General features: G+C 46.5%; 6 protein-coding genes, 2 non-coding genes and 1 pseudogene across 20 annotated transcripts; 4 read left to right on the top strand and 5 right to left on the bottom strand.

The window, feature by feature from the left end:
• The first annotated feature begins 1888 nt into the window (after positions 1 to 1888).
• DAZAP2 (DAZ associated protein 2) lies at positions 1889 to 5958 on the top strand. Of its 2 annotated transcripts, none has more exons than XM_047865477.1 (4): positions 1889 to 2031; positions 3067 to 3185; positions 3578 to 3746; positions 4498 to 5958. In XM_047865477.1, exons 1-4 carry the CDS (start codon positions 2019 to 2021, stop codon positions 4818 to 4820), a joined length of 624 nt encoding a protein of 207 aa, XP_047721433.1. In that variant the 5' UTR covers positions 1889 to 2018; the 3' UTR covers positions 4821 to 5958. The 2 variants fall into 2 exon arrangements, with proteins under 2 accessions (XP_047721433.1, XP_047721432.1); XM_047865476.1 differs by having other exon boundaries at positions 1900 to 2031; positions 3578 to 3823; positions 4498 to 4770.
• A 1390-nt stretch (positions 5959 to 7348) lies between these two features.
• SMAGP (small cell adhesion glycoprotein) lies at positions 7349 to 24819 on the bottom strand (the record flags this gene model as incomplete). Its single annotated transcript, XM_047865478.1, has 4 exons — positions 7349 to 8105; positions 8828 to 8908; positions 23545 to 23603; positions 24518 to 24819. Coding segments are annotated over 4 exons (621 nt in total), but the record flags the coding sequence as incomplete, so codon positions are not given.
• Positions 24820 to 28978: 4159 nt separating this feature from the next.
• Positions 28979 to 63843, bottom strand: BIN2 (bridging integrator 2). 5 transcript variants are annotated; one of them, XM_047867021.1, is made up of 13 exons: positions 63696 to 63843; positions 55288 to 55368; positions 44897 to 44951; positions 44533 to 44627; positions 43618 to 43713; positions 41832 to 41939; positions 41451 to 41536; positions 40007 to 40082; positions 38470 to 38552; positions 34061 to 34775; positions 31992 to 32072; positions 30280 to 30351; positions 28979 to 29472 (listed from the first exon to the last, which is right to left on the bottom strand). In XM_047867021.1, the coding sequence occupies exons 1-13, from the start codon at positions 63774 to 63776 to the stop codon at positions 29449 to 29451; spliced, it is 1653 nt and encodes a 550-aa protein (XP_047722977.1). In that variant the 5' UTR covers positions 63777 to 63843; the 3' UTR covers positions 28979 to 29448. The 5 variants fall into 5 exon arrangements, 4 of the variants coding, with proteins under 4 accessions (XP_047722977.1, XP_047722976.1, XP_047722978.1 ...); XM_047867020.1 differs by having other exon boundaries at positions 34061 to 34778; positions 63696 to 63842; XM_047867022.1 differs by lacking the exon at positions 63696 to 63843 and adding an exon at positions 63085 to 63254 and having other exon boundaries at positions 34061 to 34778.
• Positions 39102 to 39186, top strand: TRNAR-UCG (transfer RNA arginine (anticodon UCG)). The gene has a single exon. It is a non-coding gene; the product is annotated as a tRNA-Arg (tRNA).
• Positions 63844 to 67080: 3237 nt separating the features above from the next.
• On the bottom strand, positions 67081 to 89482 carry CELA1 (chymotrypsin like elastase 1). Of its 3 annotated transcripts, none has more exons than XM_047868072.1 (9): positions 87475 to 89482; positions 84247 to 84389; positions 83486 to 83568; positions 82241 to 82341; positions 81238 to 81363; positions 80316 to 80452; positions 78916 to 79061; positions 68028 to 68177; positions 67081 to 67238 (listed from the first exon to the last, which is right to left on the bottom strand). In XM_047868072.1, exons 2-9 carry the CDS (start codon positions 84284 to 84286, stop codon positions 67221 to 67223), a joined length of 801 nt encoding a protein of 266 aa, XP_047724028.1. In that variant the 5' UTR covers positions 84287 to 84389; positions 87475 to 89482; the 3' UTR covers positions 67081 to 67220. The 3 variants fall into 3 exon arrangements, with proteins under 3 accessions (XP_047724028.1, XP_047724026.1, XP_047724027.1); XM_047868070.1 differs by having other exon boundaries at positions 84247 to 85845; XM_047868071.1 differs by having other exon boundaries at positions 85602 to 89482.
• Positions 89483 to 90970: 1488 nt separating this feature from the next.
• On the top strand, positions 90971 to 91077 carry LOC125171358 (U6 spliceosomal RNA). Its single transcript, XR_007154278.1, has one exon. It is a non-coding gene; the product is annotated as a U6 spliceosomal RNA (small nuclear RNA).
• Positions 91078 to 92237: 1160 nt separating this feature from the next.
• On the bottom strand, positions 92238 to 128759 carry GALNT6 (polypeptide N-acetylgalactosaminyltransferase 6). 4 transcript variants are annotated; one of them, XM_047865495.1, is made up of 12 exons: positions 128079 to 128759; positions 119734 to 119856; positions 114374 to 114968; positions 112628 to 112800; positions 101764 to 101913; positions 100466 to 100700; positions 98159 to 98276; positions 96563 to 96763; positions 95925 to 96056; positions 95004 to 95105; positions 93814 to 93966; positions 92238 to 92553 (listed from the first exon to the last, which is right to left on the bottom strand). In XM_047865495.1, exons 3-12 carry the CDS (start codon positions 114862 to 114864, stop codon positions 92440 to 92442), a joined length of 1869 nt encoding a protein of 622 aa, XP_047721451.1. In that variant the 5' UTR covers positions 114865 to 114968; positions 119734 to 119856; positions 128079 to 128759; the 3' UTR covers positions 92238 to 92439. The 4 variants fall into 4 exon arrangements, with proteins under 4 accessions (XP_047721451.1, XP_047721454.1, XP_047721453.1 ...); XM_047865498.1 differs by lacking the exon at positions 128079 to 128759 and adding an exon at positions 123649 to 123876; XM_047865497.1 differs by lacking the exon at positions 128079 to 128759 and adding an exon at positions 123578 to 123598.
• A 3778-nt stretch (positions 128760 to 132537) lies between these two features.
• LOC125170609 (actin-related protein 2/3 complex subunit 3-like) lies at positions 132538 to 146222 on the bottom strand (annotated as a pseudogene).
• A 10032-nt stretch (positions 146223 to 156254) lies between these two features.
• SLC4A8 (solute carrier family 4 member 8) lies at positions 156255 to 237304 on the top strand. Of its 3 annotated transcripts, none has more exons than XM_047867975.1 (25): positions 156255 to 156421; positions 172055 to 172136; positions 182877 to 183023; positions 183545 to 183680; positions 185425 to 185585; positions 189335 to 189523; positions 190386 to 190477; positions 191436 to 191593; positions 192513 to 192600; positions 193569 to 193715; positions 194554 to 194654; positions 200666 to 200840; positions 201440 to 201573; positions 202600 to 202845; positions 206292 to 206397; positions 206999 to 207160; positions 210057 to 210170; positions 212786 to 212947; positions 213845 to 214096; positions 217725 to 217793; positions 219078 to 219251; positions 222318 to 222455; positions 228419 to 228510; positions 230639 to 230746; positions 231921 to 237304. In XM_047867975.1, the coding sequence occupies exons 1-25, from the start codon at positions 156377 to 156379 to the stop codon at positions 231931 to 231933; spliced, it is 3291 nt and encodes a 1096-aa protein (XP_047723931.1). In that variant the 5' UTR covers positions 156255 to 156376; the 3' UTR covers positions 231934 to 237304. The 3 variants fall into 3 exon arrangements, with proteins under 3 accessions (XP_047723931.1, XP_047723932.1, XP_047723933.1); XM_047867976.1 differs by having other exon boundaries at positions 230651 to 230746; XM_047867977.1 differs by lacking the exons at positions 156255 to 156421; positions 172055 to 172136 and adding an exon at positions 178414 to 178453.
• The last annotated feature ends 47386 nt before the right edge of the window (positions 237305 to 284690 follow it).

A 284690-nucleotide genomic window follows, 5' to 3' on the forward strand; every position in this document is an offset into this window, starting at 1 on the left:
GTGTCCATCTCTCGGTCTCGGCTCAGGTCACGATCTCGGGTTTCAAGAGTTCGAGGCCTGCGTCAGGCTCCGGGCTGGCAGCGTGGAGCCTGCTTGGGATTCTGTCTCTCTTCCTCTTTTTCTGCCCCTCCCCCCACTCATGCTATCTCTTTCTCAAAATAAATAAACTTTAAAAAAATTAAAAATAAGTAAGTCGTGGAGAATAAGTGGGAGCTGAGTAGAAGAGGACTAAAGTCAGCGGGTGACAGTGAGAACAGAACTAGTGCCTTGATTTAGGGATCACCTCTTATACTCTCATTGACGCAGACTGCTACAGTCAACACACTTTTAGGATCTCTAAGAGCCCACAGAGAGAAATAAGGGAAGTTCCCTTTCCTAGGTTCAGTTCTGTATTTTCTGACACCTTGAGCATGGGTAGGGGTTGGGATAGATTAGTGACTTCTCCAGTTTCAGGCTCTGGGGTGGAATTAAGTTAGGATCTGATTTGGAAAAGTTAGGGCACAGGGAAGGTGTGATCTGACCTTCAAGGATTTATTCACTCCTTGACTTCCCAATTACTGATCGCAAACTTCAGCCTAAAAAAAGGTGCAAGGCTCTGGAGATAAAAGTCTACTAAAAAAGGTGTTTTTCAAACTGTGGGTCCTGACTTGTTAATGGGATGGGAAATTGCGACCAGATTTGAAAAAAATAAATAGAATATAAAATACTACAGTGCAGTTGTGCATACAAGGATAACTACGAGGTCAAAAAATTTTGTTGTAAACGTGTGTGTGCTGAGTCATGATTTAAAGCATGTAATTGTGGATTTGTGGCCAAAAATTTTGCAAGCCCCTGCAAAGGAAGGTGAGCTTCAAGAGTGCAAGGGCCTTGTTTTGTTTTAGAACAGTGCCTGGCATTTGTTAAGCGTTTCACAAAGAGGCTGAAGGAGTGAATGTCTAACACCACGCTGCCTTCAAGATTAGAGGCAGACATACAGGAAAAGGTAAATACAGGCTTTTCGGTACTCGTCTTAATCTGAACATTAAAAATGTCTTGCTCAGTTCCATCTCTGTACTTGCACATTGTTGGCATGTTTTAAAATGAAAGATGGAAGGAAAACCTTAATTGCTGTCCTGAAGGATGGCATCTTTGCTCACCAGGAAAATGAGGTTAGAGGCGAAACACCGATATAGAGAAAATATAGACAAAGCACCATACAGGTCACCTGTAGTAAGTGCCGAAGTTAAGGGCAGGGCCACAAGCACTCCTTGGGGACCGCGGGCGTGCCAGTTTTAGTGCTAGCTGCCGTGGGGGACGCACGGCAGAGCCTGCATGCCCTGCCTTTTAGTAACAAAGAAAGGACACAGAAGTAAATACTGACAGCCTGTCGGTGGAACAGACAAGGCAGCGAAGACTGGACTGAGAGTCTACCACAGAAAAGGCTAGATGACAGCTGGACTGGCAAAATACATCTTGACCCAGCTGAAGCTTAAGCTGGGTTTCCTAAGAGGGAAACTGCGCGATAGGCCCAGGTTTGGGGAGCACATTTCAGGCCGGTAGAGAAGTAAGTAGCAATCTATGCCCTTTGTGGAAAGGCTGTTAAGGTAGCAATCTATGCCCTTTGTGGAAAGGCTGTTAAGGTGAGGTGACCTTGAGTTGCTGCGCGTAGGTGGAAAAAAGTTCCGGGGAACAGTTTCATGGTCCTGCCTCCGAGCGCCCAAAAGAGGAAAAAAAAAAAAATCCTGTTTTGAGACAATACCTGTATTTGGTTTTCTTCCCGTCTTGGGACGCGGGTGGGGGGTTGGAAGACAAGACACAAGGGGCGGAGCCAACGCGCGCGACGGGCGGGACCACGCGAGCCCTCCCTCTAGCTACTGGAGGCCGGGTAAAGGGGCGGAGTTTCCGGTAGCAGCGGCACTCAGGCGTCGGGTGACGCTAGGCGGACGAGTCGTCACGTGACACGGAAGTGACTACGAACAGGAAGAGGACGAAAAAAATAACCGTCCGCGACGCCGAGCCGAACCGGACCAGCAGCCACCATGAACAGCAAAGGCAAGGACAGGGGGCGGCTGGGGCCGTCGCGGGGAACAGCGCTAGCCTGGAGCGAGCGGGCCCGGACCCCAGGGTCGCCAAACGCCAAGCTTGGGGCGAGCTGAGCCTCGCTCCTGGGCCGGCTGCAGTTCCGGGGGCTACGCCAGAAGCCTTCGTCATCCCCGAACTACGGCTGCTCGCTCCTTCCCGGCCCTTTCCCCCTTAAACTCTGTGGCGCAGTTTGGAGCTGCGGGCTCGGGTGGAGGGGTGGGGGGTGGGGGGAAAGGCTTGTCATGATAGGCATGTGGAGGAGCAAATGGGGAGCTAGAGCAGGGATTTGGGCAGGCCAATGGAGAGCCAGCGGAGGCGGGGCGCCGCGCTCCGGAACCAGAGGCTGGCGCCCGGGCTTAACTAGTGAGGTGCCGGCGCTGGTGGGCGGGCCAGGGGGCCAGAAAGGTCTCTTTCACCTTTCCCTCCGATGGAGGCCTGGACTTCTCCCGGCTCTTGTGATTGCACTAGTGTTTATCAGAATACGATCCTTTGTTGTTCCTCAGGACATTTACCTGCTCTCGGGTCTGAAGGTTCACTTCCACCACTCACTTTATTTGGAAGTCGACCTTGAGTAGGAAATCGATGGGGTAAATAATCGTAGCCACTGTGACTCAACGAGGTCTTGGCCAGTTACAACCAGGCCTATGAAGACCACCTAGAGCAGAGGCAGGATAGACCGTTGGTACACTGGCAGGCACGGGTGCCCAGACCTGCCCTGCATTGTGAAAGAAACTTGGGCCCAGCTAGACTTTCCCTTACACCAGTATGCTAACGGGAAGCGCGCCTTCCTGTCGATTGAGAATCCAGCATCTTCGGGTATAGGCCCGGAAGAGGGTGCAAAGAGAATGCTTATTTTCCTGGTTCCAGAAATCAGGCCCTCCAGAGCAGTCTGTTCCCACATCTCCTGCTTGTTGCTGCTAGGTTAGCTACCGAATATGCTCTGCCCCATTTTGGTGGTTCTGTGTGATAGGCAACATGCATTTTCCCCCACCCCTTGTCTTCCAGGTCAATATCCGACACAGCCAACCTACCCTGTGCAGCCTCCTGGGAATCCAGTGTACCCTCAGACCTTGCATCTTCCTCAGGCTCCACCCTACACTGATGCCCCGCCTGCCTACTCAGAGGTGCTCCCAGTTTACTCGACTTGAACTGAATACTCTTCGGATCACATTTTCAGCCCTGAGCTAAGCCTGACTTCACATATTTATTTACTCTCCACAAACAGGAGAGAGTGCTGCCATGAATAATCTGAAACCCTGTATACTTCAGCAGTTTCTTTTGGGGTTGAGAATGCATTATTTGATTATATCTTTTGGCACAGGCTGAGGTTAAGAAGATGAGTGTGTGTTCCTCGAGTCTAACATTAGCTATGGCAGGAAGCGATCCAGGAGAATATTGAGTGGCAATGGAAAGGCAGCCTGTGTAACTTAGAGTGTAATCTACCTATGGAGAATTAAGAGCTCTAAAATTGGAATGTCATGAAGTAACATGTGGCCTTCTCTTCTGCCTCTTGTAGCTCTATCGTCCGAGCTTTGTGCACCCAGGGGCTGCCACAGTCCCCACCATGTCGGCTGCGTTTCCTGGAGCCTCCCTGTATCTTCCCATGGCCCAATCTGTGGCTGTTGGACCTTTAGGTTCCACAATCCCTATGGCTTATTATCCAGTTGGTCCCATCTATCCACCTGGTTCAGCAGTGCTGGTGGAAGGAGGGTACGATGCAGGTGCCAGATTTGGAGCTGGGGCTGCTGCTGGCAACATTCCTGTGAGTATGACCTTATCAGAAAAACTCAGCTCTTGTGTCTTTTAACTTTCTGAAAAGATTACGTATTCATCCTTTCGCCACGCCTGGGGAGCTGCGGTATTGGTGTGAGCACTGATATCCAGGAGTCAGGTGTGAGGGGGCAGGAGAACTGTGGCAAGTCAGTAGCATCGGGCACATTCCCTGGGGTCTCCGTTAACCAGATTCCTTTGTTTTCCTGTCTTAGGAGTGCTGTCTGCTGCTCTTTCTGCTCCATTCTGGTACCGGGCTAGTAATACTCCTTATTCATTCCATAAGCATTTACTTCGAATTTGCCATAATCCCTATTAAGTAGCATTTGGAAAGATACTAGAGATTTTAGTTATGTTTCCCGCTTCGCTCCCCCTGGCATAAGAATTAGAGCCCAAATGGCTCTTGCTAGGGCCAGCCACTCAAAACCATATACTGGAAATGAGGTGGGAATGCCTTTGGATGAGTGGTAGGCTCTTTCCTGTTTGCATCTTTGGGTTCACAGAAAATCCAGACCTGCTTTACAATCCAAATTGGTGGCAGAACTAGCTCTAAGATGTGATTGGTCAGCATACCGCCGTCTTCTTAACGGATCCCGTTTACACCTGTGCCCACTTCCCTCGTCTCAGCTGCCCTATGCCCAGTCAACCTTTGTGTTTTCCTTTCAGCCTCCACCCCCTGGATGCCCTCCCAATGCTGCTCAGCTTGCAGTCATGCAGGGAGCCAATGTCCTCGTAACTCAGCGGAAGGGAAACTTCTTCATGGGTGGCTCAGATGGTGGCTACACCATCTGGTGAAGAACCAAGGCCACCTCTGTGCCGAGAAAGACATCACATACCTTCAGCACTTCTCACAATGTAACTGCTTTAGTCATATTAACCTGAAGTTGCAGTTTAGACACATGTTGTTGGGGTGTCTTTCTGGTGCCCAAACTTTCAGGCACTTTTCAAACTTAATAAGGAACCATGTAATGGTAGCAGTACCTCCTTAAAGCATTTTGAGGTAGGGGAGGCATCCATTCATAAAATGAATGTGGGTGAAGCAGCCCTAAGGATCTTCCTTGAATTCCTCTGGAGTAATACTGTACCATACTGGTCTTTGCTCTTAGTAATAAAACATCAAATTAGGTTTGGAGGGAACTTTGATCTTCCTAAGAATTAAAGTTGCCAAATTATTCTGATTGGTCTTTAATCTCCTTTAAGTCTTTGATTTCTATTACTTGTTATAAATGAAACGCATTAGTCGTCTGCCTTTCCCTTTCCATCCTTTGCCCCACATCCCACCCTCAACCCTAGTTTTCCAGTTCCTTCCCGCCAATCTCCATTGAATCAATGGTGCAGGACAGAAAGCCAGTCAGACTAACTTCCTTCTCTCCTTGCACTTCTCCCCACTTGCCATCTTTTAACTAGTCTTTTACAAGGATCCTCTGAAACCCCTTCTGTGCCCCAAGCACGGACCCCTTCACTTCTGTTTTTTGCGTCTCCTCAGGCAAAAGTGGAGGGTGCCTCTCGGACCCTCCTCGTAGGCTGTCTCTTCATCCGTGAACTAAACCCAAATTTGCTTCGGTGCCAGAAAACCTGAGAGCTGTATTTGAACAAAGGGTATCAATGCAAACTGTACTGTAAACAAGTTTGTTTAAAATGTCGGGGCAGGGAGGGGGATGCATTTCAAAAGCCTGATGACGTTAAGAGCCAAATTAGGGGACGTTTTCCCATCCAAAAATTGGTCACCATTTATCGTCAGAGTATCTGACGTAGGCACTCACGCACGGCTCCCAAGAACTCCTAAGCTGGGTTAATGGGGTCATATTAGGAATCCCTCACTACAAAATGACTTGAGTCCAGTGAAATCTCATTAGGGTTAAGAATATTTCAGGGATCCTTAATATTTTGATTTTTGTTTTCTGAAATTGGATTTTATTTTATTTTATCTTACAATTTCAGTTCATCTAAATTTTGTGTTCTGTACATGTGATGTTTGACTGTACCATTGACTGTTATGGAAGTTCAGCGTTGTATGTCTCTCTCTACACTGTGGTGCACTTAACTTGTGGATTTTTTATACTAAAAATGTAGAATAAAGACTATTTTGAAGATTTGAATAAAGTGATGAAGTTGCATTACACCTCACTTCAAGGATTCTTTACTCAGCTTGTTTTTAGGTTTCTTCTCTATATATCTTATATTCCACCTAAAATTCAAATAGGTACTGTTGTCATCCTGTTGGGTTTTGTTTTGTTTTTTAACGAAGCCTTTGAAATAAATGCAGGAGTGTAAGGCCATGATTTGACCATTTTCATGAGTCCCGTTCTAGATGTTTTCCTTTTCTTTATTTCCTAAGCTCTTTCAGATTTTTAGAAGCCTGTTATGCCAGAGGTATTCAGAACATAAACTTAAGGGGGCGCCTGGGTGGCTTAGTCAGTTAAGCACCCCACTCTTGGTTTTGGCTCAGGTCATGATCTCATGGTTCTGGAGACTGAGCCCCAAGTCAGGAGCCTCGCTGACAGCGAGAAGCCCGCTTGGGACTCTCTCTCCTCACTCCCTCTCTCTCTGTTCCTCCCCTTCTTGCTCGCTTTCAAAACGGGCTTGAGCTCACCTGATGTAGAACTCGAACTCATGAACTATGAGATCATGACCTGAGCCAAAGGCAGATGCTTAATGCCTGAGCCACCCAGGCGCCCCTGAGAAAAATGTTTTAGTGTATAACAGTTTTTGTTAAGTTCGGGGTGACCGTTCAATTTCACCAAAGTTCTGTGTGGAGAAATACTGAAAGCAGATTATCAAGACTGATTCCTCAACTCCTGGGTCTTAACCGTGGGAGGAACAGAGTTTGGATGATGGAAGCAATACAATTTATAGGCTTCAAAGGAGATTTAGCTTAATTCCAACTAAACAGTACCTGGGGAACCAGGATTCCTACTGAAACACTGTATCTTTTAAACACCTCTAATTTTGGGGACTAAGATCCAAGAAGCTTCTCTGGGCTTGATTCAAAGGACATTGGTGGGTAAAGTGGTAGGGAGGTAGTTCCTGGTGCCCTCTCTCTATACATAGAATGGGTCTGGGAAATTCTGGCCCTTTCCAGGATGGAAGGTAAACCAACTCATCACCCCAGGGATGTTTCTAATGACACTCCTCTGGGACAAGCCTCCCACCACCATTTTTGTTTCAATCTCGTGAGATGGTTCTGGAACTTCTGAAACTTCCCTGGGGTTCTTAACTGCTTGGGAGAGAACATATGCAAAAGAGTTAAATAAGCAAAAAAAAAAAAAAAAAAAAAAAAAGCCTGGGGGTACCTGGGTGGCTGGGTTAAGCGTCAGACTTCAGCTCAGGTCACAATCTCGCAGTTCATGGATTTAATTAAGTAAGCCCTGTATCTTCGGATCCCCCGTCTCCCTTTCTCTCTGCCCACCCCCACTCTCTCTCTCTCTCTCATTCAAAAATAAGTAAACATTAAAAAAATTTAAGTCTGGATAAGTCAAAATATAAAGGTAGTTATTTCTTGCACACGAGAATCGGATTTCTATTATCAATAAACATTTTTAATTGTGAAAAAAACAGTAGCATCAGTGTAAGGTTGTTGGGGAATATGGAAAGGAAGAAGGCTCAGGGGATGGAGCACATTCATCAGGAGGTGAGGTCTCCATAGTCTGTCCCTCCTGGTCTGGCCTTTTACTGTGGTATCCAGCACCTGGCAAGAACTAGTATGACTAGACACTATCTCTGCTCAGGCTGTCAACTAGTTGACCAGGTAAGGGATAGGGGAGCAGCCAGCGACTCTTAACTGTCCTTCCCTTCGACCTTGAAAACACTGAAGATGATTGGGCACATACTCATGTTGTCTGGTACAGCACCACCTTCTTGGGCAGCCACAGAAACCCGCTATATTAGGCCTGGCTAACGACAGCATGAGCAGTTTCCTCTGTGTCCCTGGTGTCAGTGACGCTGGCATTCATTTGGGCCTGTGTCCTAGAAAGAGCTCAGGTTTGCCTATATCGATCAGTGCTTCTCACTGGTTTCAGATAAAACTTGCGCCTAATAAATTAAATAGTGTGTTAACACCGGAGCCTGGATAAGCTCCTTGGGGCCCGGGAGTCATTAGATGAAATATTCCTCCTTCTCCCTGCCCTTGGCTGAGTCACTCTCCATTTGGAGGATGGCGCTGGGCTCGCCTTCTGCAGGTTCGTAGGTGATGTAGCTGCCTTTGTTCTTGTACAGGTAAAAGAAGATCAAGATCACGACCGAGAGCAGGGTGAGGAAGACCACGGTGATAACAACTTGGAAAGGAGAGGGAAAATGCAGACATGTTTCAGGACTGAGGATGTCTTAGCAATTCATGGGGCCCCCTGAATTCGGCGATTCCCTCACTATTTATAAGCACCCTCACTATTTCTAAGAACCAGGGTTCTAATTAACTGGTGGCCACTTGCAAATCCATATTCCCCAAGTCCAACTTCCACGGTGCATGACCCCCGGAGTACCTTGGTACTTAAGCTAAGGACATGAGGCTTTTGATTTCTGACAAAACAACTCCCTCTCAACCGGTTCCTGATGATTAGGATAGAAACAGGAAGGAGGGAAACAGGAAATACCTTATCCCAAGAGGAAGGCATTTTAAAACCCACAGCCTCCTGCAGGGATTTCTCTGATCCCTCCCATCCTCTTCCTCACCCACTTGACAAACCACACACATCCTCATCTCTCCCCGCATAGTGGAGTGTAGCGCCCGTACGCGCTTACATCTGTTTGTGGCCGCTTCCCACATTTACCGGCAGTGTCTCTGGCACAAAGCCTCTAAGAGTCTTTTACAGCCTTGCGTGTGTGCGTGTGTAAGATAACCTATGTGCCCAAACGAGCCCATTACTGGATTTGGTCTCCAGTCTGTGGTGCTTTCCTGCATAGGGAAAATCCTAGTTCAGCCACTGGGTTCCCCATCTGTGGAGTGAGATAGCCGTGGAATTCAAGAGGTCTCTCGGATTTGGCTCAGGGCGTTTGTTACCTGCTATGAGTGCTGTGCTGGCCTCGGCTTTGGGGGACAGGGCTTCAGTGGCCTGCAGGATTGGGGTGGTCATCGGCTCTTCTGGAAAATTCAGAAAAGTGAAAAGGGAAATGGGGTGAATTCTTCTGTCCTAAAACATACATCCGTCCTTCAAATTTTACCACCCCACCTCTTCCCTAATAAAGAAGTTATCATTCAGCTCCTGTAGTAAATCCGTATAGAAAAACCTGGAGAATAGAAGAGAAAATAAACTACCATCCAAAGACCATGAACAAGTTGATGGGTTTCTCTCTGCCTAATATAGTGGTTAAGAGTATGGGCTCTAGAGCCTAAATGATGAGGTTCGAATCTGAGCTCTGTCCTTTACTGGCTGTTACCTTCAGAAAATTACCTACACCCCCCCCCCCCCGGCCCCCCGCATGTGTCAGCTTCCTCACCTGCAAAATGGAGATAAAAGTATCTACTTTATAGGCTTGTTGTGACAGGTAGTAAGTAACTCAATAAAGGTAAGCTATTGTAGGGCACGTGGGTGGCTTAGTTAAGGGTTCAACTTTGGCTCAGGTCATGATCTCACAGTTCGTGAGTTCGAGCCCCGCATCGGGCTCTGTGCTGACAGCTCGGAGCCTGGAGCCTGCTTCGGATTCTGTGTCTCCCTCACTCTCTGCCCCTCCCACACCTTTGCTCTGTCTGTCTGTCTGTCTCTCTCAAAAATAAATGAGTGTTGGGGCGCCTGGGTGGCGCAGTCGGTTGAGCGTCCGACTTCAGCCAGGTCACGATCTCGCGGTCCGTGAGTTCGAGCCCCGCATCAGGCTCTGAGCTGATGGCTCGGAGCCTGGAGCCTGTTTCCGATTCTGTGTCTCCCTCTCTCTCTGCCCCTCCCCCATTCATGCTCTGTCTCTCTCTGTCCCAAAAATAAATAAACGTTGGAAAAAAAAAAATTTTTTAAAAAAATAAAAAAAAAAATAAATGAGTGTTAATACATGGTCTTACAAACTCTTTGTAAACATTATTTTAAAATAATGAAACGAATGCTCCTCTCTTATTAAAACCCTTTCCTACACTTCCAGAGTAGGCCCTGTAATTTAATTTTTTTTTTTCAACGTTTATTAGTAGGCCCTGTAATTTAAAAGGTTCCGAAACAAGGCCTCTCCTACCCTAAAATACATCTCCTACCTCCTCCTGCTATTGTTCTATCCGTCCTTTAGAGCCTGAAAGTCCCGCCACTAAGGTCATTACCTAGGGTGGGAACACTCAGAACTACAGGTCTCCAGAAGTCCCTTTTAAGTGTTTATGCGGGCAGTCAGGGAGACGGAGCCCGTTTAGTTCTTGCCCCAGTTAGCATTTTCATGTAGGGATTTGAAGAGGCACCAGGTTCAGTTAACTGCAGGACAGAGGTATCCCGGGGAAAACAGGGGGCATTATTCAATATTCATTCAATAAATAATAGCAGCACTCATTAACTGCCTACCCTTTGCCAGGCACTGTGCCAGGCACACTGGAGATGTAATGGTGAGCAAAATGGTGTCCCTTCCCGGAGCCTACCCTCCACCATGCCACGGTTCACAGTTAATGACCGCGATACATGAAACAAAGGAAATCGCCGGGCGCTCGGGAAAGCATGTGACTTGGGCTTGATCTAGTCTTCCAGCAGGCGCGGCCTCCACAGGAAGTAAGATTTGAGGTGGGAGCCGAAGCAGGGGTAGGTGTTTACAGGGGAAGAGGGACAAGAGGTGGGGCACATTCTAGGCAGAGAAAAGAGCCCGGGTCAAAGCTCTGAGACAAGAGCCGGTGCGGCTGGACCACAGGGCAAGAGCGTGACTCCTGTCTAATGCCTGACACCTGCAGGTTTCCATTCAGGGCAAGTGAAATGAAGTCACCAGTGGTGGGCCTGGGAGCCTGGGAGCAGTGTCGAAAGGGGCCAATGGTGGTGAGGGGTCTTTTTTTTACACAGGCCATGAAGAAGCCTGATGAACCTGGTTTTGCAACAAAGCAGAGGTGAGCTGCCTACAGCACCCGCCCTCCCCACGCCAGGCCAAACCCTTCTCCACTCTTCTCCACTCTTTCTTTAGGAATGGATAGCTCAGCCACTCCATGGCCTTGGGCAAATGGTTACATCCCTCCCATTCACTCAAGTGCTCTAGTGTTGCTGATGGGGGTGACATTAACCAACTTTGCAGGGTGAGGGTGAAGCCTGAAAGAGCTCGGAAGCGTCACAGAGTGCTTACTACTCAATATATTATTTAAGGTGACTTTGTTTATGTGCTCAGTGATTAAAAGCTGCTCTCGGTTGGAACCCTGCACCGACAAATTACTAGGTGACCCTTAAGGAAGTTACTAAATCTCTCTGAGCTTCAGTTTCTTGATTTCCAAAATGGGAGCATGGTGGGCAGCTGGCGAGATGGCTCCAGACGATCCTTGCCACCTGGTATTTACACCTTTGTGTAAGCCCCTCTCCCTGTGCATGGGCTGGACCGAGCGACTTCTAACAAACAGAATACAGCAAAAGCGATGGGATGTCATTTCTGATAGATGCCCTGAACTTAACCTCCTGGTCAGACTCTGACTGTTGCCTCTTAACACGTACACATCCCCCCCCCCCCACCAAACCTCCCAGGGCTGGCTGCACTCCTTTGCACTCCACCTTCTAGAATTCTGTACAGATGCTCTTAGTTTTGACTTTTTCTTTCTTTCTTTCTTTCTTTCTTTCTTTCTTTCTTTCTTTTTTCTTTCTTTCTCCTTCCTTCCTTCCTTCCTTCTTCTTCTCTCTCTCTTTCTCTCTTTCTTGTAAGTAGGCTTCACGCCCAGCGTGGAGCCCAATGTGGGGCTTGGACCCATGACCCTGAGATCAAGGCCTGAGCTGAGATCGAGTTGGACCCTTAACTGACTGAGCCACCCAAGCATCCCAGTTTTGCCTTTCCTAAACATGAGAAAACATAAGACATACAAAAAGCCCTGAGAAGAACAGTTTATGTACAGAATCTGAAGTATAAAAATTAAGAGGATTCCGTTCAATCCACCAACAGCAATTTACTTTGCACCTACTGGGTACCTGAGGCAGAGTCATAGATGCTGGGAAAGGTGACAGTGATGAGGTCAACTAGGGACCGGACCATGGAGCTCAATCTCAGTGAGGGTTCAGTGGACAGATACATATGACTCCCTGGAAAGAGTCTGGGGCAGAAGATGATTCCTATTTGGGAAATTCTGCAAACGATCCCGATTATGACAGCTGCTATTTCCTAAGTCCCTGCTTTGTGCTGGGTGCTTTATATACATGCTTATTAATCCTTACAACATCAATCACGTCCAAGTAGGTGTTTTTATTTGCTAATGTGGACCCGGAGGCCCTGGGGGAGTTAAGTGACATGAGTCACGTCACACATGAAGGAACAGTGCATGGAGCCAAGCTCTGAATCCAGGACTACCCGCTCCAAAGCCCGAGCAAGGTATTTACACTAACACTTCCTACTACCCTTCTTTCCTCTTTTTTCCAATAGTGAAGGAGAGGAGGAGATCATGAAAGGTAACCATGAGGCAGCACAAGAAACTTTCCAGAAAGTTCAAGGGTTTAAAAGATACGGATAAAGGCGGAGGAAGAACCAGCTGGCTACAATCAACGACACACTGTGGTGCCACAAAGAGTGCATCCTTAAGGGCAACCAGTAAGCGGGGAGTGAAGTCAGCGTGATGTGGGAGCCACGTTGCTTCATATGCAACCTCCCTGACTTTAATGCTGGATGTGATCAGAGGCAAGCTGGCTACAACTAAAGGGTACATTTCAGCAATAGACCTTCACAGACAGAAGATTCAGCAGAAGTGCCTTCCTTGGATGCCGTTCTTGGTCGGTTTCCATTTACGCAAAGCCATCTGGTGAGGCAGGAAGTACGAATGAAGGAGGTACAAAGAAATTTACCTCTCTATGAAGACAATGGATTAATGAAGAAGGCAGACCCAACATCAGATTTTTACTTCTGATGCAAATGGTCTCTTTTGGAAGTGAAGGCTCTTGGGAATCTACTTCGAAAAGGAGGAAGCACACCTCTCAGGAACAAAGGCTCATCCATTTTGTTGCACGTGTCGGAATTTCCTTCGTTTTAGGGCTGAATAGTGGGACACAGGAAATTCTGACACGTGTTACAAAATGGATTCCACTTATAGGAGGTACCTAGAACAGTCAAGTTCATAGGGACGGGAAGTAGAATGGTGGTTGTCAGGAGCTGGGCAGAAGAGGGATGGGGAGTTGTTGTTTAGTGGGTACAAGAGTGTCAGTCTGGGAAGACGAGAAATTTCTGGAGATGGATGGTGGTGATGGTTGCACAACAATGTGAATATACTTAATATACACAATATTGTAAATGTTATGTATAATTTTACGATAGTTAAAAAAACCCTTTTCTTTATACAGTTTACATTCTGAGAAGGGAAAGATGGACAATAAACTAAGTTAAAGATATACTGTATTAGATGATGATTGGTGCTATGTAGAAAAAAAGAGCAGGAAGGGGGTTGGGGCTTGCCATGTGGATAGGGGTAGATGGAGAGTCTTCCTGATGAAGTGACTGGAGTAAAGACCTATGGAAGGCGAGGAAGGCAGCCAGGCAGAGATCTGGGCAGAGGGAACAGCAAGTGTGAGGTGAGGGTATCCACAATATTGGAAAGCACTGGGGCTGTAGAACGCTTGGCATGCGTTAAGGCATGGCATGGAGGTCATGGTGGAGGGGAGGGTGCCAGCAAGAGGAGATGGAATTAAAGGGGCTGTATATTTTGGCTTTTTCAGTGACGGAAATGAGAACGTTTTAGAGGTTTTTGAGCAGGGACTGGATTTATATCTCAAAGCAGTGCTTTTCAGCCTCTGTGGTGCATAAGAATCTCCTGAGGATCTTGTTAAAATGCAGATTCTGATTTGGTGGGTCTGGGGACGGCAGGGGGGTGGGGTGGGGCTGAAATTCCTAAGACCACACTTCTCCTTCTTCTTCTTTCCTTTTCCTTCTCCTTCTTCTTTTTTAATGTTTATTCGTCTTTGAGAGAGAGCGCTCAAGGGGAGGGGCAGAGAGAGAGGGGGAGACAGTGGATCTGAAGCGGGTTCTGCACTGACAACAGAGAGCCTGACTCCCGGGGGCTCGAGTTCATGACATGAACTGAGCTCATGAACACGATTACAGGACCTGAGCCAAAGTCTGTCGCTTAACCAACCGAGCCAGCCAGGCGTCCCCAAAGACCACACTTTTGAAACGATGAGACCACCATGTTGTAAAGAAGCCCGATGTAGCCCACAGGAGGATGAGAGGCTCCACGTGGGGAAACTGAGGCACCCCACGCTCAGCTGACAGCTAGCAGCAGCTGCTAGATGTGTGAGGGAGCCCGTTTTGGACCTTCCAGCCTGGCAGACCTTCCAGCCCACGGAAGCTGCGGGAATGGGCACAGACGAAACCAGCAGAAGTATGCCAGCAGTCCCACAGAATTGTAAGAAATAATAAAATTGTTCTTGTTGTAAGCCACTGGTTGTTGAGGTTTGTGATGCAGCAATGGGTAACTGAAACAGAAGCTGATTTTTTTTTTTTAGAGCCCCAATGTGGGGCTTGAACCCACAACCCTGAGATCAAGGCTTGAGCTGAGATCAAGAGCCGGACCCTTAACCAACTGAATCCCGACCCTGCAGGTGCCCCCAAACAGAAACTGATTTTAAAGGATCCCTTTGACTGCCGTGTGGACAAGGGGCTGTGGGAAGATAGGACAGGGGTGGAAGCAGGTTGTTGTACCCTCCCCAAGGCCACAGCTGCATCCACCCAAAAGGGGTGACTTTTTCTACTGGCTTGAAAGCACTGACTGGGTCTAGCGGCAGCCCAGTGAGAAAGTGGTGGGATTCTGGCAAGGGTGACGGCAAGGTTTTGGGACTGAGTAACTGGAGGGAGGGAGGGCATGGTGTCACCCGAGATGGGAAGCCTGCAGGAGGAACAGATGTGGAAGGGAAGATCAGAATTCAATTCTGGACACGACTGCTTATTAGACATCCAAGTGCAGATGTTAAGACTGGAATTTTGGGAAGAGGTCTGGACTGGAGGTTTAAAAAGTCAGCATATTGAAGCCCATGAGAGTGTGTGAGATCACCAAGGGAACAAGTACCAATATGCAGGCCCAAGGGCTGAGCCCACAAAGGAAAGAGCAAAGGAGACTGAGGAGTAACAGCCAAACAGATCAGGTACTAGCATTACTGGGTTTGACCACGCAGGGCTCACATGTTGTCATGACCCGGACAACACAAGCTGTGGTGAAATCCGGCGTCAAAGGCCCTGGTTTACAGTGGATTCAAGGAAAAAAAAAAAAAAAAAAAAAAAAAAAGGAAGAGGAGGAACTGGGAGCAGAATATAGATAAACTTTTTCCTGTAACTATGAGCAGAGCAATGGGGCTGTAGTGGGAGGGGGATGGGAGTTCAGGGTTTTTGTTTATTTTTTTAAGGATGGGAGAAATGACAGCATGTTTATTTATGGATAGGAATAACTCAGAGAGGGAACAGCTGGTGATACGTGAGGGAGGAGAGTGGCTCCAACCACGTCCTTGACGGGGACGGGACCCAGTGCACAGAGAGACTGGCTGGCTGCAGGAGGAGCAGAGATCTGGCGTCACTGACACGCACAGGGGCACGGGGGCAGGCGGCAGGTGCGCGGGGGCGGTGGGAGCCTCTGGCAGTTCTTTCTGAGAAGTTTAATTTGCTCAAGAAAATAGAACGCAAGGTCATCGACTGAGAGTGAGGATGGGGACTGGAGTTTAAGGAGAGTTGAAAGGTGCGGTAGGAGTAAATAGCCTCTTATCACAGAGCGTGGGTAAGACTGTTTCTAACGTCCTGCGGAGCAGTACAGGCTGGCTCTAAGGCCTAAGTGGAGAAGTGATTGGCCATCGAGGAACGAAGTGATGCACGTGTAACCACAGGGCCTTCCGCTGGGATCTGACCTCGGTTCTTTCTGAATTGATACTATTATGTCAAACCACGCCGGTTCTAAATTTAAGGTCCCTCTGTAATTCAAAATAAAGATCTTGTGTCGTGAGATAGGTATAAGAAAGTTCAATATCATTTTTCCCTTCTGATAGTAACTCTGCCTTTTTTGCTTGCCTTGTAAGACACTGCACGGTAAATCCTTTGCAAGATCTTTAGGATCTTTTTTTGGTGATCCGCGTTACTGGTGCCTTCCACACGAGCTCAGTGTGGAAGGGCTCAGTGCCCTTTGGGTAAAGGCAGACTCCGGCAGGCCCAGGGAAGGTTCCACAAATTTGTGCAAGTCTCCAAGCAAGAGGGGCAACCAGTAAACTGATGAACAGAGAGATTTCAACTGACTGCAGAAATGGGCCAAATTGAACAAGATGAGAATTCGACAAGAGTCCTCGGTCTTCGGTTCAGCAGACCAACTACTCACGAAGAAAGAAGGGGGGGCGCCATGGCTTAGCAGTAGCATATATAAAGACTTGCAGTGAGATCAGTGGAAAGCAACTGGCACTAGAAGGATATACCCCAAAACGGCAACAAGAGTGATAGCTAGGTGGTGGAATTTTCGACGATTTGTAATTTCTTCTACATGCTTTCCTTTATCTTCTCAGTCTCTTACGGTGATAACTACAGTTGACCCTTGAACAACACAGGTTTCAACTGCGTGGATCTACTTCTCAGGAGGACTCCCCCCCCAAAATACAATCTAGTACTGTAAATGTATTTTCTCTTCCTCATGCTTTTCCTAATAACATTTTCTTTTGTCTAGCTTACTTTACTGTAAGAATACAGTGTATAGTATGCATAACATACAGAATATATGTTCTGTGTGTGTGTGTGTGTGTGTGTGTGTGTGTGCATATATACATATATATATATACACACGTATATACATATGTTATATGTATATACAATGGACTGTTATTGGTAAGGCTTTTGGTCAACGGTAGGCTATTAGTAATTAAGTTTGGGGGGGGGGAGTCAAAAGTTATACATGGATTTTTGACTGTGTGGAGGTTGGTGTCCGTAATCCCCATGTTGTTCAAAGGTCACCTGTTCTTCTACAATCTTAAAAAAAGTTAGGGGCGCCTGGGTGGCTCAGTTGGTTAAGCATCCGGCTTCAGCCCAGGTCATGATCTCACAGTTCATGAGTTCGAGCCCCGCACTGGGCTCTCTCTCTGCTGTCAGCAAGAGCCTACTTTGGATCCTCTGTCCCCCTCTGTCTCTCTTCCCCTTCCCTGTTCATGTATTTTTTTTCTCTCTCTCTCAAAAATAAAAAATAAATAAATAAATAAAACTTTTTTTTAACTTGCTGTCATCTTAGGCCCCCGTTAATATAAACATGGTCTCTAATAATGGAGGTAACAATGTGGACCTACTTTGTGCCACTCTTAAGACTGCAGAGCTGCATCAGGGTGTGACAATTATGTGGTGAGCAGCCAAAATAATGAAAGGCTTGGAAACTGTATCAGATAAGGAAAGCCTGTAAGACAAAGTCCAGACAGAACAGTTAGGGAGAGCCCAGAATTTGAATGCTATCTTCAAATATGCCGATGGATGGCCTGTGCAAGAGGACCACTGGCGGAAACTAATGGGAGAGAGAGGTCTCCCCTCCGGGCAGGAAGAGCAAAACGGGTCACATGCTTCATGGGGTACTGGAGAGAGAATTTTAGCACAGAATGGGTGGGTGAACTAGCTGACCCACAGGAACTTTCTCAGCCTTAATTTTGGAATTAAAAAAAAAAAATTTTTTTAAATGTTTATTTATTTTTGAAAGAGACAGAGCACAAGCAGGGGAGGGGCAGAGAGAGAGGGAGACACAGAATCCGAAGCAGGCTCCAGGCTCTGAGCGGTCAGCACAGAGCCCGACGCGGGGCTCGAACTCACAAACCTTGAGATCATGACCTGAGCCGAAGTTGGGACACTTAACTGACTGAGCCACCCACCCAGGCGCCCCAATTTTGGCATTTTTATAAAGCGAAAGTGTTCCTTTAGAATTTTCTTCGAAATCAAATTTCTGAACTGGTGAAATCTCAGTGAAGTCTCTAGTTTAGTTATCAGGATTATACCGATGTTGATGTGTTGGTTTTCGCAACGTGCCATGGTCGTGTAAGATACTGACATTAGGAAAACCGGCTGAAGAGTACACGGGAACTCTCTGTATTATTTTTGCAACTTTTCTACAAATCTAAATTCCTCCAAAATAAAATGTTTACTTTTTTTTTTTTTTTTAAATCAAATTTTGAACTCCACTCCACTAAAGGTCACGGGGTATCCTAGGTGCTAATGAGCTAGGGTCTTCAGGCTTCAAGTGTCACAACTGTAACCTATGGGGGTGCCTGGCTGGCTCAGTTGGTAGAGCCTGTGACTCTTTTTTTTTTTTTTTTTTTTTTTTAATTTAGTTTTGTTTTTTAATTTTTTTAAACGTTTTTTATTTATTTTTGAGACAGGGAGAGACAGAGCATGAACAGGGGAGGGTCAGAGAGAGGGAGACACAGAATCCGAAACAGGCTCCAGGCTCTGAGCTGTCAGCACAGGGCCCGACGCGGGGCTCGAACTCACGGAGTGCGAGATCATGACCTGAGCCGAAGTCGGCCGCTTAACCGACTGAGCCACCCAGGCACCCCGAGCCTATGACTCTTAATCTCAGGGTTTTGAGAGAGACAGGGAGCAAGCGGCGGAGGAGCAGACAGAGAGGGAGAGAGAATTCCAAGCAGGCTCCGGCCTATCACTGCAGAGCCCAAAGACGATGGGGGGCTCAAACTCACAAACCTCGCGATCATGACCTGAGCCCAAGTCCAAGAGTCAGACGCTTAACCGACTGAGCCACCCAGGTGCCCCTTAACCTCAGGGTTGTGAGTTTAAGCCCCATGGGGGGCATGGAGCCTACATAAAATTAAAAAAAACAAAACTGTAGTCTATATTTGCAATTTATACTTTATAAAACGTACATTATTTTCTCTCCACCCCACGGTGGTGATGTAAGCAGGGTTGGTGTTATCATTATGTACGAGCTCAGCAAACTGCATCAAGCAGCCCAGAGTTACTCGGCAGTTGGCTGAGTTGGGCTTCAAATCTATCTCCTTATTTCAAGGTTCTTTCCACCGCACAGTACCAGCTCTCCAGGTTCTGGAAACATCTCCACTCTGCTCCCAGCTAACCATTTTGTTTACATGTCCACTGGGTTTGGTTCCCGGAGTTTTACTGCAGAACGGAAAGGGTGTTCACTGTAGCACTGTTCGCAAGAGTTGACACGTATCTGAATGTCTATCAGCAGGGGGATGATTAAATAAATTACAGGCCATTCATTCTGGAAACACTATACAGTTGTTAAAAGGAATGTGGTTAGATCTGCTATTACTGACACAGGATATACGGTTAGATGAAAGAAGCAAATTGCTAGGGCAGTAACGTGTAATATGATTACGTGTTTGAAAAAAAGTAAATTAAAATGAAGCTATAAACGTACACACACACACGCACATATACATATGTCTGCGTATACACAGAAAAGGTCTAGAAGGCTACTCCTTAAGTGGCATGTCACAGCTTTTTTTAAAAAAATAATTTTTAAAATTGTTTATTTATTTATTTGGAGAGAGAGAGAGAGAGAGAGACAGACAGACAGAGTGAGCACCAGCAGGGGAGGGGCAGAGAGGGAGAGGGAGAGAGAGAATCCCAAGCCGACTCTGTGCTGTTGCCGGGACGCGGGGCTCCATCCCACGAACCGTGAGATCACGACCTGAGTTGAAACCAAGAGGTGGACGCTTAACCGACTGAGCCACCCAGGCGTCTTGCATGTAATAGCTTTTTAATGAAAAAATAAACAACAGGGGCACCTGGGTGGCTCAGGCGGTTAAGCGTCTGACTTTGGCTCAGGTCATGATCTCAAGGTTTGTGGGTTCGAGCCCCGCATCGGGCTCTGTGCTGACAGCTCGGAGCCTGGAGCCTGCTTCGGATTCTGTGTCTTCCTCTCTCTCTGCCCCACCCCTGCTTGCACTCTGTCTCTCTCTGTCTCAAAAATGAATAAACATTAAAAAAAAAATTAAAACAAAAGAAAAAGGAAACAACAACCAAGTAAACTTAAGTTCAGGAAGCCTGGCAAAAAAAGGGGGTAAATGGCTTATAGCTTTCCCACCATCATCTCCTGTTCCTACCCTGCTTCTCTCCTGTCTCCCTGTCCAAATAAAGGAATAATGATATTACTCTCTTCCTTCCCTTCTCAGACATGGAAGGACTGTAACACCATTTTTCGTTCAGGCGGGAGGCTTAGGGTACGGGACCACAGTAAGATTTGAGGCTCCACCCAAATCCTAACCAACAGCAAATGAACTTCAAGATCTATTTTGCCTATTTACCCTTTTTTGGTTCTTGTTAACCCAGATACCTGTCGGTTTCCTTGTGACCCCTGTTTCCAGGCTAAATCTCTTATCACTGAGGCATCAGATCCTTTGCCACTTCAGTCTGCCAACCTACTTATTTGCTCTAAGCTTGCCCAACAAAGGGCGGCTCCCCCAGTTCTCCTTTCTATGGGAACCCGCCCTGGAAGTCTGCTCCCTTTCTCCTTCCTTCTCTTTCATGTGCCTGGGCCAACGGGGTGGAGTGAGACTCTGAGAGCGATGTACGATGGCAGAAAAAACACAGGCTCTGGAGTAAACCAGACCTGGCACAAAATCCTGCCTTGGCCTTTATTAGGCACATGACCTTGGGAGAATTTAATCTCTGTACATTTCTTCATTGCCCCGAACGTCAGTTTTTGCTTCTCCAAAATGAGAATAAAACCTGTTCACAGAGCTGTGAGTAGGAATAAGCAAGATGAAAAAGGTGGGGGGGTCTGATTCAGAGTGAAGACAACCTAGGATGTGGCTGTGTAATTAGGTGGCAAAAGAGATGGGCTTAACCTGGCGAGGGGCAGGGGGAGACACAGCCCACAATGCCAGTTTCCACTCCACCCTGCTTTCAATAGGGCGGCCTGTGTGCTGGGCACAGCAGGCACAATGCCTAGGGTCTACAGGACTTTAGGGGCCCATCAAAGTGTTTTCTGAGGATTTTAATTGTAGCGATTTAAATTTCTTTTAAAATCAGAAGAAATGGAATGTTAGGTCAAGGAAACTGTCATATTGTTATATCAATCAATTATTAATTATAAATATAAAATAATGGTTTAATTATATCAATATTATGTTCTTCTTTATACCAACACGGTTGTAAAACAATTTTTCAATTAGCAATAGTCACACCTTCAATATCAGAGCGTTGGCTGTGATACAGCCACTATGCAAGCTTAAAAACTACAATTTTATGTAAATGTAAATATATTTTTTAATGGAGGAATGGGCTCACAAAGGCAAAAGTACCAAGGGCCTCTGAAAGCCATAATGTGTCCTCACTTTCAACACTCCCAAAGGATCTCCTTTAGGACATCTTTATAGATTAGGGAAAAGGGATGTGAGGCGGCATAGGTGGGGAGGCGGGGAAGCCACAAGCAAGACTCTCAATTATCCCATCCTTCAAAGTACAAGCCCTCCCCCTGTCTGTGATTTCCCTGTCCCTGTCAAGGAACTTTTGTTTGCTTGAACCCCATGAATGGGGGGCTGTATGATACATCCCAGAATACCACTTCATTCATGTCGCTCGTTGGCTCAAGAATACAAGTATAAAACTCAACAACCACAAAACCAGCCAATTAAAAAACGGCCAAGGACTTGAATCGACATATCTGCAAAGGAGATATGCAAAAAAAAAAAAAAAAAAAAAAAAAAGAAGAGTGCTGTTAAGGATGCAGAGAAATTGGAACCTTTGTGCGTCGATGGTAAACAGTATGGCCGCTCTTCAAAAAATTAAACAGAATCACCACAGGATCCAGCAAGTTCACTACTGGGAATGTACCCAAAAGAACTGAAAGCAGGTACTCGAGAAGTCATTCATATTCACAGCAGCCTTATTCACAGTAGCCAAAAGGTGAAAGCAATCTATTGATGGGTGAATGGATACACAAAATGATGTATCATATATACATGCATAATGATGTATGTGTGCTATTATTCAGCCTTAAAAGGAGAGAAATTCTGACACATGGTGCAGCATGGATGAACCCTAGACATGTTAAGAGAGCCAGACAGAAAAGGACAAATATTGTATGATTCCACTTACATGAGGTACCTCGTCAAATTTCTACAGATAGAAAGTATATTGCTGGTCATTAGGCGCTGGAGGGTGGGGCAGTGGGGGGTTATTGCTTAATCAATACACAGTTTCAGTGTGGGAAGATGACAAAGTTCTAGAGATGGGCCGTCACGATGCTTGCACAACAGTGTGAATGTTAATCAGTATTTAATACCACTGGGCTACCAAAACGTGGTTAAAATCGTAACATTTATAGTATCTGTATTTTACCACAAATTGAAAAAAGGAAAGAAAAGAATTTACCCAGGTCCTAATTCCTCAGTTAGCTGCCCAAGCATCACCTCTTTTCCCTCGGGGAGGTTTATTCTCGCGGTCCTCTGCCCTCTCCTCCAGAACACCGTCCGGGACAAGTGCAGTCTTGGTGGTTTTGCACAAGGCACGAACCTGATCCGGAACACCCACTGTGCCCTTCTTGCTGTGTACAAACCTCATCGATTCTTTAAGCGTAAGCACTCCATCCCATTCCCCACTCACGAAGCCCTTGCTGACCAATCTGGACTTCTAGCCACTTCTCCCTTTCCTCATCTCTCACTGGACAAACACATTGTGAATAGTGCGCATCACCAGTTACAGAGGACACTGTCTTAGACTTCCCTGGGGTTGTCGCATGCCACATCAGTATAGTAGATAATGTCATCAGTATAGTAGATAATGTCGGTCCTAATGACGAATGAGGCTGTGTATATGAAAACAAAGGTGTATAGACCAACCAAGGTTTTGTCCCCCCCCCCCCCCACCCCCCGACCCTAAATGAGTACACAACGAAAACACAATCAGTGACTATCTGATGGTTTGTCTGGCTCAGCTTGGTTACGGAACAAAAGGCGGGAATCTGTTCTCAGAGTGAGGAGAGGTGGATCCCTGCCTGCAAGAAACAATGGGTTTTGATCCTGGAGCGTAGCATCAGAGGAGTGGAATTAAAAAGCAGGCAGGGGCACCTGGGTGGCTCAGCTGGTTAAGTGTCCGACTTCGGCTCAGGTCATGATCTCACGATCTGGGAGTTTAAGCCCCACATTGGGCTCTGGACTCTGGGCTGACAGCGCAGAGCCTGCTTGTCTCCCTCTCTCTGCTCCTCCCCCGCGCTCCCTCTCTCAAAAATAAATAAACATTTAAAAAAACAAAACAAAAACAGACAGAATTCCTTTCCAGGAAAATGTGGGTCTCTAACAAGCACTTGTTTGTTACCAATGTTACTGAGTGCTTACTAGATATGAGACACTGTTGCTAGGTGTTTTATATGGGGTATCTCATAATAACCTCCCAAGATAGGCACTATTTCCCACATTTTACAGATGAGAAAACTGGAGCTTTGAGGGTAGATCACTCACTCAACGTCACAAAGTTTTAAGTGGCAGTGTCGGGGACCAGCGCAGGTCCCCATGATTTCAGATTCAAACCGCACCAAAGTAACCACTCTGGTTGCCCTCTGGGCCTTCCAGGCCCTTTGGAGGTGAGCACGGAGATCTGGGCTGAGGCCTCAGGGAATTCCAGGCCTGGGCTGGGGGTAGACGAATGTCTCTCCCATTAGTATTAGGAAAGGCCTTCACCTACCTCCTGGAGAAGGCGTGGTTAGCAGGCTAGTCATCGCAGCAAGTGGAGAGAGAGCAGATCTGTGGGAAGAGGGACAAAGACGGCATGAGGTGGATGGGCCCCTACCTGGCGCTGGAGAGCCTTTGGGGCCAGGTTTCCGTGGGTCCCTTCGCTCAGGGGGCTAGTCCTAAACCCTTCTCTTTGGGTTTCCCTGAGCACATCTTCGGGCTGGAGGTACCAAGAGCAGAGCCGAGATCTCTGGTACTTGGCGGACGCTGCCTTTGAACGTGCCACCCCGAGATCCTTTCACTCGGCCACCAACCACATTTACCTAAGGGATCTCTCCCGGCCTGAGAAAGTTAGGCGAAGGTATGCAAATTAGCAGCGCACCCAGTTTCGACCGGCCACAGGCAACTGGTGCTCTGCGCTTCGCGAGCCTGGCGGCTGCGCCCAGCCGTCCACTAGGGGTCAGGAGAGGGCCGGGAGGGCAGGACGCACCGGCTCCCGGGCCCGCGTGGGGGCAGGGCCGGGGCCTGGGGGCGGGGAGCCAGGCACCAGAACGTGGAGGTGAGGGGCCTCAGTCGCCTTCGGGCCCGTCCCCGACCAGCCGCCGTCGGGCCCTGGCCCGCTCCCCTCAGTCGTCCCTTCCCCGTCACGCTGCGCCGTCCGCGCACCCCCTGCCGCACCCCGCCCGCCGGCCACTAACGCCGAGCCCCTCTTGGCCCCGCGCGGACGTCGGGGCTGGCGCGGCGTGGACCCGGCGACTCGGCCTCGGCCCCGCCCCTCCAGCGTTACCGGCACACGGCTCCCGGGGCAGCCCGCGGCGCGTGGGACCGGCCGTCCGGGGCGGGCGTTTCCGAGCGGCCGCGACGGGAGGCTCCGGCCGCTCTGGGCTGGCGTCGCTCCCGCGGCCGAGGCGACTGCCGTGTGCTCGCGGCCCCCGGGTTCGGCCGGGCCTCCCGCCCTCCCCAGGTGCCCTCCTCCGCGTGCTCACCTTCCCAGTCGGACGGGCTGCCGCGGAAAGGGCCCGGCGCCGCTCCGCGCGTCCTTTTGAACTCTCCGGGGGGCGGGAACGGCGGAGATTCGCCGAGGGCCGCCGAGGGACACCGAGCGGGAGGAAGCCGCGGACCGGGGCGCGGAGCTAGCTGCGGAGGCCGGCCGGGAGTGGGGGTGGGGGGGCCGGCCGACTGGGTGGGACAGGAAAAGAGGAGAGAAACCGCCCTCTGCAGGTTCCCTCTGCCCGCCCGGCCGCCGCTGCTCCCCCGGGAGGAAAGGCTGCTTTTCCTCGTCCGATTGTCACTTTCCTCTCCATCCGGAGCCGCTTCCCCCCTCGTCCCGAGGCTCCAGACGGCGTGGGATCGGAACTGGGATAACTGAGATCTGTCCGCTTTCCCCCCGATCGACGGAATTTGAACTCCCAGCAAATGCGGAAAATCACGTTTACTTGCGTTTGCGTATCATTTACGTAAACAGGTCCGCGTCCAGAAAGCTTGGAGCTTCCCGCGGCCGGGAAGCCGGGAGGCTCGGAGGGGGAGGGAGGGAAGCGGGGCCCCATCCGGATCTTCCTCCTCTGACATTCTTCCGAGGCTGTATAGTATAGAGGGTAAGAGCGTCACGGACTTTCGATTCAAACGGTCCCAGCGCCGCGGCTTGTTAGCTGTATGACTTTTGGGCGAATTACTTAACATCTCTAAAATCTGTTCTCTCATCCCTGAAATGAAGCCATTTCACGGCCACACTTCTAGCACCTGGTAAGAATCTCAACCTGTTAATCAGTGCCACCCTTAAGCCATCTTGACTCACTTCTCTGTGGCAGGAAATGTTCTCATATTAATGAACTCAATGACTAAGGATGTAATAGTATAAACACAGGCTCTGCCATCCGCCCTGCTGTGTGATCTTGGACAAGCGACCTTGGTTTCATTTCTCCATCTAGGGCAGTACCTCTTTCTTGGAGTTACTGGGGGTGGTGGAGGATGGAATGTTAATACACCTAAAGCATTAGAACATTACCTGGCACATAGTAAGTGCTCAATAAATGGTAGCCATTTTTATATTGACTTCCTACTTAGAATTCAAGTGGTTTATTCTGCCTTCCATTCCAGTGATACAGACTTCCTTGCTTCCTTATTCCAGTGAGGAGTTCTCTGGTTTTGGAAATCAGTATTTATATACACTGATGGACCGATCTTGTGCATGTTCATTTGGGGAACAAAGACTGACGGAGAAAGTCTCAGAGAATAGAGGCATAGTGTGAGAAAAAAAGCAAAGACACAAATAAGGGTAGTTGCTTTCATTCCTAAAGATATTATTTGGTTGGTAAAAAACAGAGGGAAAAGAGTAAGTTGATGAAATTCATTTTATTTAAATATATCTTTAAAGGCACAGTAGGTATCAGTGAGGCAAAAGAAAGCCCATGTGTGGGAAAACTACCAATCCAGCCAAGAAAAGACAAAGAAAGTAACATGGAGGCAAGATGTATATAAGTTAGCCGGTGCCTGGGTGGCTCAGTCGGTTAAGAATCTGACTTCGGCTCAGGTCAGGATCTTATGGCTCGTGAGTTCAAGCCCCATGTCCAGCTCTGTGCTGACAGCTCAGAGCCTGGAGCCTGCCTCGGATTCTGTGTCCCCCTCTCTGCCCCTCCCCCACTAGCGGTCTGTAACCTCAAAAGGTTTGCAGGTACGTGATTTTATCCGTGTTGGCACGTACCTACCATTCATTTTAAAAGCATAAACATGCAGAAGAAGGAGATCCAATATGCATATGCTCAGCACCTAATTGAGCATAAAACAGCAATACCGTAAGCATCTGGTGTATTCTGTTCTTCGGTATAGCCTATATATCCTGGATGTGTCATGTTTCCAGTGTTCTCTAGGTATCTCACCTAGTCTGTCAATACTGTCCTTCACATTACTGGAAGGCAGGGACTGGGTGATGTTCTTGCAATTGATTTTATATGGAGATGCATACAGACAGATGACGAATGGAGCCTCATTGGTGGTGAGTGTTCTCTAAGGATTAAATGCTAAACTTCAGAAACTGGAGCAGCCATTCTTTGGTCAACAGACCTCAGGGGCCTCAGGGCAGGGAATAAGAGATACTCATCTCTGCCCAAGGTATTGGCTTCTAGCCCCTTCTTGTGCTGCTGCCAGGACGGCAGTCTTCTCAATCCTAGCCTTTCCCCTGGACAACTTTACCGTTTTGTAAATCAGGGTAAACGGTTTGGTTCCTCGTCGGGACTATCTTGCCTAAATAAGCAAAATTCTTCGTTAATGCCCAGCATACTGGCCCTTTCCCCTGTCTTCCTGGAACCTCCTGTAGGACCATATGCAGATGAAGTGTCCATCTCACAATCTAGTAAATATCTGCACGTCAGTAGTGCCTCTGTGGTACCACTTTGGGTGCTTCCCCCCCCCTCCCCCCCCCTTTAGACTATAAGTCCCTGGAAGTCCTCTCCGGCACACCCCTTTCCTAGGCAGGAAAGCCTTGCGGAGAAAAGGCATGAATTGGATTTTGCCAGATGAATGTGGAAGGGGCAATTCCAAGCAGGTCATGGAAAGCCTTGGACAGCTAAGGGCCTGTATTCCCAGCGTCACCCCTGCCGGTAGCCCTGGAGCATCGCTCCCGGTTGTGATTCTGAGTGCCGCAGGGATGGGATGCCTTCTAGGAGAGGTGTTAAAATACAGGCAGAAGGGCTCGTACAGGGCGGCATGCAACCTCTTGTCCGTTTTGGCAGGAGCGACCTTTTGAAGGCTTTCAAGTAAGACCAGCGGGATTAGCTCTTAGAAAAACAACTCCTAAATACAAACCCTGATTTCCAGCTCCCCAACAGACGCATTTGCTGGAAGGTCCTGCAAGTTCTCGAGCTCCTTGTAGCCCGTGGTTGTAGGGGACACCCAATAAACCGCGCAGAAAGCGTACACTTTGATCAGTTCTGACACGTGTGGGTACTCATTAAACGATCACAATACCGTGGATGTTTCCATCGCTCTAGAAGTGTCTTTGTGCTTCTTTGTCTTCCATCTTCATTACCACCGCCTCGTCGTCCCACCACCCCCACTGATCTCCCTGTCATCATAGACGCTAACCTGCCTCTCCATCAACTGGGCCAGATTCTTTCTCCAGGCAGTCTGAGTCTGCAAAGGACACAGTGGCGGAAGGTGGTGGAGGCTGAGTCCTCCCTAAAGGACAGTCCACACATTCCTGCCACAGACACCCACGGGCTGGCTCTTGTCCTTTCCTGTTCTTTTGGTTCTGTGAGCTGCCTGATATCCCTCCAATGTTGTGTTTTTGGTTTTGGTTTTGTTTTTTTTTTTTGATGTGGAGCTTGAACTCACAAACCATGCGATCATGACCTGAGCCGAAGTCGGATGCTTAGCCGACTGAGCCACCCAGGCGCCGCCCCCTCCAACGTGTTCTTTATTGCTCAATTGTGGCCGTTTGTTGTTTGCAACCAGAGAACCCGCACGCAGCAACCACCTTCCTCCCGTGATCACCATTTCAGAGAATGGCACCCCCAAATCCTTGTCTCTCAAGCCTAACCCAGAGTAATTCCTGAAAAACTTCAGTCACGTGTCCTCCTCTAACCCATTGCTAAATCCTGCCCATTCTGCTCCCTGCTTAATATTCTGTCTCTATAAAGTTTTAGCTTCTCCCTCATCATTATTTGTCTAGTACCTAGTACAGTGCTCGGTGCAGAGTAGGTACTCAGTGAATGCTTGCTGAATGACTGAATTGTGCCGCTGTCCATAACCCCAGACACAAAAGCAAAGATGTAGGAGTGTGTGTTTTTAGGCTGGCAGGAAGTCGAAGTGAGTTTTTAATGTTTTCACAGAAGTAAATGATAGGACGTGAATCCTGGATTTCGGACTCTAAATTCAATGCTGTTTCCATTATATTATTGTATTTTGTCGGGAGTTCCATTTCTTCTTCCATCCTGCTGAGATGCCTTTTTTTTTTTTTTAAGTTTATTTACTTATTTTTGAGAGAGAAAAAGAGCATGCAAGCCAGTGGAGGAGAGGCAGAGACGGGGACAGAGAATCCTAAGCAGGCTCCGCAGAGCCCAACGTGGGGCTCAAATTAATGAACTATGAGATCACGACCTGAGCCGAAGTCGGAAGCCCGACCAACTGAGCCACCCAGGCGCCCTTCAGATGCTTATTTACGCCAAGGACCACATTGTAAACACTAGACACAGCTCTAAAATGCAACCCCTTCCCAAGGGCATTTGCTTATTAACTGAAAGTGAGAGAGGGCATGCAGTAAAGCGTCTGGATTGAGGAAAGGAACCTGTGCACCCACCCCCCTACCCCCCACCCCGCAGCATTCTGACCGAGCTGGGGGTCAAGGATGGGACTGACGCTTTCTGAACGAGCGGTACATGCAATACGACCTAAGCGGAGAACAGTGCGCTGGGCTGGAACAACTTTGTGTTAAAATAAGGATCCACACACGGTTCGAATAATACTTTTATTTATTGTCTGCAAATCTGTTCTTCTGGCTCGAGGTCTTGCCAATGAGTGGTGAGTCAAAGATTTGTCCGCTGTTCTCTGAGTACGTGTGGTTATGGGTCTCTGTGCGGACGTGTCTGTGTCTATAGATGCTTTTGCTAATTTATGGTCATTTTCCGCCTACTTTAATTAACATACAAAGTCTTCTTATTCTGACAATGCTAAAGCCTGAGTTCAATTCTCCCCGAGTCTAATGGTTTCTTCTCCCAAGCCTGCCTCCCTCCCTCCCCTAAGTCTGCTCCTCAGCCCCCATTAATGCTAGATCTTTAGAGACCATCAGCATTTCACACGGGTGGAGAACCTAAAAATGAATGCTAGATCTTAAGTCCCTCTGACCTGTATACCCTTGAGCTGAGGAGCTTCTTGGGGAGGTGTGTGCTGGGGCGGGGGGGTGCTTAGCAGTCCCTCTTCAGAGTTAGTCATTTTGCACTGTAGATACCTGGAGAACAAACAAACATGATTGGGTTAGATGCCGACCTGCCCTCTCACCAACCACTCCCGGGGAGGAGGGGGTGGAGGAGCTCAGTTTGCTTCTAGCAAATTGTACTTCTTGTAAGGCACTGGGCTGTACCCAGGGAGGCGATGTAAAAATGGTTGCTGGGATTACTGTAAAGACTGGGTGCAGATACTGTTCATCGCATCATCTGCCATCTCTTTACGAGGACTCACAGGGGAAACTTCTTTTCGTCTTAGTAACAAGAGCGGTTGCTCTCTTGAGGAGTGGGCAGCACGAACTAAATGAGCTGGTCATGTTTTCCTCTTCTCCTTGGATGTTAGAACGTGTTGCAACCACCTTTGTGGTCCACCCCCGGTACTTTTATTTTATAGAATGCTTTTTTGTCTTTCCCTAGTTCATGGCTCCATTTTATGTCATGGTTACTAATATACTTCTGAGTATGCTGTGCGTGTGTACGTATTTACCTTTTTGTGTGCCTTTTGTATATATCTCAACTCGTTTTTGAAATAAGTTCCCATACAACTAAACACATATTTAGGAGATAAGGCTACGGCGAGAGGTCCAGAGGTTCAAGGTCAAGGGCTGGGAAATGGGCACAGAAACCACAAAGGCCCAGGTTATTCTTGGTTCCTCTGGCTCCCACCTGCCTGACTTTGCCTGGAGGATACTGTTCACTGCTGGCTTCCCCCTGTAGCCCACAGTGAGGTTTCCAGACTGTAACCAAACCTCTGTCCACCCCTAGTGCCCAATCTTCCCACTCATCCCATTCTGTGGATCTGGCCTCCTTACCTCTTCTTGAGGCTCGGGTGCCATGATGTCGCTCTCTTCTGGAACTGTGGAGACGTGAAGCTGATCTGGGCTCTACAAAAAGAAGAGTTCTGCTGGTTAAGAGGTGGATCCACCTCCCCAGCCTCTCCCCAGCTTAGAAGGGTCTTCTGTGCCCTACACTTTACAAGGGGCAAAGACAACACAAAGGGCAAACGTACAGTGTTGTTTCACTATGGCCTGAGAGCATCGGGGAAGGCTTCACTGTCATGCTCTGTTACAGATCAAGAGACCCAGATTCAAAGGTGAAATGACAGGGAACCGGGTCTTGGGACTCCCGTTGTCTCCCTGATCAGACACTGTGTGATCCGTGTGACATGCGTCTGTATATAAATCTATGTGGGAGTCTAGGAGGGTATAAATGTAGGTCTTTTTTTTTTTTTTAATTTTTTTGAACGTTTTATTTATTTTTGAGACAGAGAGAGACAGAGCATGAATGGGGGAGGGGCAGAGAGAGAGGGAGACACAGAATCAGAAGCAGGCACCAGGCTCTGAGCCATCAGCCCAGAGCCCGACGCGGGGCTCGAACTCACGGACCGCGAGATCGTGACCCGAGCCGAAGTCCGCGAGATCGTGACCCGAGCCGAAGTCGGACGTTTAACCGACTGAGTCACCCAGGCGCCCCTAAATGTAGGTCTTAAAAACACTACCCACCACTTTTAGACTAACCCTCCTTGAGAACGCACTGCGGCTCTCACGCTGAGATGATCGTCGGCTGTGCCGGTTTGGAAAGGCCAAGTGGTATGATGGTTTCTTTGGGGAAGAGTTCTGGGTTCTGAGATGGGAACCCGAGGTACGGAAAGCCCTGTCCAGGAACTGCTAAGCCAGGGGGAGACCTTGGCATTCTAAGGTTTGGAGTGAATGTATTTTTTTAATTGAAATTTAACCTACACACTATAAAATTCACCTGCTGGAAAAGCAGGACCAACTTCTAACAGTCCGGGACAGCCACTTGGAAGTCTGTGGTTTCTCCTTTCAGGGATCTTTCTTCTTATTCTTCCCTCCTCCAGTTCCAGGCTGTGAATTACCCCAAAGGTAATACTGCCTCCCAGAAAAGTACTATTCTTTCAGAGAACCTTCATTCTCTCTCAGGCAATTAAACAAAAATATGCCTCCTTAGCTGAGGACTGAGCAATCCCCCAGGAGAGGCTGGGAGTAAGGAAATACTATAAATCTCACACATAAGGAGGGGAGGAGCGGGGAGCAGGTTGCGTCCTATATCTCTTTCCCAAGGAGGACAGTGTTACTAGCGCATTCCTCAAAAATAGAGAGCATCTCGGCCCCTATAATCGCCCCTCCAATAAGATTACTCCAAAGAGGCAAACCTGTTTTATCCGCCAGAGCCAAAGAGGCCATTCTATTGCTGACCCTATACCAAAATCATGTAATATGTTACAGTCACACTTAAATTGATCTTGGACCTTCCATGCCATTGAATTGCTCTTTGTGGTGCAGACAAGTGAAAAGTGGCTACACTTTACCCATTCAAAATCCCATGGTTAGCCTGCACTTATTCACCGTCCACAAGTCCTGCCTATTTCTCCCAGTCACCATAGCTTCCTCACACGAGAAGCCAACAAAGGGCAAGTTCTAGATCTTGCCCCGTTAGGACCTTCAGTGCCTCACGTGGATCAAGACCGAGGGCATAAGGGCGTTGACGACTTAGATGTTAGTACCTCAGGGGAGTCAGCGAAGCCCAGCTTCTTGTTCTCTTCCTTGTCTTCTATCTTCTTTGCCTTGTCAGACTCTGAAAAAACCTGTGGATCAAAGCGGACAATGTATGAGGAAGTCCCACGCCTTCACACCCTGGATGCCACCCTGGATGCTTTGTCTGTTAGCTGGTGCCCACAGTACTGGCATGGTGCCTATGTCCAGATACCAGGAGGCTCTCAAGGTAGCCTGGTCAGCCCTCAGTGAGGCACAGCCAGTCACGGGGTGGTGTGAACCGAGGGGCACCAGGAATCTCAGACTCCCAGATATCCATGTGATTCATGCCCCAGCCTCCTTCATTGCCCAAATGTTTCCTTTGGCCACACCGTTTAAAACTGCAATTTAGCCGGGGCGCCTGGGTGGCTCAGTCAGTTGAGCAACTGACTTCAGCTCAGGGCATGATCTCACAGCTCCTGGGTTTGAGCCCTGTGTCGGGTTCTGTTGCTGACAGCCCGGAGCCTGGAGCCTGCTTTGGATTCTGTGTCTCCCTCTCTCTGCTCCTCCCCCACTCATGCTCTGTCTCTCAAAAATAAGTAAACATTAAAAAAAAAATTTTTTTTTAAACCTCCGATTTAGCCTTCGCTCCCTGTGCCTTCCCCTACTTAATTTCTCTCTAGATCTCTTATCAACACTAAATTGTAATTTACTTATTTATCGTTTCTTGCCTATCTCCCTTATTCTCCCTACCCCCTAGCCACTAGAATGTAAGATGCAGGAAGGCAGAGAATTTTGTGTTTTGCTCACTGTAATATCCCACCTCCTAGAAGAGTGCCTGGCACATAGCAGGGACTCAGTAAGTAATTATGGAATGAATGAATGAATGAATGAATGAATCTCGGTGCCATCTAGTGAGGTGTCTCACCATAATCTTCTCTATAATGCACCTGACAGGTGATCATATATTCTTAGCTTTCAACAGCAAGGGACGGGGGCTATTTCTCAAGGTGGCCTATCCTATTTTGGTTTTTGGAAGTCCCTGTGCTTCCTTCTCCCTATATTTATTTGAAATGGGTTTTCCATATCATTTTTTAACAGAGCTAATCACTGAATGTTTACCTTATATTGATCCAAAATGTACTTGAAACAAAAATTACACACAGTTCTGCCCTCAGAAATCTCATAGAACAAGTCAAATCTCTGTTTGATATGATATAGCCTTTCCGTGTAATTTGAATAGAATACAACTTGATTTCCAGATCCTTTACAGAACTGGTCGCTCTCCACAGGTCTCTGTCTCTATTTTAACACAATCCTTTTCTCATCCATATCCTCACCTTTCAAAAGACCACCCCTTTTGCCTTACTTTCCCCTGTGAGTTCCTTCTTCTACGCCTCTCTCGTCACAGAAGATGCACCTTGGAAATTTGCAGATGCCATTTTTCTTACTGTAGTCACAAGTATGATGAACTGGAATGAGACCCTCCTCCCTGTCTCTACTAAAAAATGTAAAGCTCAGGGTGCCAGTTGTAGATTCTTTTTCTTTAAAAAAATTTTTTTTTTCATCTTTATTTATTTTTGAGAGAGAGAGAGAGAGAGAGAGAGAGACAGGGTGTGAGCAGGGGAGGAACAGAGAGAGAAGGAGACACAGAATCTGAAGCCGGCTCCAGGCTCTGAGCTGTCAGCACAGAGCCTGACACGGGGCTCGAACCCACAAACTTTGAGATCATGACCTGAGCCCAAGCCGGACCCTTAACCGACTGAGCCACCCAGGAGCCCCGTTGTAGATTCTTTACCTTGGGAACTCCCAGAACTTGGGAGCAAAAGAAAGAAATGAATAGGAATCTGTTCATAACAATAATAATAATATGAGAGATAAGCCCTTTGCAGAAGTCAACCACCCTGAGAGTACAGGTCACTAAATTAGTCGCTATGAATCTGTGAAACGATGCTCAGGACCAAAAAGGTGTCCGAGAATATCCTCGAAACTGTGACCTAATGACAGAAGATCTTATCACCTGGGGCAAGCTGACTGTAGTAAAGGTGATCTACATGGAGGATGTAAAAGGGAATAAAGACTCAACCAGACCCAATCTCACCTCAGAGGACATCAAGGTAGGGGAAGAAAGTTCTTCTGGGTTCAGATTGCCGATGTTCTCCTTTTCTCTGGCCTCAGGAGTTCTTACTGGCTTCTCTGGTGGCTGGGGGTCAGGAGAAGCCTCCAAGAGGGCCCTAGGACTGGTGGGCGAGCCCTGTTCAGAGGCTGGAGGGCTGGAGGGGAGGTTCCCCAAGGAGTGCCTGGGGCTGGGAGTGGCTCTGGGCGGAGGCGGCCTATTAGGAGGTGCGGAGGTCCTCTGGACAGGGGCTCTCTTCTTCGGTTGTTCGGACCCTTCACTTGAGGTGCGGGTTCGGAGGACCACTTCTGGGGGAGATGAGGGCTGTTCTGAAGGGAGAAGGGGTCCGCCTGGTGATGGAGATGGGGAGCCGGGGAGCGCTTCCTCTTGGGACTTGCCGTCCTCAATGGTGGGAGAGGGCTGGGCCTGGGCGGGGCCGTTGCAAGCTGGCAGAGGCTCTTCCTCCTCGGAGGAGCTAGCTTCAGACTCTTCCACTTCTTCTTCCTGGTCTTTTAAGGGCTCTTTAATCTCAGCATCATCTTCTCGCTGGGCCAGATCAGATGCCAGCTCTTCTTCACTTGCTGAGATGGAGTCCCCTTCATTCTTCAAAGCAAGCGCGGAGGGACTGGTAGGTGAGGTGAGAGGGCTGGAGACTGCGGATGTTCGAACTGGGGAAGAGATGACTAAAGAGCGTCTGCTGCTGCTAAAAAAGTAAGAGCGTTCAGATTCAGAAGAGCTGAGACCTGGAAGCAACCTAAATACCCCCACGTAAATAATGATGCATGCACATCATAAGAAAATAGAACAAAGCCATCTAAGATATGGGAAAGCTTGGGGACGGCCAGGGTGGCTCAGTCGGTTGAGCGTCCGACTTCGGCTCAGGTCATGATCTCACGGTTTGTGAGTTTGAGCCCCGCGTCGGGCTCTGTGCTGACAGCTCAGAGCCTGGAGCCTGCTTCGGATTCTGTGTCTCCCTCTCTCTCTGCTCCTCCCCCCGCTCATGCTCTGTCTGTCTGTCTCTCTCTCCTTCAAAAACATTAAAAAAATTTAAGACATGAGAAAGCTTGTATACTTTGCGATAATGCTTCTGTTATATGGTGCAAAAGAGGCTATAACATGTTATATATATCACGATCTCAATTACGTAAAAAAATATATAAAGAAAGCAAGACTGGAAAGAAACATAGCAAAATGCTGACAGGATGTTTTCTCTGGGGAAAAGATTCACAGGTGATACACAGTTGATTCTTGTGGACTCTCTATTTGCAAATTCACCTGGTCCCCAAAATTGATTTGTAACTCCAAAATGAACACTCACGATGCTTTCTTTTGCAGCCAGCCACGGACACGACGCGAGCTTTGAAAAGTGGGTGCCTGAAGGGCACTTTCCCAGCCAAGGTCTAACCAGGCAACCCTCCGCCTGGTTTCAGCTCTTACAACCGCAAACATGTCCTTCTTGCCACGTCTCTCACAGTGTGCTTTTCGTTGGTGATTTTGCTGTTAGAATGGCCTCCCAAGTATAGCAGTAAAGTGCTTAGAGCGAGACGACTGTGATGTGCCTCACAGAGGAAAAAATGCCTGTCAGATAAGCTTCCCTCAGGGAGGAGTTATGGTGTTGTGGGCTAGGAGTCAACAACAAGGTGTCTTTCAACAGAAACACACACAAGAAGACAAGGTTACGTACTGATTGGCTGATGAAAATGCTAGGAGTGGGGTCTTATGGGAACCTAACTCCGTGTCTCCCTTAGGAGTAATGGTTCAGTATTCGCTAATCCAGTGGTCACGGTGACTTTATGGAACACAATGGCCATGAATGATGAAAACTGACTATGTATTCAGTAGGCCGGACACCGTGCCGAGTGCTTGTATGGCCAACGTCAGCTTGAGTCCTCCTCACCTCAGGGGCCTCCTATGTACTGTCTACAAACTGATTAAGCAACCCACAGATATTTACTTGACAGATACCAATTATGTTGGTGCAAGGATGGGAGATGGGAATAGGCAGAGAAAGAGAAAAACTTCGTTCTGGCCTTGTGGCAGTTTCTGATGTGAGATAATAAGCTGAGCGACAGAGGTTATTTCTAACACTGACATTCTAGGGTCAGTAGCTTTAGAGGCCCAGGACATAGCCAGAAAAAAACCACGTTTCCCTACGAGGTTCTGGGACATCTTGGTGTCAGTGATAGTAAGTTTCAGACAAATGGACCACTACAGAGAATTCTGTCTCTAAATGCCGAGAAATGGAGAAACAGAATTTTTGGAGCAAAAAGGGAATTCGTCTAGGAAATCTACATTGACCCTTTAGTGATGATTTGTAATCACTAAACAAATTGCTGTAACAGATTGCTAAATGGATAGTACAAATAACAAATGTGAGCCTGATGCTTCCTTTAAGTCCCAAGATCAGTTTCACCACCTCCTTTAAAAGTCTACCCTGACCATCCCTGCAATGGCAGATACTTACTTCTCTGGAATTCCTACTGGTCTCATTGAGTACTTATGTGTGCAAGCTTATATTGTTCCTTGTCTCCATGGGTACATTTTCTGTCCTTTCAACTTTTGGTAAATCACTTCAGGGAAAGGACAAGTCTCCCATGTCTTTGGGTCTCTAACTCTCAGCATAAAACCTTGTACGTAGAAGGAATCAAAGGCTTCAGAATGAGAAAGTGATCACATTCTGAGGGACCACTGAACTGCTTATGTTTACCAGCATAAAGAATGTATGAAGGCAATAGACAACACACACACACACACACACACACACACACACGAGAAGGAAGTCATAAAATTGAGAAGATATTTGCAATGCATAGCATTAAAGTATTAATATGCAGAACAAACACAAAAAATACCTCCTACAAATCAATTTAAAAAAAGGGTAAATGGGGGCGCCTGGGTGGCTCAGTTGGTTAAGCATCCGGCTTTCGCTCAGGTCATGATCTCACAGTTTGTGAGTCTGAGTCCCACATTGCGCTTACTGCTATCAGGGCAGAGGCGGCTTCAGGTCCTCTGTCCTGGTCTCTCTGCCCCCTCCCCAGCTCACGCACTCACTCTCTCCTTCTCGAAAATAAATACACATTAAAAAAATTTTAAGAAAAAGGTAAGCAATACAAGTGAAAAATGTGAAATCAAGGTTAAACTGGAAAGTCACAGAAAGGAACCTTAAACGGCCAGTAACACGAGAAGATGCTCAAGGTAACCAGCGATTGTGGAGTGTGAATTAAATTGCAAAAATTCCACTTCATACCCATTAGTTTAGAAAACTAAATAGGGCCGACAATGTCATATGTAGCAAGAACATGGAGCACTGGGGGGCTTGTACTACTCCTGGTGAGTTGTAAATTCCAGCAGTCACTTGGGAGAGCCATTTGACAATGACAATCCCTAGCAAGGCTGAAGAAGCCCAAATGCGCAGACTACGACTCAGCAATTCCCCTCCAAATGTACACCCTAAAGAAACTCTTGGTGATACACACAAAGAGAAATGCAAGATGTGTCCGCTGTAACATTATTTGTAATAGCAAGAAACTGGAAAACAACCCAGATGTCTATCAGCAGGAGGACAGAAAAATAAGTTGCGGACAGCCACACAACAGCATCCATCACAGTCAGGGGAAAGGAAAGACAAGAGCTGGCAACACGTAGCAACAGGATAAACGAATGTCACAAACAGTATGAAGAGAACAGAAAGAAGTTGCAAAAGGACACGTCAAGTATGATTCCAGTTTATAAAGTTTGAAAACATGCAAAACGGTATTTTCTGTGCGTGCGTGTATGTGTATAAGAAAAGTAAAAAGACACGCATGGGAAAAAGAAATACGAAATTGAAGACAGTGGTCACCTTTGGAGAGGGGGCAGGAAGAGAAAGTGAGTGGGGAAGGGATACCGTGTGCTTCAATAATACATATAATAGCTGATTTCTTAAATCTGGTGGTAACTGTATGGCTATTTATTGTATTATTCTTTTTTTATTGTATTTTTTTATACCTTTAGTGATAGCTGAAATATTTCATACAAAAAAAAAAAGAATTTATAGGAGGCATAATACAAACAACAAAGTGGGGCGCCTGGGTGGCTCAGTTGGTAAGGGTCTGACTTTCGCTCAGGTCATGATCTCGTGGTTTGTGAGTTTGGGATTCTCTCTCCCTCTCTCTCTGCCCTTCCCTCCCCTCTCCCCCCTCTCTTTTTCTTGCCTGCGTGTGCACGCGTGCTCTCTTTCTCAAAATAAAACCAAAAAACAAAAAAACCAAACCCAAACTCTTTACAAAAAACAAGTAACAACCAACATCATGCACATGACCGTGAAGGGAAGGCCAGGACCGGGGATGGAAATGGGAGTGCTTCGAGTGTTCACAGGACAAGGGAAGCAGCCAAGAGTCTCAGAAGTTGCTCACCTTGATACTCCCTTCACCACAAAGACCTTGTTGGAATGTTGCTTCTCCAGTTTGCTCATCACCTCGTAGAGACTGTGGTTCAGCTAGAGCCAGCAAGAGAGACGGTTGCTAGCCAGAGGGAACCTGAGACTGGCGTATCCCTTCTCTTCTCCCTTTCAGACAGTTCCCCAGATAAAACCTCCCCACCCTTAACTATAAAACTCCTCCTCATCTCTTTTGCACTAGTGTCCAGGGTCCTGTCCTGCCACCCCTTCTTCCTTGACTTGTCTGTGTCCTAAGTTCTGTCTCTTCCATCAGACTGGCAGCTCCCTCCCTCAAGGCTGGGTCCTTGATGTCTGACGTTTGATTTGAGGTTCTAGCTTCTCTCAGGTAATCCAGGCAATAAAAACCCATTGTAATATTAACGAGGCAAACCATGATTTAGCTCAAGAAACTGCGGACAGGAACATGTGGATGTGTGCACGAATTCAGTTAATGTCGTAATAGCAAAGAGTCTTGGAATCCCAGGACTAGAAAAGACCCCATGAGGTCATGTTGTGTGGCTGCCTGTCACTGCACAGGACTGGCCTTCTCCATTCACGCCCAACTACCTGAGAAACCGACCTGTGTTTAAACACCGCCCTCCTTGGGGCGCCTGGGTGGCTCAGTCGGTTGAGCGTCTGACTTCGGCTCAGGTCATGATCTCACGGTCTGTGGGTTCGAGCCCCACGTCGGGCTCTGTGCTGACGGCTCAGAGCCTGGAGCCTGCTTCCAATCCTGTGTCTCCCTCTCTCTCTGCCCCTCCCCCGCTCTCACTTTGTCTCACTCTGTCTCTCAAAAATAAATAAATGTAAAAAAAATAAAAAATAAATAAAAAAACCCACCGCCCTCCTTGCTCCCTAGCAACAGAAGATAAAGATTTCCACAGCCTGGGACTCCTGGCTGGCTCAGTCGGTAGAGCATGTGACTCTTGGTCTTGCGGTCGTGAGTTTGAGTTCTGCATGTGGCACAGTGTTTACTTAAAAAATAAAGGGGCGCCTGGGTGGCTCAGTCCGTTAAGGGGTTCGTGAGTTCGAGCCCCACATCGGGCTCTCTGCTGACAGCCCAGAGCCTGGAGCCTGCTTCCGATTCTATGTCTCCCCCTCTCTCTGCCCTTCCCCTGCTTGTGTGCGCGTGCTCTCTCTCTCTCTCTCTCTCAAAAATAAATAAACGTTAAAAAAAATAATAAATAAAATAAATAAAAATAAAAGATTTCACAGCTTGGTTCCCCATGTCAGCTATTCCTTCCAAAGGCCTACCTCCTTTATTCATCTGAAGCTCAAGTTTGGCTGCCATTATTCAGTTGTTAATGGAGATGGGGAGGGGCCTCTGAGGTTGTGTACAGGTGCTTTAACCCAGTTCAACAATGTCAGTCAAGTGCTATTACCTCCTCGTGAGAAAAAGGTAAAAACCCATGCTGCCAATATCAATATTTAATGAGCTTATGTAAGTTAGGGCTACTTTCACATTTCCTAGGAAGACCCACCTAGCTGTCCAAATTCGCCAAGATGTTTCTCACCTTGCTCATCTCCCTGTAGAAGACATCCCTCAGGTTGGAGATGTTCTGGAAGATGGTCACGTAACAGCCAATACGACTATCAGGGGTCAAAAAACAAAAACAAGACCACATGCAGGTGAGCAATGGTAAAGGAAGTCTTTGAGATACAAGGGAGGAGCTTAAGCCAACACCAGTGGACACGAAGAGTCCTCAGAGAAAAGCACCCTGCACCCTAGACTCAGGATGTGATCTGGATTTGTCAGAGTGAGGCCAGCAGCACACTGGGCTCTCAAAAGAGTGGGAAGGTCAGGGGAGACACTTATCGGCCCAGCCTGATGCCAAAACATGAGACCTCTAGGTGCGTGAAGCTATCTTGATCCAGGCCCTTTAGGTACTAACGTAGATATGAAAGTACTCTAAAGACTTTTTAAAGTGCTGTAAAAATATAAGGCCATACCATTATAATTATTATCATAAATAATTATTCTTTCTCATTGTGCAATACCTGGGCTTCGATGAAGCCGAAGGCACACTGGCAGAATTCTACTGTGAATGAATGGGGGAAATTTACATTTAAAGAAACTGTATGAAATTGCAACGCTATTTAAATTAGGAGTCACATAACTGGTGTCTTAGAATACGTGTAGTGATTAAAAAGGCTCCACCAGGGGCGCCTGGGTGGCTCAGTCGGTTAAGCGTCGGACTTCGGCTCAGGTCATGATCTCGCGGTCTGTGAGTTCGAGCCCTGCGTCGGGCTCTGTGCTGACAGCTCGGAGCCTGGAGCCTGCTTCACATTCTGTGTCTCCCTCTCTCTCTGCCCCTTCCCTGCTCATGCTCTGTCTCTCTCTGTCTCAAAAATAAATAAACATTAAAAAAAAAAAGGCTCCATCATACAGAGACTGATATTAAGTGGCAATATAAAATACCGACTACAGCTGCCATTACAGCCTTTCTCGTACAATGAAAAGTCGGACACAAAGACAATTTCTACTCAGACGCCTCCTCCCAATGTGAGAGATTTACGTCTACAACGTGTTTACCTCCTGTGAAGCAAAGACATCATTAATAGAAATAATCATCCCGTGGCTTAGCGTCTCCATCGAGCCGGATGTTCGTGAGCCAAGCCAGCTTAAGACAGTACACACCGAGGCACGGAACCATATACTCCTGGCTCGCGTGATGACGGCCATCTACTTGCCAAGATCGCTCCTGTCCAAGAAGCACCTTGCCTTTAAACTGGAAAAGCTGGCAGAGCAGGCGTGGTTAGCTCCGTACCGCCGGTGAAGTAAGCAGGGTCTGGGGCAACAAGGCAGCTTGCCTAATGTCACCCAGCAAGGCAGTGGCAGGGCTGAGGCTACACATCCCACTCTTGCACCAGAGCTCAGGTGACACATTTGGGTTGCCAGGTAACCTGGGCCTCCAGCGGCCCCGGGGGTCCAGGCCTTTTCTGAAGGTCAATCATTACCTGTGATACAGAGCAGGCAGTTCCTCCAGCAGTTCCTGGTTCAGGTCTTCAAACACACTCTGGGCTTTGTTGAACTCTTCCTCTGCCTAGGGGGTGAAACAGACAGGGCCGTTGCCCTCAGTCCCGGGTCTAAGGCTGGAGAGGCTGTGCCTCCTTGATCCTCTGCGGCTTTTCAGGGACTTCCTGGGAACCGAGCCTCTCTTTCCCCAGACCCGTGCCCTCCCAAGCCATGAGTGTTTGACTATCGTGAGAGCATTGGTGTCAGGGAACACAGGATTTCCTTCAGGACACGCTGGATGCTGGATTTATCGTTTCTTAAACACAGCCTGGCCCAGCGGGAGGACAGGAAGGTTTTATCAGGTTTTGTTTTTTTTTTTTTACCTTGGCAGTCTTGGCCTCATCTTTCTTCTTGGCATTCTGCAACGCCTCCAGGTGGTGTCGGGCACTGTCATAGTCCACAAGTTTCCGACCCCGCTTGGCAATTCTTTCCTAGCCCAGAGGTAGGAGAGAGGCCTCGAGAGTCACTTTTCGGTGGCCAGGATGCAGGTGACAGAGTGTCAAACACAGAGGCACGATGACTGGGTCCTATTATCGCACTGCACTTTCTAACAGTTTTGTGCCCAAGGGATCTCCCTCACTCTTTGGAAAGAATGGGAATTCTCGGGGCGGGGGGGGGGGGCAGAGTAAAGGGAAACCCTACAGAGCATGTGGAAGCCTGCACTAAACATCACTACTTCCTATAAACCCACTAGAATCTGGTTCAGCCTCCAGGAGACATGGCCTTGAGAATCTAATTAAATTCAAAGTCAGGGGTGCTGGGTCTTACTCCCAGTGCTGCCACTTATTAGCTCCGTGATGGAGGGCAAGGCACGTCTCTTTTGGAACATCAGCAGCCTCATCTGCCCCTACGGTGTTATTTGAAAGCTCAAACGCGGACTATAAAGTGCTTTGCAAATCCTGAAGCATAATAAAAATGGTAACTTGTTATGTGCACTGAGAGACCATCTACTCAGTCTCATCCAAACTACATATTCAATCATGGATTTTATTTTATTTTATTTTTAATTTTTTTTAACGTTTTTATTTCTCTTTGAGACAGAGAGAGACAGAGCATGAACGGGGGAGGGTCAGAGAGAGGGAGACACAGAATCTGAAACAGGCTCCAGGCTCTGAGCTGTCAGCACAGAGCCCGACGCGGGGCTCGACCTCACGGACCGCGAGAGCATGACCTGGGCCGAAGTCGGCCGCTTAACCGACTGAGCCACCAGGCGCCCCTCAATCATGGATTTTCAAAGGACTAGTGATGATCTGGCCCAGCTTCTTACTGAACACATGGAACTGCAATATCCCAAATAAGTAGTTTACCAATTTCTGCTGGAACAGAGAATGGACAATTCCCAACTTCACAGCAGATTTCATTTTTTGAAAGCTTGATGACAGACTGAAGTCAGGACCCCTCTAATTTCTCCCTATTAATCTAAAAGCAGTGCAGCGCCTGACAGAGTAGATGTTTAATAAATAGGAGTTGGGGAGCCTGGGTGGCTCAGTCGGTTGGGTGGCCGACTTCGGCTCAGGTCACGATCTCGCGGTCCGTGAGTTTGAGCCCCGCGTCGGGCTCTGTGCTGACAGCTCAGAGCCTGGAGCCTGTTTCCGATTCTGTGTCTCCCTCTCTCTGATCCTCCCCCGTTCATGCTCTGTCTGTATCTCAAAAATAAATAAACGTTAAAAAAAATTCATAAATAGGAGTTGAATGAATAAATGAACTCTAACTCTGCTTTCTGGAACAGCTTAGAAGAGGTTGCATCCCTCTTTTACCTAGCAGACTTCCAAGTATCGGATGTAGTTATCATGACTCCTCCAAGTTTCTTCTTGTCTACAATATACAGATGGGCTGGTTTTTTTTTTCCACAAGTAAAAGGGATGCCCTGACCTAGATCTAATTCAAAAACAGCTCCAATCTTCTTCACCCAAATCTAATGCTAAACATGCCCTCCACACACCTCTAACCTTCCACCTTAACCTCCCGTCTGACCCCAGACTTTTAATCCTCTTTCCTGAGCTTCATTCCCGACTGTGGGCTCAAACTCTATGTAGGACGTTTACCCTGTATGTTCTCTAACTTCCAGGGCCCACCCATGACCCATCCTTGACTCTGCAAACCGATTACCTTGATCTCACTGAACTGGGCTACGTAGTTTTCCATGGTTCTCACTGCCTGGTCAGCTAATTTCTCTTCGTAGTCTTCCCAAAGGAGATCATTGTTCTGTGGGGGCAGAGGCAGAGGGCAGTGGTGAGGGCCCCACTTCTCAGCAACAACCGCCTACCAGGGGAAAGCCCAAATTCTGCCTGCCACAGACTTCCTTTTTTGGAGCGCTGTATTTAGAATATCACGTTGGGGGGGGCGCCTGGGTGGCGCAGTCGGTTAAGCGTCCGACTTCAGCCAGGTCACGATCTCGCGGTCCGGGAGTTCGAGCCCCGCGTCGGGCTCTGGGCTGATGGCTCAGAGCCTGGAGCCTGTTTCCGATTCTGTGTCTCCCTCTCTCTCTGCCCCTCCCCCGTTCATGCTCTGTCTCTCTCTGTCCCAAAAAAATAAATTAAAAAAAAAATAAATAAAATAAATAGAATATCACGTTGGGTTCCGGTGAAGAAGTCAGGTGAAGGAACAGCCCTTCCCCCAAGGGGCTGCCCTATAAGACAATGGACGTACGTTCCGGGATTAAGAACAAGAAGAGATGGTCAGAGTTTTGGACTCTAGAGCTTGGAGGACAGGCAAATTTGGGAGCACAAAACTGCATGAAGTGAACTTTCAAAACCAAACACTTGGGTTTTATGGAACGGAAGCTTCCGTAAGGTTTTAGGAGGGGGAGAAGGGCAACGATGGAGGAATCCGTAGACTAGGGAAAACTTGTTTTGACCTCCATAGTTACTGCTTTTTGCTACCGCCCGTGACCGAGGCTACATAAATGAACGATGCGGATTGGCTCCTTTGTTTATCCAGTTGCTGGGATAGAGAAGCAAAGATGAGGCTGAGATGAGGGCAGGAGTCAGTGCCAGAAGAGGTGTTTAGCCCAAACGCTCTTACCCCTACGATGGCCTTCAGCTCGTCGTGACCGTCCCACTCGTTGCTGTAGATCTCCTGCAGGGTTTCTGACACTCGTTTTGAGCTTTCATGCATCACTGAGAGGAGAGAAGTCACGTCTACCATAAAGTTTCCCCCAAAGTAGGCTGGTATAATCATACGGGTGGACAGGCAAAATCAGTGGGTCTACTTCAGAAGGACGCAGACCAAGAAGGTTTGGGTTATCCGTGAGTTGCTCTTGCTCTGCCCACAAGCCCCAGGACTCAGGGGCAGGCAAGTAAGCGATCAAACGCCTGAGAATGGTTGTTTTTCTTTCCGCGCTCCGACTTCTCAGGAGCTCGAATCCCCTGTGCTACGCAATACCCACCTTTGACGGCGCTAAGGAAGTTCTTCAGGTCCTTGTAGAGCTTCTGGCCTTCTGCCTGAAAGGGAGAAGTGCTTTCAGTGACTGAACAGATACGTTTGGAAAGACGCCTTAGAGGTCAAAGTTGAAAAGTAGGTTCAAAGCAGACATCAATCCTGGAATCCGCAAATGTTATAAATGAGCCTCTGTTCTCTTTACCAAGAAGTTGTAGGTTATCTTTTTGGGGGCGATCTTTAAGTTGGGAGATTGTTCCCATGGCACTGGCAGATTTTCTTTCCTCTGTTTGTTCTCCCATCCAGTGAACAAAAGCCTACGCCCCGGGTTCCTCTGCTGGAAATATGTGTCCTCCGTGACCCTGTGGGTTATACCTTCCTCTCTGGGTTAAGTACATTGCTACCATCTTCTTAAGACAGTAGGTCTTCTCCCTCCTGTGCACCCTGACCATTCCTCTCCTCTCCTGATGTCCTTCTCTGCCTTGCCTCACTTTACCCTTCCCTTCCATCAGTCACATGCTTTACACTCTCCTTCAAACAGCCTCATCACTGATTCTCCTCCTGTTTCAACATCAATAGCTTCATCCATAGCTCTATCCATCTACCCCTTTCTTTGTTCCCGTGTCTGAATTCTCATTTATTTTATTTTATTTTTTAAATTTTTTTTAACGTTTTTTATTTATTTTTGAGACAGAGAGAGACAGAGCATGAACAGGGGAGGGGAAGAGAGAGAGGGAGACACAGAATCGGAAGCAGGCTCCGGGCTCTGAGCCATCAGCTCAGAGCCCGACGCGGGGCTGGAACTCACAGACCGAGAGATCGTGACCTGAGCTGAAGTCGGACGCTTAACCGACTGAGCCACCCAGGCGCCCCTGAATTCTCATTTTTTAAAAATGTTTATTTAATCTTGAGAGAGAGAGACAGAGACAAAGTGTGTGAGTGAGTGGGGGAGGGGTAGAGAGAGAAAGAGGGACAGAGGATCCAAAGGGATCCAAAGTAGGCTCCGTACCGACAGCAGACAGCCTGATGTGGGGCTGGAACTCATGAGCCATGGGATCATGACCTGAGCTGAAGTTGGATGCTTAACTGACTGAGCCACCCAGGCGCCCCTGAATTCTCATTTTTTAAGGCTAGGACTCCCAAGCACAGATTAGATCTCCTCCCTAAAAAAAAAAAGGGGGGGGGGCGCCTGGGTGGCTCAGTCGGTTAAGCGGCTGACTTTGGCTCAGGTCATGATCTCGCGGTCCGTGAGTTCGAGCCCCGCGTTGGGCTCTGTGCTGACAGCTCAGAACCTGGAGCCTGTTTCAGATTCTGTGTCTCCCTCTCTCTGACCCTCCCCTGTTAATGCTCTCTCTCTGTCTCAAAAATAAATAAACGTTTAAAAAAATTTAAAAAAAAAGGGGGGGGGAGAAAAGAGAGGAAGGTATCATTTAAGTTTGGAAGTTTTTCTGTCAACCCCACAGGGGACCCACTTCTCTTTTAACTCTGACAAATGTTCATTGAGCCTCTGCTTCTTGAATCCAGCAACCAGAAACTCGTGACTTCTTGCTGAGACTGTGCTTCAATTTAAAATAGCCCTAGGGGCACTTGGGTGGCTCAGTCTGTTAAGCGTCTGACCCTCAATCTCAACTCTGGTCATGATCTCTCGGTTGGTGAGCTCGAGCCCCGTGTTGAGCTCTACGCTGTCGGTGTGGAACCTGCTTGGGAGTCTGTCTCTGCCCTTCCCCCTGCACTGTCTGTCTGTCTGTCTCTCTCTCAAAATAAATACATAAATTTCAAAAAAAAAAGGTTCTGTTAGAACTTTTGCCCACTGGTCTTAGGCTGGCCTTCTGTCCTCAGAGTAGATCTGGTTTCTCTTGCACATATGTTTGAAGACATCTGTCACATACCCCGCACCAAGTCTTCTCTTTCAAAGGCTTCCTCTGTTGTTCCTCATGGTGTTATTTAAAGCTCCTTCCGACTCTGGTCTCTTGCCTCTGTGTGAACTCCAGTTTCTGGGAGTTGAGGCTAGACCATTGACCTCTTGGAGCCTGACTTCAGGAACGTGGGCTTGGACTGAAAGGTGCAGTCCACTTAAGGGGGTTTCCTGGGGCCAGACCTGTGGGTCAGGACAGTGACCTTCACGCCAGCTCAGGTGAAGGGGTATTTAAGTTGAGATGCATTATTATGAAGTATACCCATAAGCTACTTGTGAACTTGCTCATTTATTTTATTTGTTTGTGGTCATCACTAGATAGGCCATTGAGCATACCAAAAGTATAAACAAATGTAAGGGAGGAAAAACTGAAAATTCAGAAAAGTCTAACAACTTAAACTTTTTTTTTTTTTTAATCTGTGGAAATCTTTGCAGGAAGGATGATTACTGTGTAAACAGCAGAAAATCTAGGTCAACTCGGGGTCAAAGTAAACTGGACTAATTATTTCATCCATCTTTTTGCCTCCAGCGCTTACTTCTAAGCCAGTCCAAACTTAAAATTTTATTTTTTTAGCATTTATTCATTTTTTTGAGGGACAGAGACAGAGCATAAGCGGGGGAGGGGCCGAGAGAGAGGGGGGGACACAGAATCCAAAGCAGGCTCCAGGCTCTGAGCTGTCAGCACAGAGCCCGATGTGGGGCTTGAACTCATGAAACGCGAGATCACGACCGGAGCCAAAGTCGGACGCTTAACTGACTGAGCCACCCAGGCGCCCCAGCCAGTCCAAACCCTTCACCATACTTCAGGTTGAAAGTCCTGGGAGCTGGGATGCCTTTAAGCATCTGACTGCAGCTCAGGTCATGATCTTGCAGTTTGTGAGTTTCAGCCCCACATCGGGCTCTCTGCTGTCAGCACCGAGACCACTTTGGATCCTATGTCCCCCTCTCTCTCTGCCCCTTCCCTGCTTTTACTCTCTCTCTCTTAAAAGTAAATAAACATTAAAGAAAAGAAAAGAAGAGAAGAGAAGAGAAGAGAAAAGAAAAGAAAAGAAAAGAAAAGAAAAGAAAAGAAAAGAAAAAAGAAAAGTCAAGTCCTTGGAGCTGAATGCCAGGGCTCTAGGGACATGAACACGCAGTCTCAAGGGTGTCTAAGACACTGTCAGGGAGGTGGGAAAAGAACCTGCATTGTGCGGTATTTCACAGCAAGTGAGGATCAGGAGAACATCAGAGAAATGACGGGGGGGGGGGGTGGGTTCAGATGTTATAGAGAGGTTAGAGTACAGGAACAACTGGTCACAGTAACTGGACTTGGTAACTGGAGGTCACTGGTAATCTTGAGAAAGTGCTTTCAATAGCATGATGGAGACGGTCAGTCAGCCACCAAAATTCAGAAACACTCAGCATTCATCAGGAAGGATGTTTCACTTCCTTCTTGCTTTTTCATTCATGGGAAAAAAGTTGACACAGCCCAAGATGTTAAACGTGCATAAAAGCTTTTAAAGATGGAAATGGTAGGTGGGTGTAAGTTTGAGAGTTTTAAAAATGTGACAGCCAAGGTTTGAAAGAGTTTTGAGGATTATAAAAATTAACAAGGATTTCAAGTTCCTTTTTTTTTTATTTATTTTTTCTTAATGTTTTTTTATTTATTTTTGAGACAGAGACAGAGCATGAGCAGGGAAGGGGCAGAGAGAGAGGGAGACACAGAATCAGAAGCAGGCTCCAGGGCTCTGAGCCATCAGCACAGACCCTGATGCGGGGCTCGAACTCACAGACCGTGAGATCATGACCTGAGCTGAAGTCGGATGCTCAACCGACTGAGCCACCCAGGTGCCCCTCAAGTTCCTTTTTGAAAGAAAACAAAATGAACTCAACTTTTTACTTCACCATGAAGATTTGGTCTCCAAAGTACATATTGGAGTAACAAAACCTGTTAAACCATCTTGCATAATTTCTTTTTTTTTAAATTTTTTTAAATGTTTATTCATTTTTGAAAGACAGAGACAGAGCACAAGCAGGGATGGGGCAGAGAGAGAGGGGGGACACAAAATCCAAAGCAGGCTGCAGGCTCTGAGCTGTCAGCACAGAGGCCGACGCGGGGCTCGAACCCACGAACCGTGAGATCATGACCTGAGCTGAAGTCGGACGCTCAATGGACTGAGCCACCCAGGCGCCCCCATCTTGCAGAATTTCTACAAATGAAATTCAAATTGTTTTTATCCCATTAGACATTATATGGCCCGACAAATCCGACCAGTAATCAAGGCTACCGTGCATGACCATGCACTTGTATGTATGCTGTCCAGAACCAGGGGGTTCTACTGATACCAGAGTCCATAAAATGTGAATGCCTTCTGCCTTCCGTGGCACCTCACAAAAGCCTAACTCCCCTTCTGTGTTTTAGGATCAAGCTTCCAGGTCAAAGTTCTTCCTTTAGGCTCTTGCTCTTTCCTTTGAGGAGATGAAGAGTGTGTGTGTGTGTGTGTGTGTGTGTGTGTGTGTGTGTATGGGGGGGGAGCGGTAATGGGAAATGGGGTAGCGGGACGCCAGTGGGTGTCATTTTATTTCACTGACCTGTCTGCCCTCCTACCCTGAAATGTCTCCAGGCTGAAGAATCCTAGCCTTCTTCTTCAGGTGTGACTTTTACGGTCTTAGCTTCCTCCCTGTCTGTGAGTCAAAGACTTGCAAGTTATTCCACTTTTCCGGTTCCAGTTTCCTCATCTATAAATGTCGGGTTAGACCATTTCTAGCCCTAAATCTTATCATTTTAGCACTTCCGCTCTCTGAATACCCGGCCAAATTCTTGGCATCACCATAAAGAGTCTGACTCGGTCCTTCCAACCCCTATATAAACAGCCCGAGCCCTCAGGTAACGGACCATTCGCTGTGGAAGCTTGTCCTAAACCCTCAGGTGGACAGAGCTGTGTCCTAAGAGACTGCGGTACTGAGGATGGAGAAGAAAGTCCCTGTCCTGGGGCTCTCCACTTGCTGGAGAGAAATGGACTCAGGGAAACCCAAACGCTCAGCACAATAGTAAGTAGCCTGAAGGTCCAGGAGCAAGCTCTAGAAATGCTCTATCTAATGGAGGCCCAGAGGGGAGCCGAGAAGCTGGATTGTTGGGTTTGATTTTAAAGGCAATGAATTGGAAGCAGCTGTCACTACCAGAAATAAGAGATTAAAATGCTGCTCGGGGAAAACAATTCTTCCTCTATAATATGTTTTGAAGGGGGGGGGGGGGAAATGGGGAAGTAAACAAAGCCTTCAAAGAAAACTTACCTATGGAAATTTGATTAGGAACCTGGGCAAGCGGCCAGGCCCTTGAAAATCAGGCTGGGAAGTTTGGGAGTGATATTTATTTATTTATAAAAAAATTTTTTACGACGTTTATTCACTTTTGAGAGACAGGGAGAGACAGAGTGCAAGGCGGAGAGGGGCAGAGAGAGAGGGAGACACAGAATCCGAAGCAGGCTCCAGGCTCCGAGCTGTCAGCACAGAGCCCGATGTGGGGCTGGAACTCACGAACCATGAATGAGATCATGACCTGACCCGAAGTCGGATGCTCAATGGACTGAGCCACCCAGGCGCCTCTGGGAATATTTATTTATTGATAAAAAATATACCTACAAGCTGATTGCGGTAAGGGACTGGGTACATGACCAACTGGTCCAACTTCTGGAATACTTCACTTTCAATCTCCTTGACCTTGTCTTTCCCCCCTCTGTTCGTCTGAGCTATCCGAGGTCCCGTCTCAGAGCTGACTGTGTTGTTACTGTCTTTTTCCTTAAACGGTGAATGCCTGAGGGCAGGCGTATTGTCCTCTTTGTGTTGAAATACCAGGATCTAGCCTGGCATACAGCAGGCTCGCTTGTTAAGTGAACTTTTCAGGCAGGCTCAAATACCAGTCACTATGGGTAAATCATTCTCTCAGGAGAAAAGCTTCCCTTATTCCTAACCTACCTCCATTTCCTTTCTCAAACAGACCTCCACCCTCCCTTCAAGTGACGTTCAGCTGGTGGGCTCACCCAGGAGATTCTGAGGGGACTGTCTCATCTGATCCTCTTATTCTTCTAGATGGCCCTTCCTTCATCGCTGACCCTTCCTTCCCACACACCTGCCATTGGTAGATCCAGCCTTTAAGGCCGAGAGGAGGAGAAAGGACCGAGCTACAGAAACCTTTTAACGTGGGTGTTGACTTACTGACTCCTGTTCTTCTCATACTGGGGTTAAAAGCCGAAGGGTAACCTTGATTGAGCAGAGGCCCAGGGAGGCCTCCTCGTGCGGTCCAGGGGGAAAAGCACAGGGTTCACGTTTGAATGCTCGCTCTGTAGCCCTTGTGCTTTACCTTGATTGAATCACCTCTCTCTCAGATCCGATTCCCTGCCCTCCGCCCCCCTCCCCCCCAATTCAGACTAAAGTCAGTGGTTGCCAAATGCTGTTCTCAGACTGGCTACCACCTCATAATTACTAGAAGCTTAATATACAACATAGACTCTCCAGTTAATGATCAACTATGGCTGTTAGTGTCACATAAAAAAAAAGATAAGAACACGTTATGTGCCTCCAGATGAGAGAATATCCCACCTAGAAAAATATCAAGTATTCCTGCCACCCAAACAAACAAAATCTGAATCTCATCAAACCCTAAATCTATTCATTTATGGAAAATACAAGAGACAGAGGATCATGTTAAACAGTACCATGGGGATTCAGTCAGCCTGCAGGAAACTTCAGGAAAACAACCCGGGATCAGCAAGTAAACCGCAAAAAGGGAGGGATTAGAAACCTGCAGATGAAGAGATTTAACTTTAAGGGACTTAAACATGTCCACAAGTTGCTGATTTAAACAAATCAGGGGAGGGGCGCCTGGGTGGTTCGGTCGGTTAAGCGTCCGACTTCGGCTCAGGTCACGATCTCTCGGTCTGTGAGTTCGAGCCCCGAGTCGGGCTCTGTGCTGACCGCTCAGAGCCTGGAGCCTGTTTCAGATTCTGTGTCTCCCTCCCTCTCTTCCCCTCCCCTGTTCATGCTCTGTCTCTCTCTGTCTCAAAAATAAATAAACGTTAAAAAAAATTTTTTTAAACAAATCAGGGGATTAAAAAAATAGGGGAGTGAACATTGGACATTTTGAATTATGAAATTATTGCTATTTTTTAAAATTTTTTTAACGTTTATTTATTTTTGAGACAGAGAGAGACAGAGCATGAACGGGGGAGGGTCAGAGAGAGAGGGAGACACAGAATCTGAAACAGGCTCCAGGCTCTGAGCGGTCAGCACAGAGCCCGATGCGGGGCTCGAACTCACATACTGCAAGATCGTGACCTGAGCCGAAGTCGGACGCTTAACCGACTGAGCCACCCAGGCGCCCCCGAAATTATTGCTATTTTTTAGAGGTATCACTTAATCTTATGTTTTAGTGGGGTGATTAACCTGAAATATCTGAAAAGATATTTGCATTACGTTGTTAACTGAAAAGGGCAAGTTATGAAACCATTACAGACAGAATAATCTCACTATTGTGAACCTTGTATTTATTTATTCTGGATTTACTTGGCTACCATACACATACATAGCACAGTGACCGTAAGGATATGAAACAACAGTGGTTGCAGCATGGGAGGGTGCAAAATCATGATTTTTTGATTCATGTTTTTCTTGTCCTTTCTGGTTTGTTGTAATGAGTAAACGTCTTATAGAAAAATATTTTTAGGCGTGATAATGGCTTTGTGGTTATATTTTAAAAGAGTCCTTATCTTGGGGGTAACTCAGTGGCTTAGTCAGTTAAGCCTCTGACTCTTGATTTCAGCTTAGATCATGATCTCACTGTTCGTGGGTTTGAGCCCCATGTCGGGCTCTGTGTTAGCAGCATGGAGCCTGCTTGGGATTCTCTGTCTCCTTCTCTCTCCTCCCCTCCCCAGCTCTCTCGCTTTCTAAATAAATAAATAAACTTAAAAAAAATGTAAAAAACTGGGGTGCCTGGGTGGTTCAGTTGGCTAAGCATCCAACTCTTGGTTTTGGCTCAGGTCATGATCTCACAGTTTTGTGAGATTGAGCCCCACATCAGGCTCTGCACTGACAGTGAGGAGCTTGCTTGGGATTCTCTCTCTCTCCCTCCCTCTGCCCCTGCCCCTCCCCCTCCCCCACTCACGCTGTCTCTCTCAAAAAAATAAATGAACTTAAAAAAAATTAAATTAAAATAAAAAAAGAGTCCTTATCTTTAGAGATTAATAATGAAATATTTATGGATAAAATGATATGATATGCAGAATGTCCTTCATAGTAATCAAGGATGGGGGAAAGTGGGTGGAGACATAAATGAGTTGATTAATTATTAAAGCTGGGTGATGGGTACATGTGGATTAATCATACAGGTTTTCCTATCTTTGTGTATATTTGAAATCTTCCATTAAAACAAGCTTAAAACTACGGATTCCCAAGCCCTACTACAGGTGACCTTGCATTTAAAAATATTTCCCAAATGATCCTGATATACAATAAACTGCTGAATTAGATTATAGCTAGGGGCGCCCGAGTGGCTCAGTTGGTTAAGTGTCTAACTTCGGTTCAGGTCATGATCTCATGGTTCACGAGTTTGAGCCCCCCATCAGGCTCTCAGCCGTTGGGGCAGAGCCCGCTGTAGATGCTCTGTCCCCTTCTCTCTCTGCCTCTACCCCGCTCATGCTCTCTCTCTCAAAAATGAACATAAGACAAAAGATTTCTATAGGATATAGCTAGTGTCCCTTTAATAGCATCATAAAGAATTACTTTCCATATAATTCGATGCACTGATATTGTGCAAGAATGAATTTGGCTGGTCTTTGTCCCCAGTCCTGGGAAGTTAACTTCTAAATCCTTGGGAATTCCTGAGTGATGGGAGTGTGTTCATTTTTCATGGTGGGCCTCTTCAATCACGTGTGACTTTGTAATAAACAAATGGCTCAGGATGGTGGCTGGTCAGGCTGGAAAGATGAACCATGTGATTAGAGGGCTGGGGCTTTGAGACAGGTGATATGAGCCTGACCTCCAGCAGAAGGGAGGGAAAAGGGAGCTACGGATTAAATTCAATCATGTGGCCCATGATTCACCATGTAATGAAATCACAACAAAAAACTCTAGACACCTGATGCTTGGGTGAGCTTCCTTGCTGGGTAATCCTGTATCAACGTGCTGGGAAGGTGACACATCTTGAGAACACAGAAGCTTCTCGTTTGGAATTCTCCTGGACCTCACCTCATGTCCCTCTTCACTTGGCTGGTCCGGATCGGTGTCATTTATAATAAAAGTGTAATTGTAAATAGAGCACTGTCCTGAGTTCTGTGGGTTGTTCTTGTGGATTACAGGAACTGAGTGGCTAGTAGGACCCCCCCCCCCAAAATTTGTAGCATTGGTCAGCAGTGTGGGTGTCCTGGGAGCTCTGGAGCCTGCAGCTGGTGTCCGAAGTGAAGCAGTCTTGTTGGGGACAGTGCCCTTAACCTGTGAAATGTGGCCGAACTCTGAGCAGTTAAGTGTTAGGACCACATTACAACCGGGTATTCATGTGAGTCAATAACCCCCTTCTATTACAAAGAGGGGACTGCAATCTCCAGGGCTCATGTAAGAATTAAGTGAGATCACGTGTGTAAAGCACCATGCACAATGCCTAGCACGTGGAGATGGAAAGTGAAATATCTTGGGGCACCTGGGTGGCGGGGTGGGGGGGGGGGCTCAGTCGGTTGAGTGTCTGACTTTGGATCACGTCACGATCTCATGGTTGGTGAGTTTGAGCCCCGCATCAGGCTCTGCACAGACAGGGCGGAGCCTGCTTGAGATTCCCTTCTCTCTCTCCCTCTCTTCTGCCCCCCCCCGCCATTCGTGCTTACTCTCTCTCAAAATAAATAAATAAACTTAAAAAAAAAAAAGTGAAATATCCCATGGAAGCCTACACCTATTGCCCACTTCTCAATGTAAATTTTCTGTAAGAGAATTACCCATAGCAGCCAGTGAACGTAGAAGGAACCGAGACAATAAGAGGTTTGCTGGTGAGAATGACAGGGGAAAGATGGACGGATCATTTAGAATTCTGGGCTTCGGCGAGGTAGAGGTAGCGGCCAAAGAGGCAACAAGGAAAATCGGGGGCTACTACGATGGGAGAGCCTAGGGTGGGAGAGAGGCACCCTGAGGAAGTGATCAGCCAAAGACTAAAGTGGCAGGGGCTCGTTCCAACTTTGTCCAAGGACCTAGGGATGCCACTGTACCCCGGGGGAACCACTAAGAGGAAAGAACACTTGTCTGTCTCCCAAAACCCAGGGTCGGTGGGAACAAGAAAAGGAAGCGTCTCTGGTTCCCAGAGAAACAAGAAGCAGCAGGTTACTCCGTGGCCCTTGCCCCCCAACCCCGGGGGGAGGGTGGGGTAGGAGGGATGCCTGTTGGCTTGCCCAAACCTACTGTTCTTCTGCTACCCGGCCCTCAGGTCTCCCTTCTTCCTCCAAGCTCCCCCTCCCCACCCTCCAGATTACCTGTTGCTGGTGGAAGTTGTTGGCACTTTGTTCAAACCGTTCATCTTTGGTTTCCACGGTCTTCCCCAACTTCTGCAGAACCTGGGAATATAAGTTGGAAAGGTCAGTGAGGTGGAGTCAAGTCCCTCTCATCTGTTGGCCTCCTATGACCCTAGCTTCTCAGAGTCTCGGATGCAATTAAAGGGCTGTACTCGTATCAGCCCAATGGAATTTAAAAAATATAGAGTGTACTGTTGGAAAAAAAATCGTATTTGGTGGTTCTTCTCAAATTGGGGTATGCCTGAGGGTATCTGGCAGTGTGCAAGGGTGTATATACAAAGCCCAGAATAAATATGGCATACATGCCTGGAATGACATTATTATTTACAGTGGGGTTCCGGGGGTGGGCTGGGGTAAAGTATTATATTAAAACAAGGATTAATAAGAATGTAAAATATGCAGCCCTAACGATAAAATATGAGCCCTGAAGGTACTTTTCACTTGAGAGATGGTCTTCCAGCCACAGCCCCAGATTCCTCTAGATAGATGAGGTTAGAGGCAGGCAGGAGACTGTTCTCTTAGGAGAGCCCTTGTGGAAAACGCTGAAGAAGACCGACACAATGCATTTAGAACCCAGCTCGAAATGAATGCTCTCTATCTCCTCTCTCCTGGGAGCCAACCACCATATTGGTCTCAGCACTAATATAAAGGACAGGAAAATGAAAAAGATACGGTGCCTCTTCACACAGGGGACACTCACTTGTACACAAGCAAGAAAGCCCTGCATCTTCCACCCCCATGTTGGGAGGAGGCACTGTCATCACGCTGCCCCCGGGCCGAAGTTAGAATCTCAGAAGTTGCCCTCAACTACTTCTCCCTCACCTCCTTCATCAAATCCCTCAATATGTCCATCTCTGGAAACCGTCCCATGCTTTCTAGTCTCGTGGTCATAACTGTGTTCCGGGCCCTTGCTGTTGCTCTCCTGCATCTGCTTAAAACCTTCTAATGATTCTCCACTTGCCTGCTCAACAAATTTGCATGAAAGGCCCATACGTGTCTCAGTTACTCTTGATCTTGGGGTTGTGAGTCTGTGCCCCACGTTGGCTATAAAAATTATTAAAAAAATTTTTTTTGAACATTTATTTATTTTGGGGAGACAGAGAGAGACAGAGCATGAGTGGGGGAGAGGTAGAAAGAGAGAGGGAGACACAGCATTGGAAGCAGGCTTCAGGCTCTGAGCTGTTAGCATGGAGCCCAATGAGGGGCTCAAACCCATGAACTGCGAGATCATGACCTGAGCTGAAGTCAGATGCTTAACTGACTGAGCTACCCAGGCGCCCCTAGAAATTATTTACATACATACACACACTTTAAAAAAATTAAAAAAAAAATTCATACTCTATATCCTTTATGACACTTAACCGCTTTATCCCATTAATCGAGTTAATCACTCCCTTCTAAGTGTTTGCAACTTCTACACCTTGTAGACATTTCTATTACCTTTTTTTTAAAAATTTTTAAATGTTTTTATTTATTTTTGAGGCAGAAAGAGACAGAGCATGAGCAGGGGAGGGGCAGAGAGAGAGGGAGACACAAAATCCAAAGCAGGCTCCAGGCTCTGAGCTTAGCACAGAGCCTGACGCGGGGCTTGAACTCACAGTCTGTGAGATCATGACCTGGGCCGAAGTCAGACACTTAACCGACTGAGCCACCCAGGCGCCCCTCTATTACCATTTTATGATTTAGGTTTATCTAGCTATGTCTCCTTCTAAACTGTAGGCTCCTTGAGAACTGGGTACTTGCCTTACTCATCTAGATTTCTCAGTACCCAGCAAAGAGATACTTAATACTTCTAACAGGAGGGAGAGTGGGACTGACAACGGGAGGGGACCAACCGATGGGCTGGGACTAGAATTAAGATTTTGCTAGACTGGAATAGAGTATAAGGGGGGAGGGTGGAAAGAGGACAGAGTCATGGAAATACCCACCCACATTCACACCGCTTTGTGAGATGACTCAGCATGGCTGGTTTAGGGTGTGTTATGGGGAGTAGTGGGTAAGGGAGCCAGAAAGGGAAACTGGAGTCTCGTCATGAAGGGCTTTGAATCACGTGCAAGAGTGCCCAGGTCTTGGGGAGTGAGGAAGGCTCTACATAGATACTTGGGCCCACATGTCCCCATTCTTTCATTTTTTTTTTTAGAGAGAGAGCACACGTAAGCTGGGGAGAGGGGCAGAGGGGGACAGAGAGAGAATCTTAAAAAGGCTCTGCGCTGAGTGTGGCTCCATCCCACTACCCTGGGATCATGACCTGAGCCAAAATCAAAAGTTGGAAGCTCAACTGACTGAGCCACCCAGGTGCCCTGACCATATGCCATTCTTTTTTTTTTTTTTTTTTAATGTTTATTTATTTTTGTGAGAGAGAGAGAGAGAGAGACAGACAGACAGACAGAGCATGAGCAGGGGAGGGGCAGAGAGAGAGGGAAACACAGAATTGGAAGCAGGGTCCAGGCTCTGGGCTGTCAGCACAGAGCCCGATGCGGGGCTCGAACTCATGAGCCTTTGAGCCGTGAGATCATGAACTGAGCAGAAGTTGGCCGCTTAACCTACTGAGCCACCCAGGCGCCCCCACCCCGCCATGTGTCCCCATTCTTTTTTTTTTATTTTATTTTTTATTTTTTTTTAATTTACATCCAAATTAGTTAGCATACAGTGCAACAATGATTTCAGGAGTAGATTCCTTAGTGCCCCTTCCCCATTTAGCCCATCCCCCCTCCCACAACCCCTCCAGGAACCCTCAGTTTGTTCTCCATATTTATGAGTCTCTTCTGTTTTGTCCCCCTCTGCCTGTTTTTATATTATTTTTGTCTCCCTTCCCTTATGTTCATCTGTTTTGTCTCTTAAAGTCCTCATATGAGTGAAGTCTATGATTTTTGTCTTTCTCTGACTAATTTCTCTTAGCATAATACCCTCCAGTCCCATCCACGTAGTTGCAAATGGCAAGATTTCATTCTTTTTGATTGCCAAGTAATACTCCATTGTATATATATACCACATCTTTATCCATTCATCCATCGATGGGCATTTGGGCTCTTTCCTTCCATACTTTGGCTATTGTCGATAGTGCTGCTATAAACATTGGGGTGCACGTGCACCTTCGAAACAGCACACCTGTACCCCTTGGATAAATGCCTAGTGGTGCAATTGCTGGGTCGCAGGGTAGTTCTGTTTTTAGTTTTTTGAGGAACCCCCATACTGTTTTCCAGAGTGGCTGCACCGGCTTGCACTCCCACATGTGTCCCCATTCTTAACCCAGTGGTTAGCATCTCCAACTTCCGGAGCTCTCTCTGTAGTGGTTACGATCAAGGGCTCTGGAGTCTGACAGATATATATGCCCCATCTTGGCCTTTCGATTTATGGCTCTAAGCCTTTAGGCAAATAAGCCTATCCGTCTCTTGAGCCTCTGTTTACACAACAGCATCTCCTGGAGTTGTCCGGAGAATTAAATGACATACATTCTCAGTGCTGCCCTTTGGTGAGTGCTCAATACAAATCCATTAGCATTATGTCCAATTGCACTCCCTTCCCTATGAGTGCATATTTCCTTCTCAGTTCAGCCATATGTTTGTGTCTCTGACTCCAGCTCATTGAACACCTGACCCTGGGTACACCCGGTCTGCCATCTTCCCTGCACCCCCACCCCCCACCCCCACCCCAGACAACAGAAAGTTGCAAAACCACCTTGTCTAAGTGGTAATTGCAGCTCTCACTTCCTTCCTGCTACTCCTCCCTTCCTTTGCCTGGAGGGGCTGGGGGGTGTTCTTAGGTGGAAGGGGCTGAAAGGGTAGTCAACCCCGGCTAGAGTAAATGTGGCATGCCCAATATCCCCAACCCCCAAAAGGCTCAAGGCAAAAAGGCTTAGAAGGGGTGTGAGCATGTGAACTGAACACTCCCACCTTCAACCATGAAACTGAAAGAAGAGTGTGATCGCCCTGAGAGCATAACCAGTGCCCTGGGCCCAAAGTCCTTTGTTGCCATAAGCAACAGGGCTGCGTATCCAGGCACTTACGCCGTGTTGTAGATGTTCTCCCGCAACGAAAGTTCTCTGACGGAAGAGAATGTAGAGTGCTGAACAAACATCTGAAAGAATTAATACATTCTACCTTTGGTTCACTTCCTAATGACCGTGCACCCAATGCGAGTTCTCTAAAGTTCTACACTAAGAATTCTGCGTTTAGAGAGAAAGAAGAGGAACAAGAGAAAAAGCGATTACAAAAAAATTCACTGCAGATGTTTGGTGGCTATAGGTCCCTACCAGGACCCTTCCCCCTAATCATTTATGATATTTTAATTAACTCTCTCAATTGGGGTCATTTGAATAGGGCCTGGCTATTAGAGATGACAGATTTTTGTTAAAATTTTTTTCTTAGGTGTGATAACAATATTGCAGTTTCTGTGAGAAATCCTCATTTTCGGGATGTACGTTAAAGTAGGCTTTTCCTGGGGCACCTGGGTGGCTCAGTCAGTTGGGCGACCGACTTCGGCTCAGGTCATGATCTCGCAGTCCATGAGTTCGAGCCCCGCATCGGGCTCTGTGCTGACAGCCCAGAGCCTGGAGCCTGTTTCAGATTCTGTGTCTCTGTCTCTCTCTGACCCTCCCCCGTTCATGCTCTCTGTCTCAAAAATAAATAAACATTAAAAAAAAAAAAATTAAAAAAAAAAAAAGTAGGCTTTTCCTTAGCGTGGTCCTAAATTTACTCTCCTGTCTTTTCTGCCACCGATCCCTGTACTCCAGCTCACCTGCATTTCTCACTATTCTGCCTCAACGGTTTTCCACACTCCCTGCCTGGCTCATGCTGGCATTTCCTCAGCTAGAATGTTCCATCCCCCCCACTTGCCTGAGGAACTACTAATCGGCCATCATTCCTACCTCAAATTCCGCCTCTGCTATAAAACCTCGCTCAATTCTCCTCAGTCTTTCTCTCCTCTGAATTCCCACAGACTGCAGACCTCTCAGGTGACTCTTCACCAATTTTTTTTTTCTTTTTTTAACGAGACTGTAAGCATCTGGCAGGCGAGAGTGCCTCTTATTCATCTCTAAATTCCTTCCTGGGTCCAGCCCAGTATCCCGGGCAAAGGAATTTCTCGGTTAAGTATTGTTGACAGAACCCTCTGGGAGACCGGTTGAGTAAAAGTCAGTAGAGGAAAAGACCAGCAAAGGAGGGGTAACACAATGCCCCTTCCGAGCCATTTGCCACAGAGCAATCGTGGATGGTGAAAGCACTCATTTGAACTGTGAAGACACATCTTCCTGTAAAGACACAACTCAGTCTCATGTTGCGTCTGGGTGGAGACTGGAAAATAAAACAAGAACGCTTCATCTCCCTCGTGTGTGACAGTCACTGGACCTTCACGCCTAGATTTTCAGAGGAGGGGGACTGAGCAAAAGGTGTTTCTACTCCCAGCTTTGCTCCTGAGAGAGAGGGTCAGCAGGAAGTGGGCAGGCACAGATGTCACAGTGGTTTATCCGGAGGCTTGTAGAGAGAGCGGGCCTGAGGTTGGGATCCAAAGGCGGGACACCTGGGTGTCAGTGACAGTTCTGCCATTTGCCGATCTCTTTTGAGCCTCGCTTCTTCATTTCTAAAATTGGGATATTAATAGCATGCACAAAGGGCGGCAAAGGTGAAATGAGATCCTATCACGAGAGCGTTGGCTCCATAAAGAGAGAGAGATCGTGGGGCGCCTGGGTGGCGCAGTCGGTTAAGCATCCGACTTCAGCCAGGTCATGATCTCGCGGTCCGTGAGTTCGAGCCCCGCGTCGGGCTCTGGGCTGATGGCTCAGAGCCTGGAGCCTGTTTCCGATTCTGTGTCTCCCTCTCTCTCTGCCCCTCCCCCGTTCATGCTCTGTCTCTCTCTGTCCCAAAAATAAATAAACGTTGAAAAAAAATTTTTTTTAAATAAAAATAAAAGAGAGAGAGATCGTGTCTTTCCTGAAGTCCTCTGCCTCGACCATAATCGGCACTCGATATCTGACACATCTATTTGACACTGTGCTTGCTACGTATTACTTAGAAGATTACAGCCAAATGCTTATACAAAAACTACAAATTGTTCCAGGGAGTCCTTTCTTTTGACTGTAACTTTCTCCCTCTCTCTCTTGCCTTCAATAACGTGTCAAGACTCAAGGACTCTGGCAGGCTGGGCTGAGCTCCTCCTCACATTCCAGGCCATTCCCACTCTATCCAGGCAGCAGCCACTGCCTCCACGGTGCCAACTGTACTGCTCCAAGTTCAATGTCTGCCCGCCCTTGTGTTTATGTCTAGGTTCAGAGCATCCTCCCGTTTTCTGCCTTAACCTGGAAAGGTCCCCAAGGCAGAGGTGAGGTAGCTCCTCTCTCTGCATTCTCAGGGTTCAGACCAGGAAGAACAGGTTACCTGGGTGGCTGGTTCTCTCTTTGGGGAATATTTGCTTCTGAGGTTCAAGGAACCCTCTCCCCTTCTCACTCTTGCATCCTTACTGCGTTGAATTTCCAAATCACTAAGCATCACCGCTCTCATTTTTACATGTGCAGAATCTGAAGCCCAGAGCAGGGACGTTACTTATCTAAAACTTTGGAGTCCAAGCTTAGAAAAGGAGAGAAATCCCCAAGGGCATAGTGTTGATGATAGGCTGGATGAGGACAGAAGGTGAAACAGTGAGGTAAAGTCAACTGCTATGTCTTTTAAAAATAACTATTATCGGGGTGCCTGGGTGGCTCAGTCCTTTGGGTGTCCGGCTTCAGCTCAGGTCACGATCTCATGGTTTGTGGGTTCGAGCCCCATGTCGGGCTCTGTGCTGACAGCTCAGAGCCTGGAGCCTGCTTTGGATTCTGTGTCTCCCTCTCTCTCTGCCCCTCCCCCGCTTGTGTTCTGTCTTTCTCTCTCTCTCTCTCAAAAATAAATAAACATTTAAAAAAAAAACACACCAAACTATTATCCATGAATTTTTTTGTCTCCTGGGTTTTCTTGTTTTTTCCAACCTGTCACGTAGCTGGTAGCTCCTTCTCTTCCACACCACTTCTAACTAGACCTTTCCACAGGCTCTGATCTCTATCAGATTTGTAATGAGACAGCCTTCGAAGAGGCTAAAATCGTGATCAAGGTGAAATCAGAGCAAGGTGAAGTAATGAAGTCGAGCCACACAAAATCTTGCCTTTTCCTCCACTCTTTCCTATGACCCCGGCTTCCTCCAAGGCAGAAAAAGGAGATCCATCTATCAGAGTGTTGCTACGTGGAGAGCAGAGGTTCAGGTTAAAAGGGAAGGACATACCCTGGACAGGTGGAAACAAGAATGTCATGGGGCGCCTGGGTGGCTCAGTCAGTTAAGCGTCCAACTTGGGCTCAGGTCATGATCTCGCAGTTTGTGGGTTCACATCCCCACCTCGGGCTCTGCGTTGTCAGTGCGGAGCCTGCTTTGGATTCTCTGTCTCCTATCTCTGTCCCTTCCCCACTTGCACTCTCTCTGTCTCTCAAAAATAAACAAACACTAAAAAAAAAAAAAAAAAAAAAAAGGAAGAAACAAGAATGTCACTAAAATGTGTCGAGGAGCGCCTTGGTGGCTGAGTCAGTTCTGCCTCAACTCTTGATTTCAGTTCGGGTCATGATCCCAGAGTCTGGGATGGAGCCCTGCCTCAGGCTCCAGGCTCTGGGCTGGGTGTGGAGACTGCTTCAGATTCTCTCTTCTTCTCCCTCTGCCCCTCCCCAGCTCATCCTTTCTCTCTCTAAGTAAATAAATAAATAAAAATAAGAATGTGTAGAGAAGTGTTACAGGCGGACAGCCTACCTCAATGTTGACGCTGGAGTAAGGCACCCAGAGCCAACCAAGGACCCAATCTAAAAAGAGATGCTCCTTCATCATCCTGGACCATGTACTTTCCAACGCACAGAAAGCAGATACGCGCTACTGCTCACATCAGCTTAAACACTGCCCAGAGGCCAGGCGGGGTTAGGTTACGGAGTCCTTGTGGACTGGGCGGTCCCCGCTGGCAGCACAGCTGGTCATCGCTGTCGTCACTTTGGGGAGAATGCCCTCTTGCAACCTTCAATTTCATCCTCTGTGAAAGAGCACCCTGGCTGGGTTGCTAGGACAAATCTGCCAACGTTGGTTCCTTTCTCCCACCTTTCCTGGGTCGCCTGAGCGTTACTTAGGGTTCCCGAGGGAGACTGTGGTCTCCTCTGCTTCCCTACCCTTGCCCAAGAACGGGTAGCTTTTTTCTGTTCTCTATCAACTCTTTGTAGTTTAAGGAAAATCCACGCCTATTCCCGTCTGCCTGGGACCTTCTGTTCAGCCCAGGCCCCCCCCCGGACACCCCCTCCCCCCCACCCCCACCGCACACCGCTCTGTCGCAGAGCCAGGCCGGCCGGAAGGGCAGGTGGTGCGACCCGGCCACATACCTTCTCCTGGGCCCTGCTGAATTTCTTCTGCACCTGCTTGGCGAAGAGGCCGGCGGCGCCACCCGCCTTGCCCTCCGCCATCCTGCCGGCTCCGGGTAGACTGGGCCCAGCGACCTGTGGTTTTCTGGAGGCCCCCAAGGAGGAAGTGCGGTTCCCAGCATGCCTCGCATCCGGCCGTGGCCGTGGCCGCCCCGCCCCACGCCGCTCGAGACCCCCACGGGCTCTCCGAGAGGCCCCCTCCCAGCGCCGCCACGGTGGCCCTGAGGCCCCCACGCCCACCGCCGCTCAACCCCCCCCCCCCCCCCCCCCCCCCCCCAGGCCACCGGGCACTTCTGGAGCTCAGGCTGGGGGCTGCACCTGTTCAGGAGGAGGCTGGAAACTTGGGCCTGCCCTCAGGCGGCGCTCAGTCAAGCCCAGCGTCAGTGCTGCGCAGCCCCGAGGGACGGGCGCGCCAGCCCCAGGGAACCGAGTTTTCTCCTGCGAGCCAGGACACATTGGCGCCAGAAAGCAGATTCGCCGAAACCCTCAGCACCGGGAAGCCACTGGAACGATGGGGTAGAAAAGATCGCGATCTCCACTTAGCACGGGGATTGACCACATCGGGGAAACGTGTTTCACGTCCGCGGGCACGTCTCCTGGGTTGTCGAGTAAAATGCGCTTCTGGTGCCAGGGATTTTCAAGATGGAAAGCCTCTGCGGAGAGGTTGGCAGTAAGCCTAGAACTGGAGGGATAGAGCGCGGAAAGGGACAGGACTCCACAGGCGGATTTGAAAGGGAGCAACAACTGAGCCAGAGGTAGAAATGGGGGTCCCCGGGAAAGGAGAGGATCTTACTGGAAAAGGACTGGGGAGGAGAGAATGGAAGCTCCTGCTGGGGTGGGGGGGAGGGGGCCTGTACTGGGTGGAGGCAGAGTGAAGACAGACCAGGAAAGTGGGGACGAGGCTGCTGAGATTACATCTGTGCCTTCCCGAGGGAGAAGGTTCCCGAAAGGAAGTTCCTTCCTGTCTCCCTTGAGGGGATAGCTGGAAATTAGGAACAGTAGGTTTGGAGGAACCATTTACTCATGGATTTTACAGCGGAGGTAACATTCCTCCAGGAAGGGAAGAGGATCAAAATAATTTCCTGAGGAGTGTGGAGAGGGAGGCTTGTCTTCAATTGTTTTACAGGCCATTCCCCCAAACAGACATCCTGCCCTCAGGGTCAGCTGTGTGCCGGGCATTGCTGGGTGTTGGAAAACCAAGATAAAATTAAAAAAAAATTTTGGGGGGGCGCCTGGGTGGCACAGTCGTTTGGGCGTCCGACTTCGGCTCAGGTCATGATCTCGCGGTCCGTGAGTTCGAGCCCCGCGTCGGGCTCTGGGCTGACAGCTCAGAGCCTGGAGCCTGTTTCAGATTCTGTGTCTCCCTGTCTCTCTGGCCCTCCCCCGTTCGTGCTCTGTCTCTCTCTGTCTCAAAAATAAATAAACGTTAAAAAAAATTTTTTTTTTTTAACATTTGTTCATTTTTGAGAGGCAGGGGGAGAGGCAGAGAGAGGGAGACACAGAATGCAAAGCAGGGTCCAGGCTCCCAGCTGTCAGCACAGAGCCCCACGCAGGGCTTGAACCCATGAACTGTGAGATCATGACCTGAGCCGAAGTTGGACGCTTAACCTACGGAGCCATTCAAGCGCCCCAAGATAAATTTTTAAAAATGCAGTCTCTGACCTCAAGGTGCTTGAAGTCTGAAGGTGGAGATGGGCTGGTCATCAGACGATTATAATATTATGTGCTTAATGCATTTATAGAGGTGGATACAAAATTGTCAGGTTCTACATCATTAGGGTTTATTCTGGATGTTCTTCGTGGGGCTGTTCTAGAAGGGGTGAGAGTACAGAAAATGGAAGGACTTGATGTTGGATGGGAAGAAGAGGGGAGAAGGCCAGAGGATGGCGGTGCTGTGGGAACACTGAGAGAAGATGGTGATGATAACAGGTCTGTCACTAGCAGAAGGAGGGCAACACCGATGTCACTCACAGGAGTCCACGGCATCCTCAGCCACACAGCCCCCAGCCACTGCTTCCTAAGAAACTCTCTTCCATGCCAGTCTCTTGGGAACTGAAATTGATGATCACCAAATCCTGTGGTTTTAGAGCACGGACGATCTTCAGAAGTTAACTAGAGGAGGCAAGTGAGTCAGAAAAAGCTGGTGACTTGCCCAGAGGCTCCCCGGTTCCTCGGTGTTGGAATTGAGATGGGGAGGCAGACGTCCTGACCCGGCTTCTTACGGTGCATGCCTACGCTGTTCCAGAGGCCTCTGCTGACTTTGCAGCCTGCACATTCCAGGACCAGTCTTAGCCGGTTTCTCCTGTTATAATGTTAACTACCCATTCCCTCCGGTCTGGTCCTCTGTGATCGCAGTGAAAAGCTGCTTCTCAACCTCTTAGCCTTCTTTCGGTTCCCTGTTCGGTCGATTGTAGGCCACTCCAACAGACTGAGCCCCGGCCGGGATGAGGCAGAATTATCAGCTTCCCAGTTCTCTGTGGTTTACAGAACCCTGGATCCGGTGGTCTATTTCAGTCCTGGCCTTGACATGCTGACTCACACTTAGCTGGAGGCCCTGTATTGCGGTCTCTTCTCCCTTTTTGTTCTGCTCAACCCTTTCCTTTCTTCGTTCAGTATCTTCTCCTTTTTTTTCTATTCTCGCCTCCCTAGCCTCCTTTGTAATTTGTCACTTTCTTTGTCTGCTGGCATCTGACCTACTACTGAAGCTTATCCTCCGATCTGTAGTGTTTCCTAGCAGTTACCATCGCCCAGAACCGTGGGGCGAGCACCTGTTCTAGGCACTGGAGGGGGGAACAAAAGAAGGATGAGCCCACAATCTACCTGGGAGAGTCAGGGCACGCTTCGTCACTCAAGAACATTCGAAAGCACTCTGTGCCTTTGCATATAGCAAATGTACATGGGAGAAAATACCAGGTGGGCAGATTAATGGCTAGGTGGGTCCTAAAAGGATGCAAAAAAGAGTAACGTCGGGGCGCCTGGGTGGCGCAGTCGGTTAAGCCTCCGACTTCAGCCAGGTCACGATCTTGCAGTCCGTGAGTTCGAGCCCCGCATCAGGCTCTGGGCTGATGGCTCGGAGCCTGGAGCCTGTTTCCAATTCTGTGTCTCCCTCTCTTTCTGCCCCTCCCCCGTTCATGCTCTGTCTCTCTCTGTCCCAAAAATAAATAAAAACGTTGAAAAAAAAAATTAAAAAAAAAAAAAAAAAAGAGTAACGTAAAACCACTCCCACTTGGCGTAGTTTGTGAAATGGCAGTAAACAGAAGATCCAGCACAGAAATGTGAAATCCAACTTGGGTCCTTTAACTCCATTTCCTCTAGAGGGCCTAATGGCGAACAAAAAGACTCAGGATGATCATGCATATTCAGTTTTATTTGCTTTTCTGGATCTGGCTCAATGGCCTCTCAGAATGTTTTTTTTCCTTGATGGCCTCAAGTCCTTTCGTGGGTCTAAGCATCATCTTGGGAAGGCCATGGGATTCAGGAAGACGTTCAGTTGGAAGCAATGACCTGAAGGAAAAGCCAGTATGTCCACAGTCAGTAACTTCTGCCTCCCTCCCTTCTGTTTTCTTCAGGGCTCCTGGTTGAGTGTAGCCCGGCCCTGGGTTTCTGAGGGGAGTTGAGGGAGTTGGGGGGGCAGGGGAGGGAGGGTAGGTGTATGGTAGGAAGTAGGTCTCAGCTGTGTCAGGACAATTCAATGTTCTAGGCACATATGTAGCACCTAGTGGCAAGAATAGGCCTTGAAATGGTTGTGAATCAAAGTTCACGCCACGAGACTCCAGAGTGTGTTTGAAGGCTAGAGGGCATAGGTGGGATGATTGTGAAGCTACCACTAGGTCAGTGTAGGTAAAGCCTCATCTAACCTTCAAGCATCATCTAAGGTAGTAAAACCTCTTGCTAAAGGGTAGAGCAGATTCTCATAATGCCCTTAGAAAGAGCTCATGGGAGAAAATGTTAGTGACTCTTCCCTTTTCCAGGTGCACGCAGGACTTTCTGAAGCTGTTTTTCTCTTGGCTTTGACTTAGGATAGCACTGCCATCTGCCCGGTTGAGGTCTGCTGTTGTCACCACCTTACCCTAAACAGTAAGCACTTGGGTGATGTCGGCTGAGCGGGTATGCAGAGGGGAACTTGGGATGGCAGCATTATTGAGGGGAGATGCATCATGGAGGCAAGGGAAAGGAGTAAACGAATGTGGTAAGGAAGATGATGGCCTCCCTGTCCGATTATCGCTCCCCAGCCCCGCCAGTGTATGGGTCTCCAGGTGACCCTGTTTCAACCTGTCATTTGAGAGCACTTACATTATTGATCCAGGAGATGTAAGCAGAGACCCGTGTGAAGACTGTGGGCTTCCTCGGGACGTTACAGCCCAGACTGGACACGAAACTGGTCACTCCATGGACAGCATACTTGCCGTTCACAAGGCAATGGAGAGGGCCCCCAGAATCACCCTGCAGGGAGGAGAAGGAGGGTCCTAAAACTCCATTTTAATTTTTTTTTTCAACGTTTATTTATTTTTGGGACAGAGAGAGACAGAGCATGAACGGGGGAGGGGCAGAGAGAGAGGGAGACACAGAATCGGAAACAGGCTCCAGGCTCTGAGCCATCAGCCCAGAGCCCGACGCGGGGCTCGAACTCACGGACCGCGAGATCGTGACCTGGCTGAAGTCGGACGCTTAACCGACTGCGCCACCCAGGCGCCCCTAAAACTTCATCTTAAAATCTTTGGACCTTTGTTTTTGCTTATACCCCACTTCTGCATGCAAACCCTGTGCAGTTTTAAAGCTCCAATTCAAATCCCTACTTCCTTCATATCCCCACAATCCAGATGAATCTCATCTTCCTGTCCTTTCTTTTGCTGCACTTAGGTCATGTTCTGCCTTGTATTTTGGTTTCATAATTTGTTTCTACCTGCCACACCTATCTATAAGCTTTTTGAAACAGCTTTTTGAGACTGTGTCTTACTGACACGTTTCCTCTCCACAGTGCTAGCATAGAACTTTGAATATCTTAAGCTCAATAGCTTTTATTGACTTAAATTGAACCTGGGAGTGGGGGGAGTAGGGTGTCCTCATGATGTCTTCATCCCCAGCATTTAGACCAGTGGTTCTAATTAGATTTAGCCTTTAGACACAGGGTAAGTAGTCAACACATGAAACTAAACTGGGGTGAAGGGGAGAGAAAATGATACATTGGGTAATGGTTACATGCTCAGGCTTAGAATCAGAGGAACCTGGGTTTACCTGGACACGCTCCTCCTTACTCAGCTCCCAGGATGCCAGTTCTATAATTCCAGACAGAAAATCAAAAGATAGTTCTCTGGAAAATCTGACCAGCACAAGAAGGAAGACCTAAAGATCCTGCCATTAGAGGTCCTCCACTGAAACCAGCAGACCTTCACTAGGTCACCCAACAGACCAGTTCAGCGTGGATGAATCCCACCGAAGGCTCACGGCTACTGATCAGCTTTTTATTACCTCACTCTGAAATGAAAGCAGATGGTCAAGGAGTACCACACATCTGAAGAAAGCCTCTAAGATAAAAATAGAATTCAAAACGAAGAGACAAAGAAATAAACAAAAAATGAAGGAGCAGCCAAGGGTATGCAGGGAGAAGGAAACAAGCAATAAAAAGCTGTGATTAGTATTGCATCCATGATGCAAGAACAGCATACTGCAAAACGAAACATTCAGAAAACAAAAAGAGCCTTCGGAAATTATGAGTATGATAGTAGAAATGAAATGTTGGAAGGACTGGAAGATACAGTAGAACAAACAAACAAAATATAGAGAAACTAAGAAAATAAGAGGACCGTCTAAGGAGGTAAATAGGTGAATAACAGAAATTCTAGAAAGAGACTATAAAAAATGGAAGGAAAGAAGTCATCAACAAACAAACATTTTCAGAACCAAAGTTCTGGAGTTTCTAAAATGAGAAAACCCACCAAGGCTCTCTCACGACGAATGCAAATAAACCCATACAAAAACACAAAATACTGGGGTCAGGAGAGGGTAAAAGAAGTCACTTAACAAATTAGTGGGGAAGTGTGGGGCTGAATCAGTGATAAAATGGGCATATATTTTGCCGGTTTAAAGACAGTTTTTAACTCCAGGGAAAACAAAGTTCTGCAGGAAATGAAAAGTGATTTTAGAATACAACATGGATAAGAGTTCAGGCCTTAAAACAGAAGGAAATCTTGCCATTTGAAACGATGTGGATGCACCTTGAGGGCAGTGTGTTCAGTGAAAGCAGTCAGAGAAAGGCAGATACAGGATGATCCCTCTTACTGGTGAAATCTAAACACAAAACAAAACAAGCTCATAGATACAGAGAACAGAGTGGTAGTGGCCAGAAGGGGAGGGGGGAGGAACGGGAAAAAAAAAACCCAAAAACGCTTCCCTTTCTCATGAACTCACTGAAGGATTTGCAGCATCAAAGAAGAAAGAGAAATACAGGAACACAGGACTAGCGACCCACAATAGAGCATATGCGTGCTTGTGTGTGCCAAGCCTGTCTCTGAAAGGATGGAGACAGCCAGGAACAGCCGTCAACTCCATGAAGATATATGTAATCTCACTTATAATGCTGCTTTCGATCACAACGCACTCTTCCAAAACGTTCCAACTGTTAAAAAGGAGACAGCAGGCCCAAAATAAAGTCACTTATGCTAAACTCCACCAAGACTTAATACCTAACCTAACGGTAGCTTCAGTTTCTCCCAGAAATGTGACCTTTAACCAGCCAACCTGGAATTTTTAGGTCAACGCTAGGCGGCAATGTGCTGATAGACCCCTTAGGAGGGCCACTTTGCCTAAAACAAGGCATTCTTTGCCACAGCTCAATGAAGCTGCTTTCTGTTCGCTCGAGGAGATGCTATCTGATTCATGAATCATTGAATGAAGCTACTTTGATCTTTAAATTTACTCAGCTGAATTTTTGTTATTTAACAGATTTGGTGGCAGAGGCCAGAGCAAAGGGCACTTCTGACAGCTTTGGGGACACCAAGAAACAGGCATAAAACTCTGCAAACACTGAGTTTACTGTCTTTCTCACCATTTCCAAGGGCCATGGGTAATTCCCTTTGTCAATTCCATTAAGAATGAACTCCCATCACATCTTTAATAATGGGCATTTCTGGTCTTTTATCATGTACAGAGAGTTACTGTTTTACAAAAGCTTCCTGCAAATGTGTTTTATCCTCAGAGAAATTCATGGAAAAGAATCTAACGGGTACTCTAGAATACAGGTTCCTGATAACTTTCAGATCAAGCAACTGAACTGGGGGAGAACTTCCAGAACTAGTGGGAAAAATGGATTCAAATAGGACAGATGTTAATTACATGGGCATGAGTGAATTGAGGAGAAGAGGATGATTATCATTTGTATGACTTCTTGTTTAAAACACTACTGGTTGTCTAATGTTTTCTTTTCCAGATTTTAGGAAACCTTTTTATCTTTTCTCTTAAGCTATCAACAATTTAGTAAGATATACGTTTATGACCAAAGGTGAAACATTTACTTGTTTTTTCCCTACCTGATCCCTCCAGAATTAAAAAATTCTCAGGTAGTCTTTTCATGACAATATAGAGCTGACCCTTGAACAACATAGGGGTTAGGGACACTGACTGTCTCTCCCTGTGTAGTCAAAAATCCCTGTATAACTTTTTATTCCTCCAAAGTATAACTACTAGTAGCCTACTATTGACCAAAAGCCTTACTGATAAGAGAAACAATTAACACATATTTTATATGTTAGATGTGTTATATATGGTATTCGTGCAGTAAAGTAAGCTAGAGAAAATAAGATGTTATGAAGAAAATCATAAGGAAGAGAAAATACACTTACTGTTGTATATTTATTGAAAAAAGAATCCACATATAATGGACCCACACAGTTCAAGCCCATGTTGTTCCAGGGAAGCTACAGTGAGTTGTTTACATAGGTTCAATGAGAATCTGATCTCCTTGTAACAAGACACAATTAGAAACATTGGTTATATTACCAAAGCTCTGACTGGAATACCATATTTGAGAACATTATACATAGACTCAGATATGACCAGACACTTTCAAGAAACTAAGATCAACTTGGGGTGCCTGGGTGGCTCAGTTGGTTAAGCATCTAGCTCTTGATCTCGGCTCAGGTCACGATCACACAGTTCGTGGGATCGAGCCCCACATTGGACTCTGCACTGACAGCATGGAGCCTGCTTGGGATTCTCTCTCTCCCTTTCTCTCTGCCCCTCCTCTTTCTCTCTCTCAAAACAGAAAGAAAGAAAGAAAGAAAGAAAGAAAGAAAGAAAGAAGGAAAGAAAAGGAAGGAAGGAAGAAGGAAAGAAAAGAAAGAAAGAAACTAAGGTTGACTTTACAGAGCCAATAAAGCCTCATGGAAAGATTGACCTGGCACTTTGCTTGTAAGATTCCAGCAAAGCAGTCTTAAAAAGAACTTACGTGGTCAGTCACTATTCTTGCTGCACTTATGTAAATAATCAGGCAAAGCTTAATGTAAACAAACTAATTCTTCTGTAAAAAAATGAAGGTAAGTGTAGAGAGACGAACTTATGTTTACACTATCATCTGTATTAGATTCTAATCCTGTTAATTGTCTCCGAGGTTCTATTACATACTTATAAACTGGATCCTGAATTCTTCTAGTTTCCTAAAAAAATCTGGCTCTGGCTCTTCAAATTAACATTTCCAATGTTCTCTCACCCTTTTGATTTGGAATCAATGAGAACACAGATTGCTCCTGAAAGTCCTTGGAAGGGACTACCCCAGGTCCTCCTCACCACCCAGATGGTGGTCAGACTCCAGGGACTTGGACATGCATCTCACAGCTGAAGAAGGTCCCACCTGACATCGGGTCCTACACAAACACTGGAGATGTTCCAGTCAAAGTGACTAGGAAGAGAAGTAGCTGACATGGAGGTAGACTGCTTCCTCCCAAGATGCCAGATCAAGACTTCATACTTTAACTGACTAAATACGAAACCCTTTCTTCTTCCCTTTCTTTCCTTCACTCCGGAGCTGGCCTAGAAAGATAATGCCATCATCCATATCTCCTGGGCCATGGCTAAGGGGGATAACCTCTGGAACTTAGAACAACTTTTTATTTCAGGCTGAGAGAAGACCTAACTGACCCCTGGCTTGAATGGACAAATGCAACAATCCCTGAGAATGAATCCATTAACAGTGCCATCTTACTGAGAAGTGTTTTGTGCCCTGAGAGGGGTTGTCTTTGTGGTAATTATCACTCCCCTTGGGCCTATGAATGACAAGATAGCTAGCACATAGCCAGGAAATGCCTTTTAGGTTATCCAACTGTGCCCCTAGGCTTTCCACAAATGAACTAAGACACCTCATTGTACAATTGCCCTGGATTTACATCACCGAGTTGGAGAAAGAATTGAGTTAGAAAGGAATCATCGAGTTAGATCATTGAGTTAGAAAGGAATTTTTCATGATTCAGGATTCACTTCCTTTGGCAGGGCTACACTTCCCTGGTTAGGAGTAAAGGTACATGAGCATATGATCAGAAACCTCTCTTTAACTCTTAAAGATATTGTAGAATCTGTTGCCAAGACAATAGCTGCCCAATAAAAATCCTTAGACTCTCTAGCCAAAGTTCTTTTTTTTTTTTTTTTAGGGAGAGAGAGAGTGAGTCAGGAAGGTCAGAGGGAGGGAGGGAGAGAGAGAGAGAGAGAGAGAGAGAGAGAAAGAGAGAATCTCAAGAGGCTCCACACTCAGCACAGAGCACAGAGCCCAATGCGGGGCTTGATCCCGTGACCCTGGGATCATGACCTGAGCCAAAACCAAGAGTCAGACACTCAACTGATTGAACCACCCAGGCGCCCCATAAGTTATTCTTGATGATAGGATAGTCCTTAATTATCTTTAGCTGAGTGAGGGGATGTCTGTACTGTGGCCAATACCACCTGTTATGCTGGATTAACACTTCTGGAGAAGCTGAAACTCAATTACGTAAGATCACTGAGCAAGCCAACGTGGTTTACAAGGGTGACTGCTACAACAGGGTCTTTCTTTGACTTACTTGATTTTGATTGGTTTGGATGTTGGGGACCATGGCTCCAAAGTGCATTCTAAACACTGGGAATTATTCTGCTTATAGTAGTCTCACAGTAGATAATAGTCTCTCCTGTCCATTGTTAATCTGTCAAACGTTTTAAATGCATGTTCACAGCCACTAACCACCAAGAAAATGATCTCCCCAAAACAGGAACATCAGAAAAAGAATGAAGAGAACGAGCAACTTACAGATCATTGAACCTGAAGTCATGGTCTGTGAATATCACAGAGATTAAGCAAAAAACCATATGACCTGTGAATACCACACAAAGGATCAACAAAATTTCACAAAAAGTTGTGAGAACTACAGGGCAGTTGCTGAGAGTAGCACTAATGCCATAAATTTTTATCGTACCTGTCAGCTGAGAATCTGATCAAAAGCGAGGAATTGTTAAGGAGACAGTAGATCCAAAACTGAGTCACTTGTGCTAAACCCCACCAAGACTTAACACCTAATCTAATTGCAGCCTCAGCTTCTTTCAGAAACGTGACCTTCAGCCAGCCAAACTGGAATTTCCTGGTCAGCACGAGGAGGTAATCTGCTAAGAGACCCTTTCTGTTCCCCTTGGGAGGACAACCTTGCCTAAAACAAGGCATTCTTTACTAATAATTTCCTTTATTCCAGCCCACTCTCTGCCTTTAAAAACTTTTCCTTTTCTGCAGCTTGATGGAGCTCCTTTCTATTTGCTAGATGGGGTGCTCCCCAATTCCTAAGTCCTTGAATAAAGCCACTTTGATCTTCAAATTTACTCAGTTGAATTTTTGTTATTTAACAGGTACCTCTGTGAAAAAGGAAGAGAGATCCACATCACCCATAATGCCTGAACTGAAAAGTAGGAATACAAGCATTTATTTTTATAGAGGTATGGAGACCCCAAAAGAATCAGCTGACAAGAGTTGAAAGTGGTCCCTTCTGGGGAGGGAGATCTACAAGAGTGGAAGGAACACAATGATTGTTCTTTTCCATCATTAAACTCATAGTTTTATTTGTCACCTTAAGCAATTTAATACATAGAGCCTCGTTAAAAATTGAAGCTTAAAAGGAAAAGACACCAAAAGTTCAAATTGGGGATGATTCTTTTAAAAAGGAACTAGCTGTACCACACCCCCAACTACTGCTTAGGAAAAGAGGATGTTTTCTTTAGACTACTGCACTCAAAACAAATCAAACAAAACAACCTAAAAATCTTCCACCCAAATTCTAATAGAGGGTTGAGAGTGTTTCTGGGCTAGAGGAATGGAAGGTAATTAAATTACATATAACACTACCATCTTATGTTAATTGACTTGAAAAGAGACACAGGCTCTGGAGAGATGGAAGGTGTGGCTGAGGATCTGAGGGCAGAAGGAAGAGCTGGGAAGGAGCTCGGTGGGAATGAGTGGATCCATTCTGAGGTGAAGAGTCGGGGGACCCAGAAGTCTGAAAACCCAGAAGACACACTCTTGGGAAACTCCAGTGGCAAGGGATCTGGAGACACAACTGCCTCAGAGAATTGTCAGTTTAGAGCGGCTGCAGAAAGAAAAGTACTCTACTTATTCAGACTTTAAGACCCTGAGAGAGCAGAGGGAAAGTGAATTAACTCAGAAAGGTTAAACCTTAGGGTAATAGGGGAAGCTGGCTAGTGAGGACCTGGAAGAGAACTGCTTAGCTATCAGTCTCTACCTGCATGTAGGGCTCCCAGGATACAGGACTTCTATGTTTTCACACTAGGAAGGTCCTGGGCAAACTGGGATGAGTTGGTCACCTTACTTCCATGGTTCTAGGTGCTCACCAGAAACATTTGGTCCTTTGATTCTACTCTTTCAGTCAGCCTACCATCCTACAGCTGGCTTCTCTTTTTCCACTTAGCTCGGACCTTGCATTTGGTCTGCAGTCTTGTCCTTTAGCTCCAGTAATGCAGGAAAACCCAGCCCTGGATTAACGCATCCCTGCAACTGGGTCTTGAGTAAAATGGAGTGAATCACACGCTCACTTGGTCATTGTGCGGTCTGCAACCTCACTCTATCAGTAACATCTTGGAGGTCAGTCATCGTCCTACTCACTTGAATTAATCCAGACCCATACAACCTTTGTACCTTCATTATCAGCATCCAACCCGACTCCTATTTCATAAGTACATAGACAAAATAATGCAAACACCTGCCATGCTCCAGCCACCCAGCCTGCACACTCTTTCATATCCGCGCACATTTTGGTGTCTCTCTTCCTGTGCTCTTGGTTCCATCGCTCCTCCTCTGGGATCTTGTGCTATCCATTATTTCCTCTCGCTGACTCTACAAGATGCTTTCTTCTCTGCCTATTAACACACTCAATTTTAACATACTATATTCAGCCCCTCCATGACTTGTCATCCTCCTTAAAGCTACCAGACTTTTATTTTTTTTTTGGTCCCTCTCTTTCACCCAAGATTCTTGGAAGAGCATTCTCCATTCCTTACTATGTTTCTTGTTGCCTCTTCATTTCTTACCTTCAGTAAAACTTCTGCCCCCTCCAGTCTACTGAAACTGTTCTTGCCAGTTACCAGTGACCCACCAACTGTCCAAGTCGGCACTTCAGTGATCTACTGTGGCTCCTGGATGCACTGTGTCATACTGTGTATGACACGTTAGTATTTCCTGAGACTCTGGGAAACCCTTATCACCTCTCATTCCTCTTAGGTCTTATGGGTTCTTTGTCCTCCACCTACCCCTGCAGCATTCAAGTATTCATGTTATCATAGTTTTTCCTCAACTCACTGTTCTTTTCTCATTCTACAACCTTTCCCCTGCAGGATGGGGGTGGCTGGGGTGGGGAGTGGAGCTCATCTGCTGTATCTCTAGCCCAGCTCTCCCCACACTCTCTTCTTCTTTGTATCTAATTACTTACTGGTTAATTATACCTGAATGTCCCATTGGGATTTCAGACTCAACTGGTTCAGAATCAAGTTCATCACCTTCTTTCCCAAATCCTATAAACCTTCTGTCATTGGAGGCAGCAAACCCCTCCCCTAAATCACTTAAACCGGATGCCTGGAAGTCACTCCAGATCCTCCTTCTTTCTCCCTCCTCTCCACTGCCCTAGTTCAAGCCCTCAAATTTATTGCCTAGATAATTACAATAGTCTCCTAACCTGTCTCTCGTCCACCCTTCCCCTCTTCAAAGACACGATTACCTTGTCATTAGACGATACCTCTAAAAGGCAACTCTGATAATGCTATTCTCCTTTTTAGAACTCTTCAATGGTTTCCCGGTGCCCAAGAGATAAAGTTCATGTCCCTAAGCATGTGATGGAGATTTAGGGCAGGCTGCCCCAAAATATACCACCTTGGGACATCGATTATTTTGAATTAAAGTTACTTAAGCACAGACAATGTAAGAAGGATATTCTAACCCTTCTTTGTTTCTCGGAAAGCAGAAAATAAATGTCCCATGTGAAAGGTACCCCCGCCCCCTGCACCAGGAGGTAAGGAGACATCCTTACGGCTGGATATAGGGAATTCAGGGCTATAGAACAAACCCTCTTACCTCACCTTGTTGGGTCTTCACTAATTTGCACCAAACCCAAACTTCTTTGTCTTGCCAATGCTTCACAGATTTATTATTTCTTTGTCTAAAAGGTCTTTGAGTCTCATATTTTTATGAGCTCCTGCACATACGAGATTAAATTCATTTTTCTCCTGCTAATCTGTCCTATGTCAATTTAATTATTAGGTGAGCCAAAGAACCTAGAAGGAAGAAGGAAAAATTTTCTTCCCCTGCACATGGCACTTGAAGCCCTAAGTCATGTGGCTCCTGCTTGCCTTCAGTGTCCTCTCCAGACCTTCTCTGGTATGGTAATAGTTTATTTCTAGCCCAAGGGTCAGCCAACTTTTTCTATAAAGGGCCAAATAGTAAACATTTTAGATTCTGCAGCCCGTGGAGTCTTTGTTTCAACTATTCAACTCTATCAAAGCAGCTGTGAATAATATGTAAATAAACAAGTATGGCTGTATTTGTTCCAATTAAATGCTCTTTAATGAACATTAGAATCTTATATTTTTCATGTGTCATGACATTATTTTTGTACATTTATTCCCAACCATTTAAAAATGTAAAAAGCATTCTATAGAATGGTTGCAGAGAAACAGGCCGTGGATTTGGAGGCTTGTGGGCTCTGACCTCTGCTCCAGCTGTAGGGAACGCCCTGTAATTCTCTAAGTGTTCTAGATGGTTTCTTGGCCCATGCCCTCATTCATGCTGTTTCTCTCTCTCTCTCTGAACAGCTTTTCCCCCTTATGCCTGGCTTTCTCCCATTTAACCATCAGGACTCACTACAGGCTCCACTTTCTTAGGGGGAAGCAAGTCTTTTCTGACCCCAACAGGTACAGGTAAGTGCCTATCTTTTGGGCTCCTATATCACCCTACGCGTATCTTTATTATGACACTTACTCACGTTGTATTACACGTTCTATCATATGTCTGCTCCTGCCATTCCTCCACTAAAACACTGTATTTGAGTCATCTTTGTATCCCTAACACTTAGCACAGTGCCTGGCCTCTGATAGGTAATCAAGAACATTTGTTGAACTGCATCAAGAAATCTATAAGATGGTACACTGCTGATTGATTTTGTCTAAAGAGAAGAGGCTCCCATGTATCATATATATATAAATGATTATAACACTATTTTGTGCGCTCTCCCCTGCCCCATTCATCCGTATACACTCCTGGAAATACTGCTGAGGTAAAGGGTTGGTGGAGAAGGAGGTACAAAGAAAGCTGGGATCGATGGGAACAGAGCTTTCTTATTCACAGTTACGACCACCACCACTCCAGGCTGTAAACAGTCTAGGTGACAAACAACTTCCAAAGGACGCACACATAGACCAACACGCAAATGTTGGACCACATCCAAGCCTCTGAGGTCAGGGCATTAGGCAAGGTGAATTTCAGGAGATTCCTTGAGTGCCAAGTTCCCGGCACAGACTCATTCTCACTGAGACGCCAGAGTAGCAAGCGGAGTCTGGACAGGGGGTGGGAGCAGGTGTGGAAAAGGGAGTGAGGAAAAGGTTGGGGGTGGGGGCTGGGAGGCCAAGAGGGGAGGGGCCCAGCCTGCGATTCCTGATGCCTCCTGCGTGTGTTCACCTGGCATCCAGAGCGAATTCCGTCTCCTCCAGCGCATACCATGGTGCTCTTCACGGTGGAGCCCCAGTAGCTGGAACTGGAGCAGGTGGCGTAATCCACACTGGGCAGGTAAGCCTGCTGCAGGGCCTGGGCCAGCTGCCCGTTGGCTGAACAGGACACACAGCGTTAGAGGTCAGCCCCAAACCCTCTCGGGGGCGGGGGGAGCCTTCCACACCCTCCCAAGCCTTCCCAAGCTCCAGTGAAAGCTGAACTCAGGGCAAGCTCCTTCCAGGGCGTGCCACAGATCCTCTCCCCTCCCCACTTTATATGCAAGCTACAGGCCCCTTCCTTCAGGGCTCATCCTTGATCACTGTTCCCAAGCTCCAAACCACCAACCTCCAATCTCCCTACTGCTGCTTAAAAAAAGGAAAGCACTTTAAAGTCACCGGAATGGTCGTATTTGTTGAGAACTCCCCTGCTTTCACTTCACACTGTAAATCCCACAAAGCAGAACCGGGACCATATACCCTTCTTTTCATTTCCTAAGAGCTTGCTGCAGCTTTCCTTTATCTGGCTCTTTGGACTTTTCAAAGCCTTTGCACATGAATTACTTCTCTGCATCCTTACAACGATGCTTTCATGTTATAGAGATCAGGAGGTCGAACCACTGTGATATTAAGTGAACTGAGAGCAGCTGCATTAGAAGCATCTCTCTCTCTCTCTCTCTGTCAGCTCCAGGTTTTCCCAGCAGACTGGCTGCTTGTGGCAAGGCCTTGCCTCTCCCCCAGAGCTCAAATACTGCCTCCTGGCTGACAGATGTCTGTGTCAGTCCTAATGTCCCTGCCCTTCTTAACCATCTCTGCTCATAGCCCGTCCTACCTTTCTGTGTTGTCTGGATGGCATTGCCTACCAGAACTCTTCCCGCGATAAGCAGAAGAGAGCTAGCTGAGTTCTCTTTTGCCTTCACTCCTCTGGACCTACGGCTACCTCTGGTTTATTCACCCCAACCCACAGCCCGGCGACTTTGGAGGTAGCGTGATGGTGTAACGACCACCAGAGTGGGAGCCAGGATACCCGGGTCCTGGCTCCAGCGAACTAGTTACTAACCAGTCATGTGGTCTTAATTTTCTTGGGCCTCAGTTTCCTCAGGTTAGGGTTAGGTGAGAGGCTTGTAAAAATACGCCGTGAGGGAAGGTGGTATGTTTTGTTTTGTTTTGTTTCTCAGTTATAAGACTCTATGAATCTCTGACTCGACTGTTCCATGGCCTATTCTTAGCTCGATTTCACGCACCAGTTCTTCGATCTCTGGTTCCTCGTCCCCGACTAGGGCTGCGACCTAGGGCTACAGAAAAATGCTCCCTAGAAGCCCAGCTACCTACTCAAGCCCCGTGTGGTGGATTTTGCCAACGCAGGCGACTTACTCTTGGTCATGCCCCAGCCTGTGATGTAGCAGGGATTGTTGTTGGCCAGGATGGTTCCCGCCGCTGGCAGGACACCCAGCTGCACATAGTTGTTGAGGGTAACTCTCTGGGCCAGGCGCAGCAGGGCAATGTCATAGCTGTGGGAGGAAACGAGCCTGCTCAGGCCTTCCGTCAAGGTCGGCGCGCGGGGCGGCCCTCACTAAGCCTTTGTGTGCCCATAGAATTCGAAAGGAACAACTCGGAGAAGGGGGGAGGCTGGTTTGCCCGGCCTCCGACTCAGTCAAACACAGCTGGATTGTAGGATATTACTTGTCGAACAGCAGCACCTGCTGGTGAGGTCTTGGTGTTGTGGTCTAGCTGTGGCCTCGGCGACCTCGGTGGTGGTAGTGGGGCTTACGTCTCTCAGTTATGAATGGGGAATCAGAAAGGAGCCGAGTGCTGTGATCTTGGCCTTAGAGAAGAATTCTCAGGGAAGAAAGACCTACCGTGCCGCGTGGGTCTGAAAACTCCGCGGCGATATCCCAGCTCCTTGAACCCGCTCCCCGCCCCCCACGCCCCCCAGCACTGACCACCATTTTAACTACCTCCTTTCCCAAAGCGTACGGCTCAGTCTGGCACGAGTTTTCTCAGATCAGATTCATTTTAAGACATTTACTTTTGCTGACGAGTCGATTCCCTAAAATGAATACTAAGTAACAGCAGAAATGGAAACCTTGAACGCTGCAGAGAAGGAGTTTCAGGGGACCCAATCACGCAAACCAGCCTAGATCAAACAAGTCACAAAGGCCTGCCAAAATTCTCAAGCCTCCCAAAAGCTAAATTCTCAGAGTCCTTCCGAATGAACGTGAGGGAAGCCAAGCCCCTGTTGCTGGCCAGTCAGCCCCCTACCTCCAGCCCAAGGCCAGCCCAGCCCTGTCCCTACCCGGCGGCCACGTTATTGCTGTTCCAGTAGGGATGCACCACGATCTTCTGCACACTCACACGCTGCTCGGTGCCATCATTCTGGCTCAGGTTGTGCTCTCCAGCCACCACACGGAAGGTCATTTTGCTGGAGCAAGAGAAGAGCAGGAAGCCCTGAGCGATCCAGGGGGCTCTTTTCCCTCAGAGAAAAGTTGGGAAGCCATCTCACATCTTATCTTTAGAACAAGAACTCATCGTAACTGGCCCAGGCAGAGGGCAGATGAAAAAGCCTGGAAGACGAGGAAGTAACAAGCCCCCTTGTTCTCGAATTTACTAACCTGTGGCGGTGACAAAAACTACCAGCAACTTCACCGCCCCATTTTTAAAACCTAGCAGCAGAGGCTGAGTATCTCATAATCTGGGAGAGGTATGGTGAACATAAACGAAATAATGGCTCTCAGCCCACAGAGAGATTTTGAGGGAAGGATAAAGAAATAGTTTAAAGCATGATCCCTGGGCCAGCAGCGCCAGCATAACCCGGAAACTTGTGAGAAATGCAGATTATCAGCCTTCAACCTGAACCCACCAGATCAGAAGCTCTGATTTGTGCCTTCCAGGTGATTCTGATCCATGCTCAAATTTGAGAATAGTTGCTCAAGACACATACGAACAAAAATGATTGCCAGCCAGGCATTGACCAGGCACTTAAATATTTACCTACTTAATCCTCACAATAACTCGGCAAAGTAGGTATTATGACCCCATTTTAGAAATAAGAGAATGAGAGCTTAGAGAAGCTAAGGAAGTCATCCAAAGGCACAAAGGTAGAAGGCGAAACGGGATGGGAACCTAAGCTTGCCCCATGCCAAAATCTGTACCTTTCATTATAGTCTACTACCCCCCCACAGGCCCCCCAACACCCCCTTAAAGGCTTGTCCTGAGTGCTCAAAAATACATCTTCCTCCAGAAAGGCCAGACTTCTCCCCTTCCAGAGGCTCAGCAAAGCTGGGTTTTGTTTTTCTCACCGGTCCACGCAGTGAGCAGCTGTCATCACCCAGTTCTGTCTGATGAGGGTCCCCCCACAGGTGTGATACCATTTGCCCCCAGAGAGGTACTGGAGGGAAATCTAGAAGGGGAGGAGAGAAAGGAGGGAGAGGTTGGCGTTTCTTAAAAGGCTTTGCCCCAAACTGCATATTACACTTCTTTCCATTCTTTCCATCCTTCCAAACATTCTCCAGCTTTGTGGGCCAGAGATGGCAAATGGGTTTCATTTGACCTGTCAGTTTCTGCTGATTGGTCGCTATTGGCTCCTCGGAGTGGCGGTGAGAAGGGGTGTGGAGACGGCCCCGGGATCAGCAGGGAGTGCTCCACCGTTGGGTGATGTTTGCTGTGTACGTGGACGGGGGAGGAAAGGCACACACACAGCGTATTTGACATCCCCACTCGGGGTTGGTGCAAAGGGCCGAGAACCCAGGTCCTTTGACCTGCGTTCCCTCTTGGAAGGAAACGTGGCCATGGAATGGCTCCATCACCTAAACCCACAGGCTTAGGTCTCCAGAGCTCCCCCTCCAATGACCTCCAGACATGTCCTGTCCCCCCACTTCAGGGAATACTCAGAACCACCACTGGAATATTCATTTTTATCAGTTCATGTCTTCCTCAGCACCTCGTATTCCACCATCGCTCTACTTCTGAAAATTCGGGTGCAAACTTCGGTGAACTGAATTGAATTCCAATTGGAGTGATTCCTCTCAAAGTGTGGTTATTCACCAGTTAATTTGCCAATTTTACGCATTTAGAATTGCTTAACTCAAAGCCTAGCTGCCCTGTGACGAAAGTAGAAACGCTTTAAATAGCCAAGTAAGCTACATGCTCTACTTGGGGGTGGGATGGGGGTGTGCTTGAATGCAGAGGCACACAGTGTGGAGTGGTGTGTGTGTGTGTGTGTGTGTGTGTGTGTGTCAGGGTATTGGTACTCGGAGCTGTGGGTCTGGCATGCAGTCTTGCGCGTGCCACTGGGAACATACATGTGGCTTGGGTTTGGGTGCGTGCCTGGGAAAGTAAGTGTGGCTGATGTTCAGATCCCCTCCCCCAAACCTTTTGTATGCTTTTTCCACCTTAAGCCTGGACCCGTTCAACCTTTTACCTCTGGAATCCAGACAGTCAGAGAACTTGTGGGTAAGGATGTGCACAAACACACATGATGTTGTATACCAGCACACATGCAGCTCTCGTTTTGTTGAAGTCTGGGGCTGTGAAGGAACACCCACCTGCGAGGGCCAGGAATTCTTCCGGGCCTCAGTCCCTCCAACTACCCGGGCATTGGTTTCTGGAAAGTCCTGGGTGCTGTGTCCTTTGTGGGGCAGAAGAAAAGTGAGTGATGACTAAGCATGGGGTCAGCTCAGGGTGGGGGGCAGGGTGGCTGTTGTGCTTTGTCTGCGGATTCACAGTTCCTCCCTAGCAAGTGAGGGGCCCAGCTGAGAGTTATGGGAGCCCTTTCTCCAAACAGGGGAGTCTGAGTGGCTTCTGCTTCCCCCACCCCCCAGGTGTCCCCAGAACTCTGGCAGGCTACGAAGGACCCATCTCACATCACTGGGCTAGGGCCCCAGAGGCTCCCTGTGGTCTCAGCCTTGCTCGGGGTCATCCCAATGGCCCGAGGTGACCTCTCACCCCTCTACCCACACATACGGTGCTTTGGCAGGATTCTCCAGGGGGCAAGGACGTTAGTGCACATCCCAGCCAGACACCTGCTGAGGATGTCTTCCTGTCGATGAGGGTGGTAAGGAAGCCCAGACCCATGAAAGGGGCTTCTCTGTTTCGTGGCTCAAGGCCCTGCCATCCAGAGGGTCCTGCATGGAGAGTGGCCCTCACTGCTCCTACCCTGGATTCCAGGAGGGTAAAGTTTTTGCTAGACCCCCAGGGTGTCCCATCTCACCCTGGGATAGAGAGCAGGCCTGGGCTTCAGGATAGCTTTTGGCTCTGCTGTCCAAATCCTCCGCCCTATAGAAGTCAGGCCTGAGGATCCACTTACCATAAAGGACCAGGGTGGCGAGCACCAAGAAGCGTAGCATGTTGCCGGCCGAGTAGACCACTGCCCCCTTGCCATGAACCAAGCCCTCTTTGTACTCCTCTTATCAGCAGCTTTGCTGACCGTCTTGCTGCCAGCTGTCAGGGCTGCAGATGGAAGGCCGGGGAAAATCACAGGTGATGTGGAAACACAAATGAAAAGATGTATTTTCAAGTAAACTGTTCAAGTATCTGTTGCTCAAAGGCAGAACAAGGTCAGGTTAGGGCTGACTTAAGCATCTGCATTTCAGTGGAAAGGCATCCAGTGAACTCTTTTTTCAGAAAAAAGAGAGGGAACCAGGGCTGGTCTTCCCATCAGGGTGCTCCCTTCACAGTCTGTCACTGCCTTACTGTCCTCAGTGACACTGTAAGTGCAGAGATCCATTCAGTGCACCAGGAGGTGGAGGCAAGGGGTGGGTGTGGAGGAGGGAAGAGTAGTTAGCAAAAAGAAGAGACCACGACCTCCCCCTGCCCAACGAGGAAGGTGGGCTATGCCTCCAGGACAGAGGTGTAAATGCAGGAGGACTAAACCAAGTAGGGATGGTGGAGAGAATTCTGGTGGAAGAAGGTACTAAGAAACAGGTTTGGGGAGACTCAGACAGAAAGCCAACCAGAGAGCTCCCAGAGAAGGAGACCATGAGGTGGGTTAGAAGGGGTAGCCCCAGGATAGGGAGATGGTCTGAGCACTGTGAGCATGGAGGGCAGAGGGAGCAGGTGAGGAACAGGCCTGGCCTGTAGGTGATGAAGGGCCCTGACTGTCAAAGTCAGGAGAGGAGAAAGGAGGGAGGGGCAGGGCAGGGCGCCTTGAGGCGGGCAGAGGACTTTGGGTCGGGAGGCCCCAGAGCAGAGGGCCAAGAGCGGGGCTGTGATTTAGGCAGAGAGAAGCCAGGAAGCCTGGAGGGAGGCAGGAGAGTCATCTGGTTCACCTGGGGGTCTTTGTGGCCTAGACACTTTCCAGAATCCAAGGTTCATGCCTGCAGTTGCAAGAGAGGCCTGGAAAAAGCTGTAAGAAGGAGCTCCGTAGGCCATGCCATAGAGTTCGGGGCCATCACATTATGGCTCTCGGGGCACCCGGAGGACCCCCTTTCCAGTCTGACTGCCAGGATTCCAATAAAAGCAGATGGGGAAGAGGCTGAGCTGAGCTGGGCTGGGGAACTGGGCCTCTTTGGCCATCCTCTCCCCACCTCCCTAGTTAAGAAGCCAGCTCTAGCTCCAGGATGAGAAGCCCAAGAGGAGGCCTTTAGGGCCACCTAAACATTACCCCTCAATATCACATACTCCAAAGTAAGCCTCTAAGGGCGCCGTCGATGTCACACTCACCTCCGTACCCTTGGCCTAGGGCCACCCAATCTGTGTTTGCATAACAACCAAAGTCTTCAGGGACGACACTTAAGGCCCTTGCGACCAGCAACCGGTGCCTAGTCTGCATGCCCCAGCCTCATCTCCACTGCTGGTCACACTCCCATTTTCACCGTTCGGGCCAGACATAGACAGTAGTTGTGGTTTAAATGTTGAGGCATTGTGTTTCTTCTGACCAAGCAATTCTAATTCTAGGATTGCAATCCTTTTGAAAGAGACACAGGCACAAAAATAAATGTACGAGGACGCGGGTTATGGTAGAGGTTGTCACCAAGTTGTCGCAGGATTGGGAAAAAAAAAAACCCCAAGTGTTCATCAGCAGGGAAAGGTGAAAGAAATTAGGTTTAACCAAATGATGGGGCACTCTCCAGCTTTTAAAAAGAATGAGTTAGACTTTAATGAACTGACATGAAAAGATGTCCTTGGGATATTAGATGAAGACATCAAATTGCAAATGATACGGTACTGGGTATGTGTGTACTTGTTATTCACAGAAAAAGAGTATGAAAGGGTTTATACCCGGAAGTTGGTACTTCTAGGGAATGAGTCAAGAGGTATGGAGGCATCGTGAGGATCAATTTCACTTCTTAAACTCATGTTTTTCGGTATCGTTTGGCTCCTCTACACCATTACTTTTGTAATTAACAATAGGAATCTCTCCTGGGGTATTTGGCTATTTTGGGCAATGGCGCCAATATTCTTCAAGTCGGAAATAGAGCCCCAGGAGGGACCAGCCATTTAATGCTACAGTGAGAGTCTTCGGGAATCGGGATAGTAGCACAGCATCAAGGTTTTAAGCAAGATGTAAGCAAGGTGTTAAGGTTTTAGGTGAACTCTGAGAATGAGCAGAGGGGTGAATTTTAAGGAACAGTGCAGATACTGGGGTAGGGTGAGGCCAACCCCAGCTAAGGGGAGGCCACGAAGTCTTGTATCACCCCATCAGTGCCCTCTCCCTCTTTCTTGACCACCTATCTCCCCTAGTCCTTCCCTCACTCCCCAATCTGGACCTACTCTCTAGGTGTCGTATGTGGTTTCTTCCTCTCTTCTGCTGCACCTCTCATTCCCTGTGAGTTACTCTTAGCTGACTGCCCCTGGGAGAGATTATACTGCTTTTGCACAGGGGTGAGGAAACTTGGCACTAAACAGGCCACCTTGGTTGGGCGTATGTCGTAATATTGGCTGGAGAGCTGTTGAGTGAAGCCATAAGAGCATGAAGGATATGGGACAAATGGCAAACAATCAACACCTGATAAATGTTTGGATCCTTAATGCAACCAAAGATAAAGCTAGGATTAGAGTTGGGATCTCTGGCTCCCTATGGTTTACCCGAATTAGCATGGCCTTCAAAGTCTTCTCACTCGGGTCCCAACCCACTGTTCTGCAGGCCGACTTATCCCATAGGCACAGCAGGCACAGTGCCTAGGGCCCACAACACTTTTAGGGCCCACAAAGTTTTCATTTCTTTTAAAATCAGAAGAAATAAAATGAATACCACTGGCCTGGATTATATTCATTTTTATACCAATGCGGTTGTGAAACGCAATTAAAAAAAAATTTTTTTTTTATGAAGACAAAAGGGCCTAGGTCCCATGAAAGTCACAATGCGGTCCCCATCCTCTAGCTTCTACATCCACCACTCCTTCACCCTGATGTCCCTTTGGTTTGTCAGATCCACTTGTACCTTTGTCTCTCTGTGACTCTTCTGAATCTCGATGGTTGCTTGTGTGGGATCCCACCTAAGGACCCACCCCTGAGGTCAAAGGTCAAATGTCACCATCTTTGTGAGGCCTTCCCTGACTCCCCTAAATGGAAGGAGTCGTTCTTTCCATCTCACCTGGCGCATCTCTGAACATCTCCAGGCTGGTCCTGACTTGCTTGCAGCTGCTTCGCCAGCTCTAGGGTGTGAGCTCCGTGGAGGGGAGGCCGCATCTTACACCTGCTCGTGTCCACATGGGCTTGACACACACTATGTAGGCTAGATTAGGGGCCACAGGGATGTCTGGGGACAAGAGACAGTGATGTGACAGAACTTTTCAGAGGTGATGTGTGTGGCTCTACACAGCCTGAGCCAACTGATTCTCCAGCAGATCAGCTAAGGGACACTATGGGGGAGGAGGAACCAGTGGTAAGTTTCCTTTACCAATGCCATAAACCCTTCATTTTCCCTGGGACCTCGTGTCCAATTTTTGCCAGCAAGGAGTTTTTACTTTCCCCACCCCTGGCCACATCCTGGCCACATCCTGGCCACTCTCCACTCTCCCTCTGGCTAGGCTACCCCCAGAATGTTTTCTCCACAGGGTCCTGAAGGCTCTCAGCAACTTAGGAGACCTCCTGCTGTGGGAGTTGTGCAGGGAGAGGCAGCTGCAGTCCCATGGCACCCTCCTGTGGTAATGCCCAAGATGACAGCCTGCTATGGAAAGTCAGAAGCCCTTCTGGAAGGAGTGTGAGTCTTCCTCTAGGCAGCTGGGCTCTCTAGTTCAGACAAGGTGGCCACGTATGGTGGGGTCCAACTTGCTTGGAGAAGAGCTGACATGCATGCTGGGTCTGCTCGACGTGGAAACTTCATGTGGCACTCAAGGCCAGTTAAGCAGTCATGCTCAATTCTACACACTGTCCCTACTTCCTCAGACTTCCCAGGGCCTCAGGTTGCCAATACCTTGCTGCGTGGCATTGGACAAATTACTTCCCTTATCTGGCCTCGGTTTCACAATATGAAAACGATAGGGCTGGACTATAATGATGGTTTCAAATGGTGCTCACAGACCTTTAGAGGTTCAGGGGCTGCTGGGCATTGCCCTCACCTGCCCTCAACTTCACCCATTGCCACTTGGCTTTTCATCTACAGTATAGATGGGGCACTGAAACAAGGCTTCTAGGACTTAGACCTGAGAATCCCGGGCTCCATGAGCTGGCTTTCAACACGAACATCCCAGGATCCCCAAATATGGCCTCCCTCATGGCTACCTGGCTCCACCGTTCTAGGCTTTACAGAGACCCGCCAGTCAGAAGTGATCGGCATGGAGGGAAGAGAGAGTGGAAGGCTGATGGCTAGGTGTCTAGCGTTCCTGTGGTGTGGTGGAAGGAACGCTGGCTCAGCCGGCATTCCAAATCAAGTCTCAGTCTCCGCTCCCGCCATCCACTAGCTGTGGGACTACAGACAAGCCCCTTTATCTCTCCCTGCCTCTACTTTCTCATCTGTAAAATGGGCAAGGTGCTTCCCCTCCTGTCTTTCTCACAGGGTTACTATGCAGATGAAGTAAGCTAAAGGATTCTTGTTAGGGTGCTTTCTGTAAATTACTCAGCTCCAATATCCGCAGGGAGACTGCTGTAGACCTCTGTACTATTTCACTAGTCCTGTGGCTGCTCTACATGACCAGGGACCCAGGACGTGGCCTCAGAGGTACTTTTCTTGAACTCAGCATTGCTGCCCTGGGCCCTACCCAGCCTGCCTTCTCTGCTTGGAAGTATGTTTCTAGGACAGAAGGCAAGCTCTAAGCCAAGTATCACATGTTCTGACTGTTTCTTCCATCAATGTGGAGCAAAGAGAATGGGCTCTGTGATGCTGCAAGGAATAGGAAGGTCCTGCCTTGATATCCACTGGGTTTACAAATCCATCTTTATACTCGACATGGAAAACCCGAAAGACTCCACCAAAAAACTGCTAGAACCGATACATGAATTCAGCCAAGTCGCAGGGTATAAAATGAACATACAGAAATCGGTTGCATTTTTATACACCGATAATGAAGCAACGGAAATCAAGCAATCAATCCCATTTACAATTGCACCGAAAACCATAAAATACCTAGGAATAAACCTAACCAAAGAGGTAAAAGATGTATACACTGAAAACTATCTAAAGCTTATGAAAGAAATTGAAGAAGACACAAAGCAATGGAAAAACATTCCATGCTCGTGGACTAGAAGAACAAATATTGTTAAAATGTCGATATTACCCAAAGCAATCTACACATTCAATGCAATCTCTATCAAAAGAACACCAGGATTCTTCACAGAGTTAGAACAAACAATCCTAAAATTTGTATGGAACCAGAAAAGACCCCAAATGGCCAAAGCAATGTTGAAAACAAAACCAAATCTGGAGGCATCACAATTCTGGACTTCAAGCTGTATCACAAAGCTGTAATCATCGAGACAGTATGGTCCTGGCACAAAGACAGACACATAGATCAATGGAACAGAATAGAGAAGCCAGAAATGGACCCACACATATATGGCCAACTAATCTTCAACAAAGCAGTTAAGAACAGCCAATGGAAAAAAGACAGTCTCTTTAGCAAATTGTGTTGGGAAAACTGGACAGTGACATGCAGAAGAATGAATCTGGACCACTGTCTTACACCATACACCAAAATAAATTCAAAAAGGATGCAAGATCTAAATGTAAGACAGGAAACCATCAAAATCCTAGAGGAGAGAACAGGCAACAACCTCTTTGGCCTCGGCCACAGCAACTTCTTACTAGACACGTCTCCTGAGGCAAGGGAAACAAAAGCAAAAATGAACTATGGGACCTCATCAAGATAAAAACGTTCTGTAAAGCGAAGGAAGCAATCAACAAAACTAAAAAGCAACCGACGGAATGGGAGAAGATATTTGCAAATGACATGTCGGATAAAGGGTTAGTATCCAAAATCTATAAAGATCTTACCAAACTCAACACCCAAAAATCAAACAATCCAGTGAAAAAATGGGCAAAAGACATGAACAGACACTTTTCCAAAGAAGACATCCAGATGGCTAACACACACATGAAAAGATGCTCAACATCACTCATCATCAGGGAAATACAAATCAAAACCACAATGAGGTACCACCTCGCACCTGTCAGAATGGCTAAAATTAACAACTCAGGAAAAAGCAGATGTTGATGAGGGTGCAGAGAAAGGGGATCTCTTTTGCATTGCTGGTGGGAATGCAAGCTGGTGCAGCCACTCTGGAAAACAGTATGAAAGTTCCTCAAAAAACTAAAAATAGAATTACCCTACGACCCAGCAATTGCACTTCTAGGCATTTATCCATGGGATAAATGTCCATCAACTGACGAATGGATAAAGAAGATGTATATACACACACACACACACACACACACACACACACACACACACACAATGGAATATTACTCGGCGATCAAAAAGAATAAAATCTTGCCATTTGCAACAATGTGGATGAAACTAGAAACGTATTAAGTAAAATAGTAAGTCAGAGAAAGATAAATATCATATGATTTCACTCATATGTGGAATTTAAGAAACAAAACAGATGACAATAGGGGAAGGGAAGGAAAATTAGATAAAAACAAAGAGGGAGTGCTCGCTTCGGCAGCACATATACTAAAATTGGAACGATACAGAGAAGATTAGCATGGCCCCTGCGCAAGGATGACACGCAAATTCGTGAAGCGTTCCATATTTTTTTTATATACACAATGGAATATTACGTGGCAATGAGAAAAAATGAAATATGGCCTTTTGTAGCAACGTGGATGGAACTGGAGAGTGTGATGCTAAGTGAAATAAGCCATACAGAGAAAGACAGATACCATATGGTTTCACTCTTATGTGGATCCTGAGAAACTTAACAGGAACCCATGGGGGAGGGGAAGGGAAAAAAAAAAAAAAGAGGTTAGAATGGGAGAGAGCCAAAGCATAAGAGACTGTTAAAAACTGAGAACAAACTGAGGGTTGATGGGGGGTGGGAGGGAGGAGAGGGTGGGTGATGGGTATTGAGGAGGGCACCTTTTAGGATGAGCACTGGGTGTTGTACGGAAACCAATTTGTCAATAAATTTCATAAAAAAAAAAAAAAAACAAAGAGGGAGACAAACCATAAGAGACTCTTAAATACATAGAACCTGAGGGTTGCTGGAGGGGAGGTGGATGGGGGGGGATGGGCTAAATGGGTGATGGGCATTAAGGAAGGCACTTGTTGGGGTGCACCTGGCTCAGTTGGTTGGGCATCCAACTTTGGCTCAGGTCGTGATCTCACAGCCAGTGAGTTCGAGCCCTGCATCGGGCTCTGTGCTGACAGCTCAGAGCCTAGAGCCTGCTTTGGATTTTGTGTCTCCCCCTCTTTGCCCCTCCCCTGCTCGCACTCTGTCTCTCTCCTCTCTGTTTCTCAAAAATAAACATTAAAAAAGAGAAAAGGACGGCATTTGTTGGGGTGAGTACTAGGTATTATAGTTTAAGTGATGAATCATTAAATTCTCCTGAAACAGTTATTACACTATATGTTAACTAACTGGGATTTATTTATTTATCTTATATTTATTTATTTTTATTTTTATTTTATTTTATTTTATTTTATTTTATTTTATTTTATTTATTTTATTTTATTTTAATGTTTACTTATTTTTGAGAGAGAGAGACACACAGAACACAAGCAGAGAGGGGCAGAGAGAGAAGGAGACAGAATCTGAAGCAGGCTCCAAGCTCTGAGCTGTCAACACAGAGACCGATGCAGGGATCGAACTCACAAACTGTGAGATCATGACCCGAGCTGCAGTTGGATGTGGCTAAGCCAACCAGGCACCCATTAACTTGGATTTAAATTAAAATTTAAAAAAATTATACAAAACTTGTGGAAAAAGTGTTTAATCACCAAGAAATGCACATTAAAACAATAATAAAATACCTTATTTTACTTAAAAAAAAAAAAAAAAAAGAAACCCATCTTTAAGGCCTACTGAGAAGCTGATAATCAGGTTCTCAAACATCAGGTTCCCCAAAGTCCTGTTTCCTGAGAGGCTTGTGGGAACTCCTGTGGGGGTGATGAGGAGCTTAGACGAAGAGCCAGTGCTGGTGGGGGTCACTGGGATTGCAGGAGGCCATGGCTGGCTTTTTGTTCTCAGATGTCAAGCAGGTACCAGATCCTGAGTTCCTGATTAACTGGTCCTAAAAGATGACACAGCAAAGGGTCAGCCTGGGCCTCAGATCTCTAACAGTGCTACTAGGCGGGGAATTAGACAGGGGGCAATAAATAAAAAGCAAGGGAAATGCAGCAAGGCCCAAAGAGGACATTTCCAAATTTCTTTCTTTGGATGCCAGATACCCTGACGGGATGCATTCCTGAGTTTCCACCTGTAGCCAGTGGCAATTCCCCACTGCTGGCTTCAGCCTGAGCGGCTGGACTAGAGGAAGGCAGGACCGTGGGGCTCATGCTTTTGAGAACCCCTCCTCTGGACGGCCAGGCTCAGAGCCCTGAGCCGCTGCTGCATACCCCCACTTTCTGCCTTTGATCATATTTTGACTCTTCCCTTCCGTGCAGGCCCAAAATTAGGTTCCTTTTCCCCTAAGCCAAGGCCTGAAGATTGGGGTAGGGTGGGGTATGGAGGCTCACTGGCGGTGCTAGTCTGGAACCAGTGTTGTAGAGATGACATTCGGTACCCTGAGGCAGTGTGGTATACTATAAAGAACCTGTGCTTTTAAGCCAGAAGGGTCTTGGTCTGAATCCCAGGCCAGCCATTTACTAGTGACGGGGCTCGGGCCAGTCACACACTTGCTGAGCTCCAGCTGGCTCATCTAGACACGTGGGGGCACCACCCACTTGGGAAGAGGGTCTGCAAGATTACCCACACGCAGTGTATGTACTGGCACACGGAGGCCAGGCGGGAACCATAAGTGACTTCACCTTCATCTAGTTGGGTTCGGCCTAAAAATACTGGAGCCACGACAGAGATGGCCATGGACCACAACTGCTAACCCCAGCTCTCTATCAGCCGGAACTAAGACTTCACCGGACGCTACCTGGGCCCTGAGGACCCTGCCTGTGACCGAGCCCACTTTCTCCACACTCCCTCTGTCGTTTAAAAAAAAAATTTTTTTTAACGTTTTATTTATTTTTGATACACAGAGAGACAGAGCCTGAACGGGGGAGGGGCAGAGAGAGAGGGAGACACAGAATCGGAAGCAGGCTCCAGGCTCTGAGCCATCAGCCCAGAGCCCGACGCAGGGCTTGAACTCACGGACCGCAAGATCGTGACCTGAGCCGAAGTTGGACGCTCAACCGACTGAGCCACCCAGGTGCCCCTCCCTCCGTCGTTTTGATCCACCACATGGCATCTCAGGCACAAGGTGCAGAAAACGAGGAGGGGGTGGGGGGGCAGTCGCGGCCTCAGGTTCTAGATTCCGAGCCTCCCGGGGCTGCTGACTCACCTGGGTCAATTCCCACTCCTCATCCTTGGGGACTTGGCTGTTTTGGCCAGTGAAGTGACAGCTCCGCAGGCCCAGAGTGCCGGCACTGGCGTGTAGACACAGCTGCTTCGCGATGTTATGGCGTAGGTCCCTCTGGGTTGTGTACTCAAAGTACTAGGAATCAAGACAAGGGGAGGCGGAGAGTTTGCCCACTACCTTCCGGGGCCAACCGCCCTAAGATTCCAGCCAGAGATGACCTCTGAGGGAAGAGAGTGACTGAGTGCCAAGACTGCCGCGATCCCCGTGCCACCTTCGGGTCTCTTTACCGTATCGAGGCTTTACCGGAATAATCATTGCTTAAGATTTTTTCTTTAAAATCATTAAAAAACTGAACTCCATTTTACATGCGATCTGTGAGATCGTGGGCTTGATATGCTAGTTCCTTGGTTTAAAATTAAAAAAAAAAAAAATGCTCGCCAACGTACCACCTCAAATCATCACGCAGGCCAGCGGTACAGGAAATGGCTTATAATGATTTTGTTTGGATTGCGTATGTTGGCAGCCTGTTCAGTGTCCCTTGCCTTGCTTTGGCTCCGTGTCAGGTGCCTCTTACTTACCAAACACTGAGGGACTGGGACTGGGGGGGGGGGGGGGGGGCGGGCGGGGGGAGGACTGAGGACTAGTTATTGCTCAGGGAAGCTCTGGGCACTGGAAAGCACGGGGTACATTCCCAGGATGCCAGGTTACTGTGACATGTCGGTAGATGGTTGTTTTGGGGTCACTGCTGGGTGACAGAATCAGAGCGCTAGCTTCTGGGCAGGGGAGGCTTTGAAGCAGAGCGCAGGGGAGAGCAAGTGCTCAGAGTTTCCACAGTTCCTCTCAAACTTCGCTCGGTAGCTGGCACCCTCCAGAAGGCCTTCCTGATTGACAATCGTCCCCTCCCACTCCCTCTCTAGCACCTACCACTGATGCCCAGTGCTCCCCAGATGTCCCTGCTTCATCCTTCAGACCTTGTCTGCCTGCATCATATATTCCCCCTCGGACTGGGAGCTTTCTGAGGGCAGGGGCGGTATCTCCTCCTTTCCCTGGATCTCCCCGACCCCAGTCCTCAGGAAAGGATGATTCTGAGCGGAGAAAGGGGACTGTGAAAAGAGGAGTTGTTCAAGAAGCAGGCTTCTCTGGGGGCTGCCCGGTAAGGTGCGGCTGCGTACCTGGTTGCCACCAAGGCCGTGGCAGGTGTACATGATGAGGGGTTTCCCCCCATGGTTGTTCTCACCCACATCCAGGCACTGATCGACGCCAAGGTTCCTGATCTGCAGAATGGTGAGGACAGAGGGGAACGAGGATAACACAGTTAGGAATTTTCTGGTGTGCGGTGTGGGGCTCAGCTGGAATAAATTTGCAGGGCTGGATTTCCCCTCTGTGATTTTCCTTCTCTGCTCATCAACCCAGATGCCAGGAGTTCATAGCGAAGTGAGGGGCTTCGCCTAAAGGCTGGGCACAGGCAGGCTAGGCAAGCTCCCGGGCTGCCAGGTCTCTGGGAGAAGCCCCTCAGCATGTGTGAATTTCCTTATGAGCAATGGTTCTCAAAGTGGGATCCCCAGACTGTCAGTGCCACCTGAGGACTTGTTAGAAACGGGAACTCTCAGGCCCCATTCCAGTCCTACTGAATCAGCATTCTGTGTGTGTGTGTTTGTGGGGGGCGGGGGGTGGACAGAGGGAGAGAGAGAGACTGAGGGAGAGAATCCCAAACAGGCTTCATGCTCAGCGTGGAGCCCGATGTGGGGCTCGATCCCACAACCCTGGGATCACAGCATGAGCCAAAATCAAGAGTTGGATGCTCAACTGACTAAGCCACACAGATGTCCCAGCAATCTGTGTTGTAACATGCCTTCCAGGTGATTCTGATGCAGGTGAATGTTTGAGAACCACTGCTTATGGGCTGTTTCCCCCTTGCAAGGTTTGAGCTATCTCTAGAAGCCCCAAAGTGGCCTTCCAGTACTCCTTTGGATAAAGGAGTGTAGAAAGTAAAAATCAATTCTTGTTTGCCATCCGTCTGTGGGGTAAGTGGTCTTGGACCACTCCTGGGGCTTCTGTGATGATGGGTGGGCAAGCTGGTTTTTAAGACTTACAGCTCCGTAGAAGGTGGGCTTCAGGTCGGGAACAAACATCTCTGGGTAGATGTTGTGCAGGAACCAGGAAAAGTTGCGACAATGTAGTCGTTCCTTCAGCTGCAGTCGTTCCGAAATGTCACCGAAGGATTTCTGTCAACCGAGCCAGCCCCCAAAGGGTGAGTACCACCAGCCTTGACCTTCTTGTATGGTTGAAGTAGGCAAGAGTTTCTGGGGCCACTTTCTCCCAGAATGGGTCTCCTGCTCATCCCTGCTCAGATCCTATTGGGGCTACTGGCTTAGCCCCACATCTAAACCCAGGCTCCCTGTCTTGGCTTTGGGATGCCCACCCATAGCTCCCTTCCTCCTGCATCTCCTGACTTTCCTATCAGTTTTCTCCCAGACCTCAATTCCGAGCCTCTCAGAGCAAAGCCCTTCTTAAAATGCCAAGACTCTCTAGGCAGGACCAACAAAAGCTCCTCCCATTCACTAGCCTTCAAAATCTGGCCTCTCTGGGCTCTAGCTCACAGGGTCTGAGGGGCAAAGGGAGGCACCAGATGGTAGCGATGGGTGGGCCTCCACCATTCAGCCCTTGACTATGGTCTGGGATTCTGCACTTCTCTTCACCCAAACACGTCCCGAGCACCATTTCCTCTCACCTCTTGGGCCATCTTTGCTGCCTGGAGATTTCTCCGATAGAAGATCTCCTTGTAGCTATCCATCCAGACCTCAGCCAGGCGCACTTGGTTGCGAGCAATGACACTGATGCCCTTGGGGAAGGTGTGAGGGCTCTTGGTGCGGAACACGTGGCCTACCACAGAGCAGGGGATGATCTCCATTTGGCCCCCACACTGCCACACCTGCCACAAGAGGACACCAGATAGGGCCTTCAGGGGAGTAGTGGGTCACTGTCCCCTCCCCCAAGTAGCTCTGTTCTATTCCCAGGGTACTAGGGTCCCAGGTCTAAGAACTCAGGGCAATGTTGCTCTGTCTCCCAAGGGGGGGAAAAAAAAGGACATTGACCAGGATTCTTCCTAGGCCGTGACTATGCAATTCCTAGCTCTAGTGTTAGTTCAACTCTGATTTAAGCAAATGGAGATTTGTGGGGTCCTGAAGGTTGTCAGGGCCCACTTTAGAAAAAGGACAGTCGCCTGACTTTGTGTCTGAATACCTCCTCTAAGCTCTAGGCACTTGGCGTGTTGACCTGGGAATGCTGAGTTTATCCGCTCACCCAGGCGTTACTGAAAACTCAAGCTCCCTCAAACCAAGAGGCTTGTGACCCCATCAGAGCCCTGGCGCATCAATCATAGCAAGGGTAGTCAACTCCCGGGTGCGCTGTGGTAGTCGCCCGGACTTCTAGCACATTAGCTGCCTAGGAAAGAGACTGAACAGAGATCTGAGGCTCATGGATGAACCTGTAATCAGAATCTTCTGATTCTGGTGACTGATCTGGCGACCCTTCTCTATGCCAGTGGGCTGGTTTAAGACATCCCTCCCACCCGTGTCCTCTCTTTCTTAGGTTTTAGATTAGTAAGCATGTTGTTATTCGTTTTAGTATAGCAGCGGCAGAGCTCCATGCCCACAGTCACAGTCACACAGACATCAATGATGTGATTAATCTGTGCAGGCACGGCGAGAGGTGACTTCATGAACGAGCTCATCTACTTGCTAATTACCTCTCCCCCGGTGCGGGGATCTGTGTGGATTTCACGGAGAGGAAATTCTTTCTTCCTAACCTAGTCCTGAGTTGCCTTATTCCTGGAATCCCTCAGAGTTCTGGGGTCCATGAGAGTTTGGGCCATCACCTTCAGTAACACAGAGCTTGCTGAGCAGAGGATAGGAAACTTCCAAGGCTACCAGGGCCTGTGCCCTCTAACCTGGAAAGGGAAACCCGACTTTTCCTGAGAAAGGACAGCTACTGCTGACTGCCCTGTTCCACCTTCATGCTCACACTTTTCCCACAGACCTCACAAAAGATGTCTCCAGTCCCCAGGTGTCCAGGTCCTTTACCACTAGTATCCCTTCTCTCTGAGGAGGTCTGCCCAGTAATTTGGTCCACGTTGTCCAATCTGATTGCCACGGACGGGGGTGGGGGAACAGAGGAAAGGGGACGGACACCAGGACAGGAAACAGCCACCCTTCTAAGTCCACCTCCAGATGTGATATCCCCGAGGCTGCCGCTGCCTGAGAGACAGGGCCTCAGGCTGTCCCCCCGGGACACCGTGGCTCCCCCATGAAGCCCTCTTCACTCTCACCCGGAAGGACATTTCCACGTTCTCCCCTCCCCAGATCTCCATCTGATTATCATAGGTACCGATGTGCTCAAAGTAGGACTTGGAGATGGAGAAGAGGCCGCCAGCAAACGTCGGGGATCTGGGGAGACAGAGGGAGAAGCATCTTTTGGCGGGGACGACGCGTAGAAGCCTGGTGCGGAAAGCTGAGGACCCGGTGTTAGCTAAAGCCTGGCCACTCCCCGCCTCCTTTCTTCCTTCCTGGGATATGCAGCCCCTCTTCCATGGACTCATTCCTTCAGCAAATATTTACAGAGCTCTGTTGTGTTCTCTCCACCTTCTGGGACCAGGTCAAGGAGAGATGTGATTATCATCACTCCTTCTGAAAGGCACTGATGCGTTCGTTCAAGGTAGGATCTATTAAGCACCGGCCACCAGGGCCCATGTGCACGTTAGTCACGCAGCCTAGAAAGCTCTCACTGTCTGAGAGCTCAGTCTGGAAGCAGACGGCAGAAGCACCATTGTCTGCTTTGGGGCAGCAAAGTTCCTAGAGCACAGTAGTAACTCCGTTATCAGAAGCTGGGTGAAATGGTCTTTGGAAATAGGATTCAAACCACGAACGAACGAATATGACCTGGATGGACCCCCTTCTGTTTCAGAATCCCCAGTCCTTTCTAGGGATTAGAAAGGCGTGTTAGTAGGGCCTAGTCCTTCCGCACCAGAAATTTTAGCTTTCAGGAAAGCTGCCAGCTGCTTTGAACAAAGGAAACCAGTAACAGGTGCTCCTGGAAACAGAATAGGAAACAAGGTGAAATTAAGCTCAATTTGGACTAACGAGAGCATTTGGAGGTTCCAAGGAGCTTCTGGCTTTCAGACAAAGGCAGGGAGGTACAGATCCACTGTAGGGGAAATTGGTAGAAACGTCCCATTTCTAGAATTCAGATACCACGTTGCTCATAAGATAGGCGGGGCCAAGAGTTGAAGGCAGGGTCAGAGCCTGAGGAAGACAAGGGGAGGAGTCTATATATAATCACTAGCTGTTGGCATCTGCACCCTGGCCAGCCTGGCTTGGATAGGGCTTTGCTGCCCTCAGTGGGCGGCTCCATGTGCTACAATCAAGCAGAAAGATCCTAAAACCTTCTCTATCCACCTAGAACCTATCAAGGTGCTTTCTATGCAGCAGGGGCTCAGTCAGTGCTCACTGGACTGATTGGTCAAGGAGCCTGACCTTAGTGTTACCCTATGGATGCTCTTACCACCCTGAAGTAGGAGTTGGCTCCCAGAGCCACTTTCTGGAAGGACTTTCAATCAGGAGTCATGCTCAGGCAGGCCTTCTGTCACTGCTTCTGACCTCTCCCAGGCATCCTAAGCCATTCCAAGTAAGGCCCGGAAAGCCTCAGAAAGCCCTGGGACTCAGGTGAGCACTTTGGAGCTAACCTACTTCTTCCTGAGGGTCTCCCTCAATTTATTTATTAAAATAAAATAAACTTGGGTCTCTAGCAACACAACTGGCAATCCGGAGAGGGAAGGGCAGGAGGTGAATGAGGGGCAGACCCAGCTGGGCATTAAACAGAGGGTAAACTTTTAAGCATCCACCCTATAGCTCAGGGGTAGGCAAACTATGGCCTATGGGCCAGAGCTGGCCTGGCTTCACAAGGCTCTGGGCAAAGAAAGGTTTCTACCTTTTTAAATGGCTGTTAAACGAAAGCAAACGAACAACAACAAAAAAATCCCAAACCAACAGAGTAACATGCAACAGACTGCATGCAGCTGGAAGGTCCTAAACTATACGCTATCTGGCCCTTTACCAAGAAAGTTCAGGGCAACTGTACCCAACTGCAGAACACTTGTCCATTTTCTTTTAATACATTTTCAGTCTTTTCAAAGGTGGTGACCTACAAGGGCTATTCAACAGTGACCTCTACCCACCATCTCTCAGCACCTCTGCAGGCGCCAGTCACAGCCTTCCACGTGTGGGAAGGAATAAACAGAGGACCTACAGAAAGCCTTTGGTCAGCGCCTGGCACACACTAAGTGGTGAGGAAGAGCAAGCAGCTACGGCGTGAGGCAGCGCGCGGTGTTGCAGTTAGCAGCATGGGCTTCGGGTCAGGCCGGCCACGATGGCCTTCCTATTCCACCAACTGCTAGCTGCCTAATCTGAGGCTGATTGCTCATCACTAGGAGCCTGTACAGCAGCCCGTACCCACCTCAGAGAGGGTGAGGATTAAGGAAAATATGTCAAGTGCTTCCTAGAGTGCCTGATAAATGTGGACGTAAGACGGTCCAGGTCCCCCGGGGCCGGCGTGGGGCTCAGCAGGCCATGGTCCTTACTTGATGGGGTAGGTCTCATCTTTGCGCCTCTGCTTCTCATGTGCGGGCAGAGCCTCCCAGCCAAAGGTCAGACTCCAGTCAAAGTTGCCACGGCTGTGGACCCTGCCCCTCGGGACGGGCTTGGAGAACTCGAAAGTGTTCAGGTCGATGGTGACGATGTCTGGGCTCACCACCACCGTCTCGTCCTCAGCAATGCGAGCCAGGAGGGGCTCCAGCCAGCCATGGAAGCACTCGCCTGCAAGCCGGGACCGGGAGACAGCAGTCAGGGTCGCACCCACAGCCAAGCCCAGGCCCCACGCCCGCAGGGAGACTCGGGAGGACGAGAGAACCTTCCACACACTCCCTAGTGTTAGAGAAACGTAGGCAAGCTCCACAGCTATAGGAAGCAGAGAGAGGTCTCCCGAGACCCTCCTCTCCGGCCCCCGCCCCCAACCAAAAGGCGGAGGTAACTCTGAAGAGAAGGATGGAGGGCTGGTGGGGAGTAACATGGTCAACTCAAATGATCCAAAGCACAGGGAAGGCCCCAGATGGGTGACTTCAGGGTTTCTACCTATCCACTGTGTGGATTTCAGAAGGGGGTGTCTCCTGTCCCAGAGGGACTGCACCCCAAGCTCCAGCTCCACTTGTGGAATAATAATCCCTTTCACTTCTCTGGCCCTTTGAGATCTTCAGGGAACTGCATAGATTACTTTATTTGGACTTTGGAGTAAATCTGTTGGTGAGTAAGGTCGACATCCTCGTTCCCACTTTACAGATGAGGAAACTGAGGCGGTTAGTGACAGAGTCAGAAGGCAAGCCCAGGTGTCCTGACTCCTAGTCTAGAGCTTTCCCTAATACATATCACCACTTCTAGGGAACAATTTCTTTCCAGACAATGGCAGGGAGGTGTTTGGGTTTGGGGCAATGGTGGGGGAACCTTTTTGTCCCTATGTGGCCCTGCGGGAAAGCTCCACACAAACCGCTTCCCAGGGGTGACGGGAGGCCTGAGGGGCTGAGCTCAGAATGAGGTATAGAGCAAGCAAGGGAGGGAGAGAGGAGTCTGGGGCTCCAGAGCACAATGCCACCAATTGTGGGGTCACCGTTGTTTTAAGGCCATGGGTGCCTGCTGATTAAACATCCTTGGGATTGGGACGAGAAGAGGGCACGAGAAGCCGAAGTGAATCCCAAGCCACCTCCAGTCCCAGAACGGCAGGGGCCTCGGGGATGCCCCGGCCCTGGCTCCTCGGTCCACCAGGGGGCGGGGGAGGGAAGCAGACACTTCCCCACCCCCACCCCCTACCAGGTCCCCCCATACTCACAGTGGGCGTCCAGGAAGGTGAGCACCTCTGCCTGCGCCACGCTGGCGCCCAGCAGTCGGGCAGTGATCAAGCCCTTCCGCTCCTCCTGCCGCACCACCCTCACGATCTGCAGCTTCTTGACGTACTGCTCCAGTTGTTCCTTTAAGTACTCTGGAAGGGACAGGGGCATTGGTGCCAGCTCACTGCCGTGTGGCAAACCTAACCCCCTGTGAGCGCCAAGCCGGGCGCTTTCGGGCCCCCAGCAGGCCTGAACCCCTACCGACCTAAGCAATCCCACGGGCGCCGAGGATGGGAGGGGATGGAAGGAGGAAGTCCCGCGTGTGGCCAAGCAAACCCTGCCACCCCGAGCCCACCGTGCGAGGAGACTGGCTGTGCCATGCCGATCCTGTGCCTGTTGGCCTAGGAACCTTCCCTAACCTCCGAGCCGGGGCCTCCGAGCTGTGTTTCTTTGGTCTCAAATCAAGTTTAAACTTCCGACAGAGGCTCCCAGCTGCCCCTTGGTCTCTGCATCCTCTGGGTCACCATCTCTGGGAACCGTGATTCCGGCCTCCTTTCCACACCTGGAGGTTGTGGCAGTCATGTCTCGGTATCTAGGACTCCCCGTCTCCCAGGCTCCTCTGAGCGAGCCGACAGAGCACACACCAATGTCGATTTCTGGCTTGCTGGATCAGCAGCCAGAATCGTACTCGAATCCTCTCTATTACCTCCTCTGCATGGAGGAATCTTTAAGAAGATGAAAAGACACTGAGCCGCTTTTCAATCAAATTTAAAAACCAGGTACCAAGGGCCGGCCCTGTGCTGGGCACAACGGTGAGCCTGTTGCCCAGGGAAGTGGCGATTACAGGGCAGGTAATCAGTGACCTGCCAGAGCAGTGCAGGGCTGGGGGTAGCCTGCAGCCGATGCAATCATCCTGGATTTGGGGAGAGGTGGGGAAGGCTCTCTGAAGGGAGGGAGGGACGGCTCTGCTGAGATCTCCAGTTCCTTCTGAGTGCGGGCTTACTTCACAACCCTGTTATCCATTCTGAAATCCTCAGGGCTTTAAAAATAGCTCTATTCTGAAACAATCTATCCTGAAACCTATTCCAGATCCTCCTTATGTCTTATTAACTGCTATACTGCAGTGGCCTACAGTTTCAGAAGAGGAGGTTGAAGGCAGATGTGACAGATGAGTGTGTCCTTTCTGTTTTGGGCTGTGGGATCAGCCCAGGGCTTAGGCCTTGCTTTACATGCAGTGTTATTATACAAATTGTGGGGCCCCAAATCAATTTTGGGGGTGTGTGATTGATCTCTCTCTCTCTCTCTCTCTCTCACACACACACACACACACACATACACACGCTATGCCCAAATACCTGAGTGCCTACTATGTGCCAGTCATTGAACTAGGTGCTTGCACGTTGACTTTCTTAATCTTTTCTACGAAGATTAAAATGTTCTGAAATATGGAGTACTGTCCTGATGTTTATAAGTCAAAATTAGCCTCATTCGGCAGCTTGAGTCTAGCACTCACTCAGCAAACACATGCTAACACACTGCCCAGGTGTCAGACATCATCCAGGGCAGAGTCGGGCCTGGTCCGGCTCTTGCCCTCAAGGGGCTCCTAGACTCATCATCTAACCATAGCCCCAAGGGTCGGCTCTAACAGGAAGGAGGAGGGAGGAACCCCAACCAGGAGCCTCACCTTCTCAGCATGGCTGATGTTTCCCCTTAGGGCTTAACTGCGCTCAGAGGAAGTTCATGGTGGTGGAGATAACCCAAGGACAAAACATCACAGGAAGTGGGTTTTGTGGTAAGAGACTGCAAAGTGCTGAGCTGTGAACCCCACGGGGTGCTGAGCTCTACTAAGCCCTTCTCCCACGCCTTCCTTCCAGTCTCAGGTGGTTAGGCTGGACCTGGGGAGTCTGAGCGTCACCCTCAGGCCCTTCTAGGGGTGGGAGACAACTCCCCTCCTTCCTGTCATACCCTTGGACCCACTGGACACATGCCCCAGAGATGAGTATAGCAGAGCTGAAGGTGGAGACACAGCTGAGCCCATCCATACTCTCTTATGTCCCCTAGATGTTGTCCTCCTAATTCAGGTTCAAAACCCCACCACCCCAACCCAGCTCCGTTCCTCGTGGCTGGAGTCTATGAGACCCCTGTGACCTCTAACACACCTGCCTGACTCAGTCCCATGGTTTGAAATACCATCTCTCTGCAGATGGCTCCTAGGTCTTTTTCTCTCGGCCCTGCCATCTTCACTTGGGTGTCTAACAGAACCACAAACCTAACACACCCAAAATGAAACTCCAGATTTCCTCCCCTCTCTAGTCTCCCCATGTCAGCCTGTGGTAGCGGCATCTCTCCAGCTGCTTTAACCTAGGAGTCATGCTGGACTCTTCCCTCTTCTCACCCACCACAATCAGTGCATCAGCCAGTGCTGCCAGTTCGTTCTCTCCACCCCCACGGTCACCCCAGCAATGATGTCTTAGCTGGCCTCCTGGCCTCTATACCACTCTTTCCAGTCATTCTTGACATAACAGCCGCAGTGAGCAGCAGAGTTATCTTTTCAAACTATAAATCAGATCATCGCACTGCTGTGGCTTAAAATTGCACTTAAAGGGGTGCCTGGCTGGCTCAGTTGGTGAAGTGTGCAACTCCTGATCTTGGGGTTGTGAGTTTGAGCCCCATGTTGGGTGTAGTGCTTACTTAAGAAAAAAAATGCACTTAAAAACAAATCTGAACAGTATGGGGGCTCCTCAAAAAATTAAACACAGAATTACACAAGATCTAGCAAAGGGTGGATGAATCAATAAACAAATGTGGTATATACAAGCAATGAAACATTCAGCCTTTAAAAGGAAGGAAATTCTGCCATAATCAATTGAGATTTACCCCAGGGATGCAAGGATGGTTCAATATATGCAAGTCAATCAACAAGATACACCACATTAACAAAAAGATGGTTAAAAATCATACAGTCATCTCAATAGATTCAGAAAAAACATTTGACAACATTTAATATCTACTCATGATAAAAATTCTCAACATTAAGTCAGTAGAGAGGGAATATACCCCAACACGATAAAGACAGTACATGACAAACAGACAGCTGACATTACACTCAATGATGAAAAGCTAAAAGCTTTTCCCCTAAGATCAGGAATAAGACAAGGGCACTCTCACCACTTTTATTGCACACAGTACTGGGAATCCTAGCTGCAGCAATTAGACAAGAAAAAGAAATACAAGACATCTAGATTGGTAAGGAAGAAATAAATCTGTCACTGTTTGCAGACACGATACTGCATATAGAAAACCCTAAAGACTTCACCAAAAATCTATCAGAACTGATAAGGGAATTCAGTAAAATTGTGGCACACCAAATCAATAAACAGAAATCTGTTCTGTTTCTATACACTAATAATGAAATAGCAGAAAGGAAAATCGCGAAGACAACCCCATTTAACACTGCATCAAAAAGAACAAAATACCTAGGAATAAATTTAACAAAAGAGGTGAAAGACGTGTATTCTGGAAACTATCAGACATTGTTGAAAGAAATCAAAGATGACACAAATAAATGGAAAGATCTACCATGCTTCTGGGTTGGAAGAACTAATATTGTTAAAATGTCCCTACTACCCAATGCAATCGTCATTAAAATACCAAAAGCATTTTTTTCACAGAACTAGGACATATAATTCTAAAATCTGCATGGAACCACAAAAGATCTCAAATAGCCAAGCCAATATTGAAAAGAATAACAAAGATAGAGGTACCACAATTCTAGATTTCAAACTATACTGCAAGCGATCGTGTTCAAAGCACAAAAACAGACACATAGATCAATGAAACTGAACACAGAGCCCAGAAATAAACCCATGCTTATATGGTAAGTCTATGACAAAGGAGGCAAAAATATACAGTGCAAATAAAATAGTCTCTTCAATAAATGGTGTTGGGAAAGCTGGACAGCTACATGCAAGAGAATGAAACTGGACCGCTTTCTTACACGGTACACAAAAATAAAATCAAAATGGATTAAAGACCCAAATGTGAGACCTGAAACTATAAAACTCCTAAAAAAAAGACACAGACAGTAATCTTTTGGACACCAACTTTAGCAATATTTTTCTGGATATGTCTCCCCAGGCAAGGGGAACAAAAGCAAAAATAAACAAGTGGGGCTACATGAAACTACAAAGCTTTTGCACAGAGAAGGAAACCATCAACAAAATGAAAAGGCAACCCACCGAAAGGGAGGAGATATTTGCAAATGATATATCCAATAAGGAGCTAATATCCAAAATATATAAAGAACTCCTATACCTCAACACCAAAAAAACCAAATAATCTGATTGATTAAAAAGTGGGCAGAGGACCTGAATAGACATTTTTTCCAAAGACAGATGGCCAACAGACATATGAAAAGATACTTAACATCGCTACTCATCAGGGAAATGCAAATCAAAACCATAATGAGATATCACCTCACACCAGTCAAAATGGCTAGTATTAGGAAGACAAGAAGTAAGTGTTGGTGAGGATGTGGAGAAAAGGGAGCCCTTAAACACTGTTGGTGGGAATGTGCACTGGTGTAGCCACTTTGGTAAACAGTCTGGAGATTCTTCAAAGAACTAAAAATACAAGTACCGAATAATCCATTAATTCTACTTCTGGGTATTTACTTGAGGAAAACAAAAACACGAACGCACCATTATTTGCGGCATTATTTACAATAGCCAACATATATATGGAAGAAACCTAAATGTCCACTGAATGATGAATGGATAAAGATGTGATATATATACACAATGGAATGTTGCTCAGCCATAAACAATCATGAAATCTTGCCATTCGCGATAACCCAGACGGACCTAGAGGGTATCATGCTAAGTGAAATAAGTCAGTAATAGAATGCTAAGTGAAACATTGTCTGATTTCACTCATGGGGAATCTCAAAATCAAAACAAACAAACAAAACAACAGTAACAAAAAAGAGAAAGACTCATAGACACAGAGAACAAACTAGCGATTGCCAAGGGGAGAGGGGTGGAGGAACAGGTGAATAGGTCAGGAGGATTAAGAGGTATAAACTTTCAGTTATAAAACAAATAAGTCACAGAGATGAAATACAGCATAAGGAATATAGTCAATAATATTGTAATAAATTTGTGTGGTGATAGATCGTAACTATGCTTATCGTGGTGAGCATTTCATAATGTGTATAATTGTCAAATCACTATGTTATAAACCTGAAACTAACAAAATATTCTATGTCAACTATACTACAATTAAAAACTTAATAAGGAAGGAAATACTGACACATGCTTAAACACGAATGAATCCTGAAGACATTATGCTAAGTGGAATAAGCCAGAAACAAAAGAAGAGACAGTGAATAATTTCACTTACGTGAGGTACTTAGAGTAGTCAAATTCATAAAGAAACAAATGTAGAATACTGGTTGACAGCGGTTGGGGGAGAAGGAAATAGGGAGTCATTGTCTCATGGGTACAGAGTTTCAGTTTGGGAAGACGAGGGAGTTCTGGTGATGGATGGTGGTGATGGTTTCACAATAATATGAAGGTATTAAATGCCACTGAATGGAGGGGCGCCTGGGTGGCTCATTCAGTTAAGTGTCCGACTTCGGCTCAGGTCACGATCTCATGGTTCGTGAGTTTGAGCCCTGTGTCGAGCTCTGTGCTGACAGCTCAGAGCCTGGAACCTGCTTCGGATTCTGTGTCTCCCTCTCTCTCTGCCCCTTCCCCACTTGCACTCTGTTTCTCTCTGTCAAAAGCAAATAAACATTAAAAAATATTTTTTAAATGCCATTGAATGGCACACTTAAAAATGGTTAAGATGATAAATTTTATGTTATGCATATTTTACCACACATACACACATGGAACATCCAAACACTGACCACTCTTTACAAAGGTCTTGGGATTCAGTTTTGCTCATCTTTTGAGCTCACTTCGTACCGGTGTTCTTTTTGTCTCCTTGCTCACTTCTCTTCAGCCACGCTTGTCCTATTTCTGCCCTATTAACACACCTAGGCTGAAGGCCTTTCTAATGGCTGTTCCCTTTGCATGGGACCAGAGTAGCCTTTCCTGGCTACCTTGACTAAAAGAGCTCTGTAATTATTCACAAGCTTATTATCCTGCATCTTTTCTTTTTTTTTTTTCCCCTCTAATTTCTTCATAGCCCTTATTACCCGAAATTATTTATTTTCTGTCTTTCCCATTAAAAAAGTAAGCTCTAGGGGCACCAGAGTGGCTCAGTCGGTTAAGTGTCTGACTTCAGCTCAAGTCGATCTCACGGTTCGTGGGTTCGAGCCCCACATCAAGCTCTGCACTGACAGCACAGAGCCCGCTTTAGATCCTCTGTCTTCCTCTCTCTCTGCACCTCCCTCACTCATGCACACACACGCGCTCTCTCAATAAAATAAAATAAAATAAAATAAAATAAAATAAAATAAAATAAAGGGTGCCTGGGTGGCTAAGTCGGTTAAGCTGTGGACTCTTGGTTTCAGCTGGGGTCGTGATCTTGCGGTTCCTGAGTTCAAGCCCCACGTTGGGCTCTGTGCACATAACACAGAACTTGCTTCAGATCCTGTCTCCCTCTCTCTGCCCCTCCCCCACTTGTGCTCTCTCCCTCAAAAATAAAATGTTAACAAAATTTAAAAAAAGAAAAAGTGAGCTCCAAGAAGATAGAGACCTTGCCAACCTGTTCACTGCTGTACCCCCATGGCCTGGTGCCTGGTAGATAACTAAAAAAAATACTTATTAAGCAAATCAGTGAATGCCGCCTTTATTTACTGTTTTCTTGTGGGCTGTCCCCCTCTTCCTTGGCTTCTGAAAAATCTAGAAAAGAACAAGAGAAAGCCTTTCTTGTAGGGAGGACTTCCTCACTAATTTTTCCTGTTTTGTTTTTATTCTGTGTTCATGCCCATCTGTGTTTTATTCAGCCTTGAATCTAACTGCAACTGGGAGGTTTTTCTTGATGAATCCATTTGGAAGGATAAAAGGAGAAGTAAACGAGTGTGACACCCCATGGGAATATCCTACAATTCACGGGTCCAGATAGAATATGTGGACACAGGGCCGTACCTTCAAACCTAAATCAAGCTTCGCTGTCGGCCGCTTTCCGTTTCCAGGTGTAAGGAGTAGACTGGCAGATGAAATTAACATGTGGGAACAGAATTTCTTTATGGGCAGAAACGGAAGAAAATATGGAAATGGAAACCTTCCCAGAAAATCCAGGACATAGAGTCACTACGGAGAAGTCTTCTTATATTATAGAACAAGGACAGAGGTAGGAGATAAAGGTGATAAAGCAACTTTACCTGTTGAAATACACACCTGAAGTTGTAATTCAACTAAAATCAGAGGCTTTGAATAGTTTCTGACTTGCATTGCTTAGGAGTTTAGGAGGCCACGAGACGACCTGCTACTTCAGTTCTGAGCGGCAAGTGGAAGTGAGGGAACTCTTGAGCTAAACCAAAGTGCTCCCCAAATGTCTCCTTCCCTGGGCTTCGCAGTGTATTTCCTGACTTCAGGGCTGCCCTTCACCTGCTTCCCTTCCTACAGCACCCCCTGCTGCCCAACGGCACCTCCTAACTCCTCTCTCCGTGAGCAACTTGCTCACTGAGAGTCCTGTTCATTTCCTGACTCTCTGGGTCCTCAGTGTGTCTGATTTCCTCCCATCCATCTAGCAAATTCCCACAGGATGAAGGTGGAGGTTCTCTCCCCCTCCCCCTCCCCGAGGGGCAGGGCAGGACTTTCAATATAGGGATGCCCGGTTGGGGGCACAGTAGACCCCTGGGCCTCGAGGGCCAGTTTCGAGAAGCTTGTAGAGCGTGCCAGACCGGGAGTGGACCTGGCCGCTGACCTGGCCATGCAGGAATGAAATATGTGCCTGGGCTTCAGACTCCAAAGTAGGAAAGAAAAATTTCCCCAGCCTGGCACCAGGCCTCATCTCCCGCACCCTAGTATCAAATGCCTGTATAGTCATGGCCATAAATCTGCTGCCAGGTGCCTGGGAGAAGGGCAGGAGAGCATGGACATTGTGTTTCAGCAGAGACACAGCCCTTGTTTGTGCGTGTGTAATGAGAGCCAGTTAATCTGATCAAACGGTCAAACACGGGAAATTGTATCCCGCGGTGGACTGTGGAGATTTCTGACCACGGATCTGAGTTTCTTCCTTTTCCCCGCTGATCTGAACGTTGAAACTATGTCTAAGAGTCCGAAAGCCCTCAGGGTGGGGTTGTTTATCGTAGGGTCCACAAATTCCCTGGAATCCCCTGCAAAAATGTGGGTGTGTGCACACTGATGCAGCAATTGTACACTATTCTAGGGAGGGGGCATAGTTTTAAGAGATTCTCAAAGAGGCCAGGACGTAGAAAAATAAGAATGACTGCCTTAGTTTTTCAGGCAGGTGATCCTGAGATACTGGACCAGGCTCTGAGACAACCAGAGAGAATGGGAGCATGCATCTGGTGGCCGGCGAGGGGCAGGCCCTTTGGAGGAGCCACGGGGGTTACTGCAAAGTCCATCCTACCAGGCATAGGCTGCTGTGCCATTCATTCATTCATTCATTCATTCATTCATTCATTCATTCTTCATCAGAGACAGCACAGGCAGTAGAGGGACAGAGAATCTTAAGCAGGCTCCGAGCTCCACACCCAGTGCAGAGCCTGGCAAAGGGCTCAATCTCACAACCAGGAGATCATGACCTGAGCCGAAATCAACAGTCAGATGCTCAACCGACTGAGCCACCCGGGCACCCCTGCTGTGCCCTTTAGACACCACCGATGCCAGGCTGGCCTGATGTTACTTGTCTTGCCTGGTCGGAAGGGTTGTCCTTTACGGACGCCCAACATTCTGGGTGGCAAGGTGAAACAGTTTGGAACTGCCACCGCATGTGAGTCAAGCTCAGCAGCTTCTGCGGGATGGGCAGCACAGGGTTGGGGGGAGAAGGGTTTCCTGTTCGAGAGGAAGGGCAGCTGGTCCACCTGCTCTCGCTCCAACCATTCCATTGCTACCGAGTTTCCCTGCAGGAATCTATCGAGATGCCCCTTCCATCTCTGCTAAACTCTTTGTTCCTCCCTTCTGGAAGACCGATCTCTAGCTCCTTGTCCACTAGACCCTCCCGTTGCATCCCTGAAACGGGCTCGGTCCTTGCTTTGTTAAGTGCTGCTGCCAGGTGTCTGTTCTCCCCGGGGAAATGCGAACACCCTGACTCAGTGGGGCTCACACTCAGTTCCTTCTGCTGCCTTCCCTGGCCCTATTCCAATTTTTGGCATCAGTCCTACTCGAAGGCAGGAAGAAGACTGGGGAAGGTAAGGGGACAGTGGCTCTACTGGAATGGCCCCCGGGCACACACCGGGAAGTGTGGAATCAGTTCCTGCCCTTGAGAAGGGAGTGTGGGCCCTGGAGGCCAAGCTGGGAGAGCCACAGTTGGCTGTGTGCCGCAGAAGGAGGAGGAGAAGATGCCCAGTGCCACAGTCCCTGTCCTCTTCTGGACCATCATCCCACTCTCGGGTGACTCTAAGAACTTCCTCCCCGGAGTTGGGGTCCTCTGCCTCCCTTCCTGACACTTTCCCTCCACCCAGAACGGCCACCCTTCTAAGACAAGGTCATTCTCCAGCTTAAACACCTTTATCGAGTCCTCTTTTTTTCCTAAATACTTTTAGCATGGCACCAATTTCAATGCAGCATCTTTTATAGTGTCATTTCCTACAATGAACCTAAGCTTCGGCCAAGGCAGACCTCTCAATTTTTCACAAACACACCTATGTCTCTAGAACATTCTGCTATGCCATTCTCTCTTCTAGAAATACCCTTCAGTGCCTCTTCTCTCCCTAGACACTCCTGCCTAAGGGCCCAGCTTCAATCTGGTCTCCGCTGTGGACGGTCCTCGGCATGCCATGCAGAGATAACATCTGGCTAGGTGCTCCCACAGCGCAGCGTTCCCATACAAAGGGTGAACCAAAACTAATGCTTACGGAGCCCCTCCTCAACACTAAGCACTCTTTGGCACACGGATGGTCTCATTTCTTCCCCATCTCTGATTCCTCGCCCAACATATGAGGGAGTCAACGATCTTCATTTTCAGAAGAGGAAACGGAGGTTCAGAGAGGGTAAGTATTTTGCCCAAGGTCACAGAGCTAGGAAGAGTCAGGGCTAGGATCTGATTTCCTGGGTGTCAGACCCTCAAGTCCATGCTCTTTCATGCATGTTAAGGCCGTGTTATGGGCCGTATGCCGCCATGACTGGTGTTATAAGAGGCCATCTGACCTGTGGGGGTTGTTGGCCTTCTCACGGCAAGATCTGTCCCATGTCATTCGCCACTGCAACCCCTCTGCCTAGGTCAGTGCCGGGCAGCGTATTCAGTGGCTGTCTGCGGAACTGCTTCGAAGGGTGCAAGTTTGGAGAGCAACCTCACCTACCTCTTACCAACTACCGCAAAGAGAGCTTCCGAGGTAGATTCTCCCAAGAGTAGAAAAGGAGTTTAGCAGGTAGGAGACAGCGGGGAAGGCCCATCCCCACCGTCTGCCCCGACTTCTCCCCGTATTTCTGACTGGGGGTTGGGCCTGGCAGCTCCAAGGGAGTCTTAGAAGCCAGAACTGCAAAGCTCTTAGAGCTCTTTGGCTGAAGTGGGAATAAAGTCCAGGCTCTAGGAATGTGGTCTACCTGCCCCCTGTCCCCTACCTTCCTGTCCCTCACCTGCCTTCTCCCTACTCCTGAACTTCATGGTGAGCAGTGATGCCAGGCAACAGGTGGTGAGGGTGCCTGCTCCCTGGAGAGAACCTGCCCTCCTTCCCTGAGGACCAGGGGAGGCACTGGCCCCCTCCCCGGGGGCCCCCTCCGGCCTTACCGTCGGTGCTGGCATCATCCACCAGTATGATCTCCTTCAGCAGGATGGCGGGGCTGGTGTGCAGGACACTGTACACGGTTCGCAGCAGCGTGGACCAGGCCTCGTTGTGGAACACAATGATGACGCTGGTGGTGGGCAGTGGAGGGCAGCGGCGGAACTTCTGGTCGACACACCTGGACAGACAAAAGCATACAGATCGAGCTCTCCAGGTCCCCAGGAGTTCCAGGGGCGGGAGGGCTCTGTCCGTAGGTTTCCGTAAGCATCCTCTGCTCTCTGCTGCGTTTGGGCATGGCTGTTCCCTGTTCCTGGCTTACTCTGGTTTTCTACCTGCTCTGAGCCTCTGCACAGGTCCTAGCTGACCCACTCCAAAACCTGTCCGCCCCACAGCTGGCTCCGTGCACCAGCCACGATGCGGAGGGGCTCCCCTGCCCGCTCCCCTCCCCCCCCTCCCCCCTTCTCTCATCTGCTCTAGGACGTCCCAGGGCTGACTCTCTCTTCCTCGGTAATGAGCGTACTGCATAGAGTGTAATCCAATCCAGAGGTCCCAGAGGGGAAGTAATAGAGCGCAAGTTTGACATTCAAGAAAAGCGACTACAATTTCCACCCTCAAGGAGAGAATAAGGCTCTTCTCTTTGCAATGTATGGTTCTTCTCTAACCCATTTCCTCGTTAATTACCTGTCATCTGATGCTACTATCACACATGATTTCCTGTGGCCTCTTCTCCGCCTTCATCTACTCCAGCTACGCTGGGCATGTGGCCACACCGCTGCCCTCCTGACATTCCGCCTTGGGTGGGAGTGGGAATGGGTGAATCCTGGATTATCAAGGAATCACGTGGCCTGACAGCCTCTCTTATCCCCCTCTGCGGGTCACAGAGATTTCTCATGGACCCTCCAGAAGAGCCTCCCCAACTTCCTCCACTGGCTGCCCTCATGCCCGACGCCCCTCCTTGCTGAGGAGCTCCCGGTAACTCTGAGTGGCTCCTTCTAGGACTAGACTAGCTGGTCCAAGTCCGAGGAACCCTAGGTTCACAGCCCGGAGGAACCCTGAACCTGAGGATGGGAGCTGCCACATGAGAAAAGGCCAAAAGGGTGTATAACTCTTGCGTTGGGAAAAAAACATCTTTGACTTATGGGCGGTGTGAACACGGCCACGGCAGCCTCAGTGTGAGGTGGCCGAGCAGGGATCCAAGTGCTGGTCCACTGCCCAGGACTGGAAGTACAAATGGCTTCCTAGAAAGGTTGGAATGAATTCATGGCCCCGTGGGCCTTCATGGCAGGAAACCAGGAGGTGCTGGGACAGTCCTGACCATCTGGGCTGCCGTCAGGAAATGTCCCTTTCTCAGCAGCTCAGCGGCAGAGTGCTCCAGGCTCAGGTAGGCCTCAGCAGAGGGCAAGGCCACCGACATCGCAGCCTGGAACCAGCCCTCCCAGATACCCTTGTGTCAGGCCCTGGGCCCAGGCCCTGGGTCCCTCCTTCTGTAACCTGTCACTTTCATAACTGTAACTTCATAATTCATCATTTCACTCGCACAGTATCCCTGGGCCTCCGGCCTGACCACAATACCAACCACCAGCATAAGGGTACTGGCCAGGAAAAGAAGGGAGGGCTTAGAGGAAATCCTTGCCCACATCATAAGATCACCATCAGCTCTTTAACCTGGCATTTGGCCCGTGGCCATGACCATACCAGCCACGCTTTTGGCGGAGCCCTGGCCTCACCCCAGGACTTTGGGTGCTACTTACTCAGGGGGTCGGGTGTCCGGCCCCAGGGCCCTCTGCAGGGAGATCCGGTCACTGGCAAACGCATTGAAACAGTGTTTCTTATAGCCTTCTTCCTTCTCCTGGGTCTCCAGACTGGTCCACTTGTCCTTCTGAAATGCTTTTCCATCTGCCCCAGGGCTATTGGGATCCTGTGGTGGCCGTTCCCAGAAGGGCCTCAGCTCTGCTGGGGTATAGAGCCCAGGTAGGCAGGACCGGTTTATGGAGACCGGTGTCTCCTGGGGCTCTGGGGCCCGGATCTGGAGCTTAGGCATCGAATCTCGAAGGTTGTTCACGGCCCCCAGCATGAGGTCCAGAACATGGTCCTTCTGGCTCACCAAAGACTTCAGCCATGGTTTCTCTGTGGCCTGTTCCGTGCTGCTGACATCCCTGTGCATGATGAAGAGAAAGAGCACGAAGGCACTGCCCACCATGGCCAGGCGCATGGGCATGTGGCGTCTACGGAGGAGACGCATCCTCGGGGACCGATGGGGACCCCGGCTGGGTCAGCTCTGAGTGCCGGGCCCGACCTTGGAAATAGCTTGATCTGTTGCGATGGCCACACCTTGGGGTCTCAAGCCTGAGAAGGGAAGGGATGAGAGAGAGAAATGAGCCAAGGCACAGGTGTGGAAGGGCTCGAGGTTTGAGGCCAGGCTCTGTTGCTCAATGCTGACAACACTCTGGCCCAGTCACTTCACTTTTCTGTGCCTGACTTTGCTCTCTCCGTAGAATGAGGAGGCCAGACTCAGTGTCTCTTTCCTGCTCTAAGACTGTGCCACTCATGGGTCGAGGCCACCGAGACTCTGCATGAAGAGGTTTAATCGACGACGTAACCACCTTGGGAAACGATGTGACATTATCAAGCAAAATCGGAAATGTAGACATCTATGACCCCGCAATTCTACTCCTGGTTTTACATCCCAGATAACCTCCTGCACACGAGCCAGGAGGCACGCGCAGGAAAGTGTCTAGCAGCGTTGACTCAGATGGCGCAAAGGAGAAACAATCCCAAGTGTCCATCCACAGAACGAATACGTGTGAAATACCCACAGAACAGAGGATTCTACGGCAGTGACACAGGACGAGCTGCTTCCACAAGCAGCTACGTGGTGTAATTGGTTGAGTCTAGACAGCAGGCTGCAGAAAGATACATACAGTATGAATCCACTTACAGAAAATTCAAACACCTAAAACTAAACAATATATTGTTTATGAATACAAAAATGAACATGTAGCGGGGCGCCTGGGTGGCTCAGTCGGTTAAGTGGCCGACTTCGGCTCAGGTCATGATCTCGTAGTTTGTGAGTTTGAGCCCCGCGTCGGGCTCTGTGCTGACAGCTCGGAGCCTGGAACCTACTTCCAATTCTGTCTTCCTCTCTTTCACCTTGCCTACTCACACTGTCTCTCTCTCTCTCTCTCGAAAATAAATAAACATTAAAAAAAAAAATTTTTTTTAAATGAACATGTGGTAAAGCTATAAAGAAAAATGAGGGGGCAAAAAAACCCTGAAGGAATAACAAAACCAAAATTTCTGGAGACGGAGGAAAATGTATGGGAACAGAGGCACACAGTGGACTTCAAAGTATTTTTTTTTTAACTTTTAAAAAAATCTTTATTTATTTTTGAGAGAGAGAGACAGAGTGTGAGCAGGGGAGGAGCAGAAAGGGAGACACAGAATCCGAAACAAGCTCCAGGCTCTGAGCTGTCAGCGCAGAGCCAGACGCAGGGCTCAAACTCACCAACCGTGAGATCATGACCTGAGCCAAAGTCGGACGCTCAACCGACTGAGCCACCCAGGCGCCCCACAAAGCATTTTTTCTTAAGTGGATGGTGGCTGCTGGTAGAACTGTTCTTTATACCCTTACATATGTTTTATAAATATTCTTTTCTATCTACTCATATTTAACTTTTTAATGTTAATTTTTGAGAGAGAGAGAGAGAGAGAAAGTGGGTAGGAGGGTAGGGGAATAGGGGAGGAGCAGAGAGAGGGGGGCAAAGGATCTGAAGAGGACTCCACGGTGACAGCAGAGAGCCTGATGTGGGACTTGAACTCCGAACCACGAGATCAAGTCCTGAGCCGAAGTAGGATGCGTAACCGACTGAGCCACCCAGGCACACCTATCTACTTACATTTAGTTAAAAACCAACCAACCAACCAACCCAGGGGCGCCTGGGTGGCTCAGTTGGCTAAGCGTCTGACTTTGGCTCAGGTCATGATCTCACGGTTCATGGGTTCGAGCCCCACGTTGGGCTCTGTGCTGACAGCTCAGAGCCTGGAGCCTGCTTCGGATTCTGGGTCTCCCTCTCTCTGCCCCTCCCCTGCTCACGCTCTGTCTCTCTGTCTCTCTGAAAAATAAACATTAAAAAAAAAAAAACAAACCACAAAAAAACCCCCGAAGGTTCTATAACATCTTCCAGACAGAGATGGGCTTATAGGTTTACCAGCTTCTGTCCTCAGGCACGTGGTCCCATGGCTCAGAGGATGAATGTTTGCCAAACTTTCTGTGGAGAACTCGAGATATTGGTGACAGTAGACCTGGGTACAAATTCTGTTCTGCCTCTTCTAGCAATAATAACACCTACCTTCTACGGTCGTTGTAAGGATTAAAGTACCATGTAATAATTCATGGAAAACGTTTAGTAGTCTCTGCACATAGCAAGTTCTCAAAAAGTGTTAGTTTCTGTTATTAGCATCTTGTGTGACCCTTGGACAAATTCATCTCTCGAAGGCTCAATTTCCTCATCTGTAAAGTGGGAGGTAACTAATACCTAACGCACAGGGTCACCATGAAGATTAAATCAGCGAGAACGTAGGTACAGTGCTCGGCAGAGTGCCTGGCACGTACTAAGCCCTCAATAAATGCTATCAATTATTTCTATTATTATAATTAATAAATCCCTGCTCAGCTTCCCAGCAATTATCCTTGAGTACCTGGTCCTTGGCCAAAGCCACACTCATTACCCGTAGCATGTCTTGTTGAAAAGTCATTCCGGTTGAGCTACTTAATGCTGTTATTTAAACACACAAGCTCCTTCCTGCCTGTGGCGAAAAGCCTCGTGTCTGGAGTCACTGGGATCTGTGGAATATGCATCCATCATGATCTCCAGAGGGAGCGGGGCTACACAGGTGGTTTTCTTTTACAACGTCAGATTCGACAGCATCAGCAAAAGTCACATAAAACGAAACCTCTTTGAGCAACCGTTTTGTATCAGGAGTTGTCTAGGAGACAGGAGAGGAAATGTGTTAATTCTGCCAGCAGTGATTGAATAGGGCAGGTACTCAGCCAGCCAGATTGGGGATGGCGAGAAGTGGGAGCTGGTGCACTGAAAGAAGAATATGCGGATTATGACCTGCGGAATGAGGTGGCCCAGGCCACCCACATGGCGTCTGTAGGTAGCTCCCTCAGCATCTGAGGTCCCACTTGGGGGAAGTGAAACCCGTGGGGTTATTCTGATTGAAGGCCGAGTTTCAACACACCCACACAAAGGAAGCAGAGGCACAAGATTTGTTATTACTTACAGGTCCCAGAAGCGAGGGGGCGCAATGAGCCAGGGGGAAGGGCTGTCCTCTGTCTGGGGTCACCAGGAAGCAGGAGACAGACATAGCTAGCTAGCACTTACACTTAAAGGCGACCGGGGCAGAGGTCACTATCTTCTCCCAGGCTTAACTCTAAGTAGTTATTATTTTTTTTAATGTTTATTTTTGGAAGAGAGTGGGAGCAGGGGAGAGGCAGAGAGAAAGGGGGACAGAGGATCCCAACTGGGCTCCACGCTGACAGCAGAGAGCCCGAGGTGGGGCTCGAACCCAGGAACCGTGAGATCATAACCTGAGCTGAAGTCGGATGCTCAATGGACTGAGCCACCCAGGTGCCGCCTAAGTGGTCATTTTAAAAGGTGCCCTGCTAAAAGCAAAGTGGGAACTTTTGGCAGGCATCCTAAACTCGAGTCCTTATCTAAATGTCCAGGCTGTGGATGTGAGTAGGGTTATCATACTGTAAAATGCCGAGGCAGCAACTCAGAAAAACAAAGCCTTCTTTCTCGAAAGTTGTTTTTCGCATCACAGTGGGGGAGGCAGAGACGGGCAAGTCCAGCCTTCAAGGAGCATACAGTCAATTGGGGAAGTCAGATTTTTTTTTAATTGAAGTATAGTTGACCTGGGAAGTCAGATTTTCAATGGAGATCAGCCAATGAGACAGGCATCCTTGGTGCCCAGGGAGAGTGGATGCAGGAAACTCAGCAAGTGGGGGAAGGTGACGTCTGTGAAGAGGTCTCACGGGGGGCGGAGCTTGGGCTGAGCACTGACTCACAAGTAGGAGCTGGCCAGGCCAGGTGAGTATCTTTCAGGCAGAGGGAACAGCACCAACTACGGCCTGGAGGTGGGAGAGAGCATGGCCAAGCAGAAAACTGCCAGTAGTTCCGTATGGTGGGAGCATGAAAATAGCCGAGGATGGGCCTGGAGAGGTGGCTGCAGGTAGGTCCCCATGCCAAGGAGTTTGCCCTTGACCTGAGGTATGGGAGCAACAAAAGATTAGCCAGGGCCCAGCATTACAGGGAAACAGTATGACAGCTGGTGGAGGGTGTCTAGGTGATGGATCTGATTGGCAGGTGGATGGCCAACCGAGAGGCGTGGCGGTGGCGGTGAGGGTCTGACCCAAGACAGCAGGAGTGTGGATGAGGAGGCAGGACCCGGTGCTAGGAAAACTCCCTTGGGTGATGGGACGGGACAATTTGCCCCAGTTGGGACACAGAGGGGTACAGAGCAATATGAGAGAATTCCTCTCTCCAAGAGATCTTAAAATCTAGTTGGAGAATAAGAATTGCCAGCACTGGGTCCAGGTAGCACCTGTCCAGGGAAGACACAGGAACAGGAAAAAAAAAAAAACAAAACAAAAAGGTCTTTCACCGAACACCCTTCTGCACTTTGAACCCCGACTACATTATCTACTCAAAAATTAATAAAATTAAAACTTCATAATAACAGCACAGGCAGTAAGGGCTGAGCTGGGAGACGGATCTCTCTGTGGGCTTGAAGGAGGCTTCAAGGAGGGAATGGGGATTCGGCGCAGACGCAGGTTTCTGCCCTAGAGGTTGAGCCGCGCTGGGCCAGCACAAGGGGTTGAGCTAGACATCTCCTCAATTCTGGAACTGCCCCAGCTAAACCCAAACAACAGGGCCCGTAAGTGGGGAAGTGTTTGCCATGACAGTGTTGCCCCATCCTGCAGGCTGCATCTTCCCTGATGTTTTCTGCGTACCTTCCGACTCCAGCAAGAAAGAGGGCGCACAGTTAGGAACAAAGGCTTGGTAACAGCTTAGTTACCAGCTGCTGCCAAGTGCTCAAGACTCACCTCCTCCAGGAAGGCCTCCCTGACTGATTCACTCAGAATCACCCAGGTCACTCCAACTCCCTCATCCTGGCATTGCCTCGTGGTCCTTTGCAGTGGGGTTCACCTTTGCTCCTTTTATTTCCCCTGGAGAAAGAGACCTAGGGTTAAATTGAGTCCTTCCCAGGCATCTGCTCTCTCTCAATCCAGTCTGCCTGTCTAAGCCTTGCTCTCCGAAGTTTGCAGTTCCTCAAGGTACTAACCACATCCTGAAATGAAACGAGACACCTGTGATTAGCTGTGGCAGGAAGGGACTAGGTGTCTAGTTCGTTTGCTCAGCATGTGGGCAATAGGAAAGAGTCCCTTAGAAGAGACACACAATCGGATGGAAACCAGAAGACTTTGGGATGAAGGATTCCTGGCCTCTGCATAGGAGATTCCCAGAAGTGTGGTTAGCAGGACTGGGGAGTCAGCCCTCCACCAGCCTGGTGAAGGAATCGTCCCTATTGTATGTAGTACTTGGTGAAGTCCAGGGCTTCCCAGGATCCTCACCCCAGTGTCTTCTATTGCCCCTCACCTTGAGGCTCCCACACCTGACCTACAGGACCACTGGGCTGCCCATAGCCCTCATCCACTCATTCCCCTCCTGCTACTGCTGCACATTCATTCCCAACTCTTTTTCCTCCAGCCACCCTTGGTATTGCCACACATGGAACCATCTTGGTTTCAGTGCTGAGAGGACGCCGGAAATCCTCTTCTTCCAGGAAGCTTTCCTAGATGGAACAAATGCAACCTGCTTCTCTGGCCCCACCAGCCAGAACACGAACTCACCTTCTGTCACTGGTATAAGGGACTTGAGGTTTTACCCACCCGAATGCCTGTCTAAGCACTGATTACAACCCATCATAGGATTGTGGAATAAATTTCAGGTGTTGCAAATCGGCATGAAAAACATTCTTTAAAAGATCAGAATAAAATAGAACAAAAAAGAAAGTCTCAAAGTGCCTCATATGCAATGGGGGTGAGTATTGTTTTGTTAAAATTTCATGTCAGTTATTACATATACATACAGTACAGTGAGTGTCTTAGCAGTTTGAAGCTTTAACAACTTCAGAAGGGTAAATACTACAAACTTAACATCAGTTGAAAATTTTTTACCTGATTTTTATGAATTTTGAATAACAAATTTTTGTTTTCATGCTGTTCTCCACCCATTGGAGACGATAAACATATCCCGACACAAAGTTAAAATGAAAAATGTGTTATTTAGGGGCGCCTGGGTGGCTCAGTCGGTTAAGCGGCCGACTTCGGCTCAGGTCATGATCTTACGGTCGTGAGTTCGAGCCCCGCGTCGGGCTCTGTGCTGACAGCTCAGAGCCTGGAGCCCGTTTCAGATTCTGTGTCTCCCTCTCTCTCTGACCCTCCCCCGTTCATGCTCTGTCTCTCCCTGTCTCAAAAATAAATAAACGTTAAAAAAAAAAATTAAAAAAAAATGTGTTATTTAAAATTCATAAAACTTTGGGGCGCCTGGTGGGTGGCTCAGTCAGTTAAGTGTCTGACTTCAGCTCAGGTCATGATGTTGCGGTCTGTGAGTTTGGGCCCCACATCGGGCTCTGTGCTGACAGCTCAGAGCCTGGAGCCTGCTTCAGGTTCTGTCTCCGTCTCTCTCTGCCCCTCCCCCACTCACTCTGTCTCTCTCCCTCTCTCAAAAATAAATAAACATTGGGGCGCCTGGGTGGCGCAGTTGGTTAGGCGTCCGACTTCAGCCAGGTCACGATCTCGCGGTCTGGGAGTTCGAGCCCCGCGTCGGGCTCTGGGCTGATGGCTCGGAGCCTGGAGCCTGTTTCCAATTCTGTGTCTCCCTCTCTCTCTGCCCCTCCCCCGTTCATGCTCTGTCTCTCTCTGTCCCAAAAATAAAAAATAATAAAAACGTTGGAAAAAAAAATAAATAAATAAATAAACATTAAATTTTTTTTTAATTCATAAAACTTAAAGGTTAAGGAGATTTAAATTATTACCTTTTTTTTAAATTTTTTTTTTTAACGTTTATTTATTTTTGAGACAGAGAGAGACAGAGCATGAACAGGGGAGGGGCAGAGAGAGAGGGAGACACAGGATCTGAAACAGGCTCCAGGCTCTGGGCTGTCAGTACAGAGCCGGATTCGGGGCTCGAACTCACGGACCGTGAGATCATGACCTGAGCCGAAGTCGGCCGCTCAACCGACTGAGCCACCCAGGCGCCCCTAAATTATTAATTTTAAATGAGGCTTTTTCTAGAGGTGCCTGGGTGGTTCATCGCTTAAGCGTCCGACTTTGGCTCAAGTCATGATCTCACAGTTTGTGAATTCGAGTTCTGCATCGGGCTCTGTGCTGACAGCTCAGAGTCTAGAGCCTGCTTCGGATTCTGTGTCTGCCTTGTTCTCTGCCCCTCCCCCACTCAAGCTCTGTCTCTCTCTCTCTCAAAAATAAACATTAAAAAAATGTTAAATGATGCTTTCCTGTTAGTTTGTAGAATTCATACCTCTGACGTGATTACAGTGTAAAGGTGAGACTTTGGGGATATGCTGTCACATGGAAGCGGGCACTAGGTCTTGTAAAATGTCTTTCTTAGGGGTGCCTGGGTGGTTCAGTTGGTTAAGCATTGGACCCTTGATTTGGGCTCAGGTCATGATCTCCTGGTTTGTGAGTTCGAGCCCCATGACTAACAGTGTGGGGCCTGCTTGGGATTCTCTGTCTCCCCCTCTCTCTGCCCCTTCCCACTTGTGTGTGCATGCTCTCTCTCTCTCTCTCTCTCTCTCTCTCTCAAAATAAATAAATAAACTTAAGGGCACCTGGGTGGCTCAGTCGGTTAAGTGCCTGACTTTGGCTCAGGTCATGATCTCATGGTTCAGGGTTGGAGCCCCGTATCCGGCTCTGTGCTGACAGCTCAGAGCCTGGAGCCTGCTTTGGATTCTGTGTCCTCTCTCTCCCTGCCCCTCCCCCACTTGTGCTCTGTCTCTCTCTCTCTCTCTCAAAAATAAATAAACATTAAGAAATTTTTTAAAAAATAAACTTAAAAAAAAATGTCTTTCTTATTTTGGCCCAGTCATAGAAGTTTGAAAGCAGGGCTGCAAGATCTGTTCTGTCACACCTTTGTGAACTCCTGGGCCAGACAGGCAGGTTGTTTTCACCTTTGTTCTCACTTGCAAAGCCTAGCACAGGGTTTTTTTCTGGAGTAGATGTTCCGTAAACTCTTGTTACATGAGATGATGCCTGAGGGGTTAAAGTGAGCTGTTCAAAGCTCCGAGGGAACGCACTGCACTGGCTTCACCGAAAGATATTTTGGATGCGTTTACCACACAAGCATGTGAGTTACAGGATATTCTGTGGTCACACATCAGCGTGCCGCTTTGGCTAGGTCTGCCCGCGAGCCCAGCACCCTCATTTTACAGGAGAGGCCAGAGTGGCCAGGTGACTTCTGTAGTATCACACAGCCTGTGGCTCCCGGGGGCCAATGCCAGTCTCCCAGCTCCCAGGCCACTGCTCCGTTCCCACACTCTGACCTCCCGGTTGCAGGTCGCCTGGGGGAACTGCAGACCGGTTTAGGCTCTTGCGCCCCAGGGGCCAGGTTGTTCCCGCCCCCCCCCCCCCAGCCTCCCCACCAACCACTGCTCCGCTCTTACACCGCCCCTCCCCTCCCTGGCACCTGCCCTCCCCCAGATCCTACCTAGGACTACCGACAGATGCTTTAAAGATGCCAAAATTCTAAGTCCCAGGCAAAGTCTCAGCTTTTGTGAAAACCAGCGGCAGCCAACCAGAACACGCCCTGGCCGGCCAGGTGGCCTTTTTGTAACAAAGTTTCTTTCTGTTTATCAGCAAAGCTGCTCACCTCCGGGAGACGTGGCAGCCAGGAAGTAGGCAGTCGACACCACCACGGGGATGTTTGCTCAGGTTACTCACCCTACAGCTCAATTACAGGTTCTTCGACAAGTGCCGACTGTTGCCATTCTCTCACCGAGGGCACAGGTGTGTGGAGCTAGACATCCCGCTGGGGAGGGGACAGGTCAGGCTACTGGAGGGGGGGGGGAACCCAAGAGGCCCTTTGGGGCCAGAGGATTCTTTCTTCGCCACCAGCACTTCTTGCCATCAAGCACAGCACGCATTTCACTTCCTCTGTTCTCATGAGTAGCAAATTCTCTCCTCCAACCCGCCCCCCCTGACCCTTCAGATTACAGAAGGCTGGGAGGTTTTCACTTTCCCCATAATTACACCTTCAGGACACTTCAGTTGTTCCTTAAGACTCAGACGGCAGTCCTGTGGCTTATTTTCCCAGAAAGATGCCCCGAAAGTTATTTCTGTAGCTAGTCTATCAAGTTTTTTTCCCCATGGTGTCTAGGTTCGTTTTATGTTTGCATAAAATGTTAAGCCTAAGTTACCCAAACACAGATATTCCATTGAAAAACCCACCCCAAACCGGCTCACAGGGTATACCTCGAACGGTGCTCGGCGAATGTTCGCTAATTTACTCCGAGGCTGTAAAAGCCACTGCAAATCAAAATAATACGTGACCGTAGTTGAGCAGCTCACGGGTTTTTCACCGGAGGACCTCCAGGCCTGTCGGGTGGGGGCAGGGACTGAGCCTGGAGACTGCTGGCTCCTTCGGGGGTGGGGAGGAGGGAGGATGGAAGGGGGGGAGGGGTGGGGGAGGGGTTAACCGGAAGGGTACTCCCGAGGGCTTGGGCTGGTCCCCAGATTTGAGGAGGGGGTGGTGAAGGGAGAGGGCAGAACGGAGGTTTTTCCTTCTCTCCTCACCGCACGCTTTGCTCCAGGCTGTAGGACTGCAGTCCAGGACCACCTATCCTCACACACACCACACCCTGAACTCAGGGTCTATACCCTGCCCCCTCGGTGGGCCGGCCTTCCCAATTTCCCCAAGGCTGCCAGGAGCATCAAAATCTTTGAAACAGCCCCGGCCTTTGCCCCGCTCCCAGGCAGGTACAAGGGCTCTCAGTGCCTTCTCAACGTCAGGTTCACTCCACGCCCACTCCCGGGTCCTGCTGATTCATTCCCTGCCTCCTGGATCCTCCTCTTCCTCTCTCTCACTCAAAACCGTCCTCTGAGACTGAATCCTTATCTCCCAACATCTGGAGGATATGCAGAAGCTGCCGGCGGCCTCCTTTGCCTCAGGCCTCTCTCCCTTTTACAATCTGAACAGCTGTATTCTTATTCCTTTAGTGACATTAGATTGTAGCAAAGACAGGGCCTGGGCTGTCAGCTTCCTGCTTGCCACTCACCCTCATTGGCCTACCTTTTCCTCCTCACAGCCTTTTCCTTATATATATATTTTTTTAATTTTAAATTTTTTAATATTTATTTTTGAGAGAGAGAGCACGTGCGCGAGTGGGGGAGGGGCAGAGAGAGACACACACAGAATCTGAAGCAGGCTCCAGGCTCTGAGCTGTTAGCAGAGACCAATGCGGGGCTCATGAGATCATGACCTGAGCCCAAGTCGGATGTTTAACCGACTGAGCCACCCAGGTGCCCTTCCCTTATATTCTTGCTCAACAAGCTGTGTTCTATTCTCTTTCAAATTCTTCCTCAGGCTCCCCTCCTCCAAGAAGCCTTCTTAGACTAAGGTGCCTCTTATCGCCCTCAGGATCCTGGTGCATTTGTTTCCAAATTTCACTATCCAGGCTTCCCCTGGTGGGACTTCCCCACTAGATTTTGTGAGAGAGGGAGAGCCGGTAGGCCTAGACTCAGGTTACCTACATCCTGTTTGCTTTCTCCTTCCCAGTCCTTAAATCTCCTGGGCCTCGGTCTTCTGCCTCCAGAATGGTTTTCCCCGACAAACCCGAGCCTTCTAAGCCCCAACCAACCCACCTAAGCCTTCTAAGCCCCACAGCATCCCACAGCCCTGGGGAATTTGGTTGTGCTATTCTACTGCCTTGTTCTGTCTGTCCTTTGTTCTCTCTTATGGGTAGAGCTGCGGGTGAGGATTGGGTTTCTTCCTTCCTTCAAATCTATCTAGGGCTCAGGACCAGGTTGCCAAGGGTGTAGGAGAATAATGTGACCCCACAGGGCTCTCAGGTGCCACAAAAGAGTCTTCTGACGGTCCCTTTTCTCCCCAGACTGAACCCAACCTTGTTCACTGTGCAAGCCTTTGACACAGCACAATTACAGCATTGAGCACAACACAGAGACAGGCACTGCCCTGCACTTGACCTCTCATTTATTCAAACCCTCACTCTCATTCCCATTGAATGAGAACGGACATTTTGGGCTTTCTCAGAGTGGGCCATAGAGCTGGATGAAGAGCCAAGTTCACCCAAGTCTTTGGCACGGCCATTCATTGGGTCCCTCTGGTGTACGGACACCCTCTCTGATCCTCAGCTTCACTTCCAGAGCTGGCGAGGTCTGCATGAGCCAGAGGAGGCTAAGGGCAATACCACCACCATTTTTAATATCACCGCTCACCACGTCAAGTCAAGGGACAGTTATCTTTTCCATTTTACACACAAGGAAACTGAAGCACAGGGAGGTTAAGTAACTTGACCAAGGTCACATAGCAAGGAAGGGGCAGAGGCAGGGTTTGCACTCAGTCCCACATCTCCAAAGCCCACTGTCTTCACCATGACCCCGCACTGCCTCCCATTTGGCTGGTGCTTGGAGCTTCGCCAAAGCACTTTCACATACACCTTCTCATTTGCTCCCCACCCAGGGAGTGTTTATGTGACTTGGCCAGAGTTAGACAGCTAAATTAGAGACAGAGCTGAGTCAGCCGCCTGGATCCACAATACCTACTGCCTCCCTGCACGGGGAGACCCCTGGTCCTAGGGTTAGCTGCCCCCTCCTATTCCTGACTTCGGTTCTAGGCAATGGCTAGCTGGACTAAGACCGTGGTCCTATCTCCTGTTCGTTTATCTCCCACCTGAACCTGGGCTAAGATGTTGCTGCTCTCAGAGGGCATCCAGCATGCATCCGTGCCTCCCCTTATCAGCCGTGATGTTCCTCCATGCTGCTGTGGGTGGGCGTCTGCTGTCCTGAGCAGTGATTACCAAGGACCAGGCCATCTCGGGCAGCTCAATATCCTTCACGGTTCTACCGGCTCCAGATGAGCTCTTCTCTGTCTTTGACAGTCCTGTCCTTTCTGTCCTGACACCCCTGAAAGTAGTTTGCTCTTGTTCTTTCTGTGTGTCTAATGGTTGAAGAACAGGAAGGAACTGTTGAGGAACTAGGGAAGTACCTGCAAGGATACTGGCTTCTGTAGGATAATTTGAACCGAAGTCTATTTCAACCCCCTCACCTTACCTTGTACTATCCATGGCATGACTTTGCCTGTCTCATCCTTTTTACCCTTCTTAGGAGGGGTAGGGGATGAGGCTCCTGTGTTGGAGAGGTGAATAGGGCCTGTGTAGTGCACACACATCTCTGGTAAAATGAGCCCCAGGTTCTTTGGTGTGTCCAGAGTTATTAACCTCACCCAGTGCCTGTGAACTGCATCTGTGGGTCTGGAGGGGCAGCATTAAAACCCTTCCTGGGACCGTAGCCAATAGAGGGGGTCTGTTTTAAGCTTTGCTGGTAAAATGAACCCCCCTTCCTCCATAGACACAGGACAGCCCCATCCTACCCTCCGCAGAAGTCAGGGTCTGGGGTGACTAGCTTTGGGGGCAAGTAACAAACCGTTCCTCCTTTCAGTTAGCCTGGGGCTTGTCGGAACAAGTGACGGGGAAATAGGGAAGTTGGGGACAGTCACAGTCATGAACACCCATCAGACTCCCTTCCCATAAAAACCACACAGCTCCCACTCCCCAAACGCCCAAGACTCCAGAGAGAGGACATCTGAGACCCCACCTCTACTCAGGAGCAAGGTGGCGCTGGCAGGAGGATGCCTCTCTGAAAGATTTCCGAGGTGGAGCACGTGGGGTGGCCCACTCTGGGAAGAAGGGGGACGGAAAGAATACGGGGACGTGGGTGGGTAAAGGGAAAAGGCTGTAGAACCCCGGAGGGGCTGCTGTGGCTCGTCCCTCTCCCACCCCACCCCTTCACGTCCCAAAGGTCTGAACTTTTCATTCGTCTTTAAGCGAGGCGCGGAGGTGGGGGGGGGGGGGGGGTCGTACCGAGGGAGGAGCTAGAGGCCGCCACCACGGACGAGGACCCGTCTGGCCCAACCCCTTCATTTCACTACTGGGGGTGGCGAGGAGGAAGTGGTGAAGGAGAAGGTCGGCGGAGGAGGGAGGTGGGGAGCAAGGACCTGGCAGAAGCCAGTCCGACTAGGGGAAAGTCCCGAGCAGCGGGAGACCTCTGAGTTCCAGGCCCGGCGGAGGGGGCGGGGGGAGGGGGTCGTCTATCGCGAGGGCCTGCGAGGGTCGCCGGCAGCTTCTGCCACTTACCTGGCGCGCGGAGGGAGAGCCGCAGCCGCTCGGCGGTGTGGCTCGCGGGTTTCCCGACGGGACGTCCTGGAGGGCGGGGCCGGGGCGGGTCCTGCACGGCCGCTGGGGCGCGCACTTCCCGCCGCTCCCGGGCTAGGGGCAGGCGGCCACCCGCAGCGCCCGGAGCTCTGCTGCGGGCGGCCGGGAGGCCGGCGGCCTGCTGGGGCGCGCCCCCTGCCCCAGGCTCCCCCTGCCCCCGCCCCGCCGCTGCTAGAAGCTTCTCCAGCTTCTCCTGGTCTCAGCCCACCCAGGGGTACCGTCCCCGCGGCCAGGCTCTCGGCGCCGAGAAAGACCGGAGGGTCCTAGTGGCTCCGAAGACTCCGAAGACGACAGGCATTAAGCCGAACCGCCGGCGGCGCGGAGCACTGTGCGCAGGGAACCGCAACGTGCGGCGCGCGGGCTCAGAACGCTCCGGGCCGGGAGGCGGCGGCGCCGGAGGGCCAGAACGCGGCCGGGCGGCGGGAAGCCCCGGGGCTCCGTCCCAGGTTTGCTTCTCATTGGCGGGGTGGTCTCGGGCACATGACTCCTCCCCTCCATCCCCCGACGACTGCAGGTGTTAACTGTGGGCCGCGAACAACGCTCGGGGCTTCTGACGCCAGCTCTCGAGTCAACCCCAATCCCAGCGAGCGCGAAGGTTGTGAGCCAGAATGTACCCGGGACGCGGCTGATCCCACAGCTAGAGTGCTGCGCTAAGTGTGGTTTCCGGAGCTGCAGCATCAGCATCCTCCGATAAGTTGTTAAGAGACGTAGATTGTTGGGTCCCACCCCAGACCTAAATAATAGGAAACTCTGGGGGATGGGGCCCGGCAACTTGGGTTTTTAAAAGTCCGCCAGGTAATTTTGGTGCCTGCTCAACTTTGAGACCTACTGAGCAAGCAGGGGCAGGGCTAGAATTAGAATCAATACATTCAGTTCCGAAGCACAAGCTCTGAATCCCCCTGCCTTAGCCTGGGGCTGCCCCAGAATTTCCCTCCAGCTGTAGGGTCCTGTGATGTCATCTTTTGGGTCCTTTATCGCAGTAATAGAGAAGTAACGTGGATGACCACAAATAGCTAGTAATTTGGAAATTTTCTATGGTAGAAACTTGGACCACTAATTCTGGTTTTCTTTTTGTTCGAGTGTTTATTTTTTTTAATGTTTATTTATTTTTGAGAATGAGAGAAAGAGGCAGAGTGTAAGCAAGGGAAGGGCAGAGAGAGAGGGAGACACAGAATCTGAAGCAGGCTCCAGGCTCCAACTGTCCAGACAGAGCCTGATGGGGTGCTCGAACCCACGAACCCCGAGGTCACGACTTGAGCCGAAGTCAGTCGCCCAACCAACTGAGCCACCCAGGCGCCCCTTGTCTGAATGTTTAAATGCATTTGTGTTTCTAAGTCTGTAAGACCTGGGAGCCATCGTGTACACAAGGGGTAAATCTGAGCAAGAAGACTGCTCTCAACAAGAACTGGGAAGGGCAGGGAAGCCCCTTGGGGATCCACAGTGCACCTGAGGGAAGTAATCTTGTTTTCAAATCTGGGACCCCGAGGCAGGATTGAGTTATTCAGAAGGAGGCCGGAGGTTTTTGGGTGATGGAGTCTGGAGAGATGAGATGAGGCCAGTGGAGGCTGGAGAAGACCTTGCCCAGCCATGAAGGATGGACTTCCCCAAAGGAGGCGAAAAGGGAGGCACCCATTCACTCTTGGCATGGTCCCCTCTCTCCTAACTCCAGGCCCTCCCATCCCCAACTCCCTTGCTTTCACATTAGACCCTAGGGTGTAAGCTTCTGAAGACAGATCTACAGAATTTACTTTGATCCTTTACAGACCCTCAAGGCTGGAAGTCCCACCGCTCCAGCTGCCACCATTCTTGCTTGTCACTTACCTTATTCGACAGGTGTCTTACTCAGACGAATGGCATCTCCTGTGAAAGACTGTGGGCTGTTGCCCCTCATTTGTGCTTTCTGGGGCTAGACGGTCCTGTACCATCTGACCCTTCGGTCTCTGGGGTTCCTCTAACTCTGCTCTGGGACCCTTGGGGTTGTGTGATCCTGGCCCGGCCCTTGGGCTTTAGTCGGAACTCAACTTGACCTGAGGGTGATAGGCTCGGCTGGACTCACAGCCTCCGTTCTTCCCCCAAGTCATGGCAGAGTCACAACCACTAACCCTAACCCGGAGTTCCCGAGAGGGTGGTGTCAGGCTTCTCAAGGAAGCCTCATCAGTCTGCGTCGTGTGCGCCGCATTCCAGAAGCAAATTACTCATCCCATTTTACTTCAGCTGACTCAAATTTCAGATATGACTTTGAGTCCTTAGAATAATTAGCTGCCTAATTTGGAGGTGCATGTAGTCTGCAGGATACGTGACCCACCCCTGATGTGTCATACACTGAGCTATTCTCTCCTAGCTGGAAGGATGGTGTGGAGGTCAGGAAGGTCTGGAGGTGAGCCGCTGCAGAATGGTGACCGTGACCTCAGCCAGCCACTGGTTGCAGCCGCCAAAGAAAACAGTGTTCTTTTTTCTTTTTTAAAAATGCTCATCTATTTATTTTGTGAGAGAGAGAGAGAGAGAGAGAGAGAACACAAGCAGGGGAGGGACAGAGAGAGGGGGAGACAGAGAATCCCAAGCCGATTCCACACTGTCAGCACAGAGTCCAACGCGGGGCTCCCATTCACAACCGTGAGATCATGACCTGAGCCAAAGTCAAGAGTCTGACGCTTAACCAACCGAGCCACCCAGGCGCCCCAAGAAAACAAGTTTTCTTTAATTGAAGAACTTATATAGGCATGTGGTTAAAAAAATTTTTTTTTCAAGCACTATAAAAAGGTATGCGGTGCAAGTGACATTTTTTTCCCCTCCTTAGACCTTTAGTCCTCTCCAGAAATCACCTCTGCATAGTCATCCACTCTTCCCCATCACTAAGCTCTTCTGTAGAACAGGTCTGAATTCCTTGCTCCTCAAGAAATCCTGTGAATTTCATTATTTTCTCACAGGCTTGTTTTTATTTCTCGGTCATTTTAGATTCTGTTTCTGGGCGTTCTGAGTTTTGCTTTTTACATTATTGTGCTTTGGGGATTCCCCCCAGAAGGCAGGAAATGTGGGGGAGAGCAGATCGGTTGAAGCAAGCGCGACAAGGGCAGCTGACAGGACATCAGCTCTGGCCCTTATCAGGTGTCTTCCTTCCACATGTAGTCCCTGGTGAGGGGGGTGCCCACCTCTAGGTGGGGCAGAATGACCGAGACTTGCCCATTAGGGCAGGTGCTGGCTGCACTTCGCAGGCCAGGGTTACAGAGGAAGCTGCCATGACTTTGCCAGGCAGGTAGAAGTGGGGTTAATGATGCCCAACATTTCTGTAAAGCTTGAGCAGATAACTGATGTGAAAGCATGATAATTTGGTTCTTCTGTTACATCTGTTTCTTTATCTTCTCTCCCCATATTCCCCCTTCCTCCTTCTCATCTCATTTCCACGCCCCAAAGAGAAACACGCAAGGCCAGAAACGTTCTAGGATCCCAGGCAGAGCTGTCCCAAGTTCTGCCACAATCCCTCATGTGGTATAGTTCACTCACCTCCTAGTTCAATAGGAATTACAGGTAATTTCCTTATCTGTAAAATAGGGTAAGGTGAGTGAGGTATTTGCCTTAGGTGCAAAATTGAAGGGGACATCAAACCTCAGTTAATGGAGTAATATTTAATATGATATTTTAATACACCCAAATTAGTGCAAAAAATCTATCTTGAACAAAGTATCAACAATGGTCTTTTGAAATGTTAGAAAGTTTCTATTTTTTCTGTTTATTTAAGAGAGAGAGAGAGAGCAAGTGGGGGAGGGGTAGAGAACGAGAGGGAAAGAGAGAATCCCAAGCACTGTCAGCGTGGAGCCCAGTGTGGGGCTCAAACTCATGAACCGCGAGATCGTGACCTGAGCCGATGTCAGACACTTAACCGACTGAGCCACCCAGACGCCCCTGGAAATTTTTTGTAATTATGTTTTTTTTTTTAATTTTTAAATGTTTATTTTATTTTTGAGAGAGAGGGAGAGAGAGAGACAAAGTGTGAGTGGGGGAGGGACAGAGAGAGAGGGAGAGACAGAATCTGCAGCAGGCTCCGGGCTCTGAGCCATCAGCACAGAGCCCAACACGGCGCTCAAATCCACAAACCATGAGATCCTGACCTGAGCGGAAGTCAGGTGCTTAACCAACTGAGCCACCCGGGCGCCCCTAATTATATATTCTTATTAAGCACCAGCTTAATATTGCAGAACATTTCAAATTATCTTTCAACAGCCCATTCTTCCCTCTCTCACCCAAATTCTTTACAATAAGGAGCTCTTGAGGTAAAGACATACTCCCTTGTCTCTGTATAACCATTTATCAAATAAAGGCCAAGAGCCGTGTACAACCGCCCTCAAATGCTGCCCCCGGCTGTGGAGGCAGCATCTGCCCAGACTCAGAGCCTGAAAGACTCTTTGTTCAGGAACTGTGTCTTTACAAAGCAGGTCCACCACTTGCCGGGTTTATCCTCCTGAAGGTCAAAACCTTTCTCGGCGTCTCAGAGCCAGAGTCCAGTCTCTTGCCTTAGCTGCTATACGTGGGCCCTCATCACTTCCCCTTCCCCTTTGTTGACAAGTTTGGCATAAACCGCATTAAGTGGAAGACCGGGTTTCCAGGCATGGGAAGACTACAGATTCCCAGGGTGTGCGTTTCTCTCTCACCGTGGCTTTTGGAATCACATTTTTGGGGTTCCTTAAGACACTAAGATGCTCCAAAATGTAGAGTTCTGTATACCAAGTTTCTGTCAGCCTCATTCTAATCTCACGGTTTCTGAAGAAGACATGGCCTCCAAGCAACAGATGGCTTCGTCCGTCATATCTACATCCTTTTGTCTCTCTAGCGGTGGGTTGTCTGAACGGACTTCTGATAGGCAGCAGCGCCATGATTCCAATGAGTTTGGTGCAGGGCTCGCGACAGAAGAGTGAACAGCTGACATCTTGGGGGTGCCCCGAAGTATCAATTTAAAATAAACGATAGTGACCTGCTGGGCCATATAGAAGCCTGAGGCAAAAAGAAAAGGTGTACCTCATATACATTTAAAAAGATTTTTTTTTGGATGCCCAGGTGGCTCAATCCGGGAAGCATCTGACTTCGGGTCATGATCTTGAGTTTCATGAGCTCGAGCCCCGCATCAGGCTCCTGCTTGGGAGTCTCTCTCTCTCTCTCTCTCTCTCTCTCTCTCTTTCTCTCTCCCTCCTTCTCTGCCTCTCCCCCATTTGCATTTTCCCTCTCTCAAAATAAATAAATAAACTTAAAAAAACAACAACTTTGAAGTCTACAGCATAGAAAATTTGCCTGAGTCTCCAGCCTGCTGGCCTGCCCTGCCAGTTTTGGACTTGCCAGCCCCCACAACTACGTGAGCCAATTCCTTAAAAGAAATCTCTCTCTCTCTCTGTATATCTTGTGTCTCCAGAGAACCTGACTAATACAGTGGTTATGCATGAGGTGAGACTGCGGACATCGGGCGAGTATGGAGAATCCACTGGAAAGTACGGCTGGTCACAGGTTTAGGCCCAGCCTTCTAGGCCTCTGCCCCGTTTATGGCAGAACTGGCTGGCGTCTTCATCCTCTGTGGAACCTGGTTTAAAAAACTTTTTTGGGGGGGCGCCTGGGTGGCGCAGTCGGTTAAGTGTCTGACTTTAGCCAGGTCACGATCTCACGGTCCGTGAGTTCGAGCCCCGCGTCAGGCTCTGGGCTGATGGCTCAGAGCCTGGAGCCTGTTTCCGATTCTGTGTCTCCCTCTCTCTCTGCTCCTCCCCTGTTCATGCTCTGTCTCTCTCTGTCCCAAAAATAAATAAACGTTGAAAAAAAAAATTAAAAAACAACAACAACTTTTTTTTTAAACATTTATTTATTTTTGAGAGACAGAGCAGGAGCAGGGGAGAGGCAGAGAGAGAGAGAGAGAGAGAGAGAGAGAGAGAGAGAGAGAGAGAATTCCAAGCAGGCTCCTTGCCGACCTGGGGCTCAGTCTCATGAACCGTGAGATCATGACCCGAGCCAAAATCAAGAGTCAGATGCTCAACTGACTTAGCCACCCAGGTGCCCCAATCTCTTGGTATTTTATATTTTGGGTGCTGTTGTAAATATTACCTACTGCAGGAAACGCTTGGTCAGTTTGTCTGCTGTATAACAGAAGGCTCCTTCTATCATTCAATGAGTAATTTTTCTTCTCTTGGAAAATCACATGGGATTGGTGAAGGGTGACTATGGACTCTTCTAGTTACATCACACAAGGGCTTCTTAAAAGCACTAAATGTTGTATGGAAACCAATCTGACAATAAATTATATTAAAACAAAAAAAGCACTCAAGATGCCCAGGATCTATCTTATGTGGACCTTTGGCAAAAGAGAACTTTAATAATTGCAAAGAATAAAGCATCTAAATGCAAGGTTTTGCTGTGAGTACATTTTCTGCCCCAAGTTAATGATATCTTATTGTTTAATAGCTTTCCTTAAAAAAAAAAAAAAAAAGAGAGAGAGAGAGAGAGATATGCGCATTGAACCTTCTGAGACAGAGGTAATTGGATCTTAGCCTGACAGTCACTTTACCCAGAGGGAAATAATAAAAGGAATAATAAACTGTCCCCCAGGTGACAGCAAAATCTTTGTTAATCTATTCTGAAAAGATAGAAGAGGTTCCTATCTTCTTAAACATTTGAAAAAAAAGTAAATTTCATTGGAGAGGGTTGAAATGCTATCTGATATCATCTGAATGTTGTTTAATATTGTTTTAGGTTGAAAATGATTGAGAGGTGATAGAATAACTCAACAGTAGTTTTAATGTTTATTTATTGTGTGTGTGTGTGTGTGTGAGAGAGAGAGAGAGAGAGAGAGAGAGAGAGAGACAAGGAGAGGGGGAGAGAGAGAATCTCCAGCAGGCTCCATGCTGTTGGAAAAGAGCCCCATGTTACCTGAGCCGAAATCAAGAGTCTGATGCTCAACTGAGCCACTCAGGTGCCCCAACTCAACAGTAGTTCTAATGTCCTTTTATTTTTATTTTTTAAAAAATAAAAGGACATGATATATATTTTTTATTATTTTATTTGAGGGAGAGAGAGAGAGAGAGAGAGAGAGAGAGAATGAATCTCAAGCAGGCTCCACACTCAGTGCAGAGCCCTGGATGCAGGGCTCGATCTCACGATGGTAAGATCATGATCTGAGCCAAAATCAAGAATCCGGTGCTTAACCGATTGAGTCACCTGGGTGCCCCCTAGTGTCTTTTTAATATCCTGAACTTTTAAAAAAGTTTTATTATTATTATTATTATTATTTTTTTTTAGTAATCTTTACACCCAATGTGCAGCTCGAACTTACTACCCTGAGATCAAGAGTCGTATGTGCTTCTGACTGAGCCAGCCAGGTGCCCTGCACTTTTTGGCTCACTGCTTATTAATCCTGTGGAATTTTGATTTTCAATAGGTTACACATTCATATGGCACAACAATCAGACATTGAATAGTGAGGTGTGAGTTTCCCTCCTACTCCATTCCTGGTTGCTTAGGTTTGCTCCCCAGAGGCATCCACCGTTACCAGTTCCTTTTGATTCCTTCCAGAGATATAGCCCAGAGAGGGAGTCACCTTGATTGTAGCAATTACCTTACATAGTAAATTGTTTCACTATATTGTCTGAAATGGTTAAAGTTGTTGTTAAAAGAAGTCAGCTGGGGCGCCTGGGTGGCTCAGTCGGTTGGGCGGCCGACTTCAGCTCAGGTCACGATCTCGCAGTCCGTGAGTTCGAGCCCCGCGTCAGGCTCTGGGCTGATGGCTCAGAGCCTGGAGCCTGCTTCCAATTCTGTGTCTCCCTCTCTCTCTGCCCCTTCCCCGTTCATGCTCTGTCTCTCTCTGTCTCAAAAATAAATAAAACGTTTAAAAAAAAATTAAAAAATAAAAAAATAAATAAAAGAAGTCAGCTTACTGAGCTCTCTTTGTGGCTCTGCTTTTTAACGGATTCTCTGGAGGTTTCTATTAGACAGACATATCAACAGCATATAATATTGGCAAGGTGGAAACAGTTTTGGAGCGAGAACTGGGTTGAATTCTGGCTCTCCCAGCTACCAGATGTCTGATTTTTTTTTTTTTTAATTTTTTTTTCAACGTTTATTTATTTTTGGGACAGAGAGAGACAGAGCATGAACGGGGGAGGGGCAGAGAGAGAGGGAGACACAGAATCGGAAACAGGCTCCAGGCTCTGAGCCATCAGCCCAGAGCCTGACGTGGGGCTCGAACTCACGGACCGCGAGATCGTGACCTGGCTGAAGTCGGACGCTTAACCGACTGCGCCACCCAGGCGCCCCCAGATGTCTGATTTTTAAATCCAGCCTTCATAAAATGTAGCGCTCTCCAAAGGCAGTGTGTAGGTACAAAGTGGTCCTTCCTTCCCAGGTGTGGTAAGTAGAGCAGGCAGAGGCCACACAGGGCCAGGTCTCACCCCTCCACCCCCTTCTGGATTTGTTCAACGTGGACCTGTGGGTAAATCCGGAGCGCTTTGATCTCAGTGATTTCTAAACACCCCGAGATCAAGAGCGGAGCCTGAAAAGGCAGCCCTAAACTAGAATAACCTTTTCTTTCTCCGTGAAAGAGTGGCGGTCACGTTTGCTGAGAGCAGGTGAAAGTGGATTTTATTGTTTAAAATTAAAGATTTACAGAAACTCGTTGAAGAGCTCCTGATTATCAGTGAGGCCCTATGAACTCCCCACAGTGGTAAGTGGGTAGAACAGTTGGACACAGTGGGAATGTGCATGGGTTTTCTTAGAGGTGGGACCTGTTGCCAGAGAGGGGGTTGGTATTTAGTGGGGAATGGCATAAGAAAAATCCATGCTTAGTGAGGGGAAAAAAAACCCCCACATATTCTTACTGGTCCGTGGTGTTTTATCAACTTGAAGGGATGCTCCAGAACATCTCAGGGACTCCTGATCCCTTTAACCACTCCATGGTAAAAAATGATCTGGGATGTAGATTATCTCGTTTACCTACATGACATGATTATTCTTGCAGAACCTCAGAGAGGAACAGGAATGCACTTCTTCATATCTTCTACTAAAGAAGACGGGCCTGAAGAGGTGCCTTGATATATGCGCATTCTGCCAGACTACAGTAAGATGTGACAGGTGTTTTGCCACAATAAGGGGTGAACTCAAACTTTGAAAAGGTACTGGCTCCACTTATGAATGATCAAGACTTAAAATAGCCTGGGGTTCAGCTGTTCTAAGAGGTTCATGGAAAACTATTCCAGGCTTAACCAAACCCAGTGACTTAGCAGGTACAAAACAAGGATGCCTCAAGCATAGAGGCAGCGGGGGGGCCCCCTGCAGGGAGCTGGGGAGGGAGTTTTAGGGCCCTGATGGACTCTGTGATGTGTTATCCTGTCCTGGCATTTGATATCTTGCTGAACCCACAGGTGCTAAGTTTCAAGGTAAATTAAGTTCTTGGCCCCACTTCCAACATACGCTCATACATGCATGGGCATGTGTGTGTGTGTGTGTCCGTGCATGCGTGCCTGTGTGTGCGTGTGTGTAGGCTTCCTCCCACCAACAAGTGGTTCTCAGACACCTGCTGGGTATCCTGCAATTCAAGTCAGTTCTGAAGACAGTGACAGTATCAGATTCATAGGTTAGTGGTTCCATCTTATAAGACTGCCCCCCTCCTCCACTTCAGAAGCCAGTTGCAAGCCTGTGTTGTTACCTGTGCTTCTGATGGACTGGTTATAATCAGAGGTTCCCAAGACCCCCTTTCTGGCTTTGATTAACTTGCTAGAATGGCTCACAGAACTCAGAAACATGTCACTTGCTAGATTACTTGATTATTGTAAAAGGATGTAACTTAGGGATAGCCAGAAGGAAGAGTTGCATAGGGCAAGGGATGTGGGAAGAGGTGTGGAACTTCCAAGCCCTTTCCAGGCACACCACTCTTCCCACCAACCTGGAAGCTCTATGAACCTTGTCCTTCCGGGATTTTATGGAGGCTTCATGATACAGGCAGGGTTGATTAAATCATTGACCATTGGCGAAATGATTCAACCTCCAGCCCATCCCCCCTCCCTGGAGGTCACAAGTTCCAACCCTCTGATCACATGGTTGGCTCCCCTGGCAACTAGCCCCCATCTTTAGGTGCAGTGCAAAAGTCACCTCATTAGCATTACACAAGAGACACCTTTAAGCTCTCAACACTTCCCGAAATGGCAAGGGTTTTAGGAGCTGTGAGCCAGGAACCATGGGTGAAGACCAAATATATCTATTTTCTCTCTCTTTTTTTTTTAACTTTATTTATTTATTTATTTATTTATTTATTTATTTATTTATGTATGTATGTATTTATTTATAGAGCATGCTCACGAGTGGGGGAGGGAGAGAGAGAGAGAGAGAGAGAGAGAGAGAGAGAGAGAGAGAGAATTCCAAGCAGGCTCCGCACCATCAGCGCCGAGCCCAATGTGGGGCTCGAACTCATGAACTGTGAGATCATGACCTGAACTGAAATCAAGAGTCAGACACTTAACCGACTGAGCCATCCAGATGCCCCCCCCCCCCCATATATATTTCTTATCAGTCATAATATCTAGAGTGGTCTGGGCAGTTTTACCCCTTGGCATTTATTGGTCCCTTGGTGATTAATCTAAGCTCAACCCGGTGGTCCCATTCTCCTTGCCAGGGATGGGCAAAGAAGAGTATCTGCTGGGAACCTCTGAGAAAGCTCTCATTCCTTTTGAAAAAACAGGTTCAAGAATAAGACAGCCCCTGAGAAGCCTACCTGAGAATAAAGCCCACACAATGTCAGGGTGGAGCAGAGGGACAACAGAACCGGGGTCCCTGTTGACACTGTTGAGCTGGAGCTGATGCTGCTCACGGGGTCCATCCCTCCCTGGTGTCTCTGATATGAGAGAACCCAGTGGGCTGACTGGATCAAAGGGAAAACTGGGGGCACCAGCCTAAAGGACCTAGACCTCCTCTGTGGGCTTTAAGATTTTGCCTTGAGTCTACGAAAACTAGAATTATCTACAGAACCCATAATGCAACAGGGGAAACAATCCTACTTGGGGAGTCAAAGGACCTCAGAGCCCCAATGGCTCAGAAAGTCATGTCTGAATGGGAACTGTAGCCTGCTGCCCATGTGAGCGGCTTCTCTGAGACCTTGTAGAGGAGTCCATCCTGGAACTGGGGCTCAGGCACTTCTCGCCTTTGGAAGCAGAGAGTTCAAGTCCAGGGAATGATCTAGAAGAGCCAAGTCACTTCACCTGGGTTATCCCATGGCTAGATGCTATGGGAGAGGCACAGCTCGGTATATGGGGCTGGGGGGGGGGGAGCGAGGGGCTGATAGAACTACCCCCAATTCAAGGAGACAGAGAGTGACTGCATGAAGTCCCTCAGTTGCTGGTGGTTCTGTAATGTGGGCAAGTTGTTTAACCTCAGAGATGATAAGGGTCTGCTGTGAAATTTAGATGAGATAATATTTACGAATCGCTTACTTGCTCAGAGATGATAAACACTCTGTGTTCAACAACAACAACAACAACAACAACAACAACAACAACAACACAGGCACGCCAGGCCACTCCTCTCTCCCCACCTAAGGAGAGCCATTGAACTCTACTAAATCTGCTGGGGCCACTCAAGCCTGAGTAGGACAGTCAGTGGAGCCAAGGTGTGGCTTTCTTGGTAGGTGACTATAACTCCACCCGAAAGTTTTATTTACTCATTTTCAGAGTTTCAGTAGGAGCCTTGCAGCTCCATGAGCTTGACTGGCCCATGAAGTTTGGTCTGGGATTGAGAGTGGGCAAGAATGACCACTTGGATCCTGCTCAAAGTTCTTTCATTTTGGTTTACTCCAAAAGCAGCTGAAAGCAGTGCACAGGAGGGAAATGAGACAAAGGTACATCCAGGTGGGTGGCTGCCACTCCCCACGGCCTCTTGTGTCAATTCCCAGAGAAACACCTCACTCCAGAGTTTGGAGGTGTCGGCAGTCAATGGGGAGCAAGACATTGGCCAGACCAGACAGTACAGGACCGTGGGTTCGTTACCTTTCTACCTCTGCCACGTCATACCCAGGAACAACAAAGATATCTCATAAAGCAATCATTCTGATATTCGAGCCATGTCGCTCGGGTCTAAGTCCAAGCCTTGAAATTCTTCCTGTATCACCCTTGGTGCAACCACTCCTTATCTGTACTTATGTTGCATACAGGTGCTTATTAGCCTGGAAGGAGCCTGGTGAATTCTTAAAAGCTGTATGAATTGTGAAAAATTCCCCCTTCCTCTGGGCCAGTGCAGAACTGTGTCAGGACACAAGCTGTACAACCACATGTTGGACAGAGTTCCCGTTTCTGTCCAGGGCCTGCCGTCGTGGACTCTGTCTCCGGGTAGACAAGGGAAGCGGGCTTCACTCAGGGTGAAGCCTGACTTACGGGTAAACTCTAGGAATCCCACTGCTTAGTCAGTGTTGCTATTTCCCTAAGAATACACCCAAATCTGATGTCAGGAGCTGCATGGAGCCTGATGACAGCTTTGGAACCCTGGGCTGCCTGCTGAGCACAAAAATGTTAGTCTGTGGAAGTTGACTCCTGACCAAATGCAGAAGAGATTGGGAAGCTTGACTATGCACAAGGACACACAGGGATTGGGACAGTCAAGTGTAAAGGACCACACCTTCTTTGTCTAGCATATCATCAGGGGACTACCTCCCTTTGATTCTTAGTCCATAAAATTCAAATGAGGCCCAACTCACTCCCCAGCACCAACAGTGAACCTGTGATCCTTTGGCCACAGTGTTTGGGTTAGGGTTAGGCATAGTACCCAAACCAGACTACTCAGAGCCTCCTCTGAGATATTTCCTGAAACCAGCATAAAAAACAAAACAAAACAAAACAAAACAAAAAACACTTCCCTCCCGCCCATACTTCCTACCCTCCACCCACGTGACCACTGTGGAATCATTAGCTGAGAAGAGGATTAAGTTGAGAACCGCTAATGGTTAGCTATCATGGCCATAGCAGGAGAAGGGGAGTCAGCCTGAACATGAAGCCAATACTGAGAAAGGAGACAATAAAGGAAAGAGTGAGAGGAGGTGTGTCTGAGGTCATTTATTCCTAGACTTCTCCCTTTTCAACTTTGTTTTCTTTCTTTCTCTTTCTTTCTTTCTTTCTTTCTTTTCTTTCTTTCTTTCTCTCTTTCTTTCTTTCTTTCTTTCTTTCTTTCTTTCTTTCTTTCTTCCTTTTTCTCCTTCCCTCCCTCCCTTCCTTCCTTTCTCCATCCCTCCCTCCCACTCTCCCTTCCTCCCTCCCTCCCTTCCTTCTTTTCTTTCTTTCTTTCTTTCTTTTTAGAGAGAGAAAGCACTCACAGAGGGGCAGAGGGAGAGAGAGAGAATCCTAAGCAGGGTCCATGCTCAGCTCAGAGCCCAATGCAGGCTCGATCCCATGACCCTGGAATCATGACCTGAGCTGAAATTGAGAGTTGGATGCTCAACCGACTGAGCCATCCAGGCCCCCCTTCGACTTTCTTTTCTTTCCTTTTTCTTCTTTCCTCCTTTCCTTTTCCTCTTTTTTCCTTGTTTTGGTTGAAATTTTTTTGAGTGTGTTTTTGTTACTTGCAACCCAAATAAAGAATCTGACCAATAAATAGTGTGTGCACTGAATTAATGTATTGCTAGGGCAGGGAGCTATGTTCACTTAAAGCCAGGCCTGGCAGGGAGGAAGCAAAGAGAAACTCCCAAGAAAAACTTAGAAAATGATGCTTTTGAATCTCTAGGGAGCAGAGGTAGGGAGCTGAGTGGTGACTAATAGTGGAGAAGGTGAGGACATATTGGATTGGGAGGGATGGACCACCCATCCTTCTAGGCTTTATCCTATGAGATGCCCTTGAACCAGCCAATCTCCCTGAACTTGGAGATACATGGGAAGCCAGGAGAACTGGTTGACTTTCCCTTGGGGGGTGAGATGACCCCAAGACTAGAGAGGCAAGAGCCTGGTCAGGTGTCTGGCCTATCTCCAAGCCTCTCAGGGCATGCTGCACCTCAGTCCCTGTTAGTGCTGGCCAACCTAGGGACATCACCATTTCTCTACTTCATTACAACCTTGGGCTCAAGCCTGTTGATGTTCTATGGCCAAATATGTCCCTCATGTTTGCTTTGGAAAGGTTATACCCAAATTCCCCTCTAGAATCTCCTCTGTTGCATGTAAATAGTGCTGCTGTAAACCCCCTGGGTGCATGGGTCTGGTCATTTTCCTGGGGTAAACTTCTAGAAGTGGAACTTGTTGGGTCAAAGGCTATGAACATTACCAAGGTTTTTGATTCTTATACCAGCAGAAAATATTATCCATTACTAGGAAATAGACATACAGATTTCCACCCTTGTCAACTAGGAGAAGGCTGATGGCCAAATAAGTAATGTAAGAGGTGACCTGTTTTTCAGAAATACAGACTCATGTCACAATGTCTATAATAAATTAAATTAAGACCATAATATGTGCTGTGGATGCAGCAGATCACATGGCATTAAACAAATTGGACTGCCTGGTTCCCTGGAGACAAGGGCTAGAAAGCACCGGAGAGAAGTAACGGGGTTCTCAGGGTGCCTCCTTGGAAGTAGGAAGTGTTGCAGACAGCAGCTGTGGTTGCATTTCCTGAGGGTAACTTCAGTGCAAGTGGGGGTAGCACCAGAGGAAGGCAAAGGACATTTCTCTCAGGGAACTCTTTGATGAGGGAGATCACCAGCTACAAACAAAATGATCTCAGGAGAGAGATTTTGTCCTGGAACAGGCGAGAATGTTCTGCCATTCTGTCCACAGTTGGAAAGATTAATGTATTTGACAATGTCTTCAGAATGTGGGAAGAGCTGTAACAGAAGAACGTATGTAGGGGATCCGGGGGTGGCACAAAGGAGGGAGCCATTAACTTCGCCTGTTGGAGAAAGAGGGGCCATGACCTGGTTTGTGAAGAATGAGTAAAAGTTTGCCAGGTGGGTGAGTGGGAGAGACGCAGGTAGAGTGAGGGGCGTATGTGTCACCCGGGTGGCCCTTCCAATTTGGGCTACAAAAAACATGCCCCGGCGAGTCCACAGAATTTAGTGCTCCAGGCACCATATGCAATGATGTCAGATCCCGAAGTACAGTCTGGGGTCCTATGAGGCCCACTCTCTCCCCAAGACCCTTGGGTTACCAATGTTGAGTAACCACAGGGCCAGTGTGGTGCTGGCCCAGCAGCCTTGCTGCAGCACAGGGCTGGTAGTCAGCCAGGGACTGACTTCCACCCGTCAGTCCTTAGGTGGAAGTTGGGTGAACTGGAGCCATTTGAAAGGACAAAGGTACTGGGGTGATGTCATGCCCTGAGGGTGTGCCTCTCAAGCTTGGGCTCCTTGCTTAGGAAAGCACACTCTTAGCTGAACTGGTCAGCATTCCCTGTTTAAAACCCTCTGTTTTTCCACCAGGAGCTCTGTTTCCTGCCCCGGTGGGGGAGAGTGCACAGCTTCTGATCATAGACGTGTGTTAATTTCCAGGGCTGCTATGAGACAAAGTACCACAAACGAGGTGACTCCAAACAGAAATGTATTGTCACACAGTCCTGGGGAAATCTGCAGGGCCACGCTCCTTCTAAAATCTGTAGTTGGTGGGGGGTTGGTGCCTGTGTGGCTCAGTAGGCTGTGTCCGCCTCTTGACTTTGGCTGTCATGAATCCAGGGTCCTGGGATCAAGCCCTGAGTTGGGCTCTGCGTTGAGCGTGTAGCCTCTCTCTCTCTCTCTCTCCCCCTCCCTCAGCTCCTCTCCCCTGCTCACATGTGCCCTCACTCTCTAAAATAAAATAAAATAAAAAATAAAGCTTGTAGGAGAACGCTTCCTTCTTTGTGGTTCCTAGGACTGTAGACACAACCCTCTAATCCTCAGTGTTCACGTGACTGTCTCTCTGTGTCTTCATATGGCTGTCTTTTTATAAGGACACCAGTCATATCGGATCAGGGGCCCACTCTACTGCGATGCGACCTCATCTTAAATAATCACACCTGCAGTGACTCTATTTCCAACTAAAATCCCATTCTGAAGGTACTGGGAGTTAGGACTTCAACATATTTGGGGGAGGGTGCGGAGGGCACAATTAAACCCCTGACCGCGTCTCTCAGACACAAGGCAGAGCTTTCCGATGGTAAGGACTGGAGCTCCCCGTGCTCTGAAGTGTCGCTCAGAGGTGGCAGCTCGGGAACATGGTGTTCCAAGGCTGTTACAAGATCCAAAGCTGTCTAGCATTGTGGCCACAGGAAGGTGTGGGCCGCAGGGAGCTGGGGCTGCCAGAGCCAGACCTCGGTGCTGTGGGTCTGGAGGGAGAGGGTAGAGTTGAATTCCCGTCAAGGGACCCATCGCGGGGCCCTTTCTCAGGTGTTCTTCGAGGAAAGAGGCTCCCAGTGTAAAGCTCATTCTGGAGCATATTCCTTCCAGAACTGGTAAGGAGTGAGGAAGGGATCTCACTAGATACTTGGGGTTTTTTTGTTTTTTGTTTTTTGTTTTTTTTTTCCTGAGTTTCCTTGGATGTTTTTGCCCTTAAAACAAATAGAGAGTATTAGTATGGGGTACAGTGCTATGTGCTAGGGAGCACATATCAACCCAGCTGATAAGTTTATTGTGTTCTAAAATTTATAGATGAGTAAAAGGAGAATTAACATCTTTAATAAAATAAAAGTTTTTCCTACCAAACAGGGTGTGCCTTTTGGTTTAGTCAAGACTTTTGTGCCACTCGGCAGTACTTGATTTTTTCCCTATAGTTCTTGCATATTACTTGTTTGCTAAGGCCTTTGATCTCTTTGCTTATTACTGTAACAAGAATCTTCTCTTGTTCTAATCAGTTGTGCTTTGTGTTAATAGGAAAGCTATTGAGTTTTGTATAATAATCTTGTGCCCAGCCACTTTTCTGAATTGCCTTATTGTCTGTGGCAGTTTTCAGTTGATTCTCGTAGGTTTTCCAGGTTTACGATTACATAGTGTATTCGTTTATGTTTTTTATATGTTTTATGTTTTTCTGTTATTAATGTCCATTGGCTAATCCCTCCTACCCATTAAGTAATGAGGGAGACTGTGATCATCCTTAACTAGTTTCTGACTTTCCTGGGAATACTTGTAGTGTTTTCCTGCTAAGAATAATGTGGCTTTGTTGTTCTGGTTAGAGTCACACATGAATGCATCTGGACTTGAGTTCATTCATTTTTTTTTTTAATGTTTATTTTTGAGAGAGAGAGAGAGAGAGAGTGATGCATGAGCGGAGGGAGGGGCCCAGAGAGACAGAGAATCCGAGGCAGACTCCAGGCTCTGAGCTGTCAACACGAAGCCGATGCAGGGCTTGAACCCATGAGCTGTGAGATCATAACTTGAGCCAAAGTCAGATGCTTAACCGACTGAGCCACCCAGGTGCCCCTCATTCATCTTTTTAGTGGAGAGTATTTGAAACTTTCTTGTCTCTCCCTCTCCCCACTTCCATCCACTGGATTTTCTTTTTCTTCTAACAGTCTTCCTTTTTATAGAGCATTTGCCATTTAATTGATATTTTTACTTACACAGAGTTGAGCAAAATTTCTTCGCATCAAAGAAATAGTCTCATTTACATATTCTTGTTTACTATTTTTTGCATTTATGTTTTCCCCTTTACCTACCCTTCCCCCATGCTATGATTTGGTTAGCTGATGGTTTTTTCCCCCCTAAAGAATTAGTTTTGAGGGGCACCTGGCTGGCTCAGTCAGAAGAGCATGTGATTCTTGAGCTGGGGGTTATGAGTTCGAGCCCCATGTTGGGTGTAGAGATTACTCAAAGGAAAAGAATTAGTCTTGAGTATATATTTTCCCAGATTTATTGAGATATAATTGACATAAAACTTTGTGCAAGTTTCAGGTGTACAACGTGATGATTTGATACAAATGATTTACAAAATGATTTACAAAATGATTACCACAATAAGGTTAGTAATACATCCATTACTTCACATAACTTTGAGGTATATAATACAGTCACCATGCTGTACCTTAGATCCCCAGAACTTATGTATCTTATGACTGGAAGTTTGTGCACTTTGGCCGACACTTCCCCATTTTCCTTACCCTCCAGCCCTTGGGAACCACCATGGTACTCTCTTTCTATGAATTTGGCATTTTTAGATTCCACACATAAGCGATACTCTACAGTAGTTGTCTTTCTCTGTCTGACTTATTTCACTCAGTGTAATGCCCTCAAGGTCCATTCATATTGTTACAAATGGCAGAATTTCCTTCTCTCTTTTTAATGGTTATATAAGCTAAGTAATATTCCAGTGTGTGTGTGTGTGTGTGTGTGTGTGTGTGTGTACATGACATTGTCTTCACCCATTCATCTGTCTATGGATACTTAGATTGTTTCCATGTCTTGGCTATTGTGAATAATGCTGCAATAAACATGGGGATGCAGGTATTTCTTAAACATAGTGATTTCATTTCCATTGGGTATATATCCAGAAATGGGATTGCTGGATTATATGGTAGTTCTATTTCTAATTTTTTCCTTTTGAGGAAATATCATGACTTTTTTCCATAGTGGCTGCACCAATATATATTCCCACAAACGGTACACAAGAGTCCCCTTTTCTCCACATCTTCACGAACACTTGTTACTTGTCTTTTTGAGAATAGCCATTCTAACAGGTGTGAAGTGATAGCTCATTGTGGTTTTGTTTTGCATTTCCCTGTTGATTAGTGATGTTGAGCATCTTGTCATATTCCTGCCGACCATATGCATGTCTTCTTTGGAAAAAATGTCTGTTTATATCCTTTGCCCATTTTTAATTGGATTTATTTTTTTTGCCATTGAGTTGCATGGATTCCTTATACCTTTTGGATATTAACCCCTTTACCAGATATATGGTGTGCAAATATTTTTTCCCGTTCCCATAGATTCTACTTTTAATTTTTTGAGATTTTTCTCCCATTGACTGCCTTTTCCTTTTGTTGATAATTTGTTTTTATGGGCAGAAGCTTTTAAGTTTAATGTAGTCCTACCTATTCATTCTTACTTTTGTTGCTTGTGCTTTTGGTGTCATATCCAAAATAATCATTGCCAAGACCAATGTCAAGGACCTTTTCTCTATGTTTTCTTCTAGGAGTTTTACGGTTTTAGGTCTTACATTGAAGTCTTTAATGCATTTGGAGTTAAGTTTCGTGAATGAAGACTTTCATTCTTTTGCATATGAATATCCAACTTTCCCAACTGCATTTGTTGAAGAGACTATTTTCCCCACTGAGTATTCTTGGCTTCCTTGTCCAAACGTTAGTTGACTGAATATGCATGAGTTTATTTCTGGGTTCTTGGTTCCGTTCCATTGGTCTATGTGTCTGATTTTATGCCAGTACCATACTGTTTTGATCGCTATAGCTTTGCGATATAGTTTGAAAAGTTCCCAAATACATTTATAAGCTCTATTGTTTTTCTGTTTTCTCATTTAAGTTTCTAGTTTTATCTTTAGGAAGTCTTTAGTTTTTCTGTGGCTCCTTTTTTAACTTTGTGAGTGGGATGTTTAATTCATTTATTTTCATTTTCACATTTATGTGTTTTACTATTTAAATCAATAAAATATTTTTGTCTCCAGGCTTCTGCAATTTCAGTTTTAATTTCTCTTCTTATGAATTAATTACTTAAGACTTTTTAAAATTCCATTTAGTAGAGTTTAAAAAACTTTGTGTTACCTATTTCAAGTTTAATTACATTATCATAATAGAATGTCTATTAAGCTATAGAATTTATTCAGTTTTCTTTTGGTCTAATAGTCGATTCTGGTGAATTTTCCATAAGCCCTTCAAAAGATGTATTTTTTGTTTTCAAAGTATAGAGTTCAATATATATCAATTAGATCAATCATTTCAATTTTGTTACTCAAATGTACGTCTTTATTTTTTTGTATTGTTCTGTCACAGGCTAAGAGGGGTAAAATAAACTCTTACAATAATAATATCTGTGTTGATTCCTTCTTGTTTTTTCAGTAAACTTTGTTGCTATGTTATTTGGTTGCACAGGTATTTGTTAAATCCTCCTGGTAAAGTAAATCTTTATTGTTATAAAGTGCCTATAATTTTTACCTTAAACCAGTATTAGTAAGGTAGGATCTTGCTTTCCTGCTTTTCATTCCTTCCATTATTCCTTCCCCCCCGCCTTCCCCCACATCTTTCTTTATTTTGTCTATGTGGTATATTTTTTAATGCTTTTTTTTTAAATTTTTTTTTTCAACGTTTATTTATTTTTTTTGGGACAGAGAGAGACAGAGCATGAACGGGGGAGGGGCAGAGAGAGAGGGAGATACAGAATCGGAAACAGGCTCCAGGCTCTGAGCCATCAGCCCAGAGCCTGACGCGGGGCTTGAACTCACGGACCGCGAGATCGTGACCTGGCTGAAGTCGGACGCTTAACCGACTGCGCCACCCAGGAGCCCCTATTTTTTAATGCTTTAAAAAAAATGTTTATTTATTTATTTTGAGAGGTGGGAGGGAGGGGCAGAGAGCGAGAGGGAGACAGAACCACAAGCAGGCTCCTCACTGTCAGCACAGAGCCCAAGGCAGGGCTCGAACCCACAAACTGTGAGATCACGACCTGAGCCAAAATCAAGAATTGGACTCTTAACTGACTGAGCCACCCAGGTGCCCCTATGTGGCATACTTTTGCCCATCCTTTAAAACATACTGAGTCATCTTGCTTTGGGTGAGACTCTTCTATTTCGATGACAATCTGTACTTTTGTCCTTTGGCCAACTCAGGACAGCGATGTCCTGAAGTAGTGCCCACTGGCCTAGGGATTTGCCTGTTTGATGGAAGCCTTTTTTTTGTTTGATTATTTGTGTTTTTGAAAATGTCTTTATTTCACTTTCATCCCCTGCCTTTTTTGGCTATTTCCCGACATTTTTTTTTCCCAGGAGAAAATTGTGTTTTGTTTTAAGAGCTAACGGTGTGATTTTAATTAAAAAAAATTGCAGTATAGTGGATATAAAATATTACATTAGTTTCAGGTGTACAATATATAATTAGATCCAACAATTATATACATTACAACTTTTAATTATGAAAATTTCAAACATAGTGGGGAGATGAAAAACAAGGACAATGGACATCGGTAAAGCCTCCTCTGGATTCCAGAATTGTTAACATCTTGCCATATTTACTTTATTCCTCTCTCTCTTTCTCTCTCTAGGCATATCTGTTTCTATATCTATATTGATCTATCATTCATTTTTAAAAGTTTATTTATTTACTGAGAGACAGAGGCAGAGAGAGGAGAATGAGAGAGAAGAGAGAGAATCCCAAGCAGGCTCTCCACTGTCAGCGGGGAGCCCGATACAGGGCTTGAACTCATGAACCGTGAGATCATGACCTGAGCCGAAATCAAGCATTAGACGCTTAACTGACTGAGCCACCCAGGCGCCCCTATATTGGTTTATCATTTAAAAGTAATTTGTATAAAATTTACATACATATGTTTTGTAAGTCCCTTCCAACAATTCTTAGGGGACAGGGACCAGAAGTTCTGGAGAGACCCAAACTAATAGGTTAGAATTAAATTGTGCTGGCATTAGTTCATTTTGCTTATGCCAAACAAAGTTGATTGTTTCTATATCTGTTTTAAGGCTGGATTTTTTTTTTTTTTTTTTCTCAGCTCTTCATTGGCTGGCCATCTCATAGCTCTGGGTGTCCTTGGTAAATCTAGCAAACACTCTTTCTTATATTTTATGAGAAAAGACCAGAGAACCTCTGCCTTCTTTAAAGAGGAAGCTGGCCTTTTCAATGTGGCACAAGATTAGGGGTAGAAAAAGACATATCAGGGAAATACGTTCAAATTCTGTGTCTGTTCCCTTTTGCCCCAGCCCAAATGTCTGAATGGGTCTCTTTTTTATTAACTGCAAAATAAAAGGCCTCAAGGGATGTTACCCTAGGAGCAAGAGTAGCTTGGCTTGAATTTATATCTATGTCAGATAATGCGATTCTAGAGATAAGTAGTTACGAGTTATTTTGAGAACTTCGTTGAGAGTTTGTTCAGTGAGCTAATGAATGGGTATCCCTAGCAAGCTTTCCAAAGTGGAAACGATATGAAACGGTCATCTGCTGGGAAAGGGTAACAGAGGAGGAGCTCTGGGCTTTTGCTATGGGGAGTTCATGTTAATTCTAAAGGAGATTCACACTGTCGCAGTTCAATTGAAACCAATTCAATTTTATGCAGGAAGTGGCTGAGTGGAATTGTATTTCTAGGAAGCCACACAATGAAGTGCAAAGCATTAGTAGTTCTTGACCCAGCTCTGCTATTAACTGGCGTGGGCAAGTCCCTATTCCCGCCACACTTCAGCTTTAGAATCTGTCAAATGTTCTGTGTACATTTACAGATCCAAATAAATAAATAAATAAATAAATAAATAAATAAAACTACCATATAATCCAGCAATCCCATTTCTGGATATATACCCAGTGGAAATGAAATCGCTATGTTTAAGAAATACCTGCATCCCCACGTTTATTGTAGCATTATTCACGATAGCCAAGGCATGGAAACAACCTGAGTATCCATAGACAGATGAATGGGTGAAGACAATGTCAGACAGATCCAGATAAGGGGATACAGAAAAGTTAAGAGTATATAGAATTCTAGGAATGTGAGCTGTTGAATGTGCTGCCATGTTAAGGATATCCTAGGCATACTGGCTAAAAGGGAAGGGAAGAACTTCCCTGCTTAGCATAATAACAAGCTCGAGAGGTCTTATCCCCAAGCAGAGAAGATGTGGAATGAAACTGCCTGATTTCTAAGCATCTGTGTTTGACTAGAAACGGATAAGACAGATGTATTTCATTAATACAGATGTGTTTGGATCTGATATCAAGGACTTAGCAAATGGATCTTGGTTAACACCCACTTCTCCTAAATTCCTGAATGATCGCCCACCTGGATCTGGAAATCTCAAGGCTTCTTTTCCTCAAAGGCCTGCTTTTCTCTTGCGGTCTGCTCCCTCCTACCTCTGCCTCTGTGCAAATATCTTACTCGTGATTCCACATGAGGCAGAGTGTTGGTTTTTGCCATCTTAAGGGGGTTCCCTCTACTTGGTCTGGAGCAAGTTGTGAATGAGTACAGTCTGGGGAATTTCTGTGGACCACGTTGATGATGACGAATGGCGGGGGAGGGATTTTCCCAATCAGGAGTCCACTTTCGTGGCGTTTCATTGTTCTTCCCTTATGATGTGTAGTGTTTCAGGCTGGCAGCAGGCTGTGAACAAAGAAATTATATGCGATAGTCTCTTCCGATATGCTGTGACTTGGCAAAGGGCTGAAGGCAAAACCATGCACCTGCATGACCTTTTTAGCTAGACAAAGAATCCTCTCTCCCCCCAGCCCCCCAGGAAATGCTCCCAGACCACAGCACAAACAAGCCCTAATTAAGTCTTTCCTCGGATCCTGATGTCTTTTCCTCTAACCTTTCCTTGGGTTTAGATGTGTAATTAAGAAGAAAGGGTGGGGGAGAACAGAATCAGGTATAAGACACAGCTGGGAATTGGGAGCTACTTAATAGCAAGTGAAGTCTGGAATCTGTTCTGGTGCCTCTTCTGATGGTTTGAACACAGCAAGGGATATGGTAAAATGATGGGGAAATTAAGATGCTTTTGATGAAAAAATTGGTTGCAGTTATGTGACTGAGCAATTTGCTCAGACATTTTGAGTTTCTTGTGTTTTTGCCTTTTTGTTTCTGCATAAAAGAATTTCAATGTTTTTCAGCCAATATTTAAAGATAATATAGGTGCTTGGTGCTTCCCTGGGAAGGCTGTGAACACACCCTTACAATTATATGCAAAATTTGAGGCTTTGTGTAGTTATCTGAAAAGAGAGTCCCATAGATTTTAATCATGTCCCCAGTGGGTTCAAGACCTGTTCTCTTCCCCCAAAGTTTAAGAACTACTGGAATTAGGGGCCCCTGGATGGCGCAGTCGTTTAAGCGTCCAACTTCCGCTCAGGTCATGATCTCGAGGTTCGTGAGTTCGAGCCCCGCGTCGGGCTCTGTGCTGGCAGTGCGGAGTCTTCTTGGGATTCTCTTTCCCTCTCTCTCTGCCCCTCCCTGCTCATGTGATCTCTCTCTCTCTCTAAATAAATAAAAGCTTGAAAAGAAACCCTGCTGGTATTAGAGAAGGATCTGGAGACAAAATCTGGAAGGATAGCCATATTTGGAAGCCATGGAGGCATGATGGAGCCTGTAAAAGTTAGGGAAGGAAGGAAGCCCCAGACAGACTCATGGGAGGCAGTGAGTGGTTAAGCCTGTGTAGTCTGGAATCAGATACACCTGAGCTCAGAGCTTAGCATCCTCTTCACTTATTAACCATGCTGGCTGTATGATGGGGCAAGTTGTATCTCTAAGCTTCAGTCTTCAGTTTTCTCATCTAGCGAATGGGATGATAGAACCTACCTCGCAGAGTGATTGCAAGGATTGAGGTCATCCATGTAGCATGCCTCCTTGCTTCCCTGTGGACGTGTGTGTGCACGTGTGTGTGTGTCTTTGTCTCTACTCGTACTTTGCTTTTTCCTGTGCATCGTATGCCTCCTTCTGGGCCAAGCACCTGTATAGGCCTCAAGAGGCCCTGCATTCGATCCCACTGTTTTTTCTGCTTTCTTTGGAAAAGTGATCTTTGCGACGTGGTGTCCTTGGCTGAATATCCTCCTTCCAGCTCCTCTAGAGACCGCTTTGCTGGCCGGGTTGAGAGCTGCATATTTGCACTTTTCCAAGCAGTTTAGGGAGAATTAGAGCCTAGAAGCCTAGAGCCTGGAGCGTGGAGCCAAGTGAGCCAGCCTCCTCTGGGAAGGAGAGACCAAAATAGTGCTGCTAGGGGAGAGCCTGTCTTCTGCAGCGCCTCGGATAGTGGCTGCCTCAGGCAGCCTCAGAGGCAGGTTCTGTGGCCTAATTCCTTTTGTAATTTGCACAATAGACCAGAAGATGGGGCTCTTGACCTTGGAGTCAAGGGCCAGAGGCTCTGACTTTTTCCACATTTGAACTGCAAGAAAATAGACCCACCAGAGCTCCCAGGAATGGTCTACCTCCTTAGGCCTCTCCCTACTCTACCCACTCATGCCCACTCCCATGGCTGGGAGCCGTATTTCTGGGGAGTGGGCAATCTGGGGGCACATCTTCCCTTTGAACACCGTTCTTGGCTCCTCCTCAATTACCATGTTGCCAGAGTCCTTCCATCTGACCTCCTGCCCCAGGTTTTCCCCTGCAACCCACCTTGCCCCTGTGGCGGATCCCAGCTGTGTTGCGTAGTGGCCAAGAACTCCAGAGTCAGACAGGCTCATCCCTGACTCACGTCCTCAGAGGAGCTCACCCTACCCCCCCTTGCCAATTACCATCTATCACATAGCCTTGCTATTGAGTTCCTAGCAGCCCTCATGATCTGTGATTACTGTTTGTTTACTTGCTTACTGTCTCCCCACTAGATCCTAAGGCTCAAGAGGGCATGACCCTGTTTTCTTATTCTTTCTCTGTCGTGTAACACAGGCCTGAATACACAGGTTCTTGGTAAATGTATTTTGAATTAATAAATGACCAAAGCCCAGCTTCACACCTGCCCGACCTTAAGAAAGCTGCTGAACTTCTCTAAGCCCCAGTTTTCTTACCAGTGAAATGGAGAAATAATGGAGATATTGTAACTATTACATAACACGATGCATGTATACCACAAAGCCTGGGGCCTCGTACACGGAAGCACGTTCCAAAACCTTTAGCAGTGTCTTAGTTGCTATCATATGAGAAAAATAAAGTCTGAATTAATCAGCTAGTTCTCTATAATTTGGCCATATGTTTTATTTATTATTATTATTATTATTTATTTTTTAACCACAATTGGTACTTTACTACTACTCTTTATAACTTTTTGCTTTGGCTCAAATCATGGCTACTCTGAATGGGCCACGTACATTCCTGTTATTAAGTCTTTGCCCAGTAGCTGAGATGCTTGCTCTCCTTACCTTGGCTCAATTATTTGCAGATTTAGCTGTAACCCATGTCCTCTGTGTCATGTTCCTGAAGTGTCCCAAGTCATAAAGATCATTTTCTTTTCTTTTTTATTTAAAAAAAAATTTTTTTTAACGTTTATTTATTTTTGAGACAGAGAGAGACAGAGTGTGAGCGGGGGAGGGGCAGAGAGAGAGGGAGACACAGAATCCGAAACAGGCTCCAAGCTCTGAGCAGTCAGCACGGAGCCCGATCTCACAAACTTTGAGATCATGACCTGAGCTGAAGTCAGTTGCTGAACTGACTGAACCACCCAGGCGCCTCACTCCTATCACTCTTATTTTATGTCTTATCTTGTCGTTATGTTCACATGTCTTCTGTTTCCCTGATTAGATTGTAAGTCTTTTGGAGATAGTAGTATATTTTAAATTTGTCTGCATCTTTGGTGCCATTTGGGCTTGTAAATAGCAGGCATTCAAAATATTTTTAATTGAATTAAAAGCACGTATATTTGTTAACTACTTTCTGTATGTCTAGCCTTCTTTGAGACTCCGTGGAGTATAGAAGGACATAAAAATAATTACTATCTTCAAAATACTTACAATATTATTGTAAGTTAAAGTCAACATATACTAAAGTACTTAACTGGGGGCACCTGGGTGGCTCAGTTGGTTAAGCGTCCAACTTCGGCTCAGGTCATGATCTCACGGTTGGTGGGTTCGAGCCCCACATCAGGCTCTGTACTGACAGCTCAGAGCCTGGAGCCGGCTTCAGATTCTGTGTCTCCCCTCTCTCTGTGCCCCTCCCTCACTCACACTCTGTCTCTGTCTCTGTCTCTCAAAAATAAATTAGAAAATAAAGTACTTAACTAACCACAGCATGGTAACTGATAGAAGAAATGTATGGAATGCTATGAGGATTCACAGAAGGGAGAGATGACATCTCTAAGAAGTGTTGGAGAGAGTGGGATAAAGAAAGGTTTCTTGGAAGAGGTGGCCTTTGAGATTGACTTTGAAGGATGCTTAAGATTTTGATGGGCAAAAATGGGCGGGGAGGGGGGTGAATTCCAAATTCAAGACAGGATTAGTGAAGAGATAGAGACTGTGGCAATGAATGCTAAGGCTCAGAAACAGGACCAGGGGCTTATACAGGAGATCAGAAATATGGTTCTGCCCCAGGGACACTGAAGCACAACCTTGTTTCAAATTTTAGGGCCAATGCAAGGTGTGGTATGCAGGGGTTGAAACTTCAACGTGGACCCGACTATGTTCTCCAGATGGAGTTTCTTTCGGGGCTAAGGATTATTTGCAACCTTTTTTCCTCCTCTCTGATAATATGGATTCACCTACAGTCTGATGTTATAGTGCGTGTAAAGCAGAGACTCCTTTCCTCCTCTTGGGGACAGAGGGTTGGTCGGATTATAGCCAGCCTCTTTTCTTTCATGCCCAAATCAAATGGAATGCATTACTTACGGTTTTCTAACCTTGCCTTAGATCAGTAGTTCTGTTGTTAAATCATAATTTGTCTTACATCATTTCTCGGAAAAGTTGGAAGCGTTTTTGTGGAATTATTTCAACCATCAGCCTGAGCTCAACTCTGTGCTTTTTTCCTTGCCAACCTAAGACCCACGGAGAAGACCTAGGTCGTACGGAGTCTGTGGAGGGGGGTCGGATCACTGCCTGCCCGCTTCTCTTTAATGCTCTTTGGTCTATCTGGCCACTAGTTCAGAGGTTGGCAAGTAATTTGAGAAGGGCCTTTCCCCTCATCGTCAGTTACTTCCTTCTTCAGTTCCAAGGGATGCTTCCCCAGAATTTAAGAACCCTTACCTAAGGAATAACATCAGAATTAGACAGAAACTTTCTCCGTTTTCAAGGGTCAGGTGCAGCCGCAAACAGAAGCATGAGATTTTCGATTTCCAGCAAGCGGTTGGAAGGACCTTTAAGCCTAGAGGCCCCTGAAGGGAGGGAGGCGGTTTCCAAGGCAACCGGGCCGGGAGCGGTAGCCTCCCCGGGCTCCCTCCCTCCTCCTCCTCCTCCTCGCGGTAGCCCAGGGTACCGCCGGACAGCGTCCTCCCGTGCTCCGCGCGCTGATTGGCCGCACAGGCCGCACGCTGATTGGCTGCGGCGAAGCCTCGCGGGCCGGTGGCAATGGAGGCGGCGGCGGTTGATGGTTGACCGTTGGCTCCGGGGTAGGGGTCGCCGCTCGGGCGATCGGCTCAGAGCCGAGCGGAGCGCGCGGGCTGCTGACGCTCGGCCTGGAGCCCGCGGGCGAGACCTAGCTGGGTTCCGCCATGCCGGCCGGGAGTAACGAGCCGGACGGCGTCCTCAGCTATCAGGTAGGGCCCCGCCTCCCGCCCCTCCCCGGGGCTCAGCCTCCTCATCCTCTGCCCACCCTCCTGCCTCTGCCCCCGAGCCGGGCTCCGCAGGCCACTCCCTGAGGGCGAGGGGAGGCCGGCCCGGGACACCAGGGGGCGCTCCGGGCGTTTGGGGATCGGGCCGGGGCTGCGAGAGGGTGACCTTGGGCCGAACCTGGGAGCCGGCGGATCACTGCCGCATCCCTTGCGAGGCCGGCAGAGGAACCCTGACGGCGGCGGGCGGTGACCTCTGTACTCCTCGGGTACTCCCTCTTGGGAGAGAGGCTGGCTTCTGGCCTGGCGGTGTCCTGTTGGAACGTGGGAGAAAGGGTGGCCAGGGACCTCGCTCCGGTGGGGCAGGTCTCCTCTTTGTGTTGTTTCTGGAGACTTCTGGTTCCTCAGCGGCTCAGAGAAAGAGCTGGAAAGGCTGGAGGCTGGGGCCAGACCCCATTAGTGTGGCCAGCTTTATGAGTCTCGCCATCCCATTGGGCAGACAGCTGACAACTTCTGGCAAGGGAAGGGGGAATGGGCTGGGGAAGTGTTGAGAGGTCAGGAACAGGTGTTTATTTAAGGGAATGAGGAAACCAGGCTTAAGTAAGCCACAGCTCAACTGCTGGGGTGGCAAATGTAAGGAAAATCATCGGGCTAGGTGTCAGAGACTGCAGGCTCAAATCCTACATCTGCCTTGCGCTGGCTTTGTGACCTTGAGTAAGTCACTTGCCTCCTTGAACCTCAGTATCTCCATCTAGTAAAATGCGAATGAGAATACCTGCTTTGCCTTCACAGTGTCGTTTTGAGGACTGAATGAGGTGCTATTTGTCAAATGTCTATTGTGTGACAACCAGTAAGAGAGTGGTAGCTCACTGAATTCTCACTCCCCCCTTTCTTGTACCGTCAGGTGGTTGTTACTGCTCTGGAAAGAGAGATTGAAGGGGGGGGGGCAATTCTGAAGTGGGGGGGCTGTGGCGATGATGATGGGCCTTCTTAGGAAGGATGGTAAGTCTTGGAAACAAGTGCCATGTTGATGTCAGGGATGGTTTCTGTAAGGAGGCAGGGGAAACATTCTGAGTTTGTAGCAAAATAGGCATCAGGCATGGACTCTCTCCTCTTCTTCCTGGTACTAGTTTGCCTCTAGACGACCCATGATTCCCTCTTTGCTTGCTCCATCAAAAAAGGAACCACATCTAAGATTTTGGAAAATCTTTCCATATCTGATCCCTCTAAGGCCTAAAAGTGTACTCAATCTATGTGGTGGGGATACAGTGATGAGCAAAACTATGCAATGTTCTTGTCCCCTTGGAGCTTCCTGTCTTGGAGGGTGGGGAGAAATAACCGTGTTTAAATCAAATAACCACACAAGTGTATTATTATGAACTGTGATAAGTGTTTTCAAAGACAGAGAGGCAGTCTCTCAGTGTTTCCAGCCTTGGTCTCAGACGAGAGAAGATTTTGCTAAGGAAGAAAATTAGAGATCTAAAGAATAAGTATCAACTGAGGGAAGACGGAGATCAAAGGACCTTGGAAACAAAGAGAATAGCAGAAAGGGAACACATCTAGTTAGAGGGCCTGAAAGAAGGTCAGCGTGGCTGGAGCCACAGACCAATGAGGGGAATGGTGTGAGATATACTCTGGGGTCAAAACACAGAGCCATTATAGCCCGTCCTGAGAAAGTTGGTATTTATTTAAGCAGCGAGGGGAAGCCACTGAAGGGGTTTAAGCAGGGAGGGGAAGGAGAAAGCAAGAGCGAGAGCGAGAGAGAGAGAGAGAGAGAGAGAGAGAGAAAGAACGCTCGAGCAAGTGCATAGAGTGAGTAGGGAGGGGTGAGAGAGCAAGCGCCAATGAAATCATGATCAGATTTTCCTGTTGAAAGATGTCTCTGGCTGCAGTGGGGAGAATAGAATAGGCTGGAAAGAGTGTGAGGAGACAGTGTGCTTAACATGCAGAATGTGTACCAGTCGTATTGTCGAGATCATAATAACCCACAAGCTTCTGTTAGTGCTTTATGAAATTGATAATTCCTGAGTGCTTCTGGGGTCGCACAGAAAATAATTATCTCCTTTACATCTAGTTCATGTAACTTTCTTGATCAGTGGGGTGAGGAGACAAAAAGGAATAGAGTAGGAACAGTAGGACCTCATGAAGGCTGGGTCAGGTGATGGGCAAATGGATACTTGAGATATAGGGAGGAAAAGAAAGGAGGACAGGAGGGGGAAAGGAAGTAGGGGTGATTTGGGGGACAAAAAGTCAACCGATTGAAAATTGCCAATGAAGCCTCCTATGTGCCAATTAGGCTGTGGGGGGTGGGGTGGGCGGAATGGACCTTGCAAAGAGAGGGATTGTGCAACTTGCTGTAAAGAGATTCTAGGCATCACATCTAAATATCACAAGTCTAGGCTGTTTTTTTCTGGTTTGGACTATTGCACTAGCCTCCTACACTTCCCTCTGCTTTCTCTCTTGCCCTTCTATAGTCCACTTTCCACATGGCAGCCAGAGAGAGCTTTCAAAAACACAAACCATGCCTGATCCCATCTTGAAACCCTTCAGTGGCTCCCCAGTGCATTTTAGAGTAAAATCCAATCTCCTTATCATGGCCTACCAAACTTTAATGTGCTCAGGGACTTGTCCACCCTTTCTGACTGCCTCTCCCCCATTCTCTCACCATGCACCCCTGCACTGGCTTTCTTTCTGTTTCTTCAATATGGCAAGCTCCTTCATACTTTAGGACTTTTGTTCTTGTTGTTTTCTCTGCCTAGAACATGATTCTATCCAGGGTTTTATGGGACTTAATTCTAATATTACCTCCTCAGAGCGGCTTTCCCTGACCCCCACAGTCACTGTCTTTCATATGATCCTGTTTTATGTTCTTAATAGCACTTATGACTTGTCTGACGTGTTCTTGCTTGATTTCTATATTTTCTTTTTTGGAGAGAAGCTTGACGGGGGCAAGGACTAGGCGGAAAATCTTGCCATATAGCACAGTTCCTGGTATAAGATAGGCGCTCAGTTGCATGAGTGAATGAATGCCTTTCCTGTACCCAAAGTCAATGTGCTTCTCCTTCAGGAGCTCGCGGTCTTGGGGTTAGCACGGAACATCAGGTGCCCATGCTTGCTTACACAAAAGCTGTCCCTTGTGTGCGGCTGTGCCTTTACTCAGGTGTTCCAGCTGGGAAATCCTTCCCCTCCTCTTCACCTAGAATATCCCATTTAGCTTTCAGGGTCTGGCTCTTTATCACTCTCAGAATTCATCACTCAGTCTTCTCTGCTCACAGCACCCACCAAGGGCTATTACTGTCTCCGAAGTATGTGCCTTTAATCACTCTGCATTACTGTAGCTTGGTCTTTGACACCTACACCAATGCCTGGCTTGCAGCGAGCACTTAATAACTGTTTGGGAAGATATATGTGGCAAGGTATACAAAGGTTACATTGGAGTGGGAAGAGACTGCACTGAGGGAGGCCAGCTAGGAGGCTGTAATTTAGGATGAGTTAATGAAGGCCTGCCTTTCTGAATTTTGATGGGATCTCTGGAGGTGGTTATCGAAATTTGAGAAGTCAGTGAACTCTTAAAGGGGTTAGGTTGTAAGGGAGGAAGAAGGGCAGGGGCGCCTGAGTGGCTCAGGCAGTTGAGGGTCTGACTTCAGCTCAGGTCATGGTCTCACAGTTTGTGAGTTCGAGCCCCGCGTCGGGCTCTGTGCTGACAGCTCGGAGCCCGGAGCCTGCTTCAGATTCTGTGTCTTCTCCTCTTTCTGTGCCTCCCATGCTCATGCTCTATATCTGTCTGTCTCTCAATAATAAATAAACGTTAAAAAAAAAAAAAAGAGCAGAAAGCTCTAGGGAGAGCCCCTAGTTTGGACTGGAACTGAGGACATCTTGTATCTTCTGAGTCCTCCTGATCAGCACTTTCAGAACTGAGCAGAAAGGAGTACTGGAGGAGAAGGCCGGAGTGGTTGGAACCATCAGCACTCCAGCCAAGTGGTTCTGGGAACTGCAGGGAGGTTCAGGGACGGTGTAAGTGACGAAGGGGGGAGCAAGTGAGTTTGGGTATTCACCAAGGTTTTTATGTGAATCAGGCCTGCTCAGAATGGAAAGCTTTGCAGAAATCTTCAGCATAGCGAGCCCTGGGAAATGGGTGATGATTGGGAAGGGTGGCCGATGAGAAGACAGTCACATTGCGTACCTTATGGTAAACCTGAAAAAACTCCTCTAAGCCAAGAGTTCGTGACAGAGACTGAATGCTAGCGCCCAATGACTGGCATGTGTCGGAGCCCAGTCAACACCTGCTGAATGTTGTTGAATAAAAACATCAGCCATAGCGGTTTCGCCTCTCACTACATTGCAGTGTACAAATCCGTATGGCCCCGCCCCCTCCCGACAGATGGGAGGTGTTCCTTTCCTAGGAAGGAGTGGGGAAAACCGAACATTCTCTGTACCTGGCTTTCCCAGCTCTGCTGGGGAGCTTCGGTAGGGGAGGGGTGGGCGGTCCTGACAAACAGAGAACTGAGGTAGTCTGGGGGACAATGCAGGCTGCAAATTTACTTCCTTCAAAATTTGTGGATAATTGCCTTCGCTCATAGTTTGCCTTGGCAGGGTAGCCGGGGCTCTCAGTCAAGACTGCCATAGTAGTTAGTAATCATTAGGACACAGAAAGCAACCGTGTTTATTCTAGATCTGCTGCCAGGTTACGGCAACAAATCTTAGATAATGGAGAGGTTGGTTGTTCCCTGTAAGGTAGTAAGTAATAAGTTTACTCTGGTCTTGGTAGTTAGGGAACCCTAATGTGTGTATTAGTTTCTATTGCTGCCATAGCAAATTACCACAAATTTAGTGGCTTAAAACAACACAAATTGATTATCTTTCAGTTCTCTACTTCACAAGTCCAATGCAGCTCTCACTGGGCTAAAATCGAAGTGTTGGCAAGGCTGTGCTTCTTTCTGGAGGCTCTGAGGAAGAATCTGTTTCCTTGATTTCTTCAGCTTTTAAAGGCTACCTTGTTTCCTTGGCTTCTAGTTCCTTTCCTCCACTCCAAGCCGCCAGCATAGGGTGTCTCAAACCCTACTTTTGGTATCACATCTCTTTCTCTGACTCAAGTCTTCTGCTGCCGCTCCCCGCCCCCCCCCCCGCCCCCCAGCTCTTTAGGGATTCTTGTGATTGCATAGAGCCCACCAGATAATCCAGGATAGTCTCCTTATTTTAAGTTCATCTGATTAGCAACATTACTTCCGTCAGTAACCTTAACTGGGGGGCCATTATTCTGCCTACCACAATGTACTAACTAGCAATCTTAATACAGAACAGGAGTTACTCTAGGTGGGGCTCAATAAAAGAATCATTTACAAACTATAGCTACTTTGGAATTTGAGGCCCTAGCAGGCTGCTGAAGAGTCAGAATAGGAAGCTCATGGGTATTTAGGAGCTCATGGCCACTGAGAGGAGGTCCGGAACAGCTGCACGAGTCCTTGTGGAACCTTTTTTTTTTTTTTCCCCCCCTCGCTATAGCAGTCTGAATTCAGTGAGGAAGTCAAATTCATGGGCATCTGTGGGCCAGATTCACTGACAGGGTGTCTAAGGGACCAGAATTCAGAGACTTTGCTGGCTGAAGAGAAAGGAAACGAGATGGAGAACTCTTGGAAGTCTGGTCAGTAAAAGGGCAAAGTACAAGTTTGAAGTACAAGGTTCTGGCACACTATGGGTTTAAGATGGCAATAATGTAGATCTTGAACTGTGGACATGAATGCATGATTGGGTGACTTGAGCTCTCTGAAATGACAGGGTTCTTTGCTTTTGGCAATAATAGCGTGTAATGTTAATTGTAAGAATACAGAGAGGCTTGAGTTTGAGTTCCTCCCATCCCACTTACCTCTTGTGTGATCTTACTTAGCCTTGATTTTAAGACTGCTGTGAGGATTAAGTGGGGTAATATACATATGTAAGGCACAATGCTAGGCGTATAGGAAGTGCTCAATAAATATTTGTTCCTGATACTCACTGTGTCAACTCAATTTGCTGATCAGAAACCCTGGAAGTCACTTCTGTATTTGCTGTTTTAAAAATGGTTAAATGTGTCAGAACTCAATAACTGCTTGACTCTTTTTTGTTGGGCGTAAGGATGGGAGGGTGGTGGGGTGGAAGGATGTCATACACCATGTCTGAAAACATCGGATCTTTAGGAAAAAAGATGACAGGGGTCTCTGGAAGTGAAAAGTCGGAGACTGACTGCAGGCATGGAGGGGCAGTTGAGTTGGGCAGGTCCACCACCCCACAGGTCCGGAGTGGCGCTGCAGGGGGCACGAGTCAGAGAGAGGGCTCCAAATGGACTCCACTGCCTGCCACCTTCCCCCTCCCCTGCAGCCTCCGAGGCTGCTTCCAGGAGCTGGAGCCATTATGTAAGACTCAGCCCTGACCCTGCCTTTTAATTTGTCCATTAACTGTAAGTAAGAATCTGGTCTGCTACTCAGGTATAGTTCATTCATTTTTCAAGGCTCATAACAAGATGTGCCTTGAAATTTCAATGTTTTAATGTGTATTTAACCCCCTTAGTTCTTTTTATCTTATCTAGTCCTTGAGGTAGGCACCCAAGTCAATTCACATTTACATAGTGGGTCATTGTTAGTGAGCTAGGAGGAAGGACAGAAAAGAGGAGACTTAGAAACATTGCCTTTTCTCTAGTTCACTCTCCTTTCCCTCCTCCCTTCTTTCCTTTTTCTCCCACACTTATATAACATGGTTCTCATGATTTTAATCTTTTCTGAGTCACAAGCTTCCCTGAGAATCTGGTGAATGTTATGGACCCTCTTAAGAAAAATGTACACTCACACATAATCCTCTGAAGTTCATTCATGGGAACCCTGGAAATCTATGGATAAGAAATCCTCTCTGCCATAAATAATGGTGGTATCAGAGGACATAATAGCCAACTGGGGAGGAATCTGTAACAAGCACAGACCAATGAGACTTGATATTCTTTACTTTTTTTTTATGATTTTAAACAAACTTTGTATACACAGTACTTGAAATTTATGGAACATTTCAAGCAGACAACGAAGTACAAAGACTTGTAAAAGTGACTTGCTATGTACCCATGACCTGGCTTCAGCAATGAACACACACCTATGTTGTTTCATTATGTCCCCACACACTCTCCAAATCCCAGACATCATATTATTTCATCAGTAAAAACTTCAGTATGGGGCGCGTGGGTGGCTCAGTCGGGTAAGTGTCTGACTCTTGGTTTCGACTCAGGTCATGATCTCATGGTTCATGGGATAGAGCCCTGCAACAGGCTCTGTGCTGACAGCATGGAGCCTGCTTGGGATTCTCTCTCTCCCTCTCTCTCTGCCCCTCCCATGTTTGCTCTCTCTCTCAAAATAAATAAGCTTAAAAAAAAACCTTTAGTATGTATCACTAAAGATTAAGGACTTTCTTTTTATGATATCACTACCATGTCACAATATTGTTATTTTTTTTAATTAACAGTTAACTCCTTAATACAATCAAATGTCCGTGTAGTTGTTTAAATTTATGAGTGCCAGGGGTGCCTGGGTGGCTCGGTCAGTTAAGCATCTGACTTCGGCTCAGGCATGATCTTGCGGTTCGTGGGTTTGAGCCCTGTGTTGGGCTCTGTGCTGACAGCTCAGAGCCTGGAGCCTGTTTCAGATTCTGTCTCCCTCTCTCTCTGTCCCCCCCCCCATCTCTGTCTCTCTCTGTCTCTCAAAAATAAATAAACGTTAAAAAATAAAAGATAAAAAAAATTAATTTAGGAGTGCCTTTTAGTTTTTTAAATAGTTGGTTTACTTGAACCAGGATCCAAATGAGGTCCACACATTCACATTCAAGCCTGACATTTCAAATGCTTTGGCTAATGGTGTTTGACAGTGGCTCTGTTTTCTTTGGCAAGACAAAGAAAGTGGATGAACAATTATTCAGTGAATGTAGGCTGTGGTTAACCAATCTAAATTACCGAAACAAGTAGATTTTTCAACCTGAATATTTCAGGTGATTGACCTTGCTCTCCATATTTTGCTTTTATAGTTCTTAGAGTCATAAAATCAATTATGCCACCCTCCCCTCCTTCCTCTAGATTCCTGCTGTGTTCTATGTAATGCCAGGTATCTGTGGACAGTGCTAAGCATTGTAACCAATTGGTCCCTGTCCTTTGGATATTACAAACCTGCGGGGAAGCCAATACGAAAAGTTATTCATATAAATGAAGTTTTATGAGAAAATATATGATCATATGATAAAGAGTTCAGAAAACTAGTATTTATTCATCACAATTTTTATTTATTTATATATTTTTTTAACGTTTATTTATTTTTATTTATTTATTTTTTCAACGTTTATTTATTTTTGGGACAGAGAGAGACAGAGCATGAACGGGGGAGGGGCAGAGAGAGAGGGAGACACAGAATCGGAAACAGGCTCCAGGCTCTGAGCCATCAGCCCAGAACCCGACGCGGGGCTCGAACTCACAGACCACGAGATCGTGACCTGGCTGAAGTCGGACGCTTAACTGACTGCGCCACCCAGGCGCCCCTAACGTTTATTTATTTTTGGGACAGAGAGAGACAGAGCATGAACGGGGGAGGGTCAGAGAGAGGGAGACAAAGAATCTGAAACAGGCTCCAGGCTCCCAGCTGTCAGCACAGAGCCCGACGCGGGGCTTGAATTCACGCACTGTGAGATCACGACCTGAGCCGAAGTCGGCCGCTCAACCGACTGAGCCACCCAGGCGCCCCTCATCACAATTTTTAGATACTTACCACGTACCGGACATTATACTGGCTGCTAGGTACATAGTGGTGGACATAGGGACAACACCCCCACTTCTGGAACTTACAAGCGTGCAAACCACTTACAGTGGTAAGCTACTGTATTGGGCTCTAAGAATATAAAGATGGCAACTTGTGGCTGGCACCATCAAGAAATCCATGATCTAAAAGGTAAGCTAGGCCAACAGGCACATGAAAAGATGTTCAATGTCGCTCCTTATCAGGGAAATACAAATCAAAACCACACTCAGATATCACCTCACACCAGTCAGAGTGGCCAAAATGAACAAATCAGGAGACTATAGATGCTGGAGAGGATGTGGAGAAACGGGAACCCTCTTGCACTGTTGGTGGGAATGCAAATTGGTGCAGCCGCTCTGGAAAGCAGTGTGGAGGTTCCTCAGAAAATTAAAAATAGACCTACCCTATGACCCAGCAATAGCACTGCTAGGAATTTATCCAAGGGATACAGGAGTGCTGATGCATAGGGGCACTTGTACCCCAATGTTTATAGCAGCACTCTCAACAATAGCCAAATTATGGAAAGAGCCTAAATGTCCATCAACTGATGAATGGATAAAGAAATTGTGGTTTTGGGGCGCCTGGGTGGCGCAGTCGGTTAAGCGTCCGACTTCAGCCAGGTCACGATCTCGTGGTCCGTGGGTTCGAGCCCCGCGTCGGGCTCTGGGCTGATGGCTCAGAGCCTGGAGCCTGTTTCCGATTCTGTGTCTTCCTCTCTCTCTGCCCCTCCCCTGTTCATGCTCTGTCTCTCTCTGACCCAAAAATAAATAAACGTTGAAAAAAAAAAATAAAAAAAATAAAAAAATAAAAAAATAAAGAAATTGTGGTTTATATACACAATGGAATACTACGTGGCAATGAGAAAGAATGAAATATGGCCTTTTGTAGCAACGTGGATGGAACTGGAGAGTGTGATGCTAAGTGAAATAAGCCATACAGAGAAAGACAGATACCATATGGTTTCACTCTTATGTGGATCCTAAGAAACTTAACAGAAACCCATGGGGGAAGGGAAGGAAAAAAAAAAAAAAGAGGTTAGAGTGGGAGAGAGCCAAAGCATAAGAGACTGTTAAAAACTGAGAACAAACTGAGGGTTGATGGGGGGTGGGAGGGAGGAGAGGGTGGGTGATGGGTATTGAGGAGGGCACCTTTTGGGATGAGCACTGGGTGTTGTATGGAAACCAATTTGACAATAAATTTCATATATTAAAAAAATAGAAAATAAAAAATAAATAAATAAAAGGTAAGCTAGATAAACAAAGGACAAATCTAAAATAAAGGCAAGTTGGGGCGCCTGGGTGGTGCAGTCGGTTAAGCGTCCGACTTCAGCCAGGTCACGATCTCGCGGTCCGGGAGTTCGAGCCCCGCGTCAGGCTCTGGGCTGATGGCTCAGAGCCTGGAGCCTGTTTCCGATTCTGTGTCTCCCTCTCTCTCTGCCCCTCCCCCGTTCATGCTCTGTCTCTCTCTGTCCCAAAAATAAATAAACGTTGAAAAAAAATAATTTTAAAATAAAGGCAAGTTTATCCACCTAAAAGTTATTCCTTAGAAAGATCTTTACATGAGAGTTTTTAGAGCTTAGATAGAAGTGAAACTGACAAGCTTTGGAAAATTGACCCAAAGTGCCTATGGTGGTGGGGAAGATATTGATGTTAAAGATGTATTAGAAGGTTTTTTAATAATTTTAACTAATTATAAAATGTGAAAAATTCATATTTCTAAATTAATATATTATTTTACATATCTGTAATCTTTTCAGTTTTATTGAAATATTTAGTATTTAGTAACTTTTTGTGTATCACTCAAAGATAAGAGTTATTTTTTCAATTAAATTTTTAAAATTATTTTAATTTCCATACAGTTAGTTTCAGGTGTACAATATAGCAATTCAACACTTCCACAAAAAAAAAAAAAGATAAAAATTCTTTAAAAAATAAGCATAGTATCACCTAAAGAAAAAATAGCAATTTCTTTACTATCATAAAAGATCTCGTCAATATTCAAATTGGCAATTGTCTCAAAAAAATCATTTAAAAATTAGCTAAAAAATTATTTGTTTGTTTGAATCAGGATTCAAATAAAGTCTGCGCATTGAGATTGGTTTTTTAAACCAATCTCTTTTAAACTACTGGTTTACTTTCTTTCTCTGTCTCTGTCTTTCTCTTCTTGCAATTGTTTGTTTTAAAAAAGGGGGAGGAGGAGGGAAAGGATTTGTTCTATAGCTTTATAATTTTGCTGATTGTATTCTCATGCTGGTGTTTTTCCGTGGAACTCTGTTTCACTGTATTTTCAGTAAATTGGTATTTCGATTTAGAGGCTTGATCAGATTCAGGGACAATTTATTTGTTAAGATTACCTAATGGGTGGTGATATAGTCTCCCATTAGGAGGCATATAATATCTGGTTGTCTCTCCTTGTGATGTTAGTGGCTGTTGAAAATCAATGCAATCCATTAGGGATTGAGAAATGGTGATGTCCTAATTCTAACATTCCTTTTTCGTTTATTCTTTTCTATAATAGGAAACTTCTCTCATCTCTTCTATGGTACTACTCTATGGCACAATTTATATAGGAAAGCTAGGATACATTTTTAACAGTTTCGAAAATAATGGGTTGGTTTGTTAGCATTCTTCTCCAATGGTGACCAATTAATTTTTATTTTTTATGTGTTTTTTAACGTTTATCCATTTTTGAGACAGAGAGAGACAGAGCATGAGCGGGGAACAGTCCGAGAGAGAGGGAGACACAGAATCTGAAGCAGGCTCCAAGCTCTGAGCTGTCAGCACACAGCCTGACGCAGGGCTCAAACCCACGGACTGTGAGATCATGACCTGAGCCAAAGTCTGACACTCAACCAACTGAGCCACCCAGGCGCCCCACCAATTAATTTTTAAAGTGACATTGTGAACTCATAGATTTTAACATATCTGATCTATTCAATCCGTTGCAGTTACTACTGTTACTGATGCTCAAATTATCCTAAAAGGCAAGGGATCTCTTTAAGTTGACTTCCTAGTGGTCTGTGAGTGCCTTTTAGTAGACAATGGTATTTTAAGAGACCACAGTCTGGGTGCTAAGGATACTCATTGCTACTGGCTGATCATTTTTTCCAGGGCTTTTGAGTGGACCGAGCTAGGAAATGTAAATTTATAAATTTAAAAACATTTAAAGATAAAAATGTATTCTATATTCTTGTTGACTCATCCAATTCAAAATCAGGACTGAATGGTTTTTACTTAACTTCTGTCCTAAGACTGTATTTCCTTTTACCCCTGCTGAGAATGCCAGTTCTCAATGACATTGAGAGTGACAGAACAAGTTGACATGATCACGAATATGTTTATCTCACAATGCACAACAGCCTCAGAGTGATAGCACCAACACTCCCACCAACAGATAACTAAACGGTAGTTTAAGATCTTCTTAAACTCTTTTTGTCTTAGGGTATATACCACTGAGGATGTTCAGGCAGCTTATTGTATTTTACAGTTACTTGGAATAATATCTCTTGGAATAGTTATGTCATCAATTTGGCATTTGCTTTCATTTGATTTTTCATTTCTGGGAATTGCTTTTAAAATTTTTAGTTGTTTTAAAATTATGTGAGATATTGGGGCACCTGGGTGGCTCAGTCGGTTGAGTGTCGGACTTTGGCTCAGGTCATGATCTTGTGGTTGGCGAGTTCAAGCCCTGCATCTGGCTTGCTGCTGTCAGCCTGTCAGTGCAGAGCCTGCTTGGGATCTTCTGTCCCCCTCTCTCTGCCCCTCCCCCATGTGCACGCTCCCCAAAAGCAAATATTAAAAAAATAAAATAAAATTATGTAAGATATTTACAAAATAAGGTATTTTCAAAGAAGTCTAATTTTCTGTCCTTTTCTCCTCTAACCTATTCCCTCACTCCTCTATGGGTAACTCTTTAAAAATTTTTTTCATGGTGGGGCAGCTGGGTGGCTCAGTTGGTTAAGCATCCAACTTCAGCTCAGGTTATGGACTCATGGGTTTGTGAGTTCAAGCCCCACATCAGATGAGCTTGTGCCCCGCTTCAGGATTCTCTCTCTTTTTCCTTTCTCTGCCCCTCATTGGATTCTCTCTCTCTCCCTCTCTCTCTGCCCCTTGCTCACTCATGCTCTCTCTCTCTCAAAAAATAAAAAAAGAATAAATAAATAAATAAACAACAGGAATTTATTTCCTAAAATTTTTTTCATGACTTATTCTTCCTTTATAGGTTTTTAAGTATAAGCAGATGCTTATGTTCTAACACCCTTTCTTTTTTTATATATAATTTTTTTTAAGTAAGCTCTATGCCCCATGTGGGGTTTGAACTCACAACCCTGAGATCAAGAATCTCATGCTCCACTGACTGAGCCATCCCAACAACCTTTCTCTGATAAAAGTTAGCAAACAGCAAACAGTTTTCTCTACGTTGCTTTTTAAACTTAATATTCTATCTTGGAGATTATTCCATGATAGTAATAATATGAAATTTTAAATGTCTATAAACTAAATTCGTAAGTAAAACACTATAAGTATTGGAAGCAATCCAAGTGTCCATCGATAGATGAATGGATAAAGAAGACATGGTGTATACACACACACACACACACACACACACACACACACACACACACTGGAATATTACTTAGTCATAAAAAAGAATGAAATCTTGCTGTTTGCAACAATGTGGATAGATCTAGGAAGTATAGTGCTGAGTGAAATACATCAGTCAGAGAAAAGAATACCATATAATCTCACTCATCTGTGGAATTTAGGAAACAAATGAATAAACAAAAAACCCAGACTCTTTTTTTTTTTAAGTTTATTTATTTTTGAGAGAGAGAGGGTACAAGTGAGTGAGAGGCTGAGAGAAAGGGAAAGAGAGAATCCTATGAGGCGCAGGTGGGGCGGGGTGGGGGACAGCGAAAAAAAAAACATATATATGTAGACATTTGACTTTCATCTACTTCCCTAGAAGTTAGTCTATTCAAGTTGCCCTCAAGAACTTTTTTGATTCTTCTTATCGGGGAAATGGATTGCTTTATATTCAGAGTTGCCTCATTTGAGGACATAGATGATAACTTGAAAAAGTGTTAGAACAGTAAGCTGGAAGTTTGAGCAGGATCTGGAAGATGATAAGGATTTGATGGAGAGTTGGGGGGATGGGGGAACGTTAGATGCAGGACATGTGAGCAAAGGCGTGAAAGTGGGAGCATGCAGAGTGCCCATGGGATCAGTGAACTTGGCTGGAGCTGCAGGTTTGATCAGAGAAATAGACTTACAGGAAAATCAGTTAAGATTAAAAAAAAAATAGTTCAGGGTCTTGATAAGGTAGGTGCCATTATAGTCATGATTTTAACAAAGAATTATTGAGCACCTACTCTGTGAAAAGTCTGTGTAGGGTGTTGGAGGAACAGTGGTGAGGAAGGCAGACAGCGTTCCTCCCTCAAGGAGCAGAGACATGTCATTACAGAGAAGCGCAGTGTGCAATGAGGGCTTATAAATGGGGGGACCTCACTTAGTTCAGATGAGGGAAGCCTTCCAAGGAAGTGCATTGAGGCTGAGATCTGTGGGATGATGAGTAAGTATTGGCCGCTGGTGGTAGGAGGTGGGGCTGGCAGGGAGAGGATGATAGTTCTAGACCGAGGGAGCAACACTCAAGGAAGAAAGTGAGTCTGGTTCCAGAACTGAAAACACGTCCAGTATGACTGAAGGGCACAGGAGTGTGGCATAGAGTAGATGAGAGATGAGAGTAGATTGGAGAGCAATTGCACAGGAGGACCTGATAAGAAAAGGAAGCTATCTCCCTGAAGGCATATAATAGGCACTTAATACACGTGGAATGGATAAATAAATGCATTTGAAATTTCCAATGTGGACTAAGAAACAGTCCTGCCGTGGGTAAGTGTAAGTAAATGAGCACAGGGTGCTTGTTTTGGAAAGAAGATCAGTTTGGTTTTAGACAACGTGGGTCTTGTGGTCAACATCCCAATGGTTTGTCAAATACTGAGTCAACAGTCTCAGGCTGTAGTTGAAATTGGAAGACTCAAGTGAGGGAAACCAAAGGTAGAGCGCTCTTGCTTGGGATTTATGGTTAGAGGAAGAAGACGAGCCTTAGAATGAGACAGGGGAGACTTGATCAAAGGAGCAGGATGGAGAATTTCAAGGACAACAGGCTCAGATACTGAAGAGAGATCAAGGAGATAAGTCGACACTAAAAAAAAAAACCAAACATGTGGTTGACACCGCTTGCAAAATGCAGACATGCTATGCACTTGCATTTGTGGGGAGGTAGAAAAGGCGTGATATCTGCAGTCACAAGACCAGAGTTCATCCCACCTCTGCCTTTTACCACATTTGTGCCCTTGGGCAATAATTACTTAATCCTCTCTAAGTCTCGGGCTGTTCATTTATAAAATGAGAAAGAGAATGGCTGTCATTAAAAAAAATTTTTTTTAACATTTATTTATTTTTGAGAGACAGAGAGCAAGAGCGGAGGAGGGGCAGAGAGAGAGGGAGACACGGAATCTGAAGCAGGCTCCAGGCTCTGAGCTGTCATCACAGAGCCCGACGCGGGGCTCGAACTCACAAACTGTGAGATCATGACCTGAGCTGAAGTCGGTTACGTAATCGACTGAGCCGCCCAGGCGCCCCTGAGAATGGCTGTCATTTTTGCATCTCAAAGTTATTGTGAGGTTCAAATGAAGAACGTATGTAAACCATTGTGTTTTCTCCCCCAAGGGTTGCAAAAAGGGTCTGGCATACATGTGCTACTTAAGTGGATGTCTGAATGAACGTATGCTTATTACTATGGCTACGTATTTATATTTCAACAGAGACCGGATGAAGAGGCCGTGGTGGATCAGGGTGGGACCAGTACAATTCTTAACATTCACTATGAGAAAGAAGAGTTGGAAGGTAAGAACTGTCCTTCTTTGTGGTGGGGAAAATAAATGAGAGGCAGCCTGGTGTGGGAGGAGAATTTTGCCATCAGGAGATCTGCGTTTGAGCCCCGCTGACTCTTTTCTCACTACCTGTCAGACCTTGGGGGAAACTCACTCAATTCCCCTTAGCCTCAATGTCCTCATCTGTTAAATAAAACTAGGGATATTAATACAGAGAACAAACTGGTGGTTGCCAGAGGGGAGGTGGGTGGAGTGGGGATGGATGAAATAGATAAAGGGGACTAAGAGGTACAAACTTCCAGTTATAAAATAAATAAGTCATGGAGATGAAAAGTACGGGGATGTAGTCAATAATATTGTAAGTGACAATTGACAATAAATATTGTAATAATGTTGTTTGGTGACAGATGGTGACTGCACTTACCATGATGAGCACGGAGTAATGCACAGAATCGCTAAATCGTCATGTTGTGCGCCTGTATGTTAACTGTATAATTAACTGTATGTTAATTATAATTCCACTTTAAAAGTAGGGATATTAATACCTTACTATTAGGTTCTAATAACATGTGAGACAGCGCTTTGAGCACTGTTAAGTCCGATAGCAATATTAACAAATGATCTCTTCTTGAGACTGTGAAGGACTCAGGTCAGCTTGTCAATTCCTGGCAATTGCCCACAAATATAAATGTAAACATGTACACAGTTTGTACAAGAAAATAAAATACGGATAGTTTTAAAAATTCAGCTTGGTTATAAAACCCTGTTTTTGCCCCATCTCCAATGTTTCCCATTCTAATGATACCCATTTCTGCCTGGTGTTTTTATCTAACTAAGACAAGAGAAGACATACACCCCTATTCTCTAATTCACAGCACAGAACTGTATTTAAAAAAACCCAAGTGGGGACGCCTGGGTGGCTCAGCCAAGGAAGTGTCCCGCTTGGTTTTGGCTCAGCTCATGATCTCATGGTTTGCGGGTTCGAGCCCTGCACCGGGCTTTGTACTGACAATGCAGAGTCTGCTTGGGATTCTCTCTCTGCCTCTCTCTCTGCCCCTCCCCTCCCCTCTCTCTCTCTGAAAATAAACAGGCATCAAAAAAAAAAAGCCCAGTTGAGGGGCGCCTGGGTGGCTCAGGCAGTTAAGCGTAGGGCTCTTGATTTTGGCTCAGGTCACAATCTCACAGTTCATAAGATGGAGCCCCACATCTGACAGCACAGAGCCTGCTTGGGATTCTCTCTCTCCCTCTCTCACTGCCCCTCCCCAGCTCACATGCACACTGGCTCGAGAACACACACATACTCTCTCTCTCTCTCTCTCTCACTCAAAATAAATAAATAAATTAAAAAAAAACCCAACTCAAGTGCAAGGGAAAGGAGAGGGGTTTTTATTGATCTGCTCTGTCTACTTTACCTTATTAAGGCTCTTTTTTTTTCCCCTGTCCCACCCCTAGATCCCCACATGACCATTGGTAGTGCCCTTCCATTTTTCTTTTTCCCATAGGACCTGGTTTCCTGATAAGTGGTGATGTTCGGTTTTATTAGAGAAAGGCTTGTGTCCAGTGTAGCTTTAATGAGAACCCACATTTGGCTCAAAAACCTTTGTTAAGTCTCTGCAGCGTCCCCTGCAATGTGGAAGACTATGATACAGCAACTTTCTAATGACTGAGACAGCATGTAAAATGTTCTCTCTGTACTGCTTGTTCCCGTGACTTTTTTTTTTTTTTTTTTTCATCAAAGTTGTGTAATCCTCAGAGAAAACTTGTCCTCTGGATGGGGAGAGTGAGAGCTGTAGAGGCTGACTCAGCCTCTGGGTTTGTTACCATGAGAACTTATGTGGGTGGCTCCTGGAGGTCAGTGGAGGTTGGACATATCAAGGTCAGGTTTTCTAAGTTATTTTTGACCAGATGGAAGAAGAGCCAATGTGGGTTTCAGCGACCGGGAGAAAGTGGCGAAGGGGAGGGTGTGGAGGTGAGAGGCTGACATGTGTTGAATGGCCCTCATGTGTTAGGCATTTGATGAGGCACTTCGTACCCGTTGTCTTTTTCATCTTCGCAGCAGCCCCGGTGGGTAGGTATCATCCCTATTTTACAGGTGGAGAAACTGCTCAGGGTCATTTAGCCTCATGGCGGGTGAGACTGGGCTGGCATTCTGCCCTTTCTGTTCCAGCACACAGCCCGCGAGGGAGGCCAGCACTCAGCATTAATGCAAGGAAGGACAGTACTCAGCATGAGCCCCCCAGCCTCGACGTCTTGCTCCGTCACATACACATTTTTATATGGTATAAACATCATAGGGAATTTCTCTCGTTGCCTCACCCCTCCCTCAGCCCTGATAATCCTGTTGCCTCTCTACCCTCTCTCTGCACCGTGAGAGCACTGTTGTTCTCCGTTCAGCTGTCTGCGCGCACCAGACCTTTGCCCTCAGCAAGGAGGTAACCGTTGATGAACACTCTTGTCTGCCTGGGAGTAGAATAATAAACATGAGCAAATCCTCTTGGATCCTGAGGACCGGGTTCCACTCACAGAGGTCAGCTGAGTAATTGGCAGTGGGAGCATCTTCTCCAGACGACATCATCTATTCCTTATGCACTCACCATTTTGCTCCAAAAGGAAGCTATCTATCATGTCATTTCTAAGGGATAGTGTCTTGGGAAATGGTCCTTTATACATACAGCTTTTTGAAAACTAGAATCTTGGGGCGCCTGGGTGGCGCAGTCGGTTAAGCGTCCGACTTCAGCCAGGTCACGATCTCGCGGTCCGTGAGTTCGAGCCCCGCGTCGGGCTCTGGGCTGATGGCTCGGAGCCTGGAGCCTGTTTCCGATCCTGTGTCTCCCTCTCTCTCTCTGCCCCTCCCCCGTTCATGCTCTGTCTCTCTCTGTCCCAAAAATAAATAAAAAAATAAAAAAAAAAAAAAAGAAAACTAGAATCTTATCTTAGCACTTTTTAAAAAAGTTTATTTGTTTTTATTTTGAGAGAGAGAGTGTGCGTGCATGCGGGGGAGGTGCAGGGAGAGAGAGGGAGAGAGGGGATCCCAGGCAGGCTCCGCAGTGCAGAGCCCGACACGGGGCCTGAACTCACGAACTGTGAGACCATGAGCTGAGCTGAAACCAAGAGTTGGACACTCAGCCGACTGAGCCAGCCAGGTGCCCTGTTAGCACTTTTTAAATCAAACACTGTTGGCAAATGGAGGACAAATGGTGCCCACTTCTCAGGCCTGATGTGGCTCTCGAGCAGCTCGGGAGAGGGAGCCGGGGTCTGCTATAGGCTTGCTCATGCTGTAGGCTCTGCCCTGACTGACTGTGACGGAAGCCCTAGGACTCGGGCTGCACTTGAGTGCTGTCATCTCGAAGGCATGAAATAAAGTCAGTCCCACTTTGATAGAAGACAGAAGTAAATTGTGTTCCACCTCAATGTGTATGCCGTGATACAGGGTTCTGTGGCTGCAGATTAATCTCTGGGTCTTCTTTCCCCTTAATTTTCTACCTTCTGCTCCACATCACATAAATCATTCCCTCGCCCTTTTTCAGAATTACTTCAGAGATTTAGTCTTGGGACGTCGCTACAGACTTTGGAAGTGTGCGTCTTTTGGTGTAAGCTAATTCCATTAGTAGGAGAAGGCACATTAAACCATGACATTGATTCTTTTCGTATACAAGAAGAGTCCAAACCAAATATTGGAACGGATTTCCAAAGATAAACTCAATGAAGAGCAGTAGTCGTCCATGATGTGCTCCAGTGGACTGTCCCGCCCCCAGAGGGACACAGAACATTGCTTTAGTTACAGGAATAATGGCTTTTTCCATTTTTCCTGGCGGGTCATTATTCCTGATTCACTACTAGACTTAAGGATCCTAGAACAGGTTTAATGTCCTCTAATAAGTTTGTAACAGAGGTAGGAGACTTTTGATCCTATTTATAAATTAAAAAAAAAAAAAAGGCATGCATCTGCTTCGCATGTTAGATTCCCCCCTGTGGTTATTGACTTTGAGTCATCCTCTAGCCCAGGGGGTGGAACAGTCTTCTGTATGTGCTAATGAGTTCTGCGTGGGCACTGGCTAAACAGTGTGTATGACATGCCCTCTGTGTTGGTAGGCCTGGTCTCCATCCGAAAGGTAGGTCACAGCTGTGACTTCTGTCCTGCTCCACACGATGCAGCGCCAGTCCACTGATGGTTACTCTCTGTACGTGTATACGTATTTATTTTGGGCTTGTTGGAGGGGAGGTGGGTTAAGTGGGCGACGGGCATTACTCTTGAAGCCAAGACTACACTGTACGTTAACTAACTTGAAAATAAACAAATAAAAAATAAAAAATAAACACACTAACGTCACAGCTTTCCCATAAGTCTTTCAAACGAATACTTGTATTTGCATACAGATAGCCCCCTTTGCACCTGGGTGGCTTAGTCAGTTGAGCATGTGACTTTGGCTCAGGTCATGATCTCGTGGTTCGTGGGTTTGAGCCCCGCATCAGGCTCTGTGCTGACAGCTCAGAGCCTGGAGCCTGCTTCGGATTCTGTGTGTGTGTGTGTGTGTGTGTGTGTGTGTGTGTGTGTGTGCCTCTCTCTCTCTCTCTCTCTCTCTCAAATAAATTTAAACCACCATAAAAAAAAAAGTAGCCCCCAAAGAGTAGATTTAGAAGGTGGAGTCTGGGTGAGTTGGTAGGTAGGTAGCGGGAAGAAGACTGTGGATGGGAAAGCAGTTGAACGGCCAGCAAACTGACCATAGGATTCGTTTAGTGAAGTCACCAGACTGCCAGAGTCCAGTTAAATGGACTAGATTTTATTGACTCTGTGTTCATTTCCTAGTGTCCATTTGTTTGTCTTCACCTCTGCTGATCTCACCCAGAAAATCCAAGCCCCTGTTTCAGAGTCCTCAGCCTAGAAACTGAGGCCTGATTTTCTGACAGCCGCTTGGCCCTTCTTAGCTCTGACCCCTGCTGGGGCTTGTTTTCATTTCCGCCTGTCTCTGGCATTTTCAAAAGGTAGGCACTGTGGTTGGTTAGTGTTTGTGAGAACTGATCGGACCAAAAAAATTCTTAGAGAAAGAAGAGTCTTCCTTCCCTAAGATTTAAGCTTTACCTTCCTACAGAGGCGCCAAAGGCATCTGAAGGGTGTCTTCCCCACTATCCTCAGACTTGCCTAGTGGGAATTTTGGATACCAAGCAAAACCATGCATCACTCGCTCAACATTTACTGAGACTCTGCTGGAGTGCCTTTTTGCAGCAACAAGTAAGAATAGTGGGAACAAGTGAACCATCTTGGCTTCTCCAAAAACGACCTTGCCTGAGCCTTTCCTAGTTTGGACGTAGACCCTGGACTGGACATGAGAAGTCATTTGATCCAACCTCTTTGTTTTACTTTAATAATGGCAGCAAATTCGCCGAGAAAATGAGATCTGATAAAACAGGTTCTAACACCTAAGCACTGCCCCTCAATTCCTATTTAGAATGTACTTAAAATTACATAATACTAGCAATATACCAACAAAAGCCCCCAGTGGAAGTATTTAGAATGTGCTTAAGGAGAAGTGGGGGTCCTAGCCTGCCCAATAATCCTCTGGGGGAATTACTAGGAAAGGAAGCTAATGGTTGGGATGCCTCTGTTGAAGGGCTGAGAGTCACCCCTCGGTGAGGCTTTTCTTCACGCAAGCCAAGCTCGACCTGGACACAGTTTTACAACACGTAGGTCACTATTTTATTTTTTATTCTTGTTAAAAAAATTTTTTTGAAGATTTTATTTTTAAGCACTCTCAACACCCAACATGAGGCTGAAGCTCATGACCCTGCGATTAAGAGTTGCACACTCTACTGAAGGAGCCAGTCAGGCAACCCCCTAGGTCACTATTTTAGGGGCTGGTTGAAGTGGTTCTCTGGGATCTAATTATGCTTTTCACTGCCCATGGGTTCTTCATGATCTGTCCCTGCCTGCCTCTCTGACCTTTTCCTCCTCCTCTTCTTTCCTCTTTCCTCTTGCTCTGGCCCTACTGGCCCTACTTTGGCTTTGGAATTCGCACATTCCCACTGTAGAGCCTATGCACTTGATCTTGCCTTGCCCTGGACTGCTCTTCTCATGGCCTCTCCTCATCACTCAGATGTCGCCTGTGATCATCTTAGCTACAATCTCTCTTCTTCATTCCACCCTCTACCCCAAACCCTTCAGCATGTTTTTACTTGGGATAATTATCAATACTTGAAATAATATGTTGTTTTCATGGTGTCTGTCTCCCCTAACTAGAATCTGTGTCTTGAGGACAGGGACCTTGTACTTTTTGCTGTTGTATCCCCAGCCCTTGGAACAGGACCTGGAACAGTTCTGTGACTCCAGCCCAGGTCGGTCTCAGCGGTATACTACGGGGAACTAATTAACATACTATAGTGGAACATTATTAGTTAACAGATGGTATTTTATTGAGATGGCATTCAACTTAGTCATTTTCACATTTTATGGTTTTCACTGACAATGTCAGAGGTTTGGAATCCCACATCTTAGCAGATGACTTCTTCTGGCTCTGTATTTTTATTTCAATAAAGTTATGAGGTGACTACACTATGTTCGGAGATCTACCTGTCAGAAATGTCCTGAGATGTGCATGAGTCAACACAGGATTGCCCTGAGACAGGATGAGGATGGGAGGTGTGATTCCACTGGATACTGAATATTTTATCCTCCTGCCTCTCAGCATTCAAATAAATCTCTCATCAGCTTTCCCTCCAGTACTGTTCCTTTTTTTCTTGAAGTATAGTTAACATACAGTGTTACATTAGTTTCAGGTACACGATGTAATGATTCAACAGTTCTGTATAGTACTCAGTGCTCATCATGATAGGTGTGCTCCTTAATCTCCATCATCTCCTTCACCTGCACCACCACCTCCCCTTTGGCAAACACTAGTTTGTTCTCTGTATTTAAGAGAGTGTGTGTTTGGTCTCTTTCTTCTTTGTTCGTTTGTTCTGTTTCTTAAATTCCGCACAGGAGTGAAATCATACGGTGTTTACCTTGCTCTGTCTGATTTACTTCACTTAGCATTATATACCCTTTAGGTCCATCCATGTTGTTGCAAATGGCAAGATTTCATTCTTTTTTATGACTGAGGAATATTCCATCGTTTGTATGTAAATTGGTATAGCCACTGTGGAAAACAGTATGGAGGTTTCTTCCCCCCAAAATTAAAAATAGGATTACCGTATGATCCGGTAATTCCACTACTGGGTATTTACCCAAAGAAAATGCAAACACTAATTCAAAAAGATATATGCACCCCTATGCTTATTATAGCATTATTTACAAGAACTAAGATATGGAAGCAATCCAAGTGTCCATCCAGAGATGAATGGATAGAGAAGATGTATATATAATCCTGTTTCTTTTTATTTTTCTTTATCGCTTTGGAGTTTGGAAGGCAGGAGAGGTTAAAGAAAAGGAGGGAGACATAGAGAAAGGACTGTTAGAGCTGCACTCAAAGGCATGTTAACTCCACTTGGAAGTGGAGAGCACTTACTGAGGAATCCCTAAAGAAGTTGAGCGCAGTCTTAGGAAACCCCATTGCTATGGAAAGAAGATGAAGAGTTGGTAACTCTTTCCATAAAGTTCCCCTATCCAGGAAGTCTTCCTGGATTAAGCTTTACATTCTCAGGTTGGCTTGGACCTTCTCAATCCTCTCATGCTTTGGTGAGTCTTTCTTCTACCCTAAACACATTCACTTTGGTGACACATTCCTTTTGTGGCTCCTTTCAGATTAGAGGCCCTCTTAGGTTAGATTTTGGACTCCTGAGAAGTTATCTTCCCAAGAGAGGCTCTTAAGAGACGTTCCATTTTCTGTACATTTGTGCAGCAATGGCCATCTGTAAAACACTGTGCTTTGTTATGTGAGGGATTCCAAGAGGAAGAAAGTCTGACCTGGGACCTTGAGAAGCCTGCAGATGAATAGTGGGCGGTATTAATTCTAGTTCAAGGCATAAAATAAGTGCATGAGAGAATGTAAGCCAACGGCTCTGGGGATTTAGAAGGAGGAGACAGCACATCTGATTGGGGAGATCAGGAATAATAGCAGGAAGGAAAGAAGGTGCGTTTGCTGTGAATCTTGTGGAGATGAGCCAAGTCCGTGTCTGGAAGGCATTGGCACATTTGTGGAATAGCAGGTTGGTTCAGGTAAAGAACGTGAGATGGTGGCAGGCGTAAGCATCTGAGGCTGTGGAGAGGAGAAAGGGTGTCTGGGGTGGATGCAGAAGGGGTACATCTCTAGACCTCCACCCCCCACCTCCAGAATGTTTAAATGAGGTGACCGTGTGTGGGATTTCCACTTGAGTCTCTCTTGAGCTGATCACTCAGTTCTTTTAGAAGCCCCTTCCCTTTCTTTTCCTAGTGAATGCATGATTTGTCCTAGTAAAGAAACGACTAGAAAGGAGACTGGGGCCTGAGGGTCCTGGCTGCACAGAAGTGAGCTGTGATCAGAGCAATGTTTCAGGAAGACTCATTTGTAGGAATGAATCGATATGGGAGGAGGAAGGAGACTCCTGCTGTTGTCAAAGTGGGAGGAGAGAAAGCCTTGACATCCCTAATCTGGAGGATGTAACACTGAGGGGCATGGGGAATAGCTCTGAGGTTTCAGGCCTGGAAAGTGGAGAGAATGGTGATGCCATGAACAGAAACATGGAAGAAATGGGTATGAGCCTGACTTGAAGTGGAGGATCATGGGTTTGCTTTGGGATGTATTGAATTGCCATAGATAAAGATTTGGGTGTTATTTGAAGAAGTAAACTTTCAAATCGTGAGAGTAGATGCCAATAGAAAAAGGGAAGGGCCCAAGACCAAAACCTAGGGATTTTTCCTTTGGGGGATTGTGGAAGGGATGGAGAAGCATAGTCAGAGGAGTGCAAATGAGCAAGGGAGGGCAGGGGTACAGGAGCTAAGGGACCCTGGACCATCCATGAGAGGAAGTAGTCTAGGGATTTGGATACCAGGATAGCCTGGCACATGGTGGGCTCTCAAGAAAGGCTTTTGAGAGAGACATAAGATGATAGAGATTTGGTGATTAAGTGGTCCCTAATGAGGACACTTTCAGTGGAAAGTAGCCACATGTAGATGCTATGGAACAAGGAGATGGTGAGGAAAGGGAGCTAGGTGGGTAGACTGTTCCCAAAAGTGGTTTGATGGAGAAGGGAAGAGGACAGGTAGAAGCTTAGAGGGTAGCACCATATTGGGAAAGTTTCTTTTTACGATAGGAGAGACTTGGGGTACCTGGCTGGCTCAGTTGGTAGAGCATGCAACTCTTGTTCTGAGGGTCATGAGGTCGAGTCCCACGTCGGGCCTAGAGTTTACTTAAAAAAAAAAAAAGAGAGAGAGAGACTTGTAATCAAGAGAAAGCTGTGGAAAGGGTAGATAGAAAGGAGAGACTGGGGATAGCTGATGGAGTAGGATTCCAGATGCATGGGAGGCCACGCTCATTAGCCTGGCAAAGAGGAGAAGCTGGGGGAGAAAGCAAGCCAGGCTGAGATGGACAGAGGTCACATGAGACAGCCTAAGTCTTCTTAGTAACATATGAAGTGAGGTCGCCTGCCAGAGGGAGGAAGTGTCAACCAGGCTTGTGGATTTGAGGACAGTGACTGAAGATTGGAATGCTTCTGTAATGGAAGAAGCAGGGGATCAGTCCGGGATCTAGAGTGCTAGTGGCAGTAACTGGGCAGCACTGCAGGGGAAGACTAAGGCTCTGCGTGTCGGGGGTGGTAGCATCCCAGAAGCTACTGATTTTGCGCTTTAGGCCTGGCAGGAAAGCAGGGAAAGCCAGTGGAGGTGAGAGAGGCCTAGAAGTCACGAGCAGAATAAAATATTGCCTATAGAAGGAACAAATGAGTAGAAAAGGAGGACCTATGCAGGTATGCTGCGGGATCACTTGTTTTCTCATGTTCTTCTCTTCTTGTACAATATTTACTCTCTCTCCCTACAACCGCAGACTCGTGCTTCTTATGGTTTGTAACTAGTCTCTCACTTCTATTTGAGCTTGTTTATTCTACAACGAAGGAGAAAAAAGTAATGGAAACTGGTTCTAGAATGTATTGGCATCGTGTTAAGCATTGTACATACATGATCTTATTTACTGCTCATAAAAACCCTCTGAGTTTAAATAATAAGCTTTTAGTATTATTTGTTTTAAAAACAGAGAGAGATTAAAAAACTTGTTCCAGGTTACATGGTTAGTGAATGGTGTCGTCGAGTGTGGGACCCAGGCAGGTTAACTTGGGCATTTAACCACTTTTCTAAACTACCTCCCTTCCAAGACTTGCTGCGGTTGTCAGAGTGACTGTATTGCTTTTTTCCAATTGCTCAAATTGTCATAACAACGACTAGCATCTGTGTTGACCTTTATGGTTTGCAAATCAGGTTCATGCACGTTACTTCCTTTGATCTTAACACTCCTGTGAGGCTTGCAGCCACTGTAGGGTGAAGGAGTCCGTCAACTCCAAGGTCTCTATTCATCTTTAGTCCTGGAAGTCTTTGAAGTTCTGCCACTAGAGTTGTGACCAGGCCAGAGAACTATGATTTTCTTTCTCTCTTAAATATGCTCAATTCCTTTTACTAATGGCATTCTCTGGGGTGCCTGGCTGGCTCAGTCAGAGGAGCGTGAGACTCTTGATCTTGGGATTGTGAGTTTGAGCCCCGTGTTGGGTATAGAGATTACCAAAAATAAGTAAATAAAAACCTAAAAAAAAAAAAAGAAAAAGGCATTCTTTGCACAGACCTTCTGCTTTGTTCTAGGTCATAGAACTCTGTATGTGGGGGTTCGGATGCCTCTGGGCCGGCAGAGCCATCGTCATCACCGAACCCATGGCCAGAAGCACCGGAGACGGGGGCGGGGCAAAGGAGCCAGCCAGGGGGAGGAAGGCCCAGAGGCCCTGGCCCACGGTAACACTCTCGGGACAGAGGGTGGGTGTCCATGGCTGGGACCTCGGTGAGGCTGAGGGAATGTGTGATGGACGTCAAGTAGGTGGTCTTGCTTCTCTAATCCTTTTGTAGAGTTTTCAGAGCTTGCTTCCAAGAAGAAATGCCTCTAAGAATCAAAAATACCTTCCTGAAAAATTCATATAGTTCAGGTCCCCCCAAATCAATGCCTATATAGATGAAATCATTTGCCGGAAAATTATCCATGCTTTTTGATCAAATTAATCAGATTTCCAGTTTGTTGTGGGTTTTCTTCAAGTGGTCTTAGCTCATAATTTTTCCCTCCCTTCAACTGCTTGCATAGAATAGGATTTTGGGGGTGGGGGGTGGTAGGTGGTAAAGAAATGTTTTTGATCTACATTCAGGATTGTCTTCTCTATGTTCCTGAAGTTATAAGGCCCCCAGATGTGCTAAGTATAGCAGAATGTTATTTCTGTTCTAAGTTGAGGCTGGGAGCAGACCTTTCTCTGTGGTTGATTTTCCAGACACACCATCTCAGCGTGTTCAGTTCATTCTGGGCACTGAGGAAGATGAAGAGCATGTACCTCACGAGCTGTTCACAGAGCTGGATGAGATCTGTATGAAAGAGGGAGAAGATGCTGAATGGAAGGAGACAGCCAGGTAAGGCCCTAAAATAACCTGGGTCAAGATTTGCTTGGGTAGACCAACTTGGACCTTTCAGCAAGTGACAGGTCTGCTTTTCGTTTATTTCTTCATGGGAGAAGTAATGACTGACATGGGGATTAATGTTCCAGAGTCTTCTACGCGAAGTCTTGATGTCGGCCTCTTTGTGATGTCTCTGGTGACGTCTGTACCAATTGACCTTGAGCCTGGGATCGGTGGCAGAAACAACAGAACCTTTAGGGAGTCCTCAAACTTATTTAGGGCCCAGAGTTGTTCCTGGGCTATCTTGATATTATAGGTCTGGCTTAGAAGATGCTTCATGGGACCGCCTTGGTTTGGACCCAGCCCAGAAAATATAGCATAGGTGAAGACTTTTCTTCAGGTGAACCATAGAATTTTAATTCATTTGGGTTTTAATTTACTGGGAGTTTCAGAATTTTTGAGACAGCCCAACCTCACGGAGACCCCTGGGGTTATAGCTAACCTGACAGTAGGCTTCTGGGGGTAGCTGCAGAGTGACCAGGCTTGCTTGAGGCTCAAACCCCAAAAGAGCCCTCTGATTAACCAGGGCCATGTCTGGGGCCTCTCTGTAATTGACCAGTGAGCCTCACGGAGAATACAAAGCCAGCATGCCTGAGCCTCAGGGAAGAAGGCAAATTGGGTAACTAGCAAAGTGTGGCTCTAGCTCTTATTGGAACAGCTCTTCCTGGAACCCTGCTATATCCTTGGACGTTTGCCGTGGCTGGAGAGGATTAGACAAGCCAATCAACCTGATACCAAGTGAAAAGGCAATTCGTCTTGTTATTCTGTCTTTGCCAACTTCTAAAGGTCACATAGAGCTTTTTAAAAAGAAAAATATGATCATTTTATTAATATACCGAAATGATACCGATGAGATCTTTTTTTTTTTTTTTTTTAATGTTTATTTTTGAGAGACAGAGAGAGACAGACCACAAGCAGGGGAGGGGCAGAGAGAGAGGGAGACACAGAATCCCAAGCAGGCTCCAGGCCCTGAGCTGTCAGCACAGAGCTCAATGTGGGGTCTCAAACCCACGAACCACAAGATCATGACCTGAGCTGAAGTCGGACGCTTAACCGACCGAACCACCCAGGCACCCTGAGATCTATCTGTCACACAAGTAATATGTGCTCATTATACAAAATTGGAAAATAAAGATAAGCAAAAAGGAGAAGATGAAAATTATGTATAATTTTACTACCCCAGGTATAATGAGGGATACAGCATTTGGTGTCTTATACATGTGTGTTTGTATTTTTAAATCTTTCTTTAAATAGAAATGGGATCAAACTGTACTCAATTTTGCACTGTTTTATAACCTGCTTTTTTTTCACTTACCAATGTACCCTGAACATATAGATTAAATTACAACGTTCAGTATGATTATTCAGATGTCTTTCTTTGTGGCTTACATTAAAAATTCTCTCGTAAGGGGCGCCCGGGTGGCTCAGTTAGTTAAGCGTCTGACTCTTGATTTCGGCTCAGGTCGTGATCTTACGGTTCGTGAGTTTGAGCCCCACATCAGGCTCCACGCTGATAGCTCAGAGCTTGGAGCCTGATTAGGATTCTGTCTCCCTCTCTCTCTTCCCCTCCCCTGCTTGCTCTCTGTCTTTCCCTCTCTCAAAACAAACAAATAAACATTAAAAAAAATTAAAAGAAAATTCTGTTGTGAAAATCCTTCATTTTCTACCTCTGGCGTCTAGTTGTTTGTCACGCTTTCAGGTGGCTGAAGTTTGAAGAAGATGTCGAGGATGGGGGAGAGCGCTGGAGCAAGCCTTATGTGGCGACCCTTTCACTGCATAGTCTCTTTGAGCTAAGGAGCTGCCTTATAAATGGAACAGTCCTTCTGGATATGCGTGCAAATAGCATAGAAGAAATTTCAGGTAAGCGTAGGTGAGAGAAAACAGAGGAATGTTTGTTTAAATTAAGAAGTGTGGTGTGGAGGGGTGTCCGGGTGGCTCAGTCAGCTAAGTGTCCGACTTCAGCTCCGGTCATGATCTCGGGGTCCATGAGTTCGAGCCCCGTGTTGGGCTCTGTGCTGACCGCTCAGAGCCTGGAGCCTGCTTCGGATTCTGTGTCTCCCTCTCTCTCTGACCCTCCCCTGCTCACCCCCTCTCTCTCTTTCTCTCTTAAAAAAACGAATAATCATTAAAAAAAAAGGAGTGTGGAGGAAAGAATAAAGTAGCTTTGTGTCATTACGGCAGTCACTGAAACTTCTCGACCTCAATGTCTTCAGCTGTGGGATGGGTTTTAATTTAATTTTGTTTTGTTTTTTTTTTCAATATATGAAATTTATTGTCAAATTGGTTTCCATACAACACCCAGTGCTGATCCCAACAAGTGCCCTCCTCAATACCCATCACCCACCCTCCCCTCCCTCCCACCCCCCATCAACCCTCAGTTTGTTCTCAGTTTTTAACAGTCTCTTATGCTTTGGCTCTCTCCCACTCTTGAATTTTGTTATTTTTTTAAGCTTATTTATTTTAAGAGAGAGAGAGTGCGGGGTGGGGAGGAAAAGAGAGAGAGAGAGAGAGAGAGAGAGAGAACAGCAGGCTCTGTGTTGTCAGCGTGGAGGTGGAGCTCAATGCGGAGCTTGATCCCATGACCTTGGGATCCTGACTTACGCCAAAATCAAGAGTCGGACGCTCAACCGACTGAGCCACCCAGGTGCCCTGTGGGATGGGTTTTAAACTAAGAAACCACTCTACCTATTTCACAGCCTATTTCAAATGACAGGGTGTTCGGTCCTCCATTTGCCTATTCATTTAGCACACATTTATTTTGTACCTACATACACTTGGTAATATGCTAGGCACAGGGAAATAAGATATAGTTCCTACTCTCAAGGAACTCACCTTCTAACGGGGGAAATAACCATGGAACAATTTAAGTAAGTGCAACAACAGAGATATGTCTTGGTAATAATTAGAGGAAGGGGCAACTGGGAGTTGTGCAGAGAAAAAGGTGTTAAGGAAAGATTTGTAAACATGGCAGCTGGGGAAGACATGTAAGAAACTGAGCCACAGTACCCCCATTTTTTCAGCAAGATGTAATGGGAGATGGTTGATGGGGTTTCCTGATGTTGAGTGTTGTTACCATGTTTTAGGAATGGCGTTTGGGAAACACCTGGGTGCATGTGAAGGTTTTTCCCTCGGCTTGGCTCTGTTTGGCTAGACAGTGAATAAAGATTTCTTCAAGCTTTTCTGCAAGTGTCCAAGAGATTCTGCCTCTCCGGGATCACTTGGGGAAACAGGGGAGGGGTCAGCACTGATGAGACCCTGTGTCCCCTCTAAAGGCTCTAGGGGAAAGTTATTCCTTGCTTCTTCCAGCTTCTAGTGGCTCAAGGTGTTCCTTCTCAGGAATGCGTAACTCCAGTCTGCCTCTGTCTTCGCATGGACTTCTCATTTGTGTCTCTCTTGTGAGAATATTTGTCAATATCCTCCACGATGATCTTGAGATCCTTAACTTAGTTACGTGCGCAAAGACCCTTTTTACAAATAAGATCACAGTCACAGGTTCTGGGGGATTAGTACATAGAAGTCTCGAGGGGGCCACCATTCAGCTCGTTACAAAAGCTAAGAAGGGAGAGAGTTTCAACTCCTCAGTGTCAAATGCTGCAGAGAGGTCACATAAACATCCACTGAATTTAGCAACTGGAAGGCCATTGATTTTATCAAAAGCAATTTCATTGAGAGAGCCAAATTGCAGGGGACTGAGAACTTTATTTTTTGATTTTAATTTTATTTTTTTAAGATTTTAAAATTTATTTTTATTATTTTTTATGTTTATTTATTTATTTATTTATTTATTTAAAAAAATTTTTTTTCAACATTTATTTATTTTTGGGACAGAGAGAGACAGAGCATGAACGGGGGAGGGGCAGAGAGAGAGGGAGACACAGAATCGGAAACAGGCTCCAGGCTCCGAGCCATCAGCCCAGAGCCTGACGCGGAGCTCGAAGTCACCGACTGCAAGATCGTGACCTGGCTGAAGTCAGACGCTCAACCGACTGCGCCACCCAGGCGCCCCATATGTTTATTTATTTTTGAGAGAGAGAGAGAAGATGTGCACATGCATGTGCCCACAGCATGTGGGGGAGGGGTAGAGAGAGCGGGAGTGGGCAGAGGATCCCAACTAAGCTCTGTTCTGCCAGAGCAGAGCCTGACAGGGGACTCCGACTCACGAACCGTGAGATCATGACCTGAGCTGAAGTTGGACGCTAACAACCTTAGCCACCCAGGTGCCCCTCTTTTGAAAACTGTAAATGATAGGAGAGAGAGAGAGAGAGTGAGACAGACAGAGTGCCAGAGTTAAAGGAGGGTCTGGGTTGGACATTCTTCTTTTACATTTTTTTTCAAGATGAAGGATCTTGGGACACATGGCGGGCTCAGTCAGTGGGGCGTGTGAACTCTTGAATTCGGGGTTGTGGGTTCAAGTCCCACGTCGGGTGTAGAGATTACTTAAAAATAAAATCTTAAAAAAAAAAAGATGAAAGATCCTGAAGCATGTTTATAATATGGGAGCAATAAACCCATCAATATAAAGGTTAAATATAGAGAAACCATGGATCTTCAGCTTGAATATTCAAAATAGATTTTCTTCTAGACTTGGATAGTCATGGATGGAGTTGGGGTTGAGAATAGGTTGAAGTTTTGGGAGGCTTGGGGATAGGGAGGTAGGACTGAAGTGTAATTGCTATAGTTCTTTACATTAGGTACCTGATGTATTCATGTTGGTGATAAGGATAGGTAAACTGTATCAAGTATTTACTGATACAGCACTTTGTATTTATTATCCCATTAATTTTCTGTAACAACTTTTGAAGATGGTTAATAATATCAGCGCCATATTACAGATGAGGAAACTGAGGTACGGAAAGGTTATGTAACTTGCCCAAGATCACACAGAAAGTGATAGAAGTGGGACAGAATGTGGGCCTCTAGAACTCATACTCATTATTGGGATTTTTTTTAACCCCCCTCAACTGTGTTGGTCTGACAGGTTAAAGGTTGATGGTAATTGCCTGCCTGGGGCACTTAGTTAACTGAATCATACACGTCGGTTCCACCTTCAAATTGTCATTCGGAGCGTTCTACAGCTGTCGTTCCTCTTGACGAGTATAGCGATGTTGAAATGTTGGAGGAAGGGACTATAGAGGGACTTTGGCAGATAACAGAACAAAGTGAGTAACGGTGTGGGCTTTTGAGTCAGATAGTCTTGGGATTGAATCCCAGCTCTGCGACTTGCTAGATGTGAGATCTTGGGAAATTTTGTAACGTTTGGGCCTCAGTTTTCTGGATCTGTACAAATTGTTACAATACCACCTCCTTCTCAGAGGTGTCATTAGGATTTGATTGGATAATCTGTGTAAAGTTCATAGCATAGTTCTGGCACCTATTAAATGGTTGATTGTTTCTAATAATAATGATCTGCATAAAGTATAACTTGTCACAGCTGCTGTCGTCAAATAGATCTTTCAGGCCCTGAGGAATGATTGTACCTTGTACCTTAATGACCCTCGTGGAACTTTTTCTCCCACTCCTCGCCCCTCACCTCTCATACCACCCAACGCGGGCCTCTTTGAGTTCACTGACTGTCAGTCTGAGTGTTCATGTTAGCACCTGCTTTCCAGACCTGATCCTGGACCAGCAAGAACTGTTCAGTGACCTGAATGACAGCATGAGGGTTAAAGTACGGGAAGCCCTTCTCAAGAAGCATCATCATCAGAACGAAAAAAAGAGAAATAACCTCATTCCCATTGTTCGCTCCTTCGCTGAGGTTGGCAAGAAGCAGTCAGATCCACATTCGATGGATAAAAATGGTAAGATTATTAGGAGTGACCGTTCTTTTATTAATAAGACACTTAGGAACTAGTTGAAGATGCTAAGTTACCAGAGGGTACAGGCTATATTTGTCTAATATGTTTCCATGCTCACTTATACACAATATGGTTTGGTTACTGGCAAGATGGGGGGCTGGGACTGATGACCATCTATCTCTGGCCCTAGGGATGTTGCCTCAGATTGATCTTAGATTAGGGACACAAAATATAGTAGTATAGGTTCTTGAGTCAGACTTCGAGGCTTGAGATTCAGGCTCCACTATTTGCAAAGTGTGTGACCTCAGGCAGCCTCCTAAACCTCTTAAAGTCTCACTTTCTCCTCTGTGAAATAAGGATGATAATAGCATCTGCCCCATCAGTTTAATGTGAGGTTTCGATACGTGATTCTACGTAAATCCCTTAATCAGGTACATGACGGGTTGTAGACATTCCATGAATCTCAGCCGCTGTTTGGTTTCCTTCTCTGTGGCCAGGCAGGGTCTAATCTCTATGTCTCCCTGTCCCCACATTTACTGAATCACAACGTGCAGGGGATATGCCTGGGAATCTACGTATTTGAAACATTATCCAAAGGAGTCTCTGATATGCACTCCTGGTTAAGAATTCCTGCCTTAATAGAGGAACAAATATGTTCAGGAAGAAGGTGCGAAGTAGTAAGACTTCTGCCCTCCCTTTGCTAGTCCGTAAGGAGACATGTATGTGTGGGTCTTATCTGCACAGTCTTCTTAGCTCTTCTCTATGGGCCTTGCAGGACAGAGAGCCATAGCCAACGGGTGACGGATGGGGTGTGTCAAAGGGGGGAAAGGGCAGAGGCTCAGAGGATTCTGTCTTCTCTGAATAGGTCAAACTGTGTCTCCTCAGTCTGTTCCAACTACGAGTCTTGAAGTAAAAAATGGCGTGAATTGTGAACACAGTCCCGTGGATTTAAGCAAGGTGAGCAGAGACACGGGAGCTTGGCTTGTAGGCCTAAGAGTATTCCTAGTGGAACCGAGAGTCCGATCGCTGGAAGCCGGGTAAGCTTTGGTAGCTCAACACCTTTTGTCTAAGACCAGAACCCTTTCTGCAGAAAAGGAGGCCCCTCTGCCTGGGTCTTCTCCCTTTCACTCCAGCCTGCATGGGGCAGACTCAAGTTTATTCCACCAGGTTCGATGCTAGAACTGAGAGGAGCCCCCGATAAGCCTCCCTGACACAGACCTCCCGATTCTTCCAAAGTTGTTTTTGGTGCTTACTCTTCAGCAGCCCCTTCTCACCTCCCAGGGTTTTGCGGAAACAATATTTTTGCTCTTGTCTCCTAAAACTACTTTGCGGTCGAGGCTCTTCTTGGAGACTGTGACTTGGGCATCCTAAGATTTCTGCGGTAGCAGTGCCTCGCTGCAGCTTCTGGCTCAAGCCTCGATCTCCCTGCCTCCAGCCTCTCATTGCCCTGGTCTGTCCTCGACACCAGCCAGAACACAGATGGGGTCGCGTCACTTCTCTGCTGGGAAGGTTCCCTGTTTTATTTAGAAAAGCTGAAACCTCTGACAAAGCAGTCAAGTCTTTTAAGAGGGAAAAAATTTGACCGAGAGCTTCAAAAACAGTCGGTGAGAAAGCGTGGTGTAATGAAATTCAAATCAGAGGACCTGGATTTAAATTCTGTCTCTTAAAGGCTCCACTGGGCAAGTCAACTTCACCTCTCTGGGTTTCAGTCATTTCGGTTTTTTTGTAAATAAAAAATGAGGCTAATACCTATTTTATCCACTTTACAGAGGTATTGCAAGGGTCAAATGAAAGAGTGTGAGCAAACATTTGTTAAATCATGAGACGACAGGTGAATGTAAGGTAAGGGAGGTGGTTGATGTGTGAGGTGACAGCTCCTCACCTAGGTTGTCAGAGGGTTCTTTTGGACTTTCAGGTGGATCTTCATTTCATGAAAAAAATTCCCACTGGGGCGGAGGCTTCAAATGTCCTGGTTGGTGAGGTGGATTCTCTGGACCGCCCCATCGTTGCCTTTGTGAGGCTCTCTCCAGCCGTTCTTCTCTCGGGTCTGACAGAAGTGCCCATCCCAACAAGGTAAAGACAAGGGCAGCGAAACTCAGCGCATTCTGTCTAAAGCACAGATTTGTGTGAGCTCTGGTAGAAGAAACCAGCTAGTGCCAAAATTTGGGATTAACTGGGGAATGCTGTTTAAAATTCAGCAGTGATCTCACTGGAGGTATGTTGGATTAACCTCCACGCAGAAGAATTCTAAGACTTTTAAGGCTATGACTTTTAAGTAACTATAGTCTTGGGAGTGGAGAACTGAAGAGCATCCCAAGGGCGTATCACAGGCTAATCACTTGTTATGGTGAGAAGCCTGAGTCTTACCCTCTCAGTTCCACAGAGCCGTGTCTCAGGGAAATATGTCTGAGCCAAAGTACTGATGTCTCTTTCCACGGTTCTGGCAGGATTTGTATGGTTTGCAAATATGTCCACATTTGTTCAAAAGGCTATTCGTGCACTCTGAAGGTGGTGATTCAGGTGATTCAGAGCCCCATTAATTACAGAGTATTCAGATGTCCAGAACACAATTTCGACTCCTCTACAGGGCTTGATCATGTCAACTTTCTCTCCCCATCATTTGCTTATTAGAGCAATGAATGAGATTCAGAAAACCTTGAATTTGCACAACAATGGCATGTTTTAAAAAAAGAATTAAAAAAAAAGAATTTTTTTTTCCTATAGCAAGGAATTGTGTCTATGGAAACCCTAACAATTATAACCGCATTATTGGATGGAGTCATACAAATACGTCCAATGCTCAGAGTGGAGCTGTTAGGTCAAGGCCACTTATATTGCTCCATCATTAGTCTGTCTCCTTTTATTGAAGTTACCACAGTGATTTCTGGTTGATAGGAGAGAGAAATGTTTCGCTGTTTGGAGAGGAATAAGATGCCACTTCTTTATGTCTTCTTATATAGTTTATAATTTCATCCTCTGTGTGTGTTGCCAGATTTTTGTTTATCCTATTGGGTCCGGTAGGGAAAGGTCAGCAGTACCATGAGATTGGCAGATCCATGGCCACCATCATGACAGATGAGGTATGCACCATTCTGCTTTTTGTTTATGCTGTAAATATGTGTTGAGTATTTACTCTGTGCTAGACCCTGAGTTATTTGTTGGGGATAAAATAATCACCCTTGCGGTGTCTTCTGGGAAGCAGGTCAGGTCACTTCTCTGAATGCTTTTTGTGGGAAGACCAAACCTTCTGGGGTTATTTCTTCCTATATCATCTCTTCCAAGGATGCAGAGAAATCTTTTTCTGGGAAAATTATCATTGGCTCTTAGGATGCCTAGAGAGAAAGGTGTTAAGGCTGACAACCTTCTAGAGAGGATGGCTAATTGCATACATAAAAGCTATTTACATAAAGAACCCTCACTCTTATTCCACGTGAGGGTCAGGGGTATGAGCTTCCTTCCTAATGAAGGAATTTCATCCACTTTTTCCAACCATTATGATAGGAAAATTTTCCCATGTATCTTGCCTTTTGTCCCATTCTTTGGGGGGATAACAATTATACAACTTTAGAGTCTCATCTTTTCTTGTACTAGCATACAGATATCTAGTTCTTTTTTGACCCATCTCATCTTTAGTTTCATTTTTTTATGCTTTTATCCTTGCACTTTTTTAAATGCTGAAGTTTTCCACATTGTCATGTCATTCCCCGTGACAGAGATAAAAATCATGAGGTTGTATCTGTCCTTCACCACATTCATTGGTGATTGTTGTTGTTGTTTTTAAGTTTATTTATTTATTTTGAGAGCAAGAGCATGAGTTGGGGAGGGGGAGAGGAGAGGGAAAGAGGGAATCCCATGCAGGCTCTGTGCTGTTAGCGTGGAGGCTGATGCAAGGGCTCGAACTCATGAACCGTGAGATCATGACCTGAGCCAAAATCAAGAGTTGGACGCTCAGCTGCACAACCGACTGAGCCACCCAGGTGCCCTCCATTGGGGATTGTTTTAAGTAAAGTTATTTTCAACTTTCCTTAGGGTTTTTTCTTCTCTGTAGATTTTTCATGATGTGGCGTATAAGGCAAAAGAGCGAGACGATCTCCTGGCGGGGATTGACGAGTTCCTAGACCAGGTTACAGTGCTCCCTCCAGGGGAGTGGGACCCCTCTATTAGAATCGAGCCACCCAAAAATGTCCCTTCCCAGGTAATGTATGCACATTAGCCAATGGTGGCTTAAGTGTCACTTACTGAGTACCCACCATGGACAAAGCAAAGACCATGTGGGTAAATACTAAATAACTCAAGCTATAGCCCTGTTTTGGGCACCTAGAATGAACAGAGCAGTTATAAAAAATGAGTATACAGTAACATAGATTGGCTCAGGTGTGATGCAATCAGTCAGGATTACTCTAGGATAATTTTCAAGCCAGCTTTTGGAGGTTTGATGTGGGATGGGATAGGAGAGGAAAGCACATTTCTTGGGAGTATATTGTGAATGAAGCCATGCGACAAAAAGAGCAAGTTGTATAGAGAGAACAGGTGGAATCCCGCATACTTTGGGACAGATCAAAGGTGGCCAAGGAGCCCTTGTACACGAGACACCAGGCCTGGCGCTTTACAGATGCTAACTCAGCCCTCCCGGCAACATCCCCACGCAGGTATTTTTATCCTTAATATTACAAATAAATAAAACTATCTTCAATGAAACTATCTTCAGAGTTTTAAGGTGAAGTGAGATTATACAGAGGCAGATTTGAAACTGGAACTTAGGTCCCACCTGATGTCCAGGCCTCCATATTTCTGTCTCTGAGCGACGCAGGTTTAGGAGTTAAGCACTAGTAGAGAGGGCGAGAAATTATATGTTGTTATTGTTTTTCAGGAAAGTCAATAAACTGCCCCAAATCAGTAAATGCATTTGAAAACTACAAACACATGGGTATTTGGGGGCTGTATTTGGATGATCTCATTATCACTCCCCGCTGTTAACAGGAAGGACAGGATAGATGGCTGACTTTACTAATTTTGTGTTCCTCTGTTGAAAGGAGAAGCGGAAAATGCCTGGAGTTCCAAATGGAAATGTTTGCCACATAGAACCGGAACCACATGGGGGCCACAGCGGGCCAGAACTTCAGCGCACCGGGCGGTAAGTTCTGAGACGTTTCACAGCTCATGCTGCTTACTGGGCTGAAGTTGTGTAAAGGAATGAGTCATAGTCTTCACTTTCAGCCTTCTTCTCTCTAGTATTTTGGCTGGGAATGACTTTTCAAATGGAACCACTGACTGTAATAAGTATTGTGAATTTATCAGATCTTGTATTCATTCATTCAAGTTTCTCAAACCACTGACCACGGTCTGTCTCACCTCCAGTCCTTTCCACACGTTGTTCCTTCTGATTTGAACACTCGTCCCCTCCCTCATCTCCTGGCTAACTGCTACTTACCTTTTTGTCTCAGCTTAGGGGTCACTTCCTTTGGGAAGCCTTCTAAGACTCTCTCTAGATGAGGTTAGGTATTCCTACTCTGTGGTGTCACAACTTTGAGCTTTGTCCCTCACCCGTCTGCCACCTTCCTCCTACCCCTTGGTTTACAGCCCTTCCCATACTTTATTATTATTGCTTCATTTGTTGTCTTCCTGCTAGAATGTTTGCTCCGTAAGGGCAGGGTGCCCATTATAATCCTAGCACCCAGCACGGTGCCCTGCACAGAGTGGACACTGAGTATCTGATGAACGAATGAATGAATACTTTTAGAGTGATCCCTGTTCTGTAGCATGAGTGGACTAAATATAGATAAATATTTAGTGGTTATTTATTTATTTTTAATGTTTATTTTTGAGAGAGAGAGTCAGAGAGAGAGAGAGAGAAAGAGAGCATGAGTGGGGAAGGGTAGAGAGAGAGGGAAACACAGAATCCGAAGCAGGTTCCAGGCTCCGAGCTGTCAGCACAGAGCCCGATGTGGGGCTTGAACTCACGAGCCATGAGATCATAACCTGAGCCAAAGTCGGACGCTTAACCGACTGAGCCACCCAGGTGCCCCTTGAGTGATTATTTTAAGTAAAGAAACTCCCTTAGGGTAGGAAAATAAGTAGTATTTTAGGGGTGTGGGTGTGTCTCAGAATAGTCAATCTACTCTTCTAGGCCCAGACTCTAAAGACAGATGTCCAAGGAGGAGGTTCTCTATGGAAGTTTAGGGAAGCAGGTTCCCAGACTAACTTTGATTTGCCAGGTAAGAAGGTGGTGAAAGAGGATGGTATTTTGGGTTGGAGTGACGTCTAGGGTTTCCCCAGATGGTGGGAGATGGTTGAGACCATAGTTGTGGTTCCATAAGTTGTACTTGTTTCTGAGGATCTGCTGGGTGGAGAGTCTCAGGACAGGACTCAGATCATGAAGTGAAGCTTTGTAACATCCTCTACTTCCTAACTTTCACCGTAGGTTTTTTCTTCTTTGCTTGAAGTTGCTTTCCTTATTTTTCTATCCTCAGTACCCAGTGGAAACTCAGGGTTTTCTAGAATTGTAGACAGTCATCTATTTTTCTACTCTTAGAAATTCAGGGAGAAGCTAGGAAAGGGGGCTTAGAAGCAGGAGAGATGGCACTTAGCTAGCAGTGTCCAGAATGGGGGTGTGTTTCCTGGCTGGAGGAATGTTTTTTGTTTTTTTTTTTAACATTTATTTATTTTTGGGACAGAGAGAGACAGAGCATGAACGGGGGAGGGGCAGAGAGAGAGGGAGACACAGAATCGGAAACAGGCTCCAGGCTCTGAGCCATCAGCCCAGAGCCTGACGCGGGGCTCGAACTCACGGACCGTGAGATCGTGACCTGGCTGAAGTCGGACGCTTAACCGACTGCTCCACCCAGGCGCCCCGGGAGGAATGTATTTGAGGGTGGGGAAAGATAATTGGGTTCTGAGGAGTGATCATGGAGGAAAAGAACAGCTCTTTGATGGAAGGGATCACTGAAATGAGGGAGCAACCTCCAAGAGTAAATTTAACATTTTCTTTAAAGTTGGGAGAGGTCTGAATTGGGTGGGGAGGCCTGGTATTGAGAAGCAGTTCAAGGGAAGCATCTGTCCCTAGAATAGCTTCCAGGATTGAGACGGTCCTAGAGGAGGTGGTGTTTTTTAGGGAAAGGGTCTTGGGTGTTTGATGGTATTTCAGGGTGGTGATATATCTTTTGAATATAAATGGTGTTCACACCCCAGGACTTAGAGTTTGAAGGTAGTGGAAATGAGGGCAACAGGATTTCCTCCAAATGATTTGAGGTTTCAGGTTTCTTTTGGTGTTAGAGGAGAATAAACTAAAGTCCCAGACCTTTTGAGGGGGTCATTTATAATCCAGTCCACGTGGGAGTTTGGGAGACCATTAGATTAGATCTCAAGAATTGTCGATGCTCAGAAATGGTGCCTGACATCCCAAAAGAAGATCTCATGTGGCCAGGATCATCACATGCTTACTCACAGTGTCAAAGTACCTTTACTCGCAAACTCATCTAGGGTTTGAGGAAGTTCTCCCTTCATGTCTTGTCAGGAAGTTAATGGAGTTGATAAAGCTGAAAGGAAGGGTTATCTAGGTTCAGGGCCCAGGGCTGCTTGGTATGGGAGATACCTCCTCTTCCTGAGTTCCCCAAATTTTCCTCAGAGCCCTTAGTAAAAGACCTCAAGACACATGGCCTTTCTCCTATTATAGCCTTGTAGGTCAGGTGACTTCATGCCTGCATCAGAGATTATGCTTCTGTGCCAACCCTTTTCTCTTTCCAAATCTCAAAGTTTGTAGGGAGTCAAAGCAAACCCTCCCCCATAGATGAACATCCTAGAACTTTCTGGACCCACCTGGACTGCACAGACAAAAAATAGTTCTTCATACCATTAGTTGTGTTTCTCCGAGGTGGAAAACCTGCCTTGTGTGTGCCATGTTGCAAGGCCTGGGGCAAAACCTGGAGACTTAGCGGATGTTCTATTTGTCGGACGGGGAGGTATATGAAGATGGGGGCGTGTAGACTCTTAAGGCAGGAAAGGAGGCAAGTTGAAAACAGTCCTGTATTAACCTGAGGCCGGGCTGGAGCACAGTGTGTTGGACCTCCGTGATGCTGATGCATTCCTGTACATAACAAAGACAAAAGTCTGACTAGAGTGTTCCTAGGTCACAAGTTTCACCGCAGGGAAGAGAAGGGTTTTCCAAGAAAGGGCTTTTCCAAGGCATATTTATGTACCTCGTTGGGGATGCCACTTTTGGGAAGGGTTAATGAAAAAAAGAACCAGGAGCTGCTATCTCGATGATTCCCCATCCCCCCAACACACACACTTCAAACAGGTTTCTTCCAAAGCACACCAGACAAATGGATGGCTGGGCTGTCCCTAAAGCCCTCCAGAGAAGGTCTCCCTAAGTCAGTGCTCCAGAGCCTAGTGACCCTCTACACGGGTAAGTCCTTTCTTGCATCAAGCTGAAATTCGTATCCCTGTGTGCCTCCTACCCCCCAAAAAACTTGAACATCAAAGGTAGTGTTGAAAGGGAAAGGAAGTCTCAAATGTAGAGAGAAGCATCCATGCCTGATCTTGTGGTAGCTGTGCAATTATGGTCTGATTCTATGCATGAGTGAGGGATAAGGCTGACTCCATAAATAGTAGTCAGAAATCATTTTATTAATTTATAGTTACATTATCCATAAGAGCCTCAGATCTTTTCTTTCCCCTTTGAATCACTGTTAGGCATGCAGATGCCCCCCCTTTCTATGGCTTCTTATAAATCCATTTCACATACATCTTCTGTCTGTGACTCACAGACGTTCCTCCCTGGAAGGGCCTCCTGCATCCAGGGGCTGAGCAATCGTGACAGCATCTCAGGTTGCCAAGTGGGGTGAGGCTCATTATTACAGAAGGAGATTCTTCTCCCAGAATCATACCCTTCAGAGGAAGGTCATCGGTGATTAAGAGGTGATATTCACATGGTACTAGTTCTGTCTTGGTAAAGACCCAGAAACACTTGTGTCTTGCCCCAGACCGATCAAAACTGCCTATAAGGTCCTATTTGCACAGAGGAGAAAGCAAGGCATAGTGACACTTTATTACAAACTGGAGCCTTGGTTCCAGACTCTGAGGTGGAACTCTCACACTCTAGGTTAGACCCTATAGATAGCCCCTTACCTAAGCTAGCTTTGCCAGATAGACTAAAAACAAAACGAGCTTTGCCTCTCTTCTCTAAGCCAAGAACCAGATTGTGATGTTACCGCTATAAACTGACGACGGTGAATCCCAACTATACCCACCCAAACCAGAGGAAAAGAACAAATAGGTAGAATAAAACAGTGCCCGCCCCGTGTCCACGAACACACTCATTGCACCTGGCTAGGGAGAGAAAGCATTCAAATGGAAAGAGAGAGCTGCCTGGGCCTTTCCCCCTGGTGTACAGGCCCCAGGTCGCATGGTTCTCCTCCAGGCTCCCAGGCAGAGAGATGGAAAGAGCTGGCCAAGCCTCCTTTCATGAAAGAGTAGCTCATTTTTTGCTTTTGGCTTATTATAGAAAGTTTCAAACACGTAAGAAGAGAGAACAGTATAATGAACCCCCACGTGCCCGTCAACGGTGATTAACATTTTGCCAGTCATGTTTTGTCTATTCCTCCCCACGTAATTGTTTTATGTTTTCTAGATTATTTTAAACCAAATCACTGCTATCATGTCATTTTACCTGTAACTACTTCAGTATGTATCTCTGTTTGATAAGGACATTTTAAAAAACAACGGTCATGCCATTATGAAATCTAACAAAATTAACAATAATTCTTTAAATTGTCTAATGCTCAGTTCACATTTAACTTTTTGTGATTGTCTTAGCCACATCTTTTTAGAGTTTTTTTTTTTTTTCTTCACATAGGATCCAGTCAGGGATTGCATTTGGTTATTATGATCCCATTCTGTACTAGCTCTCCTTCCTTTTTTTCTATGCCATTGGTTTGTAGAAGAGACCAGGTGATCTGTCCTGTAATGCTGAGTGGCATTTTTTGTGACTCCCCTATCAACTTTCACTCTGGTGCAAAGACCTCACTCTAGAAAAAGTGACCCAGTTTGAGAACACTCTTTCTTGGTGTGGGATATCTTGCTCTTGATCTGTCTCATCCTTGGGAACTGGAGAGGGGTCCAGAAGTCCTGCCACCACGTCCTGTGGACTCTACTTCCTGATTCAGCCCTTGAGTCCTTCCACTTCTCTTCCCAATCCCCTGCCTCCAGTCTTGCCCCGCGTTCCATTCATTACACCCCCTCCAGAGTGATCCTTCCAGAATGCACGTTTAATTATGTTGTTCTCCTGTTTACAATCCTTCGGTGACTTGACATGCCATCAGGATAAAGTTCTAATTCCTTAAAACAGTTTGCAAGGCGCTCTGTGACTTGGCTTCTCCAGCTTCACCGTTCCCGTCTGTTGGTATTTGCCCCTCACACTGTCTTATTGAGCTGTATCTGCGTTAGCACTTGGACCCCGCCATGCATTCTCACCTCCAGGTGTCACCCACGCTAGCCCCTCTGCCCCATCTGGCTAGCTCCTGGTCCATTCTCTGAGTCCCCGTTGAGATCTCCCTCCTGTTCTATGCTGCCGTGGCACCCTCACAGCACTGCCTATCGCCTGTGAGGCGATAGAGAAGGGCTGCGTGGTCTTGCTCCCTGCTGCATCTCCCGTCCCTGGCACAATATCTGCTACTACTTGTCGACCACATGAACGAATTCTTACGTTAATTTCTCAACAGTAAGGTGGGTAGCTGTTCAGCGTAGGGAAGTGCATGTGATGGGGCTCTTTGGCTAGAATACATATATAATAAAACTAACGATTTTAATACCTTGAATGGATTTTGCACATTTCCTCCAAACAGCTCAGAATTTGCGGTTTGAAGCGATTACTTAATTTCACGTTAATTTTTTTGGGAACTCTTTATTGAATGGGCAATATGCACTCCCAAAGCAATTCTCTTTATGCTCGGGATAATCATTCAAATTCATGCCCTTGTTTGCAAATGGAATGTGTGCTGACCCCGGAGAGATTTCTTGTACTGGGGCTCACATCGAAGCCAAAGCATGTCTTCAGAGCACATTTGAAGTGGCTTTCAAATGTGCGCTGTTCAAATACTTCCGTGGAAGAGGGACTGCGTTAGAGGCCTGTTTGCCATGTTTCCACAGGCTGTTTGGGGGCTTGGTGTTGGACATCAAGCGGAAGGCCCCCTGGTACTGGAGCGACTACCGGGATGCACTCAGTTTACAGTGTTTGGCCTCCTTTCTGTTCCTGTACTGTGCCTGCATGTCACCTGTCATCACCTTTGGGGGATTGCTCGGAGAAGCCACTGAGGGACGCATAGTAAGGACTTTTTACCACTTCTCTTGGCCCCAACAGGAGTTAAAACATTGTGTTGGCAGGGAAGTCTGCTGAGAGGAAAATCCCCCGGGCTAGGGCTGAGGAGATTGGATTCTTTCTACTGAATACTGTGGTCTTCTGATTTCATACCAAGCAGCAACCTAGTTTTCCCTTTAGAACCGACTCTCGTCGGCTAGCACATCAATGTCACTAGCTGACTGCCCGGTTGAATTGCCTGGTGCTCAAAAGGGTGGAAAATGATAGATCAATGTCATATGAAATTTAATGTGACTCTGAATGACGGCTCATAGTACAAATGGTATCACTGTGCTTTCTGTGTATATTTAAGTACTGAATTGAGTCACTGAAGAACAGGACTTAGTTAAGGAATCCTATGTGGTTGGATTTGGGCACCTGGATTATCAAGACGGTATCCGTTTACAGGAGTATTAGACCGTGTGTATACTTCACTCTTGCTAAAATGAAATACAAGCAAATGGCTTGTCAGGGCACACATGAGAGCTAAGTCAGGAATGTGTATAAGCCCATGCTACTGGTTACAGATGGGCTATGGACTCTGATGATTTTTTTTCCCCCCTCAGAGTGCAATTGAATCCTTGTTTGGAGCCTCCATGACTGGGATCGCCTATTCCTTGTTTGCGGGACAGGCTCTCACCATCCTGGGAAGTACTGGGCCAGTGCTTGTATTTGAAAAGATTTTGTTCAAATTCTGCAAGTAAGACATTTGGTTTTCTGAAAACTCTAACTGGATGTGTTATTGTGCCGTTAGGGTTGAATGCCAGGATCCCGGGCGAGCATAATCAGGCAAATATTACTCTGGATTGTAAAAACCTAACGAAAGAACATCATTTGGTCTGTTGCCCTGCCCCCAGGTAGTACTGTACCTAAAATAGTAGATCTCCTAATCTTAAAGAGCTTTATTAATGTCCCTCAGCCATTGTTGAAGTCTTGACTTTTTATCTTTTTAAAAAATTTATTTATTTAAATTCAAGTTAGTTAGCACACAGTGTCGCACTGGAGTTTTCTTTCTCTAGCTAAGTCAAATTCCTTCATTTTCATTTCAAATCAAGTTTTTTAAAGTTTATTTGTTTATTTTGAGAGAGAGAGAGAGCGCACACAGAGGGGACAGAGAGAGAGAGGGAGAGAGAGATAATCCCAAGCATGCTCCCCACCATCAGCACGGAGCCCATGTGGGGCTCAAGCTCATGAACCGTGGGATCATGACCCAAGCCGAAGTTGGATGCTCAACCCACTGAGCCACCCAGGCGCCCCTTTCAAGTCAATTTTTAATTTGGCCTAAGACGCCCCCTTCATATTGTGGTTGCTACTGATGGTAGGGGCTTAGCAGTGCCTCCTTTCCCTATCAAATTTTTTCTTCATTTTGGATTGGACGTAGGAGCATGTGGAACATGGGCCAGCCCCTTTTTCCTAACTGTAAGAATAAGATCTGAATCAAGTTGGGCAGTAATGGCAGAAATGCATGTGGCCGATTCCTTCCTTCTCCACTTTCCGTGTCCTTGCTGTGGCAGATACTACCTGTGGGGCAAATATTACCCGTGGAGCAAATCTTTGGTCACAGCTGTCCCTGGGCATCATTTAGGAGTAAAGTACAGTCAGAATTAGGGGTAAACTGGGTTGCGGTACTGGAATGGATGAGATGAGATAAATTAACCACATTTCTGACCCTTTGTCTTGTAATTCACCCATCCATGCTTTTTGATGAACTTTGGTTTTGTTTCAGAGATTACGCTCTTTCGTACCTCTCCCTGCGAGCCTGTATCGGACTGTGGACTGCCTTCCTGTGTATTGTCCTTGTGGCAACTGATGCCAGTTCCCTTGTCTGTTACATTACCCGCTTCACTGAAGAGGCATTTGCCTCCCTGATTTGCATTATTTTCATCTATGAAGCAATAGAAAAGCTCATTCACCTGGCAGAGACCTACCCCATCCACATGCACAGCCAGCTGGACCACCTTAGCTTGTATTAGTAAGTATGCTTTCTGCTTGTCTTTTTTTTTTTTTAATTTTTTTTTTAACGTTTTATTTATTTTTGCGACAGAGAGAGACAGAGCATGAACGGGGGAGGGGCAGAGAGAGAGGGAGACACAGAATCGGAAGCAGGCTCCAGGCTCTGAGCCGTCAGCCCAGAGCCCGATGCGGGGCTCAAACTCACGGACCGCGAGATCGTGACCTGAGCTGAAGTCGGACGCTTAACTGACTGAGCCACCCAGGCGCCCCCTTTTTTTTTTTTTTTTAAATTGAGCAGTGGGCCTGCGTTTACTGGCTGATGCAGTGTACCCGGCAGTACTTGCGCCTTTTGTTAAGGAAGTGTCTTGCCCCTCTGTGAAATAAGGCTTAGATAGGGATGTGGAGACCCCAGGGGGCCTGCCAGAGAACAGCCAGAAGTGATGACAGAGAGGATGGACTAAGAACGAAACTCAGAGGGGACATGAGGAATGCTTTCCAGAGCACGGGCTTTTGGTTCCAGGCACGAGACAAAAGTAGGCTGCAAAGGTAGCAGGGAGAATTCAAGTGAGTTATTGGGAGGAACTTCTTTTTACAAGGATTTGTGAGTCCCTGAAGCATGTTATCAGGATCGTCTGAATGTATGTACAGGCTCCTCTTAGGAATCGTTAGGTAGAGATATACTAACAATTCTTTGCAGATCCACAGGTCTCTTACTCTGTTTCCTAAGGATCTAGTAATCTATTTACTTACATAGATTTCAATGCAAGAGACTGTTTTCTTCCCATGCCTGATACAGTTTGGATCAGGGGGAGAAGAAACATGGTATTTCGCCATGTTGTCAACCATCCAGGAGAGTCTGGTCCTAGAAACACTTCTTCTCTGGAATAGTATTCTCCAAATTATGACTAAAGATCCTCAACCTTTAGCTCGGTACATCAAATTCCCTGCCTTCTGGCTGTACATTTCTGATGTGGAGGGCCTGGTTGTAAAGTGAACAATTTCAACCCGAAACTGTCTGAGCAGAGAGCATACTGTATGGAGGGGTCTGCCAACTAGTCACGGATACATTTTTGTACGTTCTGCGTATTCATTTATTCCCCTTTTTAAGGTCAGAATTCATAAAAAACTTTTGTTAGAATTTGAAATTATTTTATTACAAAATAACAACCATTAGGGGAGTATAATCTTTGAAGCCTAGTGGATTGCTGATTGGCATTGGAGTAAGGTTCATTCTTCGACCTTTTTCTCAATCATTCATTTATTTGTTTAACAAACATTTGTTGAACACTTACTATATGCCGGGCATGGTTTTAGGCCCTGGAGACAGCAGTGAACATGGCAGACAAAGGATCTGCCCTCATGAGACCTAGTGGGGGAAGATTGACAAAAGTGACCAGCCTTGGACTGAGTAGACTTTGGATCTGGACACTGTAATTCTGTGTTAATACAGCTCAAGGTGGGATTTTTTTTAGTTGCATTCTACCGTTGGAGCTGTGAAGCTAGAACTCCCCAGCTCTTTAAATCATTTTATGTTAGTATGTGGAACTGATTTTTAAAAAAAATATATTTTATTGTCAAATTGGCTTCCATACAACACCCGGTGCTCATCCCAACAAGTGCCCTCCTCAATGCCCATCACCCATCTTCCCATCTCCCCCACCCCTCATCCACCCTTGGTTCTCTGTATTTAAGAGTCTCTTGTGGTTTGCCTCCCTCCCTCTCTGTTTGTAACTATTTTTTTTTTCTCTTCCCTTCCCCCATGGTCTTCTGTTAGGTTTCTCAAGATCCACATATGAGTGAAGATATATGATATCTGTCCTTCTCTGACTGACTTATTTCACTCAGCATAATACCTTCCAAGTATGTGGAACTGATTTTTTAAGAGCAGTTTTAGGTTCACAGCAAAGTTGAGCAGAGGATACAGAGAGTTTCCATCCACCCCTTGCTCCCACACATGTGCAGTCTCCCCCACTATCAGCATCCCGTGCACCAGAGTGCTAAGTTTGTTGCAAACAATGAATTTACATGGAGACATCATTATCACCCAAAGCCTATAGTTTACATTAGGGTTCACTCTTGGTGTTGTACATTCTATGAGTTTTGATTGATCTATAAATAATATATCCACTATTATAGTATCATACAGAATAGTTCACTGCCTTAAAGATCTGTGCTCTGAGGGCACCTGGGAGGGGGCTCATTCGGTTAAGCCTCCTACTCTTGGTTTCAGCTCAGGTCATGGTCTCACAGTTCATGAAATGGAGCCCCGCACTGGGCTCCGCACTGAGAGTGTGGAGCCTGCTTAGGATTCTTTCTCTCTCCCTCTCTCTCTGCACCTCCCCTGCTCATGCTCTCTCTCTGTCTCTCTCTCTCTCTGTCTCTCTCTCTCAAAAAAAAAATATTTGGTGCTCTGCCTACCCATCTCTCGGTACCACTCCAAACCCTGGCAAGCATTGACCTTTTTACTGTCGTCATCATTTTGCCTTTTCAGCAATGTCATATAGTTGTAATCCTGCAGTATGTAGGCTTTTCTGATTGGCTTTGTGTACTTAGTGTTATTGCCTTAAAGGTCTTTAATGCCTTTTAATGGCTTGATAGTTCGTTCTTTTTAGTGCTGAATAATAGTCCATTGTGTAGTTATAGATATAGTGCATCCATTCACCTACTGAAGGACATCTTCGGTGCTTCCAAGTTTGGGATTGATTTTGTAGACCTAAATGTAGGACTTTATGGCTTTCCCTATTACGTCTTATTTTGTTGATTTCCTCCTATTACAATCTACTGAGATCTTTTTGTATTTTAATTCTGTTGTACTATATCCTTAGAAGGTATGCTCATTAAATCCACAGAGGATGCAAAGTTAGTGGGAATGGCTATGTTCATTGTGGGACTGGGAGGCCGCATGTTGGCCAGAGGGACAAGTCTGATCTGGTCTGGTTAGGTACAAGAGGAGACCATGGTGGTGGGATATTACCAGGAATAATGCAGTGTCGGGACAAGCTTGCATCACAATTCCGGGAGCCTCTGATATTGAGAGCATATTGAGAATGTGGCAGGGTATAGAGAGCAGGAGATATCCAGGCTCGGAGAAGACTGTTGAGAGCCAAATGGGGTAGCAGGTCCTCCTTGCTTTATAGATTGAATTTCACGGGAAGGGCCTAAGCAAAAGAAACTAAGCAAGGAGACCACCAAGAACCATTCTGTGCCAAGCTTGGTGGTCGGCACAATTTAATTTAAGGCCCATGTGCCGATTTGTGTCTGTGTTTATAATGGCTGACTGAAAAATAAGGATGTGGTTGGGCTTACCCATGGGCCTCAAGCAACAGGACCAATCTCAGGGACCTGAGATGGGCAAAGGAGAAACGAGGCAGGCTCTGACAGGGGCTTTAGTCCAGTCATGGCTAAAACTATTTAATCAAATACTTGGCTGCTTTCCTCAGGAATCCTTTTTTCTTGTTCCCTCAGCTGCAGGTGTACTCTCCCAGAAAATCCAAACAACCATACCCTGCAGTACTGGAAGGACCACAATATCGTGACAACAGAAGTCCACTGGGCCAACCTGACTGTTAGCGTAAGTCTGGGAGTTGTATTGTAGCACTGTGACTGCCAAGTTTAAGTGCGGTAGCCCTTCAGCATGGTCTGGCGTTTTCAAAAATAAATGTTGTTTGTTTGTTTGTTTGTTTGTTTGTTTAAACTATTCTTGCTGACCCTTTTCCCCAGCAAAAGTTCTCTTGTACATAAAGGGAAAAGAAGATTGCCTTTCTCTTCCCTCCCACGTACACCCTACCCAGGGTCCCTGCACTAGGGATATGTGGGGATGAAACCGGGCAGGGCGGGGGCACACCCAGGTTTCTGAGGCTGGCAGAACATTCCGATTTGGAAGTCCTCTGTAAGATAAACAGTACGAATTGCCAGAGCCCTCCCAGAGCTTCATGCTTGCTTGGGACCATCCTGGTTTCATTTTCCAAAGCGTCTAAGGACTCTAAGTAGTCACCGTACTCAGAAGGAGCCTGTGCAAGCGAGAGCGCCACAAGCACACGGGTCAATGGACACTGCCGGCAGCCTGCACTCCCCAGCAACCGTGGGACGACAGGGAGGGGTGGGCTCAGAAGGCCAGAGCTATTTATTCCCTCGTGCCTGCCTTTCATCACCCAGAATGCTTGTTCCCGCAGGAGTGCCAGGAGATGCACGGAGAGTTCACGGGATCTGCGTGCGGCCATCATGGACCCTATACTCCTGATGTGCTCTTTTGGTCCTGCATTCTCTTCTTCACCACCTTCATCCTCTCGAGCACCTTAAAGACATTTAAGACAAGTCGCTATTTCCCAACCAGAGTAGGTAGCACCCTCATACATTTCTTCCGCGTTAGAATTCTAATATAACAGAGTCTATTCTCAGCTTCCATGCTGCTTGCTGAGTAGAGTGGCAGGTGGCAAGTTCCAGATGTCCCGGCAAGCCCCACTGTGGCATTCTCTTCTAGTGTCTGGCAGCCTTTCGTAAATGTGTGGTGTGGGCTGAGGGGTTAATACTCAGGATTTTTTCGATTAAAAGTGCCGGGTGATGGGTGCCTTGCTGGCTCATTCAGTAGAGCACACAACTCTTGATCTTGGACTCGTAAATTCAAGCCCCACATTGATGGGTAGAGATTGCTTTAAAAAAAGAAAAAAGTGTCAGGGGAGTTTAAGGGGGTTCTGCAAAAGCTCTTAACCCTCAATTTCCAGAGTGCTGTGAAGTGTCCTTTCCAGGATGCTGGGAGATGGAGTATGCAATAGCTGGAGCTGGCTGCTAAATATAGTAAAGCGGGATGATCACTTTGGATACGTAGGGGACCCCAAAGTCTCTTCCCAGGGATGTCTCTTGTGGCAGTTTGTGAAATCACCGGGGACATTGACTGCAGCGGCCAGAATACTCCTGACTTGGTTTGCTTGACTCTTTGAAGCCTCAGTAATCTGATACAAATGGTGCTGTTTGATCATGACCAGTTCTAGTAGAGCGGAATCAGAGGCTGGGTGTAGAGCGGCGAAAAGGGGCCACTTTTGCTTTGAAAAGGAGTTCAAAGCATGAGAAATGGTGGGTTTTCTGGAAGTGAGGGTTCGGTCAGGTACATTTGCAGGGCAGGAAGTCCGAATGGGTGGGGAGCTCAGTTGATTAGCTGTCTATGGTACACTCATGCAGGAAAAACACATTCTTAGAATTCCGCGATGCTACATTGTAGTTAAGGGAAACATATTGAATTAGTTCTGGGTCATTGTTTCTGATGTGGACAAATAGTTAATAAGGGCAGTTCTCTACTAGCTACTTGCTGAGGCCTGGGTTAAGTGCTGTCAGGGATATAGAAGTTTAAAACATGGTCTCTGCCATCATATAGGAAGGAGAAACATACGAAATGTACAGGTCCATATGATACAGTGTAAAGGGTTGGGCGCCAACTGGGATGCAAGGGGTCATAGGAGTTCAGAGGAGGGAAGGGCCACTGGGCCCCAGGATGGTCAGATGGACCCAAGATGGCTCATGATGGTGGGGGCAGGTACAGGTTCAGAGAATTGTGTAACATTCAGAAGAGAACTGACAAAACCAGGGCCAGGAAGCTGCAAACCTCAGGTTTCAAAGGAAAACAAAGTCAGGTTAAGATATATTTTGGATAAGATATATTTTGCTCTGCCTCTGTTGGAAGTTCAGATTAAGGCAGACACTGGGCGTTTTAGAGGCATTGTATTTTATAAAAGCTGAACTAAACTATAACGTCCTCCTAGGCACAAAATGGTGATGAGTGCTATGGAGAAATTTTTTTTTAATTTACATCCAAGTTAGTTAGCATATAGTGCAACAGTGATTTCAGGAGTAGATTCCTTAATGCCCCTTGCCCATATAGCCCATCCCCCCTCCCACAACCCCTCCAGTAACCATCTGTTCTCCATATTTAAGAGTCTTTTATGTTTTGTCCCCCTCCCTGTTTTTATATTAGTTTTGCTTCCCTTCCCTTATGTTCATCTGTTTTGCTATGGAGAAAATTAAGCAGAAAAGGAGCATAGGCGGTGCTGGAGTAGAGAATGGTGACCAATTGCAAGTAGGATCATCAGAGAAGATCTCATAGGGAAGGTGATCTTTGTATGAACATAGGGAGGTGAGGGAGCTACCCAAGAAGTTACTTGGAGAAAAAGCATTCTAGACAAGAGGGATAAGCAAGTACAAAGACCCTAAGGTGGGATGTTTAAGAAACAATAGAGTTGGGGGGGGTGCCTGGGTGGCTCAGTCGGTTGAGCGTCTGACTTCGGCTCAGGTCATGATCTCACAGTTTGTGAGCTCGAGCCCCGCATCGGGCTCTGTGCTGACAGCTCAGAGCCTGGAGCCCGCCCGCTTCCCATTCTGTGTCTCCCTCTCTCTCTGCCCCTCCTCCGCTCATGCTCTGTCTCTGTCTCTGTCTCTCTGTCTCTCTCTCTCTCTGTCAAAAATAAATATTTAAAAAATTTTTTTTAAAAAAAGAAAAGAAAATACACAACGGAGTGGTCTGTATGGCTGGAGCAGAGTGAACGAGTGGGAGAGCGTTAGAAGCTGGGCTTCTAATGATTTCAATGTGTGGGCCTCATAGGCCGAGGCCTTTTGGGTTTTTATCTCAGTGAAATGAGGAACCATTTCAGGGTTTTTGTGGATTGACATAGTCCAACTTGTATAGTCAGTCCAATGGCTTTAAAGGGGGGCTGAAGCAAGTGTCTGCTGTACTTAAGAGAGACAAGAGCTGATGGTGACCTTGGTCTGGGTAGGAACAGTGGAGGTGGTGAGAAGTGCTCAGATCCGGGATTTGTTCTGGAGGTAGAGCCAACAGGGCTTGGATGCAGGTAGATGAGGTGTCGGGCATGAGGGAGAAGAGTCGATGCTGTCACCAAGGCCCTTGGCTGGTACAAATGGACCTTAACTGGCCCCAGAAAATCTTATTCCAAGTTCTCAGAACTATTGCCCAGACCTGGGCACAAATGCTCCAAATAGAGCTCTTCCCAGTCAGGGTGGTCACATTAGAGTTTGCCAAATGGTTCATTCTCCCTCATCATATCCACCCTTTGGGGGTATTAACTTGGGCATATTAACATATTCCTGTTGTTTACATGTGGTTGTATTAATTCAATTATAACATTAAAGCATTCTTCTGAGGACTTTTAAACCTTTTACATTGCAAAATTCTCTTCTACTGCATTGAGCCTAATAAAACACTTTTCCAATCCTTTCTCATGCCAGGTACGCTCCATGGTGAGTGACTTTGCTGTTTTCCTCACTATCTTCACAATGGTGATTATTGATTTTTTGATTGGAATCCCATCACCAAAACTTCAAGTTCCCAGTGTGTTCAAGGTAAACAGCTTTCAGGGTACTTGGTGCCCTCATGTGGTTTCCTAGAATCTGGTCCCAAGTGAATTTCAAAGGCCTTTCCATATCCTAATCCTGCGTTCTGCAGTCCCCGAAATCTAAACTTTGTCCCTCATGCCTTACCTTTCAGAAGAGCAAACTCTTAAGGCTTGGCTGAGTTCCAGCCACAAAACTCCAAGAACAGAACATCTAAGGTGGTTTAATGAATGAAAAGTTAAGATTTACAATAGTGGAATGTGCATGTTTACTTAAATACATACCTCATACAGTGGAAATGTGGGTCCTTGGAGCAAGTCTGATTAATAGCACTTTCCTTGAGCTTCAGCTGTGTATGGGCACTGGGAAGGGGTAAGAAGTTAAATTAGGGTTGGCCCCTCTCCTTCAGGATCTTGCCTTGTGAAAAGGTGAGCCGGCCTGGGGGCTTCACCCACGGTCTAATGCTCCTACCAGAGTAACCGGGACAGCTCTTCAACCCTATTTCATCGTTTCTTTATATAACTCTCTACAATCTACAATATGTTGCTGAAAATGTATACATAAAAGAACTAAAACAAATGATCTGTATGTGGGGACTCCAGATCTGTTTCAGTGTAAGGGCACCGAGTAACAGAGAAGATGGGAAGGCTGAGCTGGGTTCCATAGAGCCCCACAGACCAGAGGGGAGGGAAAGCCTGGGCATACTCAGTGACTGGAGAAGAATCATAAGATGAGAAGAACAGGAGAGGCTGGGGAAGAGAAAGAAGACAGGAAGAAAGGCAGCCCTTGACTTGTAAACATCCCTGTACCCTGTGCCTTTGTCTTCCCTTTCTCCCTCCCTCCCTCCCTGAAATAGGCCCGGTTAAAAATATCTCTTTCCATATTGCCTGAAGATTTTTTATTTTATTTCGTTAAATGCACTGAAATGCCATCAGCTAGAAATTTGTGGATTGAAAAACACCCTTCTTAAAAATATAATTCCTTTGAGAATATGTCATTCTCACCTTTGTGTGAATGAGGGCAATCAGCTTTCTTTCTAATACCTAGCTGAGGTCAGCCCTCCAGGAGGAATGGATTTTGTGTAAAAATAAGTAATTTGAGAACCTTAAGCAGTCCTTGGAAAGGTTCCCTGATGGGTAGGCTTAGATAGTCAGAAAGTGCTGAATTTCTGGGACATCTGGGAAGAAGGCCCCCAGGAGGTAGGGGAGAGATGGGAAGGGAAAATGGGAGAATGTCAAAGACAATGCTGCTTGTTGGCAGGCCTTGCTTTCAGGAAGCAGAGGAGAAATTTTCTTCCTTCTTTCCTTCCCTGTTATACCACATGGCCCCCAGTGATGAAAACCCAGTCTGGGGCGCCTGGGTGGCGCAGTCGGTTAAGCGTCCGACTTCAGCCAGGTCACGATCTCGCGGTCCGGGAGTTCGAGCCCCGCGTCAGGTTCTGGGCTGGTGGCCTGGAGCCTGTTTCTGATTCTGTGTTTCCCTCTCTCTCTGCCCCTCCCCCATTCATGCTCTGTCTCTCTCTGTCCCAAAAATAAATAAACGTTGAAAAAAAAATTAAAAAAAAAAAAAAGAAAACCCAGTCTGAAGGCTAGTACTATTACTAATGTGTTAATGTCAGTCAGAGTTTAGTAAATTTTTGTGTTGGCCTAAGAACTTAACTGTCACATAGAACATTGTTACGAAGGAGACATAGATCCTATAAACTTTCAGAACTTAGCCCATTCATGATTTGGGATCTGGTGACATTGTTGAAGAGTCTTTGAATCCTAGAGTCACGACCAATGGGGAACCAAGTACTTTGGATGGAACAGTCTTTGCTTTGTTCATTGAATTTGGTTCAATTCTGAGCCAGTTTGTATGCCCAGCCTTTCATCTTCCATTACTACTTGCCAAACAAGGGGAACTTTTCTTCCCCAGAGTACCTGGGGGAGTTTGAGGATGTCAAAAGTACCCTAAGAGAGTTTAGGTATGTCATGAACACCCAAATAAGATTTATGAACAGTAGTGGTCTTATAGGAGCATTGGAGAGGGTCCTAGATTAAACAAGCCCCAAGTTCAGTAGTCTTGGGCTCCTCTCTCAAATCTCTAGTACCTGGGCTCCTGTTTTACTGCTGATGGGAGAAGGCCCCTGGGCCGATGCAATCTAAGCCCATGAGATTCCATGCAACTGGCTCTACTTTGCCTTTATTTGTGCTGTAGACATGCATTATATGGCTTCTGGAGGGGAGCAATGAGGAGGATATTCTAAATTATTTATATTTGCTTTAATTATAATTGTGTTAAATTCTTTTTTGTCAATAGACTTGTTATTTTACTTGGGCTAATGTTAAGTTAAAGGTGGTGGCGGGTTTGGAGAGTAGGGGCAGGAAGTGAAGTATTAATGAGTGTTTCACAGGAAGTTGATAATCGAGGATTGACTCAAAGAGGATTTGGAACAAGGTCATAGATTTCCTAAGAAGTTGCTACTAAGGAGTTACTTTCTTGACTTTTGTTGTTGTTGTTGTTGTTGTTAGGATTCTCATTTAGGAGTAAAAACAATGTGGATATTGTGATTCAGTTTAATCTCTTTTGCCCTAATGACTATAGTTAAAGTACAAAACAAAACTTTATTTTTTCCCCTTTAGCCAACAAGAGATGATCGAGGGTGGATTATTAGTCCCATTGGCCCCAATCCCTGGTGGACTGTGATAGCTGCAATTATCCCAGCTCTTCTCTGTACTATCTTAATATTCATGGACCAGCAGATCACAGCTGTCATCATTAACAGAAAGGAACACAAGCTCAAGGTAACAAAAAGTTCTGACCTCGAGGACGAATGGTAGCCGGTTACTTTTTTTTTTTTTTTTTTTTTTTTTAGGGTAAGCCCCTTTAGACAAGAACTATAGAACCTGAGTAAAAGCAGTCATAGAAGGAGCTCATAAAATGTTTCCAGAGGTTTCTGATTCCTCAATTAGTGACAAAGATTGGTTTGGAGATGAAACCAGAGTAGAGCATGATGAAATGGTGTGAAAGGAGCTTGGACTCTGTTAGTTTCCTCTCAAACCTGTGCGGAAGGTGGGTGGGCACAGTTCCTTGTGGTCCCTATACAGGCTTGTCTTTCTGAGGTTCAGGTCAGGGCTTGGGCCACTGTTTCCGAGAGTCAAGTATTCTCCCATTGGTGTCCTTTACTGGAGTTTCCAGACTGAACCTTGAGTCCAAGGATTCCAAGGAGGTAGGTTTGAGTCCAGCACATTTATCGGTGAGAGGCTTCATGCCTTCATCTCTGTTCTTCCCTTACTTAGAGTAGGCAAATCCATATTTGGCAAGGATCTGGGGGTGTTTGTGTGGAGCCATTTACCTCCAACTCCTATATTGTCTACCACTAGAATGGTCAAGGTGTGCCTTGGCCTCTGGTTACTCTGCCAAGAAAGGATGAATCTTTGAATGCATGAGACTCAGGGTGAAATCTGGGGACACTTGAATGAAAAATGGATATGGCATGTATATGACAGGGTAAGGTTTCTCTTTTTCTTCTCTGTTCCCTCCAAACCAGGAGGGGCTGGAAGACTCATCTGGGATATCTGGACCCCTTCTTCCTTACCCATACACTCCCTCCTGCTTTGGGCCTGAGGCTCTTAGCTCACTGTTCTGTGCCCCACTACAGCCAGCCCATTGGTGGTGACAGAGACTCTATTTCCCCACAGAAAGGCTGTGGCTACCACCTGGACCTGCTGATGGTGGCCATCATGCTGGGTGTCTGCTCCATCATGGGCTTGCCCTGGTTTGTGGCGGCAACTGTCCTGTCCATCACACATGTGAACAGCCTCAAACTAGAATCTGAGTGCTCTGCTCCTGGAGAACAACCCAAGTTCTTGGGCATCCGAGAACAAAGAGTGACGGGCCTTATGATCTTTGTGCTGATGGGCTGCTCAGTCTTCATGACGGCCATATTAAAGGTAATTATTCATTCACTCGTTAGATGGATATTGACTGCCTGATTTGTGTCAGGAATTCTGGGAATACAGTGATAGTGAAACAGATACATGTACAAATATCTGTCCTGAAAGAGCTAACTCTAGCAGAGTAAAGCAGATAAGGAAGTTAGTTAAGAGGGGCACCTGGGTGGCTCAGTTAAGCATCCAACTTTGGCTCAGGTCATGATCTCACGGTTGGTGGGTTTGAGCCCCACATTGGACTCTGTGCTGACAGCTCAGATCCTGGAGCCTGCTTCGGATTCTGTGTCTCCCTCTCTCTCTGCCCGGCCCCCACTCATGCTCTGTTTCTCTCTGTCTCAAAAATAAATAAACATAAAAAAAAATTTAAAAAAAAAAGGAATTTAGTTAAGAACACAAAAACGAGGGGCGCCTGGCTGGCTCAGTCAGTGGAGGGTGTGACTCTTGATCTTGGGGTGGTGGGTTCGAGCCCCATGTTGGTGTAGAGATTACTTAAAAATAAAGTGTAGTAAGTGTAGAGATTACTTAAAAATAAAATCTTAAAAAAAAAAAAAAGAGGAGGGGGAGGATAAGAAAAGAAAGAAAACAAACATAGTAATTATAGAATATGATAAATGATTAATGGAAATATTTGGTGCTCTCTGGTGCTATAGAGAAATAAGGGAGTGCTGTTTTAGTCCGTGTGGTTGGAGAAGGCCTCTCTGCAGAGATGGTATTTAAGATGAGATGGAACTGGTCATGCCATGGATGGTGGGAGATGGCATGGGGGAAGGGAGAGAAGCAGTCTAGGCAGGCCCTGAGATGGGAAGGAGTGATATGTATACTAAGAAATATCAGGGCCGGGGAGCCTGGGTGGCTCAGTCAGTTAAGCGTCCGACTTCAGCTCAGGTCATGATCTTGTGGTCCGTGAGTTCGAGCCCCACATCGGACTCTGTGTGACAGCTCAGAGCCTAGAGTCTGCTTCCGATTCTATGTCTCCCTCTCTCTCTGCCCCTCCCCTGCTCATGCTCTGTCTCTCTCTGTCTCAAAAATAAATAAAAACATTAAAAACATTAAAAAAGAAAAAGAAATATCAGGGCCATGTGGCTCAAGGCAGGAACACAATGAGATGAGAGTGAAGACTAGGTGGGGGCAGATCATGCAGGGCCTTGTTGAGTCTGGTAAAGGTACCCTTTGAAGAGTTTTAGCAGGCAAGGGACATGATCTATTTAGTATTTTTATTTATTACTTTTTTTTTCTTTTTAAAAAACATTTATTATTTATTTTGAGCATGCCTGAGAGCCGGGGAGGGACAGAGAGAGAGAGGGAAAAAGAGAATCCCAAGCAGGTTCCACATTGTCAGTGCGGACCCCGATGTGGCACTCAGTCCCATGAACTGTGAGATCATGACCTGAGCCGAAATCAAGAGTTGGACACCCAACCGACTTAGCCACCCAGGCGCCCCCCTCCCCCATTTAGTATTTTTAAAAGATCACTCCAGTGATGTCTAGAGAATAAGTTTTTAGGGTTGGGAAAAATAGAGAGACTAGTGAGGCTATACTATAGGTGGGAGATGATGGTGACTTGGCTAAAGAAGGTTGTAGTAGGGCTGGATAAAAGGCATGTCTTCTGTGTATCTTGGAGGCAGATCCAAGGATCTTGCCGGTTGACTGGATGTGGAATGGAGTGTGGAAAAGGGAAAGATCAAAATGCCTTCCAGGTTTTGGACTTGACCATCTGGATGGAGAGTAGTGATATTTAAGATGGAGAAGACTGCCTGAAGGAGGAAATGATTTTGTGAGAGGTGGTGGGGCTATGGACAGATTTTGGGTGAGATATCCAGGAAGCAACTGAGTGAAAAAGCTAGAGGGAGGCTCTGGATTAAAAATATAAATGTGGAAGTCAACAGCAGTTAGTGGTATTGAAAGCCATGGGAGTAGATCAGGTCGCTCAGGGAGCAGGGTAGATGTAAAACAGAAGTAGGACCAGAGAGATGAGCAGAGTCTAAGGAGCTCCAATATTTAGAAGTTGGGTAGAGGAGGAGACAGCAACACAGACTCAGAAGGAGATGCCGGAAAGGTAGAAGGGAAACCATGGTGTCAGGGAAGCCAAACGAGGGGAATTTTTCCAGAAGGAGGGATTGGTTAGAAACTGTCTAGAAAGATGAAGACTAAACCAAGCCATTGGATTTGGCAATGAGGAGGCCTAACATGACTTGACGAGAGCAGATTCAGTGGAGTGATAGGGCAGAGGCTGAATTACAGGGGAGTGAAGAGTAAATAGGAGGTGAAAAGTAAAGACAGCGTGGGCAGACAACTCTTTCAAGAGATTTTTCTGTGAAGTGGAATGGAAACTAGGCAGTGGCTGGTGTGAGGTGTGGGGTTAAAAGAGGATTTTTTGAAAGATGGGAGACACCTCAAACATGAGAAAAAAATATTTAGTTTTGTGGGTGGAAGGCTTGTGTCTGGGAAAAATGGGGTGAAAAGGAAAGTTCTATGGCTGTAACGCCAAACCCCAAACATTCTGGAGCACTTACTTGGCTCCCTTGCCTCCTTTCCCCTTCTTTTTTGGTGAATCTTCAACCACCCCAGCCTGCACTGCAAGTGCTATTTAGGGGTGACAACTGAGAGAAATGGGAAAGGATTTGGAACCATCTTCCTGGCTCCTTACTTTCCACCCAATCTCGCCACCTCTCCTCATACCCCCTGCCCCCTTCTACTCTCTGTCCCCAGCCCAGCCCCTGCTCCCACCTCTGGTCTGCCTGCCATCTGGAGGAGCCCAAAGATTGCCGCTCCTCCAGGAAGGTAACCACGAAGCCATGGGAGTAGGCATCGCCTTGCCTTCCTAGAACTGGCTCAGAAGGATTCTTTCAGAAAACCATTCAATAGTTCCGACAAGCAAGGTTAGCACCAAACTGAGATGTCTACTCACTGTACAGTTGAAACAGCGTAAAATCCAATGGGGACTTTCTAGTTCTGAGAATTATGTTTGAGAATGTTCTTTAGCCTCAGAATAAAAGCAAGTCAAGTTTAGTCTTCAGCTATGAGACTTCCCTTGCCTTAATTCCATAGGCCTCATTTCCCTACCTCCTAGAGTTGCCTTGAAGATTACCTAGATTGCTAGGTGTGATATGATAGGTGCGTATATATATTCAAGTGCAATATAATAATGTTGCTGTTTCTCCCCAAATCATTCTCCCTCTGATACCTCCCCATTTCTACCCTCAAGTCTCTGGTTAGCAAAAAGGAAACTTTTTAGTCCATGTTAAAATACACCAAATCCCTGAGATGATTGCTTGTATGATTAGAAAAAATTTGAAAGGTATCGGTTCCGTACAAGAGGGATGTGTGTGTGTCTGCCCATCCCCATGGAGGAAAAAGAACCTGACGGATAAAATGTGAGGCCTAGGATTTAACTAGGGCTGGATTACACATATGTGTAATCATTTCATTTCAGAACAAAATAATTTTTATCATTGTCAGCTTCTGGTTTTGCTTCTACTTCTAAATCATGCAAAGGCAGCAGAAACTAATGCAATGTTTACGTGGTGATTTTGTGACTTTGTTTCCTTGGAGATTTAAAAGTTTATGTAGTCTTGAGTGCATTATGGTACCAAATTTAATTTCTGGTCTTTCTGCCCTTTTGTCTTCAGTTTATCCCAATGCCAGTACTCTATGGAGTTTTCCTCTACATGGGAGTTTCTTCTCTACAAGGAATTCAGGTATGGCATGCTTCTGCCAGGGCAGTGTTTTTGCACTGGGAGCTCATCTGTCCTGACCAGGGAGGGAGAGCTCTCCCAGAAAAGCACAAATCCATTCTTGAGAAACTATTTCCTAGTCTTACTGGTTAAGCTATTTTAGATATTTCTTTGGACGTTCGCTAAGTCATTTGGACAGTCAAGTTGGCATGATGATGGTACAGAGACTTATAGGATGACCTGGCTTGATTTCAGGGTACCCGTCATCCATTAATTATTCAACAGACAATTATTGGGCATGTGTTAACTGCTAGGTGCTTTGTCAGATGCTAGTAACTTAGATCTGAAAGGCTTGTCAAGAGCCAAACTGGCTTCCACACATGGACCACACTAGTGTTAGCGCTAGGCTACAGTGTGAGAGAGGGAGCTCAACTGGGGGTCTGCTGGTGAAGAGATCGGCAGTAGTGGGGGCTGCTCCAGGTAAGCAGACATTACTTCCTTCCCTACTCTGCCTTTTCCCATCCATCAGCTCATTCCTCTGAGTCCTCTGCATGGAAAATCAGGACTGGGCACTGATCATTTGGGTACCCCAGATGTTATGATAACTTAGTTTCTTCTTCTATTGGTGGCTGGTTCCTCTTTGTTTTTATGGAATATCCAGTGGTCACTCTTACCCCCTGAGTTTTAATGTGACCTTCGGCAGGTTATTCAATCTCTCTAGCTCTCTGTTTTCCTATTGCTAATATAACGCTGGTCATATATTCTATCTCCAGAATGTTATAAAGTTTTATTTTATTTTCTTACTATAAATAATCAATGAAAAGCTCCAGACTCCTCAAAGAACAAGTAGGAGATTTGGTTTTGATACTAAGCAGAAATATGGAACTGGCTTATTTTGTATTCAGCACTCCCTGAGAAAGATCTCTCAGGAGCCGGTGTGGGATAGAAGAAAGACATTTTCTGATTCTAGAATTAGAAAGGATGGATTTAGGGGTGCCTGGCTGGCTTAGTAGGTAAAACACGTGACTCTCGATCACAGGGTTGTGAGTTCAAACCCCAGATTGGGTGTAGAGATTACTTTAAAAAAAAATCTTAAAAAAAAAAAAGATGGATTTAAATTTTGATTCTGTCATTTACCAACCCTTAGCCAAATTACCTGTCCTCTCTGAGACTCAGTTTCCATTCTGTCCAGTGGAAACTGTATTACCTACCTTTCAGAGCGGGTGATATAAGAGACGAGAATGGGCCTGACAAGGCTTCTGACCCAGAGAAACCTCCTGAAAATACATGCCGGTTCCTTCCTTTCAGTTCTTTGACCGTCTGAAGCTCTTTGGGATGCCTGCAAAGCACCAGCCGGATTTTATCTATCTTCGACACGTGCCCCTGCGCAAAGTGCACCTCTTCACCCTCATTCAGCTGACCTGCCTTGTCCTACTCTGGGTCATCAAGGCCTCTCCAGCTGCCATTGTCTTCCCAATGATGGTGAGTGAGTTTTAAAAAAATTATTATTATTTATTTTTTAAAATAGTGGTGAAACCCACACCACATAAAATTTACCATCTTAACCATTTTCAAGCGTATAGTTCAGTGGCATTAGGTACTTACATTGCTGTGCAACCATTGCCACTGTACGTTTTCGGAACATTCTTATCTGGCAAAACTGAAACTCTGTACCTATTAAACAATGACTCCCCATTCCCCCTCCCCTAGTCCCCAGCAACCACCATTTTGTTTTCTGTCTCTATGACTCTGCTACTCTAGGTACCTCGTATGGGTGGAACCATAAAGTATTTGTGTTTTTGTAGCTGGCTTATTTCACTTAGCATAATGCCTCCGGGGGCTCATCCATGTTGTAACATGCATTGGATTTCTCTTTGAAAGGCTGACTGATATTCCTCTATGTGTACCTATGTATATATACATATATATATATGTATATACGTATATACATATGTGTATGTGTGTATCTATGTATATATACGTATATATGTATATGCCGCATTTTGTTTATCTGTTTGTTCATTGATAGACTCTTGGATTGCTCCCGATTTTTGGCAATCGGGAATAATGCTCCTGTAAACATGAATTGTACAAATATCTGTGTTCCCACTTTCAGTTCTTTGAGGTATATACCTAAAAGTGGACTGCTGGATCATATGGTAATTCCATTTTTACTTGTTTGAGGAACAGTCGCATCATTTTATATTCCTGCCAGCAGTACACAGGGTTCCAATTTGCCAATGTTTGTTTTCTGTTTGAGGGGTTTTTGTTTGGTTTGTTTGTTCATTCGGTTGTTGTTGTTGTCGTTGTTGTTGTTTGATAACAGCCATCCTCACCGGTGTGAAGTGCTATCTCATTGTGGTTTTGATTTGCATTTCCTAGTGGGGCTGAGCATCTTTTCATGTGCTTATTGATTATTTGTATATTTTCTTTGGAGAACTATCTTTTCAAGTCCTTTGCCCATTTTTAATTTTTATTTTTTAATGTTTTTAATGTTTTTATTTATTTTTGAGAGAGAGAGAGACAGTCAGAGAGACAGTGCGTGAGCAGGGGAGGGACAGAGAGAGAGGGAGACACAGAATCTGAAGCAGGCTCCAGGCTCTGAGCTGTCAGCACAGAGCCCGATGCGGGGCGTGAATTCGTGAACCACCAAGATCATGACCCGAGCTGAAGTCAGACTCTCAACCAACTGAGCTACCCAGGCGTCCCCTTTTGCCCATTTTTAAATCAGATTTTTTGTTGTTGTTGAGTTTTAGGAGTTCTCTGTATATTCTGGATATGAATCCCTTATTAATGGCGAGTTTTTTGTTTGTCTTTTGCAGGAGCAGTATTATATGGGGACTTTGAGGTGTGAATACATGTGTGTAGCAGGTTGCCATGTTTACTTTCAAGTCCGTCAGCCTGCCTTCCTCCCTCCCTTCCTTCCTTCTTCCTTTTTTCCGTCCTTCCTTCCTTCCTTCCTTCCTCTCTCTCTCTTTCTCTCTGTCTTCTCTCTCATGAATCTGACATGGAGAGGATTCTTCATGTTTATAATAATTTGCATATTATAATTCCAGTTTAGAATTTATTACAGTCAGAAGTGTCTAAAGTGGTGGAAATGCATTGTTTTAAGCCCCTGGAAGAGAGGAAGAGGTTGGTCCATCACTGATAAGTGACTGGGACATCCGTACCTTCTTTCGAACTGAAGCAGAGGCTTTGGAAAAGGGACCAGGGAACCTGAACTGTGTATGGTGTAACAGGTGATAGGCTGCTTCCTGCCACTGGGATGGTGATGAAATTCTTGCCACCTGACCAGCACACTGTCTCATCTTCTCCTCCTGTTGCCTCCTCTCTCTGGCTCACCATGTGTCCCGGGGACGCTGAGAATTGTGGGCTGTTTGAAAACTACCCAAAGGGTGGGCCTCTAGAGAGAAAAGTCAATGAGGCTAATGTTTGGTATTTGTTTAGGGACTTTTGAGCTCTGTCTTACTGGGAGAATATTCAAAGGTGAAGAAACTAGGGTCAGGGAATTCTTTTTCTCTAATCTTCTGCATATATACCTCCTGATGGGTTTCTCAATTTTGTCAGAGTACACATAGGTTTCTGCATTTAAGTGTTATATTCAGGGGTTGACCATTTGGTTAAAGAAACAGCAAATTCCTGACAACTTCTTGGGAGGGATACCATCAATTTTGGATTTGTTGGGGAAATAGTTATGGAAATGAGGGAGAAATATGATTGAAGGTAGTAAGCCTGATTTGCCTCATTCCTTCCCTAAGCCACCAGATGTAGCTAGTGAGCACCTGTCAATCCAGGCAGGTCATTCTGGGTTATTATGAATTCCCCTTTGGCAAAAATGGCCTTTTATGGGGGGGGGGGGGGGGGGGGGAGTGGAACAGCAGTTAATACACCCTGTCCCGTAAAATTGAGGAAATTAGCTGTCAGATATTAGAGGCAAGTCACTTTCTATTCCCTGAGCCTCAGTATTCTCATTTATAAAATGAGTGTCAGGCCAGACCAGAGGGCGGAGACAAAAAACACTAGTGATCCATGATGCAGGCATAAAGCAAGGAGTTTGCAGGGAAATGTATAGGCAGAGGATCAGAGGGAATTGAGGTGATCCTTCAAGGTCCCTTCATCCCATGGTGAGGCATGCTTGGGCTGGGTGCAGCTGGCCTCACCATAGCTGTGCTCCCGCAAAGGCTTTCCAGCCCACTGCTGCCCAGCAACCCTTCCTGCTCATCCCATGACAGGGAAGGGCAACTCTTAGGGCCATCTGAGGATGAAGGGTTTCTCTTTTCAAGGAGGGAATTAAGTTGGTTGCTTTCTAAGTTGTTATGATAGTTTAATAAAATATTGTATATAAAACACGAAGGTGAATATTTAGTATCTGGTACAAGGAAGGCACTCAGTAACAGGCAATTATTATTATTATTATTATTATTATTAATTATTATTATTAGTTTGATTTTCCTTGACATGTCCTAGTGTGCTGTGAAGATAAGACTTTGCTTTTAACTCCGGGAAGAAAATGAGCTCTTTTCATCCCCTGTCTTTATTTTTCTTCAGGTTTTGGCATTGGTCTTTGTCAGGAAAGTCATGGATCTCTGTTTCTCTAAACGAGAGCTGAGCTGGTTAGATGATCTCATGCCTGAAAGTAAAAAGAAGAAGCTGGACGATGCCAAAAAGAAGGCCAAGGAGGAAGAGGTCGTAGTTCTTGGACCAACTGTACACTTGGGGGCAGCTTCAAATTACAGAACATAGGAAGGGCCACATGAGAAGTCAGCATGTCTAGAATCCCAGGGGTTATATTTAGGAGTTGGGAAGATTACTCCAAAGATGTTTTTAGCCGAGAATGGAGCAAGGATTCTTGTCCCTATCTGTCCTTTATTTTTAGACACGATAACCCGTTGTGTTTCCCTTTGTCTACAGTCTGTTCTTATTATCAGATCTAAGGGTTCGTGTTCTCCTAAAAGGCCTAATTTGACAACTATACAAAACCTATTATCTGTCATGTACCTAATGGCAGATGGTATTGTGGTTGGCACCATGCAAAGACAACTTGCATAGGACTTTCTGTCCTTCCTCATTTCCCTCAGCGCTTGGCATCTGCTGTTCATACAATGGACCCTCAATCAATGGCCTGTACGTGCCAAGAATGGATGTGTAGCAAAACAAAAATCCCAGACCAAGAAATGAATGAGCCGGAAAGTGTTTCCAGATACAGTTAGTGCCTGAAATAGGGTCCTTTGAAATGCATTTTAAATGTCATTTTTTCTAATATCTTGAGTTTTTGAAATCTTGTATTATTTTTTCCAGCTTTATTGAGATATAATAAACACATAGCCCTGTGTACGTTTAAGGTATACAGCATAATGACTTGATATAGGTATATATTGTGAAATGATCACCACAGTAGGGTTCGCTAACACATCTGTCACCTCACATAGTCACATTTTGTGTGTGTGTGGTGAGAACTTTTAAAATTTACTCTCTCGGCAATTTTCAAATACACAATACAGCATTGTTAACTATAGTCACCATGCTGTACGTTACATCCCCGGAACTTACTCGTCCTATGACTGAAAGTTTGTCCCCTTCAACCGCCTTCACCCTTTTCCCCCACCCCAGCAACAACCAGTCTGTTCTCTGTTTCTATGACTTCAGTTTTGTTTTTGTTTTGTTTTTTTTTTTTAGATTTCACATGTAAGTGAGATCATATAGTATTTGTCTTTCTCTGACTTATTTTACTTAGCATGATACCCCCAAGTTTCATTCATGTTGTTGCAAATGGCAAGAGTTCCTTCTTTTTTTATGGCTGAATGATATTCAATTGTATATATATATCTTTTCTTTGTCCATTCATCCACTGATGGACACTTAAGTTGTTTCCATGCCTTGGCTATTATGAATCATGCCGCAGTGAACATGGGCTTCAGATATCTCTTCAGGATAGTAATTTCATTTCCATTGGATGTATACCCAGAAGTGGGATTGCTGGATCATATGGTAGTTCTATTTTTAATTTTTTGAAGAACCTTTATAGTGGCTGCACCAGTTTACATTGCCACCAACAGTGCATAAGAGATCCCTTTTTTCCATATCCTCACCGGCACTTATCTCTTGTCTTTGTGATAATAGCCATTCTGGCAGGTGTAGGGTGATACCACATTGTGGTTTTGATTTAAATTTCACTAATTATTAATGATGTTGAGTACCTTTTTATGTGCTTTCTGGCCATTTGTATATCTTCTTTGGAAAAATGTCTATTTAGGTCCTTTGCCTATTTTTAAATTGGGTTATTATTATTGCTATTGAGTTGTATGTATTCCTTATATATTTTGGATATTAATTCCTTACCAGGAGTTAACTCCTTACCATCTATGGTATTAACTCCTTACCATCTATGGTTTACAAATATTTCCTCCCATTCCATACGTTGCCTTTTCATTGTATCGACTATTTCTTTTGCTGCACAGAAGCTTTTAATTTGATGTCATTCCGCTTATTTATATTTGCTTTTGTTGCTTGTACTTTTGGTGTCGTATCCACAAAATCATTGCCAAGAACAATGTCAGAGTCTTTTCCCTATCTTTTCCCTATCTTCAAGGAGTTTTACTGCTTCAGGTTTTACATTTAAGTGTTTAATAACATTTTGAGTTGATTTTTGTGAATGGTATAGCTTATGAATATCCAGTTTTCCCAGCAACATTTATTAAAGAGACTGTCCTTTCTCCACCAAAGGCTCTTGGCTCCCTTGTTGGATATTAGTTGACCGCATATGCATGGGTTTATTTCTGGACGCTTAATTCTGTTACATTGTTCTATGTGTTTTCTGTTATTAAATTTTTTTAATGTTTTTATTTATTTTTGAGACAGAGAGAAACAGAGCATGAGCAGGGGAGAGGCAGAGAAAGAGAGGGAGACACAGAATCTGAAGCAGGCTCCAGGCTCCGAGCTGTCAGCACAGAGCCTGATGCGGGGCTCGAACTCACAAACCGTGAGATCATGACCTGAGCCGAAGTCGGACGCTCAACCGACTGAGCCACCCAGGCGCCCTGTGTTTTCTATTATTAAATAAGCTTTAACAATTCGATACACAAAAGCAATGGAGGAAAACTTTAAAGATTGCTGAAAATCACTACACAAAATGTGAAGTTTTCAAGCATCCCAAAACTCTATAAACAAAATTTAAAAATTACACACTCACACACACAGAGGCTTACCTTGTTCTATTATGCTTCACTTTATTGCATTTCATAAATGTTGTGTTTTGTACAAATTGGAGGTTTGTGGAAACCCTGCATCAAGCGAATCCATCAGCATCATTTTCCCAACAGCATTTGCTCACTCTGTGTCTCTGTCTCATACTTTGGAGCTCTTGCAGTATTTCAAACTTTTTCATTATTATTATATTTTTATGGTGATATGTGAGTAGTATTTATGATTCACTGAAGGCTTAGATGGTGGTCAGCATTTTCTAGCGATAAGGTATTTTTTCATTAAGGCACGTACGTTGTTTTTAGACCTCATGTCTTTTAGACACTTAATAAATTATAGTATAGCATAAACGTAACTTTTACATGCAGTGGGAAGCAAAAAATTGCTTCGCTTTGCTTTATAGTGGTAGTCTGGAACCAAACCTACAATATCCCTGAGGTATGCTTGTACATACATACATATGTACATACATACGTACATACATACATTTATTTCCTGATTTATATAAAATTTTAAGTAGTGATATATTTTTTTAATTTTTTTAAACTTTATTTTTTATTTTTTAAAATTTACATCCAAATTAGTTAGCATATAGTGCAACAATGATTTCAGGAGTAGATTCCTTAGTGCTTCTGACCCATTTAGCCCATCCCCCCTCCCACAACCCCTCCCATAACCCTCAGTTTGTTCTCCATATTTATGAGTCTCTTCTGTTTTGCCCCCTCCCTGTTTTTGTTATTTTTGTTTCCCTTCCCTTATGTTCATCTGTTTTGTCTCTTAAAGTCCTCATGTGAGTGAAGTCATATGATTTTTGTTTTTCTCTGACTAATTTCACTTAGCATAATACCCTCCAGTTCCATCCATGTAGTTGCAAATGGCAAGATTTCATTCTTTTTGATTGCCGAGTAATACTCCATTGTGTGTGTATATATATATATATATATATATATATATATATACACCACATTTTATTTATCCATTCATCCCTCGATGGACATTTGGGCTCTTTCCATACTTTGGCTATTGTTGATAGTGCTGCTGTAAACATGGGGGTGCATGTGTCCCTTCAAAACAGCACAAATGTATCCTTTGGATAAATGCCTAGTAGTGCAATTGCTGGGTCGTAGGGTAGTTCTATTTTTAGCTTTTTGAGGAACCTCCATACTGTTTTCCAGAGTGGCTGCACCAGCTTGCATTCCCATAATTTTTTTTTAACATTTATTTATTTTTTTTTTAATTTTTTTTTTAACGTTTATTTATTTTTGAGACAGAGAGAGACAGAGCATGAACGGGGGAGGGGCAGAGAGAGAGGGAGACACAGAATCGGAAGCAGGCTCCAGGCTCTGAGCCGTCAGCCCAGAGCCCGACGCGGGGCTCGAACTCACGGACCGCGAGATCGTGACTTGAGCTGAAGTCGGACGCTTAACCGACTGAGCCACCCAGGCGCCCCTAACATTTATTTTTTTGGGAGACAGAAACGGAGCATGAGTGGTGGAGGGGCAGAGAGAGAGGGAGTCACGGATTCCAAAGCAGGCTCTAGGCTCTGAGCTGTCAGCACAGAGCCCAACACAGGGCTCGAGATCATGACCTGAGCCAAAGGCAGATGCTTAGCCAACTGAGCCACCCAGGTGCCCCAGTAGTGATATGTTTTAAGAAGAAAGTAAGGGGTGAGGGAGTTACTCTATTTAGGGTGATCAGGGAGGACTCTAAGGACACATCCTAGCTGAAATCTGAATAAAGTGAGGGCAAGTCGTGAGACTATCTGGGAGTAGGAACATTCTAGGCCAGGGGCATGGCAAATGCCAAGGTTTTGAAGCAGGAATGAGCTCAGTGTGCTTAAGGAATACAAGAAAGCCAGGGAGCCTGTAAGGGAGAGAGGTAGCAGGACACTAGTTAGAAGTCTGTGACAATAGCTCAAGCAAGAGATGAAGGTGGCCTACGTTAGGGGAGAAGTGGTGAAGTGGCTGGTTTGGGACTTATTTGGAAGACAGAGTTGACAGGCTTTGCTAATGGATAGCAAGCATGAGAGGAATCAAGGACAACTCTTAGATTTTTGGCATGAACAGTTGGTTGAGCGGTCATGCTACTTAATGAAGCAGGTTTGGGAGAAAAACCAAGGCATCTCTTTGGGATGTTAAGTTTGAAGTGGCTGGTAAACATTGTACTCCGTATTTTTCCAAAGTTTCTGAAGTAAACATGTATTTTTTTTAATTATTTTTTCACATTTAATGTTTACTCATTTTTGAGAGACAGAGAGAGACAGAGCATGAGCGGGGAAAGGGCAGAAAGAGAGAGAAAAGGAGAGACAGAATCTGAAGCAGGCTCCAGGCTCCGAGCTGTCAGCTCAGAGCTGACGCAAGGCTCGAACTCACAAACTGGGAAATCACGACCCGAGCCGAAGTTGGACGCTTAACCAACTGAGCCACCCAGGCGCCCCAATATGTATTTGTTAATACATGGTTTACTTTATAAAGTTATTTTGAAAATGAAACGAAAGAAAAATAATGAAGACTTCACCCCAAAATTGCACATCAGCATCCAATATTTATGTTCATTTCTTCATGTTCTCTTTACGTCCTTAACATAGTTTTCATGTAACTGTAATAATTGTTTATTTGTGTGGGGGAGGTGTTTTTTTCTGGTTTTTTCTTCTCATCTTGATTTCATGACACTTTCATGTTTCTATGTGTCTATATAATAGATAATCATATTTATTGTTTTAATGGCTGCATAATATTCTATAGTGTTTTCTCATAATTAATTTAAACTTTCTTCCCTTGTGAAAATTTACAGTTGTTTTAGGATATATTATTAAATATACTACTTCAAACATCTTTGTATGTATTTTTTTCTCTAAATTAGTGAATTTTCTTTAAATTAGTGGGATTCTTTTTTAAGACAACATTTTGTTATAGAACATTCAAATAAATGCAAAAGTAGAAAGAACAGTCAGTATTCATATTTCCCAATTGCCTTATTATTTTTTTTAATAATCTGTTTGACTCAGGATTCAAATAAGGCCTAAATATTGCAGCAGTTGATATGTTCCTCAAATTTCTTTAGGGGTCCCTTTCTATCTTTTTTTCTTTTTGTTGAAGAAACTAGGCCTCTGACCTGTAGGATTTCCCACCATTTAGATTTTACTACCTATGTCCCTTGGTGTCATTTAACATGTTCTTCTGTCCCCTATGTTTCTAGTAAATTGGTAGTTGGATCTAGAGGCTTATTCAGATTCATTTTCTTTCTTCTTTTAAAAAACACTATTCCGCAGGTACAAATATATCTGGTTGTCTTTTTTTTGTGATGAGTCAAATCTATGAAAGAACATAATTACACTCTTTCATAATAAATGTGAGAGAAATTAGGTAGAAATTGTGGTAAGAGAAAAATGGGTGGTGTAGACTCATGGTTTTCCTTGGTCTCAGATGTAATGTCTTCTTCTCTTGCAGGAGGCTGAGAAGATGCTAGAAATGGGGGGAGACAAGTTCCCCTTAGAGACCAGGAAGTTACTAAGTAGTCCTGGAAAGAACAACAGTTTCAGGTAAAACTCCCCAAACTCCACAAGGAGTTGACTGTTTTTTTGGTTGTTCTAGAAACAATCTGGCTTTGTGGTGGGGGTGGTCACAAATGCGATCACTGGTATAACGAGCTAATGTTGAGCCTCTCCATTCCAACCTGGGAAAACACCTTTTCCTTCCATGCTTTACTGAGCACCTGCTAGATGCCAGGTACTACCCCAGATGCTGGGAAAGGAGAACAGAGGTAAGGGAGCCCACATACTGAGCGTCTTCTCTGTGCTAGGACTGTGCTGGAAACTTTACTTATGTATTCTCATTTGATCTTTGCAGCAGCTCTCTGATAAAAGCCTCATTATCCACATTTGTCCAATGAGGAAACTGAGGCTTGGATGGCTTTAGGTAATTTCCCCAAGGTCACAATGCTGCTAAGTAGAAAGTTTAAGAGACAAACCCTAGTCTTTGTATTCATCAGATCAGTGCTCCCTCTGCCTTTCTCTGCCATTTTCCGGAGATGAATAGGATATGGCCTTTGTTTCCAGAGAGTCCTCAGCCTGGGGGGTGTGGAATTCCCATGCTTGGGCAAGCCTTTGTCGAGGGGCAGAGGCAGCCCCTTCAGTTTGACTCATGGCATCTCTGGTCCTAGGAGCCAAGGGGGAACCAAACTGGGGTCCCCCAAATTCCTTAATTTCTGCCAAGGCTCTTAGCTGCCTTCTCTAGCTAAGCTATTGCTCACCACGGGACACGGGACACTAAATTGGTCTGTTAGTGGTTTTATTCCCGGCATTTTGTTTCCACTGTGGAAGAGGTACACATAAGCTGAAAGAAGCCCAGAGGCTGAGAGGGGGCAGAAAAGGAAGAGAGAGGGGATCAGGGTCATCTAGATCCTGGATAATTTATTGCCAAATCATTGAATCCATTGTGGTTTATACTGAGGGGAAAATGGGGAAAGTCACGTCGTTGGGATTTTTTTTCCAATTTTGATTTAGTTACTTTTGACAAATAAAAAAATATATTTAAGGGGCACGACATGGTGTTTTGATGTCTGGACACATTGTGAAATGGTTACTGTCATCAAAGTAATAACATATTCATTACCTCTTATAGTTATCATTCCTTATTTTGTGGTGAGAACACTTGACATCTACTTTCTTAGCAGATTTCAAGTATACAGTACATTACTATCAACTATGGTCACCATGCTGTATACAGGTCTTTAAAAATTATTCACCTTATAACTGCAAATTTATACCCTTTGATCACTATCTCCCCTTCCACCCCACCTGCCCAGCCTCTGGTAACCACCAGTCCACTGTCTGTTCCTAGGAGTTTGACTTTAAAAAAAAAATTTTTTTTTAATGTTTATTTATTTTTGAGAGAGAGAGACAGACAGGCAGAGTGCTAGCAGGGGACGGGTAGAAAGAGAGAGAGAGGGACACACAGAATCCGAAGCAGGCTCCAGGCTCTGAGCTGTCAGCACAGAGCCCGACATGGGGCTCGAACTCAGGAGCTATGAGATCACGACCTGAGCTGAAGTCGGATGCCGAACCAACTGAGGCACCCAGGCGCCCCATCTTTTGGCCCTTTAAAAAGAGACTGGCTTGTAGAAAATTTCCTAGTACTCTGGGCTTCTAGGAGACCAAGGACTCGATTCAAGGCCTTGATTGTCCTCTTACTGACATTTGACCTTGGGTGATCACTTAGTTCTGAGAGCTTTGCTTTCTGTACCTTCAAAATGAGGATGTTAATCATCTCTGATTGGTAGTGAAGATATTGTAACGAGTGCTTTGTTAACTACAAATGGCAAGCATTTGGCCATGTAAGTGAGAAAACCAACGAAGACTGCTTAGCCCCATGCCCGGCACACAGCGAGCGTTCAGTAGGGGGTGGCTCCTGAGGCTCCTGTTGACATCATAGCACTGTCAGGGCAGGATGGTGGTGGCACGGCTGCCTGCCACGTGGCACAGCAGCCCAGCCCTCAGCACCACCTCGTGGGCCACCTTGCCTCTCTACATTCCAACCACCTGGCTCCTGGTGCTGCTGAGAACTGTTAGCTGAGCCCCCTCAGACCTACTCTTTCCCGCCTGGTGGGATGTGATCACTATAGACTGAGATACGTATTTTATTTGTGTGTCCTATGTTTATTGTCCTAAGCATTGATTTCAGATGTGACCCCTCTGAGATTAATATATCTGATGAAATGCCTAAAACTACGGTCTGGAAAGCTCTCAGTATGAACTCTGGAAATACAAAGGAGAAGAGGTAAAGAGAACTATAGTTGCTGATTTTTGTTTATTTCGTGCTTTTAAAAATAGCAATCATGTTGAAAGTAAAATATATCTAAGTTGTAAAATTAAATTTGTCTAAAAAATATCCCTTCCGGGACTGGGGCCTAACCCCAGGCGAATTGCTATATGCCTCAGAAAAGGAAAAAAATGTTTTTTTTAACTATTTGCACAGATGTGCTGTTTTGAGCTGCCCATTTACACAGCCAGCCCCCAAACCAAGGAGTATGTGGATGCGTACATTGCCTTTCTCTATCTAGTCACCTGAATCCTCTTTCCAAAAGTTCCCATTTCAAAATCTCTCTGGTTACCGGAACCACACAAACTGGAAAATGGCCAGAATGTCCAGAGAGTGTCGATCATGCCAATACAGACTCCACCTATTCCAGTCATTCCATAATGAGAACTGTTGCCAAGGAAAGATTCGAAATATTAAATTATAAACAGGTTTCCGGTTTCGGAAATGAAAATTCTGTGTATCGTTTGCCAATAGCATAGATCAAGTTTAATCAGGTTGCTGAAGAAAATGCAAGGACTTGAGGCATCTTTGCCTGCACCGAGCGAGCGAGGGTGGCTATGTACCCAAACTACTTGAATAATTTAGTCCAAACACCATTTTAAGAAGTCAGCCTTTAATTAAAGGCAAAATCTGAGGTCTTATTAAAGGCAACTTTTCTAGTTAAAAAAAAAAAAAAAAAGCAGTAGGCCAGGAATTAGGGGGCCTGGTCTAACTGTTTATTCCGTGTGTAACCCGGTAGGCTACTGTTTCTGGCACTCAGTTTACTGAGCGGTAAAAGGGATAATAATAACTGCCTCACTCATAAGAATGCTCTGAGGAGGAGCTGAAGTACTTTGAAAAGTCACAGCCACCAGTGGGTGGTAGTGGGAGGTTATTTCTTCATCGAATGGGTTAAAATAAATCTGTGCTGAATGTGAGTGAAATATAGAATCTTGTTTCCTTCAGAGGAAAATCCAGGCAGCTGTCGAAATGTATAACGCACATGGTTATTTTTAGTTGAGAACTAGTCTACTTGTAAATGAACTTAAAATATAGCCAGATCCAAATTGTGGTGACATCTTCAAAGTGTTGTGTTAAAAGCAGGAATGAATCATGTGTTCCCTTTTTGTCTAATTGTAACACTTTTATTCAGTCTCTTCAACTAAAAAGTCTTTGCTGGGAAGGAAGATTTGGGCCGTGAGGTGCCTCAGGGAAGTTCTGGTTACAGAGAAGATGTGAGTCTCTCAGAGAAGAAGCAAGACCGAGTCTGGCCCTGCCCGTGGTCATGTCAAAGCCATGCCGAAGCATTCAGTTACCCGTGCTGTGCATTGGAGGGCACCCAGCTATCCCCATACCAGCAGCCAGTCACCAGATGTGGACGTGAAGCAGAAGACCACCTCCTGTTGGTACTTCTTCCTTTCTCTTTCTCTTCAGAATTGCCACCAGTGAAGACCCAGCTTCCCATTTTCCAGACATTTTCTCTGAAACTCTCTGCTGGTGAACAGAGCCATATGGATCCATGCTGCCACTGAGGGTTCCTTCGATGAGTTCCCTCTTCCTAAAGGATGGGATGGGGGAGTAGGAGGAGAGCAGAGAGGAAAGGAAAGGCTCTCCCGCCCTGTAGAATCTGCAGGCTCCCAGGCAGCCCTGGGCCTGGGTTTGATGCCTACTCTGGGGGATGCTGGTCAGACCCAGAGGCTGTCAGGAGGGTCTGCCGTTAGGACAGTCGGCAACCTGGGCATCGGCAGGGGCCCACCACCACAGCCAGAAGATGCCTCTGCCTCGGAAGCATCTTTATCTAAGCTCCCTAGCAGCAGCCTGTGTGACTCGGCGAGAGCCTTGGATGATGAAAGGGCCATGAGGGACACCGGAGTTGTTTAGCTCAGACAGGAAGAAGGTCGGGGGAAATCGATAATGATAAGCGAGGATGAGCAGCTTCTCTTGGTTTCGTTAAGGCTAGACCAAGAGAACGAGCTTCGATTGCTACAGAAGGAGTTGGTTTAGACACTAGGAAGGACTTCCTAGCCTGAAGAGTTGTCATGGTGTCTGCTTTCTAGACACCTGCGAAAGGTTTGATGATAGTTGTTTGTGAGCAGAAAAAGAGATAAGGTGTTTTTACTGGCCACGTGGAAACATCCATGTCTTGCCGCTGTCTCTTGAGGACGCATTCTGATTCCACTCCTGGAGAGATCCAAGTGCTTACGTAATGTCTCCCTAGCTGCCTTAGTAGCGAACCGTCATCAACTCGATGGACCAAAACCACCTTCAGCCATGTGGTTTCTTCATCATCATGAATTTCTTTCAGTTGACAGATGTATGACTCTCAGATGTAAAAGACCACACTGGGAAATGAACTGTAAGTGGTGAGATTAATTTTGGTATTTGGTTGAAAACTATATTTATAGTTTCTCTCTACTTTTCTCTGTTGCAATGAATATCAAGGGTTTGGACTCCAGTGTGTATATCTTCCCTTCCTTTGTGCACAGAATGTGACTAGTAAGCGTGTCGGTACCCAGGGAATTCGATCCTATCAGTTTTCCATCCTGGAAGACCTTTGTACAGTGGGATGTTCTTTCAGGTTCCTCTCCTTTCGTAGGTGAAGAGTTGGCTACAAAACTTCACTGAATGTTGCATTCCTTAGCCTCTTAAAACATATCAGTGTATTCTGGCCTTGCTCCTTGGAGTAAGACTCCTTACGCCTTTGAAATGGAAGGAATCCCGCATTCCTTGACCATTTCCACATCTCCTAGGACCACACCTGTTTTAACACACAGATGGTTTTCAAAATATTTAACAACTGGTACAGGATGGACACCAACCACTCAGAACGGATGCCTGCTGTAAGCAAGCAGCGTGCAAGGCAGTGCCAGTGCCTCGAGACCAAACATCATGCTACTTGCGGACATTAAAGTGATATCCTGTTGAACTGTGGGTATTGCTCCTGGTTTGTGCAATTTCTGCTCACAAGGCTGTTTTATGCAGAGCCTTGGCTTCCCTTTATATGGTGCAGACAGGAACAGGCATGCATCTTCGAACTATACGGGCATTAAAATCTTGGCGAACCAAAGCTTCACATTTGATCACTTTAGGAGAAATGTAATAATTGTACCCATTTACCTACCTAGTGTAGAAAAATCAAAAGGCAACCTGTCAATGGGGAAAGCTTTCCTGCTGGCTGACTTTCCCTGCCTCTCTCCGGCAGCTTCCTTGAGCTTGCCTCCTCCTTTGGCTTCCTCGTCCCCTGAGAACACTCCCACTTTCTTCCTCCATCTTGTCCCTCCCATCTTTTCCTGCCACCTCTGTGTAGGAAGGTTGGTGGCTGCTTCTGTCCCCCTAGTCTCAGCACAGCTGGAAGGAATGTGATAGGGAAGAGCCCATCGTACAACAAATGAGGTGGCAATATCACTCAGAAAAATCTCTCTCCTATTTCATCGATGTCTCACGATGCCTTCCTTGTGTAGGCTCTCGAGAGCAGAAACCTGTCTTTATTAACTCTGTGCAGTGCAGTTACCAGACCATGTGTGTACTTTCAGGCCTTCCTGAGCCACATCCTCCCAGGTTACTGCGCCTTAGGAACGTTAGTTACTCTGGAAGCCTGTGCCAATCCTTTTAGGCCATTACATCTTTCTCAGATAACGGCCAGCCTCATTCCTGCTACATCTCAGTGGTAGAAACCATTCCCCCCTACTCTCATTGTCTCCCTTTTCCCAACCCCCACCCAACCCTCAACCCCGGTCCTACCTGCATGCTTCCTTGCTCAGGTCTGTGGCCGGTGGCTATGGTGGCACAGTCAGTTTGGGCAGTGTTGGGGACAGGAAACTGGGAGTGGAGGTGAAGCAGCAGCAGCGTGTATGTGTGTGTGTGTGTGTGTGTGCGTGTGCATGTGTGTTCATCGGCAAATACGAGTGTGTCCATGAGGTGTCACTGCTGCTATTAAATAGTTTTGTGTACCTAAGCTGGGAGGGGGACATCAAAAAAACATGATCATTCCCCCCTCTAGGGGTTCTCTTCTCAGACTCCTCTGATAGAATAGCTTGAGGGCAAATATAGGCAGATTAGTCTATAGGAAAAGATGTTTAAACTCAACGTTAAGTAGAAACTGACGGTTTCTCCTTGGGCCAGAGAAGCAGTCCACCTCTTTTATGACAAGGGAGATTTCAGGAACGGTTTGAGCGTTTGCAGGCTGGTGCCCTGATGGGCTGGTGACGTCAAAGTAGGAAGGGAGGGAAGCCAGGGATTGAAGAAACTGATGGTAAGTGAAATCTTGGTTCTAATGGTAAGAACTGGTGTTGCTGAGTGGTTGGGTTACTTCCTAGCTCATGACCTTTAAGGGAAGGGTTGGTCTAGAGAGAAGGTAAAGCCCAGCAATCTAGTATGAACTTGCCAAATACGTTCGGTTGCATAAAATGCAGGCTAGCTCTTTGTGGCTACATAAGATTTCCAACTTCTGATGACGGGCTTCTCGGGAGATCTGGTCTTTACACATACAGCTCCTGTCCCCATCTCCTTAGTCATATAAATTTGCCTTTGGGATAGAGGGGCAGGGAACCATTTATTCCAAAAGATGGTGTGAATAGTTGCTATTTCTCTTTGTCTGGGATGTGATTGGCTTTTAAATTAGTCACAAATCTTTGGTAAAAATCTGGTAAATGCTAAGTCTCAGGCTTGCTTGACATCTCAGGCTGTGAGAGCTGTGACCTTCAAGAAGTCTCTGTGCTTTCTGGGCATCCAAACAAGACAGTTCCCGAGTCTACTTTATTTTCTACCCACTTCGCTCTCCAGACTTCCCTCTTCGCAGAGGAACCAACGGTTCTCCCTGCATCTTCTCTATGAACTTTAATGTCTGTGTTCTGAGCCTCTAGGTTTTCCTGAAGCAGGGGAGAAGGTAGGGACCCTGGCTTTCCTTTCAACTGGCATCAGAAGTCCCATCCAGTGTGTCCTCTCTGCTGCTGCTTCAGCCTCCTCATTTCTTCTTCTACAGGAGCGTTAGCACCGCCTCCTAGGACTGTTCAGCGGTCTTTGCTGGCTTGTCACTGCGTTTCCCTCGGACTTCTCAGGTTTCCAAGCCACATCCTGGCAGGACATTCAGGAACCCTGCACTGAATGTTCTCAGCCTTCTTGATTTTCTTTTGGTTGTGGCTGTCAGGCCTCCGTGATGTAGAAATCCTTCCTGCGGGCTCTGACTGGCCAAATGAGACATCATCCAAGTTCCGCCCCTTTTACTGACTCAGCTTCCTTGGCTTCCTCACTTTCTCGAGCCGCCTTTCTTCTCCTTTCTGCCTCGGTCTTTCAACTCCTCCTTGGATGGCAGTCAGAGGTCCTAAAACCCACCACCAGTTGGGGGTGGTGAGAGAGGTGAGGATGTTGGGCAGAAAGGGGACTTTCTGTTTTCCTTGCTTGGGCTGAGGGGCTACAGATTCTCAAGCCCTCACACTCGTCCATATTTTGATAGAAACAGAAAAAGATATCCCCAAATCAAATCGGAGTGGGTTTTCAACCAAATCTACTCTTTTTGATTCTTGGTGCCCTTGTTCGCTTACACGAATTGTAGAGAATGGGCAGCTGACTCCGTTAACATTTCTTTGCTAGAAAGGAGGCTAATTTTCATAACCAGAAGAGATGTGGAGGAACTGTATCAGTGCGTGAAGCATGAAAAGAGGAAGGGAGTGTTATGTGGGTCTCTTCAATAGGAAAATTCAGAAAGTGGAATGATTCATCCATAGGCAAAATTCCTCTAGGACGTTCTGTGCTCAAAGGGAACGGAATGGTTTCTGATCCTTCTGAAAAGGAATGGCATTTTTCTTATACCTAACCCACTTTCAGCATTGGAGAGTACAGAAGGCTTTCTTCGAGCTGATGGCGTTAATATTTCCTGAGAGAGAGAGAGAAAAGCTACCCACAGCATGTCTCCAAGCCCGGCAGGAAGTAGCTTGGGCTTCTCTAGCAGGTTTGCAACGGACCCCAACGTGCAGGTTTTTGTACATGCGATCATGCTGGAAGCAGAAGTACCAAACTGAATGTGCAATGACTCCTTCTGCAAAAGAGGCCAGAATCCTCTTCCCCACTCCTTTCTCCCGTATTCCCTCCTCCAAGATGCTGAGCCTCCCTCATGTTGATCTCTGTCTGTCTGATTGGTTAGATACGGCTGCCCTAAGCGAATGGTGTCAGGTGGAGAGCAGAGCACGCTTCCCGCGGAAGGGGACAACTCGAGGTGCTGGTACATTTCTCTTGTTTTCTATGTTCTTCTTTCTAGTAGGTCTCGTGTAGAGATAGAGATATTTTTGTTTTAGAGATTCCAAAGTATATATTTTTAGTGTAAGAAATGGACCCTCTCCACCCTCCATGGTGTAAATAGAACCGAGAACAAATGTGTTGTGATAATCCCATAGCAATCTGTGGTAGGAATAGGACCCTCTCCCTTGCCACCAGGTCTCACGGTGTGTGTCTGTGAACCAGGGGAGGTGATTGTGACACCTCTGCCTGCCCAGACCTTCCTGTGCTCAGTGGGTGAAAAATAAAGTCTGTGTAAACTGTTCACACCTGTGGTATTTTTTGAGCCCGAACCAAGGGGCTGAGCCAAGGCCGGCCAGTTTCAGAAGGTGGGAAAGAGTGAAGGGGGGTCATGAAGGTGGTGGAGAGAGGAGGGAGGGGTGTCTGCTGGGCGTGCGTTAAGCAGGGCACATGCACCTCCTTGGGGTCGACGCCGCGCAGTCCTTGGGGCAGAGCCACGGAGGGAGGCTCTTAGGGCCCTTTCCCTGGGGACTGCCTAGACTTAGGTTTGGGGTGGGGGACAGGAGAGCAGGAAAAGATAGCCCCCCTTGGAGACACAACCGGGCTGACGAGAGCGACTGCTAATATTTAAGGACTCTACTGCCTAGAAATCCAGATTTTAGGGGCGCTTGGCTGGCTCAGTTGGGAGAGCATGTGACTCTTGATCTCGGGGCCATGAGTGCGAGCCCCACATTGGGTGTGGAGATTACTTTAAAAAAAAAAAAAGAAGTTACTCCTCCCTTAAAAAAAAAAAAGAAATCAAGATTTTAACAATCGCTATCACTTGGAGTGTTCTGGGTTTGGGGGGAAGGGGGGTGCCCCATTTATCTTCTTCTCAAATCCAACCGTTGGAAGGTTGGAGAAAAGGGGAAGAGGGAGGCAATGGCGTAAGAACAGAGAGACCAGTGAGTGGGTGAAAGGCAAGGGTGTGGGGAGAGCCAGTCAGCAAGCACCATGGAGTTCCTAGAAAGGCACCACGTGAGGGCACCCTGAGCACAGAGCGCAGTGTGAATATTAAGGAGAATGAGGCCAAGTTGGACGATGGACCTAGAACTCACTAGCTCTGGGGGCTTTTGCTGTCTTTTGGCTATTTAAAAACATCCTGACGGTTTACACACTATGTCATTTTGTCTCGGAGATCCATGCTTAAATTGCATCGAGTAATGGGCAGCGGATGGGAAGGCTGCTTGTGCAGGACGTGGGGCCGGCTCTGATGGGGGCTTGGGGGGGGGGGGAGCATTTAGCCTTCTCATGTCCCAAGGACTAGCCTCAGGCTTGGGAAGGGTTCCATTAAGTAATACATGAAAAGTGCTTGGAATGGCACGCGGCCCATGGTAAGCACATAGTTAAGTAACAAGAAATCTGGAGGGAGGCGGTGCCTGGTGGTAAATGCGGCAGCAATCACATCAGGACTCTGGTCGTGTTCTCTGCAGTTCTCTCGGCTCTCCCCTCATCGTCATCACGGGATGGCTCCAGAATTTCCAGGCATCACATCAGCCAAACGCAGCAAGAGAGAAGGGCATTTCTCCAGCTTCTCTCTCTTTCAAAGGGGAAAAATTTCCCCAGAGCCCCCCACCATGTCATTGGTCGGCACTGAGCCACCTGCCGTCTCTCAGATGGGACGGGATTCCCTTGTGTAGCTTGGACCACTGAGGCTGTATTCTCTGGGGTTGGGCTCATCTTCCCTGACCGTGCTGGTGCTCCAGTACCTGTGCAGAATTAGGGTTCTGCTTGCGGGGAATAAGGCAGGGGCTAGGCGTGATTAAATATCCCAAAGCGTCTGCTGCAGAAGGCAGGAGTGCCCGAAGCAGGGGCCTCCCGCAGAGCAGCCGGAACCTCACTGAAGGTCAGTGGCTCTCCACCTGACTTGACCTGAGATTCATCTGAGGAGATTTCGAACCTATGGTGCCTGGTTCCCACTCTACACCAGTTAAATGGAACCTCCGGCTATGAGTGCAGGCACTCATACCTGTTAGATTCTCTCCGGACGATTCTGACACACAAGGCGGGGTTGAACATCATGCTTCGCCTTGGCCCCACTCGGCTCTTGGCGTCTGTTTCACTTCCGGCCAGCTGATTTCTCAGCCTTCACTGTGTAAATGCTCGTCCACACTAGCTCCTCGGCAACAATTAGTGTCTCCTTGACCCACCACAGCCTTGACCACCTCCACGTTCTTTCACCTTCACTGGGTCTGTGTCTCCAAATCAGACTCCCAGGTTTGAGGATGTGATGGGTCCCTCAGCAGGTCACCTTGGAGGTCCCGACCAGACGGTTGGGACTGGGGCCACTCCTGGGCCAACTAGCTGAAATTCAAGCAGTAAATTCAAGCAGTAAAAACTATGGCAGTCAAGGGGTGTTCCTTCAGCAGAGGCTGTCGTCACTTGTCAGTTCCTCCTGGAAGGAGACAAGGGCCAGGGAGGCACAGCAATCGACGCGTCTGGTTATCTTTGTGACGCCCAAAGGCTGATCCCCAGGTCACAGACCTGGCCACAGACTCACCCCTTTTACCTCTTGGTTGTGTTTGCTTACAGGGACACACAGGCACACGCCTGCAAGAAAACGGTACAGGTTAGGGGCACTGCTCCCTTCTTCCGCTGTTGCCCCCCACACGTCCCTGATGGAGCACACTTGCCTGCATCTCACCTGTCCGGTGCTTGCTAGTGGAGGGGAGCACGGAGCTTCTGTCGGGAGGCAAAGTGGGTGTGACTGAGGCTCTCAGCAAGCAGCAGTGAATATAACAGGTAAACCAGGCACAGGCCTGCCTGAGTTCAAGTCCCAGCTCTGCCTTGACAGCTGTGTGACCTTGGGTAACTTGCTTCATCTGTGCCTCCCATTTCTACACTGCACAGTGGAAGTGCTAGGACCACCACCGTCTAGGGCCAGGGGGAAGGCTAAATGGATCGCCAAGCATGGTGGGGCCGGCTTTGTGTGCCCTCCGTGCCCCCTCTAGCGGCAGCCTGCTGGCTGCCCCGGTGCTTGGCTCTGTGGCTGGGTGGTAAAATGGGTCGCTAGGGCCAAAGGTAAGGAGTCACAGCACTGCAACCTTTGTCTGGGCTGTTTGTGGGTATTAACTCCGAGGAAGGAAGGGGCGTCACTTGGGTTTCTTGGCCAAAGCCATGTTCTCCAGCTCAGCTTCCACCCGAGACTTTAGTGTGGGGTTTTGGGGTGCTTGCCCAGTAAGATTATCAGTCTTTGTTTGGGTGTATGCTTCCTAGGTCCAGGGGGAGAGGCAGGGTGACCCAAGCCCCTAAGGGTCCTCCATGGCCCCCAATGCCCCGCCCCACTCTCAGAACTTACAGAATGAATTACAATCACCTGATTTCCTTCATGGCCACGATGGGTAAGGAGTAAATGCCCAGGCCTTGACCATCCAGGCAGAATAGTAAGTTTTCTAGTAACTTCAGGCTATGTGATTCCAGGGCCGATTTTGAGTCCTGTTGCCCTCAGTTTCCACTCTGCCAGCTGCATGAGGTTCCTGTCCGTGGGGTCCGCATCTAAAACACACACCTGCATGTACACAGAAAATAATTAAGAAGACTTACCGAAAATAAAAGCATTAGAGAAATACGAAATAAGAGAACATGACAGTTTTATCGCTTGTGAATGGCTGAAGTTGAGGAAACGAGCCCAGTGTTCCGGAAAGTACCTAAGATATGGCCAGGTATGCAACAATTTGTTTGAATGAATGACCAAGGGCAGTGACAACAAGTCCTGAGCAATCCTGAGAAAGTTTTCTCCAGAAGAAGAACTTTAGGATGCACTGGTAAGATGCAAAGAACTTGAACTGATCAACTATTTGGGAACCTGAGTGAATAGTCGATGGTGGTCGAATGTTCTCATCGTAAGTCACTGCATCCCTCTCCCAAAGTTTGGTGGAGGAAAACGGTGGCTTCAGTGTAGCTGGCCCCACAGGGAGCCCCGTGCCCTCTTCAGAGGCTGCTGGAAAACAGAGATGTCCAAAGCAATGCCCTTGAGAGGAACAGATGGAGAAAATGAGGAAGACATTCAGGGAGCCCTGGCAGCTGGTTTATCTCATCATCGTCCTGTGAAGGGTGTGTGGGAATAAGGGTTCTCAGAGGCCCTCCAATTGGACTTCTATCAAAAATAAGACGGCTTATGTCAAGCACAGTGGTGAGGACCATGGGTTCTGTGGGGTGTGCGAGGGCATCCCTTCGGAGCCTCGGAAATCAGGCCTCCAAAGATGAGACCGTCTTGGAGGAGGGGAAAAAAAGAGGGTGTGGACCAGGTCCCAGAGGCAGGAGTACTGATGCAAAGTTCTGAGGCCAGTGAATTTGAGTGGTTTGCTTGCAGTCAAAAGTGTTGTGTAAGGAAGTAATTCTACATAAGTTTGGAGACGGAGGAAAGAAGACCTTGAATGCCAGGATAAGAAGGAGTGAGTTCCTGTAGCTCCAAGCCACGGTCAAAACGGAAATGCACATTTGCTCTGGTGGTGGCAGCGAGGAAGCACCGGAAGAGGGAAATCCGGAATGGGTGGCCAGGTGCGGTGTGGGGCCGGGGCAGTGGTGACGAAGAGGGAGGGCAGACAAGAAAGATGAACTGAGGGAACAAAATTGAGTGAGGGGAAACACAGGTGGCACGAATCTCTCTCTAATGTCACACGTCTGCGAGAAAGGAGAACTGATTTGATGGAGCTTCAGAGGACAACAGCCGGGACAACCTCTCATCTCTGCACAGGCAGATTTGGGCTCAGTGTTAGGCACTCGGGCAAAAGCTGTCTGAGAAGGGAATTCACTGCTCCGGGATCCTGTGGGCACCCAGCGCTGGAGGTGCCCCTGGGGGTGCGCAGGGAGGCCATCTGCCGAGAGAGCGCAGGTGTGGGAGGGCCCGTGACTCTGCAGCAGGGACGGGGTGGGAGCTGCAGACAGACGACGTTACCTGCGAGGAGGATGAGCCACGGGAGGGTGGTGATGAAGGAGTGGGTGGGGAACAGATGTCTGAGTCGAGTAGACGGAGCGAGCGGCGCGGGGAAGAGAGTGAGTGGGATGAGGTTGTCTGCTTCTGAGGCCGAGTGTGAGGATGGGGCCTCTGCACTGAGTCCCCAGTGCTCTGGGGCTGGGTCTTTGGGCTGTGTGGGTCCCAGGTTACATGGCTCTAGGTTAAAAAAAATGCAGGGCTCCAGAAGGACACAAGAGGGCAGTTTCCTGGCTGTCCCTTGCCCCCCACCTCCTATCATAGGACTTCTAGGCTCTCTTGTTAAAAGACCCCAGAGCCAACTCATGTCTGCTCATGAACTTGGTGACCTCAACGACCACCTCTCCATCTGGGCCTTGGTTCCGGCTCTCGGTGCCATGCCCTGTGCCGAGTGAGAGCCACCCCTGCCTCTGTCACCCACTGCGGACATGCTGTACTGGGCCAACACCGCACGTGCCAATGGCAGTGCTGAGCTGTCCTTCCCGGTCCAGGGAAAGGAGGCTTTCCTCCCAGCGTCAAGGCCCCGTCTGCCATTGGATTCCCAAAGCTGGTTAGTTGCCCTGGTTCATCAGGTGTGTCAGAGGAAGAGCGTTCTCTACAAGGTGGCAATTGCCTGGGGGCCCATGTCCCCTTTCTTCAAAGGGGTGGAACAGGCTGACCTCTACTACTAATGCCCTACCCTGGTCCAACCAGTGGTGTCCAATATCAAGGTCATGCGGGCAGTGGAGGCCGTGAGTGGGGCTTGCTCCCAGAAGGAGGTATGGGGAGAGCTGGCCTCATTGCTCATGGAGCATCCCCAATATAAAAAAAAATTACCATACCCTGAGGGCTTAGCGTGTGTCAAATGCCGGGCCAAGTGCTTTAAATTTATAATTCACTTAACTCTCACAACAACACTTTGAGGTAAGTATTGTTATTCCTTTTTTACAGGTGTGGAAACTGAGGTTAAGAAAGTTAAGTGATTTGCCTGATGATGGCCAGTCCGTAGATGGCTAGGATTCAGACCTAGATCTTTCTGAGTCCAAAACGCATCCATGCTCAAAAACCACATCATTGTTCACTGTTCTGACCACGCTGGTTCAGCCTTGTCCAGTCTGGGGCCAAATGACCACTTTTTTGAGGGCCGAGTAATTTGGTTTGGCCATATCTACGCCGACTTGCTTACTGAGCCAACAAATAATGAGGGTGCCGTCCCCAGTGCTCAGGACACAATGGTGAACAAACTGGTGGAGGTTCCCAGTCTAGAAGGGGGTGACATAAGTGAACACATTACATTGAGGAGGAGGCTGATCTCACCAACACGATGAGCAGTTTGGAAAACTTCTGGAAGGGACCTCGGTCTCCTGGTTGTTACATGGCCCTGGGGAAGGGGAGGTCAGGAGATGGGGTTCTGGTCCAGACTCTGCTCTTCACTAACCAGTTTCCTTCTCCGTCTCCAGTTTCTTCATCAGTATAATCGCGGGGTCACATTTAGATAGTTTCTTAACTCTCTTCTGAGATCGATGTCCCCCGAGTCCAGAATGGGGGCAGGGATTGATCAGCAGGGTGAACCCTGGACTTTGGGTGTGGTGAACCGGGAGCCACAAGGGCGGGGCAAACCCGGAACCACAGGGCGGGGCAAACCCGGAAGACCGGACAGCAACGAGGCTGGGGAATCGACCAGAGACATCTAGGAGGGTCCAAGCAGGCTGGAGTCTGGAATCCAAGAGGCAAAAGCTTGAGGTAGTGGCACCAGGAGAAAGAAGTCCCTTGCAGGACCTAGACCCCCAGGGACCCTCTCAGGGGCAGCCTCGTGCCCATGTTTATATGTGGACCCTGCCATTATTGACATTGATGAAAGTCCAAACCCGTGGGGGGGGAGGGGGGTTGTGGTCTCTGATCTCTTGCCTGGAGGAGGCAACACAGATCCATTCAGATCATCACTAGGTCATACACTCAGCTTTGTACACCCTTTAATGAGTTATTGGAAAAATCTAACCAGAGGGAAGCTGCAATATGTTCCTGGAGTGATAGCCGCACTCTCAGACAACCCTGTGACCTTGCAGATCAGTCCCTGGGACTGGAGTCCTCATGCGGCTGGCAACAGTGTGACCGGGAAGGGTGGAAATGCACCCCCTCGGAGGAAGGAGTGACCTGTCTAACCCTCTAGATCGGGCCTCCGCCACCTACATGACAAATATATCTCACTGCTGGTTATCTTACCAGCTTCTCTGCAGACTTGATGGAAGCTGATCATTCTGCATTCGGTCCCGTCCTTCCCGTCCTTGGCTCCTCCAACCCCACTCTCCCCACTGATTTCTTCGCATCCCCCTCTCCCCTCGCACAGGACAAACATACCAAGGGATGTCATGTCTCAGAGAACACCGTGGGGCCTGTCCTCTCCGTCCCCCAGCTCCAGGTCTCACCTGGTTCCTGCTCACATTGACCCTCACGGTACAGGTGCAGCAAGGCCCTCTCCTGCCCCCCACATCTCTCCCATCTACCTACTCCTGTCACCCTCACCAGAGAATCAGAACCAGATGAGGTAGACGGATGCTGTTGGGCTATACACGGTTTCAAATAAAACATACCTTTTGTGGAGCGCTGGATAGTAGGTATAATTATTCCTATTTTATAGATAAAGAAACCAAGGCTCAGAGATGCTTAGGAATTTTTCCAAGGTCACACAGCTATTAGGTGGCAGATATGGCTCCGAAGCACTTTCCACTTCCTGTTTCATTAATTCATCTCCCAGAACCTCTGAGGGAGGCTTTCTTAAGTATTTTAAACTGACGCTTTTTATCCAAATACGAAATTGTTTCGTAATACTAAGCATGCTTTTTCCTACTCTATATTCTGCCCCCTGACTGCCCCCCAGGGAGGCGGTGCATCTTCACAGGAAGACATTCTTACCCCAGCTCCTGAGGGCCATGAGCTACCTTAGAGTGACAGGATTCCATCTGGGGAGATGCCAACATTCCCCTAGACTCAGCCAGAAGCGTGAATCCGGAAAGAAAGGTTTCTGCCAGTGCCTTAGAATGGGAACCGCAGTTTTCTCTGAGCTGGAATCAGTCAAAGCGCAAAAGAACAGGCCTTCGGGATCCCACGGCAGGAACAGCAGCCGGTCCCTCCTTTCTCCTTCGCTTGGACCAGCTGGGTCAGAAAGAGCCCAGGTTCCTCAGAAAACACCTCTTCTCCCATTCGGTTTGTCTCGAACAGGAGGGGACTGACAGGACCCGGCCTCTTTCTTCGCAGCAGTCTTTTTGCATATGGCATGTTATTCGATCCTGGAAACTGCCCGAGAGCAATTATTCTTATTTCCTTTTTAGAGATAAGAACATTCAGGGGGCGCCTGGGTGGCGCCGTCGGTTAAGCGTCCGACTTCAGCCAGGTCACGATCTCGGAGTCCGTGAGTTCGAGCCCCGCGTCGGGCTCTGGGCTGATGGCTCAGAGCCTGGAGCCTGTTTCCGATTCTGTGTCTCCCTCTCTCTCTGCCCCTCCCCCGTTCATGCTCTGTCTCTCTCTGTCCCAAAAATAAATAAACGTTGAAAAAAAAAATTAAAAAAAAAAAAAAAAAAAGAACATTCAGGGCTCCAGGGCCAGTTAGTGCTGCCCTTGCGTCCCTTGCTGCCTCCTGTCTAGGTCGGTACATTTCACACCCTTTCTTTTCAAAGTGGACATTTACCTACAGTTTGTTTCCTGGGGCAGATTTTAAAATTTTATCATGGAAGTCAGTTATAGACCTGTATTGTCCAATATGCTGTCCACTAGCCTTGTGTGACTATTTCAACGTAATTAAAATTAGAGATTTAAAAATTTACTTCCTCGGTCACACCAGCCGCATTTCAAGTGCTCCGCAGCCACAGGCAGCTAACGGCTCATGTATTGGACAACACAGAGGAGAATATTCCCATCGTTGCAGAAAGTTCTATTTGACAGTGCTAGTTAGTACCAAATACTTAGAAGATACAGAGAATGATAAGGCCACGTAGGAGTATAAATGTACTCATTTTCCATTGCGGTGTAACGAGTTACTACAACCTTAGTGACTTATATAACAGGCTTCCTATCTCACACTTTCCGTGGGTCGGGAGTCTGGCCACAGCTTGGCTGGTCCTTGGCTCAGGGCCCCTCACGGGCTGTAATCAAAGTGTCAGCCAAGGTTTCTGTCTCGTCTGAGGCTCAGTCCTTCTTCCAAGATCATTCAAGTCATTGAGAAAATTGAGTCTCTTGCAGCTGTGGACTGTGGCCCTCAGCTCCTAGAGGCTACTCAGCTCCACGGGCCCTTTGCACCGTGATGGAGTGCTCCTTCAAGGCCAGCAGGGGAGCATCTGGTACCTCTAGACCTGCTCTTAAAGGGCTCGCCTGATTAGTTCAGGCCCACCCAGGATACCCTCCCTTCTGATCAACTTAGAGCCAAGCGATGAACCAATTTTAATTAGGTCTGAGAGAGGTCCTGACCTTTGCCATACAATGTAACATCAGGATGGAGTGACGTCACATCACCTTGGCTGTAGTCTCTTGGCCAGGAGCACTTGTTTCTAGTCTCACGGGTTCCACCCACCCTCAAGGAGAGGGGATTGTACAAAAGGTGTGGAGACCAGGGGGCAGGAATCACAGGGGCCAACTGATAATTCTGCTCACTACCACCAAGTATTAGTACGAAGAGACAAGTAGTGTGAAATAGTATGAAAAGACGCAAGTCAATAGATCTGTAATTCTGCCATTGACGAGAACCCTTGCTAGCATTCTGTTAGATTGCCGGCCCGTCCCTTCTGAGCCTATTTCTTTTCTACTACTAAAATCACGCTGTATGTACAATTTGAATCTGTTGTTGTTGTTGTTTTACCATTATCAGGCCACGAGAAAGTCATTGCAAACATCATTAGTGACGGGATAACATCCTACCAAGGGATATATTATGATTTCGGTAACCAGTTCCCTCTTGTCGGACGTATATGTTGTTAATCATTTGCCTGATCTTATCAACACTGTGACAAACATCTCTGTGCATAGTTTTTTTTTTCTACATGTCACAGTATATGTAGAATAGTATTGACAATGGAAATTATTAGCGTAAAGAGTACAGCGATTTGTAAGACTCTTGATACACCTGACGGCTTTCTCCAGAATGCCAACTGCTCTTCCCCCAGCAGGGGGTGCGCATGCCCACTGCATAGGTCGTAGTTTGGGACTTCTTGGGTTTGGTCGCGTTGATATGGTTGAGCCTCCCTGAGCAGGACCACAGGGTCTCCAGGTTAACGTCTCCACCTCCTCTAAACCAGGGAGGGGTAGCCCAGATTCTTCATCAGCCTCCACGATTTGAACAGAACCTTTCGCGAACGACACAACTCTTCCTTTGTCTGGAGAAACTGAGAGCTGTTTCCATTTTACCTGCTGTTTGAGCACAGCACAGGTGCACTTTTCAAGAGAGGAAGTTCAAGAAATGTTTTGAAATGTAGAAGATCTGTGCTCAGACTCTGGGGGATTTTTCAGGGACCCCCCCCCCCCACATACTGGTTTATTAGAGAACAACTTCCCCCTTCTCTGCTGAGATTCACATGATGGAGAGGATATTTTCTGTTGCAGGACCGAGCATGTTCAGCGAATAGGGAAAACTCTTCTATTTTTGAATTCAAATTCACAATGCTTCCGACAGCAGACGCGTGGGGTTTCCACACCAACAATTCTAACTGCCTGCAGTTAGTGTAGATACCACAGGTTCAGGGCTCTGTCCCACAGGACTGCCCCCCACACACTTTAGAAGCCAATTGCAAGCAGTGGGTCCCCAGATTACTCACAACTTCTGTCTAACTTGGCTACAAGCCAGAGGTTCCCATGACCTCCTCTTTTAGGTTTGATGATTCACTAGAGTGGCCCCTAGAACCCAGGGAAGCAGTTTACTTATATTGCCAATTTATTTCAAAGGATATTTTATTTTATTTATTTGTGTGTGTGTGTGTGTGTGTGTGTGTGTGTGTGTGTGTTTTATTTAAGGACATTTTTAATTTAATTTAATTTAATTTAATTTTATTTTATTTTATCTTTGTTTTTGTTTTATTTTGTTTTTAAATGAATGAATGAATTTTTAAGTTTACATCCAAGTTAGTTGGATGCATATAGTGCAACAATGTTTTCCAGTGATTCATCCCCTATGTATAACACCCAGTGCTCATCCCAGCAAGTGTCTTCCTTAATGCCCCTTACCCATTTAGCCATCCCCCCTCCCACAACCCCTCCAGCAACCCTCAGTTTGTGCTCTATATTTAAGAGTCTCTTCTGTTTTGCCCCCTCCCTGTTTTTATATTATTTTTGCTTCCCTTCCCTTATGTTCATCTGTTTTGTCTCTTAAATTCCTCATATGAGTGAAGTCATATGATACTTGTCTTTCTCTAATTTCGCTTAGCATAATACCCTCTAGTTCCATCCACGTAGTTGCAAATGGCAAGATTTCATTCTTTTTGATTGCCGAGTAATACTCCATTGTATATATATACCACGTCTTCTTTATCCATTCATCCATCGATGGACATTTGGGCTCTTTCCATACTTTGGCTATTGTTGATAGTGCTGCTATAAACATGGGGGTGCATGTGCCCCTTTGAAACAGCACACTTGTATGCCTTGGATAAACACCTCGTAGTGCAATTGCTGGGTCGTAGGGTAGTTTTAGTTTTAATTTTTTGAGGAACCTCCATACTGATTTCCAGAGTGGCTGCACCCACCAACAGCACCAACATGTGTTTCCAGAGTGGTTGTGTTCCCACCAACAACACCAACTTCTGTTGTTGCCTGAGTTGTTAATGTTAGCCATTCTGACAGGTGTGAGATGGTATCTCATTGTGGTTTTGATTTGTATCTCCCCGATGATGAGTGATGTGGAGCACTTTTTCATGTGCTGGTTGGCCATCTGGATATCTTCTTTGGAGAAACATCTATTCATGTCTCTTGCCCATGTCTTCACTGGATTATTTGTTTTTTTGGGTGTTGAGTTTGATAAATTCTTTATGGATTTTGGATACTAACCCTTTAGCTGATAGGTCATTTGCAAATATCTTCTCTCATTCCACCGGTTGCCTTTTAGTTTTGCTGATTGTTTCTTTCACTTTGCAGAAGCTTTTTATCTTGATGAGGTCCCAGTAGTCAAAGGATATTTTAAAGGATACAAATGAACAGCCATGTCAAGAGATATATAGGGTGGGGTATGGAAGGGTCTTGACGACAAGAGCTTCTGTACTCATGGACTTGAGGTGTGCCACCCTCCCACAACTTAGAAGCTGTACTTTTGGGATTTTTATATAGAGACTTCATCATTCAACCATGATCAATTATTAACCCAATTTCTAGCCCCACTCCCCTTTCTAGAGGATGGGGAGGGGGGTGAGGCCAAAATTTCCAAGTTTCTAATCATGGCTCTGTCTTCCTGGTAACCAGCCCCCATCCAGGAGCCATCCAGGACCCACACAGAGTCACCTCATTAGAAGCAACCACCCAGGAAATTCCAACAGATTCAGGAGATCTGTGTCAAATGCCTTCTACCACTAAGAAAATGATAAGGGTTTTAAGAGCTCTGTGCCAAGAACCGGGAGCAGAAACCAATATATATTTTTTCTATTGTTTCATACTCAGGATCGCCCTTTGTGCTCCGGTCACGCGGGAGAGGGGCCGAGGCAAGGCCTCGGGCATTAGCAAGCCTTCTCCCTGCTCGCTGGGCCCAAACTCCTCTCCCCATCTGGCTGTTACTCCAGCCCTTCATCCACGTTCTGCCCCTGACTAGCTGTGTGACCCTGGCTAAGACACTTCCCTACTTTCCGTATCAGTTTCCTTCTCTGGAAAGAGAAGATGCTGAGTTTCGGTGAGTTTAAGGTCACCTCCGTCCCTATCACTTTATAATACATTTGAAATTACTCTGCCACAACACAATGTACATATTATGTATTTATAGTTTATTTTGTGGCACATAAATATCACGCATTGCCATTCAGAGAGGGAATGGATCTGTGCGTTTAGTCCACAAGCATTTATTGGGCGTGAGCAGGATTGATGCTAAGCTGAGAGATATGGAAATGATGTAGGGACACCTGGGTGGCTCAGTCGGTTGAGTGTCTGACTTCGGCCCAGGTCATGATCCCGTACTCTTTGGGTTCGAGTCCCGCGTCGGGCTCTGTGCTGACAGCTCAGAGCCTGGAGCCTGCTTCAGATTCTGCATCTCCCTCTCTTTATGCCCCTCCCCCATTCTACCTCTCTAGCTCCCCAAAATAAATAAACATTAAAAAAATTATTGAAAAGAAATGGTGTAGGGTAAGAGAATCTGAGATGCTGGCTTTGTGGGACTTGGGTCCCAGGAGGGTGGGCTGGGGGGTACAGAAAGTAATAACATGATCTAGTAACCTGGCTCCCTTATTCTTGAGTCCCGGCAGCCATGGGCCCCCAGCATTAGGCTGGAGCCCTACATCTTCCTCATTCCTAGTCTGGGATGTGTTCCCGAGGTCTTTCTTTCATGGTAGAGCCCATCCAGAGCACCACTCAGATGGCCGCCAGACTCTGAAAACCACCGCAGCCCAGATTCCCCAGCTGAGTCTGCCTCGCCCCTCGGAATGGAATGCTTGGGGTGGACGGGTTTGCCAATCCCCCTTTACAGGGTCTGCTGGTCTCTCCCGGGGAGGGGAGTGGAGACTGGGTTGCCACTCTGTGTTCATGTGCCCTGAGAGGTGCCCAGCCGAAAGGGAGAATGGGAGCTGGGACCAAGCTCACGCTGCACTCACCAAGCTGACACACGCTGTGCCCTAACACGGCCGTGTTTGGGTGGAAGAAAGAACACTTTTTTCAAAACTGCACAGACACCCTCTGGGCTGACGGTGGCTCTGGATTTCCCAAGCTCCTGCAGTTCCTGTCACTTGTCACTGCCTTGGCCCATCAGCCCTTGGCACGTCTTAGAGTTCCTCCCCTCTTCTCACCCACCGACATGTGACTCTGGGACCTTGTGACCTGCCCTTGAATCCCCGTTTCCATCCTCAATACTGCCCTAGCCTCAGACTCCAGACTGATTCTGTCCCTGGCTCATTGATTACCTGAGCTGAGAATCAGTGTATCTGGGGAAAGCCTGGTTTCTGTGCAAGCCAAGTGCCAGAAGCATCAGTAGGAAAGTTCAATAATATAGGGAAGCATGTTCCTCAAAGAAAGGGGTTTCCTAAGGACATAAGCAAAGGGGCTGGTTAGGGAGAGGCCGAGGAGGACACGAGCATCGATATTCCCTGGATGTCCTCTCTCTCAGAAGGCAGCCTTGCTCCAAGCAAATCCCCAGGGCCTCAGACAAGCCGGAGGTGGTCCCTCAGGATCTGCAGCAGCCGGTTCCAAGGGCACAGCTGACCATATAGGGGAGCTTTCTCGCCCACACCTTTATTATCTTTACTCTATGGTCCTCTCTTTGCCTCCTTTTGGAATAGGTTGTTGTCTCACAAGAATCCTGCGCCTGCCCAAGCCCCCACACTGGTCTGTAAGGAGACTAGACTATAAAAGTCTTCAAGACAGGGCCCAGACCTATGGTGTTCATCTCTGCATTTCCAGGAGAGCACGCAAAAGATGCTCATTAACCCTTCGTTAAGTAAACACATGGCCCGGGGTGCCTGGGCGGCTCAGTCGGTTAAGGTCTGACTCTTGATTTCAGTTCAGGTCACGACCTCATGGTTCATAAGATCAAGCCCCATATCGGGCTCTGCACTGACAGCACGGAGACCGCTTGGGATTCTCTCTCCCTGCCCCTCCCCTGCTCACGCTCTCTCTCTCTCAAAAATAAGCATTAAAAAAAAAAAAATGAACACATGGCCCAACTCCAGGCAGCATTAACCTGCAATTATATGCTAATGGGGTACAAGGACATTTAAAGAGACGACAGATCCACACCAAATAGATTAATCACAGAACAGGCTCAGCTGGGTCCACGGCAAGGGTCTGCTTCCTGGTGTCTGTGTGGAAAAGGGTCAACCCGGCAGGCCCGGCGGCTCAAACCGCACGCCTTCTGGAGAAAGGCTCGTCTTCCGGACTGTCCTTGATCAGCTCCTGGAGATGACGTTTGAGCCCTTAGAATACCCTGCTTGATAGGAGTTTTTTTCCCCATGCTTGAGGCCTTGGGTCATAATTCGTCAGCCTGACCAGTTTATGCCAACAAAGTCACTATGGTAATGCCCATTTTGTACGCATGAGGCCCAGGACCATGGGTATCAGTCTGACCTCTAGCAGGGCAGGGAGCTAGAAACCGAGTAGCTCAAATCAGTCTCGCCTGCGATGTATCGCCTGTAAAACCCTGGCGACTCCCAGTAAAACCCTGGACCACAAGGCTTGGCTGTGCTTCTCTAGCTGACAATACTTTTGCACGGGTGCTTGCACGTAGTTTCCGACAGCATGAAGGGCACCCTCGTGAGACTCTACTGGGAGGGGACCCCTGGGAAGTTGAGCCTCATTTCTACCCGACTGCACCCCACACCCGTGTTCTCTTCGCTGACTTTAATCTGTAGCCTTCTGCTCTGATGAACCACAGCTGTGGGTCTGGGAGTTTTTCTGAGTCCTGCTGAGTCTTCCCAGAGAAACTTCGAGCGTGATGGTGGTCTTGGGGACCCCCAGCACGAGGTCTGGGACGAAAGAAGCGGAAGAATCTGCCTTCGGCGGCGCCGATGCCTCTTCACAGAAACCATTCATTCATGCAACAAACGTTTCTTGAACACCTACGGTGCGTGGATGTCCCGTTCCAGGCCTGGAGAACACCAGTCAGTGAAACAGAGACCTCTGCCCTCACGGAGCTAGGGTTCTTGTGGGAGCAGGGGGAGAGGCTACAAGCAACAAAGAATAAATAAGATAATAAATGCTCTGGTGGCTCAGGCGGTTAGGCACCCGCCTCTTGATTTCCGCTCAGGTGGTGATCCCGTGGTTTGTGTGTTCGAGCCCAGCTTGGAGCCTGCTTGGGATTCTCTCTCTCTCCCTTTTTCTCTGCCCCTCCCCTGCTCACTCGTGTGCACTCTCTCTCTCTCTCTCTCAAAAAAAAAAAAAAAAAAAAAAAAAAAAAGTCAAGCAGATACAGGGGCTCAGGGGTGCTGGGGTGAAGGCGGAGCCCATTGGGAAGGCAGGCGTGGCTTGGAGATGTGGGAGCTGGCTGTGTGGGTGGCTGCTAAGCCAGGTCTCTGCAGGACAAGCCCCGCCCCTCCAGCGCTTCTCATTACTTAACGAGCACCATAAACCCTGCGGGAGCTGGCGAACAAACCAGACGCCCGGACCCCTTTTGTGTGCGTGGAGGGGGAAAGAGGATTCGTATTTTTCACAAGCACTGCCGGTGAGCCTGGCACTGGAGGTTGTGAACTGCAGGTGAAGACACAGCCCGGCAGGCCGCCCGAAGGTGGCTAAGACAAGCCCCTGCCCTTGAAGAACTTCCTCTTCAGTCAAACAGAGTGGTATCGGGGCGCCTGGGTGGCTCAGTCTGTTAAGCGACCGACTTCAGCTCAGGTCACGATCTCGCGGTCCGTGAGTTCGAGCCCCGCGTCGGGCTCTGGGCTGACGGCTCGGAGCCTGGAGCCTGTTTCGGATACTGTGTCTCCCTCTCTCTCTCACCCTCCCCCGTTCATGCTGTGTCTCTCTCTGTCTCAAAAATAAACGTTAAAAAAAAAATTTAAAAAAAACCCCACAGAGTGGTATCTGGGGGCGCCTGGGTGGGGGCGCCTGGGTGGTTCGGTCGGTGAAGCATCCAACTCTTGGTCTTGGCTCAGGTCACGATCTCATGGTTTGTGAGTTCGAGCCCCTCACGGGGCTCCCTGCTCTCCCTCTCTTCCCCTTCCATCCCCCCTCTCAAAATAAATCCATAAATTTAACGGAAACTATTAAAAGAAGAAAAAAAGAGGGGTATCTGGAAAAGCATAATGCCTTTTGGAGCATCTCTCTGCCATTTAATACCTCCGCGGGGCTTTCTGAGTTGACAGTTGCTGGGAGTAGAGAACTCTGCGGGGACACACCTGGGAAGCCAGGGTAGGAGGGGTTAGGGCACAGTGATGAGCACTGCCATGAAAACGTAGGTTCCCAAGGCCAACAAAGGAGGCCCCGAAACACCGGAAACGTCTCCTCCGGGGAAGCAAGAGGGCTCTGAATCCTCCTAGGCTTTCTCAGAGGTGGCCCTGCCTGAAGGGACAGCGCCTCTGGCCACCGAGGCTGGATAAACAGAAGGGGCCTTGGAGAAAGTGGCAAACGCCGGTCGTACAGCCCGGGTCCCCTCACAGCTCCTCCACCCGCTCTGTGTCCCTGCAAGTACCTTGGAGTTCGCATGCCCCCCGGGCAGTCGGCCAGTGACCCCTGGTGCAGGACTACAAGAAAGAATGGTCTCTGTGCCCCTGGCTGGGACAAACTCTGCTACAACGTCTTCTCCAGGGCTCCCCACGGGATCAGGCCGAGGCTAGGACTTCCCCTGGAATTGAACACTGGCTTCTCCATCCCTGTTCTGCTTTCCCGCATCGGAGTGGGAATATTTCTTAGTAAACCACTTGCGTGTGAAGCTTTGTCTCGTCTTTGTCTCATTCAAGCACAAAAGCAGCCTGTGCCCTGGCTCACAGCTCTTAGGAGATGGGACAAAATGAGGGGTGAGGTGGAAAAACGGAACCTCTTCCCGTGGCAGCCCAGAGAAGCGTTCCTCCCCGCTTCCCCAGCCTGGACCGCCAAACCTGCCTTGCCTGGTTTCTCTAGAAAGGACATTGCTAGTGCTTCAGGAGGCACCAGGCTTCAAACTGCCGTCAACTACGGGAAACTGAAATGCAAACTCAGTATCAATTCCAGGCAAAACGAAGGATGTACATCTGGAGCCCAGAGTTGGGGCAAATAACTTCAAAACTCACACAGAGAGGATTTACCTTTGTTAGCAAGCCTAGAAAGCGGTCAGACTGTTCAGGGGCGAGGAGACCAACACCAGAACTTGTCTAGACAAGCAGACTCTCTGTCCTATCTTTGCTCAGCCCGCCCTCTGCTGGAGTGACTCATGAACAGCGGCTAGTCGGGAGGGACAGAGCCAAAAGCAGGTTCCAGAATTCTCAAATCCCACCCATCCTTCAGGGTGCAACTTAAACGTCACTTCCCCCGGGAAGCCTCCCCTGATTCTTGCTGCTGGAAACGAGTTCTTTGTTCTGTGAGTCATTAGCCACTTGGGGCATTAGCACATTAGCAGAGCCCAGCGCTCAGAGCCAGGGTGTAACGGGAAAGGTTTTTATTTTTTTTTATTTTTTTATTTTTATTTTTTTTTTCCTTTTTCTGAATTTATTTATTTATTTATTTATTTTTAATTTTTTTTTCAACGTTTATTTATTTTGGGGACAGAGAGAGACAGAGCATGAACAGGGGAGGGGCAGAGAGAGAGGGAGACACAGAATCGGAAACAGGCTCCAGGCTCCGAGCCGTCAGCCCAGAGCCTGACGCGGGGCTCGAACTCACGGACCGCGAGATCGTGACCTGGCTGAAGTCGGACGCTTAACCGACTGCGCCACCCAGGCACCCCGGGAAAGGTTTTTAGATGGCAAAGAGAGGTGGGAAAAGAAAAGGGGTAAGGAATAAAGGAGGAATGGGTTGAGCATGGGTCACCTCTGACGACAGTGCCTGGATAAGGCTGGGGAGAGGTTGGGGCATTGGAGGGAAGCCGAAAGGTATCAGGACTCATTTACCCTGAGTTAGAGGTTCCAGAAAGGTGTGGGACAATTATCAGACGGGCCATTGCATCTTATAGGACCCAAAATGAAATTATTGGCTTAAAATGCAAAAAGAAAACAGTACAACAGAATTAATAAATAACTGTCAGTTAAGCATAACATTGTGACAACTTCATTAATCGCTAAATTTAGCATTTTAAATATTCATTCTATTTGAAAAAGAATTAGTGGGTTAGACTTTCTCACTTCCTGAGTAGAATTCCCAAGTAGAAACAATGACTCCTAAGAAATTGTAGCCAATTGCAAATTAAATATTACTCATAGCCAAATAATTTCCAAAGCAAACTCATAAAAAACTCCTTGCAAATTTCCAGGGCAAAATTACATTTGTTGTAGGATATGAGCACATTTTAATATATTCAACATAATAAACGTAGGAGTCCCTGGAGCTTACAAAAATTTTAAATGGCCCTGTCAAAGATCAATTTCCTCTGTCCCCTCAATTCCCCCCTCGATGACATCACAGGCTTTACCTGCCACAGACAAGCTGCTTCCTTCTCTGAAATGCAAACTTATCTTCTCGTCCACCTGCATGGGCCCATCCCTTACAATTAACTGAGTCATTAAATGCTTGGAATAGCTAACTGGAAAGTCGTCCTGTTCTCAAGTGTAATTCATTTCTTGTGTATATTTCCTGAGCCTCCCATGCATTTACAAACAAAAACTGAATACATATTCTCCACCTTTCCCTTCGACAGAGCTCCTAATTTCTCACACTACCACGTTCCTTGCCCTTTCTACTTAACAGTTGAATCCCCTTTTTATTTTTTTAATGTTTATTTATTTTTGAGGGAGAGAGAAAGCGTGTGAGTGGGGGAGAGGCAGAAAGAGAGGGGAACAGAGGATCTGAGGTGGGCTCTGTGCTGACAGCAGTGAGCCCGATGTGGGCCTCGAACTCACAAACTGCGAGAGCATGACCTGAGCCAAAGTCGGACGCTCAACGGACTGAGCCACCCAGGTGCCCCCCTGAATCCCCTTTTTAAAACCCATAACTGTGAGGAAACTACTAGTAGCTTCCCCCACCCCCACCCCCAAATGGTCAGAAGGGGAAGAAACTTACAGCCCTTCAAAAGGCAGAAGCAGTTTGTGTCTAGTTAGCAAACACTGAGCTACAGAATGTAGTGAAAAGGATGCCTGGGTGATTCAGTCGGTTGGGCAACTGCCTCTTGATTTCGGCTCAGATCACGATCCCAGGGTTGTGGGATCAAGCCCTGTATCGGAATCCATGCTGAGTGTGGATCCTACTTGGGATTCTCTCTCTCTCTTTCTCTCTCTCTCTCTCTCCCTCTGTGCCTCCCCTGGTCTCTCTCTTTCAAATAAAAGGGGAGTAGGGAAACAAGTCATGTTACAGACACAACTTAGACTACCGGATGCAGAGAATGCCAACGTCAGAGTGTATGAAATGAGTGAGCCCTAGAGAAGCCTGATGGCCAGCGTCCTATTTTTCCATTTGCAAGAGAAATGGTGATGAACATGTCTCTCCTCTTCCTCCGTTGTCTTCCTCCTCCTTTCTTCCCTGTCTTGTTCCTGCTAGAGATAAAAATGATTGCCAAGAAGTCTGGAGGAACAGCCACCTAGAAGCAAAGGGAGGCCAGTTATTCAACAAAAGCTGAGCACACACTGGGTAGGGGGTGAGGCCTGGTCGTAGCAGAGCTGCGGAGAACTCGACACTAATCAAGAGATCAGAGAAGCTGGGCTTGAGTCCTTAGTTAAGGGAGGAAAGGAAGAGAATCCAAGGTTTGGTCGTGTTTTCTCTACTTGCATCTAAAAACCTAGAGAATTCAACACAGTGATTTTTCTTCAGGGGCGGCCATGTATCATCAGGCAGGAGGGCCCAGCAGTGCGCAAGTCCCTGTTCCACGGCACTGACTTTGTCGGGGAGAAAGACCACACACAAATGCGTGGCAATTATGTGACATAATATCAGGTTGTGATCAGTACTTTAAGGACACAGAAAGCAGGGCGAGGGGGCAGAGACCGTCAGGATGATGGGGGGAGATGTGACTTTAGACAGGGTACCCAGGGAGAGCCTTTGGGGGTGCAGTGGCGTTTGGGCAGAGACCCACAGAAAGCAAGGGACCGAACTGTTCTAGTATCTGCATAATGAGCCTGCCGAGTAGTGATAGCACTTTGCCGTGCAGTGGGCGGGGAGGGGGACGAGGTTGGGGAGCTGGTTACGTCAGCAGAGGCCCGGGCTCAGTAGTGCAGTGAGACCAACATGTGAAAAAATGAAGTGGAATCCAACAGGCAAGGAAACATCAGAGTGCATTGTGCGTGGTACAGTAAGGATAGTTCTGGGAAATATTTGTTTCAAATATATACGTGTACATATATTAAGTCATAACATAAACAGTATGTCCTTTTTAAAAATTTTTTAACGTTTATTTATTTTGAGAGAGAGAGAGAGAGAGAGAGTAGGGGAGGGGCAGAGAGAGGGAGAGAGAGAGAGAATCCCAAGCAGGCTCTGCACTGTGATGTGGGGCTCAAACTCACGAACTGTGAGATCATGACCTGAGCTGAAAACAAGAGTCAGACCCTTAACCGACTGTGCCACCCAGGTGCCCCATGAACAGTATCTCCTACACTAGGTGTCCCAGTGAAGAAAGTATGAAGGCCACTGATGCGAAGGTGCTTAATCTGGACTGGGATCATCTTTACACACACACACACACACACACACACACACACGGTAATGTGTATAACATCCATATACAGTTGGCCCTTGAACAACATGGTTAGGAGTGCCAACCCCTATCTATGTATAACTTTTGACTCCCCCCCCAAACCGAACTACTGATAACCTGTTGACCAGAAACCTTACCGATAACATAAAGAGTCAGTTAACATATTTATACGTCGTATGTATGACATGCTGCATTCTTACCATAAAGTAAGCTAGAAAAAACAAAATATTAAGAAAATCACAAGGAATAGGAAATACATTTATAGCATGTACTGTATTTATCAAAATAAGTTTGCTTATAGGGGCTCCTGGGTGGCTCAGTCTGTTAAGCGTCCAACTTCAGCTCAGGTCATGATCTCACGGTCTGTGAGTTTGAGCCCCGCGTCGGGCTCTGGGCCGACAGCTCAGAGCCTGGAGCCTGCTTCCGATTCTGGGTCTCCCTCTATCTCTCTGCCCCTCCTCTGCTCATGCTCTGTCTTTCTCTGTCTCAAAAATAAATGAAAAAGATTAAAAAAAAAAGTTTGCTTATAAGTACACCGGCACAGTTCAAACCCGTTTTGTTCAAGGGTGAGTTGTACACGTACAGTGATAAACTTCTTGTTTTGGAATAATTTTAGGTTTATAGCAAAGGTATAAAGATAAAATAGAGACAGTTCCTATATGCCTCTCATCGAGTTTCCCGTAATGTTAACATCTATTACGGTGGTATATTCGTTAAAACTGGATACTAACATCGGTACGTTACTACCAACTAAGTCTCCGTTCGGATTTCAGTCATTTTTGCAGTTTTTCGTATTCAGGATCCGATCCAGGATGCTGCATTGCATCGGGTCATCGTGTCTCCTTAGCATCTCTGGTCTGTGATGGTTCCGGGCTTTCCTTTCATGCCCTTGACAATTTTAAGCAGTATTGGTAAAAGGTGTTTTGTAGACTGTCCCTCAATCTACAAACCCTCCAGCGTTTTTTTTCTCATGATCAGAGTGGTTTTCTCATGATCAGAGTGTTGTTATGAGTTTTTTGTTATGTTTCCTTTTTTGTTTTTAACTAGGCTTCACATCCACCGCAGAGCCCAGCAGGGGGCTTGATCTGAGCTCAAGACCTGAGCTGAGATCAAGAGTCAGCCGCTTAACTGACTGAGCCACCCAGGTGCCCTGTTGTTTTGCGTTTTTAGGAAGAATCCCACAGAGGTCAAGTGCCCTCCTTATCGTATCCTCTTGGGGGGTATTTATTGTGTTGCTCAGACGGTTCCAGCTTTGGCCATTGGGAGATTTTTCCGGTTGGCTCCTGGGTGTCTTTGACATCCTTTTTTAAAATATACTTGTTTGTTTTAGGGACAGCGGAAGCCGGGGAAGGGCAGAGAGAGAAGGGGACAGAGGACCCAAAGCAGGCTCTGTACTGACAGCAGAGAGCCCGATATGGAGCTCGAACTCATGAACTCTGAGATCATGACCTGAGCCGGAGTCTGATGCTCAATGGACTGAGCCACCCAGGTGCCCCCCACCCCACGGCGCCTTTTCTTTTTCTCTCTTTTCTTCTTCTTTTTTCTTTTTAGCACTTCCTTACTTTCTCGCACTACAAGTGGCTGATCTTTATATTTTTAAAGTCCTGCTCTGCAGTGTACCACTTTGTTGTTTTCCCCAGCAAAAAAAAAAAAAAAAAAATGCCTATTTGTACCATTACGTTAGACATGAGCTGTAAAGGGGGACGTGAGGAGGTGGAGACTCTCGCTGTCCCCCAATATCCATTCTCCCTTCCTCCAGAATTACAGAGGTCACCCAAGTAAACCTACCTCTGCTAGACTTTTGCAGCCAGATGTACCTGTTGACCGTCCTGGCCAATGATTTGCACGAGAAGTGATGTAAGCCACTCTCAAACTCTCGCCCTTAAAAGGATGGAACAGGAGGGGCGCCTGGGTGGCTCGGTCGGTTAAGCGTCCGACTTCAGCTCAGGTCATGATCTCACAGACCGTGAGTTCGAGCCCCGCGTCAGGCTCTGGGCTGATGGCTCAGAGTCTGGAGCCTGCTTCCGGTTCTGTGTCTCCCTCTCTGTCTGCCCCTCCCCCATTCATGCTCTGTCTCTCTCTGTCTCAAAAATAAACGTAAAAAAAAAAAAATGAAAAAAAGGATGGAACAGGAATGAGCTCCCTGGGTCCCCCTCCTCCTTCCTGCTGGCCGACAGATGGCGAGGCCCACGGCAGCCAGCTCCTAGTAGCTGCAACAGCAAGAACCCGGACCCGGGTCACGGAATGGCTTTCCAGCAGCTGAGCTGAGGGAGTCCCCCAACCTGTTCTCTGTTTCTAGGAGTCTTTCTTACACCACACCAGCACAACAAAGCAGACCGCCCGAAGTCGGACGCTTAACCCACTGAGCCACCCAGGCGCCCCAATACCTTGGGCAGGGGTCCTTCTGGTGGTAACTTCCGAGCAAGGCGCCAGGTGAAAGGGGGTGGATGCTACCCTGCCAAGGAGTTAAGGACCCCACAGCGGAACAGTACAAAAGAGTCAATGTTGTCTGTCGTCTCTGGGCCTCAAGAAGCATACCCATCCCAGGGGCGCCTGGTGGCTCAGACCCCTCTCTTCACAGAGACCAACAGCCCTCACTCCTTCTGTTGTGTTTCAGTTATGTGATGTGAACTCCCTCCTGTCTCTTCTCTTGACCTTCTCTTTCAAGAAATAAAATCCCAGGTGCCCCACAACCAGAAAAACAAAGGCAACTTGCGCTTCATCCCTGTTCCCTGTCCACTGTTTATCTCTCTGCTGACACTTCTATCGTTGGTATCATAGTGTTTGGGGATGCTACTCTCTTACCCCTCTTGTGGCGGATTAAAAATGACCACAGGCCCCTTGGCTGCTTTTCCCACCAAGAAATGGAGTCTGTTTCTCCACCCCTTGAATCTGGGCTGGCCTTTTGATTTGCTTTGGCCGATAGAACATGGCAGAGGCGATGGCTTCTAAGCCAGGCTCAAGAGACTTAGCAGCTGTCACTGTGGTCTTCTTGGGACTCTGCCCTGAGGCCATCGTGCTGAGAGGAAGTCCAGGATAGGAGAGCTGGGGAGGGAGAGAGAGGCCCAGCTCTGACATTCCAACCGTCTCCGCGGAGGCCCCAGCCGGCATGCAGCTGCATGAGTGGGGCCCTGAAACACCAACATAGAAACTGCCCTTGAAACTCACAGAATGATAAATAATAAACCGTTGGTGTTTTAAGCTACTAAGTTTTGGGTAGTTTATTGTCTAGTACATAACTGACACATTGACAGAAGAAGTCCTTTTATTGAGTGCTTTTGCTCTCCACTCACCCAGAGGTTTTCTTCCCTTGCAATAGTAGAATATTTACCGCCCTTCTGTCCCTAGGTGTCCCCAGCTTAGGGCCCCCAGCTGTAGGGGGAAAGAGCCCAGCCTTCTTGTTGTGCAACTAGCTATGCCGCTGCTAAGAATGCGTGCCCAGCATGGGGATGAGCAGCCCAAGCCAGGAAACTAGACCCCTTTTCCAAATGACAGTTGTCAAAGAAAAACAGGATGTCTGACACTGACATCAAAGAATAGCGTGTTCTTCAGTGGCTGGTATCCCACTGTCTGTTATTGGGAGGAATTTAGCAAGCCAAAGGGAGACACGATGGCAGATGGAAGAGGCCAAGTGGTGGCCTCTCTGTGGAGTCAAGAGAGTAACGGAATAACTTCCGTTTCCAAGATGTTTTTTTTTTTTATTTTTATTTTAGAGAGAGAGAGAGAGGGGTATGCAACCAGGGGAGAGAGGCAGAGGGAGAGAGAGAGAGAGAGAGGGAGAGAGACAGAGGGAGAGAGAGAGAGAAAGAAAGAAGGGGAGAGAGAGAGAGAGAGAGAGAGAGGGAGGGAGGGAGAGAGAATCACAAGCAGAGTCCTCACTCTGCATGGAGCCCAATGCGGGGCTCATCCCGTAACCCTGGGATCATGACCTGAACCAAAATCAAGAGCTGGGTGTTCAACCAACTGAGCCACCCAGGAGCCCCTCCAAGAAGTTTTTTTGTTTTTGTTTTTGTTTTTAATATTTTTGGGGGGGTCTTTGGATTTCCAGGTAAAGAGACATTAACAGAGATATGGAAATCAATTCACTCCAACAAACAATTCGGAGCCCCTATTAAGTGCCACAGCACACGCATTAGGGATGAAGCAATAAACACCACCAGCCCTCAAGGAGGTCAGTTCAGATCCAGAAGGCTGGCCTGCAGTGGCAATGAAGAGCAAGATATCTGCAGCAGCTGCGATATGACCTGTGGCTTCCATCAGGTACCGCTAATTCTACTGGAATTTGTTGCCTACATTTATATTTAAAGATGCTGCTGGGGCGCCTGGGCGATTCAGTCGGTTAGGCCTCCAACTTCGACTCAGGTCACGATCTTGCGGTCCGTGAGTTCGAGCCCCACGTCAGGCTCTGTGCTGACAGCTCGGAGCCTGGAGCCTGCTTCGGATTCTGTGTCTCCCTCTCTCTGCCTCCCCATCCCCCGCTTGTGCTCTGTCTCTGTCTCTCTCTCTCTCTCTCAAAAGTAAATAAACCTTAAAAACTGAAAACAAAAAGACTGCTAATTTTCAGGTAGTAATCAGTGAAAGTAAAGATTTTTTTCCCATTCAAATACCAAGGCCCTGGATTGAGACTCCCCGGTGTCCAGCCCAGCAACTAAAGAGAAAGCAAGACAGTTGTTTCCATATTGTCGAGGTCCAGGCGCTTAACCCTTCACCACACAAGCAGAAAGGGTCAGCCTCGCTGGGGGGAGCCCAAGCCCCAGCAGTCCCCAGCCCTCCTGGGGTGGCTTGAGGAGGGACTGTCAGGCACTCAAGCCATGCTCTCAGAGCCGCTTGCCTCCTCATCCCCTCAAGGAGCCCACACCAATCTTTGTGACGAGCCCCTGGCTGGCCCCCAATTTCTGCCCCCCGTGTCACTTGGGTTTGCAGTGGCCTTGGCTTGCCATGGTACCTCATTTTTTGAGGCCTGAAAAAACATTTATCTGAAACAATTTCAAACTCACATTAAAGTTGTAAGGATACAGGAAACTCAGAATACGCTGTATTCATGTTCACCAACTTTTGCCAGTGTGTGTATTTGTTTTCTCATTCTCTTTATCCATAGATATTTTTATATTATAGGCATCTATGTATGCATATGTACATGTATTGTATACACACGTAGTATTTTCTAAACAATTTTTGAAAGGGGGTTGCATACATCATGCTCCTTTCCTCCTAAGTACTTCACAGTATATTTCCTAAATATTGAATGTGCTCTTCTGTTTGCACATTACAGTGATCAAATTGAAGAAATTTAATGTCGACATATTAATTTGATTCATCCATAATACACATTCCAATTTCTACAACGAATTCAATAATGTTGTTCTTAGCAATTTTTTCCCCTGTGCAGGATCCAATCCAAGAATCAATAATACACTCCGTTGTCCTGCCTTCTTGGTCACCTTGATTCTGGAACAGTCCCTCAGTCTGTCTTTGTCTTTCTAGTCATTCATACTTTTGAAGACAAAAGATACAGACCAGATATTCCATAGAATGTCCTTCACTTTGGGTTTCTGCAATATTTCCTCATGACTAGATGCAGGTTATGCATATTTGGCTAGAATCGTACATAACTTAGTCTTGTTAGGAAAATCGCATCTGGAAGTTTGTGAAATTCATCTGCCCCTTATTGATGATATGAATTGTGACCACTTACTTCATGTGTTGTCCAGTGTCTCCAGTGTGTTTTGATGATTTTTTTCTCTTGTGATTAATAAGTAACATGAAGGTAGCTATTCTGAGACTAAATATTCAGTTGTTCATCCAACCCGTCTGCACTTGACTTCATAGGCATTGGCGAAGCTTGCCTGAATCCATTGTTACTATCGTGGTTACAAGATGGTTACTTTTAAAACTTCATTCCTTCCGTATTGATTAGTATTTTTTTAACGTTTTATGTCAATTCCAGTTAGTTAACATGGAGTATTAGTTTCAGGTGTACAATACAATGCATCACCCTGTGTTCATTACGACCAGTGCACTCCTTAATTTCCTTCATCTAGTTCACCCAGCCCCGAACGACCTCCCCTCTGGTAACCTTCAGTGTGTTCTCTATAGTTAAGAGTCTCCATATTTATTAGTCAGGATTTATTTATCTGCTTATCTGAGTTTTTAAAATCATTATGGACTCATGGATTCTTATTTTATTCAATGGAATATAATACACAACTCTCCTTGAGTATTTTGATGCTTAAAATTTTGACATCCCAGATTTTGCCAGTGGAAGCCGCAAAAAGCTGATTCCTGTGTCTTTTTTACACATCTCCATAATATTTTTTTAAGTTTATTTATTTTTGAGAGAAAGAGAGACAGAAAGTGTGAGTGGGGGAGGGGCAGAGAGAGAAGGAGACACAGAATCTGAAGCAGGCTCCAGGCTCTGAGCTGTCACCAGAGCCCGACGTGGGGCCCGAACTCACAAACCGCAAGATCATGACGTGAGCCAAAGTTGGACGCCCAACTGACTGAGCCACCCAGGCACCCCTTCATCTATGATATTTTTAAAGCACTTCCTTACTTTCTGGCGTAACAAGGCATTCCAGGCTCATCTTGTACATTTCCTGCTCTAGCTCTGGACTTAGCAATTTCTCCAAGGACCCCTGATTGACTAAAGAAGATATACTATTAACCAAGAAGCACATAAAAGGATGTTCAACAACATTAATCATCAAGAAATTTGTGTTAACATGTGGTTGAAGGATTAAAAAAAAAAGAAATTGGTATTAAAACCACAATGATAAACCACTGCACACTCACTAGAATGGCTAAATATAAAAGAATGACAATAAAAAGCGTTGGCAAAGACGTGGATGACCAAAACGCCTGTTCATCTGCTGCTAGAATCACTCTGGGAAACAAATTGACAATTTTCAAATAAAGTTACGCTTATAAAGTTTTATATTTCCCATGTGACCTAGAAATTTTATCTCCACGTGTTAACCTAAGAAGAATGAAAACGTATGTCCACGTAAAGCCCTGGCATGAATGTTCAGAGCCACTTTGTTCATAAAAGTAAGAAATTAGAAACAAGGCAAATGTCCATTAACAGGTGACTGGATTAATGCATTGTGGTGTAGCCATACAAGGGACTGTTACCTTGCAGCAAATAGAAATAAACTACCAATACATGCAACAACAAATGATCTCAAAAGCATCATGCTGAGCCAAAGAAGAACAAGAGTATATACTATACGATTTCATTTGTATGAAACTCTAAAGGAGATAACTCGAATCTTTGGAAATAAAAAGCAGGTAAGTGGCTGCTTGAAGCTGGTGGCATGTTGTGGGGCTTAGCTGGGAAGGAGAATCATAAGGAAATGGGGATAATAGAAAAGTTCTATATTTTGATTTGGGGGCTGGGGTGTTTACGAGGGTGCACGCATTTATCAAAACTCCTCAAACTGTATACCAAAAATGGATTTATTGTACTGTACATAAATTACATTTCAGTAAAGTTGATGGGAAAAAAAACTATATAAAAAGTATGTTCAGAGAAGTGTCACTTCTTTCCCTCTTTCACTGAGTCTTGGGCTGGAGCTGACTTGTTCTTGCTTGGGAGCGATGATTCGGTGAATCTCTGTAGGAAGTTTGAAATTGACCACAAGAGGATTTACACCGATGAAACTGGCAAATGTATAAACTAGGGCTTTCGTTTTTATTTATTTATGCATTTACTCATTTGCAGAGAACTGATTTACCAGCCCACCACTGTCTCTATCTTACCGACTCTCCAACCTCAGATAAAGCATGGCGTTGGTTTCTGGTTTTGTCTACCGGTGTCTTTCTATGAAAATCAACAGACACATGTTTGTTTTCTTTTTTTTAATTTTTTAATGTTTATTATTTATTTTTGAGAGAGAGGGAGACAGAGCATGAGCGAGAGAGGGGCAGCTCCGAGCTGTCAGCGCAGAGCCGGATGCGGGGCTCCAACCCACGAACCGCGAGATCATGACCTGATCCGAAGTCGGACGCTTAACCGACTGAGCCACCCAGGTGCCCGACGTGTTTGTTTTCTTATTTCCTTTCTTTCTTACATAAAATGTAGCATACTATATAAGCTGTTTTTTGCAATTTGCTTTTTCTCACTTAACAATATGTCCAGGAAATCACTCCAATTCAGTTCATAGAGCTTGTTTTCCTTCTTTTTTCAGCTGCATACAACGTCACTGGGTGACTGGACTATACTTTACTCAGCCAGTCTCCTACTTTGGGACATACAGGTGGTTTCCAGTATTTTGCAGCTGCACGTAAGGCTCTGATAAATAACCCATGCCCGCAAAGTTCTGCGTTGTTGGAGTTGTCTTTTGAAATTAAATCTCTAGAAGTGGGATTGCTGGGTCAAAAGGCACACGTTAGACATTGCCAAACTCCTCTCCATAGCGTTATACTTCATATTTTAACCAGCAGCGTATGAGAGCGTCTGTATCCCCGCATACCTTGCCAACCACGTATGTCGTTAAGCTTCTGAATTTTTGCTAAATTCGAAGGATGAGGAATGGTGTCTCAGTGTATCTTCAATTTGCATTTCTATTATAATGAGCAAAGTTGAACTTCTTTTCATGCCAAAGGGTAGGGTGCACACTCTTGCCCCCATCCTACAAAACCTTTCTTGTCTGACCAAGCCTGAGGCTTTTGTTTCAAGCCACTGAGAGGGAATACGATCGGCCCACTTCTCTGTGAATTTGCACCCAGTTCTCATCAGCTGTCTCTTCCTAGGTCTCTTCCTCTGTCCTGTGACAGGGGCTTGATGGTTGAGGGAATTCTCAGAAGGGAGTGTGGATTGAGCAGTCACTACAAGCATGAAGGATGCTGAGTGATGATCAGTACTGAAAATCTGTGCTGGAGCCCCGATGCCCATTTCCGATAAGACTGCTACTGACAATTCCTTCATTCAATTGATATATATTTTTTTGAGTACTACCATGTGTAAAGTACTGATCTAGGCACCACAGAAAACACCATTTTTTTTTCATTAAAAATACATTATGGGGGGCGCCTGGGAGGCTCATTCAGTTAAGCGTCCGACTTCGGCTCAGGTCATGATCTCATGGTTCGTGAGTTCGAGTCCCGCGTCGGGCTCTGTGCTAACAGCTCAGAGCCTAGAGCCTGCTTCAGATTTTGTGTCTCCCTCTCTCTCTGTACCTCCCCTGCTCATGCTCTGTCTCTCTCAAAAATAAATAAACATCAAAAAAAAATTAAATATATTATGGAACATTGCAAATGTAAACAAAAATAGAGAAAACATATAATGAAACTCCATGGACCCATCACCCAACTATCAACCCATTTCCAGTTGTGTTTTCACCTGTATACCACGTGCTCCTCTCCCCATAGCTTTACATCATTCCATGTGCAAATAGTTCAGCGCAAATTTTCAAAAGATAAAAACATAACTACATTACCCTTATCACACCTTAAAAATTAATGATAATTGCTTACTAGCAAATATTCACTTAGTTCAGGCTTGCATGTTTGTTTTTACAAGTTTGTTCAAATCAAGATCCAAATAATTTCCATACACTGTAATTGACTGATAGGTCTCTGAAGTTTCTTTTCATCCAAAACTTCTCCCCTTTCTCACCCCCGACCACTGACTCCTCTCTTCCTTTCGACTTATATGTTGAGGAAACAAGGTCATTTATGCTGTGGAGTTTCCCACATTCAAGATTTTGCTGATTGCATGCCTATGGTAGTATTTAAAATATACCTCTATCTCTTGTATTTCTTTTAAACTCAGATTTTTCTTTATTTATTTTTGCAAGACTCTTTCAGACAGGCACAAAATGTCTGGTTGTTTCTCCTTTTGAGATGTCAGCAGCCATGTTCAACGCATTATTAGTTCTTTAGGGAATGCAGGATGGTGATATTTTAATTCTACCATTCTTTCTTTATTAGCTGGAATATTTCTACAAAGAGAGGCTTTTCATTAGCTATTTGATTATCTGTACTTATGATTTCCATAGGAAAGGCAGGATAAATGCTTGAACCCAGTTTTCAACCCAAGAATCGGTTCTTAGTATGAGAAATGCGAACTGAATCTGCCGTGGATCCTGCCTTCATGGAGCTTCCCTTCTAGTAGGGGCATAAGACATGTGGACAGAGTGATAAGAGAAGCCAAGGAGCACAAAAGGCCCTGAGCATACCCAGAGGCCATGGTCCCTAAAAGGCAGAGCAAGTTGGGCTTCCGTCCTTCTGGAGGCTGGGCTTCAGGGGGACCTTGTAAAGGTGGTGGAATTTCAGCTGAGCCTTGAAGGATGGAGGGGGCGGGGTAAGAAGCACCAGGAAGAACCCAACATCAATTCTGCCATTCTTCTTTGCCAGGGCTCACGTCTTTCAGAAATAAGATAATTTTATTTTTCCTCGCAGTTCCATGTGGCCATAAGACAAAGCTCCGGTCTATGGGCTGTTATTAGAAGAAGTAATCTGAACAATTCCCAGGTCGTACCCTTAAAAAAGGGGGCAGAACTTCTCCGTCCCCTTCCTCCATCCTGCTGCTCACAAAGTAGGTGATGTGGTGCACCATCTTGGAACAAGAGGTCCAGGAGGCACCATACGGATGGCTGAGCGACAAGCCAGAAGGAACCGGCTGGATCCTGGATATATTCCTATGAGCCACGATACCAGCCCTGGACTGCTGTCCAACTATGACAAGAACAGGAATAAACCTCTTCCCCTGATGGAGCAGCTGTGGATGGAAGCGCCTTCTGGGGTCTCCCTTGGAACACGTGGTATCCGCTGGCACTGGGAAATAGCGGGGAAGAGAATCCAATTCAAAGAGTGTAGGGACTGGAAAAAGTGTAAGGCCAGGGGAATGTTTTCAGTAGTTGACACATTGAGGAAGAAGAGAAGAGAGCCACCAAAATCATCTCCCAAAGTCTGTAAAAGGTGGGGTTAGCTGGCATTTTTGAAAAGCATAGACTCTCCCTCTTTCCCTGCAGTTTACTCAATGTGAGAGTCAAGCAAAATGTACTTGTTACATTAATGACTGGAAAGCCTTTAAATTCTCTAATGTTTTCTGCATAGCTTCCCAAATTATTTTGTAGAAGCTTTAGCATTCACAATGTAGGAGCATTTAGTATTCACATTCAGACTTGAAATTCACTTGGCTTTGGAGTTATGTAGGGTAGGAAGTAAGGACAAAGTTTCAATTGTTTTAGAAACCATCTTTCTCCTTTTGCTCTACAGGGATAGCTGTGTCACAAATCAAAGGTATCTGTAATTCTTACTGAAACAGAACCTGCAAATACCCTCTGATCCAGTAAATCTGCTCTAGATATACAGCAAATAGACATGCATTCGTCTGTATGTATGAAAGGACAGATTTGAGAATGTTTACAACAGCACTATTCTAAATAGCCCAGTAGACCACCCTATTGCATTAAAATCATCAAACTTGCTGAGAGACTAGAATTTCCTGATTCCAACCTCTAAATAGAAAGGATCATTATATAAGTGACAGAGATGCTAATTATCGCTACAATGGCAATTGTATTACAATATTGGAATTAAACATGGAATTAAATTAACATGTTGTACACCTTAAATTTGCACAATGGCATGTGTCCAATATGTTTCCATTTCTTTAAAGGTTAAAAAAAGGGGCGCCTGGGTGGCGCAGTCGGTTAAGCGTCCGACTTCAGCCAGGTCACGATCTCGCGGTCCGTGAGTTCGAGCCCCGCGTCGGGCTCTGGGCTGATGGCTCAGAGCCTGGAGCCTGTTTCTGATTCTGTGTCTCCCTCTCTCTCTGCCCTTCCCCCGTTCATGCTTTGTCTCTCTCTGTCCCCAAAATAAATAAACGTTGAAAAAAAAAATTAAAAAAAAAAAAAAAAAAAAAAAAAAAGGTTAAAAAAAAAAAAAACACAACCCCAAACCAGAACAGCCCTAAAATGAAAACAGCCTACATGTCTATCAGCAGTAGGATGAGGGAATCATGGTATATTCATGCAATAAAATAGCACTCAGCGGTGAAAACAAGTGAGCTAAACTATATACAATAACTGATAAATCTCACAGAGATGTTAAGGGAAAGAAGCCAAAAGTAAAATAATAGAAACTATCTCAGTTCTGTTTATATAAAGTTTAAAAATAGGCAAAACTTATCTGTGCTCTCAGGTTCCCTCTGGGGAGGGAAGTAGATAGAGTTAGTAACAGGGGTGGGTACTGAGAAGGGTTTCTGAGGTGCTATTAATGTCCTATTTCTTTCTTTCTTTTTTTTTTAAAGTTTATTTATTTATTGAGAGAGAGAGTGCAAGCGGGGAAGAGGAGCAGAGGGAGAAACAGGGAGAAAATATATTTTTTTGTGAGAGAGAGAGAAGGCACAAGTGATCGAAGGGCAGAGAGAGAGAGAGAGAGAGAGAGAGAGAGAGAGAAGTGGCACTTACCCAGGGCTCACCCAGGGTGTTTTACCCCAAGTTGGGCTCGTGCTCACCCGATGTGGGACTCGACTCACCAACTGTGAGATCAAGACCTGAGCCCACGTCAGATGCTTAACAACAGAGTCATCCGGGCGCCCCTAATGTCCTACTTCTTAATCTGGGCAGTGTTCGCTGATAACGCATTGAGCTGCACGTTTCTAATATTTGCAATTTTTAAATCTGTATTATACCTCAATCTAAAGTTATTTTATGCAAGGAGTTGGCCAGCGTGTTACCGGAAGTAAGGCTGAAGAGGGGTGGCTGGAGCTAGGACAAACCACGTGGCCTGCTCTGGTTGCAGAGTAGCTGTTGGCATTTCTGCAGTGAAGCACGGAAACACACAAGATGTTTGATACACGTGCGAAGCAATGTTTGCTATAAAATGATAGCTAGAAGCAGGGTGCCTGGCTGGCTGAGTTGGTGGGGCACGCGACTCTTGACCTTGGGGTGGTGAGTTCAAGTCCCACACTGGGTGTAGACATTACCTAAAAATAAAATCTTCTGGGGTGCCTAGGTGGCTCCGTCGGTAAGGCATCCGAATTCGGCTCAGGTCATGATCTCACGGCTCATGTGGGGCTCCGTGCTGGTAGTGCAGAGCCTTCTTGGGATTCTCTCTGTCCTCTCTCTCTCTGCCCCCCACCTTTGCCCACACTCTCTCTCAAAATAAGTAAATAAACTTTAAAAACCAAATAAAAATTAAATATATTTTTTAAAAATGATGGATGGGAGAGGAAAATGAAGCTAGTAGTCAGATTTCAGCAAATCTCCAATACCACTGACTATAAATGTACCATCATTTTAATAAACCACTTATAAGGGGAAAGTGTTGCTAATTAAATGTGAAACCATGCCTTAACAATGGTCCTGGGTGACACATGAAATGGTCCTATCAGCTTCTCATTGCTTTGAGATTTCTTTGGTTTATTCCATGGGATTTGACAGTTTTCTTACCTTCGGTTGCCTTGTTTGGCTTATGGTATTATGACAGACATTGCTTATGCACATATTTCAGATACAAAATTGAGCACAACCTCATCTAGTTGTGGGTCTGTCTCTTCTTTTCTTAAGTCCGGTAAAACTCTTGGTTGGTCCTTACAAGATATTTTTTTTTAAGAGTTTTTTTTTTAAGTTTATTTATTTTTGAGAGAGAGAGGGCGGGGGGCAGGTGCAGAGAGAGAGAGGGAGACACAGAATCTTAAGCAGGCTCCAGGCTCTGAGCTGGCAGCACAGAGCCGGACACAGGACTTCAACTCATGAACTGCGAGATCATGACCTGAGTGGAAGTCGGATGCTTAGCCCACTGAGTCACCCAGGCGCCCCAGTCCTTACAATAGAATTTAGATTTGGGCCATTCCTCCAGGGTGGAATTTTTACTTTATTACCACCAATCTGCCCCCCACTGCTTTGTTTCTCTGCCTTCCTGTTACTATAATAATCTTTTGTTTCAATGGGCAATCTTTTAAAAGATATTTTAAACATCAATTAGACTCATCCGCAGTGATGCCAATGGAATGGCTATGGCCAAGTTGACACATGTGAAGACAGTGACACAGCTGCTGCCTGGCCGACAGTGACTATAAGAGGCTTCTCGATTTCAGAGATGTTAAAATGTGAAAAAAATGTGCATCTTAGAATTGATGAATCAGTGTGTTGAAGGGAAAGGCAAAGTCAGAAAATTACTATTTACAGAGTGAGAGGAAGTCTTACATACTTGCATAATTTGGGCTGAAAATAAGCAGTGATGTATTTCAAGGATCTAGAAGAAAATCAGGGAAGAGGTCAAAAGAAAATAACAGAGTTTGCCTAAAATAAATATACTATGCTTGATAGAGGCTGGTCTTCATTAACTTGACATGGAGAAGCGTGGCTGGTCTCCCTCTCCCCTTGGGAGACAAGGTGGTGTGATAAATTAAAGCAAAGGGGTGTTAGTAAATGTTTACCAACTGTCTCTCTGGAAAAAATGGGCACATGTATGTGTTTATTATAAATTTTGCTGATATAAAGGATGTATAGCACACAGTTCACAAATTATATTAAACCTATAGGACTCCGTTATAAAGTACCATATCGCCAATTAGCCAACTGACTCCCACAGAACACTTTTCTGGATTTCTCCCTCTTTCTGTATCCAGAGCCAACCTGCGGTTTCAAGTGACAAAGGTCACAGCTCTGACAAGAATATTGGTTGATATTTTTGTTTACGTTAATGAATAAGGGCAAAGTGAAGCCACAAAGACGTTTGTTGGAACCTCGCTCACCCGTCAGCGACAGAAGTGACTTCTTTGGTGAACCAGGTAACGGTCTTCTGATGCTGAAAGAATCCTTCCTCGACATGTTTGTGTTGTGGAAAATGCAACAGCTCTAGACACGGCATGATTCTGAGTGTAGTCCACGTGATTAACACGTCCCACCACCTGCTTAAGTCTAGACAATTGACACAATGATATTAAGCCCTGATTTGTTCTTCGTGCCAAATGCTGAGTTGCAAACGCTCCCGTCATGGCCAGTTTCAGGCTGTCAGTGTGATCTTACCAACGTGGAGATGGGAAGAGGTGGGCAGCTGCATTTCCACCCTACAGATGTGAGAGTTGTAAATAACCTTAAAGACACAGCCACTAGTAAAAGGTAGCGATCGTAATTGGGAAGGGATGAATTTTGAGTATTTATTACCTTGATCTAAATATAATTTATTTAGTTATAAGTGTGCATCATTTAATTTTGTTCAAGTTTATTTGCTTTATTTTGAGAGCAAGACTGAGAGAGAGAGAGAGAGAGAGCGCACGTGAGCGAGGGAGGGCAGAGAGAGGAGAGAGCAAATCCCAAGCAGGCTCTGCACTGTCAGTTCTGTCCCACAAACCGTGAAATCCCGATCTGAGCCGAAATCAGGAATCAGATACTTAGCCACCCAGGTGCCCCCATTTAATTTTTAATAATGACCGTGTTTAACAAGCTCCCAAATTTCCTGAAATTTTAACTATCAGCTCTTGCAAGCCTCTGTGAGTCAGCTCCGGCACACCTCTGCTTTCGAGTCAGACGACTTCGGGTTTTTATTTGACTTTATCAGTTCCTTGTTCTCCAGCCACGGATGATGTGCTTGGCCCCTCCAAGCCCAGTTATTTCTCTATAGGACTAACGATACCCACATCACAGAGTCGAGTTGTTGAGGATGGCACAAGATCAAGTTTGTGAAGTGCCAAAGTCAACACCGACTAGGAGCACAGTATTAACTCTTTTCTCTTCCTTTGCTTTTTCTCTGGTCTGATGCATCTGCTGATTAAAATGATCTTCCCAAAACAGAGAGGTTGCTATGGCCTCCTTCAGACTGACCCTGACATTAAGCATAAACTGCAATTTGCTATCAAAGCCCACATCTCACCAATCTCAGTTTTTCATTACTCCCCTGGAGTTGTCTGTGCCCCAACCGCAAATCTGTTGACATCTCCCCCATAGTCCTTGTGGATCCCATCTCCACACGTCTGTTCCCCGCATTTCTTCCCGCTGAGATCCATGTACCACTGCACCACCACCCTCCTTCCCCATCAAAGCGCACCCCCATGAGACTTCCTTTGTTAGCCCCAGCTGCTAATAACGTCTAACCTGTACTGAGTGCAGGGCATACGCCAGGAATCGTGCAGAGTGCTTTATGGTCATTAGTGCGATTTAAAGATGAAGAAACAGAGGCACAGGGAGAGTGAATAATTTGCCCAAAGTCATACAACTAGTATATGGTAGAGCTGGGATTGCAACTCAGGGGGTCTGACTCCAGAACTTGGGCTCTTAGATATCATGTACCACATAACTGCCTGAATAATTGCTTTTTTTTTTGAGAGAGAGAGAAAGAGAGTGGGGGAGGTGCAGAGAGAGGGGGACAGAAGATCTGAAGTGGGCTCTGTGCTGACAGCGGAGAGCCCGAAGCGGGACTCGAACTCACAAACTGTGAAATCATGACCTGAGCGGAAGTTGGATGCTTAACCGACTGAGCCATACAGGCACCCCCTAAATAATTGCCTTTTAAGATAAATTACCTATGTTTGTTTCATGTTATGTACCATGTATGATGTTACATATCATGTTCTTTGCCTTTTCCACGTCTAGGTTTCTACGCTTTATCATAGTACCATCTTCTTGAAGGCAAAGGTATTCATTTACCAAATATTTACCAACTGCTCTCCCCATATATCAGGCGTTGGGGATATAGGACCAGTCCTTGGTTAAAGAAATGACAAAACATCCATATAGTAGAATACTATGCAGTTATAACAAAGAATGAGAGGCTCTTTATGTAGGGACGTGGGAAGATTTCCAAGATATATTACTAAGTGAATAAAAGCGACATACAGAACACTGTTCACTATGCCACCTTTTGTGTAAAATATGACAAGGGGTTAATAACTTTCCTGCGTGTTTTTACCTGGTAAAATAAAAGATATAGCCTTTGCGGTTTTCTTTTAAGATTTTATTTTTAGGGATTTCTATACCAATGTGGGGCTCGAGCCCACAACCCCAAGATCAGGATTCTCATGTTCCACCGACTGAATCAGCCAGGCACCCCAAAGATTCAGCCTTTGTCATTATGAAGTTCACAGTGTATACAATGTACTATAATAACGCTGTAACTGGTGAACAATCGAATCCTGATCTTCAAAAAATATATATTTTTAAGTCTTCACAAATCCCTAAAATCACGACGACCATCATGGCAGCGATGGCTGTTTATTAAAGTCTCACGAGGGGCGCCTGGGTGGCTCAGTCGGTGGCGCGTCTGACTCCGGCTCAGGTCGAGATCTCGCGGTCCGTGAGTTCGAGCCCCACGTCGGGCTCCGTGCCCATTGCTGGGAGTCTGTTTCGGATTCTGCGTCTGCCGCTCTCTCTGACCCTCTCCCGTCGGTTGTCTGTGTCAAAAAAATAAATAAAGGTTAAAAAAAAATTAAAAAAAAAAGTCTCACCATCCCCTCCCACAATGTGGAGCTGTTGTTCTAAAGTGGCTTCTGGCAAAGGATTATATGTTCCAACCTTCCTTGCATGTGGGACCATACCGTTAAATTCTGGCCCGTGCGGGGCGCCTGGGTGGCTCAGTCGGTTAAGCGTCCGACTTCGGCTCAGGTCATGATCTCACGGTTCGTGAGTTCGAGCCCTGCGTCAGGCTCTGTGCTGACAGCTCGGAGCCTGGAGCCTGTTTCAGATTCTGTGCCTCCCTCCCTCTCTCTCTCTGACCCTCCCCCGTTCATGCTCTGTCTCTGTCTCAAAAATAAATAAACGTTAAAAAAAAATTAAAAAAAAAAATTCTGGCCCATGGAACATAGGCCCAGGTGATGTGACCACTCCTAGGCCTGGCTGTGAAAACTTCGTGTGGGATCTGCAGGCTGAATAGTGACATCCAGGAAGTTCTTGAATGACTATGTGGGACAGACCTACTTTATTCCCCTTCCTGGCCATTGGCCGCTGGGCTGCACGTGAGAAATGCAAGTCTATTGTGTGTAGCCAGTGAGATGATAGTGTTGATCCATTATTGCAATTTCTAGCACTTTCATCGATACACCATTCTAGTATAGAGGTTTCCGCTCACAAAGCAACTGAACGTTTTGAATGACTCTTTCAGATTCTCACTCATTTATCTTATCTGATGAGCCTTTTCACCCGATACTGATGGCAGGATCACCCAAATCACAGAGCTACACCAACGGCATGTGTGACAGCTCACTTTTTAAGTAATCCAATATTTCCATTTTATTGCCAGAACTATATTTTCTTAGACCTTTCAGCCTCTGTCTCTGGTGTGTTAACAGCTGCCGTCTTTCCTCATCTTTTTCTACTTTTTCTAATTTTATTTTATTGTGAGATGCATCATACATACAGCAGAGGGCATAAAACAGAGTTTTTAAGAAAAATTAAGAAATGAAGACCTGGAAAGTGCCACTCAAGTCGAGAAACAGAACACTGCCGTCCAGTCGTCCTTTTCCAAAAACGATTTCCTTCCTTCCCCCACAGACGAAGCCATTATCCTCACCTTGGTGATAATGCATCTATTGCGTTTCCTTAGAGTTTTACCACCTGTGTCTGATCCCTAAACGCTGCAATGCAGTTGATCTGTTTTTGAACTTTGTCTAAAGGGAGTAATCGTCTCCATGCACTTTGCGTCTTGCTTCTGTGTCCAACATGATGTTTCCTACGGAGCTGGTCAGTTCATGTTCATTGCCGTAGAGCAGTCCTGCCTGTCACCTCTAGAGGAATGACATTTGACTATTGTAAGTATTGCTTTTGTGAACATTCTTATCGACGTGTCCCGTGGCAGATGAGCATGTGTTTCTCTAAGGGAGACACCTGAAAGTAAACTTGCCAGGACACAGAATAGCCCATCTTCAATCTGACTGGATAACGCCATGCTGCTTGGTTATCCCGATGGCGCCCTGATGGTTTGAATCTTGACTTCAGGAGTTCTTAATCCTAGACCCCTGTCAGTTGTCTGTGTTTCAAATATTTTTCATACCCAACACTTTATCTTTTCAGTTTCTTTATGAAATCTTTTGGAATAGACACTCTTAATTTGATCAGGTCTGGATTTGCCTTTTCCTTTGTAGGTAGTGATTTTTGTGTCTTGCTTAAGAAATCCTTCTTTTAAACTTTGACGTCATGAGGTTTTCTTCCACCACCGCCCCCCCCCCCCCAGTTTTATATTCAAAGCTTTTATAGTTCTGGCTTTCACATTTAGATCTTTATTTCAACTAGAAGTAGAGGTCTTAACTTTATTATTTTCCATGTGGTTACTCAATTGTTCCCCCACCATTTATTGAAAAGTCTGCCATTTCCCCATTCAACTGCAATGTCTCCTGTGATCATACATCTAGGTTTCATATATGGGAGGTCTGTTTCTGGGATTTCTTTTTTATATGTTTATTTATTTAGTTTTTGAGAGAGGGAGACAGAGAGAGAGATCAGGGGAGGGGCGAGAGAAAGAGAGAGAATCCCAAGCAGGCTCCATACTGTCAGTGCAGAGCTGGACACAGGGCTAGAACTCATGAACGTGAGATCATGACCTGAGCTGAAATCAAAAGTCAGATGCAGATGCTTAACTGACTGAGCCACCCAGGCGCCCCAAGATTTTATTATTTTTAAGTAATCTCTACACCCAGCATGGGGCATAGACTTAGAACCCTGAGATCAAGAGTCTCACGCTCCACAGACTTAGCCACCTAGGCACCCCTGTTTCTGGGGTTTCTATTCTGTTCCACCTATTTGTCCAACTCTGTGCCAATACCATTTGTTTTTTCACATTTCAGGTTTCCTTTTGTCATTCATTCAACACTTTTATTTTGAGTATCTGACAGATACTGTTCTAGATACTGAGGATGAAGCAGTGAACAGAGTAGACAAAAATTCCTGCCCTTCACCCCTCCAGAGTTCATGTTCTGGTGGGAGAGTCAGATGATAAACAGATAAATCAGTGAATTACACAGTATGTTAGATAACGGTACGTGTTAACCAGAAAAATAAAACAGGCAAGGGCAATCGGAAGTGTTGGGGGTGGGGCTGAAAGTTTGGATAGGATGGCCAGGGAAGGGGTCCTTGGGAAGGACACAGTTAAGTTCATGTCTAAAAGGAATAAGGGAGCACCCTGTGGCTCTCTGGAGGAAGAGAGTTCCAGGCAGAAGGATCAACAAGTGCAATTTATGTGGTGCGCCTGGTGTGTTTGAGTGATGGGCGAGACCAGTGCGTGCAGCATGAGTGAAGCCACAGGCCGATGGAGTCAGAGAGCTAGCAGGGGCCAATCGTGGGGGGCCTTGTAATTCACAGATTGTGTCTTTCACTGCTACTAGAGGGTTTTGAGTGGGATAACTGGATCTAACTTCTATTTAAAAGGATCCTTCTAGGGGCGCCTGGGTGGCTCCGTCGGTGGAGTGTCTGACTTCAGCTCAGGTCATGATCTCGCGGTCTGTGAGTTCGAGCCCCGCGTAGAGCTCTGTGCTGACAGCTGGGAACCTGGAGCCTGCTTCCGATTCTGTGTCTCCCTCTCCCTCTGCCCCTCCCCCGCTCATGCTCTGTCTCTCTCTCTCTCTCTCTCTCTCTCAAAAATAAATAAACATTAATAAAATAAAATAAAATAAAATAAAATAAAATAAAATAAAATGAAATAAAAGGATGCTTCTAGATGCTGAGTTAAAGAAAGACTGAAGGGGGCCAAGGTAGAAACAGGGAGGTCAGCTAGGAATCTTTTGAAACAAGTCAAGACAAAGAGAATGGCGATTTGGACCTGAGGTAGATGTGGTGAGAGAAGGTAGACTCTGGATTTGCCGATAGGTCAGATGTGGGGGTTGAGAGAAAGACAGTCGTCAAGGGTGACTCTGGAGTTTCTTCTTGGGGACATTTAAAAGGAATAAACTTTTTATTATTTGGTGAGCATTACTATACATAGAATGCTGACAAAGAGAGGAGAGAACTTCAATATGACGTAGTCACTGGGCCAGACTCATCCGCCACCACCTCTGTCAATGACAACCAAAGCAGATTTCTTGGAGGAGGCTGAACCCAAGCTAGTATTTTGAAGGACACGTGAGAATTGGCCAGATGAACCCCGGGCATTGCAAATACAAACATGGAATGAGTAAAGGTCTAGAAGAGTGAAATGGCACAGGGCCGACATTTCTTTTTATTTTCTTTTTATTTTATTTTTATTTTATTTTATTTTTTATTTTTTTTTAAACTTTTTTTTTCCAACATTTATTTATTTTTGGGACAGAGAGAGACAGAGCATGAATGGGCGAGGGGCAGAGAGAGAGGGAGACACAGATTCGGAAACAGGCTCCAGGCTCTGAGCCATCTGCCCAGAGCCCGACACAGGGCTCGAACTCACGGACCGTGAGATCGTGACCTGGCTGAAGTCGGACGCTTAACCGACTGCGCCACCCAGGTGTATTTCTAAACTTTCTCAGTTCACTGCACCCTCAATGTTCTGGTGACTTTTTCATTGGGCAAAAGTAATGCCTAACAGTTCCATTATTGACTAACTAGGTCCAAGTAACTTAATAAATATTTATGTCCTAACAACAAAGTAGCTGTTGGAAAAAATAATACATATAAGTTGAAAGAAAATAATCTTTTTATTCTACTCTTAAGTTATCACAATGACCTACTAATGACGTCACTGTGGGACATTGGGATGTGTGCATCTGTTGCGCACACACAGTTTCTCGGATGTTGGAATCCGACTGGACACCGGCACCATAATTTCCTCCTCCACGCTGATTTTCACATGGTGTTTGCTTTTTGTCATAGCACCTCTTGAAAACCCAGCTTTGCAAAGAGATAATCTCGCAAGGGAAGCTTGTCATCTAACGTTGAAATTGTCAATTACCTCAGTTACTAGTTTGTGCAGTGTCTGATGGATGTTAATTATTGGTGCATTTTCCTCAGAAAGGTTAAAATATCTCCCAACGCCCCAGTGAGTTAAGTGTCCTGGGGTGCCTTGGTACACAGTTCAGAAGCTGCGGGCAGTGGACATTTGGGGGAATTAAAAGCATCTCAGCACTGCTAGGAGATGACATGTTTGTGCGGTGGGGGGGGGGGGGGGAGAGTAAGAGGAAATGAAGCTAAGCTGCTAGGCAGCAAGTAACTTATGCAAGGGATTGTCTGTCACATTACACTTTATCCAGGCCCAGTGGAGTGCCGGGAGTGTATCCTCGTAATCTCTGGAAATGCACATTATAGCTGAGCAGATAGACTGCTCATATAAATTATATCTGCAATACACTGTGATTATTTGTCTAACAAAAATAATACTAAATGATTGGTTGTGACTTGGGAGGAAGTTAGAGAAAGTGTCATAAAGCACAGAACGTGTATGGTTGTATTAGTCAGCTACTGCTGCATTCATGCTGCATAACAAACCACTCCGAAAGTAAGTGTTCCTCACTCACAGGTCTGTAGGTTGACCACATCTCAGTCAGGGTGGGCTGGATTCCAGGCTTGAGGCTGCAGGGGGTCCAGTTCTGCTCCATGTGTTTCTACATTAGCCCTGGACTGGAGACTGCTTGGGGACATTCTCTTCTCAGGGTAGATCTTGGTGCAAGAGACCAAACAAAATGGTGTACAGGCACACGTAAAGCCTCTGCTCGGCTTGTGTTGTGCTTTCTATTGAACTAAGCAACTCACACAGCTCAATCCAAAGTTACTGAGGCGGGGAAATAAACTCTGTTTACTCCAGGACATTGCAAGGTCATATGGCTGGGAGAGGGAAGCAAAAAAACCTTTTTTACTTAAGTTTTAATTTTAATTCTAGAATAGTTAACATACAGTGTTATATTCGTTTCAGGTGTACAATATAGTGATTGAACAATTCTATACATTACTCAGTGCTCATCATGGTAAATGTACTTTTAACCCCTGTTCCCCTATTTCACCCATTCCCCCCGCCCCTCTGGTAACCATCAGTTTGTTCTCTATGTTTAAGACTCTGTTTCTCAGGATGCCTGGGTGGCTCAGTTGGTTGGGCATCCAACTTCAGCTCAGGTCGTGATCTCGCGGCTCATGATTTTGAGCCCTGCATTGGACTCGTGGCTGTCAGGGTGGAACCTCTCTCTCTGCCCCTCCCCGCTCACGGTCTCTCCCTCAAAAATAAATTAAGAACATCAAAAAATACTCTGTTTTTTGGTTTCTCTTTTTTTCCTTTGCTCATTTGTTTTGTTTCTTAAAGTCTGCATATGAGTGACATCATATGGCGTTTGTCTTTCTCTGACTTAACTGCACTTAGCATTATACTCTGTAGCTCCATCCATGTTGTTGTAAATGGCAAAATTTCATTCTTTTTATGGCTAAATGATATTCCATTGTGTATGTGTATACATACCACATCTTCTTTGTCCATTCACCTATCAATGGACACGGGCTGCTCCATAATTTGGCTATTGTACATAATGCTGCAATAAACATAGGGATGCTTGTGTCCCCTCTGAATATGTGTTTTTGTATTTTTTTGGTAATCACCCAGTAGTGTGATTACTGGATTGTAGGTAGTTCTATTTTAAAATTTTTGAAGAACCTCCATATTGCTGTCCACAGTGGTTGCACCAGTTTACATTGAGGGAAGCAAAATTAATAACACTCTGCTAACAATACCCCTGTCACTGTAGTAACGGCAAGAAATGATTCGGACAATGTCAGTGGGAAGGAGGATATAAAGTCAAAAGCATTAAGGAGCAAGAGCTCCCAGGACTTAGGGTCCACTAGAAATGAGGCAAATAAAGAGGTTTTCTATCTTGAGCATGTGTATAATAAACTATGAGTTACAGAGTGGTTAGAAGGAGCTGGGTACCATTCTAAGTGTTTATGTGCACTAATAGAATCTTGTCATAACAACCCTGTGGGATAGGAGCTATCATTGTCTCCATTTAACAGATAAAGAAACCAACACATGGTAGTTACATAGCTTGATGATGTTTAGATTTGAATCCCTGACATCTGGCCCCACAGTCCACGTGGCTGACCACTATGACTACTGACTCTCAACCATGCCCTTCAAAGAGTGGGCTTACTGCACAGCATGCATAGCAGTACCATCAGTGGGGTCCAGATGCTGACCTTGAAGCATGAGGTATGCTCCTGTAGATAGTGTCTGACCAAACTCATTGGTAAATTATTTGCAAAGCCATAGTAAAAAGCAGGATAAGCCAAAAGTAAGATAAACCCAAAGTAGGATAGTCCGAAAGTCCACAGGCTAACACATGAGGCACATTGTGGCCGGGGATGTCGCACCGGCTGCAGTGAAAAGGAAGAACGAGTGATATCTTCCATATTGCCAATATTTCTGCAGGGCTTGCCACTGTGGGAGGAGATTAGGAGTAATCTCAGAGATAAAATCTTCAGACTGGAGTCTGCTGGCATCGCAGCAAGCTAAGGAATTAAATCCTGTTTCCACTGAAGGGAGCAGTAAATTTAGAGGAAGCAGTAATGTCTGGAATGAGAGATAGAAGATGAAGTAAATTATTATTGGGTCAAAGGGCAGAAAGAAGAAGTGGGACAGAACATCCCAAAGTACTTGTGCTGGATTTCCATCAGGGAACTCTGGACGACCTCCAAAGGTGGTGGCGCCGCCGATGGGGATAGAAGCAGAGGGTGATAGGCTCTGAGAGGGGAAGGGGCATCGTCGCACTTCACAATTTAAACATCTGTGTACACCAGACATTCTTAACCTGGGGTTCAAGGATGGGCTTCACAATCGAATGTAAAATTGTGTGTGAGTATATGTCCATAAGTGTGCGTGGGTCTGCGAATTTATCTGGGAGGAACGACCTACAGGTCTCATCAGATTTGCAAGGAGTCCTTGACCCTAAACACATCCGGAACAACTGATCTTACAGCATCTCCTTGAACTAACACCTCGGCTCCTTTCCTCGGGGGCGGTCTGTGTTGTTGCTGATCAGCTCTGTGAGAACATTCTTCCTCGTTGTGAGCTGGCATCTGTCTCCTAGGAATTCCCTTGGTTTTGCCCTCTGGAGCAACACTGGGTAAGTCTAATCCCTTTTTCGTCTTTCTAAATGGAAACTCATTTCTCAGCATATTGAGCTCTTTCCTGATATGAGCTTAGTTGTTAAAGGAAATCCTTGACATTTTTGATGACTTCCAAGATTCTCATGGAGTCAGCAAATATTCTCATATTTTGAAAAGTTTGTAAGATTACCTACCTGAAGCTTAAAAGTTACAGATTCTGTTACTTGATCTCCATGTGATCCCAAAGGCTGAATTCCCACGTTTGTTAACACATTGGAGAAAGGATAGAGAACTCTGTAACAACCAGAGGTTTGGAAAATGCAAAATATAAACTATTTACAAAAGCATCTATTATGAGAAAAGGGTTTCTTTATGTTATGAGATGGGAGTTTTGAAAAATCGGTGACCTCAAACTTCTTTTTCAAATGTATTTACACATTGGCTTTCTTATACATTATGCTACATAAAGCTTTAGTAATTCTAATTTTAATCATTTTTTGTGTGAATTTCTCTTTCTTTTCTCAGCCTGATTTAGCTACCATATTGGAAACTGGCGTTTCATCTCTGCGTGTAGAATGAGGCCTGCTGCAATTAAAACCGACTTCTAGGGGTGCCTCGCTGGTTCAGTCGGAAGAGAGTGTGACTCTTGGTTTCGGGGTTGTGAGTTTGAGTCCCATGTTGGGTGTAGAGATTACTTAAACGAACTTGAAACAAACAAACAAAGAAAAACAACTTCTGGTTCAATTACCTGGAGCCCCCTAAGCAGGCAATCACCAAATGTCTGCTGATGTAAGAGGGGAAGAAACAAAAGGTCATTCTTTTTTTTTTTTTTTTTTTTTTTTAAATTTTTTTTTTTCAACGTTTTATTTATTTTGGGGACAGAGAGAGACAGAGCATGAACGGGGGAGGGGCAGAGAGAGAGGGAGACACAGAATCGGAAACAGGCTCCAGGCTCTGAGCCATCAGCCCAGAGCCCGACGCGGGGCTCGAACTCACGGAGCGCGAGATCGTGACCTGGCTGAAGTCGGACGCTTAACCGACTGCGCCACCCAGGCGCCCCCCAAAAGGTCATTCTTTAAGTGAGTGTGTATTGAAAACCTCCTGTGTACAAAGGATGCAAAGTTCAAGTAGCCTGAGAACTTACAGTTTAATTTAGTACCCAAGTGACGGTAAGCACTTAAATTCACATATTGACAAAATAGCACAACAAAGAATTACCGCTAAGAAGTCAGCAATATAGATAAAATGGAATGACAAAATATATTCTAATTAATCAAAACAAGGCAGGAAAGAGAAGAAACAAAGAACAGAAGGAACTAATGGGAAACAGCACAATGTGAGATTTAACCTCAACCATATTGATACACACATGAACTGTAAATGGTCTAACCACCTCAATTG

Source organism: Prionailurus viverrinus, chromosome B4 (assembly GCF_022837055.1).
Source record: "Prionailurus viverrinus isolate Anna chromosome B4, UM_Priviv_1.0, whole genome shotgun sequence".
NCBI classification, from domain to species: Eukaryota; Metazoa; Chordata; class Mammalia; order Carnivora; family Felidae; genus Prionailurus; species Prionailurus viverrinus.

What these genes read in the sequence shown, in the direction of transcription:
- DAZAP2 (XM_047865477.1), top strand. An exon ending in CCCCGCCTGCCTACTCAGAG is followed by an intron (nt 3,186 to 3,577) that starts GTGCTCCCAGTT and finishes TGCCTCTTGTAG; the next exon opens with CTCTATCGTCCGAGCTTTGT. An exon ending in TGGTCCCATCTATCCACCTG is followed by an intron (nt 3,747 to 4,497) that starts GTTCAGCAGTGC and finishes TTTTCCTTTCAG; the next exon opens with CCTCCACCCCCTGGATGCCC.
- BIN2 (XM_047867020.1), bottom strand. Translation starts at nt 63,776, where the DNA reads ATGGCGGAGGGCAAGGCGGGTGGCGCCGCCGGCCTCTTCGCCAAGCAG. An exon ending in AGCTGAAGGCCATCGTAGGG is followed by an intron (nt 43,714 to 44,532) that starts GTAAGAGCGTTT and finishes CTGCCCCCACAG; the next exon opens with AACAATGATCTCCTTTGGGA. An exon ending in ATGAGGCCAAGACTGCCAAG is followed by an intron (nt 41,537 to 41,831) that starts GTAAAAAAAAAA and finishes TTCACCCCCTAG; the next exon opens with GCAGAGGAAGAGTTCAACAA.
- GALNT6 (XM_047865495.1), bottom strand. Translation starts at nt 114,864, where the DNA reads ATGCGTCTCCTCCGTAGACGCCACATGCCCATGCGCCTGGCCATGGTG. An exon ending in AGCCCACCTTCTACGGAGCT is followed by an intron (nt 95,106 to 95,924) that starts GTAAGTCTTAAA and finishes ACCATTCTGCAG; the next exon opens with ATCAGGAACCTTGGCGTCGA. An exon ending in AGGAGTGGGAATTGACCCAG is followed by an intron (nt 92,554 to 93,813) that starts GTGAGTCAGCAG and finishes GTCATCTTTTAG; the next exon opens with GACCAGTTAATCAGGAACTC.
- SLC4A8 (XM_047867975.1), top strand. Translation starts at nt 156,377, where the DNA reads ATGCCGGCCGGGAGTAACGAGCCGGACGGCGTCCTCAGCTATCAG. An exon ending in GAATGGAAGGAGACAGCCAG is followed by an intron (nt 183,681 to 185,424) that starts GTAAGGCCCTAA and finishes TCACGCTTTCAG; the next exon opens with GTGGCTGAAGTTTGAAGAAG. An exon ending in ATTTTGTTCAAATTCTGCAA is followed by an intron (nt 201,574 to 202,599) that starts GTAAGACATTTG and finishes GTTTTGTTTCAG; the next exon opens with AGATTACGCTCTTTCGTACC.
- CELA1 (XM_047868072.1), bottom strand. Translation starts at nt 84,286, where the DNA reads ATGCTACGCTTCTTGGTGCTCGCCACCCTGGTCCTTTATG. An exon ending in CGCCACCCTGGTCCTTTATG is followed by an intron (nt 83,569 to 84,246) that starts GTAAGTGGATCC and finishes TGCCCCACAAAG; the next exon opens with GACACAGCACCCAGGACTTT. An exon ending in AGGCTGGGGCATGACCAAGA is followed by an intron (nt 79,062 to 80,315) that starts GTAAGTCGCCTG and finishes TGTCCTGTTCAG; the next exon opens with CCAACGGGCAGCTGGCCCAG.